General features: G+C 45.9%; 6 protein-coding genes, 1 long non-coding RNA gene and 1 pseudogene across 28 annotated transcripts; 6 read left to right on the forward strand and 2 right to left on the reverse strand.

Moving 5' to 3' along the window:
* Positions 1-90650: 90650 nt before the first annotated feature.
* On the reverse strand, positions 90651-120362 carry LOC132669451 (large ribosomal subunit protein P1 pseudogene; annotated as a pseudogene). Its single transcript, XR_013556213.2, has 6 exons — positions 119996-120362; positions 119086-119117; positions 117882-117969; positions 109251-109381; positions 104027-104118; positions 90651-91840 (listed from the first exon to the last, which is right to left on the reverse strand). The product of XR_013556213.2 is annotated as a large ribosomal subunit protein P1 pseudogene (transcript).
* Positions 120363-120479: 117 nt separating this feature from the next.
* LOC132669457 (uncharacterized) lies at positions 120480-130759 on the forward strand. Its single transcript, XR_009606114.3, has 3 exons — positions 120480-120629; positions 128297-128673; positions 129483-130759. It is a non-coding gene; the product is annotated as an uncharacterized LOC132669457 (long non-coding RNA).
* Positions 130760-142996: 12237 nt separating this feature from the next.
* On the forward strand, positions 142997-153502 carry LOC132669447 (dehydrogenase/reductase SDR family member 4). 2 transcript variants are annotated; one of them, XM_078448383.2, is made up of 8 exons: positions 142997-143147; positions 144256-144433; positions 148182-148283; positions 150316-150386; positions 150484-150535; positions 150839-150973; positions 151387-151442; positions 151977-152163. In XM_078448383.2, the coding sequence occupies exons 1-8, from the start codon at positions 143017-143019 to the stop codon at positions 152146-152148; spliced, it is 897 nt and encodes a 298-aa protein (XP_078304509.1). In that variant the 5' UTR covers positions 142997-143016; the 3' UTR covers positions 152149-152163. The 2 variants fall into 2 exon arrangements, with proteins under 2 accessions (XP_078304509.1, XP_060475291.1); XM_060619308.3 differs by lacking the exon at positions 151977-152163 and adding an exon at positions 152985-153502 and having other exon boundaries at positions 143000-143147.
* Positions 153503-153619: 117 nt separating this feature from the next.
* CARMIL3 (capping protein regulator and myosin 1 linker 3) lies at positions 153620-171176 on the forward strand. 10 transcript variants are annotated; one of them, XM_060619277.3, is made up of 40 exons: positions 153620-154367; positions 155876-155970; positions 156310-156360; positions 156463-156522; positions 156599-156714; positions 156927-157024; positions 157265-157335; positions 157434-157507; positions 157729-157804; positions 157888-157976; positions 158450-158544; positions 158773-158859; positions 159073-159182; positions 159319-159396; positions 159941-160017; positions 160099-160203; positions 160298-160367; positions 160844-160925; positions 161043-161139; positions 161302-161356; positions 161437-161609; positions 161880-161948; positions 162162-162255; positions 162342-162440; positions 162860-162988; positions 163163-163276; positions 163701-163876; positions 164654-164741; positions 164880-165017; positions 165307-165370; positions 165512-165720; positions 166103-166206; positions 166859-167174; positions 167539-167667; positions 168327-168393; positions 168497-168586; positions 170092-170210; positions 170294-170474; positions 170633-170743; positions 170857-171176. In XM_060619277.3, the coding sequence occupies exons 1-40, from the start codon at positions 154328-154330 to the stop codon at positions 170883-170885; spliced, it is 4125 nt and encodes a 1374-aa protein (XP_060475260.1). In that variant the 5' UTR covers positions 153620-154327; the 3' UTR covers positions 170886-171176. The 10 variants fall into 10 exon arrangements, with proteins under 10 accessions (XP_060475260.1, XP_060475262.1, XP_060475264.1 ...); XM_060619279.3 differs by having other exon boundaries at positions 170860-171176; XM_060619281.3 differs by having other exon boundaries at positions 170300-170474.
* Positions 171177-172987: 1811 nt separating this feature from the next.
* On the forward strand, positions 172988-179759 carry CPNE6 (copine 6). The gene is made up of 17 exons (XM_078448382.2): positions 172988-173093; positions 174437-174608; positions 175011-175190; positions 175554-175628; positions 175792-175866; positions 176014-176097; positions 176189-176278; positions 176637-176741; positions 176968-177054; positions 177275-177334; positions 177599-177732; positions 177820-177874; positions 177968-178019; positions 178348-178481; positions 178626-178862; positions 179070-179244; positions 179361-179759. Exons 2-16 carry the CDS (start codon positions 174441-174443, stop codon positions 179205-179207), a joined length of 1674 nt encoding a protein of 557 aa, XP_078304508.1. The 5' UTR covers positions 172988-173093; positions 174437-174440; the 3' UTR covers positions 179208-179244; positions 179361-179759.
* A 1520-nt stretch (positions 179760-181279) lies between these two features.
* Positions 181280-211336, reverse strand: NRL (neural retina leucine zipper). 4 transcript variants are annotated; one of them, XM_060619304.2, is made up of 3 exons: positions 211226-211336; positions 183591-183998; positions 181280-182684 (listed from the first exon to the last, which is right to left on the reverse strand). In XM_060619304.2, the coding sequence occupies exons 2-3, from the start codon at positions 183969-183971 to the stop codon at positions 182352-182354; spliced, it is 714 nt and encodes a 237-aa protein (XP_060475287.1). In that variant the 5' UTR covers positions 183972-183998; positions 211226-211336; the 3' UTR covers positions 181280-182351. The 4 variants fall into 4 exon arrangements, with proteins under 4 accessions (XP_060475287.1, XP_060475288.1, XP_060475289.1 ...); XM_060619305.2 differs by lacking the exon at positions 211226-211336 and adding an exon at positions 195715-195822; XM_060619306.2 differs by lacking the exon at positions 211226-211336 and adding an exon at positions 186740-186762.
* PCK2 (phosphoenolpyruvate carboxykinase 2, mitochondrial) lies at positions 193571-202183 on the forward strand. Its single transcript, XM_060619299.3, has 10 exons — positions 193571-193701; positions 195731-195976; positions 196432-196616; positions 196704-196907; positions 197287-197474; positions 197782-197944; positions 198192-198410; positions 200830-200967; positions 201247-201342; positions 201582-202183. The coding sequence occupies exons 1-10, from the start codon at positions 193673-193675 to the stop codon at positions 202034-202036; spliced, it is 1923 nt and encodes a 640-aa protein (XP_060475282.1). The 5' UTR covers positions 193571-193672; the 3' UTR covers positions 202037-202183.
* Positions 210360-219643, forward strand: DCAF11 (DDB1 and CUL4 associated factor 11). Of its 8 annotated transcripts, none has more exons than XM_060619298.3 (15): positions 210360-210539; positions 212068-212274; positions 213160-213287; positions 213534-213661; positions 213937-214001; positions 214306-214406; positions 214636-214782; positions 214996-215050; positions 215417-215485; positions 215816-215873; positions 215972-216157; positions 216594-216747; positions 217151-217303; positions 218582-218688; positions 218784-219643. In XM_060619298.3, the coding sequence occupies exons 2-15, from the start codon at positions 212120-212122 to the stop codon at positions 218916-218918; spliced, it is 1641 nt and encodes a 546-aa protein (XP_060475281.1). In that variant the 5' UTR covers positions 210360-210539; positions 212068-212119; the 3' UTR covers positions 218919-219643. The 8 variants fall into 8 exon arrangements, with proteins under 8 accessions (XP_060475281.1, XP_060475276.1, XP_060475275.1 ...); XM_060619293.3 differs by having other exon boundaries at positions 210361-210539; positions 211907-212274; XM_060619292.2 differs by lacking the exon at positions 210360-210539 and adding an exon at positions 211324-211437 and having other exon boundaries at positions 211907-212274.
* Positions 219644-221192: the final 1549 nt, after the last annotated feature.

Raw genomic sequence — 221192 nt, forward strand, 5'->3', positions numbered from 1 at the left:
TTGTCTCAGACCAAAATCTAAGGCAATCCATGAAAAATATCATTGAATATACAAAGTTAGTGTTAGATGGGTGTGAAAATTTTCATGCCTACGTGAGGTAATTACAACGACAAGAAAGGAGTTCTTAATGCTTTCCCACTGACTCTGCTGCAAAGTTTTGACCTCAGCTGTACAGTTTCAGGATCTCCACTGACCCTTTACCTCAGTCAGTTTTAACTACCTCTCATAGTAAGTGAAAGTTTCCAGTTGCAACACCTCTGCATAGACTTTCTCTTGTATCACCATAGAAACAAGACCCTCACTGTAGGGGAAAAAAGAATCCACATTATAATGAGGAAGACTGCTGTGGATATGGATTAATGAGCTGAACAGCAAACACAGTGGAAGTTGTAGCAGGAGGGAACCGAGTGACAGCAAGGACGGTTGGAGGAAGGAGACAGGATGTTTTGTTGACCTTGGAAGGGAGAGACAAGATGTAGAGTCTAACTCCTGTTCTGTGCGCCTGAGTTCTCACACATCGCGATACTTACAAGGAGGCTCCCGCTATGGTGATGGAGCAGTGATAGCAAGAAGCATACTCATGACCCTGAGTGGCTTCACATTATTTTGGGGGATCCGGCAAAACTGATACATGCAATTTAATAAGTGTTATGGACTGAATGTTTGCATTCCCCCAAAATTACATGTTGAAATCTAATCCCCAGTGTGGTGGTATTTTGGAAGTGGAGGCTTTCAGAGGTAATTTGGTCCTCCTGGTGAAGCCCCCACAATGGGCTCAGTGCCCTCTAAGAAGAGGACAGAAGGCTAGCTTGTTCTCTTTCCACCCTGTGAAGGCACAATGAGAAGTCAGCAATCCGTAACTGCAAATAGAGTTTTCACCAGAACCTGACCATGCTGGCACCCTGATCTCAGACCAACAGCCTCCAGAAATGGGAGAAGTAAGTTTCTGTTGTTTGTAAGTGACCCAGTCTACAGCTACTTTCTTATGGCAGCCCAAATGAAGACAATAAGCTTAATAAAGAGAGTGTGCAAATTAACAAGAAAAATAATTTTTAAGCAGACAAGTGGGCAAAATTTATGAAAAATAGTGCATAACGAGGAAATGTAACTGGCCAACAAACATATGAAAAAATTCAACTTAATTAATAATTAAGGAACTATAAGTAAAACTCACAATGCCTTACCATTTTGCCCAACAAATCGACAAAGATTTTAAAAGGATAATATTTAACCGTGACGAGGGATGAGATGAGTACATTCATACATTTTTGGTGGAGATGTAATCTCTGCAACTTTTTGGGAAAGTGACTTAGTATTATAAGTCAAGAACTTCAATCCACTTATTTGTTTGTTTGTTTAAAAGTTTATTTATTTTGAGGGGCACCTGGGTGGCTTAGTTGGTTGAGCATCCAACTTTGGCTCAGGTCATGATCTCTTCGGTTTGTGAGTTTGAGCCCCGCGTCGAGCTCTGTGCTGATAGCTTGGAGCCTAGAGCCTGCGTGGGATTCTGTGTCTCCTCCTCTCTCTGCCCCTCCCATGCTCATGCTCTGTCTCTGTCTCTCAGTAATAAATAAACGTTAAAAAAAAAAAAGGTTTATTTATTTTGAGAGAGAGAGAGAGAGAGAGAGAGAGAGTGTGTGTGTGTGTGTGTGTGTGTGTGTGTGCATGCACTCGTGCACACGTGCAGGGGAAGGATAGAGAGAGGGAGAGAGAGGCTCCCAAGCAGGCTCCACTGAGCTGCAAGCGCAGAGTCCAATGTGGGGCTCAAACTCACAAGCCATGAGATCATGACCTGAGTTGCAATCGCTTTGGAGACTCAATCGACTGAGCCACCTAGGCGCCCCCAAAACTTCAATCCATTTAATCTAGGATTTCCACTTATGGGAGCCTATACTAGAGAAATAATTTATGAACTTTTGAGTGTAAAAATTATTTATAAAATCAAAATATTGGTAAAAGCCTGAGTGCTCCCAAATAGGGAAACTGTTCATTGTGTATATTTGCCAGTCTCCCCTTGCTCACTTCACTTCAACCACATTGCGCCCCAGCTTCTCTGTGAGCAGGACAGGCCTGCTCCAACGTTAAGATAATTGCTCTTGCTGTTCGCTTTCCTTGGAATACTCTCCCCCACAGATACCTGTGTGGTTGGCAACCTTCCCTCATCCAGGTCTTCATTCAAATGTCATTTTCTATGTGACACCCTTTTAAAAACTGCACCCCTCTACTATATTCCTTTCCCTGGCTTCATTTTTCTTCCTAGCCTTTATCCCATCTAACATGCTATGTAGGACTTCAATTACAAGTCAATCTATCTACAAAGTTCATCATTGTCTAGTAGCCTTGAAAAAGGTTTTAAATTTTAAAGCCCAATTAAATTCTACATTTCATTGCACTGCAAGTTATTGCATGTTTCTAAAAATAAGACAGAAAGATGGACCTTTGAGTCAAATCAAGATTTAAAAGGGCAGAGACTCCAAAATGTGAAATTGGCTGAGTGAGAAGCCATCTTTCCCTGTGATGTGATAGTGACGTAGCTGGTTAAACTATTCCTCGCTGCAGTCCAGGATATTAGAAAATACTGGCTGCGTAGAGGAGGAAAAATAAATTTCCCTCTATCCTCCTAGGTTTTCGGCTGAGATACCGCCCTGGAACAAAAGAGAGATTAACAGGAGAAAAAGAAATTTAATTTCATACCTACAGGACCCCAGAGATATGAGGCCCAAAGAAGTGACCAAAGCAGGCAGCTTTTATTTTATGTGTTGACAAGTAAAGGATAAATTTGTGAAGAATGGACAAGACAGAGAAGTTAGAGCTTGGGGTAAATTAGAGAGAAAGTAAAAAGGTTTGTTTACACAGTCTTCTCAGCTCCAAATTCCTTGTCTCTGGTGATAAGGATGTTCCCTTTCCTCCTGGCACAAAGAAGGTACATTTCCCAGGGGAGATTTCTTTTCTGCTTTTAGGGAGACAAAGGACGGTCAGAGTGTCCTTCTTATATCGGCTGTTTCTTACGCAACTCTAATTCAAACTAATCAATATGCACATTTTGGGGTGGCCTGCCCTGAATCCCCTCAGCTGTTTCTTGCCGCTTTTAGAAAGGTCTTACAAAACAGAAACAAGCTTTGATCTGAACTGACCTGGTTGAAAGCAGAAAGGAGACAGCACACAGCTTTGTTAATAGAGACCCCTCTGCCCATGGCAAGATTGCTAAGGCTCAGTTAGTTACTTATGCTTCTTGTGGAACTGCAAAACCCAGACTTTCTGCCCTGTTCTAAAATTAGCATAAAAGGCAAGCAGTGGGGGGAACACCACAGGGACACCTGAGAGTCCAGAGAAATGAAGGAAGCCAGATTCCTTGGGCCCTTCCCACATACCTTCTTCTTGGAATATGATTTAGGTAATCCTTCCTGCTGTCAGGGTCAGACAGTGGGCTATAGCCTGATCACAGGCACAGATTATTCTGCCTCGGCTATTGTTTCACAATGCCAAGAGAGAAACAGTTGGATTTATAAGAGCTCCTCCCAACTCCCCCTTTCCTCCATAAAAGAGTGTTCCTCTCTTTCGTTCTCCAGACTTGCTGATGGTTTTGCTGTAGCTTGCATGTACCAAATTGCAATTCTCTGTTATTCCCCAATAAACCCGTCTTGCTGGTCGAATAACTGTCAGTTTTATTTTGATAAATTTTCATAAATTTTATAAACTTATTATTTTCTTTTTTTTTTTTTTAATTTTTTTTTTTTTGTTGTTTATTTATTTTTGAGACAGAGAGAGACAGAGCATGAATGAGGGAGGGTCAGAGAGAGAGGGAGACACAGAATCGGAAGCAGGCTCCAGTCTCTGAGCTGTCAGCACAGAGCCTGACGTGGGGCTCAAACTCACGGACTGTGAGATCGTGACCTGAGCCGAAGTCGGCCGCTTAACCGACTGAGCCACCCAGGCGCCCCTAAACTTATTATTTTCTAATAAATCCCTTTCTTGGTAAATAAATTTGAGTTGGATTTCTGATACTTGTAAGAGAAAGGCTCCTGCCTCATACAGTAACTGACCATCCGATCTTCCATGTACCACAACCTGGCTTTGGTCCCAGGATGTCCACAACTGCTCTTGCCATTCACCATTGACTTTCTGGTTTCTAAATCTGATGAACCCTTTTCGATCTTTAACTCCCTGGATCTATTTATTGAGTTTGATGCTATTTACGACTTTTTTTTCTACCTTGAAATTCTCCTCCATTGACTTTGAAGAGACATTGGCTTTTTTTTTTTTTTTTTTTTTGGTGGTTGTTCCTACTTTTTTGTTTCTCCTTAATTTATTTTCCAGACCAGTGCTTTTCTCTAAAACGATTTGCTCCCAGTGTTATGCTCTTGACCTTTTTATTGTCTCATGAGACAAGTTCTCTCTGAGTGACACCGTTCATGTCCAGAGCTTCAGGATCTTTACCTTTTGACTCTTGACTTCTAGACTCATATAGTCGACTGCCAACTGGAGGTCTCCTCTCAACTTGCCTCAGACATCCTCAAAAGTAACATCTCTCAAATCCAATCTCACTGTTTATCAACCCAGATACGCCCTTCTTCTTGCATTCCAGTCACAGTGACTGGTACCACATTTAAGTATTTGTCTTTGTTAGAAATCTGAGTGTTGTTGCTGGTTCTACCTCTTCTTTAGCCTTTCATCCGATTCTGTCAAATATTTCTCAAATCTGTAGCTGAATCTCTTACTGTTTTTGCTTTAGTTTGGTCCAGGACTATGTAGGCTCTGCATCGCATGACTCCAGGGGCATCAAGGTAACCTCACGGTGAATGGAGTTATGATGGTAATGGCCCTGATTTAGGCCCTCATAATTTCTCACTTGGGCTTCTACTGCTTCTTTCTAATGTTCTCCTCACCTCCAGGCTCATTTCTCTTCTTCTCTTTCACCAGGTGGGGTGAAAGATTTCTTCTAAATGCAAATGGGTGTATATTAATTTTCTGCTACAAATTTCACTGCTTGCCATACTTTTCTACCTTAATCTTTCACCAGTGCAACTTTCTTTCAGTGCTTTAGTCTTACCAAGTATTTGGATTTCCCCAAATGTTCCCTGCTTTTTTCTGCTCGATGCATTTGCACGTATGCCCCCAGTGCTTTGAAAATACATCCTTCCATCCTGCTAACTTATTTAACTACCTTCCTGATTCAGTCAAGGATTAGTGTCCCAGACCACCCCAGTTTGAATTGGTAACCTTTCCTATCTATGTCTTACATTTATCTCCATCATGCACACATCACACTGTGTTGAAATATGTAGTTACTTATCAGTCGTGTCCATTAGATGTAGAGGGAAGAGACCTTGTGTTATTTATCTGAGTTATTTATTCTCAGGTCTTGGTATGTCACTTGGTGCATATTAAATGTTCAATAATTTTTAAAAAATAGTAAAAAGTTAACAATTTTTGGCATCTGGCATCCAGCCAGTCCAGTCACATATGTTGTGAATATATGTATGAAATTATCTATATCTATGTCTATATGTCTATATGACAAAACCCATAAAATTTAAAGATAAAAATATAAACAAAATTAAAATCTAGAGTAATATTTAGGGATAACCTTAAATTGGATGAGATTTTTTAAAAAAGATTTTATCTTTAAGTAATATCTACACCCAACTTGGGGCTCGAACTCATAACCCCAAGATCAAGAGTCACATGCTTCACTGACTGAGCCAACCAGGCACCTCTGGATGAGATATTCTTAAATATGGCATGAAACCCAGAGCTCATGAATGAGAAAGATAAATGCAAAAGATAAATATATTTGGCTACATAACAGTTCAACATTTTTGCATAGCAAAAGACACCATAAACAAAGACAAATGATAGCCCTGGACCAAATATGTGCAACACATACAATTGATTATATAACAAGCTCCTATAAATCGATTCCCCCCAAACCCCAAACAGTTCAATAGAATAATGGGGAAAATATGAAATAAAAAATTCACAGAAGCATATAATCAAAATGATCAATAAACATGAAAAGATATTAATTTCTAGCAGTAAAGAAAAATTCAAATTTAAGTAAATATGCAATACCAGTTTTTTTTTGAGATATATATTTTACTTCTTCTCCTTCCTGATAAAAGCATCCTCCTCCTCAGCCTGCTTTTCTTTTTTTATATTGCCCTTTATCTTATTTTTCCTTCCATTCCTCTATGTTCATCTGTTTTGTTTCTTAAATTTCAGAGATGACTGAAATGATATTTATCTCTCTCTGACTGACTTATTTTGCTTAGCATAATACCCTCAAGGTTTCATTCTTTTTGATTATGCAATAACACTATTAATGTATGGCATGATCTTCACCCTCTTTCCTAAATAAAAAGGAATCTGAAACTAAAAGCCTTGTGTCTACCTTTTGCAACTTTCTCTATGTTCAAAAATATATGCAAAGTATGATTACAAATACATAGAGTTCTGTTGCTGATTTTTTTTTAGTCGTAATGATTTATTCGGTGTCTCATATTATCTTTTTTATTGAGGTATAGTCTATATACAATATTATATTAGTTTCAGTGTACAACATAGTGATTCAACTTTTTTTTGAGAGAGAGAGAGAGAGAGAGAGAAAGAAAGAAAGAGAGTACGTGTGAGCATGAGAGGGGCAGAGTCAGAGGTAGAGAGAGAATCTCAAGCAGGCTCTAGCCCAGGGTGGAGCCCAACATAACCATGAGACCATGACCTGAGCCAAAATCAGGAGTCAGGCACTTAACTGACTGAGCCACCCAGGTGCTCCATGATTCAACATTTATATACATTACAAAATGATTCCCATGATAAGGTACATACCATCTGCAACATACAAACTTATTATATTATTGACTATCTTCCTCATGATGTACTTCACATCCTCGTGATTTATTTATTCTATAACCGGAAGTTCATATCCTTTAATCCCCTTTATCTATTTCACACACCTCCCCACACCCTCACATCTGGCAACCACCTGTTTGTCTCTGTATTTATGACTCTGTTTCTGTTTTTTGTTTTGTTTTTGTTCTTTCAATTCCACATGTAAGTGAAGTCATAATGGTATTTGTCTTTCTCTGTCAGATATTTGTTTTTGTAAAAATGGTACCCATTTCTCTGCAATTTGCTTTTCTCACTTGATAATATATAAGGGACATCCTTATATATAAGGAAACATATAAAGAAATAATATATGCATGATTCATTATTTTGAAATCCTGCATAATAATCTCTTGAGTGGATATGTTACATGTATTTAGCTTTTTGTTAATTTATCCACAGAAAGAAGAGTAAGTAGTTTACAAAAAATAAGAATTAGATTGGCATCAGATTTGTCAGCAATAATGGATGCTAGAAGACAATGTGTTTAAGGAAGGATGTTTTCAACAGATAAAATTTTACAGTTCCTGAAGAAGCTGCAACAGTTATGAACGTTTATGCCCCCAATACAATGGCAGCCTAGTGACTTTTGCAAGGCCATGTAACCCAGACATGACCATATTGGGCTTGCATACTCTGAATTTCTGTGCACATCAATACCAAAATAAGCAAAATTTGAATAGCCAGTGTTACAAATAGTAAAGGAAATGGGTCCTGTTTCCTGTTTTCACTGCTGTTAAGGATAAAATGGTACATGGGGCGCCTTGGTGGCTCAGTCGGTTAAGCGTCAGACTTCAGCTCAGGTCATTATCTCACAGTTCCTGGGTTCGAGCCCTGCGTAGGGCTCCGTGCTGACATCTCAGAGCCTGGAGCCTGTTTCAGATTCTGTGTCTCCCTCTCTATCTCTGCCCCTCCCCTGATCATGCTCTGTCTCTGTCTCAAAAATAAACATTAAAAAAAAATTTTTAAAGGATAAAGTGGTACAGCCTTTCTGAAAAGTAGTTGGACAGCTGCTTCAAGACTTTAAACTATTCATACCTGTCTCCTAGAAGTTCTACTTATCTGTCTTTAGCCTAAAGATTTAATTAGGTGGAGAAGCAAAGCTTTATCAACAAAGATGAGCACAGCATATATGTAATAAGGAAAAACTGAAAAAAATGTAAATAATTCAACAATAGGGAAATTGCTAATTGCATATCATTTATGAGGTGGCATATACATCTTCTAAAAACCATTATTTTTTAAGACTGTCGAATGCTGTGAAGACTGCTCAGGGTACAATATTAATGGTAAAAACAGCAAAACCAAAAACAAACATGGGTTTCATGGTAAAATATTTTGTACCCTGTAAGTATGTTACTGTAATATCTACTTAATTCTTGGTTATAAAATTAAACAAACCATCACAGAACACTAGGACCAACCGCAAACTTAGAAAAACTAGATATTCAAGCAGAAGGTGTTGGAAAATTTCATTGCATATGAAGGTACATTGATTGGTGTTTCTGCAGAGAACAAGAGGGCCCCTTTCACTGAATTGTAGTTAGTTCTGTTAATCTGTTAAGCACCTAGAAGTGCATAACAATGTTCTGGGTGTGGTGCTAACACCACACACAAAAAGCAGTCACTGTCTCAAAGGCATTTAATGTCAAATGTCAGAAATACAGATGAGTATGTTACCAACTGAAATAAGTAGTTATAGTCTTTACAAACATGCAGTGAGTGAAATAGAGAATTACGGTTGTGTTGGTGGCTTGAACATGAAATGACACTCCTGATGTGGGACTCACATAACTTCTAAAATCTTCCCATCATTACCATTTTCCTCTCCTAACTTTGCACTTATTCCCACTTGGGGCTCTCCCACTATGAATATGAAGCAGGCTCCAAGCTGTCAGCACATAGCCTGACGTGGGGCTTGAACTCATGAACTGCAAGATCATGACCAGAGCCGAAGTCTGACGCTCAACTGACTGAGCCACCCAGGCATCCCATGAGCCAGGCTTTAAGCATAGAATACAGACTAGTTTCCAAGACTCAGTATGCAAAATGAATCATTTTTATATTCATTATATATTTAAATGGTAACATTTTGGATATAATTAAATAAAACATTAAATTTCATATGTTTGTTTTGTTTTTTAATGTAGCTGTCAGAAAAATTTTAATTACATATGTGTTTCCATTTCTGGATCACATTAATCTATAGCCTTTTTAAAATTTGAACTATTAATTTCAGAGATAGGTGTGTTAAATTAATCTGCTAAGATTGGGATTTAACAACTTTGAAGTTACACTGCCAGGTCCCAAAAGATTCGTAACATATTACCTTGGCGGGTGTACCTTTTATTAATATAAACAACTATCCTTATTTGTCCCTTTTTAGTGCTTCTTGCCTTGAATTCTGTTTTCTCGGATTTTAACATTTCTATTTGCTTTCTTTTGGTTAGCATTTTACATAGTTATCTTTCCCTATTCCTTTTCAAATGTCCTGCATCATTTTGTTTTAGGTATATGTTTTGTAAACTGTGTACAATTATTATTTTTAAATACAATTTGACAGACTCTTCTTTTCAATCTATTAATTCAATTCATTTGCCTTTATTGTGATTATTAACGTATTACAACTGGTTCCTGAACATTTCTTTTGTGTTTCTGACTACAGAGGCATTGTTCCCTCTTTCCTGACTTCTGATTTATTGGATCAGTGCCCTTCCCTTCTCATTCTTACATGGGAAACTGACACCTGTGCTCCTGGCTGCCTGGCAGAAGGGCAGAGACTAGAGAAGAAACATCCTTCCAATACAGCATCTGCACAGTCACCCTGACTACTGGCCTCTCCTGCTGCCTCCCATGTCTGCTGCTTCCTGGCTCAGAGCACCATAACCTTCTCACCTTTTGACAGAGTCCTCTTTTCTGGGACTTGGGACTATGGTTCCATCTTTAAGATGGCTCCTCATTCCTCACAAATTCTAGATCATCAAGAACACCACTTCATATTTATATGTGCTTCTATTGATTTTGTTATCCTTAAAAATAAAACTGCCAGTTATTTTATCAGCAACAGTGGGTTTATTCAGGAATAGTAGAGAATTGCAACTCGGGACATGTAAACTACTACAAAACCACCGGCAAATCCCAGGAACAAGAGAGGAACACTCTTTTATACAGGAAAGGGGGAAGTTGGGAGCAGTTGGAAGTATCGTGGCTTCTCATTGGCTGAGTTGTGACTGTCTCTCATTGGCTGCACCATTACTGGGGGAAAAGAAAATCTTCCTTCTGGTGGGGTTGTAAAGTAGCATAGGCTTGCAAGGTAAGTCTCTTCCTGTTGGTGTCTACAATTGTCAGTGAGTGGTAGGGCTGAGAGTTTCCCTTCTGGCCTCCTGACTCTCCTTTAGTGAGGTTTCCTTTTATTAATTTTCCCAATTGTTTCTTTGTTCTCTTAATATTTTTCACAATATCTAGTGATTTCATGTGGAGAGACAAGCAGAAGTATGGTTTAATTTATTGTCATCTCACTATGATATATTTACTTTCTGCTTTTTTCCTGTATCTGTTTTTTGTCTTAATATAATTTTAGTCCAATATTTGCATACATAATTTTGTGTCTTGATTTTCCACTTAGTATTTTAAGTTAAGTATTTTCCCCATACTATTATACATATTTTAAAACTTCATTTTAAATGTCTGTATAATAAATACAGGGCACCTGGGTGGCTCAGTCGGTTAGGCATCTGATTCTTGGTTTCAGCTCAGGTCATGATCTCAAGGTTTATGAGATTGAGCCCCACATCAGGCTCTGTGCTGACAGCATGGAGCCTGCTTGGGATTCATTCTCTCCCTCCCTCTCTGCCCCTCCCCAGCTCTCCCCCTTTCTCTATCTCTCTCAAAAATAAAAAAATAATAAATGTTTGTCTAATATCTCATTAAGGAAAAATATCCAACATTTCCCTGTTATTAGGAATTAAGGTTATTTGCATTTATCTGCTGTTAAAAATGATAAAGTTACTGGTACATATAGCTATATTTTATATTTTGAATTGCAGTCTTGGGTGGGGTGCTAAGGTTCATATAATTGCTAGCAAAGAGTTTAGGTCTTTCCAGATTTACTCTAATTTTAACAATTAGACAATATATGTGTGTGCTTAGAGCATGCAGGTTTCTCTGTGCTACTGCAGTTCTTTTAGATCACCTGTCACTGAACACCAGGAGACGAGAACAACTCCTCCATAGGCATAGATCTGGATTTGGGATATAGTATTCAATCTATGTGGATGCCCATGGATACAGAGTGTTCTCCGTTTCAAAACTCTCAGAAGGGTGAGTTATAGCAACGTTGACCACATTTTTCTGGACCACAACAGGAACACATCTCATATATTGTCCTGGTCTGACAAATGCTCTATATCTGTACTATTCAATAGGATAGTCATTAACCACATGTGCCTAGTGAGTGCTTGAAATGTGGCCAGTATGAGTTCAGAACTGGGGTAAATGTAAACTACATACTGGATTTCAAAGACTTGGTATGAAAAAAAGTAAATTGTATCATTAATAACTTTTTACATTGATTACATATTGAAATAATAATATGTGGCTCACCTTGTAGTTCCATTGCCAAAATTTTTCTATTTCATGCCATTTGGGATCAGGGATGTGTGAAACTATGGATACAGCGGTTTCTTATCTCTTCTTGCCATAACACTTTGTCATTAATTTCCTGAAACTCCCAGTCCACACTGCAGAGGCTCACTCTATCTCACCTGCATCAGGGGCAGCTTCTGCTAGCCCCGCCCCACCCCCCAGCCCTGCTTTTTTTTGAGAGAGAGAGAAAAGCATGCTCACATGCACACACATGCACTTGGGGGGGGGGGGGCAGAAGAGGGGGGGAGAGAGAGAGAGAGAGAGAGAGAGAGAGAGAGAGAGAGAGAGAGAATCTTAAGCAGGTTCCATGCTCAGTGTGGAGCTTGATGTGGGGCTTGATCCCAAGACCCTTGGGATCATGACCTGAGCCAAAATCAAGAGTCAGACACTCAACCAACTGTGCCACGCAGATGCCCCTCTTCTGCTAGCCTTTTAGCTTGAGCATTTGAGAATTTGAGAATCTAAGGATCATGATTTCCCTCCTGCCCTTGACTTCCTAGCATTCCTGCTTGCTGAAGGTCAGTGCAGGAAGTTAGTGGGCCCTAATGTTAGGTGCTGAGGAGCATTCTTAAGTTTTTCTCCCTGAGGTATACAAGTTTGAAATAACTGAAATTGAGAGCTTTAGATTAAAAGTGCACAAATACAGAAAGCTCTTGTATAGGAATATGTAGATTGGCCCATTCATTTATTCATTCACTTATTCATTCAACAAATATTTATTGAATGCATACTCTGTGTCAGTCACTGTTCTAGGCACTTGGGATATATCAGTCAATAAGACAAAGAGCTTACTTTCTAGCAGGAGATATAGACAATAAACAGGAGACATTATAAATAAGTAAATTAAATAGTATGTTGGAAATATAGTATAGTGGAAAAGAAAAAGTAAAGCGGTTTAAGAGGGATCCAGTGCGCTAGAAGGAGAGAGGAATATAGAGTGGCCAGGCTTGGCTTCATTGAGAAGTGACATTTAAGCAAAGACTTGCAGAAGGGGAAGGTGATAAGTGTGAAGATATCTTGGGGAATGGCATTTCAGGAAGAGGGAACAGTCAATGAAGAAGCCTTAAGGCAGAAGTATGTTTGTCATGTTTGAGGAACACAAGGCCAGTGTGGCTGGGAGGATAGTAGCAATGAAGTCAGAGAAGTTAAGGAGACAGCACAGTACATTTAGACCCTTCTAGAACATGGTAAGGATTTGGACTGCTATGGTGTGAATGTTTGTGTCTCCTCAAAATTCATATGTTGAGATGAACCCCAAGTTGATGGTATGAGGAGGTGAGGCATTTGGGATGTCCTCAGGTCATGAGGGTAGAGCCCTCACCCTCATGAATGGGACTAGTGCCCTTATGAAATAAGCCTGAGAAAGCTGTCTATGAACCAGCAGGCTAGCCATTACCAGACACCAAATTTGCCAGCACCTTGATCTTGAACTTCCCAGCATCCCAGATGGCAGAAAATGAATGTTTTGTCACTTAGAAACCACTAGTCAATGGTAATTTTGTTATAGCAGTCCAAGTGGACTAAGACAGACTTCGACCCTGAATGATAAAACTGCAAGTCTTCAAGAAAAGGAATCACCTGGGGGTATCTGGGTGGATCATTTGGTTAAGTGTCTGACTCTTGATTTCAGCTCAGGTCATGATCTCACAGTTCAGGGATTAGAGCCCCGCTCTGGGCTCTGTGCTGGTGCTGGTGGCATGCAGCCTGCTTGGGATTTGCTCTCTGCCCCACCCCCACTTACACATGCCTTTTCTCTCTCTCTCAGAATAGATAAACATTTAAAAGAAAGAAAGAAAGAAAGAAAGAAAGAAAGAAAGAAAGAAAGAAAGAAAGAAAGAAAAAAAAAGAAAAAGAAAAAGAAAAAGAAAAAGAAAAAGAAAAAGAAAGAAAAGGGAAGGAGGGAGGGAGGAAAGAAAGAAAAGGAATCATGTGCTCTGGCTGATGTGTTTAAGGATAACTAGACCCCTGTGTCGAGGAGGGACTTTAGGCAGGCTAGGATAGAAGGGAGAGAGCTAGCGGTGGCTCCCACCAGCTGGTAGCAGTGCAAGTGGTGACAGTATTACACTTCGATAGAGAGAGGGGTAGAATCAATAGGATTTCCTGACAGAGTGGATGTGAGGTATGAGACAGAGAGGCTGTTGACATCCTGACGTCCACCTTATAAGAACACCCGAGCCAGAACCACCAGGTTAGCCACTCCTGAATTCTTGCCCCATGAGACTCTGAGATAATAAATGATTTTGTCCGAAGTCACCAGATATCAGTGTATTTTGTTATGTGGAAATTGGATAACTAATACAGTCTCCAGACCAAACTCCTCCTGTTTCCCCCAAACGTGTTCTAGCTGCAGTTTTCTCTACCTCAGATGATGGTGATGTCATTCTTCCAATTGCCCACGCTTCAGACTCTGGAGTCATTCTTGGTCCCTCTCTTTGTAGCTGGCATCTGAAGTGGGGCAGTCTGGTGGGGCCGAGTCCTTACCTTGTAGGGTCTGTGCTAACTCCTGTTCGTGTCAAAATTGGATTGAATTGTTGGACACACAGTTGGTGTCAGAGAACTGGAGATTGGTGTGGAAGAATGACAAATGTTTGGTGTTGGAAAAAACCACAAGTTCAGCGTCAGAAAACATCGCACATTTCCCACCGGGGAAGGGGGAGTCTTTGGTCCCAGCTGGCAATTTGTCCAGGCAGCCAAGAGTGGGGTCCCATGACCATTTTCAGACAATGAACTTGTTATATGACAAGTGTAGCTTTCCTCCTGGGCAGGGTTCTTGAGAGCACTGTAAAAGACTAGGACGGACCATCCAGAATGGGGAAGAAAATTAAATGTATAAAAGATGGACTATAGAAGAAGAGTGATTAGCCACTTCTATTAACTGGAACCTAGAATAAATTTTGAGTATGATGATTTGTCATTTATCACACTGAAGGAGATCAGCGCTTCCCTGACAAGGATCATGCCTTACTTAGTCTGTTCGAGGTGCTATAACAAAATACCATAAACGGGACTGATTAAAAACAGCAGAAATGTATTTCTCACCATTCTGGGGGCTACAAGTCTTGAGATCTGGGGCTAGTGCGGTCGGGTTCCAGCGAGGGCCTACCTCCCCACTGCAGGGGACTGACGTCTCATATCCTCAGAGAGCAGGGAGAGGAAGCAAGCTTTTCCATGAGTCTTACAAGGGCACTGATCCCATTCTTGAGGGTTTCTACCCTATGACCTTGTCTAATCCTATGACCTCCCAAAGGCACTACATCCTGATCCCATCATGTTGGGGTAGGTTTCAACATATGACTTGTGGGGGGACACAAGACATTCAGCCCACAGCACCCACTCCTCTGTCCTAGCTGGTGAACATTGCCACCTCACCATTCTACAAGTGAATGGTGCCTGGAGGGCCCCACAGCCCTCTCCACCAAAATATATCCTGCTCTTTCCTCAAGCCTCTTCCTGCATAGTCCCTTCCTGCCCTCCATCCCTGGGGGTCACACTTGGCCCTTACACTAGACATTTGGACATCTGACTAGTTATTGTCACGTTATTGTTAATCACTTCCCATGGGATCAAATGAGACCATACATGTCCCAAGAGCAGAGAGGAGGCTTTTATGTTGCTTCTCCCCAGGCACCACCTGTTGAATCTCACAGACAAAAGACTGAGCCTGGTTTCTTAAGAAGCAGGAGTTGAATGGTACAAAAGAATAGATGCTTCTTCAAACTAAAAAATGGCTTAAATAGATTTTAGAAATATCAGTCAACCCTTTAAATGAAATTTTATAAGGATTTTGATAGATTTTTTTTTTTTTTTACCCACAAGTGTTCTACAGTTCAAAAGTAAGTGACTTCTTAGGGTAACAAGGATAGAAAGATCATTTGTAGGTCTTCAGGAAATGTCGACCCAAGGATTGCACTGCCAGGAGTGAGAGGACGTATTGAACCTGAATTCTGACTGGCCTCTGGCTGAGTCAGTGCTCCTCCCCTTATGGCTTTGAGAGCTTGAGCAAGTTAGCAAACTTCTCTGAGCCTCAGTATCCTCATCTTTGAAATGGGAGGGATAATAACAATGTCTACCTCACAGGACCAAGGAGAAGATGACAGAAGAAAATGCATGTGGAATGCTTAGCACGACGGCCCCTCCCAGGGAAAATGCTCAATAGAAGAGAGCCATTATTATCGTTATTACTATTTTCCAATCTTCTCCAGGAGGCAGGGGAAGCTGGAAGGAGAGGGAGCGGAGCCAGGGCGGCATTAGGAGGGAGACTTGTTTTGAGACAAGGCTGTCAGAAGGACAGCAAACTCCCAGTAGGATCTTGGAGCAATGGGCCTGAGCTGTTCCAAGGGCATGGCCTGGGGTCAGTGGGGGTGGGGGTAGGGAAGAGAGGCCTGGAGGGCTTCCTGGAGCACCCCTAGGAAAGTCTACAAGCCAAGGGGAGTGGCTGGGCTTTGTCCACAGCTGGATGAGAGCCATCAGAGGGGAGGGGATAACGTGGCCCTGAGGCCCATAGAGAAGACACGTCTGGGGTCCGGGCTGAGGTGAGGATGGTGGGAAGAGGAAGTTGCCATAACATGAGGAGAAAATGAAGACTGGGGCTGGGGCGGTGGCTACACAATGTAGAGGAAGGATAGAAATGAGAGATAAGCAGAACAAGGAACGTGGTCAGGTAATGCGGGGGTGGGGGGGTGGGGGGCAAGGAATGAGGAAGTGAGCTCTGCTCCTTGCATGGGACTTTGGTGACCCTCTAAACAAGAACCACTTGGGTGTGACCATGTTCGCTCTGATGATGGAGTGGTCCACTGAGAAGTGGGAAGCTGGTCTGAGGGCTGGGTTGAGGACCACTCTGCACATTCCCTGTGAGACTGCAGGGAGTTTAGGGGATCCATAGGAGATACCACAGAGACACCACCATAAAGACACAGCTTCCAACATGCCAACTGCCTTCCTGGGGTTGGGTTCAGCAAGAGGGAGGCCTGACAACTGGCCACCATGCCTGGGGCTGCGTCATGGACTTTAGGGCTCTTCGTTGCTCCCTGGCCTCTCTCTCAGTGAGCATGCACAGCAGCAAGGCAGGCAGGAGTGGTGTGCTGGCTGATAAAGTGGCTGTGGTCACTGGGCCCACAAAGGGGTGAGTAAATGGGAGACCCTGGCTGGCGTGTACCAAAGGATGCAGTGTCCCCATTACAGGGTGGGCTCTGCCATCAACTCCCTTCTCCCACGTCCCTGTCGAATCCCCCCATTCCATCACCAGCTCTGGTAATCATCATCTTTCCAAGGGTGAGCCCTCTCATTAAACTCTCCTGTATCCCAGGAGCCAAGTAAGAAGGTGGAAAGAGCAGGTGCTTCGGACTCAGACCTGGATTTGAATGGGCTCCACGTTTATTTACCTGAGCAATTTTGACTTTACTTAACCACTTCTGTAAAATATGATAGTAATTGGATAATAACGCCTTTATGGTAGAGTGGATAATAGGACGGTGTGAAGGCCTGTAAATGTTAGTTCCTCTTTCCTGCTCAAAAGATTTGGAGGCTGGGACGCAGAAGAATGTATTAAGATCAGGATCCCAGGAGGAGGGTGGGAGGGGTTTTGCACATGGCTTGGGATGGGTCATGTGGTGGTCAGCAGCCGGAAGCAGCAGAACGTGGACCGGGCAGTGGCGGCACTGCAGGGGGAGGGGCTGAGCGTGGTGGGCATCGTGTGCCACGTGGGGAAGGACAAAGGCTGGGAGCAGCTGATGGCCACGGTGAGGGGCCACAGGGGCCTGGGGGTTGAGATGAAAACACACAGATCCAGTCTGGGGGAGGAGGGCTCTAAGTTAAAATGCTCCTCTTCTTAACATATTTTTGAATATTTACTATGTGCCAGGCATATACTAACACCCTGTCACATTAGTATGTGAAGCACTCAATGTTGTTATAACAGCTTTATGGTGGGAAACAGACGTGCAAAGGTTAAGTGGCAGGGATAATTTTGAACCAAGGTCTGCCTGACTCCCAAACCCACATTCCTAACCACCACTGTGGCTCTGCACCTGGGGGACACTGCAGGGAACCGACACTGGAAGCCCAGTGAAGCTGGGACGACGTCCGTGACAGGGGCAGGTCTGTGGGCTGGACCAAGGGAGATGCCAGGTTGGGGAGCCCATCGTGGTCACTGCGGGAGTGGGGATTGTCCAGATATGTTTTTCAGAGAAGAGACTCCAGGTGTATGGGGCTTGGAGAGTGAAGATTTTCAGAAACGAGGGAGAGTTAAGAAGAGCCGTCTGCCTGGAAGGACAGAGGGGGAGAGGAGAGAGCCCAGCAGGGCTGGCAACACGGAGCTCAGGTCAAGTACAGGGTGGTGACTTAGGCACTGTCCATTTTTCTCTCAGAGTTAAGTGTTAGGGTGAGAGAAATCAGCATGAGGCCCCATTGGAGGCTGCAGAAATGCTGCTCAGTGTTCTAGGACCCATCCGACAGGGAGCCTTCTCAGATGACTGTGGAGGGAAGGAGAAGGTTTCTGGTCCAGAGTTTTGACTCTTCCTCATCCTCTGTACTTCCTCTGCCTCGCCCCAGGCCCAGGAGCACTGTGGGGGTGTGTAACACTGAGGTCAACCCCCTGGTGTGGGGGTACCCTGGAGGCCATGGGCAAGTATGGGACAAATTGAGGCCTGGGGAGCATGGAGCTGGGAGGTTCTCCCTGTCTCCCATCTCTGCTCACACACCTGCAGTGTTCCCAGCTGCTACCCGTGTATCTTGGGAGCCCACGGTCCCTGGTTCCATTGGGTGGAGCGCACCTGGGTCAGTCTGCCCAGGTGGCCAATGATACTGCAGATCTCTTCCAAGATCTGAAGGGATACACCCTGCTGTGGGCCAGAGCTTCTCTGTTGCCTCAGGGTTCTGAGGCTGTCTCAGTCTGGACTCACTGACACCCTCTCTGATCTACCCTGGCTGTCCCAGGGACGCCTTACCCATCCACAGACACAGCAGAGAGGAGAGACCCCCATCCACACCTGCCATCCCACTGGAGCCCACCAAGCATTCTAGGGGCTCCTGTTGCTCCTGCTGTCCTGAAGACCCCCTGAAGGGGGGTCTGCACAGTCCTGGCCCACCCGCTCTCTGGACCCTGTCAGTAGAGATGGGTCCGTGGTCAGGGTGAGCCATTTCCTCCTCATGGAGTCTTGTTCTTCTGACCAGCCCTGCTGTTCTGTCCTTAGACCCTGACCCACCTTCTCTGTTCAGTTCTCACATTCCCTGGCCTTCCTGGCTTAGCTTCTTGCTCACCCTCCTCAGCCCAGCCTCCAGCTTCTATAGGACACTCAAATTTCAGCACCAGCCTTGAACAGTGCCCCACACAGAACTGGTATTTACACAGTGTGAATTCTCACTCTCCTTATGAAAGCAGACGTTAATACACCAGCTTTCCTAATGTCCTTTCCTGATACTATTTTCACCGATGTGCTTTTCTGGAGAGTGATGTGCCCTGCAGAGAATCTGTGCAGTGAATAACAGTGAGGGGGTTCTTAGGCTAAGAATTCCTGGTGGACAGAGCAGGCCCCTCAGCCCCCTTCTCTTCTTCCACTCTGGGGCCACATGGGGAAGAGCAGTGCACACCCCCAGCTCCCTTCCACAGCCAATCTGGCCTGTGGAACTGCAGGACAGAGAGGCCAGGGTACCTCACAGATCCCCTCTGCCCCCTCCTCTGGTTTCAGATCCCAGACATGAAGGTGAAAGCCCAGTCCTGCTGCCGAGCTGGCTGCTGCCGTACATGGACAAGAGGAGGTAAGGGTAGGGAGGGTCCATGGAGTTGGGGTGTCTGCCTTGATTTCCTCTACACCAAGGGGACCCTTGGAGAAGGGGCCACTAAGTAGAGTAGCCCAAACATAGCAGGTCTGGATGCCAGACCCATCTCCTGTCACCTCCTGAACCACATCTTTGGGTCCCCAGGGGATGTGGCCAACACAGTGAAAGGGAACATTTGGAGGGAACGTGGAGGGAAGATTCCAAACCCACAGACGAGCCCCTGGTCATCTCTGATGTGCTCTGTCCTTGAGAATGGCAGAGGCAGCTGCAAGAGACAGGGGCCTCATGGTATAACCCAGAGTGCTTAACCCCTCCAAAGAGGCCAGAGGAAGTATTTCCCCTGCTCGCCAACTTTCTCCCTACTTTTGCTCTTCATCGCTTCCTTTGACTGTCAGCAACCAGTTCCTGCTCTTGCTCTCAATTCAGACTTGGAACTTGGGTGACTCTACGTGCATTTCCCTCCTATGGGAGTGGCCTTCCCTGGGGCTACTCTGACCTTGTACATGGCTGGCTCCATGTTCCTGGATCTGTTCTCCAGAGATCTAGCTGCTTATTGATCTCTGCTCATGGGACTGGTTCCAGCAAGTCCTGGGTTTCCCAGCCAGGGAAACTGTGGCAGCACCCTCCCAGGTCCTACCTCCCCAGAGACCCTGGCACCATCTCCACTCTCCCTTCTTCTCATGCCACAGTTCTGCCTCCTCAGCACTTGGGAGCCCATTTTCTGGAAGCATTGGGCTTCTCGGTTATGCCTACCTTCTACCTCGTCGCACCTGTCTGTCTCCTCACAGGGAAGGCTCTGTGGTGCTGATCACCACCGCTCACCTCAAACAGTGAGTGGGGAGCTTTGGAAAGGGCGGTGTGATAGATGCAATGGTGTAGGGGAAGTGAATACTAATCCTGTGTTGTATTAAAATTCAAATGTATTGAATGCCATCCTGCCCACATTTAAAATTATGCTCATTGCCCTTATCTCATCCAGTCCCCACAACCCCAGGACGACTACATATGATTATGAGGCTGTTCACCATGCAAGAGAATCAAACCCAGGGACAAGCCGGGGCTGAAATCCAGTCTACGCTCTCCCTGCTGAGCCACGCACTGTGACCGGGCACTACATTTGCCGGAAGGAAGGAGATGTCTTTAACATTTGTATTTACCAAGTCAGGCTTCTGTGGAGCTGTAGTGTACATTAGAGAGTTCTTTTTAAAATTCACACGAGGGGAAAAACAGGAAAAAAAAAAAAAAAAAAGGAAAGGAAAAGAAAGGAAATACACACCAGGGGGCAGTATAGGCTCTCAGTGTCCCTACAAAACACTCTTGTGACTATCTATAGCAGAGGTCACATATTCCATGTGGCAGATGAGGAAATTGAGCCCTAGGTTGGCCGGTTCCTCGTACAGCAGGGATCCGGCCTCAGGGCTTTGCAGCCCAGTTTCCCTGACCTGGCCCGGAAGCTCCTCTCTCTGGGTCAAGGAAACATGGGCAAACATGGCCTCTGCCTGGCTGACTTCTTGAAGCCCAGGCTTCACCCAGCTCCTGCTCAGATTTTGTTCCTTGGTACTTCCCAGGGGCAGATTGGGAGAAAAGTCTGAGCAGGGCCTAGAAGTGAGCAGGTTCATCCTCCACAGCCCAGGAGGTCTGGTCGGAGCCTCTCCTCCCACCTATTGTGTATTTGTTCCGATTCATATTCCTTCCTAGATGTTGGGGGCATGCACTGCCAGCAAAACTGCCCTGCTATTTACCAAGTCCTTGGCTGTGGAGCTGGCACCAAAGGAGATGCCGGTGAACTGCCCATCTCTAGGACTTCAGCCTTGCTGTGAGGATTCAGTAGCTCCCAGGCTAAACACCCTGTGCGTTTCCCGGCCTAGCCACGCTCCCTGAGACACACGCTGAGGCTGGTCACTCTGAGACCCAGGCCTGCAGACACTGAGACCGGCCACTTCTCACTTCTCTGTACAGAATCACACTTCTGCCAAGGGCAGTCTCTCTTTTGCCCTTCACAACCTTATCTAGTACTGACCCTCTGAATTTTTTCATGTTGAAGATAACCTGGCACTGCAAAATTCTTTTAAAGAAAAATCTCTATAGATGTAGTAGGGGGGTGCCTGGGTGGCTCAGTCGGTTAAAGCATCCGATTTTGGCTCAGGGTCATGATCTCGTGGTTTGTGAGTTCAAGTCCTGCATGGGGCTCTGTGCTGACAGCTCAGAGCCTGGAGCCTGCTTTGGATTCTGTGTCTCCCTCTCTCTCTGCCCCTCTCCTGCTTGCACTCTGTGTCTCTCAAATAAACATTAAAAAAAAAAATCTTTATGGATGCAGTGGAAGGTGGTCTCTGCAGAGGAGACAGGACTGTCTAACTGCATGCTTGTTCATTGGCCCTTCCTCTCACGGTATCTGGGGTTGCACAGCCCAGGAGCTGGGATCTGGAGGGCAGGAAGGGCCCCACTATATCCCTTGAAATGGGATCCAGGGGTGGAGGGTATGCTGGGCCTCCAGCCAAGTTAGCGGGGCCACAGGTCAGAGTTCATTAGCACAAGAGCCAAGACCTCAGGGCTGTCCTCCTTCCATGGCGGCAGGGTAGCCAGAGGACCATGGGGACTTATGCCCTTCCTGGGCTCTCTAGGCACCAGCTACATCATCTGTAGAACATTGTGGGGATTGGCTTCTCCTTGAGGCCTTGATGTCCTCCACCAGGACTGGAAGCTCTCACTCTGGGTATAGATACCACATTTTGCCCTGGGAACCAGATGGTGATTGGATAGGAGAACAAAGTCCACCTAGGGGGTGTCCCAGCCCCAGGTGCTAGTTGACAAACAGAATTCTCAGACAGATCTAGTGTAGGGCATGATAGGTTATGGGACAGAATTGCTGCTGAGCAGTTACTGAGGTATAATCTACCTGATCTTTTTTTACTGGCCATTAACTTGTTTTGAAACTCTTAACCTTGTCTTCCTGTGAGGCTGGCAAATACAAGCAGCTGCTTTGCCTACAAATGCTGGCCCTACGTCAGTGTTCCCTTTCCTCCACTGTCCCCATCCTTAGGAAGCCCTTCTTCCACACTTGTTACCAGCACTTGAGCATCCTGAGAAGTGGGAGAAGAGAGGTTTTTTTGTTTTTTTGTTTTGTGTGTGTGTGTGGTTTTGTGTGTGGTTTTTTTTTTTTTTTGGCCTGAGAAGCTGAGGCATGGATAAGTAAATGTCATGCCCACTGGCCCACCCAGGAGCATGAACAAGAGTTTGTCCCTTGGAAGGCTGGTGGCTCTAAGAAGAGATTCATCCAGTTCTCTCCCTCCCCATGCCCAGCCTGGGAGCCATAGAAATAATCCTGGGTTAGGAAAGGGCCATCTTCTGAGAGTCCATTCTGCTACCGCCTTTACCTCTCTGGGCCTCAGTGTCCTCAGCTCTCAAATAAGGGGTTGGATTGATAACCTCCACGCCCTCTTCTCTGGCTTTCTGTCAGACTCACTCAGTGTTGCCTGATCCTGTAACCTCTAGGTCATGATAGTCTCAGTTCTGGCTCCCTTTGGCACATGCCACTTAGTCTTGCCATCATTACGAGGTGATGGCCTCTCTCAGAATCAGGTTTCTGTCAGGGAGCAAAGAAAATGGGGGACATCTGGGGCCCTCAAAGGGCAGTGGCTCAGACCCCCAGCCTCACCCCACCTAGGGTTGCCCTTCTGGTCCAGTCACTGTGAAACTCCGGCCCTTGTCCAGTTCCTCCCCTGAGCTCTCACCACCAGCCCCACCACTTTGCACTAATGCCTTGCAGTGACCCTTCTCTCACGCCCCTCCCTTGGCTGGCTCAGCCCCTCAGGTCTCTCACTGTTTTCCCCAATGGCCTTTTAAAACTGCCATCGCTTCCCCACAGCTTCACTTCTGTTCACTTTAAGCAATGACCTTGTTGCATGCTTCACAGAGAGAAGAGTGGCAATAAGATGCTACGTGTCAACTTTCCCCACTCTGTTCAAGACATACTGGTGTTTGCTTCTATTCTCTGGAAGGCATTGGTGGGAATAGGTGTATCTTTCCTCTGCAAGGGAACCCTTCCATATCCCCTGGGGATCCTACCCTCTCCCACCCCCTCTGGACACCTCAATTCCACAAACCATCTTCTCCCTTATCTGCAGCTTGATTGATTGATTGATTGGTTTCACTTTAGAGAGAGAGCTCAAGCAGGGGAGGGGCAGAGGGAGAAGAAAAGGGAGAATCCTAAACAGGCTTCACGTTCCACAGAGCCCAAGGCAGGGCTCAATCTCATGCATTACCTGAGCTGAAATCAAGAGTTGGACAATCAACTGACTGAGCCGCCCACACGCCACCCCCCCCCCCCCCACATCTGTAGCTTTAAAGACAAAAGCAACCAACAAACAAAACTCAGACTCTCATCTCTCTATCCTAGAGCTGCTGTATTGCTTCCCCCCTTCCTGTAAGTAGTCCCTCTCTCTTGTGCCTCTGTAGGTTTTTTCATTATCAATGCACAGTCTGAGGTTCTATTTTCCTGCCTTTGGGGCATTTAGGAATTTAACAAGCAGGTCCTTGCTGCTCTCCACATGCTCAAATACTCAGTAGGGTCTTAAAGGATTCTTCCCCAATTGTAGCCTCCATCTAGCTTCCAAGCCTGTTGCTCTCTTATTTTTTTTTCTCTTCCATCCCCAAAATTGGTCATTTCTGCACTATGTCTACAGTGTGGCTGCTATCATGGGCTTAACTGCCTGCCCAATCGCCTATTCTATCATTTCAGTCCCACTCCGAGGAAACTTTTCCTAGGTCTCTGGGGGGTGAGGGAGAGGATGTCTGCCAAGGATTTCCTTTGTGGAGACAAGTTAGTGTCCATAAATGTCACTTTCCAGATGAGCTTCCAAGATACACTCCTGATCCTTCTGAAGAGAGTGTAAATCATACCACCCCTTAGCTCAGTAGGCTCCTCTGCCTGATGTTTCAGGGCCTCAGTGGTCCATCCCTGGGCTCCAACTAGGCAAAGAGGTTTCCCCTACTCTCCCCTGGTTGGTATCTTGAGACTCATGAAAGGGCAGTCTGAATCCTAGGGCCCCAGCGATAAAGCATTTTGTCACCATGATTAGGAGTCATGCCTGAAACGAGAAGCAGGAAATCTCACAGCCACCTGGGAAGCACCGGAATTTACAATGTTAGAATCCCTTCGGTAGGGCCTCCAAAATATGGACTGGGATTTCGAAGCTATCTAGATGTCTGTGTGTAGAAGAAGGGTCATAACAAGAGTCACAAATCATTATTTCTTTGGCTCTACCCTATCAGCTCCCAAGATGCTCCATGGGCCTCACAGACTTATACAGGAGGGACCTTTCTCATCTTTTCTACATACTCCTGCTTTTGTTCATAAAAGAGGACACATTGTACAGTAATTCAGCCCTTTCACAAATGTTGGTGAGGAAACATCCACCCTTCACTCCACTGCCTTGTTTATCTCTCCCTGTAGTCTGAGGAATAGCTAAACTGATTGGTCCACTTTACTGGTGGGGGCTTACACAAGCAAGGCAAAGTGCCCTGTCTCCTTCCCTTGGGCCACCTGCACTTAGACGTGGCAGGCTCAAGTAACATTTCTAGTCTCCAGTCAGCAGGGCTTGCTTCTGCTCTATCCATCCAGGTCTCTGCTCTGGGTTAGAGACATTTTACCTAAAACTTGCTGGGTACGTCAGGTCAACTCTACTCTGCCAATTACCTTCAATTTAGAGAGGCGGTGGTAGCAAGCTTTGCTCTCCAATTCAGTACTAACGGTGTGAAGGTGACCTTGGCTTTGATTCTGTCTCCTCTCAGCTACTTAGAACCCACTAGGGAAGGAGGTAAGTGCCTAGCTCCTTCTATGACTATCCTGTGGTAGGACACATTCCTCTCTGCTCCATTTTGATGTTGTAAGAACTCCTGGCTCTGCCAAGGTTGTCCAAAGATGAAACTCCTGCTGGAGCCACCTCTGCTTGTGACCACAGGCATTGGCACAAATGTGAGGTATCCATGTCTGAACTAAGTGTTCTACTTCTCATTTGCTGCCAAAACGTTTCATGCAGTCTCTTATTTTTGCGAAAGCCAAGGGACTTGGCTTCCATTGCCAATGGATACCAGTTCTTGGGAGGGATTGTGTTCTCACACACAGCACCTCGATTTATTTATTAGTTTCTTTATTTGTTATCACATTACTTCAGAAATTATATAGCTTCGTTTTTGGAATTCCTTGAAGTTTTCAGGAGTGTTTGGACTTAGACTGGAGGAAAGCTAATCAGTGCCGCGTGGGATCGGTGGGAAGTCAAAGTTCTTCTAAGACTGCTTGTTCAACTGGGCATAATCATTGCTCTTTAGATGATGAGTCTGCTTCCTTTGGGCTGGCCTGCTTGCTTTTCCAGAATTATATGTTAATCTGAATGTTTTTAACAACAAGGATGTCCCAGCTCCATCTTGATTTTTCTGTCCTGTAAGGCAGCACTTGGAGAAGCTATGATTCATGCAGTAAAATACAATGAAATGCAATGAGCTGCAGGGATGTTGCAGAGGCACATATGAACACATGGTGCTGAGAAAAATAAGAAGCAAAGTGAAATCTATATCACTGTATCATTTATGTAATAAAAAATATGGATAGAAAGTGACAATACAGATTTTAATAAGAATGTATACAAATCCAGAGCTACAAATCAAGTATATTAGATTAGAATCCTAGGGGTGCCTAGGTGGCTCATTCCTGTTAAGTGTCCTGCTCTTGATTTTAGCTCGGGTCATGATCTTATGGTCAGTCGTGAGATTGAGCCCTGTGACACTTAAGATTCTCTCTCTCCCTCTACCCTCCCTCTGCTTGCACATGCATTCATGCTCTCGAAAGAAAGAAAGAAAGAAAGAAAGAAAGAAAGAAAGAAAGAGAATGGAATCGTTTGAGGAGAGGGAAATGGGAGTGGAGGTTGGGGATAAAAAAAAAAAAAAAAAGAAGTAAATAAGTAAAAGAACAGTGGAGCCGTGAACAGACCAGTGGTAAGAATGCACCCCAAAGTCAGGAAAATGAATGATAACCTTCTCTTCCTGTGATTTAAAAAAGTTGGAAAGACAGAATAAACCCTGAGTCCTGGGATTGGACATTACAGCCAAATGAGGTCCCCAAACAGTAGAACCATAGAACTTACAACTCCTCCCCTCAGTCCCTCAGGAAGTAAGGATCCTGTTGCTTGGCTGTGGGGCCACTGCTGTACCATGAGAGTTCTAGCAGAACTGTGAAGTGAGAGGAGACAGACTGTCCCATAAGCAGAAGGGAGGGAGCTACTGGAGAAATAAAAGCAAACAGCCAGCCGTTGAGAAAAGTTCGTGGGGAATGGGGAGGGGAGAGAGAGAGAGAGAGAGAGAGAGAGAGAGAGAGAGAGAGAGAGAGAGTTGTATATATGTGAGAGAGAGCCATCAGTTGTACATATGTGAGAAAATACTGATATGTAGAACCTGAAGTTGCTGGGCCCCAGAGAGCAAGGACCCCAGGAGCATTCTGGGAGGAGAGCAGTAAGACCCACATTCCTTCTTGATGGATTTAAAATCAGGTTACCCAAGACAACTTAACCAAAGCCCAATAAAGCTTCTAGCATATAATATAGGAGAATATATTCATGATCTCCTGGTAAGAAAATATTTCTTTAATGGGATAGAAGAATACCAACCATACAGAAAAGACTAAAACATCTGATTACATTAAAAGTGAGAACTTCTTTTCATCGAAAGACAGTAGTAAGACGGTAAAAAATAAGCCCCTGCATGGGAGAAAACACAACCAAGAAACAACTCAAGGGGCACCTGGGTGGCTCAGTCAGTTAAGCATCCAACGTCAGCTCAGGTCATGATCTCACAGTCTGGTCTGTGGGTTCGAGCCCACGTCAGGCTCTGTGCTGACAGCTCAGAGCCTGGAACCTGCTTTGTATTCTGTGTCTGCCTCTCTCTCTGCCCCTCCCCTGCTCATGCTCTGTCTCTGTCTCTCTCAAAAATAAATAAACATTAAGAAACAACTCAAAAGAAAATGGGCAAAAGATTCAAACACTTTACAAATTAGGATTTCCAAATGACCCACAAACATATGGAAAAGTACTCAGCCACATTGGTAATCAGGAAAATTCAAATAAAAAAAACACAACGAGGGGCACCTGGACGGCTCTGTCGGTTGCACGTCAGACTCTTGATATCAGCTCAGGTCATGATCTCATGGTTGTGAGATGAAGCCCACTGTTAGGCTCCATGCTTGGTATTCTCTTTCCCTCCTCTCTGCCCCTCCCTCCCTCACTGCCTCTCTCTCTCTCAAACTAAATAAATAAACTTAAAAAAAACCGCACACAATGATATGAAAGTTAGAAAAAACCTGACAATTTCAAGTGTTGGTAGAGCAACCAGAATGCAAATACACTTGGGCCAGTTTAAATTGATGCCACCACGGAAAACAATATAGCATTGTCCACCAAAGTTGAACATTCCTTATGGGACAGTGATTCCACTTCTAGGTACATAAACAACAGAAATGTGTGCACCTATGTAGCTTCGTCTGTAATAGGCCTAAACTGAAACAACCCATGCCTATCAAGAGTGGAATGTAGAAATCAATTGTGGTCTAGCCATATAATGGCATACTCCACAGACATGAAATGAAATGAACATGGACTATTCCTTAACAAGGAAAGAACATATAGTAACATGGACTCTGTATTTTCTCAAATGTAACATTGAGTCGAATTAGTGAGTCACAAAAGAGTACATATTGTATGATTCCATTTATGTGAAGTTAAAAGAAAAAATGCAAAACTAAACCATGGGTTTAAAGATGCACTGAGTGCTTAGATGGTGGAAATATAAAGAAAAGCAAGTCAGTGCACCTGGGTGACTCAGTCTGTTAAGCGCCCACCTTCAGCTCAGGTCATGATCTCACATTTCGTGAGTTTGAGCCCCACATTGGGCTCTCTGCTGTCAGCACAGAGCCTGCTTTCGATCCTCTGCTCCCCCTTCTCTCTCTCTGCCCCTCCCTCCTGGTACCCTCTCTCTCAGGATAAAATAAATAAATGAAAAAAAAGAGAGAAGCAAGGTAATGACTGCCATAGCCCTCAGAACACTGAGGGAGTTGTTGTGGAAAGAAGGGGTGCAAAGTGCTTAGGAAGGAAGATTCAAGGGCTTTTGGGGTGCTGGCAATTTCTGTTTATTGGCCTGGGTGGTAGATGTTTGAACTTGATTGTTCATTGTGCTTGCTGTGTATTTTTATCTTGGGCTCTCCTTTTGTATGTGTGCTCTACTTGGCAATTTAAAAGTTAAAAAAATTACTTTACCTTAATAACAAAGGAAATACAGTTGCTTGCAGTGGACCTGCTTACAAAACTCTGGTAGTTGTAGGTTTTTGTTTTTTGTTTTTTGTTTTTCTTGCGGGTTGGTAGGAGAAAGTGGTAGCACTTTATTCTTGGGAGCTGCAGTTGGAGTCACTTTTCTCTCCACCATCTTTCTGTTGGGGCTTTTCAGCACCCATTTGTGGCCTGGAAATCTGGCTCTGAGTGAGCATAAAGGACCTGGTTATTCACCTAAAGAAAATGATCCATTCTGACCATGTTCAGAGTATACATCAGGGATTCAAGTTCTCTAGACATGGCATTATACTCCATAAATGCTGCTCCAAAGTGTCTATAAAGAAACCAAAGCCATTCTCCCAGAGCCCAAGAATAGTGTATGGACGTGGAAGCTTGTTGCCTTATAGCATGACTGCAAATGTTGATTCTGTTGGTTTACATTGGGTCTCAGATCTGGTGCTCTGAGACAATAGACTTTGAAATCAAAACTGCTAAAGAAGAAGATGGTAAATCATTCTTAAAGGCTGTACGGTATAGGATTCTTGGAAGTATGGGCTAGCTTTCATGTTTGTCCCGAATGACAAATTGTAGAAAGTAGATATGGAAAGAGAACAAATTGATTGGGTTTAATACTTACCATACATCATTAGGAACCACTGACCAAAAAGAAATTCCTCTGTGTCTTTATTCCGGTCATATCATGTTTACACAGTGTTTAGGGGAAACTCCATAAGAGAGGACTATTATCAATTGTTTATACATTTTAACTAATGGCCCGGAATACTTCTTATATTTCACTTTGGGAGAAAGTGATAAATAATAACTGTGACTCCATGGGGGCAGATTAGCTCAGGCAAGTTGATAAGCCATCACATTTATGAGCTATTTTACAAAACCCTAAGATGTACTTATAGATTATTTAAAAATAAAATATTCTATTTGTACTTAAGTGGTATATACAATTTTGTACAGTTCAATTACTAACAGTTCAGTACTATTAGAGATTTTGTCATAAATGTTGAAGTGAGAGTAGGTTAGGAATAGGGTTGGTGGCATGGACTGGCTGTCATGAGTGCTGATGTCGTTCTCATGGACTTCTGCCCATCTCATTTTTTGGTCCTTGATCTCCCTCAGACCAGCCTTTGCTACTAGAAAGAGGCACATGTGCCTTAAATAACTGATGTATTGTCAAAATAAATATAATTGATCTGTACATGCCTAACTTACCACTTCTATCTTTGTTTTTATATCTACCTACCTATGCATATTTCTTTTTTTTTTTAATTTTTTTAAATGTTTATTTATTTTTGAGACAGAACGCGAGTGGGGGAGGGGCAGAGAGAGAGGGAGCCACAGATCTGAAACAGGCTCCAGGCTCTGAGCGGTCAGCACGGAGCCCAATGCGGAGCTCGAACCCATGAACTGTGAGATCATGACCTGAGCTGAAGTCAGATGCTTAACCAACTGAGCCACCCAGGCGCCCCAGCATATTTCTTTTTTAATTTTTTTTTAATTAAAAAAATTTTTTTTAAAACAGGCCTCAAGCCCAGCTTAAGCCCAACACAGGCCTCTGAGATCAAGACCTGAGCTGTGATCAAGAGTTGAATGCTTAACTGACTGAGCCACCCAGGCACTCTTACCCAACAATCATATCTATCTTTTTATCTATTTATCTTCTAGATAACTGGCAACTTCCTATGGTTCAGCTAAATGTCTATCCTTAATCCATCCTGCTATTTGTTCAGATAAGGACCTGTTCCCTTTAGGACCCACATGCTCCAAACAGCCATCTTATCCCCTCCTAAGAGGGGTTGTGGAGGGGGGTGATAAAGGCCTGTCTGAGTCTGAGCTCCAGGGCCGCTGCACCTGTCCGTCTTACACCTCACCCTGCCAAGCATGTGTTTGGCACTGAGGGTGACAAGTAATCCACCAGAAGTGCCCAGAACAAGTGGGGAGGGATTCACAGGCTGGATGGCTCTGGGAAGAGGAAGTGAGGGTATGTGTGAAAGGAAAAGGGGTGGGTAGAAATGTCTCCAAACTTCAATTCTGTTCCTGAATGGCTTACCCTGTGGGGTCCAGGTCCTAATTAGAGGCTCTCTTTGTTTCCTTCTCTTCTGCTCCTGGCTATTCCTGGGGGCAGGCAGTCACATCCCCAACAGCAGCCAGATGAACGAACAGGAGCCACTACCCACCCCCCTCCCCAAGTATCCCCTGTCTTCCTAACCTGACCTGGGGCTCCCACCACATGAGCACTGGGAATGTTGTTGTAACATTTGGAGGTGAAGATACCTCAGTCTTAAGTGTCCTCCTATCTTTCTTGCTAAAAGTAAGGTCAAATATTCCATTATGATTTTGGGTAAGAGGCAAAAGACTAGCCCTATTTGTGCCAAATTAGTCAGAATGAGTAGCTGATTGACAATGAGGTTTTTTGTTTTTTAATGTTTATTTATTTTTGAGAGAGAGAAAGACAAAGCACGAGCAGGGGAGGGGCAGAGAGAGGAGGGTAAGATACAGAATCTGAAGCAGGCTCCAGGCCCTGAGCCATCAGCACAGAGCCCAATGCGGGGCTCGAACTCACGAACCGAATGGTGAGATCATGACCTGAGCCAGTCAGATGCTCAATGGACTGAGCCACTCAGGTGCCCCAAGACAAGCCCCAAGTTTAAGGAAGGCATTTTACTCATCTTTACTAATACAACTTCAACAATTGCAGTTAAATCTTACATGTAGTCAAATGGAGATACAAACTTTAAAAATTGTAGGTGCTGTGAAATTTCTAAATGTTTACAATAGTGATACATTTTTAAACGTTTTTAGGTCAGATGCTTGGTTAAATATAAGGCTGCTTATCATGAACCTAACATAGCATTCAGGGCTGAAATTGGATATTTAACAACACTCACATTTTCTTAAACAAAATAGAGACATATGGTTCAAAAACTGTATGCTTATTTGTGGGGAAAATGGAACAAACACTGGAAAGTGGAACTTTTCTGGGAAAACTGGGTCATATAGTTGTGTATTTTTTAGAGGATCCAGGTGCCATCAGCAGAACCCAAATGGTCTAAGAACTGAGCCTACCCACTTGGCTTTGTGCTGAGCAAGCCCAAGTGCTCCTGCTGCTCTGGGCTAAGGTGCAGCTGATGATAGGTTGGCTTCAAAGGCGAAAGAAATTAACATTCTCTACCCGCTACTAAAAATTCAAATCCAATATAAGTTATATGTAGTTCTTTTAAATCAAACATCCATAAATAAGAGTAAAACAACTCTTCTACACATGTAGTTGTTGTTATATTCACTAGGGCTTGGATTCTTAGTAATTCACTGAGCCATTTACCAGTTTCTATTGAGAACCAAATTAAGTGCCAAGTACTGCCATGAGGTTTAGGGATATGGAATACAGACTGGTCCCTGACCCTGGGGTGCACCCAATGTACTAGGTAAACAGATATCTTGGCACATCAGAGTAAGTGTTGTAACTGAGGAGTGTGCTGGGTTTGAAGGACAAGCACGTAGGAGGGAGTACCACCTCCTACTCCAGGTGGGACAAGAAGAATTGGAAGGTAAAAGGTGCAGGCATTCAGCCAGGGAAACAAAGCAGAGAATGGCACTCCTACAGAGGAAACATCACGTGTGAAATCACGAGGCATTTATGGAACTTGCTTTGGTATACCTGGGGCTCAAACACAATGTAAAAGGGGCAGTGGGAAATAAGGATACAGATGAGAGCAGAGGCCAGAGCAAGAAATCCCTTAATGTCAAGCCAGGGATGTTGGACCCAGTCTTGAGGACAATGAAGAGCCAATGGAGGGTTTCTCTTATCTTTGTTTTATGCATGAGACAACCCTCTGTGGCTCCCAGCTTTATGCAAGGAGCTCAGATTGAGTTCTTGGCCATGGTCAGGACTGAAACATGATCTTCTGCCCCATAGGGTTGTTAAAGCACTAGCCTCTATGTTTCTAGGCTCTCCATTCATTCATCATTGAGTATCTACTCTGTGCTTGGCATCACACTGGATACTGTTGATACAAGATTAATAAGAAAAGTGAATTGACTAATGTAGTACTCTGCTATAGCATATAAACTCTAAAACTGTAATAGCTTTTAAAAAAAATGTTTCTATATTTTTCAGAGACAGATCATGAGTGGGACAGGAGCAGAGAGACAGGGAGACAGAATTCGAAGCAAGCCCCAGGCTCTGAGCTGTCGGCACAGAGCCCAGCATGGGGCTTAAACCCATGAACTACAAGATCGTGACCTGAGCCGAAGTTGGACACTTAACCGACTGAGCCACCCAGGCACTCTGAAAACTGCAGTAGCTTAATACAGGGGTCAGCATACTACGACCCACAGGCCAAATCCAAACTCTGTCTATTTCTATAGATAAAGATTTATGGAACATGGCCATCTATGCTCATGCATTTATGTAATGTCTGTGGTTGTTTTCACATGATGATGGCAGAGTTGAGTAGTTGCAGCTGAGATTGCATAGCTTGCAAAACCTAAATATTTACCATCTGGCCCTTTACAGAAAAAGGTTGCTGACCCTTGCCTTAATATGATCTTAATATAGATCTTAATATAGAAGTTATTTTTCTGGGGCGCCTGGGTGGCTCAGTCGGTTGAGCATCCGACTTCAGCTCAGGTCACGATCTGACAGACCGTGAGTTCGAGCCCCGCGTCAGGCTCTGGGCTGATGGCTCAGAGTCTGGAGCCTGCTTCCGGTTCTGTGTCTCCCTCTCTGTCTGCCCCTCCCCCACTCATGCTCTGTCTCTCTCTGCCTCAAAAATAAACGTAAAAAAAAATATTTAAAAAAAAAAAGTTTATTTTTCTTTCATGCAAAGTCCAATTGGAGTCAGAGAGTAGTTCTGCTCCACAAAATCACTCAGAGATCAACTGGGCTGATGGGAGCCATTGTCAACATGTCAACACTTCCAAGCTAGCACTGACACCAACGTCTGGGAAGCCAAGAAGCGAGAAGGGGCGAGGAGGACGAAGTGTGAAGGTTTTATAGGCCCTCCCCTGATAGGTGATTCTGGGGTGAAGCTGACTCAAGCTGAGAAGGGAAGAAGCGTTCACTTGGAATAGATTCCAGAAGTTTTATTATTATATTGGACTGAATTACTCACTGAATTACTAAATACTAAATACTAAATACTAACACTCACTGAATTACTAAAGTGAGACTATGCTGTGACTGAAGGGGACTGGAGGGCTTTATTAAGAGGCACTCCATCCAGCATCATCAATGCTGTGCCTCTGAAAGCCAGCTGTCTCTGCAGCCACAGTAGCGGCAAAATGAGGAACTTGTGCGTGCTTATTTCATTCACATCTGGATGGAAGTCTTGCACGGGGTCCTCTGATTGGCAGAGCCAATGCCCATGTCCTACTGCAAAGGAGGCAGGGACGCTGTTTTCTGGCTCATTGGTCAGAAATTCTCCAAACATTAGAAGAGTCTTCAAAAGGTGCCAGGCATCCAGAAAGACTTCAGTGGTCCAACCTTTAATATGAGTTTAAAAAAATAAGTGTTTACCCACGATATGTTGGACACAGTTGGTATAGTACAAAGATCAGTGACTCTGCACTCAGGAAGTAGTTTAATCTATTAAAGGAGAGACTGAGCTAAATAATTTCATCCTATCTTCAGAAGGAAAGAGCTGTATGTGCACTTGTCAAACACTTTTAAGCCAATCAGAACCTGAGGACAGGCTTGTGTCCTCCCACAAGTTTGGAAAGGGGACTTGGGGCCTAATCCAGAAATGGGGACAACTTCATCAAAGATTAGTCTAATCTCAGAGAATACGACAGTGAATTATAAGGACTCACCAAATTCTGATTTGCACTTTGAGATGTCACTTAATTTGCATTTGGGCATATCTTTACTGCACTTTTTTTTAAAATTTCTTATTTACTTTTGACATGGGGGGAGAGAGAGAGAGAGAGAGAGAGAGAGAGAGAGAGAAAGGGGGGAGGGGCAGAGAGAGAGAGAGGGGGACACAGAATCTGAAGCAGAGTCCAGGCTCTAAGCTGTCAGCACAGAGTCTGACACGGCACCGAACCCACAAACCGCGAGATCATGACCTGAGCCGAAGTCAGACGCTTAACCGACTGAGTCACCCAGGCGCCCCTGCAGTGTCTCTTCCATTCACTGCTGGTGAAGACGGTGGTGGCTAACCCACTGAAAACAGAATCAGACTGAACATTGTTGAGCTTGGTTTTCTCCTCCTCCATCCCCACTCCACCTCCCAGTTTCCGTCACCTTCTCCCACTCCCCAGGAGACCTCTGTTCCCTCAGGTAATTTTAGCTGTTGATTGCTAGAAACTCAGAATTATATGACATGTCGCCTTCAAAGATTATCTTAAAGCAGTATAGCAGAATTCCTTAGGAATAGGGGCAAGTGCTCCTATAAATGCCAGTGGTATCCCAGAAAGGACTGACCTTTGATTTTGTTTTTGTTTTTTAAATAAAATCATGCTGGACCTTCCTGGTTCTAGAACAGTTCCCTTAGGTCAACAATGGTGATGCCCATTGGTCTCTGAGTCTTTGGACAGGAGGGTAACTGATGTGGCAAATGAGTTTCTGACATGCAGTCCCCATCCTCCCTCATGTACCTTCAATTTCACACTTGAACTATGGGTCTAGAGGAGTAAGTGCATTGAATGTGCAAGGGGAAGGCACAAGTGACCAAGACCCACTTTTTATGGTCAGGAGGACATTTAATGTTCTGAGTAAGGATGAGATGTCAAACTAATTTTTACCATCAAATCAGTTGCCCAGCAGTGTGGGAAGCAGCAGAGAAGTAATGTTGGAATATGTAAAAGCCTCTTAGGAAGGTGGAAGTCCATTTTAAAAAAGAGTTAATTGGGGGTGCCTGGTGGCTCACTCTGTTGATCATCTGACTTCAGCTCAGGTCATGATCTCATGGGTGAGTTCAAGCCCCACATTGGGCTTGCTGCTGTCAGCATAGAGCTCACTTCATATCCTCTGTCCCCCTCTTTCTCTGCTCCTCCTCTGCTCATGCTCTGTCTCTCAAAAATTAAAAAATAAATAAACAGTGAATTTGAATAACTTAGTGGCAAGTGGGGACCTTAGAATTATAAGACACAGAGATGAATTTAGCAAACCACTTTCCTTGATGAAAGTAACTGTAGTAATTTATGTTCAATGCATTTCGAATGAGTAGAAATCTAGTAATACCGTCTAAGATATCATGTCCACAGGAAAGTCATGGGAACTAGAAATCCAAGACTCCATAGTTAATTGGGCTCAAATTATTTCTACATTTTTTGCATTTCCAATGAAAGGCCCTTAGATAAGAAAGAGGAGCTTAGTGGATTTGGGGTTTGCAAAGAATGGACAAATATATATGCTGGGAATATTGGTAAATGCAAGGGGTTGTTGGTACTTCCTCTGAAGTCATATTTGTCTTTGAAAGAATTTACCATATGACTCAAACCAATGGCAAGAGATATGTCATTGACAATGTCCTCAAGAAGATTCCTACAAGAAATACAGTATCTGGTTTCATAACCCCCAGTCTGCTGATTGATCACAGAAGAAAGACCAGATCTGAAGTATAAACATAGAAAAGATATATGCTTATTAGAGGTGTCTGTCAAACAATTCTGGTAGGGAGATAAAATAGGTGAAAGGTGGGATAAGTCCTTCCACACTCATAAAACTGGCCGTTGTGCTCCCAATGATTTCTGTTACTCAGCTCTTTCTGGCCGGTCGGGCAATGCTTGTCAGTCCCTGCCCAATCTCAACCATTCCCATCTTCCCTCTCATGTCTCAATCCTGCTGGTCCATGGATGCATGTGGCCAGCTCTCCCACAATCTTTCAACCCTCCAAGTTGGCTCAGCCACCAGCCAGGGCCTCTAGGTTCAGGATCGAAATCTAGGACTTGCCCTGAACCCCACATAGGTAGATAAGATCCTTCTGCCCATGGATAGATAGCCTAGGTCACAATCATGTGACCCATGAAACAATGAAAACAATCAGGATAATCCCTACTGATGACCCCCCCCCCCCAACTAGAAATGCCACCGCAAGCCCTCGTGTGACTCACATCTTCATTTGCTGTGTTCTTTGCACACTTTACTTCACACACGGAGCTGAACTTTCAGAGTCCCCTTTGGACAGTTTGGTCATGTCAAGAACTTACCCATCATTGCCTTCTAATTACATCAGATATATTTTGCAGGCTTATGAAAAATTTCTTAAAGACTATGGAGAAGTGAGATCTGCAACAGATTCCACCTGCTCTGTGTTTACCTACAGTTGTTCACCACCTTTAGCAAAGGAGGAACCTGTAAATCCTCTGCCCTGTTTGAGAAATGGATCAATGGCCCAGCTGCCAGCATCATTCCAGATTGAGCCAAACAGGTGTCAGCTGGTAGTCATTAAAATAAGGCCTCCCTGTTTGACAATTGTCATTCTATGTAGCTGCTTTCTATTAAAGAATCCATTTGCCCCCTCTCATCCATAATTCCAAAATTCAGAATTGAAAAGGAATGGAAAAAGCAAGAAAACAATTCAAGAGAAGCTGTTAAATTTGGAGACTGAATTCTCAAATATAAGGGGTTTCCAACAGTGGGGGGGAAAGGATCAAAATCAATACTCAAAGAAAACAAGAGAAAACATATTATGTTTGAAAAAAATTCAGAGGGTATGTCCAAAGTCCCAGGCAAAATCAATAACAAAAGCAACACTATGACATAGTTTCATAAAAATTTTAAACTATAAGGGGAAAAAAAAGAATTCTGCAAGTCTCCAAGCAGAAAAAGTAGGTCATTTTCAAAGAGCAAAATATGAGACTAGCTTTGGCTTTTTCCACTGCACTGAGCAATACCAGATGACAATGCGATGACATCTTCCATGGGAGGGGTAAGCTGCAGCTCAAGAATAATGGGCAACATCAAGCCCCTTGTACAGGGAGGCAACAGAAGGACATTCTCAGACAAGCCCAATTTCAAAAACTGTGGCAGCTGGGGGCCCTTTTTTGAAAAGATTGCTCAAAGCTACAATACATATAGTATGCAAGACTAAAATTAGAGAAAGAAATTTGAATGGATAATGGCTAGAAAAATGAACCCATGATAATTATTGATACCAACTATTGTTTAAGAAGTAAGGATAACAGTGGAAGAGTTATTTCTGATACCAGGGCAATCATTTGAAGAAAAGTAAGACACAGAAAGCATGAAAGAAACATGAAAGAGAAAAAAGTGAGAACTATCACATTTAATTATGAATGTGAAATTAGAGTAGGCAGTAAAAAGAGCCGACAAAGAGCAGTGTCCTTTGTCTTCTGTACAGGAGAGCAGAGGAGGCTTTTGATTAGGAAAAAAGACCTAGAATACTTATAGAATGTTTTAAGATATTGAACACATATGGCTTTAAATGGGGGCTTTTTTGGGGCACCTGGGTGGTTCAGTCGGTTAAGTGTCCAACTTTGGCTTGGGTTGTGATCTACAGTTCGTGGGTTAGAGCCCCGCACTGGGCTCTGTGCTCACAGCTCAGAGCCTGGAGCCTGCTTTGGATTCTGTGTTTCCCTTGCTCTCTGCTCCTCCCCCACTCATGCTCTGTTTGTCTCTCTCTGTCTTTCAAAATAAATAAACATTAAATTTTTTTTTAAATAGGGGCTTTTTGTCCTCCAAAACATATTAAAAGATAAAGGGGAAAATAGAGTCCATATAACCTAAGAGATAATAAAGATACCTATTATACTTCAAAAGGATCAAGGCCAAGTATACCAAATACTAGATTTACTATAAATAATTAAAACCCACCATTAACAGGCTGCTTCTGCCTAAATCATAAGCAAAATTAATACCCCAAAAGGTGATAGCTAGAAAGGTTGGTGCAAGATAGGTCGTTTCAAAACAGTAAAGAAAGTAACAACAGAGAAAAAAATTAAAGTTGATAAAAAAATATCAGATAATAGAGCTGAGAACAAAACTGATTAAACACGATGGAAAGTTTCAATAATGAAAGCTACAAATATCCAATTAAATGGAACTGTAAGACTACAAACGTTAGGAATACAAGAAATTTTCCATTGCTATATTCTACCCTATAGTAAACTAAACCAAGCACAGCAAAAGATTGCTTTTTACTTTCATTGGTCTGTTATACACCTCTTTTGTGATTCTATGGGCAGAAACTAATTATATGAACAAGATGTTATTCTTGGCTATTAATATTTCTGCAAACTTGCATGCTAAGCTCAATACAGTTGTGAGGGTCAGGAGGTGGACACACATAAAGACTACAATTGAGTCAAGTTGATTAAAGATGGTTAATTTTATAAACTATTAAAAACATCATAGAGTGATGTTCACCAGGCTTTTGGTAAACTTGATAAGTATTTCCATGAACTCTGGTTTAGTTTAGTGTAATGGCCAAAGTGAATATTGAGGTTAGAAATAGATCTTTCTTGTGTATCATTGTATAGGCACTAATTTTCTCATTTGGGTTAATATTAAGGTAACTGGAAAGACAGTATCACTCATTCATAGCTTTTTTGTGTTTTTCTGGGTGGGTGGGGTGGTTGGATAGAGAATAATATATCCTCACAGGAACAACCCCATTCCATTTACAGAGATTACCAGAAAATAGAGACTCTGCAAAAGAATGACCCTGCTTCTCAAATAAGAAAAACTTTAATTTGAAAGGGTAAATGGTTCTGAAACCCATCATTTATCAAGCCCTGAGGCATGTTCCGAAAGAAGAAGTGTGAACAAAGGGGACCATCCAGGGTTCTATATAACAAAGAGCCAGGTCTGGCTTGGGTCAGGGTGAAGGAGCTAAGGGAAACATTCTGCTTAAGAATCTTCATTTAGGCTGTAAAGTCTTGAGCTATAATGTCTGTCCTTGGGAGGGGTGTGTGTGTGTGTGTGTGTGTGTGTGTGTGTGTGTGTGTGCGCGCGCGTGCATGCACATGTGGTCAGTAGTTACCCATGGCATGGTTAGCATTAATGAGAAGATATATAGGCTTCACAATGCAAGAGCCTCCGGGAGGACAGGCTTTGGAGGTGAATCTCACCCAGACATTTCTACTAGACTTCCTGCTACTAGAAGTGCTTGTGATTATTGACACAGCATAGCCAGCCTTTGGAAAGTGGGCTGTGGGGTTATTACTGTGTTTCACTGATAGGGGGAGAGGGAGTTAGGCCATTAGATCCGGCTTTCTAATAAACCTTAAAAATCCAGAGGTAGTAAAAAGATACCAAAAAACAAGCAAACCAGGGCTCCCAGGAGAAATGGTTGATTCCAGGACCGGGATAGGGAAAATACACAATGATCCTGTAATATGTTGCTGGGACAGTAAGTAAGAAAGTTATTAAATAAAAGAAAGTTGGAAATATTTTGAAAGGACACAGAAGCCCACCTGAAGGGGCTCCCAGTGGCCAAAGCTGGATTAATTTGAACAAGAACATCAATGCTGATAGCATTAGATTACAACCCATAGTATAAAATATATGTCCATGAGTCCATATTGGTACCAATGAATGACTGAATAAATAAATTAGGGGGGAGAAACAGGAAAGTGCAATTATTAAATGTAGGAGTGAAGAAATAGAGACTTATCACCAGGCAAACAGCACAGTATAATTGTTGCAGGCATGATCTGTTTACAGATTCTAAAATTAGTGGGGCGCCTGGGTGGCTCAGTCGGTTAAGCGTCCGACTTCGGCTCAGGTCATGATCTCGCGGTCCGTGAGTTCGATCCCCGCGTCGGGCTCTGTGTTGACCGCTCAGAGCCTGGAGCCTGTTTCAGATTCTGTGTCTCCCTCTCTCTCTGACCCTCCCCTGTTCATGCTCTGTCTCTCTCTGTCTCAAAAATAAATAAATGTTAAAAAAAAATTAAAATTAGTGAGCAAGAGTTTCAAGAAAAACTGGATATTTGCATAGTTTCAAAGTATCTCTGCACAAGACAATTGTGAATTACAAAGGGGAAAATATTCTCTGTAATTGGAGAGAAATTTGGCAGACACCATCTTAACCAAGTGATCAAGGTTAACATCACCAGTAACAAGACATTGACATCACACACAACCTGTTAGGATGCACCGGAAAGGGCACAACATCACATCCATGGTATTCTTGCTAAAAAGCATAACTTCAGCCTAAGAAAGCATCAGACAGACCCAAACTGATAGGCATTTTACAAAACCACTGAACAGTACTCTTCAAAAGTATCAAGGTTGTGAAAGGCCAAGAAAGACTGAGGAATTGTTAGAGAGTATAAGACACTAAGGAAACTAGATCAACTGAATGCAGTATGGGATCCTGAGTAGGATCCTGGGACAGAAAAACCTGGTAAATTTTGAATAAGCTATGCAGTTTAGTGAATAGTATTGCATCAATGACAATTTCTTAGTATTGATCCTTGTACCATGGTTATGTAAGATGTTAAGATCAGGAAAAGGTAGGTACGGGCATATATGAACTCTGTAATAGTCTTGCAATTCTTCTGAAAATTTGAAATATTTTGAAAATAAAAAGTTAGAAATCTAAAGGCATAAACTCTTCTAACTGGCTTTTAAAAACAGCATTAATATATTAAGCACCTATAAATGAGAAGAACAAGAAATTCAAAGATTTATAAAAATCCTTTCTATTTCTTATACTTTAAATATGTAGTTCTTTAAGGAAATTTATCTCCATAAAGCTGTAACAAAAAAGAGATTTTAATTGTGAGTTTAATTAAAAGTCTCAGTTACTAAAGAAGTAAATATAAATAACTTTAAAGCTTTAATATCTGCTATATAATTGCACACAAAACATGCAATATTCCTAATTGAGATATCTCTTTGGACAAATTAAACTGATTTACTAATTTAATTTAAAAGCTATTCTACATCTTCTCCCTGACTTACACCCTGTCAAAATGTTAACACATTCTATTTTACGAAAGCCCTGGGTTTATTTTCTCATGAAAAGCTTTAGTAATTTGAATTTCCTGAATTTCCTCTACTAATTTTGCTGGTCAAATAAACTAACATCATTTTACATTTATAAAACTGCAAAAGTATGTGTTCAACTCAATTACTTGATAATATGTAATGTCCTTCTAAAAAGAGGTTAATTTTTATGATTCTACAAATGACTTAACACGTCAACTAAACTGTAGATTCTAAGTTAATTTTCAGTCCTTAAGCAATGTAAATTTGTGTTAACTAATAAATAATCTTTGGACAACATAATTTTAATAAACCTGTGCTCTTTCATTCTTTATACGGTAGCATCAATCACTAGATGTAAAAGGATGTTAAAATACCTTTGGGTTAAAAACAGATACTTGTTTTTATAATGGGCCTTCTTGGGGCGCCTGGGTGGCTCAGTCGGTTGAGCATCTGACTTTGGCTCAGGCCATGATCTCACGGTTCATGGGTTTGAGTCCCGTGTCGGGCTCTGTGCTGAATGCTTGCTTAGAGCCTGGAGCCTGCTTCGGATTCTGTGTCTCCTTCTCTCTCTGCCCTTCCCCTGCTCATGCTCTGTCTCACTGTATCTCTCAAAAATAAATAAATGTATAATGGACCTTGTTCGTCACTGCGAGTTAGTACCTGAGAATAGATCTGCCCCCACATCTTTCATTTATATTCCTGACTAGAATGTAAAACAGTCTGTATAACTTGAGATTTTTGATGTGTGGAGGCTGGATTTGGGAGGACACACAAGTATTTAAAATAATACATGATATCAGGAAGGTTGTAGTGATTGACTGGAGATATTTGGAAGCAAATTTTGGCTTTTGCTTCATTAGAGTATCAAAGAAGAGTTAAGGCTCCTACTACATGAATACCAAAAGCTTCTCTTCCTGAAAACAGGTGCTACACACCCCAGTGCTGGAGGGAAGGTGGTATAGCGTTTGTGGGGAGTGATTTGGCAATATTTATTCTAACCGGTTTGTTGAATATGCTGGTCTTAGTGGGGTGCAAGCTGCAGGAGAAAAATCATGATATTTATTTATTCACAACACTACCTTTCTTCCATGCTACATTGAATCTCCATTCTGTCCACTCTCCACTCTAATGAAATCTTGGGTAGATCCAATAGCTTTTCCAATCACTTCCAGTTATTAGTTGAAATAGTCTCATTTTCCAGGTGTTAACAGGTTTGGTCCAGTTTCATATCAAAGCTTTAATCTTGTCCAGCTTAAAATTTCTCCTCAAGCTCTGGCTTAGTCCTGACTCAGGCTCAGAAACCTGAAGCCAAAAAAGGGGGTCTTGGTCTGCTTTTCACTCTTTCCCTCTTGTCATTTTCCTCTATTTCTTCCTTACTCACTCTGTGACCTCTGGGTTCCTGAGGGTTGGTGCCCGGGGAGCAGGACAAGCAAAGGGCGGGAAATGTCCTCAGTGACCGGGATAGGCATGGTGTGGCTCTGGTGCCCTTTGGGTGTGTCCAGCGTCCAAATGCTTCTCTTTTTATGGGATGATTTTGGGTTCGTTGGAGATGGACATTCACCTGAATGTTCCTGACCCTTCCAACACACCACCCTGTTGACTGTTAATGACTCTCACACTCAAACCTTGGCACTCTGCTCCCCTCCCCACACAAACGCCCCTAGTCTGTTCTTGGTGGGATCCTTGGTGATTCTAGCTCCCTTTCGTAGCACCCACATCAGGTCACAGGAAACACACACCTTGGCCCCATGGTTGGAGGAGATATAGCTGCTCCCACACTGCCCACAGAGGTAGATTTACCACAGATCATGGCCATAGGGTATTCACACAGCAGTGACTCAGGCACTAGTCCCTACATTCCCCACATTCCACGGGAAACACAACAAGTTCTCTGAGTGGCTCTTATGAACCCCCTCCTTGAGTTTAAACTAAGAGGGCAACAAGCTCTGGAGAGGAGAAAGAGCACATTCCTGACAGCTCTCCAGTGTCTCCTCTCTCCTTCTAACCTTCCGCCCTCCAGGAATTCCTAGCCTTGTCTTAGGTAAGCTGGAGGCAGAGGGGAAGCTAAGGGTGGAGGCAGAATGGGTACAGGTACCCCCCGCTTTTTGAAAGTTCACATTACAGTCCCTTACATATATGAAAGATCTACATTAGTATCTGTTTTCACTAAATGACAGAAATAGGTGGTCTGTTAGTTTGGTCTTTGACACTTTTGCTGAAAATCTAAAACAACAGGAAAAGTCACGACTAATATCCTATCACTCTATGAAAATTTAAAATGCGCACTTCCAGGGCACCTGGGTGGCTCAGTCGGTTGAGTGTTGAGTGTCAACTCTTGATTTTGGCTCAGGTCATGATCCCAGGGTCATGGGATTGAGCCCCTCCTCGCCGCCCCTCTCCCCCACTCATGCCCTCTTTCTCTAAAGTAAAAAAAAATAGATTAAAAAAAAAAGAAAAATTAAAATGCACATCCTTGAGTATAACAAGGATAAAATGTTATCCTTGAGTATAACAATTCTACTATGCATTTATATTACAGATACATATGTATATGTATAGAAAGACATATGTACAAAGATATTCATTGTAGAGACACCTGGCTGGCTCAGTTGGTAAAACATATGACTCTTGATCTCAGGGTTGTGAGTTCAAGCCCCACGCTGGGCATAGAGATTACTTAAAAAAAAAAAAAAAAAAAAGTGTATTTACTGTAGCTCTATTTATAAAATCAAGCATTTGGAAACAATGTGAATGTCTATTGATAGAGAATGTATTCAATAGAGAACAATAGAGAATGTTCAATAGAATACTATGTATGCATTAAAAAGAAAGAGGCAGCCTTAGCTTTTGTGTGGGCTGCCCACACACCATCCAGACTGAGGAAGACCCAGAAACTTCAGGGCCACCAGAGCCACAGCCACATCAGCAAGCGCCAGAAGCACGCAGGAGGCCAGGGTAATGCTGGTAGCATGCATCACTGCAGGATCACCCAGGTTACTGTGGAAAAGTTGGTATAAGGCATCACCACTCAAACAGGAACCAGAGCTTCTGCTCATCTGTCAACCTTGACAATCAAAACTGTGGACCTTGGTCAGTGAGCAGACATGCGTAAACACTGCTCCTATCACTGATGTGGTGATATCCAGCTACTGCAAAGTTTGGGGTAAGGGAAAGCTCCCCAAACAGCCTGTCATTGTGGAGGCCAAGGTCTTGAGTAGAAGAACTGAGGAGAAGGGCACCTGGGTGGCTCAGTTGGTTAAGTGTCCGACTTCGGCTCAGGTCATGATCTCATGGTTTGTGAGTTTGAGCTCCACATCAGGATCTGCTCAGCAAAAAGCCTACTTCACTTTGGTTCTTCTGCCCCTCCCCCACTTGTGTGCAAATGCACATGCGTATGCTCTCTCTCTCAAAAAAAATTAAATTAAAAAAAAAAAAAAAAAAAAGAGCTGAAGAGAGGATTAAGAGGGGTGGGGGGCTGTGTCCTGGTAGCCTGAAGCCAGGTGGAGGGAGGTCCATTAAATGGTAACAAGAGAAACAAATGAACAAATAGAAAAGAAAAACGCAGCTTTAACCTACCAATATAGTATAATCTCCAAGATACATATTTAAGTGGAAAAAGGAAGAGAGTAACAGGAAAACATTTGTGCAACCACCTGTGTATATGAGTGTATGTTGGTAAATACACAGAAAATCATTGAAAAGATAAATAAGAATTTGGTAACAGAGCTTGTCACTGAAAGGGGGAAATAGGGAGGATGTAAAAAGGTGATTTATTTTTCACAATGTACAGTATGTTATGTTTTAAATTTTTTACCATGTACATCTATTACCCTTTTAACATCTAAATTAATGGCTTCCCCTCCTGTCCCTTGCTAAGCTAACCCTTGTAAGGTTCTGCACTCTATTTAGTAGCAGAACTGTTTGCTTATGATTCCTGTTTATTTTCCTACCCTCTTGACCTAAGCCAGGTAATGTAGAAAGAGGCCTCAAAGTCCACTTCTTCCTTCTGTCTAAAAGCCTAGATTCTAGGACAATTATAATCAACCCAGTTGGTGGGTTCCCCTGTTACATTCCAGAGTTCTACAGATCTGTGTAACCCTAAATTGTCCCCTCTCCCCATACTTTATCACTCCAGAAGGCAAAGAGAAGCAAAGAAAGTAGAGAAGGTCCTTATAATCTCTTGCTCCAAGGGTGTCCAACTCTCAACTCTTCAGGCTATCATTTTCCATTAGTGACTTTCCTGTACGTTCTGGATGCCAGAATAATTCTTTCCTCCTCTCCTTAGGAAGGAAGGAAGGTAGAGGATGAAGGAATAGACTAGGAAGCCAAGTCTTGGTTCTAGTCCTGGCTCTGTCTTGAGTTAGCGACAAGTCCTCGTTAGTAACAGTAACAGTAGCACATTGTCACAGAAACCCACCCGGGCCAAGCAGTACACCAGGTGTCTTATATATATTACTCATTGAATCCTCACATGGACCCCATGAAATAGGCACCATTATTAATTCTGTGTTATAGACAAGTTGACGACCTTGCCCAGGGTCGCAAGGCAGAGGTACTCATCAGACATCTGAAACTGTTTCCCCACACTCTCTTGTACTGTCATCGTGTTTGTATGATGCCAGCCTTCTGGGCTGAGCAGGAGAGTCCCATATCTAATATTTGGGAGGCCTCCAGTGACAGAGAAGCGAGACAAAGCCCAAGCTCTAGGGGTCTTTGCATTAAGGTCTTGGCATCATCTGGGCCGGGAAGGGCCAGGGAAAGCCCTAATGGCTCAGCCCAGACTTCATTCCTCTGACACTTCCCTCTGCACTGCTGACTCTCAGTTTAGAACTCCAGCTTGGCTTGTTTGTTAACTGTGTCTCGGTGGCTTTTTCTTCCCTTTCCCACCAGGTCTGCAGCAGATCTCACATCCCCTCAAGCCCCCCAACCCTCCCCACTGCAAGGTCCCCACCCTCTCGTGTATGGGCCCTGGGTGTGTGGAGATGTTTGAGGCAATCCCCTGGGAGGTGCTTCAAGGACCTCCTCCCCTGAACTTCTCCATGAATTTTTCTGATTTCCCAGGCAGAATTAGGTGTTCCTTCCTCTATGACATTTGGCACATCTCATTCTGCAAGGAAGACCCTAGAGATCATTCCCTGCATCACAGTGAATTCTGACTGTTTGTCTTCATCAGATTAAGAGATAATTGAGGGCAGAGACAGGGTCATGTTTACCATCCTATCACAGCAAATTAGCACGGGGCCCCATACACGGCACAGCCTCAACGGTTGTGGCAGGGATTTGTGCAGCATAAAAGCTCAGTAACAAATGTGTCTTAGAAGGATCATTCTGGCTGCAACGTGGAGAGTGAAATGAGAGGAGATGAGAGACAAGAACAGCTAAAAGGCCATCACCCAGGCCCCACATACCTGGACCTGATTAGGTTAGTGAAATGAGGGAGAAGAGGAGAGGGTAGATAAAGCAGGATGGAAACATTGACAATTCTTGGAATTAATTCGATTTTGAGGCTGAGGGAGGTGGAGCTTTCTACACTGATGCTGTGGTCTCTAGTTTGCACATTGGATGGATGTGGTTGCCACTAACTGAGATAAGAAAAAGCAAATTTACAAAAAATATCAAGTTCAGTTTTAGTCAGGTTGATTTTGAAGTTACCTTTTCAGTAGAGAATTAACTATTTGGATTTAAAACAGGAGAGGCACGTGGGTGGCTCAGTCAGTTAAGCATCTGACTCTTAATTTCAGCTCAGGTCATAATTTCAGAGTTCGTGGGATTGAGCCCTGCATTGGGCTCCACACTGACAGTGCAGGACCTGCTTGGGATTCTCTCTCTTCCTCTCTCTCTCTGCCTCTCCCCTGTTCATGCTCTCTCTGTCTTTCTCAAAATAAATAAACTTTAAAAATAAAAATAAAACAGGAGAGAGGTTCAGGTTAATATATTTGAAAGTCACCAGTACCTGCAAAAATAATGCTATCAGTAAGAATTTTTAAGGCAGAAGAAAACAAAACCATGAAGAAGTCATGACTGATAGTATTTGATGAAAAAACAAAAAACTAAGCCCTTAGGAAGAGTTTTCTGTTGCCTTATTCCTTTATTGGACAGTCTGCCATTCCTATAAGCTTCTGGCATAAATCATCTAAAACTATGAGAAATGGGTGTCTCTCACCTGAAACAGTTCTTGAGGGACCCAGTCAGATTCCCTTTGCTGGATAGGAGATGTCAGACAGTAACCCAGAGCTCCAGTGAAAAGGCACTTGTCACTAGAAATTCAAAGAATCTCCTTCACAAAAGGAAGGAAGCTAGATTCTGATAAACCAAGTAAGCTTTAATGCTGAAAAGGTTTTTCTGGCTATAAATGTGAAGAAAATGAAAGGATAAATCCTGGCTGACCGTGTGGTTACTTTGCAATGACGACACAATATTGTCGCCAGCGGGTTGTCCCAGACACTTTGTGTACCCTGGACTGCAGCAAGCTTTAAAATGTACTCAAAAAACTTAAATTCCAGTCTTATCAAATCTGTCTAAAATTAGGCCCATCATTTAGAAGTTGTTGGGACATACGTCTCCTATCAGTAAGTGGTATCTTGGTTCCAGTACAGAAAAAGTTCAGAGTATTTGACTTTGGCCAGAATGGACCACCACCCCCAACAAAATGCCCATGACATTTCCTTGCATGTATGGGACAGAACACCCACATTTCCAGAATCTGAAGATAGGGAAGTAGATGAGTTGTTAGAAAACAATGCACATAATCTTTTGAATGTCTACACCAATACCCACTTATCTGTCCATCCTCCACAAAGGGAAGTTAAGTCATGAGTTAAGAGGAAGAGGATCCTGACTAGCTAGAAGACTTAAAATTGCAGAATTTTGAAGCACAGAGAAATGATGAGATTGTGGGCTCTCTTTGCCATGAATCATGGATGAACTACTGAAAATTGAATCATCTCGGAACTGTTTGTAAAAAAGTTAAGGACAGAGAATTTATTTATTTAAGGAGAATTTATTTAGAAATTTTAAACAGCCAACATGCATGGCCTTAATTTTATTACTATAATGTCAGTAGACAAAGTAGCAAAACTCGAAGAAAGAAGAATTTGATGCACCAACGGATGATTTTGGTGGAAAGCAAGATGTGACAACCAATGCGTATTGTTAAATTATTGTGAGAGGAATTTTCAGAAGCAGATCATTTCACGAGCAGAACATTATAAGCACCAACATCTGAAAAGAAATGGCAAATATGGTGCCAGGCACAAATACTGGAATGGCATTCCAAGTGCAGTTTCTAGAGCTGTTATTTCTTTTAATTGTTTTAATATTTAAATTTTTAAAAATGTTTATTTTTGAGATAGAGAGAGAGAGAGAGAGAGAGAGAGCACAAGCAGGGTAGGGGCAGAGAGAGAGGGAGACACAGAATTGGAAGCAGGCTCCAGGCTCTGAGCTGTCAGCACAGACCCAGATGCGGGGCTCGAACTCACGAACTGTTAGATCGTGACCTGAGCCGAAGCCTGACACTTAACCAGCCACCCAGGAGCCTCCTGTTATTTCTTTCAAATTACAAGTTTCTCTTATGGTCTCATGTACAACAGTTCAAGTATTCTTAGTGCCAGCTGATACCCCTTCCACACAGGGACACACCTAGCTTGAGCTGCCCATATTTTACTACAAAAGAGGTCTTGCCCTCTATAAGGCTGAAATGCCTTTCATCTTGTTACATTCTGTATATAGAAAGGATGTTTTCTGGTGTTTCTTCAGCTTTACCCCCCAATAAATGGATACAAGTAAACATATTGCTTTGCAACTTGGTTATGTAGTATCTGGTTACATGGATACCTTAAGTTACTAAAACTTTTATCCATTGTTACTGTTCAGGTTGTTTCTATATTCTGCTATTGTGACAAAGCTGCCGTGAATATCCTCATATATACATCTTTACACACACACACGCGCACGCACGCACGCACACATGTAAGCACCTGCGTGTGCATTACTGTAGGATAAATTCCGAGATGGGGAGCCTGGGTGGCTTAGTTGGTTAAGCATCTGACTTCAGCTCAGGTCATGATTTCACGGTTTGTGAGTTCCAGCCCCGCATCAGGCCCGGTGCTGACGGCTCAGAGCCTGAAGCCTGCTTCGGATTCTGTGTCTCCCTCTCTCTCTGCCCCTCCCCCGCTTGTGCTCTGTCTCTGTCTCTCTCTCTAAAAAATAAACATTTTAAAATAAATAAATAAATTCTGAGAACAGAGATTCTGAGTGACATGTTAGTCATATGCATTTTGACACAAAATAATTGAGTAATGTTTACTTTAAATTCTTTAAGGATTTTGCATTTGAAATATTCTTTGTTTAGATAAGGACTTTGCTGCTATAAGTACAAGTGGGTTTTTTTTTTTTTCACTCACTCCCATGCCCTAGTTTTGACTAATTAAGAATTATACAAACTTTCTAATAGTATGCTCAGAAATATGTAAAACGTGTATTTTTCTTTTAAGAAATACTTAAAAAACAGGACTATTAAAACAACGACAGAGATATGATTTGTCATTTGGTATTAAGTTTATAGCCTATTATGTTTTGTTTTTAAATGTAAAAAAGAAAAATAACAGCTTTAGTTGTAGATGCATTAATTAAATAATTCTCCAATGAGGAGTTGCAATAAATTCTAATAATACCTCCAGATTGAAGGTCTCAAACATTTTTCTCTAACTTCAATTTTCCAAAGCTTACACATTTTACTTGATTTACTTTTACTTGATTTAAAATTAAGTAAATAGGGGGGCCTGGGTGGCTCAGTCAGTTAAGCGTCTGACTTTGGCTCAGGTCATGATCTCACAGTTTGTGAGTTCAAACCCCACATCTGGTTCTGTGCTGACAGCTCAGAGCCTGGAGCCTGCTTCAGATTTCATATCTCCCTCCCACTCTCTCTCTGACTCTCCCCAGCTCACACTCTGTCTCTCTCGCTCTCAAAAATAAATAAACATTAAAAAAATTTTTTTAATAAAACAAGTAAATAAATTCAGGGGAGATACAGGTCCAGAATTACTGGCATTTAGTGTTTAAACAAAAGCTGATAACAATACAAATATTGTTGATTGTCTTCATCAACAATAATGAAATTGCTTTCAGTAATTAAAGTATATTATCCTATAATAAATCCAAAAACTACCTCTATTTACATTTATAAAAAGATGACTTTTCTAGTAGTACCCTTGAAAGGAGATCCTGAAGAAATAGTGATAGCGGGTAGATATGTGAACGTTGCAGTATAAAAATATTCACATGCTTAAATTAATCTTTCATTGCACAGGAAATGCAAAAGTGAAATCATGTTATTTCATACATAAATTTCAATAAGTAAGATTGAGGGGCTAAACTTTTAAATGGAAGAAATCACAGTAAAAGTTTAACTTTTAAAATATTCAAAACTTCTATATGTCAAAAACCCATAAATAATAAAACAGTCTGATATTGGTAGAGAAATAGAAAAGTATAACCATCAGAACAGTCAAGAAACAGACCCATGTGGATATGGGAATCTAACAAATGATGAAAGTAGTATTTTAAATCAGCGAGGCAGGAATGAGTTCTTTGGGGAAACTGACCACTGAATGGAAAATCAATGGAGTTAGATCCTTACCTCACATCATTTGTACAAGTAAGTCCAAATAGATTAAATATTTAAATGTAAAAAAATCATAGATGTGCTAGGTAAAAATATAGGAAAATGTTTTTATAATCCTCAAATGGGCAAGAAATTTCTAAGTATAAATTCAACCCCCAAAATCAAAAAAAGAAAAGATGTATAAGATTTGATTGTAACAAAATTTAAAACTTCTACATATTAGAAAATAGGCAAAATAAAAAGACAAATGACCAACCTGTAACACATGTAAGTGTTAGCTACTATTATAATATAGAAAAGTCATCCTCATTAGTGCTCACAGCAAGTCAAAAGGAGATGAGACATGCAAACTCATTGCAATTTCCATGTACACATATTTGCTTGGTGTATGCTAAGTGCCAATCATGGTCCAAGGCACTGGTGATACACACCTTGTTAAGACATTGAACTGTATGGTGAGGGCAATAGGGTACCATTAAAGGATTTAAAGGATTCAGGGAGGTTCATGTTTGGATTCGAATTTTAGAACAATTGTGCTGGCTGTGGTCTGGAGAACCAATCAGAGGGTGGTTAGGAAAGGAGATTTGAGGATTGGAAAACCAATTGAGAAGCTGTGACAATAACCTAGGTGGAGATGATGGTGGCTTATATGGGACTAAGTATGGGATGTGGGGGTGGGGAGAGAATGGTGTGAGCTGTTTAGATGGTAAACTAGACAAGACCTTGTGGATTGCATATGGGGGTTGATGTAGACCCAGGAAGAAAATATGATACACAAGTTTCTGGCTTGAGCAACTGGGAGAAAGTGGTGCTGTTTTATTAAGATGAGGAAGCCGGGTGGAGAAGCGTGTAGGGGAAGATAATGAGTTCAATTGCTGTCCTGTTGAGTTTTTGGTCATGTGGAACATCTAAGTAGACAGGTCCCGAGTATCGCTTAGTAGAGAATCTGGGCTGGAGAGTGATATATCCCAAGTGTCTCAGGTTTCAGCATCCAGGGGGAATAGATTTAGTCCCATTATTATTATTTCCCAAGTTTCATGTGTTCTATCATACACATCTATCATCTGTATGCTTATAGGAATTCTAGTCTTCAGTACTAACTCTGTCTCCAAGAATCTCCAGGAATTCTCATGGGATGCTTACAAGTGCCCAATAATTGAACCTATATGTGCTTTTCAGAGTTAGAACTATTCTCATTACCCACTCCTACCACACATATAGTTGGCTGATAGGGAATTCACAACACACAATGCTGGAGAAACTGGGAACTCCAAGGGCTACACTGCAACACTGTCCACACGCAGGCTGCGACTGGGTATTTGAGCATGTCTGTTTCAGTGTCCACACTGAGTTATTCAGTGTTTCAGTGTCTCTCCTGTAGCACACACACTCTGGAAAGGTGATCAGATGAGGAGTTCCAGTGTCACCTGCTATTCTCCTCCCAGATCCAGCCCTTCCCTCTGATCTGAGGCACCAATACTGATCCCACTCCTCTTTGCCTGACTCCATGCTATATACAGTGAATTCTCTTCTGGCTTTCTTGATGTCTGTCCCTGCAACCTCCCTCTGAGGCTCCCTTGGCCGTCAGACATTTTTCTATATATCTGAATCAGGGAGCCCTTCAGTCCTTATGGAAATAAATGGCTACAAGTAGATAGGGGAAGAACTGTCATTCAATCTACTTCACCTGCAACATCTGAGCTCAGACTGTTGCCAGGACAACATTGTTTTGTAATTAGTATGACAATGCCTTTGTCTAAGAGTCCTGCTTAAAAACTTCGGAGCCTCCAAAAGTTTCATTCAAGAACTTCCACATTCTGGGGGTCCCTGGTGGCCTAGTCGGTTAAGCATCTGATTTGGGCTCGGGTCATGACCTCCCAGTTTGTGAGTTCAAGCCCCACATCAGGCTCTCTGCTGTCAGTACAGAGTCAGCTTCAGAGCCTTTGCTTCCCTCTCCCTCTGTCCCTCCTCTGCTCTCTCTCACTCTTCCTCAAAAACAAATAAAAACATTAAAAACAAAAAAAGAACTTCCACATTCTGGCAGGGGTCTATGTTTACAACCATCCATCCATTTCACATCCATCTGCTGTCCATCAACCCCAGATCACATCCTTTTCACTAATGTGTCTCAGACTCTTGATGTGTCCGCGGCCATGGACAGCATCATCCTACTGTGTCTGTTCCTCTGACAGCTACATATAGAGCCAAACGCTCTCATTTCATAGGCCTACAGCACTTAGCTTGAACTTGAGTCACCTTCTCATTTATTCGTGCCACAAATATTCATCAAACAAAATTATTAAAGGCAATCAGTATAGCGGCCAAGAACGCTGTAGTAACATTGTCTGGGCAAGTTCTTCATCTCTCTGTGCCTCAGTTTCCTGATATGTAAAAATGGGAATAATAAAACACTTCCCTTTCTGGGTTATTATGAGAATTAAATCAATTCATTCCTGCAAAGCACTTACAGTAGTGCCCACACAACTAAGTACTCAGCAAATTTTAGTTGTTGTTATATATTGTATGTTTAAAATACAGTACAGCACCTGCTATACTAAATTGCCTCTTGGTCACTTTCTCTGGGTCAGCATGTAGGACAAATACAAAAGCTTAACATCTGCCTCTGATTGTACTGAACCTGACATGCTTTCTTGAGGAATCCTGTGACACCTTCATTTTTAACAATTTTTACCCTGCAGAGAATTGTCCCAGAATGAGCTGATTTTTTTTTTTTTTTTTTTTTTGTCCTGACCGCATCAACTTTTTCTGGCTTCAATTCTCATTGAATGATAATTATTTGAAACATGCTACATGCCAGGGCTCTGCCAAGACTAGATATGCCATTATTGCAAAACGTCTGTGATCCTGTCCTCTGTAACACTTAAGGGAGACAAGCATCAAATAAATATAAAAATAAGCACACAGATAAATATATAATAAAACTGTAGTGAGCACTTGAAGCAACTGGGTAAGAAGGGAGCAAAAGAAGGAGCAACTAATTTATGTCGGTAGAGACAGGGGGGTTAGGCTTAGGTCATGATCTCCGGGTTTGTGAGTTCAAGCCCCACTTCGGGCTCTGTGCTGTCAGCCTGTCAGTGCAAAGCCCTCCAGACCTTCTGTCTCGTCTCTCTGCCCCTCCCCCACTCGTGCTTTCCAATAAGTAAGTAAGTAAGTAAATAAATAAATAAATAAATAAATAAGATGTTTAATAAGAAACCTGAAGTTTGAGCAGGAATAGCCAGGTGAGGAACGAAAAGGGGCATCCAGGCATGCGGGAAATCCATAAGGAAAACAAGAGCTTACTGGGATCAAGGAAATGACATGGGGGCTCTGGGCCATGCCAGGGATTTGTGGTTCTATTCTAAGGGTTTTGGAATGCCTGAAGGGTTTTATGCAGAGGAGTAACAAATAATTGGGTTTAGATCTTTAAAAAATTGCCCTGGCTCTGGTATGGAATATGGATTGGAAAGCAGGGAAAACAGATGAATTACAGCTCCCTGCAACAATGGATATGGCTTCCAAGACATATAGCTAAGAAAAAAAGCAAATCACAAAATGCATTCAGATTGACCCCATTTATATAAAGAGCAAAAAACAAAAAAACATCAAGGGTCTGTATATATATGGTAAAAATCTAAAGAAATGCAAGGAAACAGTTATCTCAAAAATCAGGATAGTGGTCACTTCTGAGAGGACATGGCAGAGTTCCCGGTTTGGAAGGGGCATATGGGAAAGTTTAAAGGCATGGAAATATCCTATTTCTTAAGCTGAGTAGAGAGCACAGGAGTATTTGTTCTTTAAAGTGTTCATTCACACTATATATACTCTTCTCTGCGAGTGATATATTTCATAGTAAACATTTAGGTTACCTAACTCCAAAAATTTGTGTAAAATGTTAAAATACAAAAAAGTTTGGCAATGGACACATGAGTATATGTTATATTACTCTTTATAGTTGTCTGTGGGCTTGAAATATTCCAAAAATTATAGTAAATAGCAAAGGGAAAATAGATACAAGAAGGGAGAGCAGCAGGAGCAGTGTTGCTCAACTCCCAGGGCACCTTGTTGTTGTAACCATTGTGCAGGTGGAGGTGTGAGCCCAGAGTGCTGACACAGGCTGTACAATGTCAGTGCTGCTCCCCGGGGCTCTGCCAGGCAATGGCTCTTTTCACTAGTGAGGACGCCACTAGTGAAGACTAGACTAGAAGTCTAGTCTTTAGATAACAATGACTTGGGTTGGAATGGCAGCATAGAGAAAGAGAGCCATATCCCAGTTATATTTAGGAGGTAGAAGAATGGAATTGATAACAAGTTGGATGTCTCATTATATCAAAGGGGCAGGAGACACACCTGCTTTGTGTCACCTGGCTTTGCATAAGATGTTATTCCAAGAGCTGGGAGCTACTAGGTCACGAATGCTTCACAGAGGCTACCTTGGAGGCTTTGAAACTTTGATACAACTCTCCCAGGCTGTGGCTTTTCCAGTCACCCCAAAGACCTGTGAATTCTGTCCTTGGGCCAGATTTCCCAAAAGCAACTGCCAAACAGTTGTGGAGGGAGTGTGAAACAGAGAAGGGACTCCCGCAGGACCCCAGAGGCTGGACCGACTTCAAAATACCTATGGAACTCCACCTGCGTGTCCATTCCTGCTAAGCACCATAGTTTATACTCACATACTTACATCATTAGGTTGTAGGCTTCACTCATTCATACAGGCATGTACTGCAATTCCTGCCCCCCGCCCCCCACTCCGCATGTGCACCCCACAGTTGGTTATCACCTAGTCCTGCTTCCTGAGCCCAAGGCAGCCAGCCCTATTAGCCATTCCATTAAAGTCAAAACAAAGACACTGAAGGGTACTATCACTGCTATTTAAATCGTGCATGTTCACAGGTTGGAAGACTCAGAATGTCATTTCTTCCCAAACTGATCTATAGACTCAATGCAATCCAATAAAAATCCCAACAGCTTTTTTGGTAGAAATTGACAAGCTGACTCTAAAGTCCATATGGAAATGCAAATGACCTGGAAAGCCTAACAACTTTGTAAAAGAACAAAATTGGAGGACTAACACTACCAGATTTCAAGGCTTACATAAAGCTATAGTAATTAATACAGTGTGGAGTCGGTGTAAAGGTAAACAAATAGATCAGTGGAGCAGACTAGAGAGTCCAGAAATAGACCCACTTATACGAAAACAACTGCTTTTTGACCAAGATGTAAAGGCAATATAGAGGGAAAAGGGTAGCCTTTTGGCAAATCGTGTTGGAACAAGTAGATACCTATATGCAAAAAAAAAAAAAAAAAAGGAAGGAAAGAAGAAAGAAAGAAAAAGAACTCTAAGCCATACTTCACAACATATGCAAACATTAACTCAAAATGGATCACAGACCTAAGTGTAAGGCCTAAAACTATATCATTCTAAAAGAAAATATTCTAAATTCTAAAAGAAAATCCCTGGGACCTTGGGTTAGGCAAAGATTTCTTAGATACATGCCCCAAGTGCTTACAATAATCATCTCTTCTGGGAAGCCCTGACTCATTCCTGGACAGTTTTTTGTTGTTGTTCCATTCTGTTCTTCCTTAGCACTTTATATATGATAGCCATCAAATTATATTGCAAATATCTGTTCATATTTCCCTCCTCCACAGAGCACATGTGGAATAAAGATTATGTCTTAATTATTTTAATGTCTCCAGAGTCCAATAATGCTACCTACATGATGTCCCCAACTCCAAGCTTAATCAGGGAGAAAATCTTTCCTAGAAGCCATCCAGTATAACTCTCTATTGTCCCATTGGCCAAAACCAGGTCATGGGGTTACCTCTAAGCAAATCACTAGTTAATGGAATGACCATGATTTACTTGGAACAATTATGCTTCACCCTTTTGGGATAGGTTTCCTTTCCCCAAGGAGCGATGGCTGTTGGGCAGGCTAGCTGCTTAGAACTCAGCGAAAGTATGGTGATGGTGGAGTCGGTAACACTAACCAGGCTGCTTCACTTTCCATTGTGAAAGTGTAATTCACAATCAACCTTGCCTTATGTCTAGATTTCGGAAGGAAAAACTGTTAGATATTACTTTATTTAAAAATAAAAACAACAACATAGCTCCACTACAGTAGGAAGGAGGAAATTATTCATCTGAAACAGCAAAATTTTGCACGGAGCTTTTTATAGCTTTTTAGATAATGCATCTATAGAAAGAAGCAGGGTAAGCTTTACTGCTGAATCATTTACATGAACTCATACCATTTTGAATATTCATTATTTTTCACAATAGCCATTGTCTTAAAACATATGCTATTATATAAACATTCTTCACAAACCTTAAAGCTAATTCAAATAGAAGTATTTTTATTGTGTCAGCAGCAAAAAAAAAAAAAAAAAAAAATCTAGCCAGTGTTGTGAGTATGGGAGTTTGTATTTTCTCTGTGAATATAGGAGCTTAGAGAAAACAGAGTGCAAGAAAAAAAAAATGTGTACATGTTGAGAGTTGTTTCTAGCCTCACAAATCTGGCCAGCAAGCATTTCCCTGAGAAAAACTGGTTTCTTAAAGGAAAAATTCTTATTTCTGATTTTATGTGTTTTTGTTAGTTGGTTTTGTTTTGTTAAATAGGATCTTATATTTTTCTTCCACACTCTGAATCTCAGGCATTATCTCAACCAGCTCAGGCTATGGAAGCACTGGAAACAACCTCTCAGACCAGAAAACAGAAAGAACAGTTTTCAAGTCTGGGAACAAGCAAATGCGGGAGAAGAAAAGACTCTGGAGCTGCATTTTCCATCCCCTCATTCTACAATGATTTACATTTTTGTGCCTTGAAAAAAAAAATGTGGATAATCTGTATTCAGCTGCTCTTCCTCCAAGCCACATGTCAAAGGGAAATCTCCTAGCTCCAAGACTGAACTTCCTGGCTACTTAGTTCTCCTCAGAACCATCTGGAAGCTCGCAGATGGGTTGAAACTGCCATCAGATTCACCCTAGTGGATCCACAAGGTTTGACAGACCCTCCTTGTTTTGACCTGAGCAGCATCAGTAGCCAGGAGTGCTGACCTCACAACAGGTCTATATGCAGCACCACTCTAGAGTGGTCCTCTTGGGACTAAAGGGTCAGCAGTAAGTAGGGTTTGGGGCTTCAGCTGTCTCTGAGGAGTTGGGAGAAGGCACAACCTCAAGTAGGAAGACCATGGAAGACTTTCTAGTTTACTGGCCATTCCTTTTGTTGAAGTTCAGGACAGCATTATCTGAGGCTGGAGTCTAGAGGACAAAAGTGGTACTGCTGAGTACCATGTTTCTCCATGGACCCCAGCCAGTGCCATGAGATATCTGGAGCTGTAGGGCCCCAAAAGTTGAATGTGTGCTAGACCCTTCACCCAGAGCAGCAGAGCCAGAGGCCAGACCTCATCAGTTATCAGTTTATTCACTGATCATCCAGGATTAGGAAATGGTAGACTGATCATATCATACTCTCCAGATGCTTACAAAGCATCACTGTGGCTGCATTTTTTTCAAAGCTCTAAGGCTTTCAGGATGTCATGCTGTAGGATCCTGGGTTCTGGAGGAAAGATGGACTGGACAATGAATGTGGAAAGCCCTGGACAATGATATCAGGACAGGTGTAATTGGTTGTAATTGTTGTGCAGTTATCTTATATTCCCTATGGTAACCAAAGCCTTGTAAAAATAATTTGCAGTATTTGCATAATCCAGATGTAAGATGAAATAATTCTGCCATTTCAGAGGAAAATAAAATTATATCGAGGGTCACAGCATAAAAACTTGCCTCATCCCTAAAACTATAGTTCTCAATAAAAGTGACTCAGTCAGTGAAAACAAAAACAAAAACTTCCCTCAAATCCTTGGCTATCTCTAGAACTGTGCATGAAGAACACAAAAATCTAAGAAACTCAATGGAAATCAACCACTTGGGTTTATGGCACAGATTTCAATAGTTGTCTGGTGCTCAGGAGAGGGATTTTCCATTGACCTCCAGAAAGGCCATGTCTTAAGAATATGCTCAAAGACTAAGGACTTTACTCTAAGACAAAGGGTAAAACTGAAATAGCCTTATCCCAATAAAGTTTAAAACCAAACTTCCATAAGATCAAGGTAAACTTCCAATGACTTAACTGCTACTAGAACAAACCCAGCGCTCTTCAAAAACCATATGAGAATCCACAGTCTCTTACAATATATCACCCATAATGTAAAATAATATTCAGTCAAAAGTTAGCAGATACGTGAAGAAGCAGAATGTGACCCATAGTGAAAAGAAAAAGTGGAAAAAGTCATTAGAAATGGACCCACAGACAACCCAGATGTTTGGATTAGCAGATAAAAATTTTGAAATGACTATGAAAAGTATGTCAAAGAACTTATGGAAAAAGGTGAATAGAATGGGTGAAAACTGGGAACTCTAAAAAAGAATCAAATAGAACTCTTAGTACTAAAAGATACAATATATAAATTTTAAAAATCACTTCATGGATGAGATTAGCATCAGATTAAACAATGCAGAGGAACAGATTGATAACCTTGAAGATAAATCAATAAAAATCATTCCAATTGAAGTACAGAAAGAAAAAACATTGAAAAAAAAAAAGAAGAAGACATGTCTCAAAGACCCATGGAACAATCTTAAGTAGTCATAACTGGACTCTCAGAAGGAGAAGAGAAAATATATTTGAAGAAGTAATAGACAAAATTTTACAAATTTGATGAAAAACATCAAGTCATAGATCCAAGAAGTTTGATAAACTCCAAGCACAATAATTACAAAGAAAATGACATCTATGCACATCATAACCAAACTACTAAAAACCAAAGATCAAGAGAAAACCTTGAAAGCAGCCAGAGGAAAAAAACACATTATGTACAAAGAAACAACAATAAGAATTAAAGCTGACTTCTTTTTTTAATTTTTGAAGTTTATTTATTTTTGAGAGAGAGAGAGAGCATGAGCGCCAGAGCGTGAACGTGGAGAGGGGCAGAGAGAAAAGGGAGACACAGAAACTGCAGCAGGCTCCAGGCTCTGAGCTGTCAGCACAGAGCCCGATGCAGGGCTCAAGCCCACAAACCACACATGACCTGAGCCCAAGTTGGACGCTTAACCGACTGAGCCATCTAGGCACCCCAAAGTTGACTTCTCATCAGAAATAACAGAGGCCAGAAGAACAGCCTCCTCAGAGAGCTGAACGAAAAACAACAGCAAAACTATCAACTTAGAAGTAAAAACACCCTTTGAAATGGAGGGAAAAGTAAAGACATCCAGATAGTCAAAAGCTGAGAATTCATCCCTGGAAAACTTGTACTACAAGAAATGCTAAGGAAAATTCTGGCTGAAGGCAAATAGTACCAGATGGAAACTTAGCACTACAGGAAGGAAAGATCACTGGAAATTATAGATATATGGGTAAATATAAAGACTATTTTTTCTTACTTTTGTTCAATTCTTTATGAAGTAGTTGAGCTCTCGAAGGAAAAAAAAAACAATAACCTGAGGTTTATGATTTATGTAGAAGTAAAATATATGATCACAATTGCACAGAGGATGGAAGGATAAGTTAAATAAATTATAAATAAAATTATACAGTAAAGTGGAATAATATAAAATTAAGCGACACTATAATAAGTTAATACAGAGTATAATCACTATAGCAATCACTAAAAACATAATACAAAACAAATTTTTTTCTGGTAGGTTCTACACTCAATGTGGGACCTGAACTCACAACCCTTAGATCAAGAGCTGCATGCTCTACTGACTGAGCCAGCCAGGCATCTCCCCTTACCCCCCTGCCAAAAAAATTTTTTTTGTTTAAAAGCTAATAGAAGAAATAGAATTGAATAGTTTAAAAAAATACTTGACTAACCCAAGATATGGGGGAAGGAGGAAAGTAGGCAGGAACAGAAAGGACAAATAGAAATCAAACAGTGAGTTGGCAGACTTGACTCCAGTCATTTCTATATCTATGTTAAATGTACAGGAATTAGTCACACCACTTAAAAAGCAGAGATGGTCAGATAAGTAAAAAAAAACCAAAAAAACAAAAAAAACCCACAAGACCCAATTATACATTTATAAAAGACACAAATACAAAGGCAAAAATACATTGAAAGCAAAAGGATAGCAAAAGATATGTCTTTAAAATACTAAGCCTAAGAAAGCTGGTGTGGCAATGTTAATGTCATACAAAGTAGACTTCAAAATAAAGAGTATTATAAGAAAAAAAAGGATTATTTCACAGTGATAAAAGGATCCATTTATTCAGTAAATATAACAACCCTAAATTATATGAACCTAAAAACAGCTTCACAATACATGGAAATAAAAGCCATAAAGCTACTTGAATTAATAACTAAAAAGTAAGTCAATGTTTATGGAATCTCTGGATGGTAAAGCCTTTTAAACAAACAAACACAGACAGACACTCCATAAAGGAAGATCTGACCTCAAATATTTAAACTCTGATAATAAAAAATAACCATAAACAACAGAAGAAAAATTACGAATTAGGTGGGAAAACTGTAACATCTATAAATGGCAAAAGATCTATGAGCAAAGTCTAGGGATATCGCCAAATGTAGGCTTTTGTCATTTTAGGAAAAATAAATTTCAAAGTGAAGATATGCACCTGATTCCATCTTAGGTAGGTAATGTCATTACTTCTTTAGAGGTGACAGTACTCACTTGACCACCTAAGAATCATCACAAAAATTTTATCAGTTAGCTACTGCCATGTAACAGACCATCCCAAAACTTAGTCACTTAAAACAACAATCATTTATTTTTTCTCAGGAATATACAGCATGGATGAGTGATTCTGCAAGTCTGGGCTGGTGTGACTGATCTTAGTGAGGCTCATTCACATGTCTGTAGTCATTTGGCAGGTCAGTTGTGAGCCATCCTGGATCACTGAGCCCCAGCCAAATCAGCAGAGACTGGAATGGCCAATCCAGCCAACACACAAAATTGTGAGACAAATAATAAATGTTTATTGGCTAAAGCCACTTAGTTTTGAGATGGTGTGTTATGCAGCAAAAGTTAACTAATACTCAGTTGTGAGCCATCCTGGATCACTGAGCCCCAGCCAAATCAGCAGAGACTGGAATGGCCAATCCAGCCAACACACAAAATTGTGAGACAAATAATAAATGTTTATTGGCTAAAGCCACTTAGTTTTGAGATGGTGTGTTATGCAGCAAAAGTTAACTAATACACCCTGTCAGAAAAAGCTTTTTGACTATCCACAAGTTATATGATGAACAGGATGATACATGAGAGAAAATAAGCATGTCCCTTCTTTAAAGACCCTTACAACATTCCAGGAGACTTAAGAATTAACATGTAGTTAGCTGAGATATTTTATTAGAGTCTTTACAAAAGTACATTCTAGAGATAGAAGTGAGCCAGAGATTCTCTTGATTACTTGGAGTATGGGTTAGACTTTATAGAACCATCCATAGGCCATTAATATATTTCATGCTGGGCTCCCCGCAACCTCACTTGAAGCCCTGCAAACTTCTTTTAGAATAGGAAGAGCTAAGTAAACTCAGGAGAGACTTAAAATCATCCATTAGAATGCAGAGAAAACTGTAACTCCTTTTTTACATTTATTTTTATTGCATCTCTTTAAAATTTATGTTTTTTGCTTAAATTTCATTATATACAAAATGTATCAGTACAGTACTATAAACATAAAATGTAAAAATTTATAAATGCTCAAAATAACTTTAATTGATAGCATTATAGACATCCAGAGACCCCTAATATAGACACATCCCTAAATTTTTATATTCCAGACATCCCAGCACATAGAATATATAGCTTGCTGTAATCTATCTTCAAGAAAATGCTCTTCAGTTACTATAGCCATCACATACCGCCCTCCTGTGTACCTGCTTCTTCTCATGGGTCTTAGAGCTTATCCCTTATCAGTAATTAATTGAACACATGTTATGTGCTAGGCATTGGGTAATGGTGAGTAAGAGTCACAGCCTCTACCCTAATGGAACTTATAAGCTGTTTAGCCTGTTTGGGCTACTATAACAGAATACGGCAGAAAGAGTGGCTTATAAACAACAGAAAATTATTGATCACAGTTCTGGAGGTGGGGAAGTCCAAGATCAAGTCTCCAGAAGATTCAGTATCTGGTGAGGTTCTGCTTCCTGGTTCACAGACAACTGTCTTCTCACTGTGTCCTCACATGACAGGAGGGCAAAGAAGAAGAAAGCATTCTTGTGGCCTTTATAAAGGGTACACATTCATCCACGAGGGCCCCACCCTAATGACCTCATTCAATCTTAATCACTTCCCAAAGGCACCACCTCCTAATACCATCATATTGGAGGTAGGGTTTCAATATAGGACTCCGGGAGGGACGTGAGAATTCAGACTGTCTCTGATCACATAACCCCATGTCTCTTCCTGGGAAAGGCAATATATCCATCTTCGTGATGCAGAATTGTGCCTTCTGATCTCTGATCCTGAGAGGGAAGAACACCACATGGTTTCTGTGGAAAATTCAGATCAATTTTGATGCTCTAATGAACCAGCAAACAGGATGCAGAGAGAAAACATAAAGGAAAATTGCCTGAAGGAAGAGAGCAAATAAAACACTCTCACTGTCTGACACTGTCTCACTGTATACCTGGAAGCAGGCTTTCCCTGGTTGCTGTGGACAGGCAGGGGGCAGGGGAATGTTAGGGCTGTCAGAGGACAAGCAAAGATGCTAGCTCCCCCACTCCCATCTCTTTCTGCTCTCATGGGAGGGTGATGCTAGAGGAGCTCACTGAGCACCTGAGTATACCCACAAGCTGAATACCCGATGGTGAAAGATAACTTATACGTGCACACAACTGAGTAGAAGAAAGGAAAGACATGAACGTGGTACCATGAAAGAAGGAGAAAAGTGCTTCCCTTTTTGATGGCGTCAATTTTACTGTCTCTTTTTGAAGGTCAAATGGCTTCTGAACCACTCAATCACTTCTTCCCTCTCTTCCTTGCCTTTTACCTGTTACTTTCCTTTCTTCTGTATTGTCACCCAAACCCAAAGATATACAGGAATGGAAGAAGGAAAACATGGACTTTTTATAGGATGCATTTAATGAATATTGGTAGGAAAAAAGACAAATCACTTTGTTTCATTTTCTTCCCACATGCCAAGGGGAGTAAACAACAGAGCAGAGGTGACTTTATATTATAGTATTTAAGTACTGTTAACTTTACATCATGGTGTTTGATTTACAGAGTATCAAAGAGAAGAGTAAACATCAGCCAGGGACTTTGCATCCTCTTCTGGGTAAACAATTAGTTGTGTTTTTGATTATACACAGGATAGTTGTGTCATGTCAGGTGGAAGTATGACCTTGTCATTGTCTTTATTTAGAGATTAAGTATGGTTAAAGGAGACCTGTATGGGGTACCAAGTTAACAAAAGACAGGCTTGTGATTATTAATTGTATGTTTCATCTTGGTTGGGCCATGGTGTCCAGATATTTGGTCAAATATCATTCTGGATGTTTCTGTGAAGGTGTCTTTTGGATGAGATTAACAGCTAAATTGGTGGACTTTAAGTAAGGCGTATTACTCTCCATAATATGGGTGGGCCTTGTCCAATCAGTTGAAAGTCTTGATAGAACAAAGCAACAAGGGATTCTGCCAGCAGACAACATTTGAACTTAAACAGCAATTCTTCCCTGGGTCTCTAGCCTGCTTGCCTACCTCATCAAATTTTAACTTTCCAAGCTCCACAATCATGTGAGTATATTCCATAAAATAAATCTCCTTTTGACATACTTGGCAAGATGCATAAAGAATTTCTGAAAACCCCACACTTGTGTGAGCTGCCCTCCCAGTCTGCACTGGGCTGCAGGTGCCCACCTGTCTTCACCAAAGGAGAGGTAAGCCTTGGGGTCTGCGTGGAAAGAAGACAGGATAGGTCAATTCTCAACCCCTTCTAATTTCTTGTTTTGCCAATCAAATATCAACAAATGATTCTTAAAATAAAGCTTCTTGCTTATCCATTACAAATCTACCAAGTTTCACCATTTCCTAACCATTTCAGAATTTTTTAAGAAATTGATAAAGGATACAAAAATATTTTGGGAGATGATGTCAACATAGAAATACAACAAAAAGGGGCACCTGAGTGGTTTAGTCAGTTAAGCATCTGACTCTTGATCTTGGCTCAGGTCATGGACTCACGGTTTGTGAGATCAAGTCCCACGTTGGTTTCTACACTGACAGCGCAGAGCCTGCTTGCAATTGTCTCTCTTTCCCTCTCTGCCCCTTCCCTGCTTGCACTCTGTCTCTCAAAATAAATAAATAAACTTAAAAACAACAACAACAAGAAAAAGATGAATCATCATTCAGCAGAAGCTTGCAAAAAGATAACACAGGAACAAAAGAAGTAGAACTTCCTTAAATAAAAAAAAGAAAAACTCCAGAATTGCAAAAAAGATATCACAGACTGAAAATCATACTAACAGAGTCTCTGGAAAAGTTAACATCACAAGAAACGCTAAGACATAATTTGTTCAACATTTTAAACTTCAGGGAAAGATAAACTGACACATTTCCAGGCAGGAAAATAGGGGTCATGTTCAAAGGAGCAAGCCCTCAGGCTTAGCTGTGGATTTCCCACCTCTCACAGCAATGCCAGAAGCTGGTGGGTGATATCTTCCACTCAGGACTGAGTGCCAAGGTGTGACCCACTATACCTAGTTTACATTTTTGTTGGAAGGCAACAGAGAGAGTCTTCATACTGTCTTAACAGAACCTTGGTTGCCTAGCAGCCTTATGCCAAGGGTGCTCAAAGAAGCACGATAAAATACTTAAGTTTGTAATCAGTTAGATAACATACCTTGGCATAGTTATTTGTACTGAAAAGAATGTGTAGGGGAGCCTGGCTGGTTCCGTTAGTGGAGCATGCAACTCTTGATCTCCGGGTTGTGGGTTCGAGCCCCACATTGGATGTAGAGATTGCTTAAAAAAATAATATCTTTTAAAAAAATAAAGGAAAGAATGTGTAATAACTTCCAAATACCATCAGAAAAGGAATTGATTTTGCTTTAAATGTTGAAATCAGTAAAGGTGAAAGGCAAATAAACCAATTTAAAAAAGGGGCGCCTGGCTGGTTCAGCTGGAAGAGTGTTGGACTCTTGATCTCAGGGTCTTGAGCTCAAGCCCCCACGTGGGGTGTAGAAATTACTTAAATAAATAAAACTTAAAAAAAAAAAAAAAGGCAACCTAAAGGAGGAAAAAAAAGGGAGATGAGATACTTAGGTTCTTTTTAAATTTTTTTTTTTTTTTTTGAGAGAGAGACAGAATGCGAATGGGGGAGGGGCAGAGAGAGGGAGACAGAATCTGAAGCAGCCTCCAGGTTCTGAGCGTCAGCACAGAAACCAAACAGGGGCTCCATCTCATGAACTGTGAGATCATGACCTGAGCGGAAATCAAGAGTGGGACGCTTAACCAACTAAGCCACCCATGTACCCCAATACTCAGGTTCTTAAATTATAAAGAGGAAAGTGAAGAGAAGTGACAAAGTGTTGACCAAATGGGCAATGTTGCTTGTATTCCTAAAAAGAAGTGCCCCAGATTGCAACTAATTCAGTAGCTATAAAATTAAGAATGATTATGAAATATTTTAAGATATTAATCAGAATTTGGAGGATTTTTTCTTCAAATGTTTCATAAGGCTAAAGGGAACAGCCAGTCAATGCCCAGCCTAAGAGTCCAAAAGTGAGCAGGAGGGTGGCCTCAAAGCCACTGCTGGTAGCTTCGCTTTACACGGACAAGAAACACCGTCAGATTTGCATTTTAAAATGTCATGAGTGTGCAGAAGAATGAAACTGGACCACTTTCTTACACCATACACAAAAATAAACTCAAAATGGATGAAAGACCTAAATGTGAGACAGGAAACCATCAAAACCCTAGGAGGAGAAAATAGGCAACAACCTCAGCCATAGCAATTTCTTGCTCGACATGTCTTCAAAGGCAAGGGAAATAAAAGCTTTTAATGAACTATTGGGACCTCATCAAGATAAAAAGCTTCTGCACTGCAAAGAAAACAATCAACAGAACTAAAAGGCAACCAATGGAATAGGAAAAGATATTTGCAAATGACATATCGCATAAAGATTTAGTATCCAAAATCTATAAAGAACTTACCAAACCCACACACTCAAAAAACAAATAATCCAGTGAAGAAATGGGCAGAAGACACGAATAGACATTTTTCCAAAGGAGAATGGCCATTTTCCAGATGGCCAACAGACACATGAAAAGATGCTCAATGTCACTTATCATCAGAGAAATACAAATGAAAACCACACTGAGGTACCACCTCACACTGGTCAGAGTGGCTAAAATTAACAATTCAGGAAACAACAGATGCTGGTGAGGATGTTGAGAAATGGAAACCCTCTCGCACTGTTGGTGGGAATGCAGACTGGTGCAGCTACTCTGGAAAAGTGTGGAGTTTCCTCAAAAAATTTAAAATAGAACTACTTTACAACCCAGCAATAGCACTGCTAGCAATTTACCCAAAGGATACAGGAGTGCTGATTCATAGGGGCACATACACCCCAATGTTAATAGCAGTGCTTTCAACAATAGCCAAATTATGAAAAGAGCCTAAGTGTACATCAACCGATGAATGGATAAAGAAAATGTGGTTAATATATACAATGGAATACTACTTTGGCAATGAGAAAGAATGAAATCCTGCCATTTGCAGCAACATGGATGGAACTGGAGGTTTTTATGCTAAGTGAAATAAGTCAGTCAGAGAAAGACAGATATCATGTTTTCACTCATATGTGGAACTTGAGACACTTAACAGAAGACCTTGGAGGAAGGGAAGGGGAAAAATAGTTTCAGAGAGGGAGGGAGGCAAACCATAAAAGACCCTTAAATGAGAACAAACTGAGTTGACGGGGGGGGGGGGGGGGGGGGGGGGAAGAGGGGGAAATGGGTGATGGGCATTGAGGAAGGCACTTGTTGGGATGAGCACTGGGTATTGTATGTAAGCAATGAATCATGGAATCTACACCCAAAACCAAGAGCACACTGTCTACACTGTATGTTGGCTAACTTAACAATTAATTATACTTTAAAAATAAATAAATAAAATGTCACAAGTGGACACCGATCATTCCTATTGCTTCATTCATGCTCCTGGTCTCTCACTTGAGCTAATATTGAGATAAGCATGTTTCCTGAATCAGAATATGTATGCATGTTGGCAGCATATCTCTGGGAAAGGTACCCTCTGCCAGTCTGTGGGGCAGCAGTGTCCTTATTGTCACAAAAGATATACAGTAAAACCTTGGATTGCAAGTAACTTGTTCTGCGAGTGTTCTGCAAGACAAGCAAACATTTCTAATAAATTTTAACTTGATAAATGAGCAATATCTTGTAATACGAGTAGTTATATGACACCAAATGTCACATGATCACAACTGAGCCAATGGTTCTCCTCTCTCTCTCTCTCTCTCTCTCTCTCTCTCTCACTGAGGAATTGTGGGTGATCATCTACCATGCTCAGATGCTCAGTCTCAGGCTGTGGTGTTTGACAGAAATCAGTGATTTTTCAGAAGGTTGGAAGGTGCCCACAACTGGCACTAGTGTATTTTTTGTCACTTCAAAGCACCTATGGGCAGTCCTTTGCTTTTCCATATAAAAGTGAGCTTAGGAACGCTGCTCTTCATTCTAGGTCAGGCTGCCTGCAGATATAGACCCTTTCCTCTGCTGCCTTATTGCAAGTTACATTAAATACAGCATGTGACAAGAGTTTATTAATACTGTACTGTAGTCAGCATCCCTGCAAGCATATACAATGGCCCCCATGCAGAAAAAGATTCCATTGAGCCAATAGATTGCAATGATTCCATTAGTGATAATGAAAGTTATCCTACACAATAACCCTCCTCTCTCTTGTCTGCCTCATACCAGCCATGAAGGTTTCCAAAGGTAAGTGCAGATTAATTTGTTTTTCTTTATATTTTGTATTTTCTTTATTACTTTGTATTATATTACAGTATTGTGATCATTTTTATATGAACATTTTTGGGTTGTAGAATGAATCCTCTCAGTTTCCATGATTTCTTACGGGGAAATTCCTTTGATATACAAGTGCTTTAGATGATAAACCTGTTTCTGGAAAGAATTATGCTCACAAACCAAGGTTTTACTGTATTGCCTTTAACAACATTGGCCAGTAAGATCTGATTCCAAGATCACCAAACAACCTTTGGATTATAACTAACTTCCCTTATAGATTTGTCCCTACCAAGATAGTAAACTGATCAATAAACATTATTTTTCACTGTAAATCAAAACATAGCATTATGGTTTTATTTTTTTTAAGTGGGCATTTCTATAAATCCCCAATCTGCTGTTTTTCTTTATTATTTTGATACAGGGCTATAATCTCTTATCCACTACTCTGAAATCCAAAAAGAAAGTTGTTTTTTTCATTTGGCAGCAAATCTTGACATGAACAGATGCAAAGCTATTTATAGTCTCTATCCTACTCAATGAGAATACTGGTATATTTTGCTGCAGAAATATAATGTGTTTGATTACAAAGTATCTTTAATCTGTATATACTGAGACATGGCTTTTGTCTTTTTTTCTGCATCTATTGAGATAATGTAGCGTTTGTCCTTTATTATGCTTCATGGTAAATTATGTTGATCGATTTCTTAATGTTTGACTGCACCCTTCCCCCAATTTTTGCCTCTTCTACACCTCTATAGTCCATCAATTGTAGTGAACGTTCTTGAATTAAAGGTACAAATGTGTTTAATGAGACTTCTCACAATACCTGAGTCAGATGCCTTTTCTGTCCAAATCTAGCCTGCTTCTAATGGGGGCTGCATCATCAAGGAACAGGATGTGGCTGTGATTCAGGAAGACTAGGGATGCGCCTGAGCATCTCTATACAAAGCTCTACAGGCATTGCTGACATGCTCCTCCAGCTGAGAACCACTGCTCCAGAGAACTCTGTATCTGCTTCTCCCTGTGTCTCTGCTCCAGCCCCTCACTACCAATCAGACATTCCCGCATTCCATCTAGCAAAGGACATTCCATCTAGCAAAGTGGGCAAAAGACTCACCATCCAAGAACCACCTTGGTTCTGGGGTAAATCCCACATTGGGTGAAAGTGTCCTTTGCAATCAGAAGAGCTTAAGTAACACAACTAGTATACTGTGATGGCTAATTTTATGTGTCAGCTTGGTTAGGCCATGGTACCCAGATATTTGGTCAAATACCAGTCTGGATGTTGCTGTGAAGGCATTTAGACATGGGAGTAACATTTGAGTTAACGGTACTGTGGCTACAGGCTCTAATGTATTCCCAGAATAACCGTGTGGGAGACTTGCTGCCTCCAACACTCAGGAACCTGTCCCTAGCTTCTCAGCCTGATGGGGAATGCTGGGGAAGCAAGAAATCCGCTGTATGTGTCTGCTTCTCACTGACCTCCCTAGAGCTCCCACTGCAGACGATAGCCCTTCACACCTCACCCAGTGATTCAGTCATCATGAAGTCCAATCTACCTGCATGAAACACTTTGTCAAAAGGGCAAGGAAGACAAAACTCTCCATTTTTTATTTCCGCTTGAACAGGATCATAAACATTCCAACTTCTAGCCTTCCTAGTTAAGTGCAGTGAGTTAGTGTTCTGATGATCTAGACAGAAGCTCATTTGTACCTAAATGAGTGCCTTGATCAAAATCTCAATTTTAATATCCTGTTAGATAGATAGATAGATAGATATAAACAGATATAGATGTATAGAACCTATCTATAAATAAAGGCAAATCCATAAACATAGGAGGAGATCTTAACACATTTTTTGGAAACTGACATCAAGTAGACAACATCAATAAATATATATAAAATATTTAGAAATAAACAAAATATGCACAAAATCTTTACAGGAACAAATAAAAAACCTTATCAAAAGATATAGAACAAAAGGTGAGTGTAAACAGATGTTTCTGGATGAGAAAACTTAACATTGTAAAGATATCAATTATCCCTCACGTTAGTCTATTAATTCAATGCATTATCAATTGAAACCTCAGCAGGATTTTTAGGGAACTTAATTAGACTGTTCTAAAATGGCAGTGGGAGGGAAAAGGCACACTAATAGTTTAGACAACATTAAAAGAGAAGAACACAGGTATGTGTGTGGGAGGGAGGTCTGCGTGCCCCATTACACCAGATATATTGAAGGCTCTAGAGTTTAAAACAGAGCAGTATCATCATGAGAGAAGAGAAATAGTTTAGTGGAACAAAATAGCCTGATGTGGGGCTCAAACTCACAAACTGTGAGATCATGACCCGAGCCAAAGTCAGAAGCTTAACTGACAGAGCCACCCAGGTGCCCCTAGAATGACCAAAATTTAAAAGATTGCTACTACAAATGCTGGCAAAGATATGGCAGTTATGGGCTACAAATTAATACAATATTTTTGGAAAACAATTTGACACCACTTAAAACTTTAAATGTTTTTACCCTTCAATAGAAGGAGTCATCCATTCTATGAACATCTAGTTAATTCCTCGTCCAAACCAGGACACCCTTGAAGGCCTGCTGACTCTCTTCTTTCAATTTCTGTGACTCAACCTAGACCAGTGGAACTTGATACCTTTCCTTACCTGTCCTGGCCCTGGCCCAGGGCCTTGGAAAGTATAGAACTGTGTCTGGCCTTCACTTGCCCGAAATGCAAAGCACCGTTTGTCTGTATGATTCCAGGCCTGATAGCCACAAAGGTGTCTTCCTGTTGATCAAAAGTATGACCTGGTTCTCTATTCTCAGATCCTAAGCATTAAGGGGAATGTTATCAGGTAATTGGTTTACCTCTCTCTAGACTAGGCAGGGACAGGGTGTTTACATCACCCCCATTCTGCCTCTCTACTCCAAATTCTTCTCTTACACCTGCTGATGGGAGTTTTCTAGCCTATTCTATTGGCTTGCATCTTTTTTTGATCTTTTCTTGGTCTAAGACCAGGATGATCAGCCAGAGTCTAAAAATGTGGTGCTTTATTCACTGAACCTTCCTAATTTCTACTTCCTCACTAGGTGCTGTTTCAAAATACGTTCATAGTTTCATTGACACACCTTCCTTCAAATGGTAGAGCAGAATTCCCAACCCTTCAAGTGTGGGCTGGGCTTAGTAACTTGCTCCTAATGAATGCAATAAAGTGGAAGACACTGTGCAAATTGGGAGAGCAGATCACAAAAAGTAGAGCCACTTTCTGCTCACTCTCCTTTGGTTAACTTACTCTGCAGCCAGCCAACTGCCATATTGTAAAGTCATTCATTCAAGCAGCCTATGGCAAAGGCCATGTGGTGAGAACTGAGGCCTCCTCCCAACAGCCACAAGAGCAAGCCATCTTGGAGCACATTACTTTAACTCCTTTTAGTCCCAGTGGTCATCCTGATCGCAACAACACAAGAGATTATGAGGCAGACTACACAGATAAATTGACCTACAGAAACAGTGAGCTAATAAATATTCTTTTAATCCACTAAATTTGGGAGTAATTTGTTATGCAACAATATGTAACTAATAACACCGGGGGAACTGGCAACATCTTGTCTCATGGCCAGAATGGAGGTAATCAAAAGGAGAAGAGAACCCAGACTGATATTTTTTATGAGCTGGATTGCGTTCTCTCTCCAAATTCATAGTTTGAAGTTCTAACCCCCAGTACCTTAGAATGTGACTACATTTGGAGACAGGGTCTCTAAACAGGTAATTAAAGTTAAATGAGGTCTTTGAGGTGAGTCATAATCCAGTGTGACTTATAAGCGTCACTTATAGTGTCCTTATAAGGAGAGATTAGGACACAGATACACACAGAGGAAAGACCATGTGAAGACACAGGAAGAAGACTGCCATTTCCAAGCCAAGAGAGAGACCTCTGAATGAAACTAAACCTGCTGGCACCTTGATCTTGGACTTCTAAGCTTCCAGAACTGTGAGGAAATAAATTTCTGTTAAGACACCCAGTCCATGGTATTTTATTATGGCAGCTCTAGAAAACTGATAGAATATTTCAAATTGTTATCATATCATATTCTTCTGTTGGTAAATTTTTGCCTCACAATGTAAAGAACACTTATTCTCATACAGAAAGTTCTAAACTACCTTCCAAACAGTTAAAAATTAAGTCTTTGTCTAAAACTGTACTGTCTAATAGATTAGCCACTAACCACATGACTACTGAGAACCTGAACTGTGCTCAGTTTAACTGAGAAACTAAATTTTTAATTTTAATTAATTTTAATTTTAACTTATAACTGACAGTTGTTATTGGAAAACTTTTAGGTGTGTTTGGAACAGCTTGGGTATGTGAATCTACTTTTTGAACGATAGATTTTATTAAATCTAAACACATGCCAAGTATTCCCGGTGAAATTTAGCATCTGAATTGAGATGTACTGTAAGTATAAAATATATCCTAGATTTCAAAAAATTAAGATGAAAAAAATAAATGTGAAGTACCCCATTAAAATTCTTATATTAATTACATGTTGAAATAATATTTTAGATAAATTAAGTGAAACAACATGTATTCTTTTATTTTATTTTGTATTCCTTTAATTCTATAAATTATCATCTGTTTCTTTTTAATTTTTTTAATATGACCACTAGAAAATTGTAAATTATGTATGCAGTTTATGTTATATTTACATTTTTCTCATTGGTTAAATATTGCCCCACAGGGCATAATCTCCCTCCACCTCTTACTAGTAATTGTGTCACTTGGTTCCTCTGGGCAGTGGCACAGCAATATAGCACTTTATCTGGGTCCAGAAGTGATGAGTAAAGCCAGGGCCGTGTTTAGTCATAACCCGAAAATCTCTTGGCACAAGCAGAGCATCAGAAGGCAGAAACGAGAAGCTGGAATTAGAGTTCAACCCAGAGAATCTTCTGGCCATAGACTAGAACATAGGCAGAACTGTGGACCCTGGTGCAGGTCAAGTTGCAGCTGCTCATCAGACTGGGTGTAGGAGGTGTGGTGCATCTGCCCAAATTTGCTACCTACCTGCTGCTTGAGAAGCCACTGCCCAGCCACAGCCCTCACGAGCTGGCAGTACCCTCCATGCAGGTGATGGGTATTCACCCAACTTGATGTGGGATGAGATGAGGAGGACAGTATTTCATTTAGCAGAGGCCTAGGTCTGCAGACAGTGAGACTGAATGAGTCCTGGAGGGGGGTGCCTAACTGGCTGCAGTACGTCCTATGACACATCAATTCCATTTAGAGGCATATACTCTAAAGAATTCTTCATACATATGCATGAAATAGTATGTTAATTACAATATTACCATAATAAAGGGAAGCTGGAAACATTTATCTTTGTCCATCAATAGATAAATGCATAAATAAATTGTGTGTATTCATACAATGAACACTATACAGCAGCTCAAATAAGCAAATTAACCAAATGGAAATTTTAGAACCAAAAAATCAATAACTGGAGACTAAAAACTCATTTTGATGGACTCAATAGCAGAATGGTGATAACAGAGGAAAGAATCAAGGAACTTGAAGACAGTCCTGGAAGGAAAAGAGAAAAAGATCAGTGCTAGGAAAAAAAAAAAAAAAATGTTTAAAGAAATAATGGCTAAAAATTTCCCAGATTTGACCAGAGACATAAATCCACAGTTCAGGAAGATGAGAGAATCCACAAATAGGAAATCAGCAAACAACAAACAAGGAAATCTACACTCAGGCACATCATAATCCAACTGATGTAAACTAGACAAAGAAACAAATTCTGAAAGCAGCCAGAAGAAAACAATGTATTTATTACCTAGAGGGGACAACAACTCAAATAACCATAGATTTCTCATCAGAAACCATGGAGCCAAAGGAAGTGAAACAGCATTTTTAAAGTGCTGAAGAGTGTAACCATCAACCCAGAATTCTGTTTTCAGTGAAAACATCTTTCAGGAACAAAGGTGAAATAAAGATATTCTCAGATGAATTAAAACTAAGAATTCACAGCCTGCAGATTGGCTCTAAGAGAATTTTGAAAGAAGTTCTTCAGACAGAAGATAAATTATGTAAGAAGGAAACCTGGAACATCAGGAATGAAGTAAGAGCAACAGGAAAGATACTGTGTAAATATATTAGACTATTCTTCTTTTAAATTCTGCAAAATATGTTTGGGGTGCCTGGGTGGCTCAGTTGGTTGAGCATCTGACTTCAGCTCAGGTCATGATCTCACAGTTGGTGAGTTATAACCCCACGTCAGGCTTTGTGCTGACAGCATGGAGCTTCAGATTCTCTGTCTTGCTCTCTCTCTCTGCCTCTCCCCACCCCCCCCCCCCACCATCTCTCTCTCTCTCTCTCTCTCTCTCTCTCACTCAAAAGTAAATAAACATTTTAAAAATTCTGCAAAATATGTTTGATGGCTGAAAGCATAAATCATAACATTGTTTAGTGGGATTTTTCATGTATATACAAGTAATACATAAGGCAACTATAGCATAAAGTAAGGAGGGTAGGGGTCTTGTAAGGTAGTAAGTTTTCTACATTCCAATTAATGTGGTAAAATAATGACTCTAAGTAGAGCAAAAGAAGTTATGTATTTTGTAATCCTTAGAGCAACCAAAAAAAAAAAAAATACAAGGAGATATAATCAAAATCATGATAGAGGAACTGAAATAGAATATTTAAAAGATATTCAAATAACTCAAAAGAAGATAAATATAAGAAAACTAGTTTCTTCCACATGCAGACCATTCTGACAAAATATATGATGTTTTGTCTCCAATCAGTTTTCCAATTCTCTGGGAATGCCAACTGGGTATCCTACAATTTAATTCAATTCAGACATTAACTACCCCAAATAAGTAAGTGCAGACCCTACAGGTTAAAGACTCGGTCCTACAAACTGCCCCACTTGGGATGCAGACCACAAGTCGAGCCCTCCTATACTTCTGACCGACTGGCTATAAGTCAGGGGTTCCCACATTCCCCTCCCAAGTTTCAGAAATTTGCTGTAAGAGTTCATAGAACTCAGGGGAAAACTTTACAATTACTGGTTTATTATAAAGAACTCAGGAATAGCCAAATGGGAGGGCAAGGTATGTGGGAAGGAGCATGGGGCTTCCATGCCCTCTCAGGGCATGCCACCTTCCTAGCACCTTCATGGATTCACAAACCAGGAAGTTCTCTGAACCCTTTCGGTTAGGGTTTTTATGAAAGTCCCATTATGTAGGCACAATCAATTAAATCATTGGCCACTGGTGATTAAGTCAACTTCCTCCAATCTCCCTCCAGGTGTGGGGTGGGACTGAAAGTTCCAATCCTCTAATCACTAGGTTGTTCCACTGGCAACCAGTTCCCAACCTCCAAGGGTGATCTCATTAGCACACAAAAAGACACTTATCACCATGGAGATCCCCAAGAGTTTTAGGAGCTCTGAGCCAAGAACTGGGGAAGATGATCAACTTTGTATTTCTTACATCACAACATCACAGCAAAGAGGGGGAGACAGAACAAGCAAAAACACATTTATAAAATGATATACCTAAGCCCAAACATATCAATAATTACATTAAAAAGAGTGACATATGTCTATATGCACTAATGCAGAAAAATCTCTATGACATATAATGTAAAAAACTAGTTACAAAACAAAATGTTATAATAACAAATTTTTAACATATTCCTATATATTCATGTATATTTTCAGCACAACACAAATGTATTAGAAAAAGTCTGGAAGTAGGGCGTCTGGGTGGCTCAGTCAGTTAAGCGTCTTGACTTCGGCCCAGGTCATGATCTCACAGTTTGTGTTTGAGCCCCACATCAGGCTCTGTGCTGACAGCTTGGAGCCTGGAGCCTGCTTCAGATTTTGTATCTGCCTCTCTCTCTGCCCTCCCCAGCTCATGCTCGCACTCTGTCTCTGTCAAAAATAAATAAACTTAAAAAAAAAATTTTTTTTTTAAAGAAAAGGTCTGGAAGTGTCTTCAAATTGAAATCATTCTTGAAAAGTCAGTGTGATTGAAGAGAAACAGTATCAAGAGGAACTTTTTTCTGTATAATTTTAATTTTTAGGACAAGAATGTATTTATTACTTTGTCAATGAAAATAAATGAAATTGAATTAAATTTAAAAGAACATATTGTTTCACAGTGTGCTGGTGATACCATCTGGGAATCAGACATTTTTAGGTCCCCTGACTCAGGAATGTACCCAACTGTTATCAGCAGAATTTGTGAAATGGAGTTATCAGTGTTTCAATCTATTTCCTGTCTGTGCCATTTATCTTCTATTCCCATTCTTATTCCCCTTCCCAGATTTAAACCCTACAACCCAAGGGTGATGGGTTTGATCTTCCTTTCCTTCACCCACCCCAACATCATGCCACTTTTCTAGAATTTAATATATTCAAAATTTTAAATATTCCTAGGTATGGCATTTATATTAAATATATTAAGCATTCTTCCACTAACATTTTTAAAGTAACTTTAGAACAGTGTTTTCAAATTGTAGGCCTTGATCAGTAGTGGGTCATAAAACTAATGTAGTAGGTCTCAATTCACATTTATTTCTAAGAAATGAAATAGAATAGAAAATATCCAAGTTAACTGAAACTGTAGTGAAGCTGAAAATTGTTTTGTGAAATGTTTGTTTCCTTGGTGTAGGTGTGTGTGGTTGTGTGTGTGAGGGGGGCTGGGGGGTGTGGAGGGTGAGGGTAGGGCTGGGGGGGTGAGGGGTGGGGGTAGGGGTGTGTGTGAGGTGGCTGTAGAGGAGGGGAGATGTGTGGGGTGGGGGTGTGTAGGGGTGGGGGGTAGGGATGGGGAGTGTGGATGTGTGTGTGGGGTGGGTTGCAGTAGAAAATGTACTTCTTTCTCTGGGTTGAGGTAAAGGAGGAAGCAGAAGGAAAAAGGTGAAAAAAACACTGTTTCAGTGAAAACATTTTATTTATTTATTTATTTATTTATTTATTTATTTATTTATTTAAGAGGGGGAGAGAGAGAGAGTGAGTGAGAGTGAGAGAGAGAGAAAACATACTGTCAGTGCAGAGCCCGATGGGGGGCTTGATCCCAATGAACCATGAGATCCTGACCTGAGCCAAAATCAAGAGTCCGACATTTAACCCACTGAGTCAGTGAGGCAACCGTTAGTGAAAACATTTAAAAGGTACTTGATGCGGGGTGCCTGGGTGGCTCTGTCAGTTAAATATCAGACTCTTGATTTTGGCTCAGGTCAGGATCCCAGAGTCATGGGACTGAGCCTCACATAAGGCTCTGCACCGGGTGTGGAGCCTGCTTGGGATTCTCTGTCTCCCTCTGCCCCTCCCCCGCTCATGCTCTTGTGTTCTCTCTCTCAATAAATAAAAATTAAAAAAAAAAGAAATAAACTTGATGCAATTTACCTTTCCTTCTGATACTGGCACAATTGTAGATACTCAAACATTAAACAAATGGCTAGCCAAAAGATTCTTCTTTGTGGGGGCCTACAGATGTTAAGCAACTGAAATTTTTATGAACAATGCCGTTTAGTCATTCTTTCATTCAACATTTATTTAGCATCTATTATGTGATAGGCCTCAGTGAAAGAATCTTTGGAAATTTCAGGGGGAGAAAATAAATCTCCTGAATAGAATAATGAACAAAAATAAATAAGGAGTTTGCATAGGGATTTAAGCTGGTTTTGTTTTGGTTTTTTGTAAACGGATGTTTTTAGGAGGTAGTCTAATTCTTGGGGTTTTTTTTATGTTTATTTATTTATTTTTGAGAGAGAGAGCACAAGCTGAAGAGGGGCAGAGAGAGGGTGACACAAAATCCGAAGTGGGCTCCGGGCTGTCATCACAAAGCCCAACGTGGGACTCAAAGTCACGAACTGTGAGATCATGACCTGAGCCAAAGTTGATGCTTAACTGGCTGAGCCACTCAGGTGCCCCATAAGCTAGTTTTGTAATACAGATGTAGCACAGTGAGCAGAGGCATGATCCTTGAGAGAAAAAAGGAGCAATCAAGCATTCATACCCAGACTCCCTGTCTCTGCATGGAACAGGTGGGTGGCCAGAAAGGACTGTGGGAGAAGAACGGGTGCCATGATGGAACCACAGCTCCATGCAGCATAGACCCCCTGGGCCAGGATGTGGATCTTCTGGAGCCAGAAAAGATTCTCTTCACCAGGACAGGTGTGGCTCTTGCTTACAAGGCTGACTCAAAAGGGGGAGAAACCATGATGATTGGGACCATCATTTGGAGAGGTGAGTTTTGAAAAGAAAGGAAAGGTGAGGGTAGTGAAGAAAGGGAGACAAACCCACAAGGGAGGTAATGTTGTAGGGATGTGGAAAAGAATTACTCCTGAGAATGGCCTGTGTCATGCCACCACTGTTCTCCCATGGTGACCCAAGGTGAGCCATTATGAGGTTGGCAAAATATGCCAGTTCGTAGCTGAGTTGAAAGATATAGAAAAGGGACGGTCTTGGAATGACTTCAGTGGGGGAAGACGAAAGAAGTTCTGGAGACGGACGGGGGTGATGGTTGCACAGCAATGTGAATATACTTCATGCCCCTGAACCAAACACCTAAGAATCAAGCTACAACAGCAACCATAAAAAAACAATGAGATCTTGCCATTTGGGAGAGCATGGTTTGACCTAGAGGGGATTATGCTAAGTGAAATAAGTCAGACTGAGAAAGACAAATACCATATAAATTCACTCATATGTGGACTCTAAAAAACAAAACAAACAAACAAAAAGCAGAATCAGACCTATAAATACAGAGAACCGATGGTTGCCAGAAGGAAGTGGGAGGATGGACAAAGTGGAGAAGGGGAGTGGGAGACACAAGCTCCGAGTCATGGAATGAACAAGCCATGGGAATGAAAGGCACAGCATAGGGAAGAGACTCAATGATTTTCGAATAACTGCATGGTGACAGATGGCAGCTACACTTATGGTGAGTACAACATAACAGAGACTTGTCTGATCACTGCGTTGTACATCTGAAACGAATGTAACACTGTATGTCAACTATACTGAAATTTTAAAAAACTTAATCATTACTATAGTAAATTTCATGTTCTATGTATCTTGCTACAACAACAACAACAAAATAATAAGCTGAGGCTTGAAAGATGAAAGTGTAAGGCAGACAAGGAAGGGGGACACAAAGAGACTTTCAGGCAGGGGAACGGAATATGCAGCCTTGCGTGAAGTCTTTCGATTATGAGAAGAAGAAAAAAAAAAAGGCCAGTGCCACTGGAGGGTGGTGTTGGCAGAAGGCAGGGGATAGGGTGACAAATGAGGCTGGGAGGTAGTTACTCTTGGAACCAATCAGCCACTGAACCTCACAGACCAAACCAAAGAAACATACCCTGGATCCCTGCTGCCCCTGCTTTAATGGGGACCCTAAACAGTTTTTGGTGGTAGAAATAAAACCATCTCTTAACTGGGCCCCTCCTGCCTTCCAGTCTCCCCTCACTTGGCTACCAGTGGATGTGACCACAGGCTCTGGAGGCAGATGGCCTGGGCTTGAATCCTGGATTTACCACTTGCTAACTATGACCTTGGGCAAATCACTTGGCATTCTTAAATGGCCATGGGTAAGAGTGGCAAATATTAGTTCCTGTGCCATAGTGGTTTTGTGAAGACTCAAAAGCCAATACAAACATATATAAAACTCAGGCAACAAATTCAGGTCTACAAAAAATGCAACTTTATTCTCCTGTCATCAAACTTCTTATCTTAAGCAATCATTCTAATAGTTGCCAGAAAGTTAAGTTATCAATACAAGGCATCCCCGAGGCTTTCATTTCAGAGACTTCCCAGAGCCACAGCATTGGCCTGGCAGAAGCCATCTGATCACACTCTTGAGAGCAGGACTGAGGGAGAGAGGTGACTTCCCTGGAAGAACCGACAAGTGAGGGTGATGTGGGTCACGGAAAGGAAGAAAGACAGGGTGCCCCAATGAGCAAGTAACTGCTTTGGGCTCCTGGTAGGTTTTGCCAGATAAAATACAGAACTCTCAGTTAAATTTGAATTTTGGATAAACCATAAATAAGTTTTTAGTATGTGCGTGTTACAAATATTGCAAGGGACATAATTTTACAAAAAAGATATTTATCATTTATCTGAAATTAAAATTTAACTGGATGTCCTGTATTTTTATCTGCTAAATCTGGCAACCTTAGCTACTGGGGCTCAGTCCCCATGAGAACCTCTCATGGGGTATGCTGCAGAGATGGAATACGACCCAGAATTGTCCTCAGTGAAAGGTAAAGCAGATGGGGGTATTTATCCCCCCAGCCCCATTCACCCTTGTTTGAAGACTCCCCCAGCATTTCTGGCCTCCCTTGCTCCCAAGCTGAACATCCTCTGGTTGGCCAAAGCTGTCAGGCATCGTCACCAGTGCTTGCCTTAGACTGCTGTCTGGGAATGCTGGGTGCTGCCACAATGGTCCTTACAATGTGACAAGGCACTGAGTCATTGCATCCCTATGTTTTCCTTTGGCCCCCAAGGCCAACTTACCCATATGTTTGTGCTAAAATATATATATAAATAAATAAATATTTAGAAAGGAATTGTGGGCCCATGATAATGGACAAGAGTTCTTGCATGACACATACATTCACACCTGTTCTCTCGAGGAAGCAGTCCCCATCCCACCCAGACACTAGCAGTGGCCGTCTGTCCCTTTCCTTCGGTATCATCCACTGCAGTAATCTTAGACTACAGCCACATCACACATCAGCCAATCAGCCCATCTTAAGTAGAGGGCCTCAGTCAGGCTGGGATCCAGCAAAATAAAGAAGGCTATGAGAGGAGAGGCAGTAGGAACTGACTCTAGTTGTCCTGTTCCATTAGAAGTGACTGTCATTGTACAAGAAGGACCTCTGGTCACAGAGCTGGAGGAATTATCCAGAAGCTGCCTGGCCTGCTATATTAATCAATCTGTCAGGAGTGAGGGTTGCCCTCTACCACCCTGGGACCACCCTCGTGGAAGGCAAGGGGGCACTGCAGCATTGGTCATTAGTCAGGGCTCTCGGCAGAGGAGAAGCACCTCTGTATCCCAAGGAGAAAGGTCTTAGAAGCTTGCACAATGGTTGGAAGGTGTGGGGAAGCAATATGGAGACTGTGGCTGGTTCATGAAATCAGGAAGGGGTTAGCCTAGGGAAGCTGCTGACAGTAATCCAGCTGTCTACACCAAAGCAGGTGCTTCTTAGGAAGTAGCTGGAGGCTACAGCAAATCATATGTCTACCATATGTCCAAGCATCTGTTCACAATGGCCAACAGAGACACTGACTTGTCTTCTGCCTTCCAAATGTCCTGTGTGTACCTTTAATCGGCAGACTGTAACTCAGAGGCATATAGGAAAGTGATGGGGAGAACGGAACTCCAGACTTCCCTACAGTGCCGAGGACAACGGGGAAAGGGACAGGGATGACAAGCTGACCAAGAAAACTTGGTGCAAATAAATTAAGCCATATACCCATATCAAGGGTGGAATGCACTCAGGATGCCGTCAAAGCCCATGGCTCCTCATGTATTAGGGCAGAATCCCTAGAGCAAATTAAGCCCAGGCCAATGTGGTGGCTTTGTAATTCTGCCAGCTTCTATTTCCCTCTCAAATGTCAAACTGCCTGAAAGTCTCAGATATGGATCTACCACACACATAATTCCCATGTGGCACAGGCCTTCTTTCCCTCGGCCTGGTAGTGATCTCAAGTATGACTAGACTCTTCAAAGCCCGGGCCCAAGAGACCAAGGTCCAGAAAGAGAAAGGAGTTTTCTTCTCCCCCACCTAAGTACTCCCTAGGGCATCCCTTTGCAGGGCCCAGAGCCTCCCTGATAATTAACGTAAATACCCAAAGCCATCAACTCTCAGTGACACCAGAGGGGTATGGCCTGAACCCATGGCCACACAGGACAGCCACGTCATTGTGCAAACACATAACAAGTCACCACAGAAGACATAAGCATACACAGTAGCAGGGAGTTTATTTTGTTACTCTCAGAGGTCTCACAGGGAAGATGGTGGAAAATGACCCCAAGAGAGGAAGGAGATTCAGAGGAGGAAGGTGAATTCAGGGGGCATACTGAGATACAGCTGTCTGCAGAAGAGCCAGGCAGGTATTAGCAGCAATAGCTTTCTGGAGCCAGGATTCTGGGCATTCTTCTTGCTGAGAATGCACAGTAAGCTCACTCACCATCCTGCAAGTTCCTTAGTGTTCCAGATTCCCTCTTGTTCCTCCAGGAGTTTCCCACCCTAGGGGAGCCCCTGCAGATCTGTCTCATCTCCACCACCCCTTCCCCCATCTCCCCTGCCTTAACAATAGCCATTCACGGATGCACTGAGCATGTGCTAGGCCTAGGGTACTGAGTATGATAACTTGGTCATCAAAGACCGGCCACTTGATAAATATTAGTTGATTGAATTGAACTGATGGGAAAGGCTCAAGTTGATTAAATTATTTTTATTAAAAAAAAATTTTTTTTAAAGAAATTTATTGTCAAATTGGTTTCCATACAACACTCAGTGCTCATCCCAACAGGTACCCTCCTCAATGCCCATCACCCACTTTCCCCTCTCTCCCACCACCCAACAACCCTCAGTTTATTCTCAGTTATTAAGAGTCTCTTATGGTTTGGCTCCCTCCCTAACTTTTTTTTTTCCTTCCCCTCCCCCATGGTCTTCTGCTCAGTTTCTCAGGATCCACATAAGAGTGGATTTGGTATCTGTTCAAACATATGGTATCTGTTCAAGTTGTTTAAATTATTATACCTCATGCTGTTTCCAGTCAGGGTCAGACTGAACCAAAAGCAGGAAGAGACCAGTTATGCCTGGGATGTAGGCCCTGTACTCTCAAAGTTCCTGTTTGTGCTGCCACATCCAAATCTACCAGCTAGCTGGTCCTAATCCACCAGCTAACTGCTGTGATGTCAAGAGAACAATGACATCAGGTGACACCAAGGACTGTGGTCATTTCTAGAGGCATGAAGTTCTTGCTCGGGAGGAAGCAAGTCACTCCCCCCCCCCCCCTCCCCTGCCATACACACTGGCCTGGTTATGCTTTCTCCATGCCTGAGACAAAATGTGGTTAGTAATCTTGGTCCTCTGCCTCCCTTTTAACTTGATTAGAAGGCCATCTCTGTGGTTCTGGTCTGGCTTTTCCTTCCTGAATATAATCAAGAGAAAAGATCCTTACTGGTCTCCACTGTAGGAAGGCAAACCCCAGAGGCCTGAGCTAGACTGAGACTGGCTAGGCTGAGCTCCCACTGTGAGCCTGGCCCTTGGAGGTACAGAAGCACTGACCATTTAGTACCTCTCTGCCTCTTTTGGGCGTCTGAAACTCACAGGACAGAACTGAGTAGGACAGAACTTGAAGGCTGTGATTGTGCTTTGTCATTATGTTGAGAATCCAAATCCCAGCCAATACCTGTTATCCCACTATGTCTTGATGGGAGCCTTAGAAATCAGAACTCAAGGCAAAGCTTACATGCTAACACTTTATTGAATGGCAAGGCAGAGAAAGTGAAGGACAAAGGGCAGTGAACGGGGGACGGAGGGCAAGCAAACTCAAGAGGATGTGTTGCAGAACTGTCCGCAGCCTCACAGAGAACATTGACAGTTGCTCAGTCATGCACGACAATTGGGAGAGGCTGCAGAGAATCACAATGCTTCAGAACCATCTGTCTGGGACAGAAAGGACAACAACTTTATCTGTCAGCTCCTGTCTCTTACTGGTCCAAGTTCACCCCAAGAGGTATGAACTCTCCTCTATTTCCTGGTTTGTTAGCAGCTTCTGGGGAAGCCAGAGCCACCCCCCCCCCCCCACCGCCCCAAGGTCTGATAGAATCAGGTTGATTTTCTAGAATTCTTGTGGTCATATAATATGGGACAAAGAACAACACAGTCTTGCTTCCCTTTGCTTTCACCATATTTTTTTAACTGAGCATAATATGGGGTGTGCTTGTGATGATATAAGAATCTCCTCCAATAGATCCTTGGTCTAAAGTGTCTGGAGTATTTCTCAAGTACTTGAAAGTACTTAAGTTTTAAGTAACAGGAGAAAAATATTAAAGAATCTATTATTTTATAGTACATTTAGGTATTTTTAAATAATACATATTAAAGAAAAATTTTTTTAAGTACAAAGATGGGGCACCTGGGTGGCTCAGTCGGTTAAGCATCTGACTTGAGCTCAGGTCACGATCTCATGGGTCGTGAGCCCCACATCAGGCTTTGTGTTGACAGCTCGGAGCCTGGAGCTGCTTCAGATTCTGGGTCTCCCTCTCTCTCTGCCCCTCCCCCATTCATGCTCTGTCTCTGTCTCAAAAATAAATAAATGTTAAAAAAAAATTTTTTTTAAGTATAAAGATAACCACAAAGTGCCAGAGAGCTGGACACAAGCTCTTAACTCCCCTTTATTCTTTCCGTTGCTGCAGCAGTAAGTGTCATGCAGGTGTAAACTGACACCACCTCCCTCAGCTGCACCACATTCCTCTTGCTCTCTTCCCAGTGTGTTCCTAATGCTGTGGCATGGGACTCATGGGTAGTCTGAAACTGCATGGAGGTTAACAAGCCCTGGGACAACCCTTAATCCATGGGGAAGGGAGCTGGTGGATAACTGATCCTGCTCCCAGCTTTTGAGTGGAGATTCAGTGGATCCCAGTGGCTCAAGCCCCAGCTTCCCACAGTATAATCTGGGAGACTATGTATAAGTGGTTCTTAAGGGTGTTGGACCAAGAGGAGAAAGACAACGTGGGACAGGGGGCAGTTTATGGATTTGGGAGCACTCTTCCATAACTCAGATTTAACATCCTGGCAAGGTCACCTAGTGCTGATTCTATACATTGCTGGGATGGCTCCTTGAAGCTTGGACATGACAATTAGCCTACAATAAGTGTGGTGAAGATGCTGGAACTGCTTGGCCAGTACTGAGAAAGGAGTCAGAGGCTCTGATAGGTGGGAATTTGAGAACAGATTACTACATGAGGCCAGAGAACTACCACCTAGCATCCCAAGCCAAAGTGTGAGTCACTAACGGGGCTTGACTGAGAGTTCTGCGTCAATAGCTAATAGCTATAGTGTCCTGTGGTCAATAGAGATAAACATCCAAGTACAGTGTTATTTGTCCTGTATAATTCAGCAGGGAGTGTGGGGTGGGGTGGAGGAAGGAAGAGGGAAGAACTGTTGAGCAATCACCACAGAGAAAAATCACAATCACTTATTAGTTTCTAGACCTAAAGCCCATTGATTGAAGGGATGACCCACTGTGGAAAGACATGCCACAGCATGCAAACATACATAAGTATTTCCTAAATTCTTCCCCAGTAGGAACTGCAACCATTTACAAAAAGAAAAAAAAAAGGCACTGACAAAAAAGGAATACCCACAACTTTTGAGGGCTATTGAATTCAAGGGGTGAGCTGACACTGAACCAGGGAATCCAAAATACCATCATGGTACTCCTGTTAGAGGGGAGAATATCTGCTGTAGAGAAGCATTATGGAGGCCAGGTGATATATTGGTGACCACCACCTCACTGTGTCGCCCTTCAGGACAGTGGTGAGGGATGTTCTCCCAGTGGACAGTTCTTCAAACAATACTCTTGGATGTCAATTTGGTATAGACAGAGAAGTGTCATGAGGTAAGATTCTTGGATGATGAATGGCCTGCCTAGTTGGTCAGGGACCTGGAGGTCCCTGTTCATTGTTCTTTGTTCAGCCCTTCCAGAGCAAACTGTCTCAACAACTCTCCTTTTCTCCCTTCACTGAAGACATTTTAATCAATGATCTCAAGACTAAAATATCTAATCTTCCAAGCCACGAAAGACTGGCCAATTTGTGAAAAAATGTAGAATTTCTGGTTGGCAATGACAAAACAAACTGAGACAGAATATTCAAAACGCAGACGATAAAAGGACTAATTTCTTCAATGTATGGAAGTGAGGCAAGTAGAAAGCATTAACAGCAATGTAGTAATGCACTATGAACTGAAGTACCACACTGTGGTTTGAGGGGCCATTCTACATGTCACAAAGTGGCAAATCTAAGTACAACCCAAATTTTTATATACAAACTTGAAAAATTATAACAAGTTATGAAGTATTGAAAGACATGGTTGATAGTGGGAAAAATGCAAAAGATTCTCAAGCAATCTGTAAGGAGGAAGACAATAGAAACATGTGGCCCCCATGGAAAATCTCTTACTTGAAATGGATGACAAACTGGCATTCAATTTGAACAAAATGTCTCCTAAAATAATCCAATCCCATATAGTAAGTTCATATTTCCCAAACAAATTTCTGATTAGAATTAGGTTCTCAGGGGTAAAAGGCTCTGACTTGGCTGACATGACATCATCAACCCTTTAGTTGGTAAATTTACGGGAGCAAAATATCCTGCCACAAATCCATTTCAGTAAATTTATAAGCCGGGGCATTTGCCAATGGTCTGAACATCATGAGTAAGAGGACAGTGAGGACCTGGGCCTGCTGAGCTAAAGACTTCAGACTGGTAGTAATCCTACTAAGGTAAGATGTTTCAGGAATCCCAGCGCCAAGCAGAGCAGGTGGTCCCACGTGCTCATGACTTCTCCCTTGGAGATATTTTAGTTCATTCTGTTGCTGTTATGAAAGAAGGCAGGAAGTCCAGGCTCTCTTTCCAGCCACATGCCTTTCCCATCAGATAGAAGTACAGCTTCTTCACATAGGGGAATGGCCAGTGAGGCTTTGCAGAGGTAAGAAAGGTGATAGGAGTAAGCACTGACGATAATGAAAAGGGACAGGAAGAGGATAACCACTCTGAACCTCTTCTTTGTATTTGTTTTATAGGCCACATTCATATAAACCAAAATACATTTTCAGGTGATTCTGAAAGATGAAATGGTAATCCCAAGGGCTTTCAGGTACAATGACCTAGTATGTGTCACAACATCTGAAGGAGTAACTGTAACAGTGCCAAAGTCTCCGTGGACTATGAGAAAGGAGTATCTCTGTATATTGGGTGTGTATTGGGACATAAGGATTGGGGCCAGTAGAGTTCTTCTCTAGGGGACACACTAGAAGACATTTGTATTAGTTGCCCTGAGACAAGTTCTAGGACATTTGACCACTACAGTGGATTATTATCTAATATAAATTCAAATATTTGAAAGTACAAGATGTCAAGAACATGATTCATGCCATCAACTCCAAACATCCTTGCAGTAGAAAACAAATATTCACACCCTCTGTGCCTGAGACTGAGCTGTGGAAGGCAGGAAGTTTTCCCAATACTACCTATTTACAAGCTATAACAGAAGAACAAAGATTCTCTTCCTTCCTCTAAAACTAGATCTGTGTCGTCCTCTGACACACTCTCTTAGTACACGGGCACCTCCTTTCTCCTCCTCCCCTTTCCCTTCCTCAAACAGACCCCTAGACTGGCAGTATGTCAATCAGATGTGTTTTGTAGACCCAAACAATTGTTTTAAAAGTTGAATTGGTTGTCAACATTTTAGAAAGCACATAAACCCCCATAAAACTCTAGATTTCCAGCCCATTTTATTTTTTAGAATACCTGCCTGAACCCTCTGAAATATTAGAGTTTGAAATATCTACCCCTGTGGCCATGTTTGCCTCACCCAAAAGACAAAGTCTGCCTTGTTGTTTTGTTTTGTTTTTTTTTTTCCTACTTACTGTTAGCATCATAGACCATTGGGATGGGACAAGACTCCAAAATATTTGTCATCACTCTTTACTTCTTTTAACAGATGAGGAAATTGATGGGTAGGAGATCAGAGAACATGGTCAAGGTTATACACTGATTGGGAGTAAAAGCAGGGGAGAGTTTAGAACCTTGTTTTCTGAGTCCATAGCATGTTCCTTAATGTACCCATCATGTTTCAGAGGTGGGAAGTAAGGAAACATTTTTCATATCTCTCTTCATCTGTTATATCCATTTGACATCTGCTGTGCCCCAACCCAAAGCTACCTTTGCTGCCAAATTTAGGCACCAATAATCTACCACCATATGGCCCACTATTCGGTAATTAAGCAATTATTTTTAGATGTAACCCAGATATTCCTACCTTCTCTAGCTACCAGGGATCATGCTTCCCTTGGTATGAGAACCCTGAATCCCCATCCTGCTTGCTTATAGAAAAATCCCATCTTTTACCAGGTTTCCAAAACCTTCCTAAATATTTCTGATTATGCCCAAGGAATGCTTAAAGATGCCACAAATCCATCCCAATTGTCCCTTGTCCCCCTTGCCTGTGTCTGGACTCCTGCCCATCTCTGCCACAGGTCCGTCTTTTCATATTATCACTAGCTTCTCCACATAGATAATTCTCCCCTCAAATCACTTTCTTCCAAGTCTGTGTCTCTGTCCACTATTACATTCCTCAGGTATAACACATAATTATTCCTCAGGTATAATTTCACAAAACTATGCTTTTTATGAAAACAAGATCCAGTAACACTGCAGAAAAGAAAATGTAAACAAGTAACTAGATGCATCTTCTCTAGATTCCCTAGGTTAATCATTCAGAGGAGATTACCCATTGACCAGTGCTCTTCTTTGCACCCCCACCCCCCACCCCTCCCACCTGCAGTACAGTTGCAGGGGCCAATGATTTCTCTGCCTAGGAACTAGACCTTCTAGCTCCTCTGAGCCCAGTGAAAAAGAAAATCTAAGTTTAAGGCCAGCTTTCCACCAAATATGGTCATCTGCAATAAGAAGTCTACCCACAGGGAAAACAAACTGCAGAGTTACTTGCTTAAGTTTGTTTCTTTGCTCTCTTGTACCTCTCCACTCCGGAATGGTATTTTAGCTTGGCTTCGCAGAATCAAAAAGCCCACTGAAATTTTTTCACAATATCAAAAAAGCAAGCCCTCTGCTTCCCAAAGATGAATTCTAACTTGCACCTTTAACAGAACAGAAAAATTGCTGGCATTTTAAAATATTTTTCTTTATAATTGTAGCCAATTAGTTTTGTTGTTGTTGTTGCTTTTTAATTTAGGGTTTGAACCTTAACTAGAAGAACCAAGAAAAAAAACGTCTTATACAATTTCCTGGGAAACGAAAGTTTATATTTTTAATATTTCAAGGTCAACATGGTTTGTGGGGAGTGAGTGATCCCTGAAAGAAATAATCAATAAGGTGGACTTAGTTAAAATAAAAAATTTCTGCTCCACAAAACACAATATCAAGAGAATTAGAAGACAAGGCACCCACTGGGAGAAAATATTTGCAAAAGCACATCTGATAGAGGACTGTTATCCAAAATATACAAAGAACTCTTAAAATTCAACAGTAAGAAAACAAACAACCCAATTAAAAATGGACCAGGGAGGAGCCAAGATGGCAGAACAGCATGGAAGTTTTTTGTGTGTCTCGCGTGCATGAAATACAGCCATATCAACATTAAACCATCCTGCACACCTAGAAAACTGATTTGAGGATTAACACAATAATCTGCACAACCTGAACCACAGAACTCACCAGGTACACGGTGCGGAGAGGTGAACTGGGGGAGAGAGAAGCCATGGAAGACAGGGGCAGTTTTTGCGTGTGGAGAAATGACTGAGACGGTGGGGAGGATATGGAAAAAGCACCTCCCCCCCCCCACCCCCGCCGAAAGCAGTTGGAGAGAAAGTGGAAAAGTTGAAACGGCCGCAGGGACTGAACTAAAAAAGGAGAAAGGAGAGGGTTTAAGTTCCATTAAGACTCTATAAACGGGGAGCGCAAAGCCTGAAACTCCACAGCTCAATACCTGGTGGTGCTCTGGTGGGAAGGGCGAATCCCCAGGAGCAGAGTGAAGTCTGGTGGTCTTCAGGCCACGCGGGGACAGGTGATTCTCCTGCTGGGAGCACATCTGGTAGAGGCTGTGTGGCCCCCCCGCAGGAAAAGGCCCCAGTGAACCCGGGAGAACAACCACATTTGCTGGTGCTGGAACAGTCGTTGGGGGTGAAGCCTGATGCCAGATGCATGTTGTGATTTGCCATAATCCCTGAAACACTGCTGCTATACTATCTCACAAACTTTTTCTGGGGTGGGCTGGCACCCGGCCACAGTCTCTGGGCACCGGCAGCAGCCCGGTCCCGCAAATATTCCTGGGTGCAGCTGGCAGCCGGCCATTTCTCCGTGAGACCCTCCCGCAGGAGGGCAGAACGGGTCAAAACCGCAGTCCCTCACAAGTAAGGGGCCGGGGGAAAACAGCCACACTGGAGACAAGAATCAGGAGGGAGGTGCTGCCTGGGGCTTGGTCAGGGACAGTGTAAAAGCGCAGAGTGGACGGAAGACAAAGGATGGGTGCGCTATTGCTGGGGCGGGGAGAGCACAGTTCCAATACTAGAGAACGGGTAGCTGGGCGGCGCCATGTTCATCGGTCCCGCGCATGCGCATACGCACCTACAAGCGCGACAAGAATCCACCCCAGTAAGCTAAGCAGCGCCATCTACTGGAGAACAAAGTTGTTACACTAAGCCCCGCCCAACAAGGCCAACCTCTCTCTTCAGGAACAAAAGTCTCTCCGCCTGCTTAGTTTATGGACTATAACGCATTTCATAGTTTGACTTCTAGGGGAAAACGAAGTAATTTCAGTAGTATTTCAGTCTGTTCGCCGGTCCATCTACACAACTTTGTTTCTTTTTTTTCTTTTTATTTCTCTTTTGTTTTTCTTTTCTTTTTCCTGAATACAGAAAGAGAAAAAATTAATTTTTATTTCCAGTTTTTATTAAAAATATTTTTCTTTAATTTTTTTCCACTATATTTTTTACTTTTGTGTAAGTTTTTTCAAATTCTATGTTACTGCCATCATTTCATTTTAGTCTACTTCAGTGTATTCAATTTTCAAATTCTCAAACGATTTCTTTTTTTTCTCCCACCCCCCCCCCCTTTTTTTCCTCTAATCTCTCAAGCCACTTTCAACACCCAGACCAAAACACACCTAGGATCTATCATCATTTATTTGATTTGTGTGTGTGTGTGTGTTTGTTTTTAATTTTTTAATTTTAATATTTTTAAAATTTTAATTGTTTTTAATTTTAGGGGTTTTTTTACCTCATTAATTCCTTTTCTCCCTTCAAAATGACGAAACGAAGGAATTCACCCGAAAAGAAAGAGCAGGAAGAAACGACAGCCAGGGACTTAACTAACACAGACACAAGCAAGATGTCTGAACCAGAATTTAGAATCATGATAATAAGAATACTAGCAGGAGTCGAAAATAGATTAGAATCCCTTTCTGTGTAGATAAAAGAAGTAAAAGCTAGTCAGAATGAAATAAAAAATGCTATAACTGAGCTGCAATCTCAGTTGCCACGGCGGCAAGGATGGATGAGGCAGAGAATCAGTGACATAGAGGACAAACTTATGGAGAATAATGAAGCAGAAAAAAAGAGGGAGACTAGGGCAAAAGTGCAAGATTTAAGAATTAGAGAAATCAGTGACTCATTAAAAAGGAGCAACATCAGAATCATAGGGGTCCCAGAAGATGAAGAGAGATAAAAGGGGTAGAAGGGTTATGAAAGCAAATCATAGCAGAAAACTTTCCCAACCTGGGGAAAGACACAGACATCAAAATCCAGGAAGCACAGAGGACCCCCATTAGATTCAACAAAAACCGACCATCAACAAGGCATATCACAGTCAACTTCACAAAATACTCAGGCAAGAAAGAATCATGAAAGCAGCAAGGGAAAAAAAGTCCTTAACCTGCAAGGGAAGACAGATCAGGCTTGCAGCAGACTTATCCACAGAAACTTGGCAGGCCAGAAAGGAGTGGCAGGTATATTCAATGTGCTGAATCAGAAAAATATGCAGCCAAGAATTCTTTATCCAGCAAGGCTGTCATTCAAAATAGAAGGAGAGATTAAAAGTTTCCAGACAAACAAAAATTAAAGGAGTTTCTGACCACTAAACCAACCCTGCAAGAAATTTTAAGGGGGACTCTCTGAGGGGAGAAAAGATGAAAATAAATAAGTAAATAAATGAATAAATGAATAAATAAATAAATAAATACCAAAAGCAACAAAGACTAGAAACGACCAGAGAACACCACCAGAAACTCCAACTGTACAAGCAACATAATGGCAATAAATTCATATCTTTCAGTACTCACTCTAAAGTCAGTGGACTAAATGCTCCAATCAAAAGAGATAGGGTAACAGAATGGATAAGAAAACAAGATCCATCTATATGCTGTTTACAAAAGATCCACCTTAGACCTAAAGACACCTTCAGATTGAAAGTAAGGGGATGGAGAACCATCTATCATGCTAATGGTTGACAAAAGAAAGCCAGAGTAGCCATGCTTATATCACAAAATCTAGACCTTAAAATAAAGACTGTTACAAGAGATGAAAAAGGGCATTATATCATAATTAAGGGGTCTATCCACCAAGAAGACCTAACAATTGTAAACATTTATGCACCAAATGTGGCAGCACCCAAATATATAAGTCAATTAATCACAAACATAAAGAAACTCATTGATAATAATACCGTAATAGTAGGGGACTTCAACACTCCACTTATAGCAATGCACAGATCATTTAGTCAGAAAATCAACAAGGAAACAATGCCTTTGAATGACACACTGGACCAGATATTTAACAGATATATTCAGAACATTTCATCCTAAAGCAGCAGAATATACATTCTTCTCCAGTGCAATGGAATATTCTCCAGAATAGACAACATACTGGGACACAAATCAGGCCTCAACAAGTACAACAAGATGGAGATGATACCATGCATATTTTCAGACCACAATGCTAAGAAGCTCAAAATCAACCACAAGAAAAAATTTGGAAAAGTAACAAATACTTGGAGACTAAAGAACATCATCCTACTAGAGAATGAATGGGCTAACCAAGAAGTTAAAGAGGAAATTAAAAAGTACATGGAAACCAATGAAAATGATAACACCACAACCCAAAACCTCTGGGACACAGCAAAGGCAGTCATAAGAGGAAAGTATATAGCAATCCAGGCCTTCCTAAAGAAGGAAGAAAGGTCTCAGGTACACAACCTAAACTTACACCTTAAAGAGCTGGGAAAAAAACAGCAAATAAAACCCAAAACCAGCAGAAGACAAGAAATAATAAAGATTACAGCAGAAATTAATGCTATCAAAATGAAAAAAACAAAAAACAAAAAACCAGTAGAACAGATCAATGAAACCAGAAGCTGGTTCTTTGAAAGAATTAACAAAATTGATAAACCACTAGCCAGTCTGATCAAAAAGAAAAAGGAAAGGACCCAAATAAGTAAAATCAAGAATGAAAGAGGAGACAACCAACACAGCAGAAATAAAAACAATAATAAGAGAATATTATGATAAATTATACACCAATAAAATGGGCAATCTGGAAGAAATGGACAAATTCCTAGAAACATATACATTACCAAAACTGAAACAGGAAGAAATAGAAAATTTGAATAGACCCATAACCAGTAAGGAAATCGAATTAGTAATAAAAAAATCTCCCAAGAAACAAGAGTCCAAGGCCAGATGGCTTTCCGGGGGAATTCTACCAAACATTTAAGGAAGAGTTAACACCTATTCTCTTGAAGCTATTCCAAAAAATAGAAATGGAAGGAAAACTTCCAAACTCTTTCTATGAAGGCAGCATTACCTTGATTTTAAAACCAGACAAAGACCACACTAAAAAGGAGAAATTTCCCTGATGAACATGGATGCAAAAATCCTCAATAAGATATTAGCCAACCAGCACCAACAATACATTAAAAAAATTATTCACCATGACCAAGTGGGATTTATACCTGGGATGCAGGACTGGTTCAATATCTGCAAAACAATCAATGTGATTCATCACATCAATAAAAGAAAGGACAAGAACCACATGATCCTCTCAATAGATGCAGAGAAAGCATTTGACAAAATACAACATCCTTTCTCTAAAAACCTTCAAGAAAGTAGGGATAGAAGGATCATACCCCAAGATCATAAAAGCCATATATGAAAGACCCAATGCTAATATCATCCTCAATGGGAAAAAACTGAGAGCTTTCCCCCTAAGGTCAGGAACAAGACAGGGATGTCCACTGTCACCACTGTTATTCAACATAGTATTGGAAGTCTTAACCTCTACAATCAGACAACACAAAGAAATAAAAGGCATCCAAATCGGCCAGGAGGAGGTCAAACTTTCACACTTTGCAGATGACAGGATACTGTATATGGAAAACCCAAAATATTCCACCAAAAAACTGTTTGAACTGATTCATGAATTCAGCAAAGTTGCAGGATATAAAATCAATGCACAAAAAATTGGTTGCATTCCTATACACCAACAATGAAGCAACGGAAAGAGAAATCAAGGAATCCATCCTATTTACAATTGCACCAAAAACCACAAAGTACCCAGGAATAAATCTAACCAAAGAGGTGAAAAATCTATACACTGAAAACTATAGAAAGCTTATGAAAGAAATTGAAGAAGACCCACAAAAAAATTAGAAAAATATTCCACGCTCCTGGATAAAAAGGACAAATATTGTTAAAATGTCAATACTATCCAAAGCAATCTATATATTCAATACAATCCCTATCAAATTAACACCAGCATTCTTCACAAAGCTAGAACAAGCAATCCTAAAATTTGTATGGAACCAGAAAAGACCCCAAATAGCCAAAGCAATCTTGAAAAAGAAAACCAAAGCAAGAAGCATCACAACCCCAGAGTTCAAGCTGTATTACAAAGCTATAATTATCAAGACAGTATGGTACTGGCACAAAAACAGACACTCAGATCAAGGGAACAGAATAGAGAACCCAGAAATGGACCCACAAACATATGGGCAACTAATCTTTGACAAAGTAGGAAAGAATATTCAGTGGAATAAAGACAGTCTCTCTAGCAAGTGGTGCTGGGAAAAATGGACAGCGACATGCAGAAAAATGAACCTGGACCACTTTCTCACACCAGACACAAAAATAAACTCAAAATGGATGAAAGACCTCAATGTAAGATAGGAAGCATCAAAATCCTCGAGGAGAAAGCAGGCAAAAACCTCTTTGATCTTGGCCACAGCAACTTCTTACTCAACATGTCTCCAGAGGCAAGGGAAATAAAAGCAAAAATGAACTATTGGGACCTGATCAAAATAAAAAGCTTCTGCACAGCAAAGGAAACAATCAGCAAAACTAAAAGGCAACCGACAGAATAGGAGAAGATATTTGCAAACAACATATCAGACAAAGGGTTACTATCCAAAATCTATAAAGAACTTATCAAACTCAAAACCCAAAAAACAAATAATCCAGTGAAGAAATGGGCAAAAGACATGAATAGACATTTCTCCAAAGAAGGCATCCAGATGACCAACCGACACATGAAAAAATGCTCAACATCACTCATCATCAGGGAAATACAAATCAAAACCACAATGAGATACCACCTCACACCTGTCAGAATGGCTAACATTAACAACTCAGGCAACAATAGATGTTGGCGAGGATGCGGAGAAAGGATCTCTTTTGGACTGCTGGTGGGAATGCAAACTGGTGCAGCCACTCTGGAAAACAGTATGGAGGTTCCTCAAAAAATTAAAAATAGAACTATCCTACAACCCAGCAATTGTACTACTAGGTATTTATCCACGAGATACAGGTATGCTATTTCCAAGATACACATGCACCCCCATATTTATAGCAGCACTATCAACAATAGCCAAAGTATGGAAAGAGCCCAAATGTCCACTGATGGATGAATGGATAAAGATGTGGTATATATATATATATATATATATATATATATATATATATATATATTACAATGGAGTATTACTCGGCAATCAAAAAGAATGAAATCTTGCCATTTGCAACTACGTGGATGGAACTAGAGGGTATTATGCTAAGTGAAATTAGTCAGAGAAAGACAAATATCACATGACTTCACTCATATGAGGACTTTTAAGACACAGAACAGATGAACACAAGGGAAGGGAAGCAAAAGTAATGTAAAAACAGGGAGGGGGACAAAACATAAGAGACTCTTAAATATGGAGAACAGAGGGCTACTGGAGGGGTTGTGGGAGGGGGGATGGGCTAAATGGGTAAGGGGCATTAAGGAATCTACCCCTGAAATCATTATTGCACTATATGCTAACTAACTGGGGTGTAATTTTTTAAAATTTATATTAAATTTTTAAAAAACATTAAAAATAAAGTTGAAAAATCTAAAAAAGAAAAAAAAACCAAAATGGACCAAAGATCTTAACAGACCCCTCACCAAAGAAGATATACAGAAGGCAAATAAGCAAATGAAAATATGCTCCACATCGTGTATCATCAGGGAAATGCAAATTAAAACAATGAGACACCACTATACACCTTTTAGAATGGCCAAAATCTGGAACACTGACAATAGCAAGTGTTGGAAGGATATGGGATAGCAGGAACTCTCATTGCTGGAAGACCACAAAATGGAACAGCCACTTTGGAAGACAGTTTGGCAGTTGCTTGCAAAACTAAACATACTCTTACGATAATCCAGCAACTGTACTCCTTGATATTTACCCAGAGGAGCTGAAAACTTATGTCCACACAAAAACTTGACCATAGGTGTTTAAAGCAGATTTATTTATTATTGCCAAAACTTGGAAGCAACCAAGATGTTCTTCTGTAGGTGAATGGATAAACAGTGGCATATCCAGACAATGGAATATTAGCCAGTGTTAAACAGAAATGAGCTATCAATTTATAAAAAGGCAGGAAGGATCCTTAGAGGAATATTACTAAAGGAAAGAAGCCAATTTGAAAAGGCTACATACTGTATAATTCCAATAATAGGACATTCTGGGGGCGCCTGGGTGGCTCAGTTGGTTAAGCGTTGGACTTCGGCTCAGGTCATGATCTCACAGTTTGTGAGTTTGAGCCCCACATCAGGTTCCATGCTGATAGCTCAGAGCCTGGAGCCTACTTTGGGTTCTGTCTCCCTCTCTCTCTGCCCCTCCCCCATTCATGCTCTGTCTCTCTATCTCCCTCAAAATTAAATAAACAGTAAGAAAAAAAATTTTTTTAAATAGCACATTCTGGAAAAGGCAAAACTATGGAGATAATAAAAAGATCAGCAGTTGTCAGGGCTTAAGGGTTGGGAGAGATATGAACAGGCAGAGCACAGAGAATTTTTAGGGCAATGAAAATACTCTATATGACATTATAATGATGGATACATATCATACTTTTGTCCAAATCCATTAAATGTACAACACCAAGAGTTAACTCTAAGTAAACCACGGACTTTGGGTGCTTAGAATGTGTCAAGGTAGGTTCATCCTTGGATGAAAAAAAAAAGTAACATTATGATAAGTGAGGCTGATAATTGGAAAGGCCATGCAAGTGTGGGGTCAGAAGCTATATACGAAATCTCTGATTCTTCCTCTCAACTTTATTGTAAACCTAGAACTGCTCTAAAAAAATAAAATCTTTTTTTAAAAAAACCAACCAATATAATTCACCATATGATTCAAGGAGAAAAATCACATTATAAAAATTAATGTAGAAAAATCATTTGCTAGAATTCAACATTTATTCATGACAAATAGCAAACTAAGAATAAAAGTTCCTTAACCTCATAAATAGTATCTACAAAAAAAAAAAAGAAAAACAACACACAGATAATGAAGCCATTTGAAAGCTTTCCATTTGAAGTCAGAATAAGACAGATACCTGATATTATCACTTCTATTTGAAATTATAATAGAAAAAGTAGAAGGCAAAAATAGATAAATATGAAATATGATATGGTCAAATGTATCAACCTTTCCTTTTATGGCTTCAGTTATTGAGTCATGCTTAGGAAAGTGTCACACATTAAGAATATTTTTCAAAATATGTTTTTTCTTATGTTTTCCTCTAGTACTTTTATAGTTTCATTTTTATGCCAACTTGACTTATGCGTAATTAATTTTGCTATAAAAAAAATGAAGTAGTGATCCAGCTTTCTTGTTTTTCCTAATCTCTACCCTCTGGAAGAACTGAAAATATAAGGGGGCTAGAGATTTTATTTTTCTTTCTTTTAAAAAAAATTTTTTTAATGTCTATTTTTGAAGGAGAAAGAGACAGAGCATGAGCAGGGGAGGGGCAGAGAGAGAGGGAGACAGAATCCAAAGCAGGCTCCAAGTTCTGAGCTGTCTGCACAGAGCCTGATGTGGGCTCAAACTCATGAGAGCATGGCCTGAGCCAAAGTCCGACCCTTAACCAACTGAGACACCCAGGTCCCCCGAGATTTTACTTTTCATTTGATATTTTTCTGGATTATTTCATTTTTTATTTAAAAAAACGTTTTTTTTTTAAGTAGGGTCCATTCCCAGCGTGGAGCCCAACACAGGGCCTGAACTCATGACACTGAGATCAGGACCTGAGCTGAGATCAAGAATCTGATGCTTAACTGACTATGACACCCAGGTGCCCCATGGGCTATTTCATTTTTAAAACTGGATATATATATCTTTTATAATTTTTAAACCCAATTTTTAAAAACGATTCCCATGCGTTTCATATTCTTTACTTGAATGTGGCTAATCGAAGATTTTACATCTCCTGTGACAGTTTTAAAAAGTTTTTTTCCATACCTCCTCTCACATGATGGATCTACTAGTTCCCCTGACTCCTTTCATTAGCCCTCCTACTAATGTGAATGCTGAGAAGATGTAGATGAGAGAGATCCAGATGGAAGTCAGGTGGAGGAGAATGAGTCAGGTAGAGGTAGAGGGCCAGAATGCAGACACCATGTCCTAAATCAGGGGTGGGAGGTGCATGCTATTTCCTTGGACATGAAACAAAGGCAGAGCTAGGACCTTTCCCCAGATTTTTTCTGCAGGGAGCCCAGAAGGCCAACTTCAGCATGGTTGACTTGCTCAAAGGTTGTGCTAACTCAGGAAGAAAGATGCATCCAGAAGAACTGAGAAAATTTTCCATGAGACACATAAATTCACCTCCTCTTGATGAAGCAAGCAGCTGCATAGGACTAAGAGTCATGGGAACAGGCCACTGCAACTGCACGCAGCAACATTCATTCTAGTTAAACAGCAGAAAACCCTAGATCCCAAGGTAGTGGAGTGGTTTGAAATATGTGAAGCACTTCAATCAGCTGGAGATTCAGTGCAGAGAAGAGGATGTTTGTGACAGAGGATTAAAGCATTTAGCCCTATTGTCTTATTTTTCTCAGAAGCTGGTTTTGGTACAATGTGGTCTCAGGTCACAGAGCTGAGAAAATGAATCATCAAGAAAGTGCCCCATTTGTGGTGGCACTAGATGTGGCCTCAGCACCCATAACAACACTGGTGAATTTGTGGACCTGTACACTCAGCAGAAATGGTCAGCCAGCAACCACATCATCGGCACCAAGGGCCATGTGTCCATCCCGATGAATTAGGCCAAGGTTGACAAGCTGATGGGCAGGTTCCAAAGGCAGATTAAACCCTATGCTATCTGTGGGGCCATTCACAGGATGAATGCGTCAGATGACTTCATTCTCCAACTACCCAAGGCCAACAGCTCTCATTCTGACTGGAGAGGATCACAGATGTGGAATATTTGTCAATAAATAAATAGTGAGTCACCCCCCACCAACAAAAGACAAGAAACTGCTCAGTTCATCACACTAACAAATATTCCAGGAATAATGAAAGACACCCTTCCCCAGACTACAACCATTAGCAGAAGACAGGAGGAGGTGAGTGAATAGTACACAGAAGCAAAGGCCACACCAAGGAGGGGTAAACAGGACCTCATCAAGTCCCAGAGTTTTACATTTATTGGTAAAGCTCCTTATTGACAATAATGGTAAAGAAGCAGGAAGCACAGGAATAGCAGGAAGCAGGAGCAGGAATATCAGATGTGTTGATAATTCAGGCAGCCACTAAATGGTTTATAACTCAGCACCTATTGGGGTCAGGTTTATGCTGGGACCCCAGCCTGGCCAGGCTCAGGCTACCTCAGGCCTCAGATACCCACCCTCTCTCTGCAGTGACGATGACCAGCAAGGATCTGTTTGGTTGATCCAGAGGAGCAAGGCCAGGTCAACACACACAGAGACAAACAGAATCAAACAGGCAGCTGAGGACTGCTGTAATTAACCCTGGGTTGGCTCAAACACAGGGAATCATCACCAGGCCCATGTGCAAGGCTGGCAAGGAAAAAAGTTGCCACCTTTAAGCCAGAACTCCATGCTTCTATAGTTGACCACAGTTCTTCATGTTCTGTGGACTCACTGTACCACAGCCAGATTCCAAAGGATAAGGATTTCTGGGGGCATCTCTGGGCACAGGCAGAACTGAAAGTCTCTTCTTGCCTTTAGCTCAGTCTGACCCCTGAGACTGGCTTTTCTTCAAATCTGATGTGGAGACACCTAAATCCAAACATCCTTAGCCTTCTCCATTAATTCAATTAAATATTATGGAACAACAACTATGTGGTGGCCATGTTGAGATCTCAGATCTCAATTGTTTATGTGCCACTAGTAAACCAGTACCATTAAGGTTTGAAAACATCCAGAAAGCTGGTAGACTGTGATGGGGAGAGAGAGAGAGAGCTGCATGAGTACCTGAAAAACTGGAAGCAGTTGCAGTAACCATGGCGGGTAAAGCCCTGCGTGAACATGACAAACACTGGATCTGCACTCACCAATCCCATTTCTTCTCCTGCAAAGGTACAAAGGATAGAGCTCTAGCCTTCGGGGCAATTCTGTTGAAGCTGTAATAATTTCTGCCTGTGCCTGACCTCTAAAATTTCCTACAAAAACCTTGGCTCATCTTCTCCCTCTTATTAGTGTGGTTGGAAGTGAAGGATTCTGAAATGATTAAGTTGCAAGATGGAAGCAGCCAGAGTCCTTGAGTTGGTATTTGAAGAAAAGCTGCCTGGGAGTCCCACAGAGCCTGCACTGACACAGGCAATCAATTCTTATTGAGTTAAGTCACTAAGATTTGGGGATTGTTGATTACCCAGCACAGCCTGGCCTGCCCTTTTACCATGGACAAGTGTAGAGCAGGGAGGGTCAGGCAGCCACTTTCCCCCGCCAGTGGTAGTGACTTCAAGAATAAATAGACTCCTTGAAGCCCAGAAAAAGGAAGGAATTAGATTCCCTAGGCAGGTCTTAAAGGGCAGGCACCTCTGCATGGCCATTGCCATGAGCCTCCATGGTCATTGTCACCGGGATGGTCATGGCTTCTCCTCCTGTTTATAGGGCTATGGACTCCTTAATTGCCCTCACTGATATATGGCAGCACCACCTGCCACCAACTGCAGGAGAAAGAACAGCTTTAGGGGAGAAGCAAATTCAGAGACTCAAATGCCGTACTACTACAATGGACAGCTATCCACCAGAACACTGTAGCTAGGAGGCTATTTCCAGAGGTCATCCGAGGCATAAATTAAGTAGATTTCCTTATCCCACCTGTTTAGAACTTTCCCTGATCCTCCCAGCTCCATCCTAACTATCCTGTGACTTCATGCCCTGTAGGCATTGGAGCTATAAACAGATTCTCAGGTACACTCCGATGCCCCTGGACACCTGCCTGTTTTTTTTCACTGTTTACCAATAGCATATATACTTTCTAAGCTTAAGGCAGTGTGGGATCATTTGACCATCATAGAGTTGCCAATCCTGTTAAGTTAATATGGACAACTGAGAGAGCATGAGTTAGAGGCACACCCTTAGTACCTTCAAATCAAATCTGAAGAGGAGTCACTGGCCATACTAATCCCAAGGCAGAAAGAGAATAGCCCAGACCCACAATAGGACCAGGGGTACCATGGTCAACTGCAGAGTCATGAAGTTCTGGGTTAGAAGGAAGAAAATGCTCTTCCTTTCCTCAGCCCCTTACACAGTCCTCTTGTGTTTTCTGTGTCTGAACCAAAATGCTGGAGATGTAGCATCATTAATACCCTGTGCTCCTGAAAAATTGGCACTTTCTGGGAAGACATGACTTTTCCAGGGAGAGTAAGAGAGACAGAACCCAAAGGCACTGCCCAAACCTGGTAATTTTGTGAGGAACCAATCCTGGTTACCAGGAACGTAACAAGATTTGACAGTGGAGCGATCCATCCCTTTGTGAGTTATTTGCATAGCAGTAAAAGGGTATTAAACTGAATGGGGGCTTGGGTTCAGACTCTATAGACAAATGGAGTTGCATCAGCCCTCCCCAGATGTACCAAATGGAATATGACATATGGTTCCTGAACGCTACCCAGAATCCAAACAAACCCAAACATAACTCTCTTTGCTCTCCTACATTTACATGGAAACAGAGCTCCTAAGAGGAGAGAACCAGAGTCCCTCTGACAGCCGAAGTCACTACAGCATGCCTAAGCAGCTGGAGTATCCCTGACTGAGACCAGCTGGCAGGACCACTATTGAGACCATGAGAGAGAATCCAGAGTGGAAAACAAGGAGGAGGAGCCACTGGGGAGCTCAGTCAGTTAAGCGGTTAAGCTTTCAACTTCGGCTCAGGTCATGATCTCGCAGTTCACAGGTTCCAGCCCCACGCCGGGCTCTGTGCTGACTGCTCAGAGCTTGGATCCTGCTTTGGATTCTGTGTCTCCCTCTCTCTCTCTGTTCCTCCCCCACTCACACTCTGTCTCTCTGTCTGAAAAATAAGTAAAGAATAAAAAAATAAAAAAAAAAAAAAAAAAGAAAGAAGGAAAACAAGGAGGAAGTCACGGTGATTCTGACAGCCCAAAATCAGGCTTATTCCTGAGGCTCAGGGCTGCTCTGAGTGGTAATATGGGAAGACTATATGGGAAGCATATAACCATTGTTATACGCTACTCCTTTGGCCTGGTATAATCCAGGACACACACACACACATAACTATACATAACCCAGTAAGAAGTGGCTCCTCTTACTGGGAATGCGGAGGTGGTGAGGTAAGGGATTAAGGAGTTTCCGGGCAATGACACGTAAATGGATTCTTCACTAGGCTGCTTTTTCTGAAGTCCTACAATGTAGTTCACAAATGATTTGAAGCCCAAAAGCGGGGAGAAAATATTAACCTACTCTCCACTTCTTTTCCTGATTTCTGGATGTTAAGTAGCATGCAATAATTTGTAAGACAAAAATTGGAAAGAATAAAATTTTAATGGCCTACCACTTCTCAGACATTTGCTATTATGTATAAGTGAAAGCAATAAAATACATGGATATGGTTAGATAAGTCAAATATTACAGAAAGATATAAAAAAAATTTTTTTTAACCTGCCAATTTCACTCCCTAAAGGCAACCACTACTTTTAAAAAATGTTTATGTATCACTCAGAAAAATATTATGTGTGCCTATATCAGCATGCATATTTATATTTTTTTCTTTGTATCAAAAGATTTATGTAGACTACTCTGCACATTACTTTTTGCACTTAGTAAATATGTCTTGGGAGATGAACACACAGAGATCTACTTCATTCTGTTAATAGATGCGTATGATCCATAATAAGAGTAGATATAATCTACTTAACTAACTCCCTATTAATAACTATTAGTTATTCTGTTTTGTTCTGAGTCTTGCAATATAAATAATTCTAACATATATAAAAGAATGTATATATAAGGTAAATTTCTGTAACAAATAGAGTAAGGTTTGTATTTGAAGAGATTTCCCATTGCCTCTCAACGTGATCCTTCCCACTCCCACTGTGTAACAGTAGCTCTGTCTTGCCTAATGATCAGGATCAGTTAGTCCTGTCAGGATGGTGAATCCTCTATTTGCCTGCTGTTCCTTGTCACAAGTAGCCCAAAGTTTTCCAGATGGCAGCCATAACTTACAGTTTAATAGAATGTTTGCCTTTTCCCAAATCGAAGAATTTCCTCCTTGGGAATGGTTTAAATTCACAGAAGCCAGAGATGTAGGAGTGGGAAAGAGATTGTCCCCAAGTTGGTCACCAAGAGTGACGGCAAAAAGGGCCACTCCTGCTTCTACCCATTGGTTCCCAGGGAAAAATGAGGATTCATAATTCTGGTCTATCACCTCTGACAGCCTATCTCATGTACAGAGTCCCATTCTTTCCCATCAAAGGTCTGTCCTTGGCATAGCAGACTTTCCTCAGTTGGGAGTCAAACCTTCTTTGGAGCTCCTCTACTCTTGTGGTTAAGCTCCAAGCCTGATTCTCAGCTTTCTCTGCCCTCTCACTGCAGGAGATAAGAGCCTCTTTACATGCCTCCAAAGAGGTCCTCCAGGTCTGACACTTAGCTTTTAATAACAACTGACTGATTACCCTCAGCTTTTGTATCCTTCTCCAGAGCATCAATATAGTTGCTATTTTCCCTATGTGTGTCAAATGGCTTGCAACAGCTGATGCATTCCCTTCCACCAGCACACGATCACAGTTCATAACCAGAGGACGACTGCCCTGCCACCTTCTGTCAGTGCTCTGTCTACCACACGTGACATCAGCTGGGAGCCAGTCATCCAACTCTAAAACCTCACCTCATCCTCATCTGCTTTCTTAGAATATTCCATCCCTGCTTGGGTTTCCTAGGAAGCAGACTCTAAGATTGAGACTAACATGCAGGAGGTTTATTAGCGAGTCCTTCCAGTACCAATACCTGTTAAAGGGATGAGTGGGGAGGCAGAGTGGGCAGAGGATGGAGTCTAGCTGCAATGCAGTCTCAGCAGAATGCCTCAGGCAATCCTGCAGGGGAATCTGAAGATGGTATACCCTGCAGAGCTCTCCTGAGCTGGGGAGAGAGGGCTGGGCTCCATACCACTCATTCATCAATCATCAGATGTGGGCTGTGAGAAGGGGTCAAGACCTTGGGCATGGTGTCTCCTTCAGCTAAAGAAATCCAGAAGGGTTTGACTGTCAAGGGTTTTCTGCCAGTAGCACTCCCAGCAACTGAAGTAATAAATCCTCTCCTCCTGGAGGATGGTACTAGCAGCAAGTATCAGAAACCACCACATAACCGGAGCTCTGGAAGTAGACATGCCTATTATATAAACCCTTAGGGACTCTTTATCAATAGAAAAGCGCACCTGGGGAATATGTGCTCTTATTTCCAAGAGAGGGAAACCCTGAGGAGCACAGTGCCTGACATCAGAGAGCCTGTACCCTCAGAGGTGGTAGAATCTATTAGAGTCATTTCTTAATGGCTCAATCATATGGCTGTTGGCAGGAAGCCTCAGTTCCCCACCACGTGGGCCTCTCGTTAGGTCCACTGGAGTGTCCTCACAACAGAACAGCTGGCTTGCCCCAGAGCAGGTGGTCCAAGAGAGTGACAAAGAGAAAGACCTAATAACACTCAAGTCCGATTCTCAGACATCACAAACTATCATTTCCACCACATTTCATGCTTTAAAAGCAAGTCACTAAGTACATCCTCCACTTAAGGTGAGGGGAATTAGGCTCCACCATTTGAAGGAAGTAGGATCAAATATTGTGGACATATTTTCAAACCACCACATATACAGAGAAGGATATTTCCCAAACCAACAATAATAGATTCTCCCTTCTTAGGAAGGGGTAGACTGGAGGAGTCAAGTAAAATAGGTTTTTGTTCTTTCCTCTGTTTTTTTTTTTTTTTTTAATAATAAGAGTGTGTATTCTTGTCATACTTTTGTAATTAAAAAACAGAAACATTATTGACAATTGAAAATATGGCAACCAGTGAGACTGGAAAAGAAGCCAGATGCTCATCAAAGGGTCAGACTGTGATGAGCTGCCCATCTCTGTCAAGGTCTCTTCTGCCTGTCCCCACTCAAACAGACACAGACAACAAGGAACAAAACAATCATTGCTAAGAGCCTCTCAGAGAAGTCATCATTTTCCTAGCACACAAACAAGGAGTCAGATGACTGTACTTTATTGAGTAGTGAAAGTTGAGGAAAAAGCATTAGAACCATTAATCTGTTTCCTGCCTCCCCATTCTTCATCCACAATTTCATTTTATGCGGAAATCATCCTATTAGCTTTGACGGCTTGATTACAGGCTCTGGCTAGGACATGGACATCCCAGGGGAAGTATCCAAGAGGGCAGAGCTGGGGGATTCTACACTGACATGGCTCTCCTCAGTTGGGGGCCTTGGGCCCACCGCCTTTCCCGTATCCCACACAGACTCCCATTCTCCAACATCCAAGGCCTGCCCCAATATCTCCAGGCAGTTAGGGGAACACTGTGGGAGGATCTGTCTATGTGCAAGCAGAAAAACTAATAACACAGTAGCTCAGTAGGGACTGTCTCCTGGACCTGATGGCCTATTAGGAATGGTCTCTCCTGGGAGTCAAGATGTCTCTACCCTTCCTGGGCCTTTGCTGACCCCTTCAGGCAAGGGAAGGAACTTCAGCTGTGTCCACACTAGGATAACATTTTCATCTCCCTTACCTGACCTTTTGCATAGGAGAGACCACCAGAATCCCCAGGCTACATGCTGCATGGAGGAAATCCAGCATGTTAGGGCAGCAAAAGGAACAAATAGGACCATCTCCCCTGCTTTAGGAGAGTATTTTGTAGATGGAAGCTACCCCTCTCATTTTACAGCCTGAGAACCATCCTCTGGGCCCCAAAGGCATTGCTAGAGGCACCCAAGTTTCAACCACAAACTTCCTAGTCTAAATTCAAGTCTTGCCATTTGTCTGCCTTTTGGAGGCAATCGTACATTGGAGAACTCCTAGTTTGGAGATATTTTTGATTGAGTAGATTTGGGCCTCCTGTGGGTGTAGGCCAGAGTGCAGATCTGAGGCAGCCACTCCAGAGGCTGTGAGCAGCAAGCAACAGCATCTCTCTGATTCCATCCGCTGCCCCGTGGGGGGTGGGGGGGCAGAGCGGGGGAGGGGCTTCTTAAAAGGCAAAGTCTCTTCCTGACCTCATTCCCTAGCACACCAAACCCCATCCACAGCCTCTCCACTCCTCTGAGAAAGCTCCAAGAGGCTAGGGTTGGCAAAGCCCAAGGGTCCATCCTTTTTTAGGAATGACAGCTCCATCTCAGCAGCTTCTCTAGAAGCATCTCTACAAATGGGCCCTTATGTCTGCTTCCTACAGAGAGTGAGGTGGTGAGCATTTTCCTAGCACCTCACCAGTCAGACTGGAAAAGATAGTATGTTAAAGAGGGGGGTATGATTAGAGACGAGTTAACAAAGGGCAGATAGGAGCCTGTAAAATAGGGAATAGCTTTGGGCAGAATGGCAACATTTGTCTAAAGGATCATCCTTCCCCTAGCCATCCGAGCCCCTCTCTGCAACAATGCATGGCCCACGCAAGAATGGGTTTGAGAGGTTTAGGCTGCTACACTGGGGATGCCTAGTATTGTGCAAAGAAGTAACACAGTTAGTGATTCCCGCTCAGTGAGATTTTCAGGGAGTATCCAACCTGGAAATTATCCTCTTCAAGAGCCAGGGCTACTTATAAATACTTCAGTGCAAAACAGAAAGAGAGAAGCTATTCCCAGACACTAAGCAACATGAATTTTTGCAGAGCAAACAGTACACCATCTGAGGCAGGCTTAGTAATGGTCCCCAAAGATATGGATGTCCTAATCCCCAGAACCTGTAAATGTTTCCTTATATGGCAAAGATCACATTGCAGATGTGATTAAGAATCTCGAGATGAGGAAGCGCCTGGGTGGCTCAGTTGGTTAAGCATCCAACTCTTGATTCCAGCTTAGGTCATGATCTCATAGTTCATGGGATTGAGCCCCACATGGGGCTCTGTGCTCTGTACTGACAGTGTGGAGCCTGCTTGGGATTATCTCTCTCCCTCTCTCTCCACCCCTTTTCCACTCATGTGCGTGCACATGCACTCTCTCTCACACAAAATAAGTAAATAAACAAATTTTTTAAAAAAGGATCTTGGGCACCTGGGTGGCTCAGTCTGTTAAGCATCTGACTCTTGCTTTTGGCTCAGGTCATGATCTCACAGTTTGTGAGTTCCAGCCCCAGACTGGACTCTGTGCTGACAGTGCAGAGCCTGCTTGGTATTTTCTCTCTCCCAACTGCTCATGTTCTCGTTCTCTCTCTCTCTCTCTCTCTCTCTCTCTCTCAATGAATAAATAAACTTAAAAAAATTTTTTTAAAGGATCTTGAGAAGGGGAGATTATCCTGAGTTATCGGGATGGGCCCTAAATGTGATCACAAGTGTACTTACAAGAGGGAGGCAGAGGGAGCTCTTACTACAGAGGAGAAGGTGATGTGATGATGATAGCAGAGATTGGAGCGATGCCCTTTGATGGTGGAGGAAGGGGCCACAAGTCAAGAGACACAGATGACCATTAGAAGCTGAAAAACACAAGGAAATGGATTCTCCTCTGAAAACCTCCAAAAGGAACCAACTATCTGAAACCACCAGAACTATCAGAGAGTAAATTTATACTATTTTAAACCACTACATCTATGGTAATTGGTTAATAATAGACCATCTTTAAGCCCATCACTGTGTGTTATTTTTAACAGCTTTATTGAGGTATAACCGCACATATTTAAAGTGCACAATTTGATAAGTTTTGACATGTATACATTTGTGAAACCATCATAACAAGTTGGTGAACATATTCATTACTTCCAAAAGTTAACCCATGCACCTCTATAATCCCTCTCTCCTGGCCTCTCTCAGCCCCCTGCCACCTTCAGGCAACCACCAATCTGTTTTCTGTCACTTAGTTCATTTTATACAGATTAAATCCTACAGGATGCACCTTTTTTGTCTGGCTTCTTTCACTCCACCTAGTTATTTCTAAAATTTTTTAAAAAATGTTTATTTTTAAAAATGTTTTTAAAAATGTTTATTTTTAAAAATGTTTTTAAAAATTTTTTTAAAAATTTTTAAAAATGTTTATTTTTGAGAGAGAGACACACACACACAGAGCGCAGAGAGAGAAGAAGACACAGAATCCAAAGCAGGCTCCAGGCTCTGAACTGTCAGCACAGAGCCTAATGCAGCACTCGAACCCACGATCATGACCTGAGCCAAAGCTGGACGCTCAACCGACTGAGCCACCCAGGCGCCCCTCAACCTAGTTACTTCAAGACTCATCCGTGTTGTGTATATCTCAATGGTTCATTCCCTTTGGCTGCTAAGTAGTATTCCATTGCATAGATATCCTACAATTTGTTATACACTCACCTACTGGCAGATATTTGAGTTGTTTCCATTTTTGGCTATTATAAGTAAAAATGCTATGGATACTCATGTAAAATCCTTTGTATGCTTTCAATTTGGGGTGAGGGTGGCAAATAACTATCAATGGAATGGCTAGATCATATTATAAATGTGTGTTTTACTTTTCAGGAAACCGCCAGACTGCTTCTCAAAGTGGTTATACCATTTTACATACCCGGTAGCAAGAACAGCTTGCTTTTATATTTTTCAAAACTATTTAAGATTTTCATTAAGTGTGGGGCGCCTGGGTGGCGCAGTCGGTTAAGCGTCCGACTTCAGCCAGGTCACGATCTCGCGGTCCGTGAGTTCGAGTCCCGCGTCAGGCTCTGGGCTGATGGCTCGGAGCCTGGAGCCTGTTTCCGATTCTGTGTCTCCCTCTCTCTCTGCCCCTCCCCCGTTCATGCTCTGTCTCTCTCTGTCCCAAAAATAAAAAAAAATAAAGAAAATAAAAAAAAAAAAAAAAAAAAAAAGATTTTCATTAAGTGAAACTCATCTCCACCCCCCGAAATAAGGTAAATAATGCAGTATTACTGTAATGAAAAGCATGAATATAAATGTCAGAGAGAAAAAGAGAAAATGAAGATCAGGGAAAAGAGATATACATAGAAATTAAGAATGGTAGTCAGAGGGAGGAAATTAGGGAAGAGGAAAGGGTCAAAGGTGAATGAGAGACAGCAAAAAGAGAGAGAGAGGAACACAAAGAATGGTATCAGACCCATCTAGAAACAGATGGCTCATGCAAACCAGGCTAGTTGAGATTTTGATAAAGGGACTATTTACAGAGGCTTAGGCAGAGCTTATGAAACCAACAATGGAAACTTCCTATCTTGGTTACCACCTTCTAGGCCTGAAGGGTCTCAGGAAAGGGAGATTCTGAGTACCCACAGAGCACAGCTACAGGGAAAGGGCCACTCATTGGAAGCAGGATGCAGCCATCCCTCTTGAACTAGAAGGAAGCAAGCCTCTGGAATACACCTCCACCTCTTTTGCACCCATCATCTCTGTCTCCTGATGATGGCTTCCTTTAGCCAAACCCACCCAGAGCCAGAAGGCATCAGAGTATGTTGATGACATCCATATGGACCAGCCTCCCTGGTTGGGAATGGATAGGTCTGGAGGGGCAAAAAGAAGACCCCAGGTATAGGAGCCAACAGAAGAAAGGGACAAGGAGCTAAGCTGCTTTTCCATCTTCCTCTATTAATGACACGCACAAACTGAGAACACCATCTATAACTATTTAGAAATATGGCAAGGGAAGACAGTGCCTTGTGATGTGCAGGGCTGTGCACCAGAATTTTGAGTACAATTGGTCCAATCCGTTTTGAGATCTATTTTGAAGGGGCTATTAACTTGGGCTTTAAAAACAAAACAAACAAAATGATTAATTCTAAAACTGCTGCTGTTGCTGATCTTATTCTGATTGGATCCTTGTTAAAAAGGGAAAAACTCTTCTAAATCATGAAACACAGTACCTGTGGATTTGTGTGAATATGAACAAAGGAAGCAGGTATCTCCAGCATGAAGGCCTGAGTCTGAAGACTCTGGAGAGGCTTCATGAGAAAGACACAAATGTCTTTAAACCTTAGAGGAGATGCAGAAGGTTTAGTAGGACAGGTCCTCTTGGCAGATGGTTATTCCTCCTCTTTGTCAGATGACCTGCCTATTTCTGAGTTAATCATCTCCATTCTATTTGTTTCAACATGAGGACTGCTGGCTAAAGAACAAGATAATCAAGGGAAGAACTCAAGCATCCATCAGATTGACTGGAAGAGCTGGAGGCTTTCTGTGCATCCTTATTTTTTAATCTCATACAACTTGGAACTACATCTCCCTTAAATTATATCCACATCCCATCTTTTATGGAATCTTTTGGGTGTCCATAAGCAAGTAATTTAAAATAAGATGTTTTTAGAACACTCTCTTTTCTCAGAAGGGAAAACTGAGGTCTTCTTTCTCACTCATTTTTAAAATAGAAGGTATAAACATCAGCGCCTGGTATGGATGAATTTACCAGCCACTTTTTACAAAGTGGACACTGAAGAGAAACCTCTGGATAATTGGTAGCAGTTATGTTATCTGGATATGCAGTCAAGTTCCCTTAATTGGCACTTTTGGGTGATCTGGATCCTTTGCTGTCTTTGCTCAGAACCTCTAAAGGGGAACGTTAAGAAAAATCGAGCTTATTGCTATTAAGTTCTTCTTCCGTTTCTTGCAGTTCCCAGAATCTAATGAGGTGACACTAACAGGACAAGTAGTTTGCTCTGGTTCCACACATTTTGAGAGAGGTGGGAAGACTGTCAACAAAATGTTTCTGTTCATTTAACTCACAAATGTGAGACAGTTCACGGGTAGAATGGAAAGCAGAGTTAAACATGAGGTAAGAGCTTGATATTCAAATTTCACTTATTTTACCAACTAGCTATATGTGCTCAGGTAGAATTTACCTAATTCCTCTGCATCTGTTTCCTTTAGCTTCCCAACAGAATGATTATACTTGACAAGACTAATCCACCTGACAGTTGACATAAGACCATTTAACGAAAGCAGCCCCGGGGTGGCTCCAGACAGGACAGATTTAATGGGATGAACAAGAAGTCTCACAAAATTCAGGTAAGAAATAGCCTCAGATAGCACAGCCGTTAAAAAAAAAAAAAAAAAAAAAAGGATAGAATCGAGCACAGAAGGGTCAATGCAGAATAGCAGCATGGGCAGAGTCCTCACACCTACAAAGAGTCAGAAACCATCCCCACGCTGACAAATTAGCAGCAGGCATCTTGTAGAACATCTTAGAGTCTCCTCAGGAATACAACTGGCAAAGACTCTAGAAAAGCAAACTCTGAGGAAGTGCATAAGCAAAGGCACTGTATTAGTCTGCTAAGGCTGCCATAACAAAATATCACAGACTGGGTCCTTAAATAACAGAAATTGTATTTCTCACAGTTCCAGAGGCTGGAAGTCCAAGATCAGGGTATTAGAAGGTCTGGTTTTCCCTGACACCTGTCTCCTTGGCTTGCAGATGGCCCTCTTCTTGCTGGGTCATCATAAGGACTTTTCTCTGTGTGCTGGCTACAGTTTAGAAGACCTATTGGAACCCTCTGTATATCATTTAAAGTTCATTATACAGAAACATGCCCATATCACCTGTCTTCTCATGCTATAACAGAGTTTGTCTGGTCTTCGTCCCAGGTTCCTGACACAGAGCTTCTACAATCCTGGGAGTTTCCCAAGTAATAGAAGTGTACTTGTTAGTCATGAGCCCCTGGATCACACCTGAGTTTATGCTAATAAGATGACGAGCTGGGGGGGGGGTGGTGGTGCGGGGGCAGCTTGTGGATAGCTTCAGGATGAAGGTTAGTCACTAGAAAGAGCAACCACCTCATTAGAAGGTTGGGACTTTGAATAACAGCCCTACCTCCAGGGTGAGGAGGAGGGCTGCAGATCACATTCAATCACTTGGTCAATGATTTAATCAATCACACCTACGTAATAAAATCCCAATAAAAACTGTACACTGAAGCTCAGGAGGGCTTCCTGGCTGATGAGCACGTGGCTGGGCCAGGAGGGTGACAGCTTCTGATTCTCCCAGAGAAGGCAGGGAAACTGCGTTCAGGACCCTCTAGACCTTGCACCACATGTCTCCTCATTTGGCTGGTCTTGTTCTGTATCCTTTTATAATAAATGTGTAGTCCTTAATTATAGTGCTTTGGGCAAATTATCAAGCCTGAGGGGGCTGTGGGAACCTCCCAAATTTGTAACAGGTTGGTCAATAGTGCGGGTGGCCTGGGAACCCCAAAGTGTGCCCAGCGTCTGAAGTGGGAGCATTCTTATGGAGGATCGAGCCCTCAACTCATGGAGTCTGCACTAATTCTGGGTGGCGGGTGCCAGAACTGGATGACAGTACACCAGGTGAGGTCAGACTAATAGGGGATGAAACAGAATCCAGGCCATATTTTGTTTTAGTTATCCTTAATTTCAAATCAAAGAACCTCTTGTCAAAGGGAGTAAAACATCTTGTCCCAAAACTAAGATATGGGCAGATGTGTCCACATTTGAGAAAAACCACTGGCTTTGGGCAGCTCAAAATTCAGATCTTGTTACCTGATGGTCAGGTAGACTCCATGTAGCCCCCAGAGACTTAGTGCCATTCACGCTTTCTGCATCGGCCCTAACACCACTTGAGGGTGAAGCCTTGATATTCCCACTCCTCGGCACAGTGCAGCCACGGGTCATGTGTGTCTGGGAAGCACCGCCTTCCCTGACCTCAATGTCAGCGCATCTGTCACCTCATAAACCTGCCACAAACTTCCTCCTCAACAACCAATGTGCGCTCAATGTTTAGTGACTTCTGAAATGAAACCACAGCCTTTTATACTTTTCCAAAACCAGCTGATGACAGAAGCAGCATTCACCAACACAAACCCCTCCTTTCACACCCCTTCTGGATCAGCACACTCCGTAGCTTCCCTGCTAACAAACTAGCAAACGTTGAGTTGCGCTTGAGATCGGTTCATCTAAGAAATTTTGTTGAGTATATTTTAGGATTGATTACAGTAAAACTTCAAGTCAGGGTGCCTGACTGGCTCAGTCAGTGGAGCGCGTGACTCTTGATCTCAGAGTTGTGGTTTCAAGCCCCACATTGGGTGTAGAGATTACTTAAAATTTTTTTAAAAATCTAAAAAACAGACAAACAAAAACTTCAAAGCAGTAGTGAGCAGGGGGAAACCTCCTTTTCCAAAATGCTGTCTTAATAAGGCCTGTTTGAGTCCAGGTGGATCATAGTTTACATATTCAATATTGCCGAAGCAAGGCACATGAATTAGAAAGATCTGGTATTCATGAATACATCATTTACCAAATTCTGCCATTAACACTCTTTAGGCCTTTTTAATCATTTGTATTGTGAATTTGGTTATCAAATTTTTTATAACCAGAAGTAAAATCCCATTACAAATGACTCTTAATAATGCTTCTCTTTCAAGCCATCCACAAGTGGCAATGCTTTGGATCCCACTGGTAGTCTGTGTAATAGTAATTGTCCAGGAGGAAAATCCCCAATTGTGTATTCTCTTTATCATAGATACAGCTGGAAGAACTCAACCAGCCATGCACAGAGCAATTCAATTTTTCTCCCATCGCTTTGTAGCAAATGCTTTCTTAACCACTTTCCTCTGTCCCTGACCACGTCAGGCATCCCAACCATTCCTCCCAGAAAAACACATAAAAACCAAATGGGTTTCAATGTTCAGAAGTTGGAGAAAGAAAAGACATGGTGTGGCTAGCATTTTCCTCCTTGTTGTACTGGGTGCTGAGCTCCTGATCATGCACTTCAGGGTCTGAAGCCTCGTCCTGATTCAGCCCCAGGTTCTATAACCCTGTCACCGCTGTCTTCTGCCTGAGCTGGTTTTATAAGAACCACATAAAACCACAGGGTACAGAAAGAGCTAGTAGACCCTCCCCGAGCTTCTCAAAATCTCTCCTTTATTTTGTATAAAGATGAAGTTTATCTACAGGTTCCCATTCTTGGTTGACCTTATCAAGATGTTTAGGGCTCTTTAAAAATCCATCATTACTAATTGTGTTCCTGAGTATATAAGAATAATGTTCTCTATTGCAGAGTGGATGGTAGAAAATATATGGCATATATAATTTTTACACACACACACACACACACACACACACACACACACACAATCTTATTTACATATTTTGCCTCTGTTTTATTTCTATGAGATTTGGGATTATGCACCTTCTCATATAACTTTCCACTTTTTTCAAAACATTTTCCCTTAACATAGTATTCAGAGATATTTTTAGGTAGCAGTTGCCAGAAAAGAAGGAAGTCAGAGTCCTTTAATAAGCATTTACAGTTTTCATCAAAATGAGTGTTTTTATATACAACTGGTCCTTCTAAGTATATAAATGGAGTCATACTAAACCTGAAAATGTCATTGATGAGATTTTTTTATCCCCCAATAATTGGACCCACTACGAAGCCAACTAAGATTGTTAAACATAATTTTTTATTCTCAAAGAAAAAAGAATTTTTTTTAAAAGATAAAAACCTCTTGGTCACAGCAAGAACCCAAAGGACTACTCTACCTGCCTCTTTGCATGTATTTTCCCTCAAACACACACATACAGAAACCTACTTCAAACAAACCACTACCATTAACTCAAACCTGATCAATAAAGTCAGCAGAAGAGGGCCTCTGTCCATGCCATTAGAGAGAAAATACACCACCATTATTTGGGAGGCCTGGGGAGAAAAAGATCTAAAAAATTCCCCCCCCTGGAAATAGTTAGAAAAGTAAATACCAGTCTCTTAGATTCTGGGAATGGGGCAATGTGGGGTGGAACTTATTATACAGGATCTTCATAAAATCCTTGTGCTACTTTAAATTTAACGTTAGAGTTTTGTTAAATCTGGTGGTAGAAAGAGCTAAAACACATGCATTGTGAGATGAAACAGTAAATTTTGCTCTGCTCACTGCAGTGGACTTCAGAGCTGTCGGCCACAGGCCAATTTGTCTTTTCATCTACAGAAAGCACTTGTTATTTCCTCAGGAGCTGGAATAAGACAACATAGCAGTTCTGTAAAGGGCTCAGGATGGACACCAACCAGCATCATTTGATGCAGGTGGAACAGGGGGTGGAGTCAGCAGGGCCAGCGGCCTGCCCTGCCAGCCTCCTGTTGGAGCAATGTGTGTTGGGGCCAGACGAATGGAATGTGCTGTGGAGATGTCCAGCACAGTGCCCACCCCTTGTTCTCTGCCATTTTAGGAGAGGTGTATAAAAGTGGCGGCATGTAGGGAAATAAACATTTTTTTTCTGAGAGAGAAAGAGAGAGAGAGAGAGAGAGAGAGAGAGAGACAGAGCACAAGCAGGGGAGGGGCAGAAAGAGAGGGAGACACAGAATCCAAAGCAAGCTCCAGGCTCTGAGCCATCAGCACAGAGCCCAATGTGGGGCTCTAACTCAGGAAGCACAAGATCATAACCTGAACCGTAGTCAGACGCTTAACCCACTGAGTCACCCAGGCAACCCAGAATAAATGCTTGAGATATGCACACCAAACAGTTTTCATCTTAAGTGCCTACTGTTTAGGGGGATTCTCTAATATGCCTCAGCTTCCTTCGAAAACTTGAGAGCCCTCAGTCCTGTGGACAGTGAGTCTGAGAGCTGGCTCACTGCCACACAACTTAGAAATTCCAGAGGCAGGATCCCACCCTAGATCGTCCTGTTTGTTTGTCTCCACTGCAGATAGCTGTACACAGTCGTATATGCATATAATCACAATGTATACTAGTATACACTTGTATCGAGTTTTTTTTAACTAACAGATTTTATATTTTACAGTAATTTTAGATTCACAAGTTGTAACAAATGTGCTACTCTGGTGGCTGATGTTGACAGTGGGAGAGGTTGTGGCAGGGGGGACGGGGTGGGGAAGTAGGGGGTATAAGGGAAATCTCTGGACTTTCCATTCAGTTGTGTATTCGTAATGTTCATAGTTCAATAGTTAAACACATATGCTTATACTTGCCCCTTCCAGAGATGTCCCATTATACACATGACCTAAAATAATACAGGTGATCATTGCAACGTGATTTCTTTAATCCTACCTTGAAACTGAAACTCTGGGTCCCCTCAAAGACTCAGAAGAGTTGATCAGCAGCATTAACGATGACAGCCTTGCTTTCAGGCAAAATTCTGAGAGAAGAAAAATTCATTTATGCCCACTGAGCACTTCATACTGTGGTGGTGTCCTAGATGTTAGCATATTGGTTCTTCCCCCTTGTTTCTTTCAGTTTTTAATAGCTTTGCATTCACCCTAGCTAGAAATCATAAAGCCATCTTTGCTTTGTCTTCATTCATCAGTGCCCCCACCACAGCCAGTCACCTAAAGGTCTAATTTTACAAGTCTCAAATATGGTCACCTCCTCCCAAGCCCCAATGCTCCCCTTGCTCACACCGTCAGCACCCCGACCTGGCCTCCTTAGTGGTCTCCCTCAGACCCATCTATCCTCCATAGCCACCACTGCTGTCTTTCATTCACTTACCAAATGTGGATTTCTTACTATGAATAAAATTGTACGTCTCTTACTAAAGAAACAAGGGTAGATAAGACACGTCCTCTGCTCTCAAGACACCTGGGTGGTTCAATTGGTTGAGTGGCCAACTCTTGATTTCAGTTCAGTGATGATCTTAGGGTCACAGGATCGAGGCACACATTGGGCTCCGCACTGGCCATGGAGCCTCCTTGGGATTCTCTCCCTCTACTCCTCCCTCTACCTCTGTCTCTCACTTTCTCTCTCTTTCTCAAAAAGAAAAAAAAAAAAACACCTCTCATACTCTCAAGGATCTCACATCTAAAATGCAAATTCCTGGGGCGCCTGAGTGGCTCAGTCAGTTAAGTGTCCAACTTCCGCTCAGGTCATGATCTCACATGATCATGAAGCCTGCTTTGGATTCTGTGTTTCCCTTTCTCTCTCTCTGCCCCTCCCCTGCTCACACTCTGTCTCTCTCAAAAATAACTAAACATTTAAAAAACTAACTAAGGGGCGCCTGGGTGGCTCAGTCGGTTAAGCGTCCGACTTCAGCTCAGGTCACGATCTCGCGGTCCGCGAGTTCAAGCCCTGCGTCGGGTTCTGGGCTGATGGCCAGAGCCTGGAGCTTGCTTCCGATTCTGTGTCTCCCTCTCTCTCTGCCCCTCCCCCGTTCATGCTGTGTCTCTCTCTCTGTGTCTCAAAAATAAATAAACATTAAAAAAATTTTTAAAAAAACCTAACTAAATAAATAAAATGCAAATTCCTTTTTGTCACTCACCTGCCTGAAATTCTTCAGGGGATCCCCATTGCCTGTAGGATGAAATCAAAACCTATTAGCACAGCACAATTTGTCATTGTTCATACTCATGGGATCTGGCCCCCCATCTGATGGTTCTGCCTCATTTCCCAGCATTCTGCCACACACACCCAGGCTGCAGCCTCCTCAGCTCCCTGTAGCCTGTTCACCCCTCCAAGACTCACGAAAACCACCTCCTCCATCTGGAAGCTCCTCCCTCTAGGAAACTCCTGGAATTTTCTTCAAAACAAACAAAATCTCCCCCCTGCCTCCCTCCTCTGATACAATAGAGTCCTCCTTCCTCTTCATATGTGGCTGTACAATTTCCGCACATGTCTGTCTCCCTGGGGACTGCCAGCCCCGGAAGAAGGGATGAGCAGGCAATTTCATTCATTCATTTATCATGTATCATTTATGCCTGCTGTCTGCAAGGGCTTACAGACATCCCGTCCAGCCCTCTCAACAGTCCCGAGTGGCATTAAGATGTGGAAGAAAGGAAAGAACGCAGGAGGCAAGCAGAGGCAGCCCTCTGGGTCACTGCCTAAGGTCCCCACAAGGCATTACTTTGGAGAAGTCACCATGGCTGAATGTCTTCCTCTCAGACTTATAGGCTCAGAAACCTGATTCTACCAGCACAGAGAGAATGGGACAGTCTCTCAGGGGTGCCAGCATCTCCGAGACTCTAAGCTCCCAGAGTGCAATGTGGATAAACAAGAGTGCCAAGTCAGTCATTTCCCACATGTACCACAGCATGTGCACAGCACCTACTACGTGCCACGCGCTGAGTACTCTTACATGATTTACCACACTATTCCTTACAAGTAGGAGCCAAGTACTATTAACATCTCCATTTTATAGATGAGAAAACTGAAGCACAGGAAGGTCCAGTCACCTGTCCAAGGTCACCAGCTAGGAAGAAGCAGAGCCAGAACTTTTTTTTAACACTTTCGCTTCTTACTGAACAGGCTACAGAAGAAGGTTAGTCAGACAGACCAAAGCACATGTCCTCCTCAGACTCCTCAGCTTCTTCTTCTTTGCTTCCACTCCCTCCTCAGCTGAGACGGCAGCAGTGCAGGGCACAGGTCCACCAGCCCTGAACTACGCAGATGGGGCTCCCGATGTTGACATCAGCCAGGGCCTTTGCAGACAAGCCTGGCCAAAAAGGTTGAAACCTTTACACCCGCTGCTTTAATAAGGGCACTGATCCTCTCCTCCATGACTGTCACCTCATTGTGATGCAGGATGAGGGCCGAGTACATTCAGGGGAGCTCCCAGATGAAGGCCTTGGTGCAGGCGTGCTAGGCCAGTGTACCTGGCCCAGTGCTAGTCACGGAATGAGGCAACGCCCTCACCCAACGCAGCCTTAGTTTAACTTCCTCACAAAGACCAAGCACCTTGGTGGCAGCTGAAGAAAGCAGCGAGTAGAGCTAGAACTTGAACGTGGTCCCGAAGTTGCTGTTTTTAACTATTTTAGTGAACAATGAGAAACAACTTTCAAAGGGACCGGGTATTTTCCTCCTCTAATGGTAAGTCTTATGCCTGTGGGGCAGGCTATGTGGGAAGCCAAACAGTGCCACACAGAGCGCCACAAAAGGGTTACCTGCCAAGCAGGTTACCGTGACTCAAGGCTTTTGAGGGTCAGAGAAGCCTAATGCATCCCTGTCAGCAAAAAAAAAAAAAACACTACACCTCTCCCTCACCCGAGCAGTGCTTAGCCAGTGTAGACACCTGCCACTCTTCAGGGCTCTACGGTTCCTCAGATCCTGTTCTAACAAGTTAAGGTCTTTATTCAGGCTTCAGTCCATCTCAAGTGGCCTTTCTGCCTCCTTCATGTGACATGGCACTTCTCTGCTTCGAGCTGTTTTGTGCTGATTGTAGGTACAGCTCAGAGAGCACCTAGCTCCCCATTCCCCGGCTCACTGTTGTCCCCTCATTCTGCCTCCAGGTAATATGACCCATATTTGAGGATGACAGAACAGTGATCACGGCCACAGAGCTGGTCCCCAAAGCAAGACCTGAACCTAGGCCTTCTGAATGCTAATCCTACTTTTTCTCCCTTGCCAACTATGTAAGAGAAGAAACTGTTAAGATCTGCAGCTACCCTAGCACCACTGGCCCCGGATCCTTGGACCCAGTCAGGTGCATCTGCTTCCTCCCACCTCGCCCTGGCCTCAGCAGCCCACCCCAGAAGGCTCCCCTTGTTCCGAGCCTCTGTGGTGTCCCCCACCTCATACCCCCAGAGGCTCTGGCCCCTCTCCATGCCCTACCCTTGGTTTCCATCTGCACCATACCTCATGGGGTAGTCTTGCCTCCCTTGCCACTCAGCCCACACCTCCCTCACCTCCCTCTCCTGCCATCTGCAACACAAGCACTTTGTCACTGGCTCTGCTCACCTTCAACCTCCGCTCTGCAGCTCTCTGTTCCTTGGCCTTCAACCCCGAGATTCCCAGATCTCTGCCACTTCAACTGGACTCCCAGGCGGACCCACCCCCTACCTGTTGCCCTCTGTCTACCTTCAGGATGGCTTCAACTGCTCACCCTTCCAATTATTTGGCACACTGACTGAATGCTCTGGATTTTCCAAGGCCACCCTGATTTTAACTATTCTGTCCCATCATCCGACCATTTGGCCCAATTCTGGAATCAGAAACATAGTCAATGGAGATTTGTCGCACCTGGATATCATTTTCAAAATTGGTACCACATGCATAGGATACAAAATTCAAAACGCATCAAAGAAGGTAGAGGACGGGGTGCCTGGGTGGCCCAGTCAGTTAAGCATCCGACTTCAGCTCAGGTCATGATCTTGAGGTTCGTGAGTTCAAGTCCCGCATTGGGCTCTGCTATCAGAGCAGAGCCTGCTTTGGATCCTCTCTCTCCCTCTCTCTCTCTGCTCCTCCCCTGCTCGTGTGCACATGCTCTCTCTCTCTGAAAAATAAACAAACATTTAAAAATATTTTAAAAAAGAAGAAGAAGAAGAAGACGATGACGACGGAGGGTAAATTAGGTCTCTTCTCAGCCCTGGTCCCCAGGCCCACGGGTCTCAGCTCTCCTACTGAGACACCATGCCTACGAGCACTTTCTCATCCTTCCAAAGAGGCCACAAATCTCTGACCTGGATGGGACTGGCCATGTTTCAGCAACAGCATTGGTCATTTCTTAATCGTTTATAAATTAAAAAATTATTTAAAGAAAGAAATTAGAAAGCTCAGCTTCAATCCCACTCCCTAAATGAATTCATGCCGTTTCTCTGAATGGCATTCCACTTTGTATCTATGTGCACACGGTTTTCGTTGTTTAATCAGGGTAATGTGAAAAGTTTAGTTCTACTCCCATCGCTAATTTCATACACACATTTAATTTTCATTATTTTTTAATAGCTTACATAATATTCATGTGGGCTAAAACCCAATTACTGGGTTTTTATTTCAAGTTTTAACAACTATAAATAATATCAGTATAGCCACCTATATAACTTTTTCTTCTTTGCATTATTGCTTTAGGATAAGTTCCAAGACTGGTAGTATTGAGTGCAGGGGATAGTTCCTGTTATATTTAGCCAAATAATTCTTAGAAAGTTGACAGCAGTTTGTAATGCCTCGTACAGGAATGAGGATACATCTTACTCTCATTCCATCAAATACAATAATTGTACTTTATCAACAAAAAAATGCTTTCTCATACTGTTCTCATTTACATATTTTTGTAATAGATAATGTAAAAGATAAATAGATAATTCAGGTCAGTTCCACCTATCTAGGTTTCTGTGTTTAATGCAGACTTCTGTTAGAAGCAGTCCTCAGAACTAATTGGAAAAAGATGACTGGTTGGGTTTCTAGGACCTTGAAGAGGTCTTTGTGGCATCCCACATGGAGGGCAGTTTGGCAAGGGTATGAATGAATGGACACATTCTCTCTCACTCTGTCTCTCTCTCTCTCTCCACCCACCCCCATCCTTGGTGATATCTTTCCATATTCACCACGCTATTTTTATGTTACTAGAAAGGGCAATAGTCTTTCCAATTTGCATTCTTTTAAAAGTGATCTTTTCCAGGGGTGCCTGGGTGGCTCAGTCAGTTGAGCATCTGACTTCAGCTCAGGTCATGATCTCACAGTTCGAGAGTTCAACACCCACACCGGCCCCTGCGTTGACAGCTCTGAGCCTGGAGCCTGCGGCCTGCTTCAGAGTCTGTGTTTGCCTCTCTCTCTCTGCCCCTCCCCTGCTCATGCTCTGTCTCTCTCTCTCTCTCAAAAATAACTAAACATTTTTAAAAACATTTTTAAGTGATCTTTTCTTTTTGCATGTTATTGTAGGTGTTTTTTCCTTAGTATGCAAAATGTACATAAGATCCTCCCACTTTGGAGAGCAAAACTTGGACTCTTCACTCACTAGTTATATCCCTTGGACAAACCACTCAGCCTCTCAGAGGCTAATTTCTGTCAGCAAAATGAGGGAATAATATTATCTGTCTACCTCATATAGTTGTTGTGAAGGGCAAATGAGAACACGCACGAGTGTGAGAGCTATCTCATAAATCACAAGTCGCTCTTGAAATGTTGTAAGGACTCTATGAGACCATAGGTTCTTCTCATTTCAAATCTACCTCTTATTGGTTCTGGGGAATATATTACTGCATCTTTAATTATTGATTTAGTCCCTTTTATTTTGTCTACTTATCCGGGAAATCTAACTATGAAGAAATTGCAATGCTGAGCTCTATTCCCCAGAATGGCCCTCCTGAACTGTTTAATTTCTTAGTTTAGTTTCTTGAAATTCTGGATATATCCCTGAAAGTTTTTTAAGTGTTTTTTAAACTGATTTAAGTGCAATTTCTTCTTTGTACAGCTTAAACAACAACCTCAGTTTGTCTTTTGCAATGATCATTACCTTCATTCTTTTTAATTCTGACCTTCTCTCACTTGAGAGGATATCGTTATCCATTTCTTTGAAAAGGGGCTCCAACTGTTTTCTGAATTCTTTGTGTGGTTCCCTGTGGTTGCTCTTTTTCAGGATTAATTAAAATAAAGTTTTTTGTATCTCCTTTCTTCTTTTTTGAGTGATGACACTTTTTCAGGGAGGCCACATTAATTTTTCCAGTTTAATGCATTCTCCCTTAAGTTACCTTAGTGACTGATCTCTGTGGTACTGCTGAAATTTCTTTAGTAAAATTTGTGATTGATTTTAATACAATTTGTGATGAGGAGTTTGGCTGGGTTTCTACTCACTCCACCATCTTCCTGGATAATTTTCCTACAATGTCGGGTCTTTCTGTCCTCTGGTTCGATCTTTCTTTCCAGAAAGAACACAAAGACCAAAGATGGAATTAGAACCAGAAAGCCAAACATTTTCAACAGAAAACTGGAAAATGTCTTTTTGTGCTTTGTTGCTTCTGTCTTAACAGTTCAGGTGGAACCTAAGAAAAGGGGAGCAAGCATGGAATACTGAAAATCTTACCACAAACCCCTTAATAACTCGACGTATTAACTACATTCCTAAAATTTCTGAACCTTCCAGGCATCTTGCAAGCAGCAAAGTCTCTGTTGGTTTCTCCAGCTATAAATGAGGGAGGTGCTAAATTATTTCCAAGGTCTTTTTCCAGCTCTGAATTTCTTCAACATTAAATAATATTTAAGCTGTAGGTTTAGGCATTGATTGATGTGACCAGAATTATCCCCACTTCCTGCTACCTCACCTTCAAAATAGCCACATGTGGGGGCTCGGTCCATTGGGCAACTGACTTCTGCTCAGGTCATGATCTCACGGTTGGTGGGTTCGAGCCCCGTGTCGGACTCTGCGCCGACAGCCTGGAGCCTGCTTCGGATTCTCTGTCTCCCTCTCTCTCTGCTCCTCCTCCCCTGGCACTCTGTCTCTGTCTCTTGAAAATAAATAAATGATTAAAAAAAATTCAAAATAGCCACATGTATTTATGAACATGCACAGGAGTGTATACACACACACACACACACACACACACACACTTCCTACTTTGATTTCTTCATTTGTAAATGTTTTAAATCAACTGTTATTAAATGTAAAATGAACCAGCAAAAGGGCCAGTGAGGAAACTGAATAGGAAATTCCTGTCTCTGAATCATGGCAGCTCTGCTACTCCAGATCAGCTCCAACACATGAGGTGCCTAAGTCTAGACCCCACATAGCAGCGCCCCATGGAATATGGGTGAGGTACCAAGTCTCCACCCAGTCTGGACTCTGAGGGGAGGCCCTGTGGCCCTCTAGTGGACACACTGTAGAATTGCAGCCTTCCATGTCTCCAAAAGGGTACAGGAGCCCAACTGAGAAGAAAGCCTCTCAGCCCCATTGACCTGAAACCCTAACCACGCACCTACCTGTGAGGGACAGGCTAGGTCTTTGCCTCAGAAATGGTGACCTGTGTCATTTTGAGGCACGCTATCCCTGTAGCTGCTAGATTTGAGGCTCAAGAAAACTAGGCTGGATTTCAAACTGGGTAATGTTAAACAGCCTACATCTTTACTAGTATTTTGGGTAATCCCTGCAGAAGAACATTTTTTTTAATTCAGGCAATTCAGAATGAACTAGAGCTCTTGTCTATCCTTTGAACTTCAGTTACACTTAGCTTACACTGTCCAAACTTGCGGCTCAAGAAGGCATCTGTAGCAGCTAGTGGCAGAAAAGTGAGGGGTGGGATAGTTTTGACAGGTTGTGAATGGGAGGGTGTGGCTCCCTTAAATATTGATCAGCCAATACTTAATGCATGTCTCTTTGCCTATTCATTCATTTTTTCTATTAAAAATTTTTTTATTTGTTTTTGAGACAGAGAGAGACAGAGCACAAGCAGGGGAGGGGCAGAGAGAGAGGAACACACAGAACCTGAAGCAGGCTCCAGGCCCTGAGCTGTCAGCACAGAGCCTGATACGGGACTCCAACTCACAAACCACAAGATCATGACCTGAACTGAAGTCAGACGCTCAACCAACTGAGCCACCCAGGCACCCATGCCTATTCATTCATGTAAGCAACGAGTATTTGTTACTTCATATTGTGCCAGTCATTGCCTATTTGCTCTCACATCTCTTCCCTGCCCTTCTCCTGCAAATCCTGTTCCCTCTTTACCCTCTCCAATTGCCTTCCAGTTAGAATGGCCCATGGAAGGCAACAGTAACAGGTTGGACATTGGGAAGCAAGAGAAGCCAGGTTATTTTTCCCATCCCTCTGTACCTTGAGTATCATTTTCCTGCAATGGACCCAGCTCCTCACCACACAGCTCCTCCCATCAGGGTCCTTGGCAGTCCTTGCCATGGCACAGCCTCAGTTTCTGATTCTAGTGACACCATCCCTCTCCTGTGCCCTTCGAGTCTTCATGTAGCAGCAGCTTTCTGCTGGCACTAATACCTGATTATTTCTCCAGCCCATTCAGCTTCTCACCTCTGTCCATTACATGTAATCAACTCCCTGGTTTGTTTTGTTTTGTTTTTTTTAATGTTTATTTATTTATTTTGAGAGAAAGCAGGGGAGAGGCAGAAAGAGGGGGACAGAGAACCCCAAGCAGGCCCCATGTGGTCAGCACAGAGCCCAACACAGGGCTCAAACTCATGAACTGTGAAATCATGAGCTGAGCCAAAGTGGACTGAGCCACCCAGGCACCCCTCAATTCCATTTTAAGTCCCCTCTTTGAAGTGTCCAGGAGGAATCTGTTGTACTTGGTAATAGGGATACAGCAGGGAGCAAGATAGGCTCAGTTCCTGATCTCATGCTGCTCATAGTCTACAGCAGAAAACCAGTTTAAATAAACAATCTTAGTGTAAGTATTTCAAAAGGGAAGTACATAAGAACATACAGCAAAGAGACCTGATCTAAAATAAGGATACATTTTGTAGCTCCACACTAGAAACTCTAAGTGAATCTTTACACAGAGATGCAGTCCTACAAGCTATGGTTGCAGCATGGCAAGTTTGAATGCTACTTCTCAGCCTCCCCGGATCCAGCCAGGAAGAAAGGGTCTCTAGCCAAAGAGGGAAGCTGGGGGTTTCAAGCAGGAATGCAGTTATTCTCACAGCCTGCAGGGGCCCAAGAAAACTAGGCTCTGCCTGGTCCATTAAGGGTAGAAACCAGAATCTCAAAGGAAAGTATTGTCCCCTGGCAACCTCCAAAACATGGGAGTCAGACAATGTACAGGCCAAGCCTGCATCAGAGAAAATGCTTTCCCGAACATTTAAACTCCACCATGATAGTATTTCCTAGGCATCCTCCCAACCCAGCCCTGCATGGTGAGAGTGAGGACAGGAGAGCCAGTGGCTCCTGTGCTCTTCTTTTTTTTTTTTTTTTTTTTAATTTTTTTTTTTCAACGTTTTTTATTTATTTTTTGGGGGACAGAGAGAGACAGACAGAGCATGAACGGGGGAGGGGCAGAGAGAGGGAGACACAGAATCGGAAACAGGCTCCAGGCTCCGAGCCATCAGCCCAGAGCCTGACGCGGGGCTCGAACTCACGGACCGCGAGATCGTGACCTGGCTGAAGTCGGACGCTTAACTGACTGCGCCACCCAGGCGCCCCTGTGCTCTTCTGTACCAACAGGTCCCTATGCTTATCTTGTTGAGCTCAAGGCACCCTTACCTTCTCTGTCTACCCCATCAATTCTGACACATTCCAGACTCACTCAATACCTTGACTCCCCTTGCCAAATCAGAAGAGCTCTTGTATATCAGATGGGGCAGACATACTTCCTTCACCTTTGTTATTTAAATCACTGTTTATAAGATCTAAAGTGTGCTCTTTCTTGAAATGGAGGTTTTCTAATTCCACACTACAGAGAAGAGTCATTACTCAAATGTACGGCCATTCCAAGCCACCCTGCCTTGCAGAGCTCCCTGATACAGAAGGAGGGAGAGAGCATGTTTGAGAGTCTTCTCTTTCCAAGCTCACCGCCTAATCTAGGTTCATATTAGACCTTAGTACAGCTAATAACATTATAACTCAACATAATACTACCCACAGGGCTCTAGTCTCACCTTTGAACTCCAATTACTTATGGTCTACATCGTCAAAACTCATGACTCAAGAAGTCATTATGGGTCACTTATGGTAACGGAGTCAGGCCAAGAAAAGGAAGCTCAGGTGTTGCTTGAGACCCTGGTCTCCATGAGAAACCTAAGTCCTAATGCCCTAGGGCAACAATTGTATGTAATAAATTAACTTGTATCTCTTTTGCTTCTAGACTGGTACTAGCTATATACCATCCTTGAGAGAACTGAGAAAATAATCCTTCAAATACTATGCTACAGGCCTCGATTCTCTTCTGGAGACCCTGTTGAGAAAGGCCAGCACAATAGCAGAAGCTGGTTCCAGTAATACTTCTGTCACTCTCTTGAACCTGCCTTGTTCAAAGGACCACACCCAAATGATGACACTCACAGCATTAGCACTAGTCTGGGAGGAATGTTTATTTTAAGAATATGGGTATAAAGACAGAGTGTCAGAACCTGGAAAAGCAACCAAAGAAGCCCCCAAGACGTCCACACCCTGATCTCCTGATGGCCTTTTATTTTCTTTCGGCATGTGTGAGACTTCACAGATGCTCATCAATTTAATAAGGTACGCCTGACCCGTCCAACGAACCAAACTCATTCAATTTTAACAGAAAACGGTAAAAAACATGAGACCTATTTTTGTCCGACCCATTCACCTTCGCAGGGTCCATTTTCTGGAGATCTCTCCATACGAACCCCTACTCCCAGCCACCCCCACAGAGCCTTATGGGAAGGGAGGGGACAAAGACAGGTGGACTGAGGAGCGGGTGGGGCACAGGAGGAAGGCTTGTGTTATGTGCCTAGAGCCTCCAGAGTCCCGCCCCCTGGGGCAGGGGAGAGCTTCCCTGTGGGGAGACTCAATGGAAGGGTAGGAAGAGGTGCAGATAAATAACACTTAGTTTAGCTCTTTTTTTCGGCGGTTGTTTTCTGGATGTTTCATTGACCTGTCCTAGCTCCTCAGTTAGATTGTAAATTCCTTGAGTGCAAGGACTAAGTTCATGCTGTAAATCTTTAATATCCTACAGCATTTAGCACAATGCTTCTCCTGCAGATGCTTAATCAGCATACTGTTGATTAATTAGAATCTGCTTTGGGGAAAAAATTGTGTATCTTTGCAACAATTAGAGTATGAGGTTTATGTGAAAGTACTGTATGAATATTATAAAGCTTAAAATATTTAATACTTGTGCACTATGAGCCAAGGAGCCCCCCACATCCCGCCCCACCATGCGTCATAGGAGCCACCCCACCCCACCCTGAATGTCAGACAGAGATAGAACCCCTGAGCTAGGGAGCCTGTCGTCACTACTGGAATTGAGCACAGCTTCCCCTGGAGACAGAGCCCAAAAGCTTCTTTCTCACTTAATTTTCCAGAAACAGTGGTCAAGACAGAAACTGAAGACAAAACTGACCCTCGCCCAACACACCTCCAATTCTACCCCTGCTCAGCTCCCTCGAGCCAAAGCTCTCTCTCACCCCACCTGCCATGTGAATGTCCTCTTATGGCTGAATTCTAGAGTCTTACCAACAGTCAGGAACCAGCTTGTACTGCCTGCCCCCAGGTTTTCAGGTCAGCTGGGCAGGGGTCTGATGCTCTTCTATGGTCTGGGAACCTATGAGATCTGACTGCACATTTCAGGCTGGGCCTCTCAGGGTCCTGACCCCTGGTGTGGCTCTCAGACCAATCAGCCAGGAACTTGGATAGTCAACATCTTAGTTCTTTTCTAAAACTTGTGGGGGAATATGATACTGACTCTCACAACTCAAACTCACATGAAATTGATTTAGTCTCAAAAGCCAATGGACTAGGTTTCGGTGGGGAACATTACCTCCCAGTAATGAGAAAAGGTATCATCTATGATCCACACCTCCTACCTGGAATAAGAATCGGAAAGCAATGGAATGAATATGTAATCAGCTGGAAGGGAGTTGGCTGGTACTGAAGGATCCTTCAACCAGACCTTGATGGTGCTAATAAGCACCCACCTCCCACACTGCAGCACACCTTTGCGGTGACCAGAATGGCCACATCTACCAGAAAGCATGGCTCTTCCCTGGGACAATAACCAGAGACCCTATAAATTCTTAACTCATGGTCATCTTCATCCAAAACTTGATAAGCTGAGCTCTCTTTCCTTTTTTCTTAATCATTCCATTGAATTTTCAACACATGTTAGTTCTTTTCTAAATATGGAACCAATCTTATATCATGTACTAACAAATAAAGGTCTTCAATTGACACCATCATGGCAGGGCTCCTGAGGCTTTTCTGGGAAGGTGGGTCTCTTGCCCTTTCTTTGCACTGCCTTCCAGATTTCATGTCTGCTATACTTTGGGAGTTGGTGCTTCCTTCTCTCCACTCATGGCCTCCCTCCAGTGGATTCTGGAAGCCACGTCTACCCTGGGATCGCTACTGATAGGACCAGCAGAAACTTGCCTGATCTCTTTGCTAGGTCTCATTGGCTGTTAGTGAGTATTGTGATATGTTATCTTCCCTTCCTTTAACTGCACTGTCTTGGGGGGTAAATGCAGAGCAATTTTGTACACCCCACCTCTCTCCACCAAAGCCAGACTTAGGGCCAGAGCTCTGGGCTGACTATCCCACCGTATGGTCAGGTATACTGTCTGGCTCTGTTACAAGGCAAACTTGGTCTTCCTATTCCTGCTAGCAGAAAATTAACAATCAAACATCATGACCTTTATACCACATTTATCAACCTTAGCAAAGGGAAACCTGGACTTTGAAAGCTGTTCGGCAGGCTTGATGGCCCAAAGAAGTTCAAAGAACAACCTAGTCAATTGTGTCAAAGTTGATGGTGTTCTCTAGACCCATGACTAATACATTTTTATTCAATGTATTTTAAGTCACTGTACTCAAATAGGCAGTAAGACCTGGAAAATTATCTGCAGTTGTGATTGGAGCACCCAGGAAACTTTCCAGTTCAGTGAATTCTACACAAATAGAGACAGTTTAATGTGGTATAGGACAGTGGCTTTCAAGCTTTTTGCCTCCCTCCCCAGTAAGAAATGCAAGTTAAATGGCAACCCAATACACAGACACACAGACACACACACACACAGACACACACACACACACACACACACACACACACACACACACATACCTCTATATCACTAAAAGTTTTCTTGGAACAATACTGCCTTGGAGAAAGATACATGTGAAAAAGATTTATTAAGAAATACTTCCAGGGAGGGGTGCCTGGGTGGCTCAGTCGGTTAAGTATCCGACTCTTGATTTCATCTCAGGTCATGATCTCCAGGTCATGATCTCATGTTTATCAGGCTCTGTACTGACAGCGTGGAGCCTGCTTGGGACTCTCTGTCTCCCCCCTCTCTCTGCCCCTCTCCTTCTCATCCTCTCTCCATTTCAAAAACAAATAAATGAACATCAAAAAAAAGAAGAAGAAAAAAAATATTTTCAGGAAAAAGTTAGAGTAAATGAGGAAGTTGGGCTACATAAGGTGCAATATCAAGCCAAGTCACACAGAGGGTAATTTACACTCATTCCCACAGAGGGCTTGGGGGGCACTGTGGGTCACACCTCAAAAGCATCCCAGAGAGAGGACAAGATCTAGAGTATGTGTATCTCATCCCCATCAGTCATTGGTTAAGGGCTGTGGAGGAAGGGAAGGGACACAAATTCTTAGGCCCCTCTGGCTCTCCTGTACCTTCCAATAATATGCTGGCTTTGGGGAATGAGCTCACACTGGAATTCACCTGCTGTGCACAGAAGCAAAGGGATCCCAGGTGATGTGGGCAGAGCTATATTTTCTATTCTAGTTTCTCGTAGGTGTGACTGGTTTTTTATTTGCTGGCTATGGATTTGAATCTCAGTGCAGCCATTTATGAACTGTTATTTAACCTGAGTGAGGCTTTTCCTCATTGCTAAAAGAGAATAATAATAACAATCTTGCTTATCGTGGTGAGAATCAGAATTGACACAGATATTCCTAGCAAATAGTAGGTGCTCAACTTGTAGCTATTATGGTTAATAAACATATCCTCAAAATGATTCAAATAAGTAGTACAAAAATTTATTTATGCTCTTGACTGTATTCAAGACATGCATGCATAAACTCCCAAGTGGTGGAGTATGGGCTCCTTTGCAGAGATACAATAGGCATCGGCACAAATATTCACCACCTCCTCCCTCCAAGTCTTTGTTTTTTTATTTCCTTTGACTAAAGAAGCTCATTTAAGCTCCGTCTTAAATGTCTTTCATAAAGCTTTTCCAGACCACCCAAACTAAAAATACCTTCTCCCTCCTCTGAACTGCCATGCCATTCTACTTGAAATTATTTGATGGTACTTTTTCCACTTTCTTTTCTCCTCTCTGCAATAGCTATTAAAATCCCGACTTGAGAGCAGATAGACAAATCAATGGAATGAAACAGAATCCAGAAATAGGCTCAAATACATATGGGAATAATAAAGAAATCAAGGCATGGGGGAATATCTCCAACAATGCTGAGATAACTGGCTAACCATTGGGGAAAACTTTTTTCCACAAAGTTAACCTGGACGTCCATCTCACTTCTCATACAAGAGCAAATATCATATGGCCCAAAGATTTAAATTTTTTTACTGATGTTTATTTATTTTTGAGAGAGAGACAGAGACAGAGACAGAGTATGGGCAGGGAAAGGGGAGAGTAAGGGAGACACAGAATTTGAAACAGGCTTCAGGCTCTGAGCTGTCACAGCACAGAGCCCAATGCAGGGCTCCAACCCATAAGCTGCAAGATCGTGACCTGAGCTGAAGTCAGACGCTTAACCGACTGAGCCACCCAGGCGCCCCCATATGGCCCAAATACACACACGAGCGTGCACACAAACAAATATTGAATGACTACATGAAAACATGAGTGAATTTTTAATACTGTTAGAGTAAGAAAGGCCTTTCTAAGAACGACATAAAACTCAGAAACCATCAGAGAAAAGATAGAGCTGATTCCATAAACATTTAAATATCTAAATGACATTAAAAAGACATAAATTCATTAGGGAACCTGGGTGGCTCAGTCGGTTAAGTGTCCAACTTTGGCTCAGAGCATGATGTCAAGGTTCGTGGGTTTGAGCCCCGCATTGGGCTCTGTGCTGACAGCTCAGAGCCGGGAGCCTGCTTTGTATTCTGTGTTTCCCTCTGCCTCTGCCCCTCCCCTGCTTGCACCCTCTCTGTCTCTCTCTCTCTCTCTCTCTCTCTCAAAAATAAATAAACATTTTTTAAAAAGGACATAAATTCAAAAGTCAAACTGAGAAAAATATTTGCAACACATCACAGTCAAATGGTTAACTTCCTTTCATAAAGAATTTATAAGAATAAATAAAAAAACAAAGTAAACAACCTAATAAAAGTGGACAAAGGACATGAATAAGCTGTTTATGAAACAAGAAATACAAATACCTGTAGACGCATGAAAATATACTCAATCATCTTAATAAAGAAATGTAAATTTAAAAAAAAAATTTATTTTCACCCAGACTGGCAAAAATTAAAATGTTTGGTGAAACTATGTGCCATGAGGTTGTGATGAAATGGACACCTGCACAATGAATTGCCCTTTTGGAAGTTTCCCTGAGACCGGAGAAGGGCAAGCTTTTCTGGAGGTCAACTGCCAATTTCTATCAAATGTCAAAGGCACATACCCTTTGCTTTATGACTTAACTATTTACCTGGGCTTAGTACAAGTTCTTCTAGTTATGTGGACAAAGACACTATTGCATCATCAGCTGTATTAGAGAAAAGCCAAAAACAAGTAAAGCAGACATCAATAGGGGACCGACAAATGACAGTTCACCCAGATAATAAAAGAAGGAACAAGAATGAAATAAATCTATACTGCTCACTAGTCAAAGATCTCCAAAATACACCAACAAGTTAAGGAGCATGTGCACACACTCACACACACACTGACACACACAAAAATGAGTGCACATAAAAAATGAACACTGTATAGGATCTCTGCCCTAGTTAGAAGTATTGTATCAATGTCAATGTCCTGGTCTTGATATTGTATTACAGATGTCACTTCTGTAAGGTGTCATCATTGGGGGAAGTTGAAGGAAGTGTACACGGAGACACTGTGTACTGCTTTTGAGTCTATAATTGCTTCAAAACAAAAGGTTTAAAAAAAAAAAAACAAGGTGCAGAACGTGTGTAGTGTATGATTCTTGGGGGGGGGGGGGGGGGGGTTTATGAAATATCAAAAGGTAAGAACAGTCCCTATGTCCTGACATTCAAAATGAGTGGGTAGAGCACATGTACCCGGAAGGACAAAAACACCCATCCCCTTCACTCCTGAGGGTTTGCTTGAGGTGGAAGGGCAATAAATTCTTAAACTACCCCCATTTCCTTTGCAGAGATTAAAAGAAGTACAGTTGTGCTCAAGAATTTGATCTGGCCCAATAAGGAGAAAGCCCTCAGAAGTACAATGCTCTGTCCCTTGGCAAGGCTTGTGACAGGGCTTATTCATGTCATACCATGGGCCTCTCACAGTTCAAAAAGCAGGGCAAAAGGACTGAAACTGCTTTTGCATAATAATGTCCCATGTAATCTCCAGAGGGCAAGCAGGCACCTCTAGGGACACAGTCCTCTTTCTAAATGTAGCTCGGACTGCATTATCCCTAAGAATTGCTGTTGGTTCTTGGAAGCTCTGTGTGTGTGTGTGTGTGTGTGTGTGTGTGTGTGTGTGTGTGTGTGTGTTCAGTTCCTCACAGGAAAATGGAGTATCTCAGGAGAGGCAAGAAAACACACGGAGCTCCAGAACAGGACTTGCACTATTGTACTGGCTTGAGACAGTCAAAGCCCACCCTGCAAGTTTCTACTAATGCCTCCCCCCATCAGAAAAGTCAAACTGGCAGGAATTAATAGCTTCAGGAAACTTGCTTCAGAGTGCCCTGATGCTCTGATTCTAGGGCAAGGACAGATCCTCTGGGAGAACAACTGTTGTTGCATTGGAAAGATTCTGAAGACAATGTAACTATGCTTTCAGCAGCCCTAAAGGCTATCTATCTTTAACCCATTGACCTGTGCCCTCTAGTTTATAGCTTGACTAATTGTAGCTTCTTAGAGATTTCAACAGAAAACTCACTCTAAGGAAATAAGGAACCAGATGTTCTAAGAAGATCAAGTTTGACCACACTAGAAATTAGCCTTCCCTGATGCTAGCCAGTCTGCTTGAGATCATATCAAGAATAATTAACTGCTGTACCATTGCTTGTGGACTCTCACCACTTCCCGGAGCTTTCCCCTTAAAAAAACCCCCCTTTGGAGATGGTCTTTGGACATTAGTCTGCCATCTTCTCAGGTTACCCACTTCCTAAATAAAGCAACCTTTCCTTTCCAACCAACACTTGTCTCTAGAATCTAGGCTTTCAAATGCCAAGCAGCCAAACTTGGGTTTTGGTAACAAAAGAGACTGCCAGTGAGACCTCAGCAAAGCAAACGCCTGGTTGGAGTCAGGAGTCAGAAGGGTTGAGTTGGAGTAATACATGTGAAAGGAGAAGGGGAGGAGAAGGAGCTGTTAGACCTCATGCAGATCTGACAGCAATGCCAGCCCAACAGGAAGCTCTAAAGCAAAGATGGCCTGTTAGAGGAGCCCCGTGTTAGGCAGAAATGGGAAGATCTTTTTCTGGTCCCCAGAAATGTCTGGGGCCAGCCTAAGAAGGTGTTAACTGTCAGCTGAAGGCTGACAGCTAATCAAGCTCCCAAGAGCCAGCATGAGTGCTTTCTAGAAAGAGGATCTGAGCTGTTTTCCGCATCTCTGTGTCTGCCACAGGGACTGTCTCTGTGGGAGGAGAGGGGGAAACAACAATTTCGAAAACAGGGCTAGGAATTTGATTGTGCCCATAAGGGACCCAAGAGGAAATCATATTAGGCATCCCTTTTGCAGGATCTGTCCCTTTTTTTATATTGTAATTTGCACTACCCACAATTCCCCAGTGAATTTCTTGGTACAAAGGAATCATGACGAATGAAGGATAAGACATCTGGGGGAGTGCAGCTGTAATGCCCGAGGTTGCGAAACCCCCACAAGAGACCACCAGAGTCGTAAGTCAAAGCCAAGCAGCAAGGGTCGTTTATTGCAGGTTCGAACCTGGACCTCCGCGCACTCGTTGCCAGTGACGCTAAGAGGCCCCGATCAGGGTTGGTACAGCGTTTTTATAGACAGAGACAATTAGCATAGGGGAGGTTTCAGGTTATGAGGGGCCTGATTGGTTGATTTTAAAGTAAAGACATTTGTTGTTCTCTGATTGGGCGTCCTTTGTCTGTCCTTTGGCGGGAAGGCTTTGTTCATTACTTGTGGCGGGAGAAAAGGGGGAAGGGGGAAGGGGGAAGGGGAAGAATGTGTTAAGCAAGCAAGATTACAGAAGCGAGAAAATGCTGGTTAGTAAGTATTTCCGTGATCTTAGGGTATAGCAAACTAAGTCTAGAAAAACTTAACGGTGCTCACGTCGAACAATAGGCAAGACATACAAAATTTTAAATTCATTCTTTACACAGCATTCCCCATCTTGTCCCTGTCCCAAAGCCAGCATCTCAGCACCTACATGGAAACCACAGGAAAGCTATAATCCTGGAGTTCCCAGAAGTGACCAGCTGCAGAGAGCCCTGAAGCCCAGGATAGAACCAACTGCTACTTGCTGATAAGACTGGGGACCACCACCACCACCTGTTGCCAAACACAGCAGCAGAAAGCAATCCTGGGCATGAGGGAAAAACGAAGCCAATGCATGTCTTACAAGAACCTTTTGCCCACTGCTGCAGAGTCCCTGAAAAGGATCTGTACAGTGACTGCATGAATGAAACTAAAAGGCGTTCATGAACAATTGCCTAAATACAGAGCCATCAGGGACAAAAACTGAAAAACCAGAAATTGAATAAGCTATACAATAGAGTTATGAGATTCTAGATAAATCAATTATCTCACAAAATTAATAAGCCATTGCATGTATACTTTTTTTTTAGTTTTTTTCTTTAATGTAAGCTCTACACCCAACATGGGGCTTGAACTTACAACCCTGAAATCAAGAGTCATATGCTCTACCAACTGAACCAGCCAGGTACCCCAAGACATTGCTTTTAAACAGGCACAGACCAAGTCAGTCTCTGGCACAGACAGATACATTCATTGCTTTAGTTTGGGGGTTTTTGTTTTGTTTTACCTTTTTAAAAAAAAAAAGTAAATTAGTTGCCAACATTCAAAAATCAAACAGTTCATATTAAAATCCAGATTTCTACCTTCTGTTTAAAAAATCCTAAGATCTGGCAACACTGGCTGGCATCTTCAGTGGCAAATATGGACGGAACTGAGTATGCTCAGGTCTGCAAGTCACAGGTCAGGAGTGCTACAGGATTTTTTTACCTCAATACCCGGGATTCATTGTCTCACTGCTTCAAAAAATGAAGAGGTGGACACAAAATAAGCAGTAGGCAAAAGTTTATTAGAGAAATAGATTAGAAAGGAAGAATAGTAGGAAAGCTCTCTTTACAGAGAGGAGACATTCGAAAGCGAATGCCTGAGGACTCCAGGTGAGGGTTCTTGTTTTATAAGGTTCTGGTCGCCCACCGCTCCCCCTTGCCCCCTTGTTCCTTCTCAGGTTCTATCTACCCTTACTGACTGGATAACTCTAGGTGCTGGGTTGGCTCGACTCCATTGTATGAAGGGTGGTCTATGGCCATACAGTTCCTTGTGGGTCATAGGCTTTACTCCTACTTAGTATTAATCAGGTCTTTTGTCAAAGCCCTGAGGGGAACATGAGGGGGAGTAAGTGGGACCTGTTACATTCTTAAGAGGAACCTTAAGCCTGAGGAGGTTTGCTGTTCAGACACTCCCAGCACTGTTCCAAAATATGTGTTTTTCCCCACCCAGGGACCTCTATTCCTAGTGTTTCCCTCTCTGCCTACTGAATTCTACCTTTTACTATCACAGCAGGACCCACCAATCTCTATGGGCTCCCAGCCACTGAGGCCAGGGTCTATTGCCATAATTACTGAGTTTTATGCCATCAACCAAGGTTTAAACCATTCTATATACTATGTGCAAGAGGGTAAGACAACAGGTAAACTCACTTTAGAAAAACAAATCCATCAGATCTGGTCAAACCATTTTTAAGGTAATTTGACCTTGGCCATCAATTTAAAACATTTGACCCAGGGTACAAACGCATTTGCACCAAACACAAAAAATATAGACACCCAAGGTTGTATATTATTTGAAATAGCACACGACTGAAAGTGACTTACATGTTCATCAGTAGGAGGCTGGCTAAATAAATTATGGAATATCCACATAATGGAATACTGTACAGCTATTTTTAAAAGGGAGAGAGAGAATAAAGTAGATCTATTGTGTACGACTCAGAACACTTTCTAAGAATGTATTTTAAGAAATGAAAGAAAGGTAGAAAAAGGGAGAAAGGAAAGAAGCAAGCAATTTGAAGGACAGCATATATAGTGTTATTCCATTCATGGGAAACATTTTTAAGGGAAAAATATACGTAACTGCATAGAAACTTCTAGAAGGATACACAAGACCAGGAGCTATATGGGGAGCAGGCAGAAGCATAGGGAAGAGTTACTTGTTTACTTTTCACTTTAAAACCTGTCTCTTTTTAAAATCATGAACATGTGTTATTTTTATAATTTAAAGACTAGATATTTAATGATTAAAACAACAGTGCACTGGTGCTGACAGTAAAATTCCAACTCAGAGGAAATTAATTTCTATGAAATCTGTCATTCCCCAACAAAGTCAGAAAAATGAAGCATAGCTATTCAACATACACAGCAGGTTGGCTTGTCATGACTCACTCTGATTTCACAAATGGAGATAAAAATGCCTACCGTACCAGATTAGAAATGGTCTACAAAACGTATAAAAAGCACCAAACACTTGCCACACTTAGTAAGTGTTCAGTAAAGGTGGTTGTTATCCCACAGCCCTCCCCTGCTGCCCAGTCCTGACTAGTGTCAATGACCAATCGAAGATGATTATTGCAAAATGGAAGATTTAAATTCCATCCCAGGTGGGGGCACCTGGGTGGCTTAGTCTGTTAAGCATCTGACTTCGGCTCAGGTCATAATCTCATGGTTCGTGAGTTTGAGCCCCGCATCGAGCTCTGTGCTGACAGCTCAGAACCTGGAGCCTGCTTCGGATTCTGTGTCTCCTCCTCTCTCTCTCTCTCTGCCCCACCCCCACTTGCTCTCTTTCTCTCTCCCAAAAATAAATAAACATTAGAAAATATGTCAAAAAAAATTGCATCCCAAGTGAATGTCAGCCCTCGAGGAAGATCAGAATATACTCCTCAATAATGAAGGCATTTCCTCAGGATCTGCACATGGTATTGATGGGGTTTTGGAGTGACTGGAGATTGGAGCCGCCAGCCAAGAAAGAATTCTTGAGCTGTCTTTGGTATCAAAAAGGTGATTTTATGAAAGCACGGGAACAGGACCTGTGAGCAGAAAGAGCCTCGCTGGGGTTGTGAAGAGTGACTGGCTATATACATACTATGGAGTTTGGGGAGGTAAAGGCAAAAGTGAGGTCTCCAGAAGGACTTTCATATGCTAAAGAAGACTCCTGAAATACCACAGGCCTAGCTATTGTCAAGCTAAGGTTGTTTTCCCTCTATCAAGGCATTAACATTATGACTGTAGGGGGTGCCTGGAGAAATGCTGTACCCCATATTGGCCTCAAAGTAATTGTCAATGGGCTGCAGGTTAAAAGGAAATTTAGTTTTATGTGCCATTTCCTTTTGCCTTTGTTCCCCACATCACTACTGGGGCTCCAGGAAACTGAGTCCATATTGATGAGGGAGCATAAGGCAGGCTGAGGGCAGAGTACAAGCTAGCATCCCCCCCTCCCCAGTACCTCCAGGTGGGATATATGTGACAATTCCTCAGGCACTCCTGGATACCCAAGAACAAAGCAAAGGACAGAAAACAGATGGTTAAACTATTAAGAGTCTCCATCAGTTTACAAATATTTTAGGACAATGACAAAAATAAGGGGGGCAATCTTATCAATAGCCTAAAGTCCACGAACTCCCTACTGTCTTAATATGAAGGCTCTGCCAGAGGGAAAAACAACCTTAGCTTGACAACAGCTAGGCCTCCAGTAATCTGTGAGTCTTTAGCATATGAAAATGTCTTTGGAAACTTCCCTTTGGACTTTACCTCCCCCAAGTCCATAGTATATAACCAGTCATTCTTCACAACCCCAATGCAGCTCTTTCTGCCCACGGGTCCTGTCCCCATGCTTTAATAAAATCACTTTTGTACCAAAGACGTCTTCAAGAATTCTTTGTTGGCCATCAGCTCGGAACCCCCACCATCACCCCAAAGCCCCATCAACAGGTCGGAGATTAGCCTATTGATAAGATTGCTTTTTTTCTTATAATTTACTAAGATATTTGTAAGCTGATGGAGACTCCTGTCCTGCATGACTGTGATCTATATCAGTTAACCGTTTGTTTTCTCCTTTCCTTTGTTCTTGGGCAGCCAGGAGTGCCTGAGGAAATGTCATAGGTATCCCACCTGGAGGGGGGGGGTAGCTCTGCTTTGCCCTCAGCTTGCCTTATCCTCCCTCATCAGTACCACCTCCATACATACAAAAGCAATCCCATTGCCTATTAAAGTTCCCCGTTTAAAGAGACTCCTACACACCCATGTTTTTCCCCCAAAGATTTCCTGTCCCCATCTCCAACAAATCAGCTTGATGAAGAGTAGCAGCTAGAGACTCCCACACTCCTTGCCTTCCCTCTACCCTTTTCAGTTCACGGATCCTCTCCCTAATGTCCCTGTGCTCTTCCAAAAGAAATGGTACCAGAGGCCATATAACAACCCTGCCCAGACAAGGAGGGGTCATGTGATGTTCACCAAGTTTCCTGACCAGAATTCTCTTTTCAAGACCCTTTGCCCTTTGAAGTATGGTCTCCCCCACTCTACCCAACCTCAGCCCCTCTGAGCAAGAGGTGAAGAGAGATCAGATATGCCCTGAAGGCCTGTCCCTTTGAATCCAAAGCCCTGAGAACCCTTCTCCAGTCCTACATATCCTCCCCAAAGGCCCACAGGTGGAGAGCACTGGGAAGGGTTCCCACAGTGCATTAGCTCTGAACAGGGGAGGAAGAAGAGGAGTGTCACGCTATCCAGCCTCTGTCATCAATAATTCATGAGGTTCAGACACAGAGGCACCAGTCGGAGAGTCAGTTTTCCCCAGGCATGGGGAAAATTAGACATAAGCTCTCTTATCTCATCAGGATATGCTGAGTACCAAAGCTGAGTACCATAGCTGTAGCTTCTTGGTTGAGGAATATACTATAAATCCAGTGCGTGCCTGATAGATCACTCGCTACCCATACATCCCCTTCTGAATGTTGAAATCCTTTATTAGCTGCTCTGCAGAACTATACATATACTAAGTGAATCTCTAGCAAGCATGAATTCTATTAAACAGCGATCCCCAGAATTTCACAGATGAGGATTCTCTCTCCTCTAACTGTATGGACTGACACAGAGTTGACAAACTGGTGATTTCACCAGATAACAATACATTTTTCAACTTACCCATCTGCTTTCATCACCTTTTCTTAACATAAAGATGAACACCCCCCCCCCCAAATAAGGAGCAAAATAAAGAACTATTAAATTAAATAATATTAGCTTTATGAAACTCACTATATTATCTTTATTTGTCTCAATTTGCCTTGAACGAGTGAAAACTTTGCCATGGATCAGCACATCTCAGCCTGGCATTTTGGAGGCCATTGGGTTAAACCAATTCAGACACTAACACTTGGATCTGTTGGGGCCTTTGTACAGCATCCCACAAGCCATCCAGATTTATTAATTCTCCCAGACACCCAGAAGGGAGATCATTTCAGCCTGCTCCGCAGAAGGGTAGGGTGAAGTCTTGGAACAGAATTTACAGCTAGAGAGGACTTTATTCATCATCTCCTCCAGCATCCTCTGTTTACAGATGAAGAGCCTGGCCTGTAGCAACAATAATAATTACTCTATGGTGGCAATAATCACTATGTGTTTAGTAGTTGCCAGTTTTTAAAGTGCTTTTACATTCAATAAATATTTATTGAACTAGGATGGAGGCTAAGACCAGGGGACACGGTGATTATGGAAAATTGAGTACTCCTGAGTTTGTATTTCCACCACTGGCTGGGAGATCCTCTCACCTCTTGCTACCACTTAGGCCCTGTAAAATGGGGCAGTCCTCTTACGGTAGAGGGTATGAAAAGTCCTTTCCAGTCAGGATCTTTTTCCCTGCATGCTGGTTACCACAGTGATCAGAGTCAGCCCTCCAGGACTGTCAGCATGGAGGAGACCCTGAGCCAGTGTGAAGTGCCAGACCCAGCCCAGCTACTCCTCCCCATCACATCTATCTCCCAGGCTCTTCCACCCTCATCTGAGACCCTCACCTGGTGACTCTGCGAGGACCACAGGCTTCACTTCCATGGGCAATCTCAAAGCATTTGCCCTCTTGTGAACTATCACACACGTAGACCCAGACTTTCTTGGAGAAGGAGGTCCATCTTGAAGTTCTGGGAAAGAAAAGCAATCAACTCAAAGCTCTCTCCGCCACCCCGACAAATAATAGGGTCAAGCAGATGGGGGTGGAGAGCGTTGCCAAGGGTGGGGAAGTCTGTGCGGAAGCCTGAACGGGCCCCTGGAGGAAACCCTGGCAGACAGCACTGTTCCACAGCCGCCGAGGACGGCGGGGCGCGGCGGCCGTGCGCCAGCAGGGGGCGCCCGCGGCCACAACCGGCTCCGGGTGTGGAGGGCCCACGCAGAGCAGGACTTGCCGGGCGGGGGGCGGAGAGCGGGGCGGGGAGTCACCTATCCTGAGCGGCGCAGAGCCTTTTAAGGTCCGGAGGCCATGCAGCAGGCGAGGCTGCTGCTGAACTGCTGCGCACCGGCGTGGGAGTCTGTGCGGAAGGCCAGCTCAGGGATGGCACGCCGGGGCCCGCTCGCCAATAAGGTGGCCCTAGTAACGGCCTCCACAGACGGGTGAGTGCCTGGGCCGGAGTCTCTGAGACCCCCACTATCTGGAAACAGGTACTGTCCCTTGACCTTTGCTTCCCGGCCCAAGTCCTCAAGCGTCACTCCCGGGAAGAGTCCGACCCCAGAAGAAAAGAACCACGTGGTCGGCCTGCAGCCTGACCGAATCCTCTTGCCTTGACTCCACTTCTGCCAGTCTCCTCCCACTGTTGCCTCTGGCTCAATTGCGCCACCTCAGTACTGCCTGCATAAATCCAGTCTCCCAGTAACTCCGGGCTGCCCCAATCAAACGGCCCCCCCTAGAGTCTGGGAAGACCAAACACCAGAAATCCAAGACAGTCCAGATTTCAAAAATCCGGTCCCTCTGCCTCCATCGACTATGGAAATGTTCCAGACTCCCCATTTGGAACCCTTCACCTAGATGGGACACAAGACCCATGTGTACAGGTTTTTGTTTAGCTCAGTACATTTTGCCCTTGCCCAGCCTGTTTCTCACCCACCGTTCTTGTCTATCCCTGTTTCTCATCCCCACAGGACTTTGCTAGATGCCAGCAAATCTAAAATGCAATGTATGCGAAATGCTAATAGCCAACAATTGCAAAATGTGTAACCCTTACTCCCAGGAGAGTATTGTAAAAAATTTACATTTTTTTACTAGAGACCCACCCTTTCACATACACCCCAAAACATAATTAACAACAGAATTTTAAGATGATGTAGACTAGTAAGGAAGGTATCTGGGGGGCAGGGGCTCTTTCGAGTGAGACCCTCTAATCATTGAAGTGGCTGTTGCTACACCCCTAGCTCATTTCTCTCCCTTCAGTCCCTACAGGGCATGGGGACTCTCACTGTGAAGGTGCCTGTGGAAGGTAATGTCAGTGCCTGGGAACGTAGCCTGACAGCCAAAACCATAGGAAAAACAAGTAAATGAGTGCTAAAAACATGTGAAGCATGTCCATCTGTATGGTAATGGCTATGCCATTAGCTCTCCTACACGTAAGGTAGACACCGGGTCATATAGATGGAGAACTGGAATTCAAGCCCGGGCATTCTGACTCCAGGGCCCATGTCTCAACCATTTCCCCCATACTGGCATTGACTCTCTCTCTGCCCATAGGATTGGCTTTGCCATCGCCAGGCGCCTGGCCCGGGACGGGGCCCACGTGGTGGTCAGCAGCCGGAAGCAGCAGAACGTAGACCGGGCAGTGGCGGCGCTGCAGGGGGAGGGGCTGAGCGTGGTGGGCACCGTGTGCCACGTGGGGAAGGCCGAGGACCGGGAGCGACTGGTGGCCACGGTGAGCGGCAAGGGTATGGGCAGAGAGCCAGGAGGTGGCAGAAGGGAGCCAGTCTAAGCTTACTTCCCTGCTTTCCTAGACACACTGGTGTGATCCAAGCCCGCATTATTAACTAAAACAACCATGCGTTATGCACCAATCCACCAGCACATTTTTGTGTGCCTTTCTATTATGTCTCTGAGAATCCCATCCCAGTCAGAGAATCAAAAACCACTCTAATGTTTCAACTCTGCATCATCCCTTGGGTCCCCCAGAAAACCAGCTGGTCCTGGGTCTCCAGTAGTTTCCAATCTAATTGGGTAGACGAGAAAGGTAAGTACAATCACAAAATAGATGTTCCCACCCTTGGGCTAATAATCAATCCCATTGTCTTTAGTTTATAGATTCGAGTGCCTTCTCTAGGAGGAACCCCACCATGTTTCAACCAGCTACTGTGTGCCATTCACTTTGTTCAGAGCCTTCATGGGTTATCTCTAAACCTGACAACAACCCAAGCAAGGCAAGGACTATTCTCCCTGTTTTGGAACATTCAGAACATTCTTCTCTGAAAGCTGGAGCGACATCCTAAGTTCCCACAGCCAGTTAGGAAGAGCTGTAAGTCAACCCAGACCAGCTAAGCTGACTACAGACCACCAGGCATTTCTCCATTAGCATCGGGTCAGGCCTTTGGTGCACAGTTGGACTTTAGTCTGAGAGAAAGTGTCTAAGGGGTACCTGGGTGGCTCAGTCAGTTGAGCATAAGACTCTTAGTATTGGCTCAGGTCATGATCTCAGGGATCTTGAGTTTGAGCCCCGCCTCAGGCTCCTCGCTGACAGCACAGAGCCTGCTTAGGATTCTCTCACTCTCCCTCCCTCTCTGCCCCTCCCCTGCTCGCATGTGCTCTCTCTCTCAAAATAAATAAATAAACTTGGAAAAAAAGAAAAAGAGTCTAAGCCAGTGTCAGAATTGGTATTTGGCACCAACCTTCCAGCTACCCAAGAAAATAGGAATATCTGGCAAAGGAGGCCACTCTTCAGTCAGGCTCAGGGCACATGCTTTATTCCCTAGAGTAGAAGGGAGAATCTACCCTAGATGGAAAGTAAGGGATTGTGTGAACAGATAGGAAGGCTGGAAGAAATAATTTGGTAATCTTAGAAGAGGGATACCTTAAACAATGGTAAACAGTGATATAATAGACCATATAAAGTCATTCCATTTTTAAGGAACCATCTGGCAGATACTCGAATGAGCGTTGGAGAGAGCCAAATGTGTGTCCAAGAAAGTCACCTTTCCTGGAACAGGCTGCTGGACAGTGTCTGAGATTAGGACCTTGATCCCAAGGGTGAAGGGAGCCATCTAGAATCCTGGGCCAATTGCTGACTGGCCATATGAAATGTGCATAGCAATTTAATGTCCAAATCCTGTCAGGGAAACAACCTCTCACCCTGACCAGCTCCACTTAACCAGTCCTACAGCCCTGGCTCAGAAGTGGGGCTTGAGCTAGACCTCGAGGAGGGCGTGAGACTGGATAGATGGAATTGGGACAGGATTTCAAATGACCCCGCAAAATGAGCAGCCAACCAAGGAGGGACTGAAGGGTAGAGGGAGCCCTGTGAATTCACAGCAGAGAGCATAGGCTCAGGAGTGCTGGTGGGAAGGGCAGGCAACAGGGGCCTCCAGTGCTCGCCAAAGGTGCTTGGATGTTCTTGGAGGAAATAAGAAGCCACATGAGGTTTGAGCAAGATGAAAATGGTTACATTTTAAAAAGATAATCTGGCACTGGTAAGAGGATATATTAGAGTAGAAAAGACTCTGAGCCAAGGATGTTAGCAAGGAAGCTGTTTCTGTCATTCAGGTCTGGAGCAGCAGCAGTGGGACCAGAATGGATATGCCCAAGAGACCTCTAGTGGGAACCAACCAAGATTTTTTTTCTTCCTAACCCAGTGTCAAGAAATGGGAAATAGGAAGGATGAGTCAAAAACAACTCTTCGGTGGAGAACAGGATAGGGTACTTGTTAGCAATCAGAGATGGGTTCTGCCTGTTAAGAACTGTTAGCCTGCATTGGGAAAAGCTCCTCCCTTAAGGATGGTTACTATCCAGCAGCTTCTAAATCTGCACAGCAAAGCTTCTCAAAGGTGTGGGGAGCAGAAACTAGATTGGCTACCATCTCCACTTGATGGTATTTTTTCTAAAAAATATATCTATCAGAAAACAGCACCCAACTCGTAATCACTTTGTGTAGTGATCACACAATTTAGAGCAGGCTTAAGAGACACCTGGGTAGTCATAATGCCTTTCTCATTAATCTTCTATGGTTCTCTGTCTGTTTGGGCAAAACCTAGACTTCTCCCCTCTCCAAGCTGCTAGGCTTCCCACCCCCAACATCCCTTTCTAGCTTATTCTGCACTTTGCTCGTCCAAAATCCATAGGCAAAACTTACACAGAGCCAAAGCAGGTGGCTGGCGCCTTGTGCCGGGACACCAAAAGTTACAGAGCACCAGATAGTATTCATACTGATTTTAAAAGCTTAGGTGGTTTTAAATTTTGTTAAATTTACATGTTGACAGCCCAAGCATTCCTTCAGCAGTGTAGAAGCAACTGAGCTTAGCACCTAGTTAGCAAGAATAATTAGTTAAAACGGGAGCTAGCAGATGGTATACATTGTTAATAACACCCCTCTGTGCGCCAAATCATGAAGCACAAAGTTGATTGAGGGCCCGTTTAGTGCTGCTCGCCCAAGGCATCAGAATTGCCCATTCTGGGCAAATGCATCGTCTGGTTTCAGAGTCACGTATTGTTGGCAGATTCTGTTTGGCCACTCATTACTCTGGCACATGCCTTTGCCATCTACTTACAATTTATTAGTGAGGTGAAATGTTCCCTTTCTTGGCTTTCCCTGTTTAAATCTCAGTTTCTGCCTTGAATCTTCCATGCCTGTAAGCCAAAAGTGGGGGGGGGGGGGGGGGGGGGAGATAAAATGACATCATAACCAAGTGTGAAACCGCTTTAAACCCAAGCTGGTGCCTTCCCCAGCGTGGCTCCTGGGTAGTCCGTTTCATAGAGAGCTCAACTCACTTTCAGAGGACTCTTATGTATTACCTCTGTGGTAGAAGGGATGCTGACCTCAGATCTGCCCCCACTAACTAGCTTTGTGCCCTGAGCAGACCACTTGCCCTCTCCCAAAGTCCCAGGGAGCAGGCCTCCTGTTCTTGGCCAGCCCTCTTATATCATTACTGAGAAATTCACTTCCCTAGACTACAGTTTGTTACCTTCACCATGAGGACACTGGGCTGGGTGGTCTAAAGGCCCTTCCAGGGGTGACTTTCTGTTGGCCTATTTAAAACCGTTTCTCCATTCAAGTAGGTGTGGACAGGTTGAGTTTGAGATAACGGTAACTCAGCCAAGGAGAACTGGACAGTAAACTGGAGAAATGGGGCTGGGACTGGGTGTGAAATGAGAAAGCGTCTAGAAATGGATTTTGAGGTGGGACTGAAGAAGCCATGAGCATCGAGGAGCTCCCCAAAGAGAAAGTGTGAAGAGTAAAAGGTCAGCAGCAGCCCTAGAAGTGGGGGCAGGAAGAAAGAAACTAGATAACCTGAAACATTTAGCGGCAGAGCTTAGGATAGCTTGGGAGAGAAATGTTTCATGAAAAAGAGACATCATTTTGACATCATTTCATTCCTAAGAAGGAATTCTTCATCAACATTGATAAGTGCACCTCCCTTACTGACCTGCAGTCCTAATTCAGACCTTACTCCTCCTTCTAGGCTGTGAACCTCCATGGGGGCATTGACATCCTAGTCTCCAATGCCGCCGTCAACCCTTTCTTTGGAAACATAATGGACGCCACCGAGGAGATGTGGGACAAGGTGAGAGGGGATTAAAGGAGCAGGGGACAGGCCTCATAAAACGGTCAGAACAAACTCAGTCTGCTTTTAGAATTCATTTGTCAAGTTCACTGTAAATGTGAGGAATCCTTGTGATTTGCACACACCTGGAGTGCACCTGGTAAAGGGCAAGTGGGGGGTGGCTTCTTCTATCCTTGCCCTTCTTTCATTTCTGCTTCTCCCCAGTTTTGTTCTTCCATTTGCTCCTTGCTAGCCTTCTTGTGATTCATTCCCCAGCTCTCTCCCCCCACATGCTTATCCAGGCTCTTCCTGGTTTATTTCCAGCAGAGACATGGCAACTATATGCCAATAGCTAATACACCTAAACTTATCCACACCCCATCCCCTTTCCAGCTTCTAAAAAAGAACTATTTCTCATTAGCTGGAAAATGTTAATAGCTGCTAGTTAAGTGAAATATCAATTCTGGTGAAATGACCTAAGTTACCGCTTTATAACTTATAATCTTGGCAAAAGACCTGTGCCCTTTTCTTCTTAACTGCAGTGTCAAGAAAATCTGAGATCCAGATGTCTAAATTCAAGTGTGGAATATTGGTTTTAATGTGAGCGTGTATAATTATATTTGTGATATATTTCACACACTACAGTTTTTAATTATAAAGACTTAATTAAAATATTTGTCTTTGTTTACTAAGGTTAATATTCGCACATGATTTGGAAATGCTAAATTTTTTATGATCTCCCATGGTTTTGCTTTTTACTCTGATGTCATCAATAATTTCTCAACACTGAAGTTTAAGGATACTAAAATATTATAGTTTGTTTATCAGTGTTTCACAGACATAAAGACCAAAGTGCCAAATGCTCTTCAGTGACTCAGTTCCTGATTGATATTCTTTAAAGTAGAGAAACATCTTTCATGAGCAGTCTGAATAAAGACCACATGAAAATCAGTTTTAAACCAAGTAATTTTTCTTTTTAATTTGCATTTTTTAAAATGTCACAGTACATCAAATATAAATTCAGTGGTTGATCCTTGATTAAACTCTGGATTTTTTAAATAAGGACATTTGGGGAGACAACTGGGGAAATTTTATTATGGACAGCGTATTAGGTAAAATCATTATTACAAATGTTAAATTTCTTGGTGTGATAATGGATGGTAGTGTGTAAGAATGTCCTTATTCTTTGGGAAAAAATGCTAAAGTTTTTACTGATAGAGCATTGTGATGACTGTAACTTATCTTCAGTGGTTCCGGGGGAAAAAACTATATAGATACACAGATAGGACAAACCGGGCAAAATGTGAACAATTGGTGAATCTAAAGTGTACCTTCTGGATATTCATTGTTTTTCTATTTCAACTTTTCTGTAAGATTAAAATTTTCAAAATAAGAAGTCAGCATGGGGGCACGGGAGGGGAATATCCCAGCAGTGCCTAGAACTACATAAATGATGGTTATGCATTTGTTTCAAATTATGGATGCAGGGTTTTGACTGTAGCTTGTGCTCCAGCTCCTGCAAAAGTGCCCCCGTCATGATCCCACTTTCCAATAAATATCCAGCCAGACAGTCCATCCTGGAGGGCCAAAAACATCTCACTCCTTAAGCTCAGAAGCCAGGGAAATGCTAAAACAATCCCGAGTGCCCAAGGTCAGGCCACATTTTCCCTGAGCAGCATGGCCCACTCTGGGGCAGGTCCAGTAAGCCAACCCAATTCCGAGTTCTCCCTAGTTGGAAGGAACACAGAAAATCTAGCTCAAGTCCAAAGCAGCCCTGTTAATATAGGTCAAATCATACTTGGCTGGTTAGGAGACAAGAAGAACCAGGTTCCTTTCCTTCTCACCCGAACCTAATGCATCATTCTCTAGCTGAATAAGCCGATGAGAGGTGCTTTTCCCCAGGCCTTGGCCTCTGTACTTGTACGGTCCAAGTAAACCATCTGAGATCTGCACCTGGCCCAACAAACATCCCAGGAACCCTGCTATAAGTCCTCCTCGCCCTGCCTTCTCCAGCTCTTCCCTCATGCTCTTTCTCCTTCTCTCTCTCTTTCAGATTCTGAACATTAACGTGAAGGCCACAGCCCTCATGACAAAGGCAGTGGTGCCAGAGATGGAGAAACGAGGGTACAGACAGTGAGAGGGAGCGTGGATGTGATGGACCTCATATGGGCTGAGGGCCAGGGTTCCCATTGGGAAGAGGTTCATTCTCTTCTTTTTCCAGAGGCGGCTCAGTGGTGATTGTGGCCTCCATAGCAGCCTACACCCCATTTCCTGTAAGATCCCCCCTTCTTTGCTACTTCCATCCCTCCCAGTCCTGCATTTTTCCACTCCCCCAGTGATCCTGATTAGTGTGTGTCCCCTTTTGGAGTCACACCACCAAGCCCCCTCCCACAAAATAGATGCCTTGCCCCCACAAATCCTGACCTAGGGGCGGGTTAGCCACAAGACAGTTTTCTAGCTGGGGACCCTCCCTTATAGGAGATGCCCTATTATCTACTGCCCTTGGTCCTGTCTTACTATAAGAACCAAGAATGAACTGTAAACAAAGACACTAATGCATTGTCTCCTTTCCCCAGGGCCTGGGCCCCTACAATGTTAGTAAAACAGCCTTGCTAGGCCTCACCAAGAACCTGGCCAAAGAGCTGGTCCAAAGGAACATCAGGGTGAACTGCCTGGCACCAGGACTCATCAAGACTAGCTTCAGCCGTGTGGTGAGGACCCCTGGGACCCCTAGGTCCCCATTCCCAGATGGGGAAGCCCAGTACCTTCCGCCCTGATCCCTGCACTTTTTTTGACAGAGGAACCCGCCCCCCATACCAGCCACTGGTCCAGATCAGACCCCACATACGCTTTTCTTGAGGTGTGCGCTAGAGACAGGAATTCAGCCTCTGCTCATGCGGTTTCTTTTTTCCTTAAGTGGATGAGAACTGGGGACACCCAGCAACAGCCTCACTAGCACCTGAAAAGAATGGAACAGAGGAGGGAAACAACTGGGAACTGAGGAGGACTAAGAAGTAAAAGGGTGTCCTCTCCAGCCTTCCTCTCAGCTGACATAAGGGTGGCACTTTCTCCTCTCCCTGTCCTCCTCTTCTGCCACATAAAGAGATGTCCCTTTTTCCTGCAGTTGTGGATGGACAAGGAAAGGGAGGAGAGCATAAAAGAAACCATGCAGATAACAAGGTAAGACTGTCACAGGGGAGGGTTAGGAAGGACAAAGACAAAAGTTCCAGTCCCTCACACAGCCCACAGCTTGCTGTCTTTTGGTCCCACAGAAAACATGAGCATGCCCTCTTCGGTGGCACACACAGACTTCCCAAGTCCATGAACACTGTGTCACTATGGTGGCATGTGCTAGGGATCCACCTGCATTGCAAAAACCAAACACAGGCATCTGGGTTTCAGCAGAGCATCATTCTGAGAAAAACCCTGACTCCTCTCTCCACCTGGGTGTTGCCTCCATCTCTGGGCATCCCTAGCACCCAGGGACCAAGACCAAGACCAAAACCCTGCTTTTTTAGTTCCCCTTGAATAAAAAGCCATGTTTCCAGAGCTCAGGTTGATGATCCTACAATCCAAATAAAAGGAATGAAGAGCTTTACTAAGTCCCAAAACTCCCCTTGCTAAGAAAACTCGCCTCTTCCCCATAGGGCTAGCCAAACTGTTCAGGTATCTTTGTCTGGTTCCTTTTCCTCTAACTTCCCTGCCTCTCTCCAGCTTGTGGCTTCTGGAAACTCTCTTCTCTTTAGCTTCTCCATCTTGTTCTGTCAAGAACACATGCCAGCAAGGCCTACTCTTTGCTGGTCCAAACATTCCAGATCCCCTCAGGTGCGCCCAAAGCTGTTCTGATGTCAGGCATGAGCTGCACACCTACTTCACAACTCACTAACAAGTCAGGGCATTGTCATCCTGGAGCCTCAGTGAATGTCTACACCCACGCTTCTTGATCTTGGATGTGCGTTAGAATCAGCTGGGCACTTGTGAAACTACAAATGCTCAGGCTCCACTCCCAGAGATTCTTTTTTAATTGGTCCAATATAGGACCTAGGCTTTTTTTTTTTTTTCCCTTCGCGAGGTGAGAGGCCAGGGCGGGGAGGAAGTTAAGCCTCCAAGATGATTATAGTGTGCAGCTATGATGGAGAACCACTAATCCAGGCCTTCTAAGTTTGAGGTACCTACTCCACCCCCACCTCTAGAGCATTCTTTGGTTAGGTTACAGTGTTCCCTAACTATGCAATCACTGATACAAACACCGAGAATTAGCACATTCTCACAAAATGAACCTGACTTTAAGGGACAAAAACAGATTCCTGAAAAAGTCTGTGAATTGAAGCAATATAAATGGAATCATTTTAAACAAACCATTTACTGTCTTACAGACTACCTGACACTTGAATAGTATACACACGTGTGAAACAAAATAGCTGCTCACCAGATTATCTGTATGACTTTGGATTGTGGTGTCCTGATTCTCTAAAACACAAAGTGTCTCTGTATTATTTGAATATAATGTGTGGTGGTTTTTACAGCGTGCAGTATTTAGGCAGTATTTATTATGACAGCTTATCTTCATGGTAACCCTTTTTGATTGACAAGAAGCTTATACACTGGTCCTGATAAATCATCTGATACTTTTTGAATAAGCACATTCATGCCCTGAGGGCCAGGTCAGGGGGTCTGGCCTGTTTGATATTTACTCCGTTCCTTGTTTCTCTTATTCCTCAGGATAGGCAAACCAGATGAGTGTGCAGGCATCGTGTCTTTCCTGTGCTCTGAAGACGCCAGCTACATCACTGGGGAAACAGTGGTAGTGGGTGGAGGGACCCCATCCCGTCTCTGAGGACCTGGAGAGAACTCACCAGGGCAGAGATTGGGCTCTAACTCCTGAGTACTGTTCCAGCACTTATCAGTCTTTCCCATCTCTGCCTAATATACTGCTCACCTTACACCCTACCTCACCCCCAAAATCAATTCTGCCCTCTGAAAAGATCCAGCCTTCCTTCTGGTCAAGGTGTGGTCTTATGAGGATTCACCCTGTTGCTGTAGCTTTAGATAAAGACTTCCCCTGAGAACATAGGGCAGGCCTGCTGAGAAAGCTGAGTCTACCTTGGCAAAAACTAATATTTTTTTCCTGGGCATGGGGGAATTTGAGGGAGATGGGATTAAAGGAACCCGGGTGGAGAAAGCAGTTGGAAAATCAACAACTTGCAAAGGGAGGTGCAAATAAAATGCAGATGACTGTATTGCTTTGAGTAGGTGTGTTCATTTGTCATTGCAGGGTACATAGATGTGGTAGCCAAGCAGAGATTGAGTGAGCTACAACCCTGGATCCCCTTAATCCTCCTCCCTGTCTCCAGGACCTAAGCGTGATGCTCAGGGGTGGATGTGTCTACAGAACTGCCAGCTGGAAGGAGGTGGCACAGGAACTCCCGGGTGATACTCTCGGCCTCACACCCGTGGGGATGGTGCCAAAGACGCTGCAGGGATCCCCGAGGCTGGGCAAGCTGGAGGAAGGACGAACACCCCCAGATCTAGCCAGGACCTCTCCTGGCATCGCCCTCAGCCCTGAGTTTCCTCGCCAGTCAGCAAGTAGGAGCTGGACGCTTCCCAAGCAGTAGGGCAAAAGGGAGGGGCATTGCAAGGATGACCCGGGGAGGGGTACCCAGGCCCACAAACAAAAGAAATGGGTTCTGCTCACGGTGCCCGAGGAGTGGGTGGCACGGAAAGTGGACGCTAGTCCCGCCCGGGAGATGGCCCAGGCTCCAGGCGACACGCACAGGGCGTCGCACGCGGGAGCCGGCGGGAGGGGTGGGCGCGAGCGCGCGCGGGGTCTCACGCGGAAGGGAGGCGCGGCGCGCATGCTCAATCCCACACCTCACCGGGCGGGGCGGGAGACCCGGGCTCCTAGGCGGGGGGAGGAGCGCTCGCGCAGCCGCCCCTGACAGGAGCGGGCTCGGCGGCTGCTGCAGCGCTCAGCGCCGGGGCCCTGCCGGAGCCGGGTCTAGCATGTGCCGCGGCTCCCCGGCGGCGGCGGCTCCTCTGCAGCAACGGCAGCAGCAGCGGCCGCCATGGCCAAGCCCAGCGCGGAGCTCACCCGCGAGCTGCAAGGTACGAGGCTGCGGTGGTCTCCGGGACGCCCCGTCCGGGAGCATCCCAGACCCAGTGCGTTCCTCCCCGCGGTACACCCCAGCCCCGCTGCCTCCTGCCCTCCCCGCGCCCCATGCATTCCGGCTCCAGGGCGGTCCCCTGCCCCTGCATCCTAGCTAGGGGCATCGCTGTCCCCCGAGCATCCTCCGCTGCCCGCCTCGCCTCACCCTGTCAGGACCTTCCAGTCCCAGAGCCGCCCGTCCCGATCATCGGTGACAGGTGCAGTCCCCTGGCGCTCCGTGGGGCTGACTCTCATTGATCCTAGCCCATCCCTCGGCGAGACGTCCTGTCTCCCCTCCAGAGAGTCCCCGTTTCCCCGCCGGGCGGGGCCCGGTCCGCCCCGCCGGGCCATGGGAGCTGCCCCTGGTCCTGACCGCCTCTTGGCTCAGCACCCTCCCTCCTCCCGGCCCCGCCCCGGAACTGGCCCTGAAAGCCCCTCTGGCAGCCTGGCAGCTCCCAGGCCAGTGGGGCAAAGAAGGGAGTCAGGGAAGAGGGCCCGGATTGGAGCTACGACCAAGAGCAGTGTCTCTGCAGCTCGCCTCCCACAGCCCTCGTCTTAGCCTGCCCCTTCTCCCTACTCACACTCACACCTCAAGGTCTCTCCTGTTTGCATGGTTCTCAGACTCAGCCCAAACCAAGGCCTGACACCACACCCCCCACCCAGCACTACCACAACCCTCACTGGCCCCCCGCCCCAGGCAGGAGCACAGGCTAGCCCACGCAGAGATCAGGACGCTCAAGGATACTCAGAGGCATGCTGCACCATGGCAATTTCCCATACCTACACACACACATAAATACAATCATCAGATATGTGTACACACATCTTTACAGAAAATGCACCCCCACCACACACACACACATACACATATACACACTGGGATATCCGGATGGGTTCTGCTAGGAAGTGGGTATTGGGCTCATTTAAACACTAACTCTTTCTCACCCCCCACTTCCCACCCCCACCCCCACACCAAGGCTGTCTTTCACAACTACAAGCACAGCATACTCATTCACCTATCCAGTCCTACCAATGCCACACACGGGCTCCCTGGCATCTTCAGAAGGCGTGCACACATGCATAGTAAAAGGCAGACACTCACACCCAGACCACCTAGAATATAGTCAGAGGGACACCCCCACGCCCCCACACACTGACTCACTATGTATATGTCAATGGCTGCTGGAGTGCATGGGTTGGAAAAATCCTTCACACCCTCAGAAGTGTAAGACACACCCTCCCACAGACAGTGTCACTCAGCAACTGTCCCCTGACTCAGGGACATCAGGAGCCAGAGTTTTCTCCACACCCCCCTCCCTCTCTAATAGGAAGAGAAAAGCCACCCAAGAAGGAAAGCTCTCTCTGTGCTTATTTCTCCTCTCATCTGACCCCACCCCTGGAAAGCCCTGGGGAGGTAGGGGTGGCCAGGGTAAGGGGAGCTCTGAGCAGGCCCCCCACCCACCTGCAGACAGCATCAGGAGGTGCTTAAGCCAAGGGGCTGTGCTCCAACAACATCGGGTGAAGCTGGAGACGAAGCCCAAGAAGTTTGAGGATCGAGTTCTGGTGAGGGTACTGGGCTTCGGTGAGTGGGGGGAGGGGGAGCAGCTGAGGGAGTGTCATCAAGGGCAGCTGGGCTGCTGAGAGCAAGGAGCCTGGGAGGCAGGGGAGACTGGGGGTAGGGGTGGGGGGAGAGCTGAGGAGACCAAGCCTGGGGAAGGGGCAGGCTAGACTGAGTGGATGTCCAGGAGCCCAGGGTGGGGCATGAGAGAGAAGGAGGATACTGGGAGCAGAGGGCCACTGCTGACAGGGGTTGCACACAGGCTGAGGGGGGTGAAGGAGGGCAGGTGGCCTAGGGCCCAGGAGCGGCCATTTGCTGCTGATGTTCTTTTCCTCTCTCTGAAGGCCCTGACCTCCTGGCGCCTCCACCTCTTCCCCCTTAAAGTCCCAGCCAAGGTGAGTTGGGCTGAGGAGCAGAAGTACACCTGGCATACTCCCTCCGGAGCCAGGCAGCCAGGCTCTTACCTTTAGATGAGCACCCCCATGCCCCTCCCACAGGTGGAGAGCTCCTTCAATGTCCTAGAAATCCGCGCCTTCAATACGCTCAGTCAGAACCAGGTGAGGACCCCAACTTGGGCCCTACTATTGGGTCAGCAGGAGGATGGACTTGGTCCTGATGCTCCCTTTCCTCTAGATCCTAGTGGAGACAGAGCGTGGCCTGGTGAGCATGCGGCTCCCATCGGCTGAGAGTGTGGACCAGGTGACACGACATGTGAGCTCTGCCCTCTCCAAGGTCTGCCCTGGCCCTGGGTGAGTGGCAAAGGAGGAGTCTCTCAAAGGGTTACACAACAAGGAGACTTCCTCCTTCCCTCCTTCCCCTGGACCTGGGCTCCTGGAACACTGAGGGCAAGAGCCCTTATGTCCCCACTGCTGCTTCTTCCTAGGGTCCCAGAAGCTATAACAGGGGAAGAATGGAGAGTTTCTTTACACCCCTCTCTGAGATAGATTTGGTCATTTTCCAGGTGTCTAATCCGTCGTGGAAATGCTGACACCCCAGAAGGGCCCCGAGACACGTCCCCTAACTCTGAGACTTCCACATCGACCACTCACAGTGTCTGTGGTGAGCAGGGGCAAACTTGGCGGAAGTGGGGCCTAAACTACCCTGCCCTTGTCCAGAGTCCTTTGTGCATGGGGCTGTGTCTGCCCTGAGGACTCCATAGCTCCTAGACCTCAGAGGTTCATGGTATAGCAGGAACCCAGGACATGGGCCACATAAAATGACCTTGACCTTTCCTTGAACTCTAAGCCTATTCTCCACACCCTTACTCCTCATGGAACCAGCTCACATCCTGCCCCACAGGTGGCTTCTCCGAGACCTATGCTGCCCTGTGTGACTACAACGGACTGCACTGCCGTGAGGAGGTGCAATGGGTACGTTGGGCAGGGACCCAGCAGGTGGGCAGGTGGGACCCAGAGGGAGGGGGCGGGGGAGGAGGGGAGCAGGTGTGAGCCAGTTCCACCTCTCCAAGGATGTGGACACCATCTATCATGCCGAGGATAACCGGGAGTTCAATCTTTTGGATTTCAGCCACTTGGAAAGCCGGTAAGCAGATGGAGCAGAGACTCAATCCCCCCATTCCAGCCTCAGCCTCCAGGCTCCCTCTTCTGATCCTACCTACAGCCCCAACTCTATCTCCCCAACCCCACCCCCCTTTGCCTTCTACCCATCTAGACTTTCCCCAGTCCATCACCCCATCCTTAAACTCTTCTTTCCTGCCCCAACCACCGGCTCACCACTTTCCTGGCCCTTCAATCTCCCCACAGAGACTTGGCCCTAATGGTGGCAGCCCTGGCCTACAACCAGTGGTTCACCAAACTCTACTGCAAGGATCTGCGGCTGGTAGGGACTACGAGGGGTGGGAGGAGGGGCTGGAGAGTAGTGCCCTCTCTGGCTCCTGGTCACAAAACCTCCTCTGTCCTCAGGGCTCTGAAGTGTTAGAACAGGTGCTACATACCCTGAGCAAGTCGGGGAGCCTCGAAGAGCTGGTGCTGGACAATGCCGGGCTTAAGACGTGAGGCCAGCCTCCTCCCTGGGCAGTGGTGCCCCAGTGATGTAGCCTTAGGGTCCCAGAACGTCAGAGCATGATACGGGTCCCCAAGCTATCTCCTCCAGCTCTTTACTTTACAGAAAAAAAGACTAAGGCCCAACAAGGGCACAAAGCAGGTCATTGGTCAAGCTGGGACTCAGACCTAAGTCTCCTGGCCCCCCAGCTCCATGGCCTCTGCCAGTATGCTCCATGCCCTATCCTCTTCCATCAACTACCCAATGGGGTGGACTGCTCTAATCTCAAGGACCCAAAGCTAGGCTTTGTTTCGGCACAACTTCCCAGGTACTTCATAGTGATGACAAGCTCCCTGGCAGGCCCCAAGCCCATCCCCACCTATGGAGGCCTCTGACCTTTGCAGCCCCAACCAGGCAGGCAGGTGGAGGAAGAGGGGAAGTCCGGGGCTGGGACAAACAAATCCTTCCTCCCCTTCCCTGAAGGGACTTTGTCCAGAAGCTGGCCGGGGTGTTTGGGGAGAACGGGAGCTGTGTGCTGCATGCCCTCACTCTGTCCCACAACCCCATCGAGGACAAGGGTGAGCCCCAGCCCTGAATCCTACCCCCACCACAATATAGACCCCTGCCCTAGCCCAGAGCCCAACCTGGGGCCGAACAGGGACTCTCCAGCCTGATGCCAGCCCTTGCCCCAATACTGCTGTCCTTGACCCCAGGCCTGTACCCCCTTCAAGCCCCCACTCTGACTCTGCACCACCTATGCCCACTGCCCAGCCTCTCACTGGGCCCATTTCTCTGTCTACTCCCAGGTTTCCTCAGTCTGAGTCAGCAGCTCCTCTGCTTCCCCACTGGCCTCACCAAACTGTGCCTGGCCAAGACTGCCATTTCCCCTCGAGGTACTTGCACCAGGACCCCTGACCTCTGACCTATAACCTCCTCCAGCACCCTCTGGATCCTCAAGTCCCAGAGGTGTACCTACCCATTCACACAGCATCCTGGGGATCTGAGGAAGGGAAAGGAGACACACTTGGGGGCTGGGGGGAAGAGTTGTGTGGAAGGGGAAGAGGTGGGAATGGGGGCCAACCCAGCCCAGTGCCCGCTGTGCTCAGGGCTCCAGGCACTGGGCCAGACCTTCGGGGCCAACCCAGCCTTTGCCAGCTCCCTTCGATACCTGGACCTGAGCAAGAACCCTGGGCTGCTCGCCACAGATGAGGCCAATGTGAGTCCGTGGAACCTAGCTCAAGCCCCACAGAAGCACACTCAGGTTTCAGGACCAGGGAGTCTCTGCCCTATAGCTTGGGGGTGGTGGGGCTCTATCACCTCTTCCCTGGCAGCCCCTCTGTCCTTGTTCCCAGGCCCTCTACAGTTTCCTGGCCCAGCCTAATGCTCTGGTGCACCTGGACCTGGCAGGAACCGACTGCGCCATTGACTTGGTGAGGGGTCGGTGATGGGAGAACCAGCCTGAAGTGATTTAGGGAGGCCAGGGTGGCCCCTGTCTCATCGCCCCTGCCTTGAGTGGACAGAGCTGGAAGGATGACTCCAAGTTCAGCTGAATTATAAAGCAAAGCCCACAGCTCACACCTGTGGGGCACGCTATCCCGGTCACTGCCCAAGGTTGTGCTGGCTGTCCCTAAAAGCCAGCCCTCCCTCCATTCCCCAGCTGTGCTCCTGGCTGAATCCACCAAGAGGAAAGGATTCTTCCCCTGACTTGAACAAGGCACCTTATGAGCCCCTAATGGCTCGCTTTGGCTTTACACATTCACTGCCTGTGAGCCTCTCCGCCACCCCTGGGGGTCAAGCAGGGAGTAGACCCACTTTCCACAGAGTGGAAACTGAGGCATTAAGAGGTGAGGTGGGCATTCATAGAAGGAATCACACTGACTGCCAAGGGTGAAGAGCCAGGACTTTGATGGGGAGGGAGGAATCCTTGCCAGCCCCTCCCAGCCCATGTGAGACCCACCATGTCTTTCCCCACAGCTTCTGGGAGCCCTGCTCCATGGCTGCTGCTCCCACCTAACCTACCTCAACCTGGCGCGCAACAGCTGCTCCCACAGGTGGGAGCACAAAGGGCACAAGGAGGGATGGGGTGAGCCATGGGCATCCCCCTCCCTTGCTGACCCCGGGAGTCTCTGCAGGAAGGGCCGAGAGGCCCCGCCGGCCTTCAAGCAGTTCTTCAGCAGCGCCTACACACTGAGCCACGTCAACCTGTCGGCCACGAGGCTGCCCCTGGAGGCCCTCAGGTCGGGTGGGTGCAGGGTTGGGGGGCGTCCAAGAGGGAACCATGAGAGAAGAGGGTGAGGGGTAGAGGTGGGCCTGCTGACCTTCCTCCCACAGGGCACTGCTCCAGGGCCTCTCCCTCAACAGTCACCTCAGTGATCTGCACCTGGACCTCAGCAGCTGTGAGGTGAGCCCTTGGTCACCTAACGCCCACTGCCAGTCCCCCACCCGGTCGCCTCACTGTTCATTTCTCCAATCTTCATCAAACCCTGGCTCCATCTTACCTCTGTGCTGCACCTCTGTGACCCCCAGACCCGACCAAACCTCCACTTTCCCTTCTCAGTGTGTCATCTGTGTCCCTCTTTTCCAGAGGTCATTTTCAGTCTCCAGTATGCCCCCTGAAAGCTTTGGGGTGGGAGATACCAGACTTTCCCACCAGAGGGCAGGAGCGAGCTATCTCCGGAGCAGCAGTCTGGAGATATTTCTAGCTAAAGGGAGGAAGGGAGAGAGCCCTAGGAAAGGATCTGGTGGAGAAGGGGCCTCCTGATTTTACACCTGAGACCTAGCATGGCCATGAGTCCTGGTGTGACTACTCTAATCTCTAAGCATTAAAGGTGTCCCCACCCCTGCCTTCCCCACCCCACCCTCACTGTGTCCCTGCAGCTCCGCTCAGCAGGAGCCCAGGCTTTGCAGGAGCAGCTGGGGGCTGTCACCTGTGTGGGCAGCCTGGATCTGTCAGACAATGGTAAGTAGGGACACTTCCGTTCCTGGGGACCAATGGGGCCAGGGACCTGGAGCACGGCCCCCTCACCCCCTGCCGCCCTCAGGCCTCAAAGCCAGACCTCTCCCATCTATTGGCCAGGGTTCGACTCGGACCTCCTGACACTGGTGCCCGCACTTGGCAAGAACAAGTCCCTCAAGCACCTGTTCCTGGGCAAGAACTTCAATGTCAAGGCCAAGTGAGGTCCCCTCCCCATACCCACAGACCTCACTCCATCATCCACCTATCCTTTTGGCTCACTGTGTTACCTCTGGCCCCTCCCTGCTCAAATCACCTCCTGCTCCTCCAGTAGCATGACCCCAACCCCTCTCCTCCTGCTCTGAGCCCTGACTCCCCACAGGACCCTGGAGGAGATCCTCCACAAGCTGGTGCAACTGATCCAAGAAGAGGACTGTGTGAGTGACTGGGCTTGGGAAGGGATCCACAGTGACAGGGGCTGCGGGGACTGGGCTCAACCCCACTCTTGCCCACATAGTCCCTGCAGTCACTGTCAGTGGCGGACTCAAGGCTGAAGCTCCGCACCAGCATCCTCATCAATGCCCTGGGCAGCAACACCTGCCTGGCTAAGGTGGATCTGAGTGGCAATGGCATGGAGGACATCGGGGCCAAGATGCTGTCTAAGGCCCTGCAGATAAACTCCTCCCTCAGGTACGGTGCACACCTCTATCTCTGACCTGGAGTCCCAGTATGCCCCCTCCACACACACACACACACACACACACACACGAGCGCGCGCGCGCGCCCTGCTTGCTGTGTTGCTCTGTAGCCCAGCTTCCAGAACACCTTCAGGCCCAGAACCATCTTGGAGTCAGCCTCATTACCCAGGAAAGGAGGGAGGACTCCAGAAAGGGGTGCGTGCCTACCCCTAAAAAGGACCCAGAGGGAGGGGTAACCAGCTACTGTTCACTGTCTCCCTAGAACCATCCTATGGGATCGAAACAACACATCTGCCCTGGGCTTTCTGGACATTGCAAGGGCCCTGGAGAGGTGAGTGGACCAGAGCTCTGCCCTGACCCCAGCCCCAGCCTCCCTGGGCCTGGACCAAGCCTGCTACATTAGCCCCACCCTGGTTCACTCAACTTGTTTGCAGAGATATGTTAGGAAAGGCCCGGGTGACGGAAATGGTTAGCAAGGAGAGTATGGAGAGCAAGGGCCTCTCCCCACCTTTCCCTAACCCAGCTGTGTCACTGTGCCTTACAGCAACCACACACTGCGCTTCATGTCCTTCCCCGTGAGTGACATCTCCCAAGCCTACCGCAGCGCCCCGGAGCGCACCGAGGATGTCTGGCAGAAGGTAGAGGCCTCGGCAGGGTGGAACAGCAAGGGGCAGGGGCCAGCCCACATCCCAGGCCCTGACCCCTCCCACCCCATCGTCTCCAGATCCAGTGGTGCTTGGTGAGGAACAATCACTCCCAGACATGCCCTCAGGAGCAGGCTTTCAGGCTGCAGCAGGGCCTGGTGACCAGCAGCGCCGAGCAAGTAAACGTTTCCCTCTGGGACACGTGGGGCATGCATGGGGCACACAGGGTTCAGGTGTGATGTGATAGAGGGTGCACACGCGAGGGTGGGGGCATGAAAGAGGCATTTTGTGGTGTCCACAACTGGACTGAATGCATGGGAGAGCAAAAGACGGGACATTCAGAGTATGGCTTAAACATGAGAGAACGTGTGGGGGGCCCCAGACCAGGAGTCCCTGGGACCACAGGAACTCCCCTGAATATTCATGGGCATCCCAAGAAGAGAGAACAGGCCATCCAGAGACACCACTACTACCCCATCAGTGCCAGCACCAGGAGCACTGCCCAAGGGGACCCAGAAATGGGGTGCCTGGGGTCCCACCTGGGAAGATGAGGGTGCAAGGATCCCCCCCGCTGACACTTCTGCCGGCTGTGCTCCAGATGCTGCAGCGGCTGTGTGGCCGGGTGCAGGAGGAGGTTCGGGCCCTGAGGCTGTGCCCCCTGGAGCCTGTGCAGGATGAGCTGCTTTATGCTCGGGACCTGATCAAGGACGCCAAAAACTCACGGGCGGTGAGCCCTCCGCAGCCCCACCCTCCTTCGCAGTCCGAGAGCCCAGGAAGGCCGGCCACACTACCCCAGGAGTATCCGCGCCCTGACCCATGCATCTGTCCTCCCAGCCCAGGGCCCCCAGGACCTGGTCAGGCCCGATTCTGACCTTCTGATGATAACCCTTTCCTTCTGCAGCTGTTTCCCAGCCTCTATGAGCTGGGCCATGTGCTGGCCAATGACGGGCCTGTACGGCAGAGGCTGGAGTCAGTTGCCAGTGAGGTGTCCAAGGCTGTGGACAAGGAACTGCAGGCAAGTCCTGAGGGAAGAAGCCCAGTGTTGACCAAGGCTCAAAGCTGAGGGCTGAGGTCAGCATGAGGAAATTCCTGGGGACAGGAAGGAAAGGCAGAGTTGAAGCCATCCACACTCCCAATGTTTCTGGCTTTGCTAGAAAACAGGGCTTGGATTTTTTCTGCTAGCTTCCACGTTGACCCCTGAACTCTGACCTCTCCCCTGTCCATATGGCAGGATGGAAGGAACACTTACCAGGATGTGGGGAAGCCTGAATGTCCCAGGCTCTGCTGGTAACCAGCCCCAGAACGTTGGTGGGCCCCTCAGTCTCACCATGGGGGGCTGGAATAGACAGGCTAGAGTCTCTTCCAGTGTGGTGCCAGCCCTGACCCTGCCCCCGCCCCCCCCCCCCCCCGGGCTCTGGCCTCCCCTCCTCCCATACTAGGTGATCCTGGAGTCGATGGTCAGCCTTACGCAGGAGTTATGTCCTGTGGCCATGCGAGTGGCTGAGGGGCACAACAAGATGCTGAGCAATGTGGCTGAGCGCGTCACTGTGCCCCGGAACTTCATCCGAGGGGCGCTGCTGGAGCAGGCAGGACAGGACATTCAGAACAAGCTGGAGTGAGAAGTGGAGGGGGTTGGCACTGGGAAGGGGCTGGATTTGTCCCAGAGCACTTAGGAACCTGGGGCCCAGCTACAGCAATGAATAATGAATGGCATAATCTCCATTACAAGGGATAAATCTTTAACTAACTGCAACCTTGCTATTTAGGGTCTAACTGGTCTTTGCCCTAGAAATCTAAGTGCTGAGCCTGGGTTTAGGAGCCTGGCAGTGCACATGTAGGTGTACACACACACTCAGCCACACACATCCACCAAGAATGGCCTCCCAGAAACAAAGCACAGTCTCCTCGGAGGCATGGACAAAATCGATGTGAGTAGGGGTGCCTGGACTATGCTCTGCCCTCACTCAGTTCTCGTGTTCCCCTCCAGCGCTCTCTCATTCTAGGTGCCACTGCTCACCAAAGCAAAGGAATATTATCACTCATATCCATGAAGTGGCCAGCTCAAGAAGAGCCAGTTTCTGGGCTTCCAGCAGAGACCAGCAGGGTTCACTCAGCACCCCAATTTACCCAGCTCTGTTCCACTGGAACTCCAGGAGCCTGGCCCAGAGCCCCTTTGCTCTTTCTCCTCAATTCCTCTTGCCCACTCTCCCGATCTACACACACCTATGCGGGGTGTCAGTGGGTGGGACAGAGCATGCCTTTATGGAGACACAAGGGAGACCTAAGGTGCCTCCATGGATGTCCAGGCCAGCTGCCCACTCCCTTAGGCACCTGGGGAAAGGCTTAGGGGCCAGGGAGCAGGATGACTGAGTAGTCCCACCTGTGCCCACAGTGAAGTAAAGCTCTCAGTCGTCACCTACTTGACCAACTCCATAGTGGACGAGATCCTGCAGGAGCTGTACCACTCCCACAAGAGCCTGGTAAGGCTTCTGAACCCCAGCCAGGCTCAGGCACACTCTCCACCCCACATCATCCCATCTCCCCCAACCAACCATCCCCCAAAGCCCCGGAAGATGAGCAGCTTCCTTGGGAACCTGTTCACATCTGTCCTTCCCCAGGCCCGGCACCTGGCCCAGCTAAAGACCCTATCAGATCCACCATCGGGGCCAGGCCAAGGGCAGGATCCGTCCTCCCGGGGCCGAGGCCGGAACCATGACCATGAGGAGACCACAGATGATGAACTTGGGACCAACATCGTGAGTGCCCCAACCCCCACTCCCCACCTTAAACTAGGTCCTGACCCTGAACCTGCAAAACACTGTCCCCTTCCATTTCTCTGGACTCCACTTTCTCCTGACACTGGGCCTGGTCTCATCCCCCAGCCCCAATCCAGCCCAGCTTCTTCCCTTGTCCCAGTACCTCAGCCACCCAAAGAAAGTGAGGCAGGAGGGGCTCTAAAGAGAAGGCTTTATGAGGAATAAGAGGCTTCAGATGAGGCTCCTGGGACTTGCAACTTGGCTCCACCATTGGTTTCCATTTCTGCAGGACACCATGGCCATCAAAAAGCAGAAACGCTGCCGCAAGATCCGGCCAGTGTCCGCCTTCATTAGTGAGTCCCCAGCCTCAATTCTAATGTCCTCCAGGTCCCTACACCCTTCCCAGGCTCTGGTCCCTTTCTTTTTAATTGTCTTTCCAGCCTGCTTTCTCCCTGTGCCTCTTGCTACTCCCTCTAATGCTGCTGTGCCCACAGGTGGGAGCCCTCAGGACATGGAAAGCCAGCTGGGGAGCCTGGGGATCCCACCTGGCTGGTTCTCAGGACTCGGAAGCAGCCAGCCCACAGGCGGTGGCTCCTGGGAGGGTCTATCCGAGCTGCCCACTCATGGCTATAAACTAAGGCATCAAACACAAGGCAGGCCTCGGCCCCCCAGGACCACACCTCCAGGACCTGGTCGGCCCAGTGTGAGTCCATAAGTCCTTGCAAAAGGACCAATACCACTTAGCAATGCCAGAGCCAGGGGTTCTAGCCTTAGGACCAAAATGCCAGAGACATCAGCCTTGGGGGATCAGGCAGGGGCCCAGGCAGGCCACTGAAAAGAGGATGGGATTAGCCAGTTTTCCCAGATAGGAAATCTGTCTGCCAGTCAGTGGCAGTTCCCATTTGGGTGAGGGATACAGCCAAGAGCCACCATGCCTAGGAAATGCCCAGGCAGACTAAAGTCTAAATTTTCATGGGGCCAACAAGAGGCAAGTCCAAGTCCAAAGGGGAAGGCCCTGAGTGAATGGAGAGAGTAGGGAGGACTTCCTGTTCCAGATGAGATACCCTACAGGACTTTCCTCCCAGCAGGTGCCAATAACTGGGACACGACAGGAGAATGGGATGGCCACCCGCCTGGATGAGGGGCTGGAGGATTTTTTCAGCCGAAGGGTCATGGATGAAAGCTCCAGGTGTGGCACCTAGGCACAGTCCCATTTTCTGCAGGCCCAGAGGCCCTGAAGGGCTCCTTCCCAGCAGTCATGGAGGTCTCTCCAATGGCAGTGTCCCAAAGCCAGTCTCTGTGAAACATTTCCCCCATGTTCTCATCCTTCCCCACTCAGCCCTTAACTCCCGTGTTCTCTGACTTTCCTCAGGACAGCTGGGAAGCATGGGGCCAGGGTGAACCACCACAGTGGGATGGTGGGAGGGATGGGGTCGCAATAGGCCCTGGGATGGGATGACAGTGGTAAGAGCCCTGGAGGGTATATTCTCTGTCACAGTCTTGCAGACTCCCCAGCACCTGTCCAGAAGAAACGGAGTCACTGGGAGAAGCTGAGAGAAGGATGGGGGGATGGGGGTGCCTGGGAGGAAGGAGTTGCTGGGGAGACAGAGGGAAGGAGACTGCTGGAGGATGACAGAGAAGGTGAGGAAGCTTTGTCTCCTGAGACCTAAGTGGAAAGGGTTACAGGGCAGCAGGAGAGACTGGATGAAAGGAAAGTTGGAGGCTTATTAAACCCAGGGCTAGACTAACACTAGCACCAGCCTGCGCCCTGAGTGACCTCCACATCTGGCATTTTGCATCTGCCTGCGACTTTGTCAGTAACTCACCCCAACTCTGCTCAGCTACCCCCGGACTCTGCGGACCCTGCGGCCAGGCCTCTCAGAGCCGCCGCTGCCTCCACTCCAGAAGAAGAGACGCAGAGGCCTGTTTCACTTTCGCCGGCCCCGGAGCTTCAAGGGGGATAGGGGGCCAGGGTCCCCCACCACTGGGCTCCTCCTCCCTCCGCCCCCACCCCCACCCCCAACTCAGGAGAGCCCCCCAAGCCCAGATCCCCCCAGCCTTGGCAATAATTCCTCCCCCTGTTGGAGCCCAGAGGAGGAGAGCGGCCCCCTCCCTGGATTTGGGGGGAGCCGGGGGCCTTCCTTCCGCAGGAAGATGGTAAGTGAGGTGAGGTGCTGTATCCTCCCCGGTTGCTGTTCCACACATAGCCCACCCACTTACCCTGTCCCAGGCAGTTAATGGGAAAATGACAGGACTCGAGGTTCTGAGGAACTTTGGTCTTCCCAATGGCCCCACTCCTTGAGTGATCTAAGCCTGGTGACCCAGAGCATGCTGGGAGTGCTGCATGCAAAGAAGGACAGAGGAAGGACTCCTCAGAGGAGGGGTGAAGGGTCAGAGGGTTGCGGCAGGGCAGTCCCAGGGCTGGGGTCTCAGAGGGGTAGGGGCCCTCTCTCACTCCCTTGCAGCCTATGGAGCCCCTTCTCCATCAGGAACTGCTTATAAACCCACGGCCTTGTTCCAGGGCACTGAGGGGGCGGAGCCAGGGGAGGGGGGCCTGGCCCCTGGGACGGCACAGCAGCCAAGGGTCCATGGTGTTGCCCTTCCTGGGTTGGGAAGAGCCAAGGGTTGGAGCTTCGACGGGAAACGAGAGGTGAGGGGAGCCCAGGCACCCAAGTGTTTCTATGGATCCCTGTCTGCCTCCCTTCTGTGCCCTGTCCCTGCTCGGGCCAGTGGAGAGAGTGATTCTGTGGTGTTAGAAGGTGTTAGCTGCAAGTCTGCTCATTCCACACACTCACCTGCCGTGAAAGGCTGAGGAGGTCATTTAGCCTCCCGGAGCCTCTACCTCCCTGGAAAATGGGCAGTTGTAAAAATACTTACCTCTAGAGTTCTGTTTCTGAAAGTTTGGTGACTAGATTACCATATTTATGACTGATTTTTCCCTTCCCCACATACCACCTGGATTATTATTCACATATTTTTATTTAAATCAACTCACCCTTTTAACTTAGTCTGGTCCTAAGCATTATCATTTTTTAAATCATGGACTTATTGTACTAGTCATGTTTTTTTTTTTTCTACCACACATAAAATAAACACATAACTGCTAAAATAACAACATGCTCATTCGTGTAAGCCGTTTCTTACACCCCCTAGGGTGGTAGGGGTGTGACTTTTGGGGGATAAGGGTCCAAGTGTCCAGGGACTAATGCCATGAGAATGGCGTGAGATGCTAGAGCAGAAGCCCCTTGTTAACTGCAGTCTCCATGTAGAGGGGACTTTTCTTATGACCTGACTCAGCTATCCTTTCAGGGTACAGGCCCAGACCTGGAGGGCAGTGTCCAGGCTTGGCAGAAACGGCGCTCTTCAGACGATGCAGGTGAGACAGTCCCCCTCACTTCCTTCCCTTGACCCCTCTCTCAGGGGCCCCTTCTAATTCGCCTTTCCCCTTCCCCCTTTCTCATCTCCTCCCTGCACCCCAGGGCCGGGAGCCTGGAAGCCCCCACCACCACCCCAAAGCACCAAGCCAAGCTTCAGCGCCATGCGCCGAGCAGAGGCCACGTGGCACATAGGTATGGAACGCCTCTTCTCAGGTAGCAGCACTGAAGGCCCAGGGTGTGTCCAAAGAACCAGAAGCCACAGCCCCCATGTTGGGGAATTTACAGCCAAGGTGGGGCAGTCAGGAAGTCACCACAGTAAAAATGTTTTGAGGATATTTACAAAGCCTCATCCAAAGGAAAGGAACAACCCAATGCAAAGAAAGATCTTACAGAACAAAAGTGGCTTTGCCAGGATTAGCAGAAAGGAAGAACACTTTGTGGATGGTTCCAGGGAATTCCGTAGAGCAGGGGCCACCTCTGGCCACCGTCAGCAGAGTGGCACCTCTATAAAGAAGGTCTCTCTCTGCACCTCAGCTGGGAAAGAGGGTGAGCAAGTACCAGCCATGCCAGACCCACCTCGAACATTCCAGTCTCCTCCAAAAGTAGCTCGCCAAGCCATCCACAGTTCACTCAGAAATGTGCCACAAGAAAAGGGCAAGAGCCATGCCTTGGGGGTCAGAAACCCTGGGTGTTGGTCCCGGTTCAACCACCACCAGCAGTGTTGACCTTAAGCAAGTCATTTACCTTCTGGCTTCAGAACTCTGGAGGAGTAAATGAATTGTGGTAGGATGCTTTCTTTCTGCTGGGATCAGAGCACTTAAGGAGCCTCTAAAGGAAAGCTGGTCAGCTCGGCATCAACTCACTTGCCCACAGGCCTGGAACACAACACTCCGACAACACTGACGTGGACAAATCTCCCCATAGAGGCAGACACTTACTCACCTGCCCCCTCCCATCCCAAGGCTGGGGCACAAGGGCATGGTGCAGAGTCTGTGCCCCTGGCCAATCCTCCAAGGCCATCCCAACACTGAAGGCATCTTTGCTGATCATCCCATCCCACTCACAGACTAGTTAAAACACCTAAAGCGAGGCTCCATCCTTCATTTAGGAAAGCACAATAGTCAGATGCTCCACTGGGCACACACCTACCACCAGCACCCTCCAGGTCCCTCTTACTCACACCTCACAGATACACACACAGACAACACCTTCCAGGTAGTGCACCCTCAGGCTCAGATTGCATGAAGCCACAGAGGCAGCGGTGGGAGGGTGCCAGGGCATCTCTCCCCAAGGCTCTCACCATCTAAATCAGACTGGCAGAGTCCTGGGAATGCCAGGCTGCAGCCTTGGCAGGGCCTCGGGGCACTGCGGCCTTGGATGGGCAGCCATGCCTGTGGACCCAGCAGTCCCTGTACCCTGGCTCTGCCCCAGCAGGCATGGGCTCAAGCCCTGCCCTTCAAGAGGAACGGCCACACCAGGGCCCCCTCCAAAGGTGATGGGCTCAGGACAATCCTGGAGACCATACCAAGGAGACAGAAACACTTAGAGCAGAAGGGGACATCCAGGGCAGAGGCAGAGGAGCAAATGGGCTTGGAGGGGAGAAGTCCTGGCCTCCAGGGCTTCATAAGGAAGAAGGTCAGGGAGAGCTATGCAAGAATGCCATTTCCTACAGCTTCTCCTCTCTTCCCATCCCCCAGCTGAGGAGAGTGCCCCCAACCACAGCTGCCAGAGCCCCAGCCCAGCCTCTCAGGACGGGGAGGAGGAAAAGGAGGGGGCCCAATTCCCAGAGAGGACCATTCCCACTAGGAATGCCAAGGTGAGGGCCGGCAAGGCGGAGGGGAAGGGCCCTTGGATGAGGCGAAGGGACTAATTGACCCAGTCTTTTCCTTCTTTTGCCAGCTGCAGGACCCCCCTTTAGCTTCACGGCCCCCCAAGCCAGTGGCTGTGCCCCGGGGCCGCCGGCCCCCCCAGGAGCCAGGGGGCAGGGAGGAGGCTGAGGCTGGGGGTGCAGTCCTAGGAATGAACAAACCCCGGCTGAGGCTGGGCTCACAGCAGGATCAAGAGGAGACCGAGGTCCAAGGTCTACCACCTGGCTCGGGGCGGGGTGCTTGGGGCGCCTCTGGGACCTCATTGCCCACCTCAGGACCCCTCCCGGGCTTGGAATGAGTCACAGCTTGGATGAGCACCCAGCCTATGAGCCCTACTCATGTGCCAGGCCCACCTTGACTGTCATTTCAGGGCCCCCAGATCCAGGCCGCCGGACTGCCCCCCTGAAGCCCAAGAGGACGCGGCGGGCACAGTCCTGTGACAAGCTGGAGCCTGACAGAAGGCAGCCCCCTGACCCCACAGGTGCCAGTGGGGTGGGCAAAAGGGCAGTCCCCCTCTGCCAGATACGATATAGCCCACACCGAGAGGCTGGCTCTCCCTGCCTAGGAAACAGGACTCCCTGGATTTGTCCCCAGCAGGAACCAGTGAGCCAGGAACAGACTGACAGCCGCTACAGCACCCTGCCCAGCCCTCCTCTCAACATGTGCCTCACAAGGACTCAGACCCCCACCCACCCCCCACACCTCCAGGCCCCTCTGCCAGCCCATCCCCCAGGGGCAGGATGGCAGGATGAGGCCTGGGGACAGGAGGTGGGGGACAGGATGGGAGAGAGCAACCTGGAGAGAGGGAGGCAGAGCTTGGGGCAGGGCCGTCTCCTCTCCTGGAAGGGCAGATCTGTCCCTCTATCCCCAGGGACTCTCTCCCTCCTTGTATAGAATTAAAAAAAACAAAATCACTGCCTGCTTTGTCTCTGCTGTCTTCCCCATTCACTGCCACCCCCCCCCCCCACCATCTGCTCCCCCTCAGTGCTCAGCCACAGTGGGGAAAAGTAGGGAATACTCCACAGGGATGAGAATAGAGCTCTGACAGGAGAGAGATGGGCCCAAGACGTGCTAAGTGGGAGGGGACTGAAAAGTCCCTAAGTGTGGGGTGGGGGAGTGTATGTGCAGGATCTGGGCCTAGCTGGCTGAAGGAGAGACCAAAATGACACAAATTAGCACCAGTGTGTGTCCAGCTCTGGGGCATGCGGTGGGATTGGAAGGTCCCGGTGTTCAAGAGAAGGTTGGGGGGCAGCGTGCGTGTGGTGTGTGTGCAAGTTTCCGCACAGGTAGGCTCACTAATGGCGGAATTAAATGATGTTGCATTATCTTAGGGGTACCACCAATAGTCAGAATCTCAACGGTAGAGTGGCCCGAGGGAACAGAAGTGTCCACAGTGAGGGACGATTAAATCAATTGTTTCCCATTGGTGTACTAACAAATACTACCTCAGCATTCGAGGCTCCATTCAGGAACCTCTTCCTCTGTGAAGCCCTTCCGATTGCCTTCTCCTGACTCATCAAAATTAAACCCTCCCTCTCTGTGACCCATTGCATCCTGAATAAGTCTGGAACATTGCACCTGTCACATTTCATTGTGTATTTGTGTATTAGCTCATCATCTCTCTGTCTGTGGGTCTGTCTGTTCTTTCTACATGCACCTCCCCCAGGGGCAGGACCTATGTCTCAATCACCTGTGCCGGGTGATTGCCTGTGCAGCCCCAGCCCCTGGCACGCAGATGTTCAACAAATGGCCGTTAACTTAGAGCGACTTAGAGAATGGAGGGTCAAGATGTTCTGGTGAACCCTCTCGTGTACTCATCCCAGGTCACCATGTACCCAAATGTCCTCATGTGTGGATGCAGCTCCCCAGGGAATTGCCTAGTTTGCCGGGTGTCACTGGGGAACGACTAACGTCTTGTTTCCTCAAGATCTGTGTGTGACATGGCCCCTCCCACAAGGATGTGACCACACGGGTTGAATCTTGGGGGGGTGAGGGGTGAATTGTGAGCGCCAGAAGATGCTTCGGGAATCAGTCCTTTAGCGCATGTCCCTAGTGGCAGCCCTGCCTCAGGATGGGAGACTGTGTGTGTCCTTAAGCAATTGTGTGCATCTCCATGTGTGTCCCTGTTGAAAAGCAGCGAGGGAACTGGACCTCATTCTCAAAGCTATGAGATTTAGCGTGGTACAGGGTGATTTTTAAGGAGCATGTGAAAATCTCCATTCTGTTGTATTTGGGTTGGTGTGAATGAGTGTATGTGTGTGTGACAAGTATAGCCCAGTGTTCTTTTATGAGTTACTGTGAATATCCTTCACAAGCGCGATGTGGAGAGTGCTGAGACTGGGTGTGTTTCCTTCTGTGTATCCGTAGGGCTGTAACTGTCATGGTGTCACAGTGAGTTTATGGTGCTGGCGCCTGTGTGTGTCAGGATACGTGTGAGCCCATGAGCCGTGGGTGCGTGTGTCTCCATCGTCTCCTGGTGTGAATGTGTGTGCGTGCACACACTGCCACAATGTGTGCACGGGTGTGGTGTGAAGGGGAAGATGTGTGTCACTGTGTCTGTGGGGGTCCTGCCTCTGAGCCACCCCCGGCCCGCCCTCCTCCCCCGGCTCTGTGGCTCCCTCCCAGGCAGTGGCCCTGCCCCTCCCCTCTTCTCCCTCCCAACCGGTCTGTGCGGGGGGGAGCTGGTGCTGCGGCCCCCCCACCCCTCCCCATCCAGGCCCCATAAATAGCAGCAGAGCCGGAGCCGGAGCCGGCGCCAGCGGCTGGAGAAGCAAGGGAGTCAGGGCCAGGGCCAGAGAGCCGGAGAAAGGAGCCCCCCGACTAGAGCCCAGGTGAGCCTCCCCTTCCTCCCTAGCCCAGCCCCAGCCTGGCCCAGCCTGGCCCAGTCTCCGTAACAACATCTCCCCCCAGCCCCCAGAGAGGTCTCCAGTCCTGCCCGATCCCCTCACCACCACATGCACCTGCCCATCTCAGGGGCCCTGCGAGAACTGGGAGACTTGTGGCAGGAAGGCAGAGACCCCCACCCGCCCACCCAGACCCTCCCTCACATATCCAGAAAGGCACGCGCTATGGGGAGGGGGGGAACCCAGCCAGAGAAGGGTCCCGGTTCTGAGGGAGGTACGGGAACTGGCACACCCTCCTGGATACAGACACACAACTAGGGCACAGACACACAGGGTGGGGGCATTCAGACACACCAACGCACACTCGCTTGGGGGAAGCACGACATGGGATCAGACAGCCTCACCCTGAGATGTGGACAGACACAGATAGATGGACTGACCAGCCGTGAACTCGGGCCAGCATACCCCTGCCTGCTGCTGCCCGAGGCTTGATACCACTGCTGGGGGAGGGTGGCGTGCGTGCATCCCACGGGCAGCATGGAGGGGGCTGTGGCTCCCCAAAAATCCTGTCGCTAAGAGACAGTGCCAGTGCTGCCAAGAATTGTGAGAACAGGGGAGGTGGGGAGGGAAGCAGGAGTTGTCATAGTGGGAGCCCCTGCCAGGAACCTGGAGGAGCTCTCAGCGGGGATGGGGCTCTGTCTCTAACTCCCCAAGCCCACCACCCCTCCCTTGCCATAAGTCACCCAGGAGATGAGTAGGGGGAGGTGGATAAGGACAGCCCCGCAGGGCATCTTACAACCTGCCTCCTCCTGCCCACTGCAGACTCCATTCTTACGGCCCATCCCCTTCAGATTTCCAGGGGCTCCTCCACCCATGTCCCCACCCCCTTGCCCCAGTTCAGCTCCCTCGTGCCAAGACTGAGTGCAGTGCTGGCTCAAACATCAGTCGGGAAATAGCAGAAGGTGCTGAGGTAGCAGAAAGCATGGATTAATCGATGGCCTAGGAGCCAAGACTGCCAGGAACTCCCCATACCCCCAGCCCTCTCCAACCCCATCCATGCATAGTAGGTCAGCAGGGGTGACAAAGGCATAGGGCTGTGCAAGAGTGGGAAGCTCAGGTCCTCCGCCCTCCTTGTCCACAGCTCCAGCCAAGGAAGCTAAGCTGAGGGCAGGGGTGGGGGTGGGTAGGGGGGAAGCAGGAGATCCATAAGATCCCAGGGCCTCAGGAAGCAGGACAAGGTGGGGCATGGGGCCCAGGTTCCCAGAAGACAGACCCCTCCCCTGGCAGATGTTCCCTTTCCAGTGTCCAGGCCATCTGCTCTGTCCCCACAGTGACATGTCGGACCCTGAGATGGGATGGGTGCCTGAGCCCCCAGCCATGACGCTGGGGGCCTCGCGGGTGGAGCTGCGGGTGTCCTGCCATGGCCTCTTGGACCGAGACACACTCACCAAGCCCCACCCCTGCGTGCTGCTCAAGCTCTACTCTGATGAGCAGTGGGTGGAGGTGAGAATGGGCTGGGTCTTATCTGAACTAACCTCCTAGCCTGGGAAGGAGGAGGGGCTGGGAAGGGGCAAGGAAAGCCTCACAGGAGAATGTGAGGACTCTGAGGGGCCTATTCTAGGCTGTGGGGGTAACCTTGGAGACACAAACCATTTTAGAGCCACAGAGTCCTATAGGGTCCTGGGATCGGCCCAGGCTGTGGCACAGCTCCCAAAGGCCTTATCAGAGCCTCAAAGGACTGACGGTCCAGTGGGCTGGCAGCAGCCTGAGCTCGGGGGTCAGCCTAACAAGGGAAGAGCTAGTCACTGGGGATACAGGAGCCTGAGGAAACCTGGCATGAGCAGGGTGGTCCAGGGCAGGGAAAAGTAGCCTGGGTTCCCAGAGGGCCCTTGCCCCCTGCCGCAGGTGGAGCACACAGAGGTGCTACGCTCCTGCTCCAGCCCTGTCTTCTCTCGGGTGCTGGCCCTCGAGTACTTTTTTGAGGAGAAGCAGCCCCTGCAGTTCCACGTGTTTGACGCTGAGGATGGAGCCACTAGCCCCCGCAATGACACCTTCCTCGGCTCTACAGAATGCACCTTGGGCCAGGTTTGCCTTCTCATCCACCCTACCCCCTTCAGCTTCTGCCTCTGAAAGCCAAAATAACAGAGAATAAGCTCTGGAGCTAGTTCAGTCTGGGCTTGGACCCCATTCCACCATTCACTGGCTGTGCAGCCTTGGGCAAGATGTTTAACCTCTCTGAGTCTTAGTTTCCTCATCTAAACAATGGGGGTCATATGCCTACCTCTTAATGTTGCTGTGGAAATTACATCCAACCCTAGCCCAAGTATAGCCCCTGTGAGCACTCTAAGGATATTTTTACCCTGTCCCTTGTTCCCTGGCCAAAGCGGGGGGGGGGGGGGGGGGGGGGCCGCGGGTCACAGCTGGATCTCCCTCTACCTTCATCTCCAGATTGTGTCACAAACCAAGGTCACTAAGCCATTGCTGCTGAAGAATGGGAAGACTGCGGGCAAGTCCACCATCACGGTAGGCAAGGTCACCTATACTGACCCTTGGGCACAGCATTCAATGCCCCTGCATGGACATCCATGGTGACATCATGCCCAGGACTGGCTTCCACCTAAGGGAAAGGGCATAAGGTGCCCTTTGTGTGGTAGGGGGGAATCCTGCACTTGTTTCCCCTTTGCAGATTGTGGCTGAGGAGGTATCTGGCACCAATGACTATGTACAACTCACCTTCAGAGCCCACAAGCTGGACAACAAGGTTGGAAACCCAGGGTCCAGGCCCCCATCTTCCCTGTTAGAGAGCCAAGGCCCCCACTCAAGATAAATCAGTGCTGCTCCCTACTTCAGTGTTAGCTGCCTCCCCTTGCAGACCTCATCAGGCCCATGGGTCCTTTCCTCTGTTCAGGATCTGTTCAGCAAATCTGACCCTTTCATGGAGATCTATAAGACCAATGGGGACCAGAGTGACCAGCTCGTCTGGAGGACGGAGGTTGGTGCCTGGAGCAGTGGGGAAGGAGGGAGGAAGAGCAGAGCAGGGAAACCTAGAGAGGAGGTGACCAGCTCTCGGGTGCCTCTCCAAGGTGGTGAAGAACAACCTGAATCCCAGCTGGGAGCCATTCCGCCTGTCCCTGCACTCCCTATGCAGCTGTGATGTCCACCGGCCTCTCAAGGTGAGGCCCCCCCGCCAAGCAAGGGCAGCCTATTGGAGCATCTAGCCTCTGTCTGAGACATTCCTCCTGAGCGTGTCAAGCCCCTTCCCCTCCCTCATGTGATAAGCCCTTCCCACTGTGGGGTAAAGACCCAGTCACAGTTCAGTTTTCCTACAATGTGTGCCTTTTATCAAGGCCAAAGTCCCTGCCAGATTGAGCCAAAGAATAAAGTTCAGCAGGTAGCCTCTTTAGGCAGCTTAAGGACATCTGTTTGGGCCTAGGGACTATTAGCCCCCTACCTCTCTAAGTCCATCCCCTGCCCCCAGGAACCACTGCAAAGCAACCCTGACCCTCTCACCTCCCCTCCTTGCCTTCTCAGTTCCTGGTGTATGACTATGACTCGAGCGGGAAGCATGACTTCATCGGCGAGTTCACCAGCACATTCCAGGAGATGCAGGAAGGAACGGCAAACCCTGGGCAGGAGGTGCCACAAAGACCCCAGCTCCCAGAATCCCACCCAGATCCCTGGGAGAATTCTAAGGGTGCTGAAGAGCCCATTACATGCAATAGGACGAGGGGGTGGAAAGTTCCCAGGCTCGGTCTAAGGACTGAGCCATGGGGGTCTTGCTCTGGGAGGCTCTTCTGGAAGGGAGACCAGGGGTTGCCTGATGGAATTGTGACTGTAGACTTGTGGGGTGTGTGGGATCTAGATGCAGTGGGACTGTATCAACCCCAAGTACCGGGACAAGAAGAAGAACTACAAGAGCTCGGGGACCGTGGTACTGGCCCAGTGCACGGTAAATTCCGGTGCCTGCCTCAAGCTGGCTGCTCAGATTCAATCCTTTTTTCAAAGACCAGTGTCTCCTCCTCTGGGAACTGAGAAGGCTTGCCCTATCCCACTGGGAACTTCAACCTCAAACACTTTTGTCCCTTCCACTTTCCCCACAGAAGCCCGCCCCCCTCAGCTCCCTCCTCAAAGGACCATCCTGCTACTTTACCTCTTCCCTCTCCTGCTAGGTGGAGAAGGTGCACACCTTCCTGGATTATATCATGGGCGGCTGCCAGATCAGCTTCACGGTAAAGACCCAGGGGACGGGGGACACAGGCAAGAGGAAGGGGCTAAGCACATCATGAACAGAAGGAGCCCCAAATCCCCACTGCCCCTGCTGGGGCCGCTCATGAGCCTTAGCATTGTCATCCTGTACTCCTCACCCCACTCCATGATGAAGCTACCTGTGGGCTTGACTGGACTTACCTGGGTCCTCCCCTACAGACCTTAGCTCTGGGCTAGCCTCTGTTAGCTCTCATAGATGCACTGAGACCCTTTTCCACCTCCACTAGGTGGCCATCGACTTCACGGCCTCCAACGGGGACCCAAGGAGCAGTCAGTCCCTACACTGCCTCAGCCCCCGCCAGCCCAACCACTACCTGCAAGCCCTGCGTGCAGTGGGAGGCATCTGCCAAGACTATGACAGGTAGGAGGCGGGGGGAGGTAGGGGAGGGGGGTGGTGGGCACGGAGGCCTTGCCCAATGCCCCCCCCCCCGGCTTTTCTTCTTGCCAGTGATAAACGGTTTCCAGCATTTGGCTTTGGGGCTCGGATCCCCCCCAACTTCGAGGTAGGCTGGGTTTGAGAGGAAGGGAGGATTTGATGGGAGAGTCAGAAAGGAAGGAAAGGACATCTTCTCGCTGCCCTCACCTTACCCTCACAGGTGTCCCATGACTTTGCTATCAACTTTGACCCGGAAAACCCTGAATGTGAAGGTAAAGAGGGGAGATTTTCACCAGCCCCGCCTCCCCCCATACACCATACGCAGTTGATACACCCCATGCAGGGGGATAGATTCCATCCTCATGGGCCAGCCCCCTGCCCTTTGGCCCACTCAGCTCCTGTCTTCATTTGGGACTCCCAGCTCCTGACCCAGCATCTGCCCACCCTCCTCTCCCAGAGCCTGGACCATCCAACTCTCCTGCTTAGTGAAGAACTTAAGGGGCCAGGCAGTCCTGAGATAGGGAAGCACCTCCTTGGTTGGAAGGGGTGTCAAGAAGGGCTCCCTGCTAATCTCTGCTGGCCTCACCTCCTGGCCAACAGAGATCTCGGGGGTCATCGCCTCCTACCGACGGTGCCTACCCCAGATCCAGCTCTATGGCCCCACCAACGTGGCCCCCATCATCAACCGCGTGGCGGAGCCAGCTCAGCGAGAGCAGAGCACCGGCCAAGCCACGGTGAGGAGACGAAGCAGGCAACCAGGCACTGCCCCACTGGGTGTCCTCTGGTGGGCCTGGGGCCAGGGCTAGGGCCGGGCTTGGGGTGGGTGCCAAAGCCCTTACACACAGAGCCTACCCTTCCTCCCTTCTGTCTGCTTTCAGAAGTACTCGGTGCTGCTGGTGCTCACCGACGGCGTGGTGAGTGACATGGCCGAGACACGCACAGCTATCGTGCGCGCCTCCCGCCTGCCCATGTCCATCATCATCGTGGGTGTGGGCAATGCGGACTTCTCAGACATGCGGCTGCTGGATGGCGACGACGGTACCTTGCGCTGCCCCCGAGGGGTGCCCGCGGCCCGCGACATCGTCCAGTTCGTGCCCTTCCGGGACTTCAAGGATGTGAGTGCCTGGTGCCCCCCACTGGCCAAAGGACTCCCCAGCTCCTCAGGCCCTCCAATCTGACCAGCCTCTCCCAAACCGGGTTGAAGGCTTGTGAGGGAGGCTGGATGGAGCCCATCTGGCCACCCCGAAGCCCCGCCCCCTTGCCTGGCCTCTCCCCCCACAATCTTCGCCCCCCCCCAACAACGTCCCCGCCCCTACTCCCAGGCCGCACCCTCTGCGCTTGCTAAGTGTGTCCTGGCTGAGGTGCCCAGGCAGGTGGTGGAGTACTACGCCAGCCAGGGCATCAGCCCAGGGGCTCCCAGGCCTTGCACACCGGCCACGACCCCCAGCCCTAGCCCGTGACTGCCTCCTACCGGACCAACACTCCCTCAGCCTCTCAGTGAGTCCTGGGGGCCCAAAGGGGTGGACAGGGGTGCAAGGTGGTGTTTGGTGGAGCCCATCTGGGCTCAATGTTGTGTAGAGGAAGGTGCTTATGACTATCCCCCCCTGCCCCAGGTGCCTGTCCTGACCCTTGTGATTCGAGTGACCAGTGCCTCTCCCTCTTGGACCGGCTGTGCCCCCCTAGGTCCTGGAAGTGCGTGGTGAGCCCTGCTCTATCTGTCCAGGCCCCATACCCCTCAGCCTTGTGACTTTCTTCAGTGATCCTGACTTTCTGGCCATTAATAAAGGGAACCACTCCTAGCACCTCAGCCTCTATCCATCATGTCTCAGATGCCCAACACCCACCCAAACATACACGCCATTAAGAAATGAGGACCAGCACCTTTCAAAATCTGAGCCAGAGCTCCCCAGCAGCTTGGTATCTCAGCAGTTTCACCCCAACTGTGTGCCAGTGGGATCTGATGAGCCCTTACCCTCACCTCCCAACCCCAGGGGGCCCAGCACCATGAAGGTTAATTACCAGAGATGGGGGGGTGGGTAATAAGGGGCTGCCAAAGGGGCAGGTTGATGCCCTCTTACAGCTGCCTCCAGAGAAGCCCAGCTGAGTCCCCCATGAGCTGAACTCCAGCCCCCACACAGCTGTGGGGCGGGCCGAGAAGGGGTGTTGGGCGGGGACTGAAGGAGGGCAGCAGGTCTGTTAATGAATTATGAATATAAAGGGAGCATCTAAGGTCTGTGCAGCCTGGTTTTCCTGGGTGTGCGAAATGTGTGTGCTCATGCACTGCACATCCCTGCCTGTCCATGAGTGTGGTCTTAATGTAATGGTTCAGGAAGTCAGGCTGGGTGCTCTTAATAACATTAACAACAGCAGTAAAACGTTATTGTTTGGCATGTGCTAAACTTTGTGCTACGTGCTTTAAATGTACCCACTCTCACAAATCAAGTGACATTCCATTTAAATTCACCCATCATCAAAGAACTGGTGGGCCTGGAACTTGAGCCCAAACCCATCTGTGCTCACACTCTTAATCACTAGTGTGCAGCTTCTGTGAGGTGTATCCATGTGAGCCTCATCTTGAGATTCAGGTGTATGCATATGTGGGCTGATTGTGTGTATGGGGGTAGGTGCCTGTGAATGGCATTTCTGCCCATGTGTGTGCTGTGCAGGAACCCAGCCAGTTAACGAAGGTGTGCAAGAGCGGTGTTGGGTCTGGACTGCAGCTCCAGAGAGCAGGCCAGGACACAGGTGATATCCAGAGCAAGAGAAGAAGAGATGGGACCCTGGAGGGACCCTCCCTGCCCCAGCCTCTTTCTTCAATGATGCATGTGGAAGGAGATGAAGGAGGAGAGGCTCTGTGAGCCACTCAGATAGAGGAGCCAGAGCCAGAGAGGGTGGCCGGTGGCCAGTGGTAGAAAAGGAGAGGAGAAGAGAAAGAAATCCTGGGGGAGATGGAGGAGATGCCTCCCATTGCAGGCTCCTGAGTGGAAGAGGGATGAGCTGGGCTAGAGGAGGGGGAGGAGAGAACAAGAACTGTGATGGGAAGAGACAGCTGGGGAGGGGGTGGATAGAGGGGGCAGAAAGGAAGAGAGACATATGGGAGCCTCTTCCCCACCCTCGACTGCTTCTCCCTATTTATTATGTCCCTTAGAGGACCTACGACAGTGGCTGGTGAGGTAGCTGCTCCCAGCTCAATGCCTCTGCTCTGCCCAGAGCCCCCGCCTACTCTCTCTGTAGGCAGATGAACCAAAGGGCTGGGTAGCCATGGCAACTGTGGGACCTCAGGATAGCCATAGGCAGGCCTGGCCCAGTCACTGATGCTCCTCGGCTTCTGTGCAGTGGTGGTGGGAGGAGGAGGCTCCATCTGGCCCAATCCCCACGCTTCCACCCCATTTTCATTGGGCCTCCAGAACTGAGACACAGTGCGCGCACGTGTGTGTGTGCGCGCACACACACACACACACACACACAGGAACCAGGAGCCAGGCTAAAGAATGAACACTTCTTAAATTTCAAGAACGTTTAGCCAATAGTGTAAAGTTCTGCCTGAACTTCAAGTTTAATTCACAAAAACCACACTCTTTCAGCATCTTGTCATGCTGGGCAAAGGCTCACCTCAGCCCTCAGAAAGGCAGGAGGTAGCAAGGGTACCCTATGCAGGTCTGGAGGCCAAGGCAGCTTGGAGAGAGCAGCAGAGGAGCAGCGCATGGGCTCATCCACCGCCTAGGCTGCAATCAGGAAGCAGGAGCAGGACAGGAAGTCCCTTTGGTGAGGTTGTCTTGGGGGGTTCTTGGGAAGACTCTTGGGGCTCCTACACCAAGGAGATGCCAGAACTGGAAAGGTGTCAGAAGTCATCCAATCCAGGATTAGATGAGGTAACCAAAACCCAGGGAGCAAGTGATTTTCTCAAGGTGACAGAGGTATCCTGTGGCAGAGCTGGGCCTAGCACCCAGGTCTCCAGACTCCTGCCCAGAATTCTCTCCCAGTCGGCACCAACCACCCCTACAGTTCCTCAGGCCTTTGCTGTTCTGGGCCCTGGAGGCCACTGGGTTGGATAGGATGAAAGCCTCATGGATAGAGTTCCTAGTCTGTCTTGTTGGTGATTGAAATCTTGAAAAATGCAGTAGTCTTAAAATGGGGTGTTTACAAGCCTCAGAATGAAAATACTGCTTCATTGCTAATTACCACCTTAATGCACTACAGGTTGAAAACCTTGAATTAAAATCTAAACTGAGGGGGAAGTCACACCACTCCCTCTCCTCCCATTCACTGTCACCCAGCTATCATCCGCGCCTCTTCTTACCCGCCCCCCACAACAGTCCGGGCACCGGCTCCTCCAGATCTCAGTGTCCTGGTCAAGTGGGGCGGAACAGGAGGTGGAGGGCTGTGTATGCTGCCTGCCTGCGAAGACCTCTCTCCCAGAAAATGACCAGCCTCTAACGTCGGAGCATGCCTTGAGGGTCCAGGAAGTTCGGGCATATTTATGTAGTCATACAACAGAGTGTCTGGCACCAGAAGGCGCTAGTAACCATCTAGTGAATGGCAAAGTGGCCTTCTAGGTGGTGTCCCCCACCCACCTACTACACCACTCGGCGGCCCCTAGCAACTCAGAGGAAGAAGTGGGCGTGGTCCCCGGCCCCAGGGCCGCTCGAGGTCAGCCGGTCACAGCGAGCCTTGTAGAGGTCGCGCTCCCTGGCCAGGCGGGCCACCTCGGCCCGCAGCGCGTCCAGCTGGGCGGCCAGGCGGGCGCGCTCAGCCTCTAGCCCCCGCCGCTGCTGCAGCCGCTTGGAGCGGCAGGCCTGCGCGTAACCGCGGTTTTTCAGCGTGCGGCGCCTCTGCTTCAGCCGCAGCGCCTCGTCGCGCCCGCAGCCCCGCAGCTGCCGGTTTAGCTCCCGCACAGACATCGACACCAGCGCCGCGTCCGAAAACCGCTCCGCCAGCTGCAGAGGGAGAGGGCAGAGAGCGGGTCAGCGCCGGGTCCCTCCCCGCTCCACACTTAGGTCGCGAGCGGGACTACCCCGCCCTCGGGAAGGCTCCGCCCCCGGCCCCCACCTTTACCCGATGCTCGCCCTTCCTCAGAATCTACCCCGCCGTGCAGACCCCGCCCCAGATCCCAACAAGCCCCTCCTCCCCGAGGGGCGCGCTCCCCCTTTGGGTCCGCCCCACACTGCAGGCCCCGTCTCCCACGGTCAGGCTAGCGGGTCGCGCGCCTGAAATCCGCGCCGCTGCAGCGAGGTCCTTAGCGTCCTGCTCCAGGCTCACCGGGTGTCCGGCGGACACCGCCCAGACGGAACCCGCCCCGCCAATGCACCTCGCTCCCCTCTCCTGAAGGCCGCAACCCTGTGACCCTCAACGGATTTGGATTACATCCTAATGCCCTCAACACACCCATCTGTGTCTATAATTAATAGGATGAGTCCCAATCCTTCCTGAGAAGGTTGGGGGCTGGGGAAGCACGATGTCTTGAAAAGGCCAACCTCATTCCCGTGCCCGCTGTCTCAACTCCACTCAATTCCAAGCGCAACTCTTTCCCTGGTTTCCACAGACGGAGTATATTTGCCTCCCGTAATCAACGGCTCTCCTTTAATTCTCAACTCTCCCCTTTTGGTCCTCTTTTAATCTTTTCTCCCTCTTCCTCCTGGTTTAGACTACTCATTTCTCTCCATTTGGGGAAAAGGGAGGGGGCAGAAGATAGTTTTCTCTCTCTGATTTTTTTCAAGGGCCCTTGTCTTCTCCTGCCCTCTGTCTCTTGTCCAATCCATAACCCTCTCCAGGAATTCTCCTTCCTCTCTTGGGCTGTCCTCCCTCACCCTACCTCCCCTCAAACCAACTCACTGATCACTCACCTGGGCATGCTGGGCTCCTGTCTCCTCCGGGCTTCCTGGGTAGTAGCTGTGGGGCCCCTCAACAGGGACTGGCCCCTGACCCTGCAGCAGCTCAACAGCCTCTTCAGGACTCAGGCCCAGTGCCTCCCCAGCCCCCAGCTGCTGCTGCAAGGTGGCCAGCCAGTACAGCTCCTCCAGGCCTGGCCGGGGGGCCTCACTGGCCCCCACCATGCCTGGATCACTGAAGGTGGGTGAAGGAGGCACTGAGCTGTAGGGTGTGGAGCCCAGTGAGGCTGTTGGGGGGCCAGATCGCCCCTCAGAGGGTTCCCGCTTTACCTCAAATTTCATCAAGTCAAAGTCATTGACGTATTCCATAGCCAGGGGGCTGGGAGGCAGTGCCATTCTGGGGCTGGATTGGGAGGGGTGCACCTGCAAAAAAAGAAGAGAGATTTGGAGCACCTGGAGGCTGCCTGCCAGCCTCCTTATAGGAACCTCCTTCTTTCAAAGTCCAAGTGTTCTGGAGAGCCACAGTTCTGGAAAGCAGGGGCGATGGTACAACCCTGTTCCCTAAATAGTCACCTCTGGACTGAGGCAACTTTTCAGGTTGGCAGGGGCTCCAGCAAGCAGCTTAAAGGCCTGATTGAAGAAGATGAAAGCATGGAGTCTGGCCCCACTGTTGCCTCTGGGAGCTTTGAAAAACAAGAGGAATATGGCAGTACTCCCAACTCTAGTGCTGGGACAGACTGAGAGGCTCTGTCATCTCAAGAGACATCATTCCATTTCCAAGCAATCAAAAATTTTTGCTTAATTAACTGTAACAGAGTAGGTGTCTATTTTAGGACAATGGGAAGGTATGTATGAGGTGAATTTTAATATATAAGGATAACGTTGTTATATCTCTCTCTCAGAACACCTAGGCCAATGCCTTGCACTAGAAGATCCTCAATGCACATCTATTCTGTGGGTTAATCAATCAATTAATCCCTTTCACTGGAGCATGAGACTTTCCAAGGGAAAAAGAAAGGTCCTAGAGTCAGTTCTAGCAAGATCAGGACTGAGTGGTGACCATCTTTCCCCAAGCCAATCTCTCCAAAGAGAACCAACCAAGATTGGTTTTCCTCCTTCTATTCAGAACCTGCTATGTTGTATGAACTTGGACGGATCACCTGACCCCAGTTTCCCCTTCTGTTCAATAAAGGCAATTAGACCTTCACATTTCCCAAAGAGTGTTCCAGGAAACACCAAGTGTGAGAAATACCCAAGAAGAAGTCGATGCTCAGATAAATTTGAGAAAGGCTACCTCCTATCCCCACATTTTGCAGATTCACAAAGCACAGCAACATATTAATCTATGAAGTCCTTCAGTAAACCATCTGTTCAACCTCAACCCAGAGCATCCCAAACTTATGTCACCCAGGAGCTCTCCTCCCTGTTATCATGCAGAGTGTGTGCTCACCTGAGGAACCTCAGGCTAGATGACCTCAGGAATCCTTCCTGAGCCAGAAGTCTCACACTCTAGCCCAGCTTCCAGTTCCAATAGCCCCACTGCCAGCCCCCGAAGGGGCAAGGCAGGGAGTGCTTATCCCCAGTGCTTGGCATCTGGTCCCATCTTGATACCCCAAGCCTAGGTAGCTCTCTCTCTAGACATCTCATACCCTCAGGTTCTGCCCAGAGAGGTGAGAGGAAGGACAAGTCTTTGTGTCTTCCTGTCCCAGGGAAGGGTTGTTGCCCTATCTACTGAACCCCTCACCCTTGAGAGGACAGGGGTGGTAGGAACAAAGACACAGATTGAAGGAATGATCCTTGGCAGGGAGGCTATGGTGAAACAGTGAGAGAGGTGTCCAGAGAGAACTGAATGAAGAGATAAGTGAGGAGGGCTATTTATCTTTCTGATGTGATAGCAGTAAGGGACATAAAGCCAGCCAGGGTGGGAGTGGGGCAGGGGAAAGAAGTGTGAGGATTCTTGACAACAGACAGCAGAGAGCAGACAGCAGGTGACAGAGGCGGAGGCTATAGGTGAGAGGCCTGGCACCCAGGTAGGCCCCAAATATACTCACTTGGGGGATGGTAAAGATGATGTGGTCAGTGTTAGAGCCAGGCAGGCACAGTTTCCTCAGAGACTGGAGACCCCATTGATCAGGGCCTGGTGCCTCTGTGCTCAGAACAAGGCGCTGTGGGCACTGAGCCCACAGGGCACTCTTAAAGGGCCAGCTCTCTGAGGTCATCTGTGGTCCTCAGGCCTGCAGCCAATGAGGTAAGGGGATCATTTGCATATCTCATTGGCCTGGGGGGTTGAGGGGGGAATGAGAAGAGGGAAGACGATGAGTATGCCTGTTCTCAAGGAAGGAAAGGGGGCATTTTCCCCAATAAAGTTCCTCATTGATGGTCCATCTCACAGGTGCTCAGTTCCCTGGTACAGAGAGCTGCATTGGCCCAGTCAGCCACCCTCATGTGAATACCACCCGCAGCCCTCAGTGATTGAGAACCCGGGACTGGAAAAGAGGCCCAGAGAAGTTCCCGGCGCCCTCACCCTCCAATGCTCTACAGTGCCTTGGCAGTTGTTTTGGGGAATACAAACGGTCTGAACCCACTTTCACCTAGCCAGTTGGGTCAGTGGTTCTGCTTTCAGGAATCTTCACATTTCTGGCCCCCTGCCTCACTCCCACTGTGACTGGCCACACACTCCTCACAGCTATCCTATTAGAAGGACAGGCAACTGTCCCCACGGTGAATCGCTAGGACTTGGCTACCCAATCCGCAGCCTCTCCCACTCTTGATGACCAGTCCCAGGACAGGCAGGCCAGCGGGAAGGAGCAGGAGAAGGGAGAGTGGGGATCTCTGCTCCTTCTTTCCGGGCCACCTCGGGACACTGAAATCTAATCACCACCAATCCATCTGACTTCTGTAACTGCCCTCACACGCCCTCTGCTTCCTCTAGCCTTTTCCCTGCGTGTGTCTCCGTCCCTCTCTCTTCCTCTCTCACTCATCCTGGTTCCCAGATGGCTAGGGGGTGACCTACATTTTCAGCCTAATCCCCTAACACCTCTTAGAGCTCTTATCCCTGAGTAGAAGTTGGAACAGGGATACTAGGAATTAGCTAAGGAGGTGTTTAAACCTGTCTGAAGCTGTTTAAAACAAGGTGTGTACTAGAATAGAACAGTATTCCCTACCTGGTGAGGATACCCAAATGTTCCTGTGGGGTTCACAAGTCCTCTGTCCCAAGTCAGAGATCTGGGTGTCCATCAGCCCTAAAGATCATCAGTTATAAAAATTAACACGGTCCCAGTCTTAGGTGTTGGGTGAAAAGCTGATAGGTTCAGGTGGCCTAAAACAATGGTTCTCAAAGTCTGGGCCCCAACCAGCAGCATTACCTGGGAACTTGCTAGAAATGCATATTCTCTGGCCTCACCTCAAACCTACTGAATCGGAAACTCTGGGCTTGGGACTCCCCCACCCTCAAAAATCTGTGTGTTAATAAGCCTTTAGGCAACTTTGATGAACACTGAAGTTTGAGAACCACTGGTCTACAGAATACCTACAGTCAATTCAGCTTCCCTGTGTGTGTGCATGGTCTCTCCCATCATGCTCTGTACACACATATAAGAAGATCTAGATCAGATGACATCATTCTTTTCCCACATGTGTTCTGCATTTCGTGGAGCAGAGACCACGGTCGTTATTCAAGTAGTAAGGCTTCTCAGTGTGATTGCCTGGATCCAGTTGTGTTTGCAGAAGAACAGAGCCTAGGAACAAGGCCACTTAATGGGAATGGGGATCATAGAGACCAGGGAATCTCGCGTACATGCCCATGGAATGTGGCTTTGAGGCACATAGCCAGGAAAGAGACCCCAGAACTTCCTGTGCTGCAGAAAGAATAGGAAGTGTTGAGTGCAGCCCCTTTCTCATGCCTGGTCTGGCCAGACACTTGCCCCCGAGCAGCTGTCAGGTCTGTGCTGATCTTCTTGTTTACTGGAGGGCTCAAAGGAAAGGTTTGGGGGAGGGGGTGGCTAAGCTGCTAACGGGCTAAAAGAGTCAGACTAAACAAGCTCAGGCAAGCTGAGCCGCTCAGGGCTCAGACCAGGTGCCACTGACTAGGGAAAGGAGTCCAGGAAGTGAGGGCTAGGCCAGAGGAAATGGGCAAGGGCACAGAGACGAGAGGACGCGGCAGCCAGTGGGGACCCAAGAGGTAGTTAATGGGCCCCCTTGGTGGGGGTGGAACCAGGGCCTGGGAGATGCATATTGAGACTGACTGGCTTGAGGACATCTGGGGACCGGGAAATGAGAGCAAAAAGATGAAGGCAGGTGGACTTCAGAAATGACAGAACAAAGGGAGGCAAGAAGGCTTAGCTGAGGGGGCAGTAGGTATAGACCTGGGATGGAAGGCAGAACAAGTCGGTGGCTCCCCACAGATTTGTACAAAAGGAGTTGGAGGGATGTAGGCACATGGAAGAGGTGGGCAAAGGGCCATGACAAACTAAAAGAGAAAGGAGGTCTTCTGGAGAGCACCAAGAAGGGAGTAGGGGTAAAAAGAGAGGTGGTAGGAACAAGGGACCAGAAGAACAAAAGCAGTAGAAGGAAGGGATAGAGGAAAGTAAGACTGGGGCCCAAGAATTAGAAACAGATGCAGAGGAACAGACAGATAGATGGTCAGGCCATAGAGGAAACACAGCGGGCTGTGGGATGTTGGACAATGGGGGAGAAGGGCCAGGCAGATAAAGGGCCAGGAGAATGGGGATACAAAATGAGAGGGAAGGGAGGAGACGGAGTCAGTAATTCAGGGTGCCATCACTATCTCCTCTGTCCTGCACTCCCATATTTGTCCCATATTTGGAGCCCATAATTCCCTGTAAGCCCTAGAAGTTCTGGCCTTTGGTGTCCAGATCTTCGGTAATGGATCCAAATCTTCAAACCTCTTCCTGGCCTGCCTGGTATGTTCATTTGACAAGTGTTTATTAAGCACCAGGCACTGTGCTAGGCTTTAGCGATACCTCGGTACATCAGACTGACACCAGCCCTGCCTTTGTGGAGCATACAGACTGATGAAACAGAGAAGCATCAATTTATTGCCCTTAGGCCCAGGCAAGAGTAGCCCCTGCCCTAAGCCCTGTGCTTTTGGAAGACTCCATTCTGGCTCTCCTCTGGCTGTGTCCCACCCCATGGGGTGAGCAGTTCAGGCCTCCTCTGCCCACACCCAACCCCATTCTGGACCACACTCCAGATACCCAGGAATTCCCTGTCCAAAGGGCTCCAAGCCCACTTCTAGGCCCACATGGACCTCTACCCCAGGTAGGCCCTTCCAGAAGTGGACCACACTACAGTACACACATCCCTAGACCCAAAAGCCGGCTAAGGGTGACTATTTATAGGAGGTCATGGACAGAATTGGGATGTGTAGACAGGGAGGTCCATAGGTATGCACGTGAGGCCCCTCACAGGACAAGACAGTGTCAGGGGTGGGAAGAGAAGAGGGCCCAAAGGCCAGTGGCCCAGTGCATCCTCTCCCCATACCACCCACCACATTCTGCTGCAGAATCCCAAGGACTCCAAATAAAATCCAAATCTGAATTCAATTTTGAACCAAATTCCAGGCCATCATGTACCTATTATCAAGGGAGAAGAATAGAACATATTTTATTTAATAGTTTGTTAGCATGAGTTCTACATTTTAAATATTTAAAACACAAGGTTTGTGACCCTCTGTTTGTACTCTTGCCCCAGGCCCCACATATGTTAGGCAGGAGCCTATGTGAAAATAAACTATTATAACTGAGGTGAGTCCTATGAAGGAGAAGGGCAGGCACTATGAAATTGTATTTCATGAAGACCTAATCTAATGAGGGGCAGCATTGCGGGGACAGCTTGCCTAAGGAAGACACATTAAACTGAGACCAGCCAGGTGAGTAAGAAGTGACCATGTGCGGGGGGTATGGAGAAGGTGGGGATTCCAAGCTGCAAGAACAATATATGTAAAGGCTCAGGCAGGAAGGAGACATGAGTACAAAACAAACAGACAAAAAGACCAATATAGCCAGAGAGTAGAAGAAGCCAAGGAAGTGGGAAGAATGGTGGTAGGTGACAGTGGCAATGTCAGCAGGGGCCAGATCCAGCACAGCCTCATGGTCCAAGGTTAGGATTTGGTCTTTATTCGAAGAACAGTGAGAAGTTACTAAAGAATTTTTGGCAGGGCCATGATGAGACCAGATTTTGTTTGGAAAGATCACTTTGGATCTAGAAGGCAAAATGGAATCAGAGTGGGATTAGGGGGCTAATGCAGTATCCACGTTGAGTTTGGGGGATATCTTAAGCTGGAAACAAACTCTGAGATGGAAACCTGTATACAGGTGGTTCACCAAGGAGGATTTTCAAAAGGAGTGAGAGGGCGCCTGGGTGGCGCAGTCGGTTAAGCGTCCGACTTCAGCCAGGTCACGATCTCGCGGTCCGTGAGTTCGAGTCCCGCGTCAGGCTCTGGGCTGATGGCTCGGAGCCTGGAGCCTGTTTCCGATTCTGTGTCTCCCTCTCTCTCTGCCCCTCCCCCGTTCATGCTCTGTCTCTCTCTGTCCCAAAAATAAATTAAAAACGTTGAAAATAAAAAATTTAAAAAAAAAAAAACAAAAGGAGTGAGAAAAGCAGGACTGGGCAGGAGGAAAAGTGGAAATACACTGCATTAGAACAGAGACTTCAGCCGATCCCACAGGAGCTCTGGAGCTCAGATGGACCAAATTGAGGAAAGGGGATCAGGCTTTGTACCCTTGCGTCAATCAGTCACTGGATACACACTGCCCCAGGAAAGGGGTATTGTGTTTGGTGACACCACTCCCTTCAGCCACAGGTAGGTCTCAGGGAAGTATTCAGCTGTGAGCCATTAGCAGCCACCACTCCGAGGCTGGGACAATGAAAACCTGGATCCTGAAGCAGGGATCTAGGCAACACACCATAGCATCCACTACAGGAGCTCGGGAAGGTGTCCAAGGGCCAGACCCAGAGGGCCTTGGGAAGAAAATGCAGACCAGGTCAAGGCTGGTCACACCCTGCCCCCTGGTGGTGTGCTTCGAACACTGGGCCAGCTGGTAGACCTGGGAGGCTGGGCGGAGGGCCAGGGAACTGAATAAAAGTGTAGCAAAAAAATGAATAAAGGGAATCGAGACTACAAGGAAATCCTCATGGGAGCCCCTTAAGCTAAGAAAGGACACAATGGGGGAGAAGTGTTCAGAAACATGAGACTTGTTTATTCTTCATTCAAACAGCATTTATTAGCTGACCAAATAAGGCCAAATTAAGATAAAATAACAACAAGACTAAAATTTGGGCCCTCCTTTCAAGGAGCTAACACTTAAGTGAGGATTATAAAGATACAAAAACAACTATAATAAAGTGTGATAAGTTCAAAAATATAGGTATGTAGGGGCGCCTGAGAGGCTCAGTCAATTGAGCATCCAACTTTGGCTCAGGTCATGATCTCATGGTTCATGGGTTCAAGCCCGATACGGGCTCTGTGCTGACAGCTCAGAGCCTGGAGCCTGCTTCAGACTCTGTGTCTCCCTCTCTCTCTGCCCCTCCCCCACTCGTCCTCTGTCTCCCAAAAATAAATAAAAACATTTATATATATATATATATATATATATATATATATATATATATATGTACACAGTATAAAACCAACACGGATGAGATAGATGTTAATTCTAAGAATCAAACGGACTTCACAAAGGAGGTGATGTTTAATTTAAGTCTGAAGAGCAGAAAAGGTTCATAGAAGTGCTCTGGAAACTGCAGTTTGGTGTATAGGAGAGAAGGTGGCAGGGATAAAGGTTGGATAAATAGGAGTCAGATTATAAAGGACATCAGTTGCCATGTGGTAGGGAGCCTTGAGGGATTTTAAGTCTGAGTGATATGATCTCATTTTCTTTTAATGATAAATCAAGGGAACAGTATAGGATTGGAGGGGGGGAAATAACTTAGTAATTAGAGTCAGAAAGGTTTGGATTCAGATTTCATTTCTCCTGCTGACCAGCTATATAACTTTGAGCAAATGACTTAACCTCTCTAAGCCTCAGTGTCCACATCTGTAAAATAGGATGGTTGTGAATCTGAATGAAATAATGCATGTAAAGCTGCTGGCACAGAGCCCAGCCTAGTGTCCACACAATAAAAATTACCCCTCTCTCTCTTAACTCATCAAAGTGAACTTCTGTGCAGAGTTAGAGGGTAGCTTGGTGGGAGGGAGAAGGAGTGGCATTTGGAATGGTGGCAGCCCAAGAGGTGGCTTGGAAGATATCACTTGAAGCCAGGTGAGAGGTAAGTCCTGAACTATGGCAGTGGCCATGGGGATATACACAGATTTGAGAGCTAATTATGAAGTACAAATCCAAAGGTCCTAGCATCTGATTGGCTATGGAAGAGAAGAAAGGAATAGCCTAGACTGATTCAGGTTCCTCTGGAGCAGCTGCCTAGATGCTGGTGCTATTCACTGAGATAGGGAACCATGAGAGCAGGTGCAGCATTAGGGAAGAGATGATGACCTTCAGTAGATCCATGCTGCGACCAGCATGCACACCTTTAGGCCCAAAGGGTTGCCAAAGAGGCAGTTGTCTGAAGTGGAATAGGTGTGGACAGAGTTTGAATGTAGGAACTGGAGGAAAGAATCCAAACACGTACACATAAGGTTGAGTCCAGGATGGAGCCTGGGTGGAAGAGATAGAGAGCCAATAGCAAGCCCAAGGCTTGAGGCCAGCTCTCCTTTTCCCACTATGTTTTAGCACAGAACTTTGAGAAACCTGAGAATCAGCATTGTTTCTGTTGCAAATGGCAGAAATCCACTTAAAATTAGCTTGAGCGAGAGAAGAAATTAAGAAATTTGTTGAGTCCTATAATAAAAATCAGGAATCTGTAGCTCTCCATCCCTCTGCTGCTTCCTTTGGGCTGGCTTTCATTGAGGGCAGGTTCCTGCTTTGCAGTGCCGAGCTGATACCCTGCAGCTCTATGCTTATGTCCCACCAGCTCAGCAAATCCAGCAGAAAGAGCTCATTTTGAAAGTCTACAGAAAAAGCTCCAGAGAGGGATCTCATGCCCATCCCTAAACATTCCCAATTGCTGTGGCCAAAGTGAGGAAGACACAAATTGGTCAAACTGAGAGCCTACCCACAGGAGACCTATATGATTGCCTCCATGGACTGAGGAGGTAGTTCTGTAAAGGAACATCAGGGTGATATTACCAGAAAGGGGGAGTGGATGCTGGGCAGGTGCCTACTACAGGCATGTTGAGTCTCGGGTACTATGGCATTTGGGGTGGTACCCAATGGTATCAAGTTGAAGAGAGATGTCTGGATGGAGACATAACTTGACAAATTACCTGAGGACTTTATGGTGGTGGTTGGGTGGGACAGACTAGTTCTTCAGGGGAATGTGGAAAGAATAGCCAGGGCAGAGGCCCAAATTAGAGACTCTGGGGTAGAGAGACGCCATCATTTTATGGGAAGGCAGAAGAGAACCCTCATCAGGGGGAGAAGAAACAGGTATTTAGGAGGTGGGGACCAAGAAAACGTTAGCTTTGGGACCCTGGAAAACAGAAAAACATGGGTCTTACGGTGTCCAGTCCCCAGGAGAAGAGAAAAGACAATGCCCAACCCTCGGTTTCTGGACTCCCAGCCTCCGTGGGCCCTCGCCCTGGCTTCCCCCCTCGTTCCTAGCTTGTTTGCCACCCCGTTGTCTCCCAGTCGCTATCTCTCGGTAGCAAGAGTCCTCAAAGTTACATCATGTGCAGGGGGCGAGGCGGAGCGGGGGGCGGAGCCTCGCGGAGGCGGGGAGCCGAGTAGGGGGCCCAGCTGTCCAATGAGAGAGATGGGTGTGGGGGCTAGGATGCTGGGGGAGGGGAGGCGTCTGGTCCGGCCGGGGCCTGGTGCCCTGGGGGAGCGGCTGTGTGGCTAGGGCATAGAGAGGGTCGCGCGGGCCCAGCGAGGTTCCGCCCCTGCGCCCTCCCGCCCGCCTCCTTTTTAAGCGCCTCCCGCCCAGCCTTCGCTCCCGCTCGCTTAGCAGCGCACCCTCTTTCCCCGCCTATCTCCCCGGCTCCGCTCGGTTCTCGTGGCCACCCCGCAGCCCCAGGTGCCATGGCTGCTGTGTACCGCCCCGGCCTGCGGTGAGTGAGCCCTAGCCCGGGGCCGACCCGCACCTTCCGCCGCGCTCGCCCCCTCGGGGCTGCCAATGGCGCTCTCATGCCCGCCAGCCTCCGCCGGCTTTCTCAGCCGAGGAGGAGGCGGGCCCGGGGCGAGTGTGTCTCCATCCCCAACCTCTCTGGCCCGTGTCTCGCGGGAGATCTGGGGCGGCCGCCGCCGCTCCGAGTCTCTCCGCTTCCGTCCCCTCCTCCCCCGTCCCTGCTTTGCTGATCTCTGACCGCGCCGTCTCGATCTGCCACTCACAACTTCCTCCCCTCCTCGCTCGCCCCCACAGAGCCCTGTCTCCTCGTCTTCTCCTTTTCTTTAAGATGTAACTCTTGTGCCCCAGTTGCTATTAGAAGCGCGGTAGGACCCTGGGGTCAAGGGTGCATGAACCCCTGGGGGACTGAGCTCAGAACTCCCCAAAGAAGGCAGAAGGTAAACCTCCATTTCCGACCTCCCGGGAACTGGAACCTGGAGGGAATCCTGGCGCAGCCAAGGGACCTGCGGCCAGGGGAAAGAGGGAAACAAGGTGGAGGAGGGGGACAAGTTGCCTTCAATTCTAATAGGTTGGCTTCGCCTCTGTCTGGGACGGAAGCTCCTAGGCCCTGCTCCCTTTTCACAGCTTCCTGTCGTTCCTCTGTGGCCTCCCTTCTCCCCAGCATGTGTCCCAAAGTCTGAGCTAACCCCCAAGTCTCTCCCACAGCTGGTTCCTCTTGGCCAGCCCATGTGGGTGGCCTCTGGAGCAGAGGAAAAGGAGAGGGTCCCACTGGTGGAGAGTCAGAGAGGATCACCAGAGACTTCCTGAGCCAGGCCCCCTGCGGGGAGAGGGTCTGCCTTTCAAATTAATGCCAGGTCCCAGGAGTCCTCTTCCTCTGCCCCTGAGGCCACACTGGGTTTGAATCCTGCCAGCCCAGGTCCACTCTAGCCAGGTTCCAACTCCCATATCCATGGTCTGAGCTGTCTCCCTTCCCCAGGCTTACAGCCTAAGTTTAACTGAGCTTTCTGCAGTCTGATGTTACCACCTACCACCAACACCCAAAACTCTCTAGGCATTTGACCTCTAAGGGGAGGAACAGGGGCATGCAGTCTGATGTGTGGAGCAGTTTCTGGTGGGCGAGGCCCTGGCATCAGAGAAGGGCAACTTCCCTCTCTTGGCCTTTGCTCTCTCTGGGTCACTCCACCCTGGGTCCGGGCCAATCAGAGCAGACCCTGCTTCTCCCTCTCCCAGGGGTGTGAAGGGACAGAGAACAGAGACCCTGCCCTCATGGGAATGGGCATGTACCCCAGCCATTGACATTCCCCAACAGTCAGCCTTCCACCCAGCTCAAAGATACCTACCCAATAGTAATATCTTATGCAACCCTTGTTGGCCCAGGTGGGCAGCCCTAGCTCTGATGCCTGGAACCCCAATACCCAGTTACCAACTCTCTGTGCAAGAGCCCTAATCTGGAAACCTGGGACTGTACCATCTCAAAGACTGGGTCCTTTGCTGAGGCTTTCACAGTCTTATACACACCAGAAGAAAAAAGTAAAAGCAGCTGCTTTTTTAACTTATAAAAACTATACTTAAGAATGGAAAGAACAGGGATGAGGGCTTTAACTACCAGACCCATGAAGCTGTCACCAGGGCACAGTTTATCGACACTGGGTCATAGGGCACCTCCTCATTTCCAACCTTGACCAGACAGAGTTAAACGTGGGCATGGGTTAAGACTGCAATAACCTCAGCATGCCGACATATACCCTCCACGCCACCAGGCATGTGCCTTTATGCTCCTTTGGCAATATTTGTCCCTTGCTGACAAGAAAACACCCTCACTGAGACTCATGGAGGCCACAAGGTACACGTGGCCTGAACCCGTCGTCCCACACACCTACTCTCACCTGCTCTTCAAGGTGCCTGCACCAAGACCTGTTTTAGCATGCTCCATGGCAGCCTAAGCTTTCTGTCCCCTTGACTTGCCCATCTTCCATGAGAACACCCAGCCCATTACCTATTTCTTGTCTTAGGCTTAGCTGGCCTGGGCTGAGCCCCTGGGGCTGGTCATCATGGCGCAGCATCCAGACCCTACGAGTACTCAGTGGAGATCTGAGCCAGCTGCCCGCTGGAGTTCGAGACTTTGTGGAGCGCAGTGCCCGCCTGTGCCAACCAGAGGGCATCCACATCTGTGATGGCACCGAGGCTGAGAACACTGCCACATTGGCCCTGCTGGAAAAGCAGGGACTTATCCGAAAGCTCCCCAAGTACAACAACTGGTAAGCCCTGAGCCCCGTGACCCATGGGATGGGAACAGCTTATTGGACAGAGGCCACGTTGGGTTTACCAAGACAAACATCAAATTTAACTAGACCATCCCAATGGAATGAGCAAGAATGGGAGCTCTGGGGGAAACAGAATTAGGAATTAGTGGGATTGGTCTATATTTTTTGTGTTAAGGAAAGAAGCTAATACAAATAAAAACCTTTGCTTTTTTTTTTTTCCCCTCTTCCAAGTTCAGAGTTTTTGCCGAGGGCAGAGGCCTTTAGAAGGCTGGGCCAAAGGAACTACCCCTTAGATGGGACAAAATCTGGAGCAAGCAACTGAGGTGCAAATGGATGGGCAAAAATAAGACCCACAAAAGACATAGAGTCAAAGTTGGACTTGAAACATTGGGTCTGGGGATGAGGGAGATCATCTGGCCACGTCTTCCTGATAATCCTTTCTCCCCCAGCTGGCTGGCCCGCACAGACCCCAAGGATGTGGCACGAGTAGAGAGCAAGACAGTGATTGTAACTCCTTCTCAACGGGACACAGTGCCCCTCCCGGCTGGTGGGGCCCGTGGGCAGCTAGGCAACTGGATGTCCCCAGCTGAGTTCCAGCAAGCTGTGGATGAGAGGTTTCCAGGCTGCATGCAGGGTAACCGGGGCAGGGACACAGAAGCAGGGGCACTGAAGATATTAACAGGTTAGAACCCTTCATCCTGGTGGTATTTTTCCTCCATAGGCCGAACCATGTATGTGCTTCCATTCAGCATGGGTCCCGTGGGCTCCCCACTGTCCCGAATCGGAGTGCAGCTCACTGATTCGGCCTACGTGGTGGCAAGCATGCGCATCATGACCCGGCTGGGGACGCCTGTGCTTCAGGCCCTGGGAGATGGCAACTTTGTCAAGTGTCTGCACTCTGTGGGCCAGCCCCTGACTGGGCAAGGTGAGCGCCTACCCTGCCTAGGGGAGGCCACAGAGACCTGCTTGCATTCAGAGGAAACCCTCAATCCTACCCATCTGAATTAGTGAAACACCTCATTCCCAAAATCTAAAGCAGCAGTCTGGGCTGGGGCAATGCTGTGTTGGCAGAGCAATTTGCACAAGATTGAAAAAAGTCACTTATCCATGTCATGTCCCAGAACAGGGACGTAGGAGCTGATAGATACTTGGGGTGTGGGGGGGTGGTAAGCTACTCATTGGCACCACCACCGCTCCTCAGTGTCTCTCCTGCCAATCCCAATACCCTCCAGCTCCTAATGCCCCAGTTCCTCATGCCCCTACCAACAGCCGGCCCCATGACCCCATAACCCCATTGTCCCCAGGGGAGCCGGTGAGCCATTGGCCATGCAACCCAGAGAAAACCCTGATTGGCCACGTGCCTGACCAGAGAGAGATCGTCTCCTTCGGCAGCGGCTATGGCGGCAACTCCTTGCTGGGCAAGAAGTGCTTTGCCCTTCGCATCGCCTCTCGGCTGGCCCGGGATGAGGGCTGGCTGGCGGAGCACATGCTGGTGAGGGCCTGGTGAGGACCTAGGCAGCTGCAGGGAGCAGGGCAGGAGTGGGGCCTGGCTGGTCAGCCTCATCTCCCCACCGCCAGGTGCCGGGCCGGTTGGGAGGGACTCTGCCCAAATGACCAAAGCTTTGGCCCCAGGCTGCTGACCATTGAGGGGGCTTCAACTTGCTGCCACACCAGCCCTGTGGCAAGGTGGTGCACCTGTTTAGGCAATAATTATTTGTCCTCCCTGTTAACCCCTAGCTGTCCTTTCTGTGCAGACCATAACTGACCTCCTCTTTGTTCCCTCCCTCCTCGACACGCAGATCCTGGGTATCACCAACCCCGCAGGGAAGAAGCGCTATGTGGCAGCCGCCTTCCCCAGCGCCTGCGGCAAGACTAACCTGGCCATGATGCGGCCAGCACTGCCAGGCTGGAAAGTGGAGTGTGTGGGGGATGACATTGCCTGGATGAGGTTTGACAGTGACGGTGAGAGGCCCATGGATCATACTCAGTTCTGGCTCATACCAGAGCATAGGAGTCTCCCCTTCACTGCTCATGGTGGACCCTGCCCTATACCTCCTGGCAGTCTACCCACCCTAGAGACAGAAGGGCTTTCTCCATAAGATCTGGGGGCCAGCTCAGGGCAAGAGGGAACAGAATAGGACCTTCCATGGACGCACCTCTCAACTCTTACAGGTTGATCCTTCCTTTCCTTCACTTCTGCTCCTGACAGGTCGACTCCGGGCCATCAACCCTGAGAATGGCTTCTTCGGCGTGGCCCCTGGCACCTCTGCCACCACTAATCCCAATGCCATGGCCACAATCCAGAGTAACACTCTTTTCACCAATGTGGCTGAGACCAGTGATGGTGGAGTGTACTGGGAGGGCATTGACCAGCCTCTTCCACCTGGTGTCACTGTGACCTCCTGGCTGGGAAAACCCTGGAAACCTGGTATGTATGATGGGGGAGTCGTGATACAGCCCCTAGGGTTCAGCACCTTGATGATGTAAAAGGCTTCTCCACAACCTGTGGCTGTCCTCCAGGACCTCTGGGAGTCACAGGAAATTATAAATATTCCCGGTTTCTAACCCCAGGTGAGATCTCAGGTCAAGTCCCAACTCCAGGTATTGGCTTTGGGACCTGGCTAAGCTGCTTACCCTCATGAACTTCAATTGCCCCATCAGCTAAATGGAGGCAGTTACCAAAGTACCTATCTCGGCTGTTGGAGAGTTAAATTAAATAATGCATGCAGGAGTGCCATTGGTTAAGCGTCCGTGTCTTGATTTCGGCTCAGGTCATGATCTCACAGATCGTGAGTTTGAGCCCCTACTTGGGATTCTCTCTCCTCCCTCTCTCTCTGCCCCTTTCCCCCTCAAACTAAATAAATAAACTTTAAGAAATAATAATGCATGCAAAGTGTTCAGCATAGTGCTGAATACATAGCAAATTTCCGATAAAAGTAAGCTGGAGCTTTTTTTTTTTTAAGTTTATTTGAGAGAGAGAGAGAGAGAGAACAAGTGGGGAAGCACTGAAGCACAGACCTCAAAGCAGGGCTCGAACTCACAAACCCTGAGATCATGACCTGAGCTGAAATCAAGAGTCAGACACTTAACTGAACCACCCAGGTGCTCTTGGAATTTTTTTAAAAAGGAAAGGGAAGGACTGTTTTGAAAATTTTTACACAAGGACTTGGGCTCAAAGCATAGTCCACAAAGTTTGACCCATTAGGGAGGAGGAAGCCTGCCCCTCCCCCTGCCACTTGGCTCCCACCATCCCTTGTATAATAATTATTGTCTAAAGGTCAGCGTTGTTACCCTCACCCTTCTCTATCCCTCTAACACGCACACCCAAATCCTTCCAGGCGAAATCAGACCAGCTCTTTAGCCTCTTCTAACAGCTAGTTTCTCAACCCTGTCATCGCCCCTGATGCCTAGCAGCCCTGCCCCTCCCCCAACCCTGCACTCTGGACCTTCTGCAGTTAGCCCAGAGACCTAAGAATGGAAGCAAAGAAGGGCATGCTGGGGAGGGTGGCCTTGTGGTCACTGAAGCCTACATTCACGTCTTCCGGACTGACCAAGCATTCTCCCTCCTTATCTAATCACCCCTTGCTTTCTCCACCACCATCATTAAGCCCTCCTTGGCCTTCCCACCCAACTGAGAAACCCAAGAAACTTTCATACTTCCCCGCAGGCTAGTTCCCCAACCCTTTCATCATCTCTAGATTCACGGGTATAACTAGGGCATGTTGTGCCCAGCTGCTATTCCCAGAATAATACCCTGTGCCAGGGTCCTAAATTGGGGGCTGCTGGAAGTGCAAGAGGCTCTTATATGCAAGTGGAAGCAGGCGCTGGGCAGGGGCGGGGGGCGCGGCAGGGAGAGATGGGCTGGCTGTACAACTCCCTTGCCCCCCTTCCCAGGTCTAACCAGCAACCTCCAGCAGAGAAGCTACTGTGTCCATTTAGGACCCCCTGGTGGTGCTTTATACACATGCCACTGACTTGGTCCCATTCTCTCCCTAGGGACCAAATGTCCTATGCTCCTCAGGTTTCACCTGCCCAGGTTATATGTGAGGTCTTCAAGACATATTGTTCCCTCTGGGTCTAAGGAGACCCAGGGAAATCACCAAAATTCTTCTAGCTTCAAAATCAATTGCTGTTTACATTTTGAAAGCTCAGAAGACCCCATCTTCCTCTATTTGCTGATGGAAAGTCAATTGTCTGAAGTACTCATTGACAGCCTCAGTTTTTGCTTTAGGTTTGAATGTTTGTTTAAATAATAATCCCACAGTGGGGCGCCTGGGTGGTTCAGCTGGTTGGGTGACCAACTTCAGCTCAGGTCATGATCTCACAGTTCGTGGGTTTGAACCTCGCATCAGGCTCTGTGCTGACAGCTCAGAGCCTGGAGCCTGCTTCAGAGTCTGTGTCTCCCCCTCTCTCTGCCCCTCCCCTGCTCACGCTCTGTGTCTCTGTCTCTCAATAATAAATAAACATTAAAAAAAATTTTTTTAATCCCATATATAAATCATTTCTGGGATAAAATTTCTGCGAAAACCTTATGCCAAGATCTAAGCCCATTCTCTTGAGCACTGGACAATGCCAAGTAGCTACAGCTTGGCATAGACAGTAGTGTCCTGCTAAACCCCAATTCCTTGCCCATTCTTTCTCACATAGCACAGCTGGTAGCACCATTATGGATAAATAACCTGATCTTTTGGGAAAGATGTCCTGGCTCCCTTCTCCCTGCTCCTTACCACACAAGGTTGCAGGGAGTTGACGCAAACAGAAATTTTGCAAGAGTGCATGCAAATATATGTGTGTGTTGGGGGTGGAAAAGCCCTTGGAACTGAAAGTATTTGTATTTCCCCTGCCAGGAGACAAGGAGCCCTGTGCACATCCCAACTCTCGCTTTTGTGCCCCGGCTCGCCAGTGCCCCATCATGGACCCAGCCTGGGAGGCCCCTGAGGGTGTCCCCATTGATGCCATCATCTTTGGAGGCCGCAGACCCAAAGGTAAGCATTGTGTGGGCTCCATGCCTTCTTGGTAAAAGGTCTGTTTCTATCTCAGGGCCCACCTCCCTCTTATACTTAAAGCTCAGCCTAGATTGCCAACTGTTGCTGTCTATCTCTAGAGCTGTCCCCTCAGAATGCAAAATATGGGGAGGCATGGGGTTTGAAAATGGGAAAGCAGAGATACTAGGAGAGAGAGACCAGGAATCAAGATCACCAGGAGGGATGTGGTGAGGGCCCACAGACAAAAGCTGCCTGTGACCCTGTTCAATGGTGTTCTAGGAGTACCCTTGGTATATGAGGCCTTCAACTGGCGCCACGGGGTGTTTGTAGGCAGTGCTATGCGCTCTGAGTCCACTGCTGCGGCTGAACACAAAGGTGAGTGCCATCCCTATACACCCACGTGGCTGCTTCTCTCCCTTTCTGAGCCAGACCTTTCTCCCTTCCTCCTGCCTGCCCTTTCCACGGGTCTCTTTTCCCAATCCCTTCTCTTCACCCCACTCTGAGGATCTTCTGGAGCCACCAACATTTCCCAACTTCCTCCAGCTGGATGCAGGGTGCCCTTCTCTTCTCCAGTTAGGAGGAAGATTCCTTACCCATCCTGCTCCCCTCCCCAGGGAAGGTCATCATGCACGACCCATTTGCCATGCGGCCCTTTTTTGGCTACAACTTTGGGCGCTACCTAGAACACTGGCTGAGCATGGAGGAGCGCAAGGGGGCCTGGCTACCCCGCATCTTCCACGTCAACTGGTTCCGGCGGGATGAGGCGGGCCACTTCCTGTGGCCAGGCTTTGGAGAGAATGCTCGGGTGCTAGACTGGATCTGCCGGCGGCTAGAGGGGGAGGACAGTGCCCGAGAGACGCCCATCGGGCTGGTGCCAAAGGAAGGTGCCTTGGATCTCAGTGGTCTGGGAGCCATAGATACCACACAGCTATTCTCACTCCCCAAGGACTTCTGGGAACAGGAGGTGCGTGACATTCGGAGCTACCTGACAGAGCAAGTCAATCAGGATCTGCCCAAGGAGGTGTTGGCTGAACTGGAGGCCCTGGAGGGACGTGTGCGCAGAATGTGACCTGAGGCTCCAGGCTAGTAGGAGAACACAGCACCCCCCCATCTGTCCTGGCCGCCATCTAGGGATAGGAGAGCCACCAGGCTTGCACAAAGTATGAGCAATTGGATAGAACTAACATCTGGGTGCCATGAGACCAGGCCACAGGCCTTCTCCAACATGCTAATAATAAGAGATGCTCATTTACTTTACACAACTTTTGTGCTGTTTCGTTCCTGCCTGTCTTCACAGGCTTCTCTCTAACACCAATTTCATAGACTTCTTGCAGCTCTCCAAGCAGCCAGCACCCTGGTGCAGCCTGGCCTGGCGCAGCCCGGTGATTTCCAGGACCTCTCTCACAGGCAGCGCTACCACTGGGCCATATAAGTGGGAATTTCTGGGAGAAGGCACATCTGCTGTGTGTCCCCAGTTCTTAAAAAGACAGGGCCCTCTACCAGCTACTCCATATAGCCTCCAGGCCTTAAATTTCTGACCTCCCACTTGGAGACCAGAAGCCTCTATAGTCCCATCCCCAGTGAACCAGTTCCATTGTCAGTCATCAAACCTGTTCTTCTTCCTGCTTGACCTGACACTGGGACTCCAAAGCATTCATGAAAGCTCATTCAATATTAAGAGAGCTAACACTTATAGTACCTTCTGTGTGCCAGGTACTGTTCTGAGCACGTTACAAAACAACCCTTTGAAGCAAGTACCACATTACAGATGAAGAAACAAAGGCATACAGAGGTCAAGTAATTGCCCAAGCCCACACAGCAAACAGGAGAACCAAGGATAAACAATAACCGCATAGACATCTCTCATAGCAGCATAGACTGGAGAACTATAAGGATTTTAGATGTCCCCTACTCCATGCTTCTCAGATTTAAAAGTGCATATGAATCACCTGGGGATCTTGATAAAATGCTCATTCAGCAGGTCTGGAGTGGCCAGGAGATTATTTTTCTTACACGCTCCTAATTGATGTTGATGCTGCTGGTCCAGGGACCATAGTTTAAGTAGCAAGGCCTTGGCCTAAATCCTCAGAAATCAGCTTTATAGGAAGACCACAAAGGGAGCGATGATCCTCCATAAATCAGGGGCGCTGGCTGAGGGATAACTTCACCTCTGATCTGAATCAGGCTGAGGGCATGTATAAACAGACTGGTAGGATGGAAGTCCACACCCAGAAAATGAGAATAAACTCCAACAAATAAAATGGAGTTTCTGGGAATTGCTGCAAAAGAAAAAACTGGAGGAGGAAACACCAAGTGTTTCATAGAGAACAGCCAATAACCAGCTATCATGTGTAAGCAGAGAAGCAGCTATGGTCAGAGTGGATCACGTGTTAATGTATAGTTAGTAATGGAGTCTATTACACTTAAAAATATACAGCCAAATCTTCAGCTTCATCAATGGCATGCGATACCTGAGAAAATGATCAGAGGCGGTACAACAGAGATGTTAGGCACACGGTAGAGTCAGGTGCCTCTGGGTTTCTTCATCTCTAAAACCGGGATGTGCCTGCACCTCGGTGTTGTTAGAAGGATTAAAGGTCAGTGGAGCCAGCACTCAGAACTGTTCCTGGCATGGAGTAACCACTGACTGTATGTTAGCTGCTCTCACCTTTCCACTCTATATTGATTAGAGTGTGCCCTGTAAGCCTATGTCATATATTGCTGACGCTACAGTTTAAGAGGAGAGTGAGCAATGTAAATAAAATTTAGAGGAGAAAGAAAATTGGTTTGGAAATAAGTCCCTCCATGAAAGAGGCAGGGAACTGGGGTTCCAGAGCCCTCCAGGTATCTAAATGCCCAGTGATTTAAAGGTATTAGCCTTAAAAATTATTTTGACAATTAGAATAAAATTAGGCTACATGCCCTGCAGAGAAATGATAAAATGTAGTTAACACACTTTTAATTTTTTTTTTAAGTTTATTTTGAGAGAGGGAGAGACGGGCAGAGAGAAAGGGAGAGAGAATCCCAAGCCAGCTCCACACTAAGCACAGAGACCAATGCCAGGGCTCCATCTCACTGAACTGTGAGGTTACGACCTGAGCCAAAATCAAGAGTTCGACGCTTAACCGACTGAGCCACTAAGGTGTCCCTAACACATTTTAGTTAATCTTTTTATTTTACTTTAAGTTTTTTATTTATTTAAGTAATGTCTACAGCCACCATGGCGCTTGAATTCACAACCCCAAGATCGAGTCGCATGCTCTTATGACTGAGCCAGCCAGGCATCCCTCATCTTTTTATTTTATGTTAAAACACAGATACAGAAAACCATGAAAAACAAAGGTATAGCTTAATAAACTAACAGAAAGTGAACACTTGTAAACCATCATCCAGAGAAAAAAAACAGAACTTTGCAGACACCCAAAGCCCAGCCACCCCATCCCTACATTCTTCACCTTCATCATAGCCCCTCCTTCCTGGCATAGATGGATATTGTGATGCATGATAATTATGTCCTTTAAGTTTATTTTTGTAGTTTTATCACCCAAGTGTGGATCTGTAGACATTATGGTTCAGCTTTGCCCATTTTTAAGAATTTCATATGCCTTTTAAGTCTCAATCTATAAGTTCCCCCTCCATTCCTTTCTTTTCCCTTAATTTAATCATTGAAGCATCCAGACCTAGATGCTTAATGCCTAGATTCATTAATTTACCAGGAATTTCAAGACAGCTATATTCAAACTGTCATAATTTTTGGAAGTTTTACAAAAGGACACTCCCTTTATATTCTATTTCATTACCTCCAGGTATAGTTTATAGAGAAGCAACAAAGTAACGGATTCTTTTCCTTTATTTACCATCTCCAATATGATTTAATTTTCTATCATCCTGCAAAAGGGCAAACAATTAGTTACTTACACACACACATACACCATTATGAACTCATGGATTTAAACATACTTAATGTTTATGAAGTTACCCTTTTATTTATTTTTTTTAAGCTTTATTTATTTTTTTTTTTTTTTTTTTTTTTTTTTTTTAAATTTTTTTTTCAACGTTTTTTATTTATTTTTGGGACAGAGAGAGACAGAGCATGAACGGGGGAGGGGCAGAGAGAGAGGGAGACACAGAATCGGAAACAGGCTCCAGGCTCCGAGCCATCAGCCCAGAGCCTGACGCGGGGCTCGAACTCACAGACCGCGAGATCGTGACCTGGCTGAAGTCGGACGCTTAACCGACTGCGCCACCCAGGCGCCCCTAAGCTTTATTTATTTTTGAGGGAGAGAGAGAGAGAGAAAGAGCGTGAGCGGGGGAGGAACAGAGTGAGAGGGAGACACAGAATTTGAAGCAGGCTCCAGGCTCTGAGCTGTCAGCACAGAGCCCGACACAGGGCTCAAACTCATGAACCGCAAGATCATGACCTGAGCCAAAAGTGGACACTTAACCGACTGAGCCACCCAGACGCCCCAATGAAGTTACCCTTTTAGTGCTCAAATTATCCCATCTTTGGCCATGAGAACTTGGCTCCTGAGTCCTTTTTTTTTTTTTAAGTTTATTTATTTTTGAGAGAGAGCAAGTGGGGGATGGGCAGAGAGAAGAGGCCAACACAGGGCTCAAATCCATGAACCGTGAAATCATGACCTGAGCCAAAATCAAGAGTTGGACGCTTAACCGACCAAGCCACTGAGTCCTTTTGACATTACCCTGATAGTGTTTGCTGGCTTCTTGCTATCTGGTAAGATAAGCTGTTCCGTGTTTGTCTCGTACATTTTCTGCCCCAGACCTGGAATCAGCCATTTCTTTAAGCTCTGGTGGCTTTCCATGGGAAATGGCATTTTAAGATCTACTACTGGATTGGTCATTGTTTCTAGACCTTTTCAACAGATATAGTAAGATAAAACACTTCATGAGTTCATACTGATAGTTCCTATTCAAATTCCTGGCTAAAGAAAGGGTTTTTAGCTTCTGTATCACATCTGTACATCCTCTCTGGCACACAAAAATTTCTGATTCTCAAGGTCACAGGACATGAGAGTATTAGAAATCCCATAGTTACTCAATTGCTTTTTGGTCAACAGAATTTAAATCCTAGGTAAATTAACGTACTTCCCCTTTCCTTCTACACAGAATGCTACAAGAAGATAATGTAATCAGTCGCTTCGGAAGACAACTTTCCCTTGTGTAGCCCAGAGCTGTACACGTGTCCGAGAAACTCTGCAGTTGCCAGCCTGCAAGGTGGGGTGGGGGAGAGGGAGGCCAGGATTAGCCAGAAAAGAAAAATCTGCTCCCCCTCTCTCCTCTCTAGCCCAGCCTGCCCTCTAGTGGGGATGCTAATGAACAGGAAATAGCACAAGGCAGGTCCCAAAGAAAGTCAATTAGCTGACATTTACTTAGCAATCACTAGAACAAGTCCTAAAATGGGTGCTGAAGGTAGAAAAGTTCTCTGTGGCATTAAGCGGCTTCAAGTGTGGCTGGGAAAACACGAAGCTGCCCAATGAAAAGCACTTCACAAAATGTCACCAAGCAACATACCCAATTTCAAAATCATGAGAGGGAAGGCCAATAGTTTCTCAAAATGACTTAATTATGAAATGGTATATTTCTTTCAATGGAACACATAGTATATCCTAAGACATAAATGTCCATATACATTTAAAAAGTATTATAAGGAGGGGCGCCTGGGTGGCGCAGTCGGTTGAGCGTCCGACTTCAGCCAGGTCACGATCTCACGGTCCGTGAGTTCGAGCCCCGCGTCGGGCTCTGGGCTGATGGCTCAGAGCCTGGAGCCTGTTTCCGATTCTGTGTCTCCCTCTTTCTCTGTCCCTCCCCCGTTCATGCTCTGTCTCTCTCTGTCCCAAAAATAAATAAAAAAAAAAATTAAAAAAAAAAAAAAAAAAGTATTATAAGGGGCACCTGGATGGCTCAGTCAGTTGAGCCTCCAACTCTTTGATTTTGGTTCAGGTCATGATCACAGGGTCATAGGGTAGAGCCTTGAGTCCAGCTCCCACTGAGCGTGGTGCCTGCCTAAGATTCTCTCTTTCCCTCTGCCCCTCTCCCCCACTCGCACGCTCTAAAATAAAAAATAAAAGTATTGTAAGTCACAAGTAACAATTACATTCAAAAGCTTAATACTTACATACAAAAATCAATCAATTGGGGCACCTGGGTGGCTCAGTTGGTTATGGTTTTGGCTCAGGTCATGATCTCACGGTTTGTGAAGTCCAGCCTTCCAGCCGTGTCAAGCTCTGTGCTGACAGCACCAAGTCTTCTCGAGATTCTGTCTCCCACTCTCTGCCCCTCCCCCACTCAGGCGCCCGCGCGAGCTCTCTCTCTCTCCAAATAAACTAAAAAAAATCTATCAATGGATCCAGAGATAAAATCCTATATCCTTTAGTATTTGACTTAATTTTTTTAACGTTTGTTTATTTTTGAGAGAGAGACAGAGCACGAGCGGGGGAGGGGCAGAGAGAGGGGGAGACACAGAATTTGAAGCAGGCTCCAGGCTCTGAGCTGTCAGTACAGAGCCAGATGCAGGGCTCGAACTCAGGAACTGTGGCATCATGATCTGAGCCAAAGTCGGACACTTAACTGACTGAGCCACCCAGGCGCCCCTTGACTTTTTTAAAGATCTATTTATTTTATTTATGTAATCTCTACACCCAATGTGGGGTTTGAACTCACAACCCCAAGATCAAGACTCACATGCTCTTCTGACTGAGCCAGCCAAGCACCTCTGACTTAATGTTAAGACTCAGTTTGGCCACAGAATCTCAGATTTTTTTAAATGTTTATTTATTAAAAATTTTCTTTTTATATTGTTTATTTATCTTCAAGAGAGAGCGAGAGACAGAGCTCAAGCAGGGGAGGGGCAGAGAGGGAGGGAGACACAGAATCTGAAGCAGGCTCCATGCTCCGAGCTGTCAGCACAGAGCCCAACGTGGGGCTCGAACTCAAGAACCGCGAGATTATGACCTGAGCTGAAGTTGGATGCTCAACCGACTGAGCCACTCAGGCGCCCCTATTTATTTTTGAGAGAGAAAGAAAGCACAGGGGAGGGGCAGAGAGAAAAGGAGATAGAGGATCCAAAGCAGGCTCTGTGCTGACAGCAGAGCCCAATGAAGAGCTCAAACTCGGGAGCCACAAGGTCATGACCTGACCTGAAGTCAGCCACTTAACCAACTGAGCCACCCAGGCACCCCTCAAATTTTGTTTTTAATACTTAACATGACTTTTAATGTTTTGTTCAATAATGTACAAGTTCTGTATTAAAAAAAATTTTTAATGTTTATTTTTGAGAGAGAGACAAAGTGCCCCACAGTTAGGTTTTTTTAAAAGATGGTATTCCAAGGCACCTGGGTGGCTCAGTTGGTGAAGCATCAACTTTGACTCCGATAATGACCTCTGAGTCCATGGGTTCCAGCCCTGATTTGGGCTCTGTGCTGATAGCTCAGGGCCTGGAACCTGCTTTGGATTCTTTGTCTCCCTCTCTCTCTGCCCCTCCCTCCCTCTAAAAAATAAACATTAAAAAAAAAAAAAAAAAAAAACCACAAACCTGGGGCACCTGGGTGGCTCGAGCATCTGACTTTGGCTCAGGTCATGATCTCATGGTTGGTGGGTTCGAGCCCCACATCATCAGCCTGTCAGCACAGAGCCCACTTTTGGATCCTCTGTCCTCCTTTCTCTGCCCCTCCCCACTTGCACTTTGCCAAAAAAAAAAAAAAAATTAAAAAAACACTTAACCATATAACTTGGACAATTTCCCATAGCAAAAAAAAAAAAAAAGACTACATCATTTTAATGACTACCTGATATTTCTGTGTCTACCACATGGAGCATAATTTGCTTAACCAATATACTCCCATATTACAGTATATTTAGAATATTTTGTTTCCAGTGTTTTACTATTATCATTAATTGATGTGTTGAACATATCCTTTTTTAAATTAATTTATTTTTGAGAGAGAGCAAGCAAGCAGGGGAGGAGCAGAGAGAGGGAGAGAGAGAATCCCAAGCAGGGTCCATGTCAGCACAGAGCCCAAAGTGGGGGGCCGAAATCAAGAGTACAGACTCAGAGCGCCTGGGTGGCTCAGTTCGTTAAGCATCTGGCTTCGGCTCAGGTCATGATCTCACAGTTTGTGGGTTTGAGCCCTGCATGGGGCTCTGTGCTGGTTCTGTGTCTCCTGCTCTCTCTGCCCCTCCCCTGCTCATGCTCTGTCTCTGTCTTTCAAAAGTAAATAAATGTTTAAACATTTTTTTAAAAAGAGTACGGACTCTTTTTTTTTTTAATGTTTATTTTTGAGAGAGACAGAGTGTGAGCAGGGGAGGGGCAGAGAGAGACAGAATCAGAAGAAGGCTCCGGGCTCTGAACTGTCAGCACAGAGCCAGATGCAAGGCTCAAACCCACGGATGGGAGATCATGACCTGAGCCAGAAGTCCTTTGCTTAACCAACTGAGCCACCCAAGTGCCCCAAGAGTATGGACTTAACTGATTGAGCCACCCAGGCGGCCCAAACATAAATCTTAAGGCTAGATTTAGCATATAGGTCCCAGCTAGATTCCTGTAAGTGGTTCCATTGGGTCAGGAGGAAGGGAGTCTACAAAGTTTCCCCCAGGTAAGAAATTCTCCTGGGAAGGTGCAAAGGTGGAAACAGCACAGAATTTATGGGCATATTGCTTGGCAGAAGTTACAGTAAAAAGGCCGATAAAAAAATAAGACAACCAGATTTGGAAGTTTGTATCTGAAACAATAAACAAAAGTGAACCACTTGTAGGTTCTTTAGAACTAAATGCTATCAGAGAAAAACACTTCCAGCAGATCAAATAGGAGAGGCATGAAGTAATGAAATTTTGATTTTGGGTGGTGACGGTGAAAACAACTTCAACTAATCTTTAAGACTTGAAGAACTGTACTAAAAGGGCAAACAGAAGTAATGAAATTTTGATTTTGGGTGGTGACGGTGAAAACAACTTCAACTAATCTTTAAGACTTGAAGAACTGTATTAAAAGGGCAAACAGAAAATAAATTCTTCTTTTAATGATTTCAGATTTTCCAGGCTGGACAGCCCAGAAACCACAGAATCCTAAGGTCTCAATAAACGTTACAGGGAAACTGTTAGTAAGCTACCTGACAATGAGAGATGGGGGACCGGCAGAATCTACTACATAATTAGTACAGCCCACAGCAAAATGAAAGTGCGAGGTGCTTGTTCAAAAAGCAGGCATTTCAGTCGGCGAGAGCAGACCATTAAACCATGAGTAGGGTCCAGTACAGAACGCACGCCAGTTAAGATGCCGGCTCTAGCGACCAGAAACGATAAGCTTGCACCTAGCGGTCTAGAGACCTAGAGGCGTCCTCGGGTCTGACCACACCCATTCTTGACCTCAGGGGCCCAGGGAGAGTTAACAACACTTATAAAAGAGCGCGGACTAGAGGCGCTGAAGTGCAGCTTGGACCCCGGACCTTTGCACTTGGAGCGGCGAGGTCACTCGACTTCCAGCCTGGGAGAAGATCCCGAGACGTAGCACGTCCTGGCCTTGGACTCAGCCGCTTACTCATAAACCCCGAGGAAGGGTAGGAGGCGGCGCTCGTGCACTCGCTGGACTCCCAGAGTGGAGGAGGCACGCCGGAGACCGAGGGTCTAGGGAAGGTCTGCAAATCCCGGAGAGCCGTGAGGCTTCCAAGGGGAACAAACGGAACCGGAAAGGTCCCTAGAAACCCACGGGTGTGTCAGGGAGCGTCTGCAAAGACCGCGAAGGGAAGCCAGGAGTCATTTGAAAAGTTGCCAAAGCAACTAAAGGGTGGTCTAGAAAGAGTAGTCCCCACAAAACAAGGCTTCCGGAAGCTAAACCCGGAAGCGAGGATGTGGAGGCCTAGATCCCCTTGTGTGACGTGATCACACCCCAAAGGCACCGGTCACCCCTTAGGTCTGGGCTGACTGAAGCTACCGCCAGCAAAATAAGGCTGGAGCCGGGTCGGGAGGAAGGCGAAAGGGAGGCCCTTAGAGATCGTCTGAAAATTGCGAAGGCAAAAGAATTTTAGGGGCCGACGGCAAATGGTATCCCTCGGTAAGACACCTCTAGGTAGCGAACCACCAATTTATTGCAAGCCCCGCCCCTCACCCATCAAGCCTAGTTCCGTTGTCTCCGAATCAGGAAGTAGCCGGTTCCCCACTACTCCTCCCAAGGAAGAGCGAACGCCCCACCTCGGTCGCGCGCTTTTCCTCCCCTCCCACCCTTCACGCACTTTCTCCCGCCCACCTGTCAATCACTGTGCTCAGCTGTCCAGTTGGCGGGCCAAGGGGGCGGGGCCGTCAGGGGCAACGCGTGACGTCTGCAGTCCTCCGGCCGGGAAGCCAGGAGATGCATGACGAAGGAGGCGCGTGACGGAGGAGCAGTTGGCCAACGCTGCGACCGCAGTCGGTGTAAACAAGGCCTCGCGCTGCTGTGGGTCCTGCGACCGCTCCCGGCTGGTGGGTGGTTTCGCGCGCGGCAGTAACCGCCGGCTTCAGTGGGAGGGGCTTCTCGGCTTCTCCCTGCCTCCCCCACTTGGCGTACACACCCCCAGCACACCACGTGGGCGTGAGGCGAGGAAGGAAGGGGTGTTAGGCTGAATTCTAACTTCATTGGTTGTCGCTGCTGCCGGCTTTCGCAAAGAAGCGCTCTGATTGGTCGGTAAGGGGGGCGTCGGGGGTCTCAGAGCCTTAAGGCTTCTGATTGGTTACATGAGATAAGCTAATGAGGCGCTTTCTTCCGCGAGGGGTTTTGATTGGTCGGCCAGAGAGGTTACCTGGGAATTCACCCACCTACTCCCCCCAGGGACTTTGATAGGTGAGTTTGAGGTAGAAAACTGAGAAATTCCTCTTCAAAGGATTCTCATTGGTGAGCTAGGGTAGCTCCTTAGACTTCACTCTCTGATTTTTTTTTTTTTTTGCTTCACAGGATTGGGGAAGGTTTGTGGTCCTGAAGCCTTGGGAGTTGTCACAGGCTAAAGAGAAGGGATCTCAGTCCCTAGGAAGGGTCGCCCTCCTAGAGATAGCTACCGCTCTATCTCAGGAGACACTGGTGTTTCTAGAGCAGGCTTTGCTTTCATCAAACCCAAGGAGGTGACACGAGGAGTCCCTGCACAGGACCTAATGATGCTGTGATCAGAAGATGGGATCACGGAACAGCAGTAGCGCAGGAACTGGGTCCGGAGACCCCTCTGAGGGCTTGCCCCGAAGAGGGGCTAGCCTGCGTCGGAGTGAGGAAGAGGAAGAGGAGGATGAAGATGTGGATCTGGCCCAGGTACTGGCCTATCTCCTCCGCAGGTAACTTACCCTCTGATGTGTCCCCACCAGGGACCACCACAGTCCCTTGATCCCAACTCCAGGCAGTGAAGTTAAAGAGGATAGGGAATGGAATTAGCCCAGACCAGCTGTTCTGTTTGAGCTTCCCTTCTGGACATTCATGGCACTCATCTCAATACACAACAAGAGTAGTTCTTAATTAGGGAGGGTCACGAAGACAAACTCACTTCTGTGTTTGAGGGAACTGTTCAGGGGAGCCTCTCTAGCTGTTTCTACACAAATGTAAGCTGTTTTCCAAGTAAGTAAAAAATAAAATGAAAATGGGGCCCTGATGGAAAAGGAGTGATGTGAGGGGTAAAGAGAAGAGCTGGGGAGGTGGGTGTTCAACTTCTGTGAAGTTATTGACATGTGATATGAGGCCATGTGGACTTACTTGAAAAACAAGTTTAAATTAACCTAACTCTAACCCTGTTCTTGAGGAAAGAATGCTTTGAGGAAATTGACCACCAGCACTTAACCAAAAAGGTTTGCCACTGGCTTTGTTTTTTAGCTGTAGCTCCTTGGGAAGAAGACAAGCCTGGGGATCCCTTTAGTTCTATTCTGGACTCCTCAGGCAAGAGGCTCAGAAGGAAATGCTCTTAGAACTTTTAGCTCTCTAGGAAGTCAGTTTAGTAGGTTTGTCAACATCCACGGAGTGTTGCAGTTCTCCGCTCCTGCTGTAAGCATGAAGATTCATTTCCTACAGTATCTTATAGGAGACTGAAAATTACAGCCAAGGTCTAGTCAGCCTCAAACTTCAAAACAGGGACAGTGTAGGGTTTGAGTAGTAGGTGGATAGCCATTGACTCTGAATTTGGTTGGTTTGGGGAAGGGATCCTCCCTTTTATCATGGGCATCTCTCCATAGAGGCCAAGTGAGGTTGGTGCAGGGAGGAGGTGCAGCAAATTTACAACTCATCCAGGCCCTCTCAGACTCGGAGGAAGAGCATGACAGTGCCTGGGATGGCCGTCTTGGGGACCGATACAACCCACCTGGTAAGAGGAAAGGCAGACTGAGAACCTAACATTGGAAGACTTTCATTAGAAAATCCTTTTTCTTTTCTTTTTTCTTTTTTTTTTTTTTTTTTTTTGTAAGAACATATGTTAAACTGAAATAAGATGAGATAACTCAGGGAATGAGGGAGCCTTCACAGCTGTAGTATATTCGGCCACATTGAGTGGGCTGGAGCACAGTTCTGCGGCTGCAAAACCTAGGATGAAACTTCTCCTTGATACTCACAGTGGACGCAACTCCTGACACCCGGGAGCTGGAATGCAATGAGATCAAGACACAAGTGGAATTGGCCACAGGGCGGCTGGGGCTTAGACGGGCAGCCCGGGAGCACAGCTTTCCTCAAATGCTGCACCAGGTAGGCCTCTCAACCTCTACCCAGCCTGGCAGCAGGCCTCCTGAGGAAGCCAGAAGCTCTGTCTGCCCCAGAGAAGAGGGAAATAAACTTTCCAAGGACGCCTCAAGTGCTGGAGCTGGAGACTTCTTAGCCAGTCTACATCGGAGTTTGGTGGGACACACTAGTGTGTGTGGTGTCTATTTCTGTAGGGAGAGCAATCTCTGGAGGAGGGGGCTTGGTGTGGCTGCAGTGGCCCTCTGTTTGTGCTAGCAATATTCCCCAATCCCTTCCTTTAGAGAGAACGGGGCCTCTGCCACCGGGGAAGCTTCTCCCTTGGAGAACGGTCTCGAATGATGTCTCAGTGAGTATGGGGCTTGGTGGAGAGACTCTAAGGGCCAGATAGGTTTTATCCCCTAAACTTTGAAGGGACAGGTATAAAAGGATGGTCAGGGATATTAAAGTTAAATGGGGTCAAAGTTTGAGAGTAAACAAACTGGAAAAGCGTAGGAACTGAGAAGATAAATGAATGTAAGAACAGGGATTATACCCCAGGCCAAAAGGGAAGTTCGCCCTCGTACTCACACCCAGCTCTGTTAGGATTCTGCTAACCGGGATAATCTTCATCCTCAGCTTCCTTTACCTTCACTTTCCCTCTCCCTCCCCAGCTTCTTGCCCAACGATCTGGGTTTCACTGATACCTACTCTCAGAAAGCTTTCTGTGGCATCTACAGCAAAGATGGTCAGATCTTCATGTCTGCTTGCCAAGGTACCAGTCCCTGGTCCTACGAACTACCCTGAAACAAGGAATATACCCCCTGACTGAGGCTAGAAAGCCCCAGACTGAGGGAACGCTGACCCTGGGTTAGGATGCTTAGCCAGAACACATTCCCCATGATCAAGGGAAGATTCCACAGATGTACAGAGAAGGAGAGGTCAGATCTAGAGAGGATGCGAGAAGAGGGTTTCCTAATTCTGCCTGATCCCCACTTACCCAGACCAGACAATCCGACTGTATGACTGCCGGTATGGCCGCTTTCATAAATTCAAGAGCATCAAGGCCCGGGATGTAGGCTGGAGCGTACTGGACGTGGCCTTCACCCCTGATGGGAACCACTTCCTATATTCCAGCTGGTCTGATTACAGTGAGTATGCCCCAGACTTCTACTGGCTCTCCAGCCCAGGACCTGAGGTCTCCCGAATGCCCACGTCCATTGTGCCAGGACTTTATCCCTTCTCCTGGGAGGATCACTCCCAGGGTCTGACATCCTTGCCCTTTGTTCCATCTCCTGCCCAGCTTTACTTCCACCCTCCTTCCCCCAGCTCTGAAAGATTCTTGTCTCTCTTGCCTTTCTTAGTTCATATCTGCAACATCTACGGGGAGGGAGACACACACACTGCCCTGGATCTAAGGTACTGGCTTCCCTCCTTGGGCAGACTCATCAGAAACTTCTCAAGAGGAAGGCTCTCCAGGAGCAAACCTCCTGAACTGGAACTCCTGCTTAGAGGGAGAAAGTACACTGGTTGCAAGTGTCTCTGTGCGGATTCCTGGGAGGGAAGCGCCCATCCTTTTCAGCCAGAGGAGCAGGGTAAACCAGATGGTTGCGGGATTATTTCCGCGTCCTCACTGAGGTGATCCACATTCTGGCACGCATTAGCCGGACTTCCTTTTCCCCTTAGAAGTGTGCCTTACAATCCTCATCAGATTCTGTGCAGATCAACAAAGGCTGAGGGGAGTCCACTTAACCCAGTTCCTTCTATGCTCTATGCTCTTTTTAGGCCAGATGAGCGTCGCTTTGCTGTCTTTTCCATCGCTGTCTCCTCAGATGGACGGGAAGTGTTAGGAGGGTGAGTATTTGTAGGGGATGCACTCCTCAATTAATGAGGTAGGAGTTCTCCCAGAGACTGTACTGGACCCCACTGTGGAGAACAACCAGCCCTTCTCCAAGGTCAGGGTTTACGAGTTGCTTCACCTCTTGCTCACTGTTTCCCCAGCATGAGATGGGATGTCTCAAACCTGCTTGCAAAAACACAGCTAACTTTTTTCCCACCTCCTGTGTAAGAAGAGACCAGGGCTTGCCCCTCAGCAGGACTTTGCAACAAGGACTCTCTAGAGCATACACAGCATAAGTCCTCTCAGTTCTGGCTCCAGGACCCTCTTTATCCCTTCCCTTTCAGGGCCAATGATGGCTGCCTATACGTCTTTGATCGAGAACAGAACCGGCGCACCCTTCAGGTAATGTCCTTGAAACTTAGAGCCTCTGCTTCCTGGTCTTTGGCCTATTAGAAGACCTAGAAAGAGGTCCTAGGTGTTCTGGCTTCCTTCTTCGCTAGATTGAGTCCCATGAGGATGATGTGAATGCAGTGGCCTTTGCTGACATAAGCTCCCAAATCCTATTCTCTGGGGGTGATGATGCCATCTGCAAAGTGTGGGATCGACGCACCATGCGGGAGGATGACCCTAAGCCCGTGGGTGCACTGGCTGGACATCAGGACGGCATCACCTTCATTGACAGCAAGGTGGGCAGGGAAGCAGAACCGCACAGCCAGGTTACAGTTGTCGAAGTGGACTGGCATGGAAACTCACCAAGCTCCTTATTAGCTAAGGTTTGCAAGAGCTGGAGTTTAGGGAAGGGACTTAAGCCAAGAAACATGAGCTCCATCTGTATTCACCAGTCCTCAAGGAGCAGGGCAGGGCTTTCTGTGGAAGGAAAGAAGACAATTATTCCAGGATAGAATAGGAGGCCCAGCCAGTCCCTGGGCAAAGAAGGGGAAACCTAGCCAGGGGGTCAGGTCTGTGGTAGAATACCAATGGTGAGCTCACCTGGATGAAGAAAGAGGCAAGCTAAGTCAAAGGACTGACATTCTTCCCCCTCACCTGGAGAAGCAGAGCTGGACTGACAGACCCCGATATTTGCAAACTCTGATACCTTGTTCCCCATCTGGGGATTCACAGGGTGATGCCCGGTATCTCATCTCCAACTCCAAAGACCAGACCATCAAGCTCTGGGATATCCGACGCTTTTCTAGTCGGGAAGGTATGGAAGCCTCACGGCAGGCTGCCACACAGCAAAACTGGGACTACCGCTGGCAGCAGGTACCCAAAAAAGGTGAGAGTGGAAGGTAGAACCTGAGATCTAGAGAATAAAGAGTCAGGGGTGGTAGTTAAAATAATTAACCCCTGGTAAAGCCTGGCATGGGCACAGTGGATGTGACCGTAGCCTGGGTCCCTCCCCCCAACTCCCTCTTGCTAGGCGTGAAGTCTTTGCTGAACTCTGGGGAGAGTTGGGGTTCCCGGGGCTGGGGCTCACTCAGAAACAACCAATACAAAAAGTATTTCAGTATCTTCACAACCAGCATGCTGAGCCATATTGGTGAACATTAGGTGGGGAAGGAGCCACCAGTCGGAGACTGGAAAGGCAGTCATCTGTAAGCATCAGTCTTTGCTGAGGACTGATGATACAGGAGAATCCAGACTCCCTAACCTAGGGCTCTCCATGCATCCCTACCCAGCCTGGCGGAAACTGAAACTCCCAGGAGACAGCTCCTTGATGACCTACCGGGGCCATGGGGTGCTGCATACCCTTATCCGTTGCCGATTCTCCCCCACCCATAGCACCGGCCAGCAGTTCATCTATAGTGGCTGCTCTACTGGCAAAGTTGTCGGTAAGGATTGTGTCAGAAGAGGGGGCCTTGGGAAAGGCAGGAATATTTCTCTGGCATTGCGCCTGTTACCGGTAACCACCTTAAATGTCTTAATGGTGACTATAAGTGAGATTTAATTCAGTTTGGAGCAGGTTAGGCTTAGGGAAGTAGAAAACATTGTATTCACTAGCACTTTTTTTTTTTTTTTAAGAGAGAGTTCAAGTGTGGAAGGGGCAGAGGGAGAGGGAGAAAGAGAATCTCCAGCAGGCTCCACGCCCAGCGTGAGCCAGACGCAGGCTCAATCCCATGACCCTGGAATCATGACGTGAGCCGAAATCAAAAGTCAGATGCTTAACCGACTGAGCCACCCAGACACCCTAACGTGTTAAATTAAGAAAAGGAACATAGGGGCACCTGGGTGGCTCAGTCACTTAAGCATCTGACTTTCGATTTCGGCTCAGGTCATGATCTCATGGTTCGTGAGTTCGAGCCCCATGTCAGGGTCCGTGCTGACAGCTCGGAGCCTCGAGCCTGCTTCAGCTTCTGTGTCTCCCTCTCTCTCTACCCCTGCCCACTCACCTTCTGTTTCTCTCGTTCTCAAAATAAATAAACATTAAAAGAAGGAACATAGGCTTCTATTTAGTAAATATAATAATAGATTGCCAAAAATATACTTAGTTCTATTTTTTTAGCCTGTCAAGGAAAGAAAGAGATTGCAGATGAAAAGCCGGGGCGGGGGGGGCGGAAATGGAGGGCAGGGACAAATAGGATGACACAAGAAGACAAGCTCATAGTAAAGGACATGCAGTCATTAAAGCAGAAAGTGTGCAGAAAGACACAAATACATGTACAGCTATGAGGAGCCTAAGACAGTGCCATACCTAGGGAGGCACTCAGGGGCCCACTCAGAAAGGAAGATGCACCCCTGTCCAGAAGACTCCAGAAGGCTCAGGTGTCTGTGCAGATAGCCCATTGTTCACTTTTGTTGTGCCTTCCATATCTTATGGGTTTCATAGAAAATTGTTGTAAAGAGCTTTAAAGCCACATTACATTTTCTTAACTTTTGACCCTGTTAAGTTTAGGTAAGGGCCAGGGAGAGGTATCCAAGCTCTGCCAGACCACACACTCAAGCCGAGGTAGGGAAAAGAAAGAGAAATTACATCATCCTCTGGTGTGGGCTTTGCTCCCTGCAAAAGTGGGGAAATTGCCCTAGAGGTAAGCAGTACAGTTCAGGAACTGTGAGGGGTATTTAGAAGGTACTCTGGCAGCCCCGTCTCCACTCTGACCTTCCCTGGACAGTGTACGACCTCCTCAGTGGCCACATCGTGAAGAAGCTGACCAACCACAAGGCCTGCGTGCGTGACGTCAGCTGGCACCCCTTTGAGGAAAAGATTGTCAGCAGTTCGGTGAGGTGGCAGGGGTTGGGGGGCCAGTGCATGTCTGGGACTTGGACCTAGGCAGGGCAGCACCCCCTGACTACTTGCCACCTTCTGCCCTGCAGTGGGATGGGAACCTGCGTCTCTGGCAGTACCGCCAGGCCGAGTACTTCCAGGATGACATGCCAGAATCTGAGGAGCCCCTCAGCGCCCCTGCCCCAGTGCCCCACCCCTCTGCAGCCTTTTCCTCACCCCAGTAGACCTGATCTCCAGCCCCGTACACCGGTGAGCCTCTTACAAGCTCTCTGCCTCCTCCCTTCCGGGAGATCTGTGGGGGAATCCCTGGCATTGGATGGGGAGGAGCACAAGCCCAGGCTTTGGGGCCCTAGCTGAGCCCTAGAAGGGCCTCCCCAAGGGGCAGAGTAACTCTGTCTCCTCATGTGCTCACACCCAGTGGCTTGGGTGTCTATCTCTGGCCAGGGTTTGGCAGGACTGCCATTATCTGGGGTGTGGCCTTTGTCAGCAGGAGAACTGTCCTGAGTGTTTTTAATCATGTTTGGATGTTAAGTGTTAGCTCATAGAATAGATGCCCGGGGCCAGGTCTGAACTGAGCTGTCAGCCAGACCCTTCCCTGGCCTTCATGTTGAGGATTAGACTGGCCAATCCGAGGGCCAGGCATCCTGGCCCTTCTTCCAGAGGTCCTGAAGGCTAGAGCTCTAGCCGTTTAGGGGAGGGTGGGATGAGTAAGGCATATCATTAGCACCCTCCTGGGTGGGAATTAGATCTTCTCTCTCTATGTCTGGGTCTTTGGGGTGGGACAGGTTGTGGTGTGAGAGGCTCCATGTGGCCCCACACAGGGCAGGCCCTCCCTTCCCAGACTTCCATCATGCTGGAGGCCAGCAGCTTCAAGGAGGGATGTTGAAGTAGGACTCCTTCGTCCTCTCACTGGCTTTGGCTCCCTCAATAAATTCTCTGTGGGAACCTGGCTCAGTGTCTGTCTCTGTCTCATTCTTTTTCCTGTCTAAGGCCTTTTATCCTCTCACTTCAAGAAAGTAGTATCCACAAAGCCTTCAGATATGCTTCTCTGTAGGAGAAAACACCCCTTTGATGCCCCCAAGATGAAGAGAAATGCCAAAATCATTTGTTAACTGTGCTCTGCAACAGGCAACTCCCTCACTGAACTCAGAAACTTCCAGCAAGTAGAAATTGAGATAGCAGGAAGTAAGTGCATTTTAGATTAGAACCTGGAACACCCACATCAGCTTTGTTCTGGGGCTGGCCTTGGAGCTGGTCCGGTCTATGAGAAGTAGCTCAGAGCCAGAGAGGACTGGATGGGCACTGATGCCAGGCCCCATCTGGGTGCTTCACACCGAGGACCTCATCCACCCTCACAGCCACCCTTTGTACAGGTGAGGAAATGGCAATGTGAAGAGGTCAGGCAACATGCCCCAGATATAATAGATTGCCAAAAATATCTTTGGGGTGGGACAGAGCAAACCCATGGTTTATGATCAGAAGGAGAGTTGGTTAGGGTCCACACCCAGCTCTGATCTACCTTTCTTTGTGATATTTCATTATCCCTAATGCAATTTGCAAACCAGCACACACACCTCCAAGTGTTCTCAAAGACACAGCAAGGGGTAAAAGGGATTCGTCTTTCACAGCAAAACAGGTAGTTATAAAAGAGTAGATTCTCCAGCTGCTCGGCCCACATGTGATCTCTTTCCTCTGACTGATCTGCCTAATGTGAAACTATCATGCCTGTCTCCCTTCCTACTGGCCCTCCTCATTCCCCTTCTGTCACTTCACCCCAGAGATGCCACCCATCTCACGCAGAACCTGTATTACCTCCAGAGCGCCAAAACTTAGAAGCAAATTACAATTTTTAATATCCTCAAAGTCTCCTTTAATCAAGGCCTCAAGGACCATCCATTCTTCTTATCAAGAGATGAATTTCCAGGGCGCCTGGGTGGCTCAGTCAGTTAAGCATCTGACTTCGGCTCAGGTCATGATCTCATGGTTCATGGGTTCCAGCCCTGTGTCAGGCTCTGTGCTGACAGCTCAGAGCCTGGAACCTGCTTCAGATTCTGTGTCTCCCTCTCTCTCTGCCACTCTCCTACTTGTGCTCCATCCACCTCTCTCTCTCTCTCCCTCTCTCTCTCTCTTTCTCAAAAATAAACATTAAAAATTTGTTAAGAAAAAAAGATGAATTTCCAATACAATTTTAACTTATTAATTATCAGAAATATGTGAAATCTGACGATTGGATAAAGAAGAGGTATACGTATATATACAATGGAATATTACTTGGAATATTACTTTCAGAAAGAATGAAATCTTGTAATGATGTGGATGGAGGTAGAGTGTATTATGCTAAGTGAAATAAATTGGTCAGAGAAAGACATACATGATTTCACTCATACGTGGAATTTAAGAAACAAAACAGATGAACATAGGAGAAGGGGTGGGGAGAGAAGAGAGGGAAACCACAAGAGGCTCTTAATGATAGAGAACAAACTATGGATTGATGGAGG

This window comes from Panthera onca, chromosome B3 (assembly GCF_046562875.1).
Source record: "Panthera onca isolate mPanOnc1 chromosome B3, mPanOnc1 haplotype 2, whole genome shotgun sequence".
Taxonomy (NCBI): Eukaryota; Metazoa; Chordata; class Mammalia; order Carnivora; family Felidae; genus Panthera; species Panthera onca.

What these genes read in the sequence shown, in the direction of transcription:
- LOC132669447 (XM_078448383.2), top strand. Translation starts at nt 143,017, where the DNA reads ATGCAGCAGGCGAGGCTGCTGCTGAACTGCTGCGCACCGGCGTGGGAG. An exon ending in GGGAGCGACTGGTGGCCACG is followed by an intron (nt 144,434 to 148,181) that starts GTGAGCGGCAAG and finishes TCCTCCTTCTAG; the next exon opens with GCTGTGAACCTCCATGGGGG. An exon ending in CCAGAGATGGAGAAACGAGG is followed by an intron (nt 150,387 to 150,483) that starts GTACAGACAGTG and finishes TTCTTTTTCCAG; the next exon opens with AGGCGGCTCAGTGGTGATTG.
- CARMIL3 (XM_060619277.3), top strand. Translation starts at nt 154,328, where the DNA reads ATGGCCAAGCCCAGCGCGGAGCTCACCCGCGAGCTGCAAG. An exon ending in CAGATAAACTCCTCCCTCAG is followed by an intron (nt 161,610 to 161,879) that starts GTACGGTGCACA and finishes CTGTCTCCCTAG; the next exon opens with AACCATCCTATGGGATCGAA. An exon ending in GCTTCGACGGGAAACGAGAG is followed by an intron (nt 167,668 to 168,326) that starts GTGAGGGGAGCC and finishes CTATCCTTTCAG; the next exon opens with GGTACAGGCCCAGACCTGGA.
- CPNE6 (XM_078448382.2), top strand. Translation starts at nt 174,441, where the DNA reads ATGTCGGACCCTGAGATGGGATGGGTGCCTGAGCCCCCAGCCATGACG. An exon ending in ATCTGCCAAGACTATGACAG is followed by an intron (nt 177,733 to 177,819) that starts GTAGGAGGCGGG and finishes TCTTCTTGCCAG; the next exon opens with TGATAAACGGTTTCCAGCAT. An exon ending in AGAGCACCGGCCAAGCCACG is followed by an intron (nt 178,482 to 178,625) that starts GTGAGGAGACGA and finishes GTCTGCTTTCAG; the next exon opens with AAGTACTCGGTGCTGCTGGT.
- NRL (XM_060619304.2), bottom strand. Translation starts at nt 183,971, where the DNA reads ATGGCACTGCCTCCCAGCCCCCTGGCTATGGAATACGTCAATGACTTT. An exon ending in CAGGAGCCCAGCATGCCCAG is followed by an intron (nt 182,685 to 183,590) that starts GTGAGTGATCAG and finishes CTCCCTCTGCAG; the next exon opens with CTGGCGGAGCGGTTTTCGGA.
- PCK2 (XM_060619299.3), top strand. Translation starts at nt 193,673, where the DNA reads ATGGCTGCTGTGTACCGCCCCGGCCTGCG. An exon ending in GATGAGGTTTGACAGTGACG is followed by an intron (nt 197,945 to 198,191) that starts GTGAGAGGCCCA and finishes TGCTCCTGACAG; the next exon opens with GTCGACTCCGGGCCATCAAC. An exon ending in TGGAGGCCGCAGACCCAAAG is followed by an intron (nt 200,968 to 201,246) that starts GTAAGCATTGTG and finishes ATGGTGTTCTAG; the next exon opens with GAGTACCCTTGGTATATGAG.
- DCAF11 (XM_060619291.2), top strand. Translation starts at nt 211,332, where the DNA reads ATGACGAAGGAGGCGCGTGACGGAGGAGCAGTTGGCCAACGCTGCGAC. An exon ending in GGACCGATACAACCCACCTG is followed by an intron (nt 213,288 to 213,533) that starts GTAAGAGGAAAG and finishes TGATACTCACAG; the next exon opens with TGGACGCAACTCCTGACACC. An exon ending in TTCCAGCTGGTCTGATTACA is followed by an intron (nt 214,783 to 214,995) that starts GTGAGTATGCCC and finishes TGCCTTTCTTAG; the next exon opens with TTCATATCTGCAACATCTAC.